Below are 276,944 nucleotides of genomic sequence, written 5' to 3'. Positions count from 1 at the left end.
CTTCAGGATCTCTTGCACTTACATGTGCAGCAGAGTACTGCAATGGAAGCATGCTGGGCCCATAACCCAGAGGTAGGCAGATTGAAACTATCCTTTGCTATATGCATTTTTTTTGTTAATTTAAGTAATCAAAACTGGGATTGATATTTTTGCTCTAAAAATAAAGCCAGAAAATGAAGAGCTGTTTAATCACTCAATTGGATTTTTCTGCCAGCATATTTTTTTCTCTGCAACCCATTGCTAAATTGTGCTTCCTAGCTGTTTTTTATAAAATCACTGAATCAAATCTAACCGATTGCGCCACAGAGACACTTTGCAAAAAGTATATACTGACAAAGGCTAATAAGCATTCATCTAGAACGTTTCCTAGAAAAACTTTAAAAAGTCAATAATCTGGAGAGTTTTTGTAAGAATTTTCTTAAATCAACCAACGAAGAAACACATTGGTACTTTCACATGATGAGTAAGTGCTTCAGGATCTCTTGCACTTACATGTGCAGCAGAGTACTGCAATGGAAGCATGCTGGGCCCATTACCCAGAGGTAGGCAGATTGAAACTATCCTCTGCTATATGCATTTTTTTGTTAATTAAAGTAATCCAAAACTGGGATTGATATGTTAGCTATTTTATGTTTACTTAAAGTACAATAACTTTTACCATTTTAATTTGTTTTAATAGTATATTGACAGTATTGTTTTCTTTCAAAAATCCACTTAATTTTCTTTACCCTATTATTAAAATGGTAATTGACAAAAACAAACTACATTGTCACCAGAAGAGCAATACAAAATGTACAAGTGATATATTAAAATCATCTTTCCAGCTTGAATTTCAATGATGCATTGGGGCAACGATTTTGTGAGAAACATCTTCACCCTTAAATAAAGATTTTCTTAATTCCTTACCTGTGTGCTAATTAGATATCACCTTGTTTTCACATCAAACAGACTTTCACATGAGAAAGCAGCAAGGATGCAGTGGCGTTAATGTTTCCTGGTGTCAACCTGTATTATTTCAGTAGACATTGAAATGAGGATGCATCTTGCTGCCTTTCCAATGAAGCAAGTTTAATTTAGTAATAGGTGAAAAACCATCCTTACAAAGGTGTTCATCAGAGACTTGGCTTTGTGGACACTTTTCAGAGAACAAATTTGTTAGCATAAAAATAAAGCCAGAAAATGAAGAGCTGTTTAATCACTCAATTGGATTTTTTTGCCAGCATATTTCTTTTTCTCTGCAACCCACTGCTAAATTGTGTTTCCTAGCTGTTTTTATAAAATCACTGAATCAAATCTAACTCTGATTACATCAGAGAAGGCCAGGTACCCTACACCATAAGAGGGGATTTGAAATTTTGACTTGTCTACTTAAAGATCACCAAAATCTGATAACAAGGTCAATTATGTCCCTGGGTGGGATTGAACCACCAACCTTTTGGTTAATAGCCGTGCACACTAACTGATTGCGCCACAGAGACACTTTGCAAAAGACCATACTGACAAAGGCTAATAAGCATTCATCTAAAACGTTTCCTAGAAAAACTTTAAAAAGTCAATAATCTGGAGAGTTTTTGTAAGATGTTTCTTCCATCAACCAACGAAGAAACACATTGGTACTTTCCCATGATGAGTGAGTGCTTCAGGATCTCTTGCACTTACATGTGCAGCAGAGTACAGCAATGAAAGCATGCTGTGCCCATAACCCAGCGGTAGGAAGATTGAAACTATCCTCTGCTATATGCATTTTTTTTGTTAATTAAAGTAATCCAAAACTGGGATTGATATTTTGGCTCTTTTATTTTTACTTAAAGTACAATAACTTTTACCATTTTAATTTGTTTTAATAGTATATTGACAGTATAGTTTTCTTTAAAAAATCCACTTAATTTTCTTTACCCTATTATTAAAAGGGTAATTGACAAAAACAAACTACATTGTCACCAGAAGAGCAATACAAAATGTACACGTGATATATTAAAATCATCTTTCCAGCTTGAATTTCAATGATGCATTGGGGCAACGATTTTGTGAGAAACATCTTCACCCTTAAATAAAGATTTTCTTAATTCCTTACCTGTGTGCTAATTAGATATCACCTTGTTTTCACATTAAACAGACTTCCACATGAGAAAGCAGCAAGGATGCAGTGGCGTTAATGTTTCCTGGTGTCAACCTGTATTATTTCAGTAGACATTGAAATGAGGATGCATCTTGCTGCCTTTCCAATGAAGCAAGTTTAAATTAGTAATAGGTGAAAAACCATCCCTACAAAGGTGTTAATCAGAGACTTGGCTTTGTGGACACTTTTCAGAGAACAAATTTGTTAGCATAAAAATAAAGCCAGAAAATGAAGAGCTGTTTAATCACTCAATTGGATTTTTTTTGCCAGCATATTTCTTTTTCTCTGCAACCCACTGCTAAATTGTGCTTCCTATCTGTTTTTATTAAATCACTGAATCAAATCTAACTCTGATTACATCAGAAAAGGCCAGGTACCCTACACCATAACAGGGGGTTTGAAATTTTGACTTGTCTACTTAAAGATCACCAAAATCTGATAACAAGGTCAATTACGTCCCTTTTGGTTAGTAGCCGGACACACTAACCGATTGCGCCACAGAGACACTTCACAAAAAGTACATACTGACAAAGGCTAATAAGCATACATCTAGAACGTTTCCTAGAAAAACTTTAAAAAGTCAATAATCTGGAGAGTTTTTGTAAAATGTTTCTTCCATCAACCAACGAAGAAACACATTGGTACTTTCCCATGATGAGTAAGTGCTTCAGGATCTCTTGCACTTACATGTGCTGCAGAGTACTGCAATGGAAGCATGCTGGGCCCATAACCCAGAGGTAGGCAGATTGAAACTATCCTTTGCTATATGCATTTTTTTTGTTAATTTAAGTAATCAAAACTGGGATTGATATTTTTGCTCTTTTATTTTTACTTGAAGTACAATAACTTTTACCATTTTAATTTGTTTAAATCCACTAAATTTTCTTTACCCTATTATTAAAAGGGTAATTGACAAAAACAAACTACATTGTCACCAGAAGAGCAATACAAAATGTACACGTGATATATTAAAATCATCTTTCCAGCTTGAATTTCAATGATGCATTGGGGCAACGATTTTGTGAGAAACATCTTCACCCTTAAATAAAGATTTTCTTAATTCCTTACCTGTGTGCTAATTAGATATCACCTTGTTTTCACATTAAACAGACTTCCACATGAGAAAGCAGCAAGGAAGCAGTGGCGGTAATGTTTCCTGGTGTCAACCTGTATTATTTCAGTAGAAATTGAAATGAGGATGCATCTTGCTGCCTTTCCAATGAAGCAAGTTTAAATTAGTAATAGGTGAAAAACCATCCCTACAAAGGTGTTAATCAGAGACTTGGCTTTGTGGACACTTTTCAGAGAACAAATTTGTTAGCATAAAAATAAAGCAAGAAAATGAAGAGCTGTTTAATCACTCAATTGGATTTTTCTGCCAGCATATTTCTTTTTCTCTGCAACCCACTGCTAAATTGTGCTTCCTATCTGTTTTTATAAAATCACTGAATCAAATCTAACTCTGATTACATCAGAGAAGGCCAGGTACCCTACACCATAACAGGGGGTTTGAAATTTTGACTTGTCTACTTAAAGATCACCAAAATCTGATAACAAGGTCAATTACGTCCCTGGGTGGGATTGAACCACCAACCTTTTGGTTAGTAGCCAGACACACTAACCGATTGCGCCACAGAGACACTTTGTAAAAAGTACTTACTGACAAAGGCTAATAAGCATACATCTAGAACGTTTCCTAGAAAAACTTTAAAAAGTCAATAATCTGGAGAGTTTTTGTAAGATGTTTCTTCCATCAACCAACGAAGAAACACATTGGTACTTTCCCATGATGAGTGAGTGCTTCAGGATCTCTTGCACTTACATGTGCAGCAGAGTACTGTAATGGAAGCATGCTGGGCCCATAACCCAGAGGTAGGCAGATTGAAACTATCCTTTGCTATATGCATTTTTTTTTGTTAATTTAAGTAATCAAAACTGGGATTGATATTTTTGCTCTTTTATTTTTACTTAAAGTACAATAACTTTTACCATTTTAATTTGTTTTAATAGTATATTGACAGTATAGTTTTCTTTAAAAAATCCACTTAATTTTCTTTACCCTATTATTAAAAGGGTAATTGACAAAAACAAACTACATTGTCACCAGAAGAGCAATACAAAATGTACAAGTGATATATTAAAATCATCTTTCCAGCTTGAATTTCAATGATGCATTGGGGCAACGATTTTGTGAGAAACATCTTCACCCTTAAATAAAGATTTTCTTAATTCCTTACCTGTGTGCTAATTAGATATCACCTTGTTTTCACATTAAACAGACTTCCACATGAGAAAGCAGCAAGGATGCAGTGGCGTTGTTTCCTGGTGTCAACCCGTATTTTTTCAGTAGACATTGAAATGAGGATGCATCTTGCTGCCTTTCCAATGAAGCAAATTTAATTTAGTAATAGGTGAAAAACCATCCCTACAAAGGTGTTAATCAGAGACTTGGCTTTGTGGACACTTTTCAGAGAACAAATTTGTTAGCATAAAAATAAAGCCAGAAAATTAAGAGCTGTTTAATCACTCAATTGGATTTTTTTGCCAGCATATTTCTTTTTCTCTGCAACCCACTGCTAAATTGTGCTTCCTAGCTGTTTTTATAAAATCACTGAATCAAATCTAACTCTGATTACATCAGAGAAGGCCAGGTACCCTACACCATAAGAGGGGGTTTGAAATTTTGACTTGTCTACTTAAAGATCACCAAAATCTGATAACAAGTTCAATTACGTCACTGGGTGGGATTGAACCACCAACCTTTTGGTTAGTAGCCAGACACACTAACCGATTGCGCCACAGAGACACTTTGTAAAAAGTACATACTGACAAAGGCTAATAAGCATACATCTAGAACGTTTCCTAGAAAAACTTTAAAAAGTCAATAATCTGGAGAGTTTTTGTAAGATGTTTCTTCCATTCACCAACGAAGAAACACATTGGTACTTTCCCATGATGAGTGAGTGCTTCAGGATCTCTTGCACTTACATGTGCAGCAGAGTACTGCAATGGAAGCATGCTGGGCCCATAACCCAGAGGTAGGCAGATTGAAACTATCCTTTGCTATATGCATTTTTTTTTTGTTAACTTAAGTAATTAAAACTGGGATTGATATTTTTGCTCTTTTATTTTTACTTAAAGTACAATAACTTTTACCATTTTAATTTGTTTTAATAGTATATTGACAGTATAGTTTTCTTTAAAAAATCCACTTAATTTTCTTTACCCTATTATTAAAAGGGTAATTGACAAAAACAAACTACATTGTCACCAGAAGAGCAATACAAAATGTACAAGTGATATATTAAAATCATCTTTCCAGCTTGAATTTCAATGATGCATTGGGGCAACGATTTTGTGAGAAACATCTTCACCCTTAAATAAAGATTTTCTTAATTCCTTACCTGTGTGCTAATTAGATATCACCTTGTTTTCACATTAAACAGACTTCCACATGAGAAAGCAGCAAGGATGCAGTGGCGTTAATGTTTCCTGGTGTCAACCCGTATTTTTTCAGTAGACATTGAAATGAGGATGCATCTTGCTGCCTTTCCAATGAAGCAAATTTAATTTAGTAATAGGTGAAAAACCATCCCTACAAAGGTGTTAATCAGAGACTTGGCTTTGTGGACACTTTTCAGAGAACAAATTTGTTAGCATAAAAATAAAGCCAGAAAATTAAGAGCTGTTTAATCACTCAATTGGATTTTTTTGCCAGCATATTTCTTTTTCTCTGCAACCCACTGCTAAATTGTGCTTCCTAGCTGTTTTTATAAAATCACTGAATCAAATCTAACTCTGATTACATCAGAGAAGGCCAGGTACCCTACACCATAAGAGGGGGTTTGAAATTTTGACTTGTCTACTTAAAGATCACCAAAATCTGATAACAATGTCAATTACGTCCCTGGGTGGGATTGAACCACCAACCTTTTGGTTTATAGCCGTACACACTAACTGATTGCGCCACAGAGACACTTTGCAAAAGTACATACTGACAAAGGCTAATAAGCATTCATCTAAAACGTTTCCTAGAAAAACTTTAAAAAGTCAATAATCTGGAGAGTTTTTGTAAGATGTTTCTTCCATTCACCAACGAAGAAACACATTGGTACTTTCCCATGATGAGTGAGTGCTTCAGGATCTCTTGCACTTACATGTGCAGCAGAGTACTGCAATGGAAGCATGCTGGGCCCATAACCCAGAGGTAGGCAGATTAAAAATATCCTCTGCTATATGCATTTTTTTTGTTAATTAAAGTAATCCAAAACTGGGATTGATATTTTTACTCTTTTATTTTTCATTAAAGTACAATAACTTTTACCATTTTAATTTGTTTTAATAGTATATTGAAAGTATTGTTTTCTTTTAAAAATCCACTTAATTTTCTTTACCCTATTATTAAAATGGTAATTGACAAAAACAAACTACATTGTCACCAGAAGAGCAATACAAAATGTACAAGTGATATATTAAAATCATCTTTCCAGCTTGAATTTCAATGATGCATTGGGGCAACGATTTTGTGAGAAACATTTTCACCCTTAAATAAAGATTTTCTTAATTCCTTACCTGTGTGCTAATTAGATATCACCTTGTTTTCACATTAAACAGACTTCCACATGAGAAAGCAGCAAGGATGCAGTGGCGTTAATGTTTCCTGGTGTCAACCTGTATTATTTCAGTAGACATTGAAATGAGGATGCATCTTGCTGCCTTTCCAATGAAGCAAGTTTAATTTAGTAATAGGTTAAAAACCATCCTTACAAAGGTGTTAATCAGAGACTTGGCTTTGTGGACACTTTTCAGAGAACAAATTTGTTAGCATAAAAATAAAGCCAGAAAATTAAGAGCTGTTTAATCACTCAATTGGATTTTTTTTGCCAGCATATTTCTTTTTCTCTGCAACCCACTTGCTAAATTGTGCTTCCTAGCTGTTTTTATAAAATCACTGAATCAAATCTAACTCTGATTACATCAGAGAAGGCCAGGTACCCTAGACCAGAACAGGGGGTTTGAAATTTTGACTTGTCTACTTAAAGATCACCAAAATCTGATAACAAGGTCAATTACGTCCCTGGGTGGGATTGAACCACCAACCTTTTGGTTAATAGCCGTGCACACTAACTGATTGCGCCACAGAGACACTTTGCAAAAGTCCATACTGACAAAGGCTAATAAGCATTCATCTAAAACGTTTCCTAGAAAAACTTTAAAAAGTCAATAATCTGGAGAGTTTTTGTAAGATGTTTCTTCCATCAACCAACGAAGAAACACATTGGTACTTTCCCATGATGAGTGAGTGCTTCAGGATCTCTTGCACTTACATGTGCAGCAGAGTACAGGAATGGAAGCATGCTGGGCCCATAACCCAGCGGTAGGCAGATTGAAACTATCCTCTGCTATATGCATTTTTTTTTGTTAATTAAAGTAATCCAAAACTGGGATTGATATTTTAGCTCTTTTATTTTTACTTAAAGTACAATAACTTTTACCATTTTAATTTGTTTTAATAGTATATTGACAGTATTGTTTTCTTTAAAAAATCCACTTAATTTTCTTTACCCTATTATTAAAATGGTAATTGACAAAAACAAACTACATTGTCACCAGAAGAGCAATACAAAATGTACAAGTGATATATTAAAATCATCTTTCCAGCTTGAATTTCAATGATGCATTGGGGCAACGATTTTGTGAGAAACATCTTCACCCTTAAATAAAGATTTTCTTAATTCCTTACCTGTGTGCTAATTAGATATCACCTTGTTTTCACATTAGGGTAATCTCCTGTTTGCGGTCAGCACACTCTTTGAGGGTAGCCGTATCCTGGGACGGGAGGGCTACCTTCTTGGATAAGCGTGTTATCCACGGGAGGATTCCCATCGTAACCTATCCGTTGATGGGAAAGGATACGCCATAAGAATCCTTTTGGAAATCTGCAGTCTTTTATCTGGAGATTTCCAAGCTTTTTCACATAACTCGTTCAGCTCGTGTGAGGGGGGAAAGGTTACCTCAGGCTTCTTTCCCTTGTACATATGTACCCTCTTGTCAGCGACAGGGGGTTACTCTGTGATGTGCAAAACATCTTTTATTGCCATAATCATAAATCGAATGGATTTTGCCAATTTTGGCTGTAACTTTGCATCATCGTAATCGACACTGGAGTCAGAATCCGTGTCGGTATCTGTGTCAACAAACTGGTATAGTGGGCGCTTATGAGACCCTGACAGTCCCTGCAACATAGGATCAGGCATGGGTTGAGACCCTGACTGTCCCAAAGCTTCTGCCTTGTCTAATCTTTTGTGCAATGAGTTTACACTAGCATTTAAAACATTCCACATATCCATCCAATCAGCTGTCGGCGGAGACACCACATTCATTTGCTCCCACTCCTCTCTAATATAGCCTTCTTCCTCAGACATGTCGACACACGTGTACCGACACACCACACACACAGGGAATGCTTTTTCTGAAGACAGTTTTCCCACAAGGCCCTTTGGAGAGACAGAGAGGGAGTATGCCAGCACACACCCCAGCGCTATATAACCCAGGAATAAAACAGTAACTTAATGTTTGCCCAGTAGTGCTGCTGTATGTAATTTGCGAATTATGTGCCCCCCCCCCCTCTTTTCAACCCTCTTGTCTTGTCTAACGTGGTATAAGCAGGGTAGAGTCCGGGGAGCTTCCTCTCAGCGGTGCTGTGGAGAAAAAATGGCGCTGGTGAGTGCTGAGGGAGAAGCCCCGCCCCCTCGGAGGCGGGCTTCTGTCCCGCTTAAACTGTAAAATTGGTGGGGGCTCATACATATATACAGTGCCCAGCTGTATATATGTTATATTTTTGCGAAAGAGGTTTATATTGCTGCCCAGGGCGCCCCCCCTGCGCCCTGCACCCTTACAGTGACCGGAGTATGTGAGGTGTATGGGAGCAAAGGCACACAGCTGCAGTGCTGTGTTTTACCTCAGTGAAGATCATGAAGTTTTCTGCCGCCTCTGAAGTCTTCTTTTCTTCTCATACTCACCCGGCTTCTATCTTCCGGCTCTGCGAGGGGGACGGAGGCGCGGCTCTGGGACGGACGGCGAGGGTGAGATCCTGCGTACCAATCCCTCTGGAGCTAATGGTGTCCAGTAGCCTAAGAAGCAGGACCTTGCAACTCAGAGAGTAGGGCTGCTTCTCTCCCCTCAGTCCCTCGATGAGGGAGTCTGTTGCCAGCAGTGCTCCCTGAAAATTAAAAACCTAACAAAATACTTTCTGTCAGAAAGCTCAGGAGAGCTCCTGAAAAGCACCCAGTCTCCACTGGGCACAGTATCAAACTGAGATCTGGAGGAGGGGCATAGAGGGAGGAGCCAGTGCACACCCAGAACTAAAGTCTTTCTTAAAGTGCCCATGTCTCCTGCGGAGCCCGTCTATCCCCATAGTCCTTACGGAATCCCCAGCATCCTCTAGGACTTTAGAGAAAATAGGATTTTAATACCTACTGGTAAATCCTTTTCTCTTAGTCCGTAGAGGATGCTGGGCACCCGTCCCAGTGCGTACTGTGTCTGCAGTTATTAAATGGCCCTTAACTCCAGAACATTTATGTGGAGACAACTTTCCTGACTTGACCATCTTCCTTGGATGTTTTCCCCCTGTGTGACTGCTCCCCAGCCTCGGAGGGTTGCATCCGTGGTCCCTAGGATCCCGTCCTAGATCCCAAACCATCGCCCCTCTAGGTGGTGAGAACTGTGCAGCCACCAATGGAGTGAGATTCTGGTCTTGGAAGACAGGATTATCCTCCGGTGCATGTGTAGGTGGGATCCGGACCACTTGTCCAACAGGTCCCACTGGAACACTCTGGCATGGAGCCTGCCAAACTGAATGGCCTCGTAAGCCGCAACCATCTTCCCCAGCAACCGAATGCATTGATGGATTAACACTCTTGCTGGTTTCAGAATTTGTTTGACCAGACTCTGGATCTCCAGAGCCATTCCACTAGAAGAAAACCTCTTTTGTGTCCAGTATCACTCCCAAAAACAACAACCGCGTCATTAGGACCAACTGCGATTTTGGCAAGTTTAGGAGCCAACCATGTTGTTAAAGAACTGTCAGGGAGAGTAGATGTTTTGCACCAACTGGTACCTGGATCTCGCCTTTATCAGGAGATCATCCAAGTACGGGATAATTGTGACTCCTTGCTTGCGAAGGAGAACCATCATTTCCGCCATCACCCTGGTGAAAATCCTCGGAGCCGTGGACAGACCAAACGGCAACGTCTGAAATTGGTAATGACAATCATGAATTGCAAACCTCAGGTAGCTTGATGCAGTGGCTAAATGGGAACATGTAAGTAGGCATCCTTTATGTCTACCAAAACCATGAAATCTCCTTTATCCCCCGGACTGGAGATCACTACCCTGAGAGATTCCATCTTGAAATTTAATTTCTTTAGGTAGAAATTAAGGGATTTCAGATTTAAGATTGGTCTGACTGAGCCGTCCGGCTTCGGGACCACGAAGAGGCTTGAATAAAAACCTTCTCCCTGCTGACTAAGGCTGATTTGAACAATCGGTGAGGGGGAACTTCTTGAAACCCCAGTTTGTACCCTTGGGACACTATTTGTAAAACCCACGAGTCGAGGTCCGAATGAATCCAGAACTGACTGAAGAGTTTTAGACATGCCCCCCAGTGGCGGAACTAGCGAGCAGTGGGCCCATGTGCGACAAAATGGCTTGGGCCCCCCCCCCATCCCATCCCATCCAAGTCCACCCCCTCACCCCTGGAGAGGATCTGGTGAGGGGGGCCTGCTCAGGGAAGTGGATACCTAGCAACAGTGCCGTAACTAGACATTTTAGCAGTGTGTGCAAGAAACGGCATTGGAGCCCCACCCCTGCATGCAAAACAGGGGCAGTGCGCGCCGTAGGCGCGTGCAAAAAAACATAGTGGCGTGGCTTCGTGGTTAAGGGGTGTGGCCACAAAATAATACCAATTCATAAAACGGTGCACAGTAGTCTCCATTATTCAAATTACGCCCCACAGTAGCACCACTACACCAGGTAGAGACCCTTTTACACCTTACGGCGGACAGATTCCTCTTTTTACACATTACAGCAGACAGCGTCCTCTTTTTACACATTACAGCAGACAGCGTCCCCTTTTTACACATTACGGCAGACAGCATCCCCCTTTTTTACACAACGGCAGACAGCGTGCCCTTGTTACACATAGCGGCAGACAGCGTACATTTTTTTCACATAACGGCAGACAGCCTGCCCTTGTTAAACATAGCGGCAGACAGCGTACACTTTTTACACATAACGGCAGACAGCCTGCCCTTGTTAAACATAGCGGCAGACAGCGTACACTTTTTTCACATAACAGCAGTCAGCCTGCCCTTGTTACACATAATGGCAGACATCGTACACTTTTTACACATTACAGCAGACAGCTTGCCCTTGTTACACATTACAGCAGACAGCTTGCCCTTGTTACACATTTTGGCAGACAGCGTGCCCTTGTTACACATTACGGCAGACAGCATCCCCCTTGTTACACATTACGGCAGGCAGATTCCCCCTTGTTACACATTGCGGCAAGCAGATTCCCCCTTTTTACACATTGCGGCAAGCAGCTTCCCCCTTTTTACACATTGCGGCAGGCAGATTCCCCCTTTTTACACATTGCGGCAGGCAGTCCCCCTTTTTACACATAGCTGCAGGCAGATTCCCCCTTTTTACACATAGCGGCAGGCAGATTCCCCCTTTTTACACATTGCGGCAGGCAGTCCCCCTTTTAACACATAGCTGCAGGCAGATTCCCCCTTTTAACACATAGCTGCAGGCAGATCCCCCCCTTTTACACATAGCTGCAGGCAGATTCCCCCTTTTTACACATAGCGGCAGGCAGATTCCCCCTTTTTACACATAGCGGCAGGCAGATTCCCCCTTTTTACACATAGCGGCAGGCAGATTCCCCCTTTTTACACATAGCGGCAGGCAGTCCCAAGAAAGAAAGAGAAGAAAGAAAGAAAGAAAGAAAGAAAGAAAGAAAGAAAGAAAGAAAGAAAGAAAGAAAGAAAGAAGAATTATACTTACCCTCTCCGCTGGCTCAGGCTCCTCGTGCAGCTTGACGATTCCCGGGCAGTAGAGAAGGAGGAGGAGGGAGGTAGAGGAGGGAGCCGCAGCAGCGCTGTGTTATTGGTGGAGGCGCTGCTGCTGCTGCCCCTCTGCTTCGCTATAGGCTGTTCTCGGAAGACAGCCTATAGTGAAGCAGAGGGGCAGCAGCAGCAGCGCCTCCACCAGTAACAAAGCGCTGCTGCGGCTCCTTCCTTCACCTCCCTCCTCCTCCTCCCCCCCCCTCCGTGCCGCTGCTCCTCTCATCTCCAAGCGACCCTCTTCGTGTGTTACAGAGGCGGCAGCGTGTCTGGTGCTGCGGCTGCTGCCCGTAGTGCCCTGGCCTGATCTGTTCGTTACGACGGGCGGGCGGCTGGAGTCGCAGGACGCAGACCCGACGGGAGCGCTGGTGTGCGGCTGCGGCATGATACAATGAGTCATTGTGACTCATTGTAATGCCGGCGGCTGTGGGCCCTTGAGTGCGGCGGGGCCCCAGTGCAATGCACTGCCTGCCCTGCCAGTAGTTCCGCCCCTGGTGCCCCCCACTGGTGTGGGCTCCTGCAAGAGAGCCCCAGCGTCATGCAGTGGATTTGGCAGAAGCAGAGGACTCTGCTCCTGCGATCTTGAAGAGGCTTCTTGGAGTCAGCATCAGCATTCCCTTGGTGAATCCACAATGCCCTCCTATCCGAGACTGCCATGAAATTGGCCCATGAGCACTTGTGCCCGGTGTAGGATTTTTAAATATGTGTAGTTTACTGTATGCAAGGGTTTAAAACCTTTTAGGAACTGAGATCTAAGGTGTATTACATGTAGTTTAAAAAAAACAAAAAAGGTTTATTTTATGGCAGTAGTTTCCAAACTGGGGTTCTTGCACTGGTAGCATAGTTTGGTGGTCCAGGACCAATTAAAATTATTTATACTTTATTAAATTGGCAAAACCATTCCCTCACAACATAACTGAACCTGAGGATGACATGCTATAAACACAATTTACTTAATTTTATATTTTTTTCTGAATTTCTCAATAAAAAAAACTTTGGCCTAGGGGTGCCGTGAAACAAATTTTGATACTATTTATTTATATAGTGCTCTTTCTCCAACAGGACTCAAGGCGCTTGAGATATGGCTTCTGGAACTGAACACAGGATTCTAAATGTGGCTGTACCAAGGACCTATACAGTGGCATTACAGGTTGAGTATCCCTTATCCAAAATGCTTGGGACCAGAGGAATTTTGGATATCGGATTTTTCTGTATTTTGGAATAATTGCATACCATAACGAGATATTATGGTGATGGGACCTAAATCTAAGCACAGAATGCATTTATGTTTCATATATACCATATACACACAGCCTGAAGGTCATTTTAGCCAATATTTTTTATAACTTTGTGCATTAAACAAAGTGTGTGTACATTCACAGAATTCATTTATGTGTCATATACACCTTATACACACAGTCTGAAGTTCATTTAATACAATATTTTTAATAACTTTGAGTATTAAACAAAGTTTGTGTACACTGAGCCATCAAAAAACAAAGGTTTCACTATCTCAGTCTCACTCAAAAAAGTCTGTATTTCGGAATATTCCGTATTTCGGAATATTTGGATATGGGATACTCAACCTGTATTACTTTTTTCTGCTACTGGTTCTTTACCTATGCAAACAAGCATCTGACTTGCCTTTCCTATTGCTTTGTTACATTGCTCACCTGAAATAGTAATACTTAGATAGCTTTCCTCTTGCCATTATAATGCCCTTAATATTATAGTTAGCCTTTGTATTTTTGAGACGTGTATGATTTTGCATTTTTTGGCATTAAATGTTGCCATGTTCTTGACCATTCCTCTAGTCCAGGGGCGGAACTGCCAGAGACAACGGAGTCAGTTGCCGCCGGGCTCCAGCCCTAAAGGGGCTTCCTCCATTGCCCTCCGGCTGTTACGTGCCCTTCCTACTAAATAGACAAAGGCGCTACCAGCAGGGTCTCGCAGTTTGTACATTCCATGCCGTAACACCCTTCTTTCCACCTTTTTCAAGACCCAGCCCAGCAGCCTCGCCGCTGCCACCACCGCTAGCTGCAGCACTGCCAGCGGTGGGGTGCCCCTGCTTCTTCTCACACCACAGATAGCTGGGCAGCACTGCAACTGCCTGCCTGATTGCTCCGCCCCCTTCCGGCTCCAAAGCACCTCTGCTGCCCAGTGATCCAGGAGCCTGCTGCTTGGAAGAAGTGGCCGAGCTTCAGCAAGCGAGTCTGGACACTGGCGGAGGAAGCCATGATAACCAGATAATGGGGAGTGGAGAGCCAGTTCCAAGGTAATACTTTATACAGCTGGTTGAGATCCTGGTCGGTGGATATGGATTCCAAGAAAACCCTGGAGGTGCTTCCTTTCAAGGGAGACACTCTCTTTGGAGAAGACCTCAATAAGATTGTAGCTGATCTGGCTACTGCTAAAACAGCTTGCCTACCTAGTATGACTCCTACCACGCAGAAGGCTAAAAGTACTTTCCCTTGGCCCTTTCATCCTCAAGGTAAAGCGTACCCAAGGTCAGGCATACCCAAAGCAAGCTCATGCTTCCAGACCTGCCAAGCCCAGACTGAAGCAAGCCTGGGCTGCCCATCAGCCTGCTTCCAAAACGGACAAGCCTGCCGCATGACGGTGCAGGCCTCCCTCTGGGGGATCCCAGGGTGGGGGGCCCGACTTCTAGGTTTGGCATAATTCTAAGCTAGAGAATTCTGTTTGGAGCTCACCTTGTACTTTGTGAAGAAATAATCAGCATTGTGGCTGAGCAGATACATGTAGTGTGTGGCTGCAAACTGCATGGATCTGCTGCGTTGTAATGCTGATACTTTTTTTTTCAAAGTACCAATAGCTTCATATAATGTTCACAATTTTTATGCAGGATCAAATAGCTCAATAGGTAGGGTGTTTGATTAGAATTCAACAGGTTATAGGTTTGAATCCTGGGTATGGTAGTTTGAGATGTGTTATTTAATAAAGTATGTTGTTCTGACTGCCGGCATCCTATCACCTGGGATATCATACTAAATAAATGGAGTTGATCAATTTTTTTTATTTATTTTTTAAACTAGGGACAATTTCCAGATACTTTTCTTTATAACTGAGATTGCCCCCTGGAACTTCACATCAGTTGACAACTATGCATGAGTGGGCAGTGCTTGCTCTGGATCTGCCCACCCATTTATGTGCCGTCATAAAAGAAAGCACAACTGACAGTTATCCTGGGCGTACACTACACAATTATCTGTCAGGCTATCTATCCAGTCTGGATGGATGGAATGAAAATCTGGTAATGTATAGGAGCAAATGTCAATTAACCATTTGCTCCCAAACACTAGAAAAGTGGTCAAAAATGGTCATTACACAAATTAGTTAAACCCAAAATTTAACCAATTTGTTTAGGGGACCATTTTTGTCCATTTTCTAGTGTTTGAGAGTAAATCGTTGATGGTCATTTGCTCACATAGATAACCGGATTTCTATTCCAACCAGCCAGTGTTGGAGATATGGTCTGCCAGATTACATAATGCATACCAGAGCCATAACTAGACTTTTTGGTGCCCTGTGACAGATAATTATATGCCCCCCCCCTCCCCATTTTTGCAATATGGACAAAAGGCGCATGCCTTGTGGGGAAGGGGCATAACAAGATTGGTCTCAGAGAAAGCACATGAGATATGAAGATATATCTAGTATACTTGACACTCAATGGTTTGTGGTATTGCCGGGGTGCCCTCCTTAAATGCATATACAGTCACACATGGCGTGTTTGTGCAAATGGCATATCAGCAGTCAGCACTAACTGGTGACATGCCATTTGTACAAGTAAGCCATGTGTGACTAATATATAAACATACTTTATTAAATAACACCTCAAACTATCATACCCAGGATTCAAACCTATAACCTGTTGAATTCTAATCAAATACCCTACCCATTGAGCTACTTGATCCTGCGTCTATTCTAACCTCCAAAAACAGATTCAGTTGCATTTTCCAGCGTGTTTTGTTTGCGCCTTTGCAAATGTCTTACATCGACAAACTTATTTAGTACTATTTTGCAAATAGGGTTACATTGTCGCAACATTGTGTTCCCTAATTGCTTGATTTTTTTAAATGCAACAATTGATAAAGACACCTGATAATTGCTCTGTGGAGTCTTATTTTGTGTCTACTTCTTATCTACATTTAATTCCCTACCTCTAATCAAGGCATTTTTAAATGCTGGGGGCTGCCAGGACGTGAGGCCTACCTAGACTTTAGATCTGAATTTGAATGTACTTGTGAACTAACTTAATTTCCTACTTCTAAATTCATTCCTAAATTCACTACTTACATTAATCCTGTAGTTGGGCATTTTGAACCTTCAATTGTGGGCATTGTTTTGTATCCAGACCAGCAGCTGGTGGTGTGCATTTGCTGGAAAGGCATCGAAGACCTCCGATATGCTGCATCTCCTGATGTGTGTCTCCCTCAAGTGGCTGTCAGCAAATGCATGCTAGACACCCCATTCCAAGCTGATTGTGACATCACGGAACATGCATCATAGAACAGGCATGCTAGAATATGGGTCTTCAACCTGCGACCCTCCAGCTGCTGTGGAACTACATATACCAGCACGCCCTGCCTCAGTTTTAGCATACCTTAATAGCAAAACTGTGGCAGGGCATGCTGGGATGTGTAGTTTCACAGCAGCTGGAGGGCCACAGGATGAAGACCCATGTGCTAGAGCCAAGCCGCAGCTACATTGAATGCTAGCAAGCTGAATGTTTAAATCATTTTTGTTCCGCAGCATTCCAATGCGGAAGATTCCATGGAACCAGAGATTATTCCATTGAGAAGGACATGCTGCCTGGATGACTGCACTGTGCAAATTAAATCACGGAGCCAGTTGGCTTGTTGGTGGCTCTGGTGACTGGGTGGTTGGGTGGGCGGTGTGTCGGAGGTGGAGCACATGCAAATGAATGTGTATCATCCAGCTAGTGAGAGTGAAAACTCATGCAGGAGTGTGCCTGCTTGTCAGTGGGTTATGCACCTTGCCAGGCGTCAAATCTACATGGAGCAGCTGGAGGGGACAAGAGCAGGTTTGCAAAATATAGATAGAAGAGCATATATGCTGGCGCATTCTCCATGATTGTGTCAGCTTATGTTTTGGTGCACTGCACTTTCCTTCACTAAGTTTTAGCCATTTTGGTTAAACGCAAGTGTAGTTGCTTCCCGCCCTTTTGGCTGTGATCTTGTATCGTGGTTGAAGGGTCTGCTGGAGGGATTGTTTTCTTCATTGGCGAGAGACTGAAGATATTCCAGGATGGAAGGCTTGGGAACACTATCCGTTTTTCAGTTGTGGAAGAATTGAAAGACCGGATTGGACTACATTCTATAGTAAAGGATATCTTTGTATTTATTAAACCTCCCTTTATATGTGTCTGTCTTTCAATAAAGCTTCGGGCTTGTGATTCCCTCACCCTCTTACACTCCACACCCATAGCCTTATTAACTGTTGTATTATTGTATTGTTTAAATGTATAGTGCAGTTCATGATTTATAGTGTAGGCTGGCCTGTGCTGTAGTTCTTGAACTGTACTATACCGACAGCATTTGTATTGTGTTTTGGCTGTGCTGCAACACGGTACTTATGTGTGTAATGTTTATGTATGTTTTTTTGCTTCTTTATGTCAATAAAGACTGCTTTTTCAGTCCAATATCTGAAAACAATCAATGTTTATCTTTGATGGCAATAGAAGTGGTATGATATTTGCTGCTTTTGAAAGGCAATATCTGATATGTCCCCTATCTGGGAACCATATATTAAATGGCTTTTCAGAAAAGGGAGATGGGAGAAGAGCTTTCAGTACTTGTAGGACCGATGCTCATTTCCTATTCTAGCCTCCAAAAACAGATTCAGTTGCATTTTCCAGCGTGTTTTGGATGCGCCTTTGCAAATGTCTTACATCGACAAACTTATTTAGTACTATTTTGCAAATAGGGTTACATTGTTGCAACATTGTGTTCCCTAATTGCTTGATTTTTTAAATGCAACAATTGATAAAGACACCTGATAACTGCTCTGTGGAGTCTTATTTTGTGTCTACTTCTTATCTACATTTAATTCTCTACCTCTAATCAAGGCATTTTTAAATGCTGGGGGCTGCCAGGACGTGAGGCCTATCTAGACTTTAGATCTGAATTTGAATGTACTTGTGAACTAACTTAATTTCCTACTTCTAAATTCATTCCTAAATTCACTACTTACATGAATCCTGTAGTTGGGCATTTTGGGACTTCGATTGTGGGCATTGTTTTGTGTCCAGACCAGCAGCAGGTGGTGTGCATTTGCTGGAAAGGCATCGAAGACCTCCGATATGCTGCATCTCCTGATGTGTGTCTCCCTCAAGTGTCTGTCAGCAAATGCCTGCTAGACACCCCATTCCAAGCTGATTGTGACATCACGGTACATGCATCATAGAACAGGCATGCTAGAACATGGGTCTTCAACCTGCGACCCTCCAGCTGCTACGGAACTACACATCCCAGCATGCCCTGCCTCAGTTTTAGCATACCTTAATAGCAAAACTGTGGCAGGGCATGCTGGGATGAGTAGTTTCACAGCAGCTGGAGGGCCACAGGATGAAGACCCATGTGCTAGAGCCAAGCCGCAGGTACATTGAATGCTAGCAAGCTGAATATTTAAATCCTTTTTGTTCCGCAGCATTCCAATGTGGAAGATTCCATGGAACCAGAGATCCTTCCATTGAGAAGGACATGCTGCCTGGATGACTACACTGTGCAAATTAAATCACGGAGCCAGTTGGTTTGTGGGTGGCTCTGGTGACTGGGTGGTTGGGTGGGTGGTGTGTCGGAGGTGGAGCACATGCAAATGATTGTGTATCATCCAGCTAGTGAGAGAGAAAACTCATGTAGGAGTGTGCCTGCTTGTCAGTGGGTTATGCACCTTGCCAGACGTCAAATTTACATAGAGCAGCTGGAGGGGACAAGAGCAGGTTTGCAAAATATAGATAGAAGAGCATATATGCTGGCACATTCTCCATGATTGTGTCAGCTTATGTTTTGGTGCACTGCACTTTCCTCCACTAAGTTTTAGCCATTTTTGTTAAGCTCAAGTGTAGTTGCTTCTCGGCCTTTTGGCTGTGATCTTGTATCGTGGTTGAAGGGTCTGCTGGAGGGAGGGATTGTTTTCTTCATTGGCGAAAGACCAAAAATATTCCAGGATGGAAGGCTTGGGAACACTATCCGTTTTTCAGTTGTGGAAGAGCACAGAGGTCGGATTGGACTACATTCTATAGTAAAGGATACCTTTCTATTTATTGCCCCTCCCCTTATATGTGACTGTGTTACAATAAAGCTTCGGTCTTGTGATTCCCTCACCATCTTACACTCCACACACATAGCCTTATTAACTGTTGTATTATTGTATAGTTTAAATGTATAGTGCAGTTCATGATTTATAGTGTAGGCTGGCCTGTGCTGTAGTTCTTGAACTGTACTATACCGACAGCATTTGTATTGTGTTTTGGCTGTGCTGCAACACAGTACTTATGTGTGTAATGTTTATGTATGTTTTTTTGCTTCTTTATGTCAATAAAGACTGCTTTTTCAATCCAATATCTGAAAACAATCAATGTTTATCTTTGATGGCAATAGAAGTGGTATGATATTTGCTGCTTTTGAAAGGCAATATCTGATATGTCCCCTATCTGGGAACCATATATTAAATGGCTTTTCAGAAAAGGAAGATGGTAGAAGAGCTTTCAGTACTTGTTGGACCGATGCACATTTCCTATTCTAGCCTCCAAAAACAGATTCAGTTGCATTTTCCAGTGTGTTTTAAATGCGCCTTTGCAAATGTCTTACATCGACAAACTTATTTAGTACTATTTTGCAAATAGGGTTACATTGTTGCAACATTGTGTTCCCTAATTGCTTGATTTTTTAAATGCAACAATTGATAAAGACACCTGATAACTGCTCTGTGGAGTCTTATTTTGCGTCTACTTCTTATCTACATTTAATTCCCTACCTCTAATCAAGGCATTTTTAAATGCTGGGGGCTGCCAGGACGTGAGGCCTACCTAGACTTTAGATCTGAATTTGAATGTACTTGTGAACTAACTTAATTTCCTACTTCTAAATTCATTCCTAAATTCACTACTTACATGAATCCTGTAGTTGGGCATTTTGGGACTTCGATTGTGGGCATTGTTTTGTGTCCAGACCAGCAGCAGGTGGTGTGCATTTGCTGGAAAGGCATCGAAGACCTCCGATATGCTGCATCTCCTGATGTGTGTCTACCTCAAGTGGCTGTCAGCAAATGCCTGCTAGATACCCCATTCCAAGCTGATTGTGACATCACGGAACATGCATCATAGAACAGGCATGCTAGAACATGGGTCTTCAACCTGCGACCCTCCAGCTGCTGTGGAACTACACATCCCAGCATGCCCTGCCTCAGTTTTAGCATACCTTAAAAGCAAAACTGTGGCAGGGCATGCTGGGATGTGTAGTTTCACAGCAGCTGGAGGGCCACAGGATGAAGACCCATGTGCTAGAGCCAAGCCGCAGGTACATTGAATGCTAGCAAGCTGAATGTTTAAATCCTTTTTGTTCCGCAGCATTCCAATGCGGAAGATTCCATGGAACCAGAGATTATTCCATTGAGAAGGACATGCTGCCTGGATGACTGCACTGTGCAAATTAAGTCACGAAGCCAGTTGGCTTGTGGGTGGCTCTGGTGACTGGGTGGTTGGGTGGGTGGTGTGTCGGAGGTGGAGCACATGCAAATGAATGTGTATCATCCAGCTAGTGAGAGTGAAAACTCATGCAGGAGTGTGCCTGCTTGTCAGTGGGTTATGCACCTTGCCAGACGTCAAATCTACATGGAGCAGCTGGAGGGGACAAGAGCAGGTTTGCAAAATATAGACAGAAGAGCTCTCCAGCCTAGTTTGCTGTCTGTTTCCACTTCTCTTTTCTTGAGCCGCTCCCTTATATGCCCTTGCGCACTATCCTGACTTCTCCCATCTGCTTACTTTGTGCCTTCCAACGCACAATGCGAACTACAGGTAGTGCTGCAGGGCCCACACCCTTTTACTTGCCATACAGAGCAGCTCTGGAGCTGTTACAGTGCCCAGCTTCTGCAAGAAATCAGCTTGAATGCTTCAGGGGCTGGGGCATAGCCAACATGAGCCCCACACCGAAGGAGGGTGGAGGTGTTTAATGCGAACTAGGGGTCATCCAAGCGCCGCAAAAGGCCGCCATGCCCTGCACGCCCCTTTTCTCTTTTCATATGCAGACGAGGGTTGAAGCCAACTTTGACCCACTGCTTGGATGACATCACCATATGCAAATCCATCTGCTGCAGGCCTTCCCCCAGGAATGCTTGCACTAGTTGTTGCATTTGGTTTGTTGTTTGGGGGTGCTTCAGTATTAGGCAGCCTTCTGCCCTCCCATGTTCATCTGAAAATATGTGTTCTCCCTGCAGTTGTTGTCCCCAGATGAGAGTTCCCTTGTGCTGCCTCAGTTGAATCTTCTTTACTTGACAGAGATGTGCCTGAGCAGCGGCCCTCCCCAGCCCTATCCCAAATCATACTTATTTTGCATAGGAGATACCATGGTCATGAAGATTGCTCTCCCAGGGTGAGGTTCATTCATTGCATTCTGGGTATGCTGACCCCTGTGATTTCCCCAAATGTGGTAAACTTGACAGCATTATTTGTGGTAGTGGGGGACTGTGTTTGTGCTTTCCTCTGGTCAGCTCTGGTAAAAGTCAGATTTCTTTGTCTCAGATCTTCCTCTAGCCTTGTTCTTCTTTCGAGAGTTCCCTTGTGCTGCCTCAGTTGGATCTCCTTTACTTGACAGGGGGGTGCCCAAGCAGCGACCCTCCCCAGCTCTAGCCCAACTCCTACTTACCTGCCAGGTGAGATACTATGATCATGAAGGTGCTTCTCTCAGGGCAAGGCTCACCCATTGCACTCTGGGTGTGCTGCCTCTGTGATTTCCCCAAATGTGGGAAACTTGACTGCATAATTTGTGTTTCCACTGGTCGGCTTTCATATAATTCAGATCTCTTTGTCTCAGGTCTCTCTCCAGCCTAGTTTGCTGTCTGTTTCCACTTCTTTTTTTTTGAGCCCCTCCCTTCTATACCCTTGTGCACTATCCTGACTTCTCCTCCTGTCTGCTTACTTTGTGCCTTCCAATGCACAATGCAAACTACAGGTAGTGCTGCAGGGCCCACAAACTTTTACTTGCATTACAGAGCAGCTCTGGAGCTGTTACAGTGCCAAGCTGCTGCAAGAAATCAGCTTGAATGCTTCAGGGGCTGGGGCATTGCCAACATGAGCCCCACACCGAAGGAGGGTGGGGGTGTTTAATGCGAACTAAGGGTCATCCAAGCGCCGCAAATGGCCGCCATTCCCTGCATACCCCTTTTCTCTTTTCATATGCAGATGAGGGTTCCAGCCAACTTTGGCCCACTGCTTGGATGACATCACTGTATGCAAATCCGTCTTCTGCAGACCTTCCCCCAGGAATGCTTGTACTAGTTGTTGCATTTGGTTTGTTGTTTGGGGGTGCTTCAGTATTAGGCAGCCTTCTGCCCTCCCATGTTCATCTGAAAATATGTGTTCTCCCTGCAGTTGTTGTCCCCAGATGAGAGTTCCCTTGTGCTGCCTCAGTTGAATCTCCTTTACTTGACAGAGATGTGCCTGAGCAGCGGCCCTCCCCAGCCCTATCCCAAAGCATACTTATTTTGCATAGGAGATATCATGGTAATGAAGACTGTTATCCCAGGGTGAGGTTCATTCATTGCATTCTGGGTATGCTGACCCCTGTGATTTCCCCAAATGTGGGAAACTCGACTTCATTATTTGTGGTAGTGGGGGACTGTGTTTGTGCTTTCCTCTGGTCAGCTCTAGTAAAAGTCAGATTTATTTGTCTCAGATCTTCCTCTAGCCTTGTTCTTCTTTCGAGAGTTCCCTTGTGCTGACTCAGTTGGATCTCCTTCACTTGACAGGGAAGTGCCCGAGCAGCGACCCTACCCAGCTCTAGCCCAACTCCTACTTACCTGCCAGGTGAGATACTATGATCATGAAGGTGCTTCTCCCAGGGCAAGGCTCACCCATTGCACTCTGGGTGTGCTGCTCTTGCGATTTCCCCAAATGTGGAAAACTTGACTGCATAATTTGTGTTTCCCCTGGTCGGCTCTCGTATAATTCAGATCTCTTTGTCTCAGGTCTCTCTCCAGCCTAGTTTGCTGTCTGTTTCCACTTCTCTTTTCTTGAGCCGCTCCCTTCTATGCCCTTGCGCACTATTATGACCTCTCCTGTCTGCTTACTTTGTGCCTTCCAACGTCAATGCAAACTACAGGTAGTGCTGCAGGGCCCACACCCTTTTACATGCTTTACAGAGCAGCTCTGGAGCTGTTACAGTGCCCAGCTGCTGCAAGAAATCAGCTTGAATGCTTCAGGGGCTGGGGCATAGCCAACATGAGCCCCACACCGAAGGAGGGTGGAGGTGTTTAATGTGAATTAGGGGTCATCCAAGCGCCGCAAAAGGCCGCCATGCCCTGCACATCCCTTTTTTCTTTTCATATGCAGACGAGGGTTGAAGCCAACTTTGACCCACTGCTTGGATGACATCACCATATGCAAATCCATCTGCTGCAGGCCTTCCCCCAGGAATGCTTGCACTAGTTGTTGCATTTGGTTTGTTGTTTGGGGGTGCTTCAGTATTAGGCAGCCTTCTGCCCTCCCATGTTCATCTGAAAATATGTGTTCTCCCTGCAGTTGTTGTCCCCAGATGAGAGTTCCCTTGTGCTGCCTCAGTTGAATCTTCTTTACTTGACAGAGATGTGCCTGAGCAGCGGCCCTCCCCAGCTCTATCCCAAATCATACTTATTTTGCATAGGAGATACCATGGTCATGAAGATTGTTCTCCCAGGTTGAGGTTCATTCATTGCATTCTGGGTATGCTGACCCATGTGATTTCCCCAAATGTGGGAAACTTGACGGCATTATTTGTGGTAGTGGGGGACTGTGTTTGTGCTTTCCTCTGGTCAGCTCTGGTAAAAGTCAGATTTCTTTGTCTCAGATCTTCCTCTAGCCTTGTTCTTCTTTCGAGAGTTCCCTTGTGCTGCCTCAGTTGGATCTCCTTCACTTGACAGGGGGGTGCCCGAGCAGCGACCCTCCCCAGCTCTAGCCCAACTCCTACTTACCTGCCAGGTGAGATACTATGATCATGTAGGTGCTTCTCCCAGCGCAAGGCTCACCCATTGTACTCTGGGTGTGCTGCCCCTGTGATTTCCCCAAATGTGGGAAACTTGACTGCATAATTTGTGTTTCCCCTGGTCGGCTCTCGTATAATTCAGATCTCTTTGTCTCAGGTCTCTCTCCAGCCTAGTTTGCTGTCTGTTTCCACTTCTCTTTTCTTGAGCCGCTCCCTTCTATGCCCTTGCGCACTATTCTGACCTCTCCTGTCTGCTTACTTTGTGCCTTCCAACGCACAATGCAAATTACAGGTAGTGCTGCAGGGCCCACGCCCATTTACATGCTTTACAGAGCAGCTCTGGAGCTGTTACAGTGCCCAGCTGCTGCAAGAAATCAGCTTGAATGCTTCAGGGGCTGGGGCATAGCCAACATGAGCCCCACACCGAAGGAGGGTGGAGATGTTTAATGCGAATTAGGGGTCATCCAAGCGCCGCAAAAGGCCGCCATTCCCTGCACATCCCTTTTTTCTTTTCATATGCAGACGAGGGTTGAAGCCAACTTTGACCCACTGCTTGGATGACATCACCATATGCAAATCCATCTGCTGCAGGCCTTCCCCAGGAATGCTTGCACTAGTTGTTGCATTTGGTTTGTTGTTTGGGGGTGCTTCAGTATTAGGCAGCCTTCTGCCCTCCCATGTTCATCTGAAAATATGTGTTCTCCCTGCAGTTGTTGTCCCAAGATGAGAGTTCCCTTGTGCTGCCTCAGTTGAATCGCCTTTACATGACAGAGATGTGCATGAGCAGCGGCGCTCCCCAGCCCTATCCCAAATCATACTTATTTTGCATAGGAGATACCATGGTCATGAAGATTGTTCTCCCAGGGTGAGGTTCATTCATTGCATTCTGGGTATGCTGACCCCTGTGATTTCCCCAAATGTTGGAAACTCAACTGCATTATTTGTGGTAGTGGGGGGCTGTGTTTGTGCTTTCCTCTGGTCAGCTCTGGTAAAAGTCAGATTTCTTTGTCTCAGATCTTCCTCTAGCCTTGTTCTTCTTTCGAGAGTTCCCTTGTGCTGCCTCAGTTGGATCTCCTTCACTTGACAGGGGGGTGCCCGAGCAGCGACCCTCCCCAGCTCTAGCCCAACTCCTACTTACCTGCCAGGTGAGATACTATGATCATGTAGGTGCTTCTCCCAGGGCAAGGCTCACCCATCGCACTCTGGGTGTGCTGCCCCTGTGATTTCCCCAAATGTGGGAAACTTGACTGCATAATTTGTGTTTCCCCTGGTCGGCTCTCGTATAATTCAGATGTCTTTGTCTCAGGTCTCTCTCCAGCCCAGTTTGCTGTCTGTTTCCACTTCTCTTTTCTTGAGCCGCTCCCTTCTATGCCCTTGCGCACTATCCTGACTTCTCCCGTCTGCTTACTTTGTGCCTTCCAACGCACAATGCGAACTACAGGTAGTGCTGCAGTGCCCACACCCTTTTACTTGCCTTACAGAGCAGCTCTGGAGCTGTTACAGTGCCCAGCTGCTGCAAGAAATCAGCTTGAATGCTTTAGGGGCTGGGGCATAGCCAACATGAGCCCCACACCGAAGGAGGGTGGGGGTGTTTAATGCGAACTAGGGGTCATCCAAGCGCTGCAAAAGGCCGCCATGCCCTGCACGCCCCTCTTCTCTATTCATATGCAGATGAGTGTTGAAGCCAACTTTGACCCACTGCTTGGATGACATCACCTTATGCAAATCCATCTGCTGCAGGCCTTCCCCCAGGAATGCTTGCACTAGTTGTTGCATTTGGTTTGTTGTTTGGGGGTGCTTCAGTATTAGGCAGCCTTCTGCCCTCCCATGTTCATCTGAAAATATGTGTACCTCCTGCAGTTGTTGTCCCCAGATGAGAGTTCCCTTGTGCTGCCTCAGTTGAATCTCCTTTACTTGACAGAGATGTGCCTGAGCAGCGGCCCTCTCCAGCCCTATCCCAAATCATACTTATTTTGCATAGGAGATACCATGGTCATGAAGATTGTTCTCCCAGGGTGAGGTTCATTCATTGCATTCTGGGTATGCTGACCCCTGTTATTTCCCCAAATGTGGTAAACTTGACAGCATTATTTGTGGTAGTGGGGGACTGTGTTTGTGCTTTCCTCTGGTCAGCTCTGGTAAAAGTCAGATTTCTTTGTCTCAGATCTTCCTCTAGCCTTGTTCTTCTTTCGAGAGTTCCCTTGTGCTGCCTCAGTTGGATCTCCTTCACTTGACAGGGGGGTGCCCGAGCAGCGACCCACCCCAGCTCTAGCCCAACTCCTACTTACCTGCTAGGTGAGATACTATGATCATGAAGGTGCTTCTCCCAGGGCAAGGCTCACCAATTGCACTCTGGGTGTGCTGCTCCTGCGATATCCCCAAATGTGGGAAACTTGACTGCATAATTTGTGTTTCCCCTGGTCGGCTCTCTTATAATTCAGATCTCTTTGTCTCATGTCTCTCTCCAGCCTAGTTTGCTGTCTGTTTACACTTCTCTTTTCTTGAGCCACTCCCTTCTATGCCCTTGCGCACTATCTTGACTTCTCCCGTCTGCTTACTTTGTGCCTTCCAACGCACAATGCGAACTACAGGTAGTGCTGCAGGGCCCACACCCTTTTAGTTGCCTTACAGAGCAGCTCTGGAGCTATTACAGTGCCTAGCTGCTGCAAGTAATCAGCTTGAATGCTTCAGGGGCTGGGGCATAGCCAACATGAGCCCCACACCGAAGGAGGGTGGAGGTGTTTAATGTGAATTAGGGGTCATCCAAGCGCCGCAAAAGGCCGCCATGCCCTGCACGCCCCTTTTCTCTTTTCATATGCAGACGAGGGTTGAAGCCAACTTTGACCCACTGCTTGGATGACATCACCATATGCAAATCCATCTGCTGCAGGCCTTCCCCCAGGAATGCTTGTACTAGTTGTTGCATTTGGTTTGTTGTTTGGGGGTGCTTCAGTATTAGGCAGCCTTCTGCCCTCCCATGTTCATCTGAAAATATGTGTTCTCCCTGCAGTTGTTGTCCCCAGATGAGAGTTCCCTTGTGCTGCCTCAGTTGAATCTCCTTTACTTGACAAGGGAGGCATTTTGGATTTTTTCTTTGGGTACCCTTACACCTGATGGTCTGAATGAGAGCATCGAACTGAACAACATTGGCAGTCTCTGAAGATTTTATCTATTGATTTACCTAATATATTATTTATTGAATATCCATTTATTGTATGTTTAATAAATAAACAAAATTATTAGAAGTAGCTATTTTGGAAACAGCTTTCCTCTTAGGATGAAACTGTATAATCCTGTTGTGTGTGTTCCTTTAAAGTTCTTTAGTAAAATCCACTAGTAATGATGAACATCAGATTTCTTCCTCCATCCTCTTTTTACACTTTCTCTTGGTTCTATATATATATTTTTTTTTCTATTTTTATTTTTCCCCCCTCCTTCTCCCAAAAGGCCCACCTCCCTCCCCCCCCTCCCTGTTTTAAATTTTAAAATCTTTAAATATTTAAATCTTCGAATCCTTAAATTGTCTGTTTAATATTTATTTTTTCTTCAATTCTTTTTGTTGTTTAAACAGCAATGTAATTATTCCAGGGGTTAAAATAATGAAATATAGAAATAATATTAACAAAAATTAAAGGTAAAAATGAATTGATAGAATGATCCCATTAAAAGTAAATAAATAATATGGATGTTAAGCTGAGCGGGTTGGATTCGAACATGGGACTAGCTGCATAGAGTGCATTTGATGTTTCCCCTGCGCCACAAGAAATGCTTTAGTAGTGGCATGGATTTATGTTACCCTAAAAGGTTTTGATAAAGCTAAATATTTATCTTACTTAAAACCCTTTAAGAGGCCTAAGAACACTGTACGCTATTGACGTCTGGAGTACCGTAAGGGTACGCACGTTGCGTAGCAATCGCTTAGCGTAGCGTACGCTCGGGACCACGAGAAGATCACCAGCGGCGCAGACGCTCACAATGTTAAACCTTTACATGTAAACCATGAACAATGTATTATACAGGAAAAACCTTAGTGTAATAGTGGGGTGTAGATGCAACACAATGTAACCTTATTAACTTAAAGCTGTTCGAGCGTCTCCGACAGACCTGAGAATACTTAACACCATAAGAAATACACAAATGCCGGGCTTAGGGTCTAACGCCTTATATGAATGTTATACTTGCAAAAGAATAATACAATACAAGTCATACACTACCAATATAACATAGACTAACTAACCAGATAACTACACAGGAAATACAATACAATACAAGTACGTTTAAGGAAAAAAATGAGAGAAAGAGGAGAGGAGAGAGAGAGAGAGATATGGCCCACAATACCAATAAAGACAATATGATTGCGGAGAAAAACTTACGCACAAGGGGAACGATCGCATGCGCCTCTGGATATCCAGCTCCCGATTATCAGCAATGAGAACCGTTGAAGAGTGAGAGCTGGATATGATCGGCTTGTCTATTTATGCCCCACACACACAATACAATTCAATGGTCCCTACAATCTCATTGTTCATTGGACACAGGAATTCGTCTTCGCATTATAACAAAAGGTTATAGGTTGATTCATACAGGTGGGCTGTGACTATTTCCAACTGCTCAGGTGGGTGGGAAACTAGGTTTCCCGCCGCATGGATAAGTAAGTGCAAATAATAGTAAAAGTACATAAACTTCTTATGTCCATAACTATTCGCACGAGCGATTAATCTGCTTCAAACCAACACCGGAATATTGCTAATTAAATACTCTTCCGATGGATACTAAACACCACTGTATGACTCATGTCTGACCCTTCGTATCAAACAAAGAGGGATCTCTCTGTCCATGAACATGCTATATTAACTAAACTTTCAGATTCTATCAAAGGGACCATAATCTACAAAATACATTATATGGTTAAAATATATATCGATTGAGTCGCCCGCTAGACGCATACAAACTCTACCGTAAATCCGCATATCGTGCGCCTGCGGGTGCACGCGACTGCGAGTATGCGCACGCACGGGAGAGCTCTTGCACGCGTAGCGGGAGCTCGCATGAGGTGCAGATATGGCAGTGTGCATAGTGATATTTTTCTGACTTTGACAGTCCACCCTTTGGCAGTCAACAATAACTGCCACTTCCTAAAACATTTCAAAACGAGAAAAATATATATCAAGTGTAAATACATTTCTATGATTGGGTAAGGGAGGAGAGGAGAAGGTAGGAAAAGGGTATGACCTATTGAGATAGCAGAAGCATGTGTGTATGAATCCATGTTTGGGGGGTCATGTATCATCGTGCCGTACGTGTTTTAAATCAAGCTTCGAGGTATTGCGAAGTATACATTTGAATTCCTTCTTATCCCGTGGTACGGGTCTGTGGATGGGCTGTCAAACTTTACCGAGCTCTTTTCGGCTGTGGTTGTAACAAAATGGGGGAGCACATTTTAGTTGATGATACATGAATGGGGGAATATGTGAATGCTGATATCTGTGCGGGTATTCCCTATCGACTATGGGGTAAATTTACTAAGATTCGTGTTTTCCCGTTTCAGGTCAAAGTTCAATCACGAATGACATCGAAAGTGTAAAACTGCAACTTTTTAAATTTGTTACGACGGATTTACTAAGCTGTCGTATTCGGGTTTTTCTTTTGTTCCGATGTCGATGTCATTCGTGTTTTTTTTTTTATTTTTACGGCAGTGATTAGCAAAACACTGCCGACTTTTTTACAATGAATCTCGGCCGGATCTGTGTGATCCGTGCTGGGGTTCATTTTTTTTTTTTTTTTTTTTTTTAAATTAAACACTGTAAAATCCAAAAAAAAAATTGCGTGGGGTCCCCTCTCCTAAGCATAACCAGCCTCGGGCTCTTTGAGCCGATCCTGGTTGCAGAGATATGGGGAAAAAATTGACAGGGGTTCCCCCATATTTAAGCAACCAGCATCGGGCTCTGCGCCTGGTCCTGGTTCCAAAAATACGGGGGACAAAAAGAGTAGGGGTCCCCCGTATTTTTAAAACCAGCACCGGGCTCCACTAGCTGGACAGATAATGCCCCAGCCGGGGGTCACTTTTATATAGTGCCCTGCGGCCGTGGCATCAAAAATCCAACTAGTCACCCCTGGCCGGGGTACCCTGGGGGAGTGGGGACCCCTTCAATCAAGGGGTCCCCCCCCCAGCCACCCAAGGGCCAGGGGTGAAGCCCGAGGCTGTCCCCCCCCCATCCAATGGGCTGCGGATGGGGGGGCTGATAGCCTTTTGTGATAATGAAAAGATATTGTTTTTAGTAGCAGTACTACAAGGCCCAGCAAGCCTCCCCCCCATGCTGGTACTTGGAGAACCACAAGTACCAACATGCGGCGGAAAAACGGGCCCGCTGGTACCTGTAGTACTACTACTAAAAAAAATACCCAAAAAAAGACAAGACACACACACCGTGAAAGTAAAGATTTATTACATACATGCACACAAACATACATACATACTTACCTTATGTTCACACGAGGGTCTGTCCTCTTCTCCAGTAGAATCCAAGGGGTACCTGTTGAATAAATTCTACTCACCAGATCCCGGGTCCCAGGGTCCTCGGGGCAACCATTTGTAATCCAGGTACTTGCATAAAATAACAAAACGGAAAGCCGAGCCACGAACTGAAAGGGGCCCCATGTTTTCACATGGGACTCCTTTCCCCGAATGCCTGAAACCCACTCTGACTTCTGTCTAAGTGGGTTTCTTCAGCCAATCAGGGAGCGCCACGTTGTAGCACCCTCCTGATCGGCTGTGTGCTCCTGTACTGAGTGACAGGCGGCACACGGCAGTGTTACAATGTAGCGCCTATGCGCTACATTGTAACCAATGGTGGGAACTTTCTGCCCTGCGGTTGACCTAAAGTGACGTCACCGCTGAGCAGAAAGTTCCCACCATTGGTTACAATGGAGCGCATAGGCGCTACATTGTAACACTGCCGTGTGCCGCCTGTCACTCAGTACAGGAGCACACAGCCGATCAGGAGGGTGCTACAACGTGGCGCTCCCTGATTGGCTGAAGAAACCCACTTAGACAGAAGTCAGAGTGGGTTTCTGGCATTCGGGGAAAGGAGTCCCATGTGAAAACATGGGGCCCCTTTCAGTTCGTGGCTCGGCTTTCCGTTTTGTTATTTTATGCAAGTACCTGGATTACAAATGGTTGCCCCGAGGACCCTGGGACCCGGGATCTGGTGAGTAGAATTTATTCAACAGGTACCCCTTGGATTCTACTGGAGAAGAGGACAGACCCTCGTGTGAACATAAGGTAAGTATGTATGTATGTTTGTGTGCATGTATGTAATAAATCTTTACTTTCACGGTGTGTGTGTCTTGTCTTTTTTTGGGTATTTTTTTAGTAGTAGTACTACAGGTACCAGCGGGCCCGTTTTTCCGCCGCATGCTGGTACTTGTGGTTCTCCAAGTACCAGCATGCGGGGGAGGCTTGCTGGGCCTTGTAGTACTGCTACTAAAAACAATATATTTTCATTATCACAAAAGGCTATCAGCCCCCCCCATCCGCAGCCCATTGGAAGGGGGGGGGACAGCCTCGGGCTTCACCCCTGGCCCTTGGGTGGCTGGGGGGGGGACCCCTTGATTGAAGGGGTCCCCACTCCCCCAGGGTACCCCGGCCAGGGGTGACTAGTTGGATTTTTGATGCCACGGCCGCAGGGCACTATATCAAAGTGACCCCCAGCTGTGGCATTATCTGTCCAGCTAGTGGAGCCCGGTGCTGGTTTTAAAAATACGGGGGACCCCTACTCTTTTTGTCCCCCGTATTTTTGGAACCAGGACCAGGCGCAGAGCCCGATGCTGGTTGCTTAAATATGGGGGAACCCCTGTCAATTTTTTCCCCATATTTCTGCAACCAGGATCGGCTCAAAGAGCCCGAGGCTGGTTATGCTTAGGAGGGGGGACCCCACGCAATTTTTTTAAAGAAAATAACCACTTTCCAACCCCTTCCCACTGATATACATGCACGGATCTCATGGATCCGTGCATGCCTATACAATCACGGATTAAAAAAGCAGGTCTGTTTTTTTTTAGCACTTTTTTACGAGTTGTAATTTTTCACGGCAGTGTTTGTTTTTTTTTTGCTTTGCACTTCTTAGTAAATTACCGAGATTCATACTTAAACAGCCGCGTTTTGACCGATGGTGTATTCATTTGTATTTTTATTGTTGGACTTCCAAAAAATTACTAATGCCCTCATCACTGCCGTGATTATTGCTTAGTAAATTACCGAGATGACACTTTGATAAAAAAAACGGCATCTTGGTCAAAATCGGGACCTTAGTAAATTTACCCCTATGTGTGTAATTACCTGAAGGTTGTAGAGATGAAGATAAGACACAATTATGGTAAATGCAGTGGTATTCTATGTCAGGTTAATGAACATTTGTCGGTTGAAGTCTTGTTCGGTGTCTGTTGAATGCAGTCTTCTTTGGGCTTTTGTCAAAAGGTGTGGGCAAAAAGCTTTGTCAATGTCCATAGACTTACAAAAGTGTTGGGCTAGCGTAATTTTAAAATTTCTAGGGAAACTGGGGGTCTATGGCATAGTTCATCAAATATCTGTGTATAAGGTTGTCAAAACTTCTTCTTTAATCCATCAGTTGTCTGTATACAGGGTCATCAAATTCCTCGTCAAAAAGTGGGTCTTTTTACCTTGGAAAAACCGGAAAAACAGGTGAAAGAAACGGACCGTATAATCGCATTTTCATCACATCATTGTTTCTACAGTTGGGTCATAAATCAAATCCATTGGAATTACAATTTCCTCACTCCTTAGACTCATTACCCTGGTACTACGTTTGCACTTCATTAAAGCCTGACCGCATCTAAATGTCAAGCCAATCGTTATGACAACACCTAAGATACATAGAAGAAACTTCCCTACATCCATTATGACTCCTTGAGCCCATTCTCCTAAACCAGAGAACCAATTTCACGGGTTCAACCATGACACCCAACCAGTCAGCTCATTACCCACAGCAGCAAGGGTGAGATTGTGTCTCCTGCGAAATTCCCACTTTAATTGGAGAATATCGTCCATCTTTTGGTCTATGACCTCGACCGGATCCTCGGTACTATTCGTTATATATGTGCAGCATTTCACGCCGTACTGCGTTGCCAGTGTGACACAATATCCACCTGTTACTGCTGTGAGATAATTAAGAACCATTCTATGCTGAACCAGTTCTGTTTTATAAGCTTGAAGCTCTCTTCCAGTATACCTAAAAGTGTCAGCATACATTTCTGTGATATTGTCTAACAAATTTGCAAGCGCAGATATGTATTTATAATTCAACACTCCTCTGGCGGTGCGAGTGATGTCTAACGCGAGTAGAACCTGAATCCCGGTGGATTCATGGATCATGTCAGAGGCCGGATGCTCTGTTCTTTCTATCAGGTGCCGTTTAACTACGTGCTCGTAATGAGTATGAGTATAAGGAGCTTGGGCACCACGGTGTATATCTTTCATTTTGGCATGTGATACAGTCATTACTTCAGGCAGTACTTTTCCAATATAACACAATCCTTCAGAGTTTGGGGCAAGCCACTTATACGCCTTCCTCCCGCATATGAAATAGGCATCATCGGGGAGAACATATGGGACGGAGTAGGACATAACCATATTACACATCTTCCATGTGAAATCTCCTAACCCTAATTCTCCCATCTGTCTGGTACACGTATCAGTTTGTACGATATGTGCACAGTATCCTGGTGATACCTCTCCAACTCTCGTAATCCTACTTCCTAGGGTATACCTATATCGGAAAGATTTTTCTCTACTGGCTATGTGGCGTATAAGCTCTGTATCTGTCGGCATTCTATCTGCTCTATATGAAAAGGTCATGGTTTGGTTACTCCATGACACTTCCCAATTTCCCGGCTTTCGGGGATTGGAAATGTTAAAACATATTAGGGATCTATCCACATGATATTGGTGGAGCTTCAAACTAGGAGGACTGGAGATATTAAACCTCCTGTCCACCGGTCCCCCACCCTTTAGCTCAAGTACCTCCCCTACCATTAAAGGAAATGGTACTTGTCCTGATTTGCTATGACCTTGAGGTACTTGAGAGCATACCCAACAATCTGTTTGATTTAACACACTACCCACTAAGGAGTGATAGTCACTCAAGGGCTGCCGGTCCATGTGGATATTAAAACTGGATTGGCATTTCTTGATGCACCCATCCTCAACTACATTGTCACAGAGCCTACAGATACAGTTTTCTTCAGCTAACAATCCTTCACAATTCCTTCTATTGTCAATGCTATCGGATCGTTTTCTGATACTCGCCTTTACTTGTTGGTTAAGTTGTTCTTGGAAAACTACGCCTCCATCTTTGTCATCAGAACCCATTCCAGAACCTTTCTCGACCTCCATGGTACTCTCGCCGGAACAGACTGCTCTGGTCAACATCATGGTCAACAGGAAAATCCGGATCACAGTCTCTTGGGGCAAGTCCATCTTATAGGAGGAAACGAAGAAGAATGAGAAGGGGGAAAAATAATTTGAGGGAGAGGGGATGGGAAGTGGAGAAAAACAATAAAAGGGAACAGGGAATCGACAACTGCTTTTGATCTTGTGATTTTCAATGCTCAGGTGCCGCCTCAGTCCTCCTGGAACAGACACTCCAGTGATACAACTTCCTCTACCGTCTGTTCCTTATCACGGGACCTCTCTGGATCAGCAACCTTCTTACAATGGGACGAATGAACCCAAGTCTCTCTCTGGACAACCTTCAATGCTGTAGTGCTAGTCAATAAGACTTGGTCTGACCATCTGTCAATAAGGCAACCTGAGCGTAGAAAATTCCGTATCATTACATAATCCCCAGGTTCAATGTCATGACAATTACTATCTGGTAAATCAGGAATCAATAACTTCAAATTATCATTTTGATTCCTTAGCTGTTTACTCATGTTAATCAGGTACTTTACAGTCACTTCATTGTTACACTTCAAATCATCCTGAGGGTTAATCATAACATGCGGTTGTCGACCAAACAAGATTTCAAAGGGAGACAGATTAAGAGGGGACCTGGGAGTGGTTCTGATGCTGTACAGTACTATGGGTAAAGCTTCTGGCCATGCCAATCCTGTTTCTGCCATAACTTTGCTCAGTTTATTTTTAATAGTGCTGTTCACTCTTTCCACCTTCGCACTCGCCTGTGGACGGTATGGAGTGTGCAGCTTACTATCAATTCCCATCAACTTACACATTCCTTGAAAGACATCACCTGTAAAATGGGTACCCCTATCACTTTCGATTATTCTAGGGATACCATATCTACACACAAATTCCTGCACAATTTTCTTAGCAGTAAACATAGTGGTATTTGTGGCCGCAGGAAATGCTTCAACCCAATTTGAGAATACATCTATACAAACAAGTACATATTTCAAATTTCGACAAGGGGGTAATTGAATAAAGTCAATCTGTATTACCTGAAAAGGGCCGCCTGTAGGTGGGATATGAGATGGTTCTGTTGGTATTGCCTTTCCGATGTTCTTCCTCAAACAGGTAAGGCATGACATTGCTCTCTTACCTGCATGAGATGAAAATCCTGGGGCGCACCAATATGCTCTTACCAACTTGCACATTCCCTCCTTGCCCAGATGAGTCAGCCCGTGTGCTGCCTCAGCTAAACATGGAAGATATGCTCTGGGGGCCACTGGTTTACCCTGTCCATCCGTCCAGAGTCCTGAGGACTCCTGGCCATATCCTTTTGCCTTCCAGACTGCCTTTTCCTGTGTGGAACACAAATTTTGCATCTCACACAACTTCTGTGTGTTGATGGTATTAAATACCATCAGTTGTGTGGTGTCTGTCTGTCTGGGGGTACCAGCTGCTAACTTAGCAGCTTCGTCTGCTCGGCTGTTACCAAGTGATACTGGGTCCTGGCTATATGTGTGTGCTTTACACTTGATAACAGCCACTCTGTCGGGTTCCTGTATCGCTGCTAGAAGCCTTTTGATGTGAGCTGCATGCGCTACCGGTGTACCAGCTGCCGTCATGAAATTTCTGAGGCGCCATAGGGCTCCGAAATCATGGACTACCCCGAATGCGTATCTAGAGTCGGTGTAGATATTGGCTGATTTGCCCTTAGCCAATTCACATGCTCTGGTTAGGGCGACCAGTTCAGCAACCTGGGCTGAGTGAGGTGGGCCTAGCGGTTCTGCTTCTATGGTGCCTTGATCATCTACGACTGCGTATCCAGTACACAAGTCTCCCGAGTCCGACTGTCTGTGACAACTACCATCCGTGTAGAAGGTAAGATCTACATCTTCCAGTGGGTTGTCACTGATGTCAGGCCTTGCGGTAAAATTTTGGGTCAAATATTCCATACAATCATGTGTGTCCTCCTTTGTATTAAATTCTCCTTCCCCACCACTCTCATCCTCCACCCTTTGTGCCTGTCCAGGCACACCTGGGAGATATGTTGCAGGATTTAATGCACTGCATCTCCTTATGGTGATGTTTACGGGGGCCATTAGTGCCAATTCCCATCTTGTAAACCGCGCTGATGAGACGTGTCTGGTTTGGGCAGAATTTAGCAAGGCTGACACTGCATGTGGTGTATGAATTGTGAGGTTGTGACCTAGCACTACATCTTCGCTTTTCGTTACTAGCAATGCTATCGCAGCAACGCTTCGCAAGCATGTGGGGAGGGATCGCGCTACCGTATCTAGCTGAGCGCTGTAGTATGCTACCGGCCTGCTGGCATCACCGTGCTTTTGGGTTAGGACGCCTGCTGCGCAACCAGCACTTTCTGTTCCGTACAGCTCAAAGGGTTTCCCATAGTCTGGCATACCTAATGCTGGTGCCTGCGTTAGGCACTGTTTAAGTCTCTCAAATGCCATCTCGGACTCGTCTGTGTGCGAAATCCGATCAGGCTTGTTTGAGGAGACCATCTCCTGCAAAGGTAATGCTAGAATGGAAAATCCTGGGATCCAGTTACGGCAATACCCACACATTCCTAAAAACGTTCTGATCTGTTGCTGGGTTTGAGTCAGAGTCATGTCTCTAATTGCTTGAATTCTATCAGCGGTCAGGTGTCTCAGTCCTTGTGTTAGACAGTGTCCCAAATATTTTACTTTAGTTTGGCATAATTGCAACTTGTCTTTGGAAACCTTGTGTCCTGTGTCTGAAAGATGAAACAGGAGCTGTTTCGTATCCTTCAGGGATGCTTCCAATGAATCTGAACACAGTAGTAAATCATCCACGTACTGTATCAATATTGATCCACTCTCTGGTTGGAAAGACTGTAAACAATCATGCAAAGCCTGGGAAAATATACTTGGACTGTCTATGAAACCTTGTGGTAATCGAGTCCATGTGTATTGGACTCCTCTGTATGTAAATGCAAACAAATATTGGCTGTCAGGGTGCAGAGGTACCGAAAAGAAAGCGGAGCAGAGGTCAATAACAGTGAAAAATTTCACAGTGGGAGGGATTTGCATAAGGATGACAGCTGGATTTGGCACTACGGGGAACTGACTCTCAACTATTTTGTTAATCCCCCTTAAATCCTGCACTAGCCGGTAACCCCTCCCCCCACTCTTTTTCACAGGGAAGATGGGACTATTGGCTGTGCTGGATGTTCTTACCAGGATGCCCTGTTGTAGCAAGCGCTCTATTACTGGGTATACTCCTAACTCCACCTCTGGCTTCAGAGGGTATTGTGGGATTTTTGGAGCTATCCTACCATCTTTTACTTGCACAACTACTGGAGCTACGTTTGCCATCAATCCAGTGTCTTGTCCGTCTTTAGTCCACAGTGACTCTGGTATCTGGGATGTCATTTCTTCTACTTGGGATGGAGTCCTATTTGTCATAATGGTATGTGACATTAATTTTGATGGGGAGTCTAACATGTCTCGCACTTCCTGAGCGTGATTCTCAGGTATGTCCAAGAATACACCTTCAGGAGTACAATAAATGACGCACCCCATTTTACACAATAAGTCTCTTCCCAAGAGATTTGTCGGTGCCGATGCAGCCAGCAAAAAGGAATGCTTGGTATGTAAAGGCCCTATTGTAATCTCGGCTGGTTTGCTAGCAGGGTAATGCTGGACTACTCCCGTTACTCCCATGGCTGGAATTGTCTTACCAGTGGTTCTCATGCCCACTGTCGAATTTATCACTGATTTGGCCGCCCCCGTATCTACAAGAAAGTTTAATGTTTTACCAGCTACATCAATTGCAATTTCGGGTTCACTACCAAGACTTGCAATCAATTTTACTGGCTGCAGATTACAGGTATGGCCACACCCCTATTGGGTATGGTGACCTCCCTGAATCCCGCTGGCAGCAACTACTTGTGAAGGGGTTAACTGGGAACTGCCAGAGGCTTGCCAGTCTCTGTTCGGGGGGTATCTTTTTGTTTCCCCTGCATGTGGCTCATAACTCCGTTTCTGCGGACCCTGCTCCCAATGTCGTGTGTCGTGTCGTTGTCTAGGGGGTTGATAAGACTTTTGTATGTTTCTCGATTTATAGTCTCGTTCAAAGTGTCCCTCTCTATGACAGAAATAACAGGTTACCACATTCGACTTACCCACAGGGTTTGGTGATTTATACAAAGGCTGCCTTGTGGTCAGGGCCTGTATACTTACGGCCATTAACTTATCACCTTGTAATTCCCTGTGTCTGGTGATATTCCGATCGTGATCCACAGCTGCCTCTCTCAAAGTAGCCACCGACAGACCTCGCCAACATGGTTGTGTGGTCTGTACCCTTGTCTTTAATGCCTCTTTTAAACCATCCATTAGTACAGATACTGCTACTTCTCGATGGTTTATGTTTGTTTTAATGTCCTCTATGCCTGTGTATTTTGCCATATCTAGTAATGCCCTGTGAAAATACTCTGCAGCTGTTTCTGACTCCTTTTGTTTAATGGAGAAAATCTTGTTCCATTTAACTACAGCTGGAAAATACTCCTTTAACTGTAAACTTATCCTTTTTACATTGTCTTTGTTGTACACATCTGTAAGAGGTACATCCTGATCCAATCCACAGTCAGCTAAAAATTGAGCCGAGTCGACATTGGAGGGTAAACAAGCCCTCAGCAATACCTGCCAGTCTTTGTTATTGGGCTCTAAAGTGTTCCCTAGGTCTCTGATGTATTTCTGGCTAGCAACTAAGTCTTTCCTAGGGTCAGGGAATTCAGACACTATGGTTCTTAATTCCATTCGGGAAAACGGGCTGTACATGGCAATGTTCCTGATAGGAGTGACTCCTGTAGTGTCCGTTTTCCCATTTGGAACTGCTATTACCCTAACGGGAGCAAGTTTAATAACATCATTCTGTGTAGATTCTACAGCCTGTGGTGAAATGGTTTCAGCATAGTGTATGGTGCCGTACTTACCTGTTGATACGACCTCACCTGTCCCTCCGCTAGGGGCCTTTGTTACTAATCTTAAGGGTTGGGCCGTGCCTACTGTTGTTTCTGATATGGTGGCTGCTAGAGAGAGCGCCGATATTGTTGCCGATTCGTCCTCTTGATCACACTCCTGGGGAAAGTTCAAAACAGGGTACAACTTGCACGGGTTAATACTTGCATTGGTTAACTTATTAACATTTACACAGTTGCTAAGTGTTTGTTTGTTACACCCTAATGCGTCATTCTCCGCAACCGATTTCTCTCCTGATATGTATGGTGGCGGCGGTGCCGTGGCTATCAGTTTCCTGATAGGGTTAGATCCCGCTGCCTGAGCCAATTCTCTCTGTATTTCACCCTCCTGTTGCCATAACTGCAAATAATCATAATGTTTAATCCGTCTCTTTGTTGATTTAATGAGACATATCCTCCTCCTAAGATTTTGTAACACTTCTGGGCTAAAGCTGCCTACTCTTGGGAACTTCTCCCCGTCATGTACCGTCATTCTCTCCCATTCATCACATAAAACCTCTGTGTGTGAACCGTATTTTTCACACATTACGTACCTTGCCGACCCGATTGGTCGGTTTACTGAATCAACCCGAACCGAGGTTGATCGCCCCCTACCTGAACAATTGGCCCCCATACCTGTAGGTGTTGCTTTCACCACCTCTGACCTTCAATCAGGGTCTTCAGCGAACCCTTACAAAAACCAAAATGTTCAAGATAGGCTGACGGTGGCGGTTTACCGAGTACCCCACTCACTCGCCCACGCCGACCAATACGACCTACACACTGCCCTAGTGCTGGTGTACTCGACCCAGGGCCCCTATGAACCTTCGTTTACTGGAACATGTGAGTGTGATCCGCAGAGCATTAACCCTTTCCAGTAACTGTTGGTTGTTGGATAATTCCTGAGTGACCAGCGAACTTCCCTTCAGAAAATAAAAAATTACACAAATCACGTCAGAATGTACAAATAGTGTTTATGACCCGTTTCGTACACAAATGGTACTGGTCAGATTAACTAATGCACACAATTACGTGCGGTACAATCAGTCTGCACATAAGCAACTAATCTTATGTGCAGAGCGACCAGTGGAATCGAAAATTGCGGCTGCGAATTCCTTCAGCATGAGCTTTAATGGCCTATATGGGTTCTGCACCAACCCCCTGGGTTGTGCTCTTTTCTCTATTTATAGCGGACTTCCTTGTCTGCTGTACCTGGACCTCCTGGTCAATTCCGGACCTCCTGGTCTGTGCTACAATAGACCTCCTGGTCTGCTATACTCTAATGCTCAGATTTTATGTTTAACAAAGGATGCCTCCCTTGCCACCATGCACGTCACTTACATGTATGTACCCTGCGAGAACTCGACTTCTTGTGGTTCAACCTCAAAAAATTGTATAAACTTATATATGCAAACACTCACTCACCACATGTACACTTTTGTTTCTATTTCTATTTCTGCGCAGAAATTTTCTTTCCTTTAGACCAGATGTGTTGTAAATTTGGAGAAGGATCTGTTAATCTAAATTTCGGACACTAAAATAGATTTGCGCTATTTATCGCGTTGCCACCTTTTCGCCTGTTACAATAACACTAGCGTGTGATTTGAGTTACGTGGGCGTACCCGGACGCTCCGTTGCGTAATATACGCTGCGTGCGTCGGCCTTTGAGTTGCGTACGCGAGTCTCACCCTTTGTTAGAGACACGTGTACACAAAGCAAATATCCACCGTAACACAATTTTACACGTTTATCAATGTAGATGATCCTCGATCATCTACCGAACACCACACTAATCTCTCCTTGTATCTTTAGGTAGAGCTGCGTGCGTGCTTTTCAATTTACACCTTAATGTATTACTTTTACTCTTTAACTATGAAATAGCGGCAAATCTCTCTTAGCACGTTTATCAATTATAAAATGGCAAACAGAAGAGTGATATATGAAAATACACGAAAATGAAAAGAAATGCAGATATGTGCGTGCGTACGCAAGACAGAAATAAACAGTTTTAAAAGACACTAGCGTGTTGTTCTTACCTCCGGTTCCGGATTCCCTCAGCACCCTTTTCTAAGCGAAGCAGACGCTTATCCAGACAGCACTACGAGGAATATGACCTCCCGCCATTTGCTGATGGATAATGTCTGCTGAAATTACCTAGTGCAGATATGTGAAGGACGGACGAGCCGCCAATTGATAAAGCTAAATATTTATCTTACTTAAAACCCTTTAAGAGGCCTAAGAACACTGTACGCTATTGACGTCTGGAGTACCGTAAGGGTACGCACGTTGCATAACAATCGCTTAGCGTAGCGTACGCTCGGGACCACGAGGAGATCACCAGCGGCGCAGACGCTCACAATGTTAAACCTTTACATGTAAACCATGAACAATGTATTATACAGGAAAAACCTTAGTGTAATGGTGGGGTGTAGATGCAACACAATGTAACCTTATTAACTTAAAGCTGTTCGAGCGTCTCCGACAGACCTGAGAATACTTAACACCATAAGAAATACACAAATGCCGGGCTTAGGGTCTAACGCCTTATATGAATGTTATACTTGCAAAAGAATAATACAATACAAGTCATACACTACCAATATAACATAGACTAACTAACCAGATAACTACACAGGAAATACAATACAATACAAGTACGTTTAAGGAAAAAAATGAGAGAAAGAGGAGAGGAGAGAGAGATATGGCCCACAATACCAATAAAGACAATATGATTGCGGAGAAAAACTTACGCCCAAGGGGAACGATCGCATGCGCCTCTGGATATCCAGCTCCCGATTATCAGCAATGAGAACCGTTGAAGAGTGAGAGCTGGATGTGATCGGCTTGTCTATTTATGCCCCACACACACAATACAATTCAATGGTCCCTACAATCTCATTGTTCATTGGACACAGGAATTCGTCTTCGCATTATAACAAAAGGTTATAGGTTGATTCATACAGGTGGGCTGTGACTATTTCCAACTGCTCAGGTGGGTGGGAAACTAGGTTTCCCGCCGCATGGATAAGTAAGTGCAAATAATAGTAAAAGTTCATAAACTTCTTATGTCCATAACTATTCGCACGAGCGATTAATCTGCTTCAAACCAACACCGGAATATTGCTAATTAAATACTCTTCCGATGGATACTAAACACCACTGTATGACTCATGTCTGACCCTTCATATCAAACAAAGAGGGATCTCTCTGTCCATGAACATGCTATATTAACTAAACTTTCAGATTCTATCAAAGGGACCATAATCTACAAAATACATTATATGGTTAAAATATATATCGATTGAGTCGCCCGCTAGACGCATACAAACTCTACCGTAAATCCGCATATCGTGCGCCTGCGGGTGCACGCGACTGCGAGTATGCGCACGCACGGGAGAGCTCTTGCACGCGCAGCGGGAGCTCGCATGAGGTGCAGATATGGCAGTGTGCATAGTGATATTTTTCTGACTTTGACAGTTTTATATAAGTAAATGGGGATCCTTAGTGCTGAGTCTCTGAATTATGTATATGTGATTATAGATATGAGGTATTGATTGAAAGATTATAGGTTAATCTGTATATAGATTATATATTTTCTGTTATTTTTTAAACCACCTTGTTGCTTATTTTATTATTATTTTTAATCACCATGTTGCTTATTTTTATATTATGAAATGCCTTTATATGTGCAATTGCAATTAGAAAGTTGTTCCATATGTGAGTCATTACATGTATGCATCCAATTAGTACATGTATGTATCCAATCAACTAATTAGTAATGCTATTGGTCCGGTGCATTTTAAAAAGAGCCTGCTAGGCTGCTGATGTATCCTCTGACGAAACCGCTCTTGGATAACAGCGGAGAAACAAGTAAGAAAGGTGATTACAGGACACTCTGATTGCTGAGATATAAGCCCGTTCATGAACGAGCTACATCACGGCGGACGTCTGATGTAAAGACAGCGGTGAAGGGGAAAAAGCAATTTGAGACCGAGCAAAAGGAGGTCTCTACCCCACGGCAGGGAGAAATATCCCGACCGCGAGTGCCAATATGATCCAGCCACGGTTAACGGGGGTCGTAGCATACCGCTGTGTTTCACCAACCATCACAGCGCTCTCCCCCTGTTTTCTTTCATTACTCACGTGAGTTACATATGAACTTTAACTGCAGTAAATAAGAGGCGTTGGTTACAACTGTTGCTGTTCATCCACAAGAAGGAATTTAATGTATCAATTACAATTGGAAAGTAACGAATAAATTACAACAGCTGTATCCAGGAGGATTTTTTGGACACTTTAATAAACATTCCGTTGTCATCAAGGGCAATATGAAATAGATCCTGATTACATTTAGATATGGATAGTGGTGCCTATATATGTTGACTCCATTGTATTTTATTGAATGTGGGTTTCTTCTGTCTATATATATTTTTTTAAAATAAAGAGCTTGTATATTTTATTTTTTGCGCTCCCTTTATAACAAATGTGATTATCTTTAAAATTTGGTTTATTATTGGTAGAACAGTACTACCTATGGGAGCAGCATTTTATAATATATGGTGAAAATTAATAGATGTATAAAGATTAAATAAGCAACAAATTGGTGAAATAGATAAGTTTTGATAGGAGCGCTGGGTTCTATATATATATATTGACATTTGGTTATATATATGTATAGACTTTATAAATTCTTGACAGAGATGTGCCTGAGCAGCGGCCCTCCCCAGCCCTATCCCAAATCATACTTATTTTGCATAGGAGATACCATGGTCATGAAGATTGTTCTCCCAGGGTGAGGTTCATTCATTGCATTCTGGGTATGCTGACCCCTGTGATTTCCCCAAATGTGGGAAACTCGACTGCATTATTTGTGGTAGTGGGGGACTGTGTTTGTGCTTTCCTCTGGTCAGCTCTGGTAAAAGTCAGATTTATTTGTCTCAGATCTTCCTCTAGCCTTGTTCTTCTTTCGAGAGTTTCCATGTGCTGCCTCAGTTGGATATCCTTCACTTGACAGGGGGGTGCCTGAGCAGCGACCCTCCCCAGCTCTAGCCCAACTCCTACTTACCTGCCAGGTGAGATACTATGATCATGAATGTGCTTCTCCCAGGGCAAGGCTCACCCATTGCACTCTGGGTGTGCTGCTCCTGCGGTTTCCCCAAATGTTGGACACTTGAGTGCATAATTTGTGTTTCCCCTGGTCGGCTCTCGTATAATTCAGATCTCTTTGTCTCAGGTCTCTCTCCAGCCTAGTTTGCTGTCTGTTTCCACTTCTCTTTTCTTGAGTTGCTCCCTTCTATGCCCTTGCGCACTATCCTGACTTCTCCCGTCTGCTTACTTTGTGCCTTCCAACGCACAATGCAAACTACAGGTAGTGCTGCAGGGCCCACACCCTTTAACTTGCCTTACAGAGCAGCTCTGGAGCTGTTACAGTGCCCAGCTGCTGCAAGAAATCAGCTTGAATGCTTCAGGGGCTGGGGCATAGCCCCACACCGAAGGAGGGTGGAGGTGTTTAATGCGAACTAGGGGTCATCCAAGCGCCGCAAAAGGCCGCCATGCCCTGCATACCCCTATTCTCTTTTCATATGCAGATGAGGGTTCCAGCCAACTTTGGCCCACTGCTTGGATGACATCACTGTATGCAAATCCGTCTTCTGCAGACCTTCCCCCAGGAATGCTTGTACTAGTTGTTGCATTTGGTTTGTTGTTTGGGGGTGCTTCAGTATTAGGCAGCCTTCTGCTCTCCCATGTTCATTTGAAAATAAGTGTTCTCCCTGCAGTTGTTGTCCCCAGATGAGAGTTCCCTTGTGCTGCCTCAGTTGAATCTCCTTTACTTGACAGAGATATGCCTGAGCAGCGGCCCTCCCCAGCCCTATCCCAAATCATACTTATTTTGCATAGGAGATACCATGGTCATGAAGATTGTTCTCCCAGGGTGAGGTTCATTCATTGCATTCTGGGTATGCTGACCCCTGTGATTTCCCCAAATGTGGGAAACTCGACTGCATTATTTGTGGTAGTGGGGGACTGTGTTTGTGCTTTCCTCTGGTCAGCTCTGGTAAAAGTCAGATTTCTTTGTCTCAGATCTTCCTCTAGCCTTGTTCTTCTTTCGAGAGTTCCCTTGTGCTGCCTCAGTTGGATCTCCTTCACTTGACAGGGGGGTGCCCGAGCAGCGACCCTCCCCAGCTCTAGCCCAACTCCTACTTACCTGCCAGGTGAGATACTATGATCAGGAAGGTACTTCTCCCAGGGCAAGGCTCACCCATTGCACTCTGGGTGTGCTGCTCCTGCGATTTCCACAAATGTGGGACACTTAACCGCATAATTTGTGTTTCCACTGGTCGGCTTTCATATAATTCAGATCTCTTTGTCTCAGGTCTCTCTCCAGCCTAGTTTGCTGTCTGTTTCCACTTCTTTTTTTTTGAGCCCCTCCCTTCTATACCCTTCTACACTATCCTGACTTCTCCTCCTGTCTGCTTACTTTGTGCCTTCCAACGCACAATGCGAACTACAGGTAGTGCTGCAGGGCCCACACCCTTTTACTTGCCTTACAGAGCAGCTCTGGAGCTGTTACAGTGCCAAGCTGCTGCAAGAAATCAGCTTGAATGCTTCAGGGGCTGGGGCATTGCCAACATGAGCCCCACACCGAAGGAGGGTGGGGGTGTTTAATGCGAACTAAGGGTCATCCAAGCACCGCAAAAGGCCGCCATGCCCTGCATACCCCTTTTCTCTTTTCATATGCAGATGAGGGTTCCAGCCAACTTTGGCCCACTGCTTGGATGACATCACTGTATGCAAATCCGTCTTCTGCAGACCTTCCCCCAGGAATGCTTGTACTAGTTGTTGCATTTGGTTTGTTGTTTGGGGGTGCTTCAGTATTAGGCAGCCTTCTGCCCTCCCATGTTCATTTGAAAATATGTGTTCTCCCTGCAGTTGTTGTCCCCAGATGAGAGTTCCCTTGTGCTGCCTCTGTTGAATCTCCTTTACTTGACAGAGATGTGCCTGAGCAGCGGCCCTCCCCAGCCCTATCCCAAATCATACTTATTTTGCATAGGAGATACCATGGTCATGAAGATTGTTCTCCCAGGGTGAGGTTCATTCATTGCATTCTGGGTATGCTGACCCCTGTGATTTCCCCAAATGTGGGAAACTCGACTGCATTATTTGTGGTAGTGGGGGACTGTGTTTGTGTTTTCCTCTGGTCAGCTCTGGTAAAAGTCAGATTTCTTTGTCTCAGATCTTCCTCTAGCCTTGTTCTTCTTTCGAGAGTTCCCTTGTGCTGCCTCAGTTGGATCTCCTTCACTTGACATGGGGGTGCTTGAGCAGCGACCCTCCCCAGCTCTAGCCCAACTCCTACTTACCTGCCAGGTGAGATACTATGATCATGAAGGTGCTTCTCCCAGGGCAAGGCTCACCCATTGCACTCTGGGTGTGCTGCCCCTGTGATTTCCCCAAATGTGGGAAACTTGACTGCATCATTTGTATTTCCACTGGTCGGCTTTCATATAATTCAGATCTCTTTGTCTCAGGTCTCTCTCCAGCCTAGTTTGCTGTCTGTTTCCACTTCTTTTTTTTTTTAGCCCCTCCCTTCTATACCCTTGTGCGCTATCCTGACTTCTCCTCCTGTCTGCTTACTTTGGGCCTTCCAATGCACAATGCAAATTACAGGCAGTGCTGCAGGGCCCACACCCTTTTACTTGCCTTACAGAGCAGCTCTGGAGCTGTTACAGTGCCAAGCTGCTGCAAGAAATCAGCTTGAATGCTTCAGGGGCTGGGGCATTGCCAATATGAGCCCCACACCGAAGGAGGGTGGGGGTGTTTAATGCGAACTAAGGGTCATCCAAGCGCCGCAAAAGGCCGCCATGCCCTGCATACCCCTATTCTCTTTTCATATGCAGATGAGGGTTTCAGCCAACTTTGGCCCACTGCTTGGATGACATCACTGTATGCAAATCCGTCTTCTGCAGACCTTCCCCCAGGAATGCTTGTACTAGTTGTTGCATTTGGTTTGTTGTTTGGGGGTGCTTCAGTATTAGGCACCCTTCTGCTCTCCCATGTTCATTTGAAAATAAGTGTTCTCCCTGCAGTTGTTGTCCCCAGATGAGAGTTCCCTTGTGCTGCCTCAGTTGAATCTCCTTTACTTGACAGAGATATGCCTGAGCAGCGGCCCTCCCCAGCCCTATCCCAAATCATACTTATTTTGCATAGGAGATACCATGGTCATGAAGATTGTTCTCCCAGGGTGAGGTTCATTCATTGCATTCTGGGTATGCTGACCCCTGTGATTTCCCCAAATGTGGGAAACTTGACTGCATTATTTGTGGTAGCGGGGGACTGTGTTTGTGCTTTCCTCTGGTCAGCTCTGGTAAAAGTCAGATTTCTTTGTCTCAGATCTTCCTCTAGCCTTGTTCTTCTTTCGAGAGTACCCTTGTGCAGCCTCAGTTGGATCTCCTTCACTTGACAGGGGGGTGCCCGAGCAGTGACCCTCCCCAGCTCTAGCCCAACTCCTACTTACCTGCCAGGTGAGATACTATGATCAGGAAGGTACTTCACCCAGGGCAAGGCTCACCCATTGCACTCTGGGTGTGCTGCTCCTGCAATTTCCCCTAATGTGGGACACTTAACTGCATAATTTGTGTTTCCACTGGTCGGCTTTCATATAATTCAGATCTCTTTGTCTCAGGTCTCTCTCCAGCCTAGTTTGCTGTCTGTTTCCACTTCTTTTTTTTTGAGCCCCTCCCTTCTATACCCTTGTGCACTATCCTGACTTCTCCTCCTGTCTGCTTACTTTGTGCCTTCCAACGCACAATGCGAACTACAGGTAGTGCTGCAGGGCCCACACCCTTTTACTTGCCTTACAGAGCAGCTCTGGAGCTGTTACAGTGCCAAGCTGCTGCAAGAAATCAGCTTGAATGCTTCAGGGGCTGGGGCATTGCCAACATGAGCCCCACACCGAAGGAGGGTGGGAGTGTTTAATGTGAACTAAGGGTCATCCAAGCACCGCAAAAGGCCGCCATGCCCTGCATACCCCTTTTCTCTTTTCATATGCAGATGAGGGTTCCAGCCAACTTTGGCCCACTGCTTGGATGACATCACTGTATGCAAATCCGTCTTCTGCAGACCTTCCCCCAGGAATGCTTGTACTAGTTGTTGCATTTGGTTTGTTGTTTGGGGGTGCTTCAGTATTAGGCAGCCTTCTGCCCTCCCATGTTCATTTGAAAATATGTGTTCTCCCTGCAGTTGTTGTCCCCAGATGAGAGTTCCCTTGTGCTGCCTCTGTTGAATCTCCTTTACTTGACAGAGATGTGCCTGAGCAGCGGCCCTCCCCAGCCCTATCCCAATCATACTTATTTTGCATAGGAGATACCATGGTCATGAAGATTGTTCTCCCAGGGTGAGGTTCATTCATTGCATTCTGGGTATGCTGACCCCTGTGATTTCCCCAAATGTGGGAAACTCGACTGCATTATTTGTGGTAGTGGGGGACTGTGTTTGTGTTTTCCTCTGGTCAGCTCTGGTAAAAGTCAGATTTCTTTGTCTCAGATCTTCCTCTAGCCTTGTTCTTCTTTCGAGAGATCCCTTGTGCTGCCTCAGTTGGATCTCCTTCACTTGACAGGGGGGTGCTTGAGCAGCGACCCTCCCCAGCTCTAGCCCAACTCCTACTTACCTGCCAGGTGAGATACTATGATCATGAAGGTGCTTCTCCCAGGGCAAGGCTCACCCATTGCACTCCGGGTGTGCTGCCCCTGTGATTTCCCCAAATGTGGGAAACTTGACTGCATAATTTGTATTTCCACTGGTCGGCTTTCATATAATTCAGATCTCTTTGTCTCAGGTCTCTCTCCAGCCTAGTTTGCTGTCTGTTTCCACTTCTTCTTTTTTTGAGCCCCTCCCTTCTATACCCTTGTGCACTATCCTGACTTCTCCTCCTGTCTGCTTACTTTGGGCCTTCCAATGCACAATGCAAATTACAGGCAGTGCTGCAGGGCCCACACCCTTTTACTTGCCTTACAGAGCAGCTCTGGAGCTGTTACAGTGCCAAGCTGCTGCAAGAAATCAGCTTGAATGCTTCAGGGGCTGGGGCATTGCCAATATGAGCCCCACACCGAAGGAGGGTGGGGGTGTTTAATGCGAACTAAGGGTCATCCAAGCGCCGTAAAAGGCCGCCATGCCCTGCATACCCCTATTCTCTTTTCATATGCAGATGAGGGTTCCAGCCAACTTTGGCCCAGTGCTTGGATGACATCACTGTATGCAAATCCGTCTTCTGCAGACCTTCCCCCAGGAATGCTTGTACTAGTTGTTGCATTTGGTTTGTTGTTTGGGGGTGCTTCAGTATTAGGCAGCCTTCTGCCCTCCCATGTTCATTTGAAAATAAGTGTTCTCCCTGCAGTTGTTGTCCCCAGATGAGAGTTCCCTTGTGCTGCCTCAGTTGAATCTCCTTTACTTGACAGAGATATGCCTGAGCAGCGGCCCTCCCCAGCCCTATCCCAAATCATACTTATTTTGCATAGGAGATACCATGGTCATGAAGATTGTTCTCCCAGGGTGAGGTTCATTCATTGCATTCTGGGTATGCTGACCCCTGTGATTTCCCCAAATGTGGGAAACTTGACTGCATTATTTGTGGTAGTGGGGGACTGTGTTTGTGCTTTCCTCTGGTCAGCTCTGGTAAAAGTCAGATTTCTTTGTCTCAGATCTTCCTCTAGCCTTGTTCTTCTTTCGAGAGTTCCCTTGTGCTGCCTCAGTTGAATCTCCTTTACTTGACAGAGATATGCCTGAGCAGCGGCCCTCCCCAGCCCTATCCCAAATCATACTTATTTTGCATAGGAGATACCATGGTCATGAAGATTTTTCTCCCAGGGTGAGGTTCATTCATTGCATTCTGGGTATGCTGACCCCTGTGATTTCCCCAAATGTGGGAAACTTGACTGCATTATTTGTGGTAGTGGGGGACTGTGTTTGTGCTTTCCTCTGGTCAGCTCTGGTAAAAGTCAAATTTCTTTGTCTCAGATCTTCCTCTAGCCTTTGTCACGATCCGGGTATCTGGACGCCATTTCTTACCCATCAGATGCCTCCTAAGGCTGGCTCAGCGCTCCAGGACCGGATTCCATCTGTTATCCTGATGTGTACATTCCTGTATCCTCTCCTGTCACTCTGGGACGCTGTCACAGTAAACGCCATATTACACCTGGCATGGCGTCTCCCGCGGCCTCCGCCGCCGTCCCTGAACTTCTGCATGCAGAGTGTCTGAGTGGCGATTACGTCAGCCACGGCCTCCGCTGTGTCCGCGTGGTTGGATGTGCATCTGTCAGCCTGGCGCCTCCTGTCTCCGGTGGCCGGCGCCGCCATTACTGTTTTCATTACCACATGGATTACAAACCAAACTTCCCTCCAAGTGTCTGCATGGGCGCAGCCATCTTGGATTCTGTCAGCTGATCATTTCCACCAATCTGTTCTCAGTATTGTTAATCTGCATAATTGCCTAGCCAGTCCCTTCCTTGCTGCAGGTATAAATACACTGTGCCTGAGCAAGGAAGGCGTCAGTGCTTTGGTTGTCAAACCTAGTTCCTGTTTGTCTCTCTCCTGTGATTGTCTTCCAGGTTCCAGCTCCTGTCTCAAGACTTCCACCATAGAGACCCGCACCAGCATTCCACCTGCGGTGTAGCCTGACTCTCCAATCCATTGTGGATTCATCTGTTTCCAGCTACAACATTACCTGCTTCCAGCTCAGCTTCCAGCAGAGTACAGCTTCCCTTAAAGGGCCGGTGTCCTTTCTACACTTTACCACTCTCCACCGGTATTATTATTTCTCCGCTCTCAAGTTCTGCATTTCAGTTCATATTTCATCGCTCCCAAGTTCATTTATTATTTAACTGGTTCCAGCCAGTATCCACTCCGTGCTAACAACAGTCTGGTTCCAGCCAGTATCCACAGCAGCTGTTTTATCTTCAGCAACCCAGCTTTTCCTGGAACACCAGCTGGCACAATCCTGGGTTATCTCCATTGCTACAGTCGGGCCTGGTAAGGACTTTCCATCTAGAAGATCATAAGAACTATCTCACACTACCAGTGCCCTGTGGCTCCTGCCATCCTGTAGTACCCAGGAACTGTATTTATTCTTTGCTGACTTTTACGTTTTCTTTTACTGCTGCTGTGTTGCGGAGTTGTCATAATAAACATCATTGACTTTTATCCAAGTTGTCGTGGTCACGCCTTCGGGCAGTTATTATTCATGTTACTTACATGTCCAGGGGTCTGATACAACCTCCCAGGTTCCGGTACATCTCAGCCCCTACAACTGAGGCTGCCTCCCGTCAGCTCAGGCCCTCAGTTGTGACAGTAAGCACTGACCTAATGAATCCAGCCGGAGACCAGGATCAAGCGGCCAGGCCGATGCAAGAACTGGCAGCCCGACTAGAACATCAGGAGGCTGCACAGGGCCACATCATCCGCTGTCTCCAGGATCTCTCTACTCGGCTGGATGGGATTCAGACAACTCTCCGTGGATCAGGCGCGTCTGGTGCGTCAACCACAGTGACTCCAGCTATAACCCCACCCACCTTACCCATTTCTGCTCCACGTCTTCATCTTCCAACGCCAGCAAAATTTGACGGATCTCCAAGATTCTGCAGGGGATTTCTCAACCAGTGTGAGATTCAGTTTGAGCTACAACCTGGCAATTTTCCCAGTGACCGTACAAAAATTGCCTACATTATTTCTCTTCTCAGTGGCTCAGCCCTTGATTGGGCATCACCGTTATGGGAGAGGTCCGACACCCTGCTATCTTCCTACACTGCCTTCGTGTCAACATTCAGGCGCATCTTCGACGAGCCAGGCCGGGTAACCTCAGCTTCATCCGAGATTCTCCGTTTACGCCAGGGGTCACGTACTGTAGGACAATATCTGATACAGTTCCAGATCCTGGCATCCGAACTGGCATGGAACGACGAGGCCCTGTATGCTGCATTCTGGCATGGCTTATCTGAGCGTATTAAAGATGAGTTAGCTACCAGAGACTTACCTTCTAAGTTAGATGAGCTAATCTCACTCTGCACGAAAGTTGATTTACGTTTCAGAGAGAGAGCAACTGAGCGTGGAAGATCATCTGCTCCAAAATCTTCTGCTCCTCCTCCTCGTCAACTGTCACCATCTAAAGATGAGCCCATGCAACTTGGCTGTTCCCGTTTAACTCCTGCTGAGCGCCGAAGACGTCTCTCCGAGTTTCTCTGTCTCTATTGTGCAGCTCCGTCTCACACCATTAATGCCTGTCCCAAACGTCCGGGAAACTCCAAATCCTAGCTCGCCAAGGAGAGGGCCGGCTAGGAGTAATGATCTCCTCTCCATCTCCTCAAGATTGTAATCTCCCAGTCTCGCTTCAAGTTGCTCAACGTTATCGGAACGTCATTGCCCTCCTTGATTCCGGAGCAGCTGGGAACTTTATTACCGAAGCCTATGTTAAACGGTGGTCCCTACCCACCGAGAGACTTCCTTCGTCCATTTCTTTAACTGCCGTGGATGGCAGCAAAATTTTTGATGCAGTTATTTCTTTAAGGACTCTACCAGTTCGTCTGAGAGTGGGAGTTCATCATTCCGAACTTATTTCTTTTTTAGTGATTCCAAGAGCCACACATCCTGTGGTCCTGGGCCTTCCATGGCTCCGTCTTCACAATCCTACAATTGATTGGACGACTACGCAAATCCTGGCATGGGGTTCCTCCTGTGCTGAGACATGTTTGTTTAAAGTATTGCCTGTCTGTTCTTCCTCCCCCAGGTCGTCTGATGTTCCACCTCCTCCATATCAAGATTTCACGGATGTGTTCAGTAAAGCTTCTGCTGATATCCTTCCTCCTCATAGAGAATGGAACTGTCCGATTGATCTCGTTCCAGGGAAGGTCCCACCTCGAGGCCGAACTTATCCGTTGTCTCTGCCTGAGACGCATTCTATGGAGGAATATATTAAAGAGAACCTAGCAAAGGGGTTCATTCGACATTCTTCTTCTCCAGCCGGCGCAGGCTTCTTTTTTGTAAAAAAGAAAGATGGTGGTCTGCGGCCGTGCATCGACTACAGAGGTTTGAACGACATTACCATCAAGAACCGTTATCCTTTACCCCTGATTACTGAGCTCTTTGACAGAGTTAGCGGAGCTACCATCTTTACAAAGCTGGACTTGCGAGGTGCATACAATCTCATCCGGATCCGTGAGGGTGACGAGTGGAAGACCGCCTTTAACACCCGTGACGGACATTATGAGTACCTCGTCATGCCCTTCGGATTGAGCAATGCTCCAGCTGTCTTCCAGCATTTTGTCAATGAGATCTTCAGAGACATTCTATACCGTCATGTCGTGGTCTATCTAGACGATATCCTCATTTTTGCCAACGATTTAGAGGAACATCGTTTTTGGGTTAAAGAGGTTCTGTCCCGTCTCCATGTCAATCATCTCTATTGCAAATTAGAAAAATGCGTCTTTGAAGTCAAGTCCATTCCGTTTCTAGGGTACATTGTGTCCGGTTCCGGACTAGAGATGGATCCTGAGAAACTACAAGCAATCCAAAATTGTCCGGTACCCTTAACCCTCAAAGGGGTCCAGAGGTTCTTAGGGTTCGCCAACTATTACCAAAAGTTTATACGAGACTTTTCCACCATTGTGGCGCCTATTACTGCTTTCACTAAGAAGGGTGCTAACCCGTCCAAGTGGTCTGAAGAAGCCATGCAAGCATTTCATCTTTTAAAACAAAGGTTCATCTCTGCGCCTGTTCTGAAACAGCCTGACATCGACTCTCCTTTCATCTTAGAGGTGGATGCCTCCTCCGTTGGAGTAGGAGCGGTGTTATCTCAGAGGGCTAAAGATGGCCATTTACACCCTTGCAGTTTCTTCTCCCGGAAGTTCTCCCCAGCTGAGCGCAACTATGCCATTGGCGACCAGGAGTTGCTAGCCATCAAGCTCGCTCTAGAAGAGTGGAGGTATCTGTTGGAGGGAGCTTCTCATTCAATCACCATACTTACAGACCACAAGAACCTTTTATACCTGAAGGGCGCACAATGGCCCTCATTCCGAGTTGTTCGCTCGGTATTTTTCATCGCATCGCAGTGAAAATCCGCTTAGTACGCATGCGCAATGTTCGCACTGCGACTGCGCCAAGTAACTTTACTATGAAGAAAGTAATTTTACTCACGGCTTTTTCATCGCTCCGGCGATCGTAATGTGATTGACAGGAAATGGGTGTTACTGGGCGGAAACACGGCGTTTCAGGGGCGTGTGGCTGAAAACGCTACCGTTTCCGGAAAAAACGCAGGAGTGGCCGGGGAAACGGTGGGAGTGCCTGGGCGAACGCTGGGTGTGTTTGTGACGTCAACCAGGAACGACAAGCACTGAAATGATCGCACAGGCAGAGTAAGTCTGAAGCTACTCTGAAACTGCTAAGTAGTTAGTAATCGCAATATTGCGAATACATCGGTCGCAATTTTAAGAAGCTAAGATTCACTCCCAGTAGGCGGCGGCTTAGCGTGTGTAACTCTGCTAAATTCGCCTTGCGACCGATCAACTCGGAATGAGGGCCAATGTCTCAACCCTCGTCAAGCCAGATGGGCACTTTTCTTTTCCAGGTTCGACTTTAAACTCCAGTTCTGTCCGGGCTCTCAGAATCGCAAGGCCGATGCCCTTTCCCGCTCATGGGAGCAAGAAAATGAGTCAGAGTCTTCAGACAAGCATCCTATTATAAATCCGTTGGCATTCTCCACGGTAGGGATGGACTCTACGCCCCCATCAGGGAAAAGTTTTGTGAAGCCGATGCTAAGGAAGAAGCTCATGCATTGGGCCCATGCTTCCCGTTTTGCCGGACATACAGGTATCCAAAAAACCCTGGACTTTATCTCTAGGTCCTATTGGTGGCCAACTCTGAAAAAGGACGTCTTGGAGTTTATTGCATCTTGCCCAAAGTGTGCCCAACATAAAGTATCCCGCCAGTCGCCTGCGGGGCAACTGGTTCCACTATCCGTTCCCTGTCGACCATGGACCCACTTGTCGATGGATTTCATTACAGACTTACCCATGTGCAACAAGTTCAATACCATCTGGGTGGTAGTTGACCGGTTCACCAAGATGTCACACTTCATTCCTCTCACCGGTCTTCCGTCAGCTTCCAAGTTGGCTCAAGTATTCATACAAGAGATCTTCCGACTCCACGGTCTTCCTGAAGAAATTATCTCAGATCGAGGAGTTCAATTCACAGCCAAATTCTGGCGAAGTTTATGTCAAGTCCTCCAAGTCAAGCTAAAGTTTTCCACGGCTTACCATCCTCAGACCAATGGTCAAACCGAGAGGGTGAATCAGGACTTGGAGGCCTTCCTCCGCATCTATGTGTCCTCCTCTCAAGATGACTGGGTTCAATTACTTCCCTGGGCCGAGTTCTGTCATAACAACCAGTATCATTCTTCATCTACTTCAACACCATTCTTCACTAACTTTGGATTCCACCCTAAAGTCCCTGAGTTCCAACCGCTTCCAGCAACTTCTGTCCCCGCAGTGGATATCACCTTGCATCAGTTTGCCAATATCTGGAAGAGCGTACGATCAGCTCTGCTCAAGGCATCGTTCAGGTACAAGAAGTTTGCGGATAAGAAGCGTCGAGCAGTTCCTGCTCTCAAGGTGGGTGATCGGGTATGGTTATCCACGAAGAATTTGAGGTTAAGAGTTCCCAGTATGAAGTTTGCACCTCGCTATATCGGTCCTTTCAAGATTGAACAAGTCATCAATCCTGTTGCTTACAGACTCCAGTTGCCTCCCTTCTTAAAAATACCCAGGACATTCCATGTTTCCCTGTTGAAACCGCTGATCTTGAATCGGTTTCATTCCTCACTTCCTCCAACTCCGAAAGTCCAAACTCAACGAGGCGTTGAGTATGAAGTGGCCAAGATCCTGGACTCACGTCACTGTTACGGTCAACTACAATATCTTATTGACTGGAAAGGTTATGGTCCTGAGGAACGTTCATGGACCAATGCTTCTGATGTCCATGCTCCTGCCTTGGTCCGGAGATTCCATTCCAAGTTTCCTCAAAAGCCAAAGAAGTGTCCTGGGGCCACTCCTAAAGGGGGGGGTGCTGTCACGATCCGGGTATCTGGACGCCATTTCTTACCCATCAGATGCCTCCTAAGGCTGGCTCAGCGCTCCAGGACCGGATTCCATCTTATCCTGATGTGTACATTCCTGTATCCTCTCCTGTCACTCTGGGACGCTGTCACAGTAAACGCCATATTACACCTGGCATGGCGTCTCCCGCGGCCTCCGCCGCCGTCCCTGAACTTCTGCATGCAGAGTGTCTGAGTGGCGATTACGTCCGCCGCGGCCTCCGCTGTGTCCGCGTGGTTGGATGTGCATCTGTCAGCCTGGCGCCTCCTGTCTCCGGTGGCCGGCGCCGCCATTACTGTTTTCATTACCACATGGATTACAAACCAAACTTCCCTCCAAGTGTCTGCATGGGCGCAGCCATCTTGGATTCTGTCAGCTGATCATTTCCACCAATCTGTTCTCAGTATTGTTAATCTGCATAATTGCCTAGCCAATCCCTTCCTTGCTGCAGGTATAAATACACTGTGCCTGAGCAAGGAAGGCGTCAGTGCTTTGGTTGTCAAACCTAGTTCCTGTTTGTCTCTCTCCTGTGATTGTCTTCCAGGTTCCAGCTCCTGTCTCAAGACATCCACCATAGAGACCCGCACCAGCATTCCACCTGCGGTGTAGCCTGACTCTCCAATCCATTGTGGATTCATCTGTTTCCAGCTACAACATTACCTGCTTCCAGCTCAGCTTCCAGCAGAGTACAGCTTCCCTTAAAGGGCCGGTGTCCTTTCTACACTTTACCACTCTCCACCGGTATTATTATTTCTCCGCTCTCAAGTTCTGCATTTCAGTTCATATTTCATCGCTCCCAAGTTCATTTATTATTTAACTGGTTCCAGCCAGTATCCACTCCGTGCTAACAACAGTCTGGTTCCAGCCAGTATCCACAGCAGCTGTTTTATCTTCAGCAACCCAGCTTTTCCTGGAACACCAGCTGGCACAATCCTGGGTTATCTCCATTGCTACAGTCGGGCCTGGTAAGGACTTTCCATCTAGAAGATCATAAGAACTATCTCACACTACCAGTGCCCTGTGGCTCCTGCCATCCTGTAGTACCCAGGAACTGTATTTATTCTTTGCTGACTTTTACGTTTTCTTTTACTGCTGCTGTGTTGCGGAGTTGTCATAATAAACATCATTGACTTTTATCCAAGTTGTCGTGGTCACGCCTTCGGGCAGTTATTATTCATGTTACTTACATGTCCAGGGGTCTGATACAACCTCCCAGGTTCCGGTACATCTCAGCCCCTACAACTGAGGCTGCCTCCCGTCAGCTCAGGCCCTCAGTTGTGACAGCCTTGTTCCTCTTTCGAGAGTTCTCTTGTGCTGCCTCAGTTGGATCTCCTTCACTTGACAGGGGGGTGCCCGAGCAGCGACCCTCCCCAGCTCTAGCCCAACTCCTACTTACCTGCCAGGTGAGATACTATGATCATGAAGGTGCTTCTCCCAGGGCAAGGCTCACCCATTGCACTCTGGGTGTGCTGCTCCTGCGATTTCCCCAAATGTGGGACACTTGCCTGCATATTTTGTGTTTCCCCTGGTCGGCTCTCGTATAATTCAGATCTCTTTGTCTCAGGTCTCTCTCCAGCCTAGTTTGCTGTCTGTTTACACTTCTCTTTTCTTGAGCTGCTCCCTTCTATGCCCTTGCGCACTTTCCTGACTTCTCCCGTCTGCTTACTTTGTGCCTTCCAACGCACAATGCGAACTACAGGTAGTGCTGCAGGGCCCACACCCTTTTACTTGCCTTACAGAGCAGCTCTGGAGCTGTTACAGTTTCCAGTTGCTGCAAGAAATCAGCTTGAATGCTTAAGGGGCTGGGGCATAGCCAACATGAGCCCCACACCGAAGGAGGGTGGAGGTGTTTAATGCGAACTAGGGGTCATCCAAGCACCGCAAAAGGCCGCCATGCCCTGCACACCCCTTTTCTCTTTTCATATGCAGACGAGGGTTGAAGCCAACTTTGACCCACTGCTTGGATGACATCACCATATGCAAATCCATCTGCTGCAGGCCTTCCCCCAGGAATGCTTGCACTAGTTGTTGCATTTGGTTTGTTGTTTGAAGGTGCTTCAGTATTGGGCAGCCTTCTGCCCTCCCATGTTCATCTGAAATTATGTGTTCTCCCTGCAGTTGTTGTCCCCAGATGAGAGTTCCCTTGTGCTGCCTCAGTTGAATCTCCTTTACTTGACAGAGATATGCCTGAGCAGCGGCCCTCCCCAGCCCTATCCCAAATCATACTTATTTTGCATAGGAGATACCATGGTCAATAATGCAGTCGAGTTTCCCACATTTGGGGAAATCATATGGGTCAGCATACCCAGAATGCAATGAATGATCCTCACCCTGGGAGATCAATCTTCATGACCATGGTATCTCCTATGAAAAATAAGTATGATTTGGGATAGGGCTGGGGAGGGCTGCTGCTCAGGCACATCTCTGTCAAGTAAAGGAGATTCAACTGAGGCAGCACAAGGGAACTCTCATCTGGGGACAACAACTGCAGGGAGAACACATATTTTCAGATGAACATGGGAGGGCAGAAGGCTGCCTAATACTGAAGCACCCCCAAACAACAAACCAAATGCAACAACTAGTACAAGCATTCCTGGGGAAGGTCTGCAGAAGACGGATTTGCATACAGTGATGTCATCCAAGCAGTGGGCCAAAGTTGGCTGGAACCCTCATCTGCATATGAAAAGAGAAAAGGGTTATGCAGGGCATGGCGGCCTTTTGCGGCGCTTGGATGACCCCTAGTTCGCATTAAACACCCCCACCCTCCTTCGGTGTAGGGCTCATGTTGGCAATGCCCCAGCCCCTGAAGCATTCAAGCTGATTTCTTGCAGCAGCTGGGCACTGTAACAGCTCCAGAGCTGCTCTTTAAGGCAAGTAAAAGGGTGTGGGCCCTGCAGCACTACCTGTAGTTCGCATTGTGCGTTGGAAGGCACAAAGTAAGCAGACGGGAGAAGTCAGGATAATGCGCAAGGGCATAGAAGGGAACGGCTCAAGAAAAGAGAAGTGGAAACAGACAGCAAACTAGGCTGGAGAGAGACCTGATACAAAGAGATCTGAATTATACGAGAGCCGACCAGAGGAAACACAAATTATGCAGTCAAGTGTCCCACATTTTGGGAAATCACAGGAGCAGCACACCCAGAGTGCAATGGGTGAGCCTTGCCCTGGGAGAAGCACCTTCCTGATCATAGTATCTCACCTGGCAGGTAAGTAGGAGTTGGTCTAGAGCTGGGGAGGGTCGCTGCTCGGGCACCCCCCTGTCAAGTGAAGGAGATCCAACTGAGGCAGCACAAGGGAACTCTCGAAAGAAGAACAAGGCTAGAGGAAGATCTAAGACAAAGAAATCTGACTTTTACCAGAGCTGACCAGAGGAAAGCACAAACACAGTCCTCCACTACCACAAATAATGCAGTCGACTTTCCCACATTTGGGGAAATTATAGGGGTCAGCATACCCAGAATGCAATGAATGAACCTCACCCTGGGAGATCAATCTTCATGACCATGGTATCTCCTATGCAAAATAAGTATGATTTGGGATAGGGCTGGGGAGGGCCGCTGCTCAGGCACATCTCTGTCAAGTAAAGGAGATTCAACTGAGGCAGCACAGGGGAACTCTCATCTGGGGACAACAACTGCAGGGAGAACACATATTTTCAGATGAACATGGGAGGGCAGAAGGCTGCTTAATACTGAAGCACCCCCAAACAACAAACCAAATGCAACAACAAGTGCAAGCATTCCTGGGGGAAGTCCTGCAGCAGATGGATTTGCATATGGTGATGTCATCCAAGCAGTGGGTCAAAGTTGGCTTCAACCCTCGTCTGCATATGAAAAGAGAAAAGGGGCGTGCAGGGCATGGCGGCCTTTTGCGGCGCTTGGATGACCCCTAGCTCGCATTAAACACCTCCACCCTCCTTCGGTGTGGGGCTCATGTTGGCTATGCCCCAGCCCCTGAAGCATTCAAGCTGATTTCTTGCAGCAGCTGGGCACTGTAACAGCTCCAGAGCTACTCTGTAAGGCAAGTAAAAGGGCGTGGGCCCTGCAGCACTACCTGTAGTTTGCATTGTGCGTTGGAAGGCACAAAGTAAGCAGACGGGAGAAGTCAGGATAGTGCGCAAGGGCATAGAAGGGAGCAGCTCAAGAAAAGAGAAGTGGAAACAGACAGCAAACTAGGCTGGAGAGAGACCTGAGACAAAGAGATCTGAATTATACGAGAGCCGACCAGGGGAAACACAAATTATGCAGTCAAGTTTCCCACATTTGGGGAAATCACAGGAGCAGCACACCCAGAGTGCAATGGGTGAGCCTTGCCCTGGGAGAAGCACCTTCATGATCATAGTATCTCACCTGGCAGGTAAGTAGGAGTTGGGCTAGAGCTGGGGAGGGTCGCTGCTCGGGCACCCCCCTGTCAAGTGAAGGAGATCCAACTGAGGCAGCACAAGGGAACTCTCGAAAGAAGAACAAGGCTAGAGGAAAATCTGAGACAAATAAATCTGACTTTTACCAGAGCTGACCAGAGGAAAGCACAAACACAGTCCCCCACTACCACAAATAATGCAGTCGAGTTTCCCACATTTGGGGAAATCACAGGGGTCAGCATACCCAGAATGCAATGAATGAACCTCACCCTGGGAGAGCAATCTTCATGACCATGGTATCTCCTATGCAAAATAAGTATGATTTGGGATAGGGCTGGGGAGGGCCGCTGCTCAGGCACATCTCTGTCAAGTAAAGGAGATTCAACTGAGGCAGCACAAGGGAACTCTCATCTGGGGACAACAACTCCAGGGAGAACACATATTTTCAGATGAACATGGGAGGGCAGAAGGCTGCCTAATACTGAAGCACCCCCAAACAACAAACCAAATGCAACAACTAGTGCAAGCATTCCTTGGGGAAGGCCTGCAGCAGATGGATTTGCATATGGTGATGTCATCCAAGCAGTGAGTCAAAGTTGGCTTCAACCCTCGTCTGCATATGAAAAGAGAAAAGGGGCGTGCAGGGCATGGCGTCCTTTTGCGGCGCTTGGATGACCACTAGTTCGCATTAAACACCTCCACCCTCCTTCGGTGTGGGGCTCATGTTGGCTATGCCCCAGCCCCTGAAGCATTCAAGCTGATTTCTTGCAGCAGCTGGGCACTGTAACAGCTCCAGAGCTGCTCTGTAAGGCAAGTAAAAGGGTGTGGGCCCTGCAGCACTACCTGTAGTTCGCATTGTGCGTTGGAAGGCACAAATTAAGCAGACGGGAGAAGTCAGGATAGTGCGCAAGGGCATAGAAGGGAGCGGCACAAGAAAAGAGAAGTGGAAACAGACAGCAAACTAGGCTGGAGAGAGACCTGAGACAAAGAGATCTGAATTAAACGAGAGCCGACCAGGGGAAACACAAATTATGCAGTCAAGTTTCCCACATTTGGGGAAATCACAGGAGCAGCACACCCAGAGTGCAATGGGTGAGCCTTGCCCTGGGAGAAGCACCTTCATGATCATAGTATCTCACCTGGCAGGTAAGTAGGAGTTGGGCTAGAGCAGGGGAGGGTCGCTGCTCGGGCACCCCCCTGTCAAGTGAAGGAGATCCAACCGAGGCAGCACAAGGAAACTCTCGAAAGAAGAACAAGGCTAGAAGAAGATCTGAGACAAATAAATCTGACTTTTACCAGAGCTGACCAGAGGAAAGAACAAACACAGTCCCCCACTACCACAAATAATGCAGTCGAGTTTCCCACATTTGGGGAAATCACAGGGGTCAGCATACCCAGAATGCAATGAATGAACCTCACCCTGGGAGAACAATCTTCATGACCATGGTATCTCCTATGCAAAATAAGTATGATTTGGGATAGGGCTGGGGAGGGCCGCTGCTCAGGCACATCTCTGTCAAGTAAAGGAGATTCAACTGAGGCAGCACAAGGGAACTCTCATCTGGGGACAACAACTCCAGGGAGAACACATATTTTCAGATGAACATGGGAGGGCAGAAGGCTGCCTAATACTGAAGCACCCCCAAACAACAAACCAAATGCAACAACTAGTGCAAGCATTCCTTGGGGAAGGCCTGCAGCAGATGGATTTGCATATGGTGATGTCATCCAAGCAGTGAGTCAAAGTTGGCTTCAACCCTCGTCTGCATATGAAAAGAGAAAAGGGGCGTGCAGGGCATGGCGGCCTTTTGCGGCGCTTGGATGACCACTAGTTCGCATTAAACACCTCCACCCTCCTTCGGTGTGGGGCTCATGTTGGCTATGCCCCAGCCCCTGAAGCATTCAAGCTGATTTCTTGCAGCAGCTTGGCACTGTAACAGCTCCAGAGCTGCTCTGTAAGGCAAGTAAAAGGGTGTGGGCCCTGCAGCACTACCTGTAGTTCGCATTGTGCGTTGGAAGGCACAAATTAAGCAGACGGGAGAAGTCAGGATAGTGCGCAAGGGCATAGAAGGGAGCGGCACAAGAAAAGAGAAGTGGAAACAGACAGCAAACTAGGCTGGAGAGAGACCTGAGACAAAGAGATCTGAATTAAACGAGAGCCGACCAGGGGAAACACAAATTATGCAGTCAAGTTTCCCACATTTGGGGAAATCACAGGAGCAGCACACCCAGAGTGCAATGGGTGAGCCTTGCCCTGGGAGAAGCACCTTCATGATCATAGTATCTCACCTGGCAGGTAAGTAGGAGTTGGGCTAGAGCAGGGGAGGGTCGCTGCTCGGGCACCCCCCTGTCAAGTGAAGGAGATCCAACCGAGGCAGCACAAGGAAACTCTCGAAAGAAGAACAAGGCTAGAAGAAGATCTGAGACAAATAAATCTGACTTTTACCAGAGCTGACCAGAGGAAAGAACAAACACAGTCCCCCACTACCACAAATAATGCAGTCGAGTTTCCCACATTTGGGGAAATCACAGGGGTCAGCATACCCAGAATGCAATGAATGAACCTCACCCTGGGAGAACAATCTTCATGACCATGGTATCTCCTATGCAAAATAAGTATGATTTGGGATAGGGCTGGGGAGGGCCGCTGCTCAGGCACATCTCTGTCAAGTAAAGGAGATTCAACTGAGGCAGCACAAGGGAACTCTCATCTGGGGACAACAACTCCAGGGAGAACACATATTTTCAGATGAACATGGGAGGGCAGAAGGCTGCCTAATACTGAAGCACCCCCAAACAACAAACCAAATGCAACAACTAGTGCAAGCATTCCTGGGGAAAGGCCTGCAGCAGATGGATTTGCATATGGTGATGTCATCCAAGCAGTGAGTCAAAGTTGGCTTCAACCCTCGTCTGCATATGAAAAGAGAAAAGGGGCGTGCAGGGCATGGCGGCCTTTTGCGGCGCTTGGATGACCCCTAGTTCACATTAAACACATCCACCCTCCTTCGGTGTGGGGCTCATGTTGGCTATGCCCCAGCCCCTGAAGCATTCAAGCTGATTTCTTGCAGCAGCTGGGCACTGTAACAGCTCCAGAGCTGCTCTGTAAGGCAAGTAAAAGGGTGTGGGCCCTGCAGCACTACCTGTAGTTCGCATTGTGCGTTGGAAGGCACAAATTAAGCAGACGGGAGAAGTCAGGATAGTGCGCAAGGGCATAGAAGGGAGCGGCTCAAGAAAAGAGAAGTGGAAACAGACAGCAAACTAGGCTGGAGAGAGACCTGAGACAAAGAGATCTGAATTATACGAGAGCCGACCAGGGGAAACACAAATTATGCAGTCAAGTTTCTCACATTTGGGGAAGTCACAGGAGCAGCACACCCAGAGTGCAATGGGTGAGCCTTGCCCTGGGAGAAGCACCTTCATGATCATAGTATCTCACCTGGCAGGTAAGTAGGAGTTGGGCTAGAGCTGGGGAGGGTCGCTGCTCGGGCACCCCCTGTCAAGTGTAGGAGATCCAACTGAGGCAGCACAAGGAAACTCTCGAAAGAAGAACAAGGCTAGAGGAAGATCTGAGACAAATAAATCTGACTTTTACCAGAGCTGACCAGAGGAAAGAACAAACACAGTCCCCCACTACCACAAATAATGCAGTCGAGTTTCCCACATTTGGGGAAATCATACGGGTCAGCATACCCAGAATGCAATGAATGAACCTCACCCTGGGAGAACAATCTTCATGACCATGGTATCTCCTATGCAAAATAAGTATGATTTGGGATAGGGCTGGGGAGGGCCGCTGCTCAGGCACATCTCTGACAAGTAAAGGAGATTCAACTGAGGCAGCACAAGGGAACTCTCATCTGGGGACAACAACTCCAGGGAGAACACATATTTTCAGATGAACATGGGAGGGCAGAAGGTTGCCTAATACTGAAGCACCCCCAAACAACAAACCAAATGCAACAACTTGTGCAAGAATTCCTGGGGGAAGGCCTGCAGCAGATGGATTTGCATATGGTGATGTCATCCAAGCAGTGGGTCAAAGTTGGCCTCAACCCTCGTCTGCATATGAAAAGAGAAAAGGGGCGTGCAGGGCATGGCAGCCTTTTGCGGCACTTGGATGACCCCTAGTTCGCATTAAACACCTCCACCCTCCTTCGGTGTGTGGGGCTCATGTTGGCTATGCCCCAGCCCCTGAAGCATTCAAGCTGATTTCTTGCAGCAGCTTGGCACTGTAACAGCTCCAGAGTTACTCTGTAAGGCAAGTAAAAGGGCGTGGGCCATGCAGCACTACCTGTAGTTTGCATTGTGCATTGGAAGGCACAAAGTAAGCAGACGGGAGAAGTCAGGATAGTGCGCAAGGGCATAGAAGGGAGCGGCTCAAGAAAAGAGAAGTGGAAACAGACAGCAAACTAGGCTGGAGAGAGACCTGAGACAAAGAGATCTGAATTATACGAGAGCCGACCAGGGGAAACACAAATTATGCAGTCAAGTTTCCCACATTTGGGGAAATCACATGAGCAGCACACCCAGAGTGCAATGGGTGAGCCTTGCCCTGGGAGAAGCACCTTCATGATCATAGTATCTCACCTGGCAGGTAAGTAGGAGTTGGGCTAGAGCTGGGGAGGGTCGCTGCTCGGGCACCCCCCTGTCAAGTGAAGAAGATCCAACTGAGGCAGCACAAGAGAACTCTCGAAAGAAGAACAAGGCTAGAGGAAGATCTGAGACAAAGAAATCTGGCTTTTACCAGAGCTGACCAGAGGAAAGCACAAACACAGTCCCCCACTACCACAAATAATGCAGTCGAGTTTCCCACATTTGGGGAAATCACAGGGGTCAGCATACCCAGAATGCAATGTATGAACCTCACCCTGGGAGAACAATCTTCATGACCATGGTATCTCCTATGCAAAATAAGAATGATTTGGGATAGGGCTGGGGAGGGCCGCTGCTCAGGCACATCTCTGTCAAGTAAAGGAGATTCAACTGAGGCAGCACAAGGGAACTCTCATCTGGGGACAACAACTGCAGGGAGAACACATATTTTCAGATGAACATGGGAGGGCAGAAGGCTGCCTAATACTGAAGCACCCCCAAACAACAAAACAAATGCAACAACTAGTACAAGCATTCCTGGGGGAAGGCCTGCAGCAGATGGATTTGCATATGGTGATGTCATCCAAGCAGTGGGTCAAAGTTGGCTTCAACCCTCGTCTGCATATGAAAAGAGAAAAGGGGCGTGCAGGGCATGGCGGCCTTTTGCGGCGCTTGGATGACCCCTAGTTCGCATTAAACACCTCCACCCTACTTCGGTGTGGGGCTCATGTTGGCTATGCCCCAGCCCCTGAAGCATTCAAGCTGATTACTTGCAGCAGCTGGGCACTGTAATAGCTCCAGAGCTGCTCTGTAAGGCAAGTAAAAGGGTGTGGGCTCTGCAGCACTACCTGTAGTTCGCATTGTGCGTTGGAAGGCACAAAGTAAGCAGACGGGAGAAGTCAAGATAGTGCGCAAGGGCATAGAAGGGAGCGGCTCAAGAAAAGAGAAGTGGAAACAGACAGCAAACTAGGCTGGAGAGAGACCTGAGACAAAGAGATCTGAATTATATGAGAGCCAACCAGGGGAAACACAAATTATGCAGTCAACTTTCCCACATTTGGGGAAATCGCAGGAGCAGCACACCCAGAGTGCAATGGATGAGCCTTGCCCTGGGAGAAGCACCTTCATGATCATGAAGGTGCTTCTCCCAGGGCAAGGCTCACCCATTGCACTCTGTGTGTGCTGCTCCTGCGATTTCCCCAAATGTGGGAAACTTGACTGCATAATTTGTTTTTCCCCTGGTTGGCTCTCGTATAATTCAGATCTCTTTGTCTCAGGTCTCTCTCCAGCCTAGTTTGCTGTCTGTTTCCACTTCTCTTTTCTTAAGCCGCTCCCTTCTATGCCCTTGCACACTATCTTGACTTCTCCCGTCTGCGTACTTTGTGCCTTCCAACGCACAATGCGAACTACAGGTAGTGCTGCAGGGCCCACGCCCTTTTACTTGCCTTACAGAGTAGCTCTGGAGCTGTTACAGTGCCAAGCTGCTGCAAGAAATCAGCTTGAATGCTTCAGGGGCTGGGGCATGGCCAACATGAGCCCCACACCGAAGGAGGGTGGGGGTGTTTAATGCAAACTAGGGGTCATCCAAGCGCCGCAAAAGGCCGCCATGCCCTGCATACCCCTTTTCTCTTTTCATATGCAGATGAGGGTTCCAGCCAACTTTGGCCCACTGCTTGGCTAACATCACCGTATGCAAATCCATCTTCTGCAGACCTTCCCCAAGGAATGCTTGCACTAGTTGTTGCATTTGGTTTGTTGTTTGGGGGTGCTTCAGTATTAGGCAGCCTTCTGCCCTCCCATGTTCATCTGAAAATATGTGTTCTCCCTGCAGTTGTTGTCCCCAAATGAGAGTTCCCTTGTGCTGCCTCAGTTGAATCTCCTTTACTTGACAAGGGAGGCATTTTGGATTTTTTCTTTGGGTACCCTTACACCTGATGGTCTGAATGAGAGCATCGAACTGAACAACATTGGCAGTCTCTGAAGATTTTATCTATTGATTTACCTAATATATTATTTATTGAATATCCATTTATTGTATGTTTAATAAATAAACAAAATTATTAGAAGTAGCTATTTTGGAAACAGCTTTCCTCTTAGGATGAAACTGTATAATCCTGTTGTGTGTGTTCCTTTAAAGTTCTTTAGTAAAATCCACTAGTAATGATGAACATCAGATTTCTTCCTCCATCCTCTTTTTACACTTTCTCTTGGTTCTATATATATATATTTTTATTTTTATTTTATTTTTTTCCCCCTCCTTCTCCCAAAAGGCCCCCCTCCCTCCCCCCCTCCCTGTTTTAAATTTTAAAATCTTTAAATCTTTAAATCTTCGAATCCTTAAATTGTCTGTTTAATATTTATTTTTTCTTCAATTCTTTTTGTTGTTTAAGCAGCAATGTAATTATTCCAGGGGTTAAAATAATGAAATATAGAAATAATATTAACAAAAATTAAAGGTAAAAATGAATTGATAGAATGATCCCATTAAAAGTAAATAAATAATATGGATGTTAAGCTGAGCGGGTTGGATTCGAACATGGGACTCACTGCATAGAGTGCAGGTGATGTTTCCCCTGCACCACGAGAGCAGCTTTAGTAGTGGCATGGATTTATGTTACCCTAAAAGGTTTTATATAAGTAAATGGGGATCATTAGTGCTGAGTTTCTGAATTATGTATATGTGATTATAGATATGAGGTATTGATTGAAAGATTAGAGGTTAATCTGTATATAGATTATATATTTTCTGTTATTTTTTAAACCACCTTGTTGCTTATTTTATTATTATTTTTAATCACCATGTTGCTTATTTTTACATTACATGCCTTTATATGTGCAATTGCAATTAGAAAGTTGTTCCATATATGAGTCATTACATGTATGCATCCAATTAGTATATGTATGTATCCAATCAACTAATTAGTAATGCTATTGGTCCGGTGCATTTTAAAAAGAGCCTGCTAGGCTGCTGATGTATCCTCTGACGAAACCGCTCTTGGATAACAGCGGAGAAACGCGTAAGAAGGTGACTACCGGACACTCTGATTGCTGAGATATAAGCCCGTTCATGAACGAGCTACATCACGGCGGACGTCTGATGTAAAGACAGCGGTGAAGGGGAAAAAGCAATTTGAGAGCGAGCAAAAGGAGGTCTCTACCCCACGGCAGGGAGGAATATCCCGACCGCGAGTGCCAATAAGATCCAGCCACGGTTAACGGGGGTCGTAGCATACCGCTGTGTTTCATCAACCATCACAGCGCTCTCCCCCTGTTTTCTTTCATTACTCACGTGAGTTACATATGAACTTTAACTGCAGTAAATAAGAGGCGTTGGTTACAACTGTTGCTGTTCATCCACAAGAAGGAATTTAATGTATCAATTACAATTGGAAAGTAACGATTAAATTACAACAGCTGTATCCAGGAGGATTTTTTGGACACTTTAATAGACATTCCGTTGTCATCAAGGGCAATATGAAATAGATACTGATTACATTTAGATATGGATAGTGGTGCCTATATATGTTGACTCCATTGTATTTTATTGAATGTGGGTTTCTTCTGTCTATATATATTTTTTAAAAATAAAGAGCTTGTATATTTTATTTTTTGCGCTCCCTTGATAACAAGTGTGATTATCTTTAAAATTTGGTTTATTATTGGTAGAACAGTACTACCTATGGGAGCAGCATTTTATAATATATGGTGAAAATTAATAGATGTATAAAGATTAAATAAGCAACAAATTGGTGAAATAGATACGTTTTGATAGGAGCGCTGGGTTCTATATATATATATTGACATTTGGTTATATATATGTATAGACTTTATAAATTCTTGACAGAGATGTGCCTGAGCAGCGGCCCTCCCCAGCCCTATCCCAAATCATACTTATTTTGCATAGGAGATACCATGGTCATGAAGATTGTTCTCCCAGGGTGAGGTTCATTCATTGCATTCTGGGTATGCTGATCCCTGTGATTTCCCCAAATGTGGGAAACTGGACTGCATTATTTGTGGTAGTGAGTGACTGTGTTTGTGCTTTCCTCTGGTCAGCTCTGGTAAAAGTCAGATTTCTTTGTCTCAGATCTTCCTCTAGCCTTGTTCTTCTTTCGAGAGTTCCCTTGTGCTGCCTCAGTTGGATCTCCTTCACTTGACAGGGGGGTGCCCGAGCAGCGACCCTCCCCAGCTCTAGCCCAACTCCTACTTACCTGCCAGGTGAGATACTATGATCATGAAGGTGCTTCTCCCAGGGCAAGGCTCACCCATTGCACTCTGGGTGTGCTGCTCCTGCGGTTTCCCCAAATGTTGGACACTTGACTGCATAATTTGTGTTTCCCCTGGTCGGCTCTCGTATAATTCAGATCTCTTTGTCTCAGGTCTCTCTCCAGCCTAGTTTGCTGTCTGTTTCCACTTCTCTTTTCTTGAGCCGCTCCCTTCTATGCCCTTGCGCACTATCCTGACTTCTCCCGTCTGCTTACTTTGTGCCTTCCAACGCACAATGCAAACTACAGGTAGTGCTGCAGGGCCCACGCCCTTTTACTTGCCTTACAGAGCAGCTCTGGAGCTGTTACAGTGCCCAGCTGCTGCAAGAAATCAGCTTGAATGCTTCAGGGGCTGGGGCATAGCCAACATGAGCCCCACACCGAAGGAGGGTGGAGGTGTTTAATGCGAACTAGGGGTCATCCAAGCGCCGCAAAAGGCCGCCATGCCCTGCACGCCCCTTTTCTCTTTTCATATGCAGACGAGGGTTGAAGCCAACTTTGACCCACTGCTTGGATGACATCACCATATGCAAATCCATCTGCTGCATGCCTTCCCCCGGGAATGCTTGCACTAGTTGTTGCATTTGGTTTGTTGTTTGGGGGTGCTTCAGTATTAGGCAGCCTTCTGCCCTACCATGTTCATCTGAAAATATGTGTTCTCCCTGCAGTTGTTGTCCTCAGATGAGAGTTCCCTTGTGCTGCCTCAGTTGAATCTCCTTTACTTGACAGAGATGTGCCTGAGCAGCGGCCCTCCCCAGCCCTATCCCAAATCATACTTATTTTGCATAGGAGATACCATTTTCATGAAGATTGTTCTCCCAGGGTGAGGTTCATTCATTGCATTCTGGGTATGCTGACCCCTGTGATTTCCCCAAATGTGGGAAATTCGACTGCATTATTTGTGGTAGTGGGGGACTGTGTTTGTGCTTTCCTCTGGTCAGCTCTGGTAAAAGTCAGATTTATTTGTCTCAGATTTTCCTCTAGCCTTGTTCTTCTTTCGAGAGTTCCCTTGTGCTGCCTCAGTTGGATCTCCTTCACTTGACAGGGGGGTGCCCGAGCAGCGACCCTCCCCAGCTCTAGCCCAACTCCTACTTACCTGCCAGGTGAGATACTATGATCATGAAGGTGCTTCTCCCAGGGCAAGGCTCACCCATTGCACTCTGGGTGTGCTGCTCCTGTGATTTCCCCAAATGTGGGAAACTTGACTGCATAATTTGTGTTTCCCCTGGTCGGCTCTCATATAATTCAGATCTCTTTGTCTCAGGTCTCTCTCCAGCCTAGTTTGCTGTCTGTTTCCACTTCTCTTTTCTTGAGCCGCTCCCTTCTATGCCCTTGCGCACTATCCTGACTTCTCCCGTCTGCTTACTTTGTGCCTTCCAATGCACAATGCAAACTACAGGTAGTGCTGCAGGGCCCACGCCCTTTTACTTGCCTTACAGAGCAGCTCTGGAGCTGTTACAGTGCCCAGCTGCTGCAAGAAATCAGCTTGAATGCTTCAGGGGCTGGGGCATAGCCAACATGAGCCCCACATCGAAGGAGGGTGGAGGTGTTTAATGCGAACTAGGGGTCATCCAAGCGCCGCAAAAGGCCGCCATGCCCTGCACGCCCCTTTTCTCTTTTCATATGCAGACGAGGGTTGAAGCCAACTTTGACCCACTGCTTGGATGACATCACCATATGCAAATCCATCTGCTGCAGGCCTTCCCCCAGGAATGCTTGCACTAGTTGTTGCATTTGGTTTGTTGTTTGGGGGTGCTTCAGTATTAGGCAGCCTTCTGCCCTACCATGTTCATCTGAAAATATGTGTTCTCCCTGCAGTTGTTGTCCCCAGATGAGAGTTCCCTTGTGCTGCCTCAGTTGAATCTCCTTTACTTGACAGAGATGTGCCTGAGCAGTGGCCCTCCCCAGCCCTATCCCAAATCATACTTATTTTGCATAGGAGATACCATGGTCATGAAGATTGTTCTCCCAGGGTGAGGTTAATTCATTGCATTCTGGGTATGCTGACTCCTATGATTTCCCCAAATGTGGGAAACTCGACTGCATTATTTGTGGTAGTGGGGGACTGTGTTTGTTCTTTCCTCTGGTCAGCTCTGGTAAAAGTCAGATTTATTTGTCTCAGATCTTCCTCTAGCCTTGTTCTTCTTTCGAGAGTTTCCTTGTGCTGCCTCGGTTGGATCTCCTTCACTTGACAGGGGGGTGCCCGAGCAGCGACCCTCCCCAACTCTATCCCAAATCTTACTTACCTGCCAGGTGAGATACTGTGATCATGAAGGTGCTTCTCCCAGGGCAAGGCTCACCCATTGCACTCTGGGTGTGCTGCTCCTGCGATTTCCCCAAATGTGGGAAACTTGACTGCATAATTTGTGTTTCCCCTGGTCGGCTCTCGTATAATTCAGATCTCTTTGTCTCAGGTCTCTCTCCAGCCTAGTTTGCTGTCTGTTTACACTTCTCTTTTCTTGAGCCACTCCCTTCTATGCCCTTGCGCACTATCCTGACTTCTCCCGTCTGCTTAATTTGTGCCTTCCAACGCACAATGCGAACTACAGGTAGTGCTGCAGGGCCCACACCCTTTTACTTGCCTTACAGATCAGCTCTGGAGCTGTTACAGTGCCCAGCTGCTGCAAGAAATCAGCTTGAATGCTTCAGGGGCTGGGGCATAGCCAACATGAGCCCCACACCGAAGGAGGGTGGAGGTGTTTAATGCGAACTAGGGGTCTTCCAAGCGCCGCAAAAGGCTGCCATGCCCTGCACGCCCCTTTTCTCTTTTCATATGCAGACGAGGGTTGAAGCCATCTTTGACCCACTGCTTGGATGACATCACCATATGCAAATCCATCTGCTGCAGGCCTTCCCCCAGGAATGCTTGCACAAGTTGTTGCATTTGGTATGTTGTTTGGGGGTGCTTCAGTATTAGGCAACCTTCTGCCCTCCCATGTTCATCTGAAAATATGTGTTCTCCCTGGAGTTGTTGTCCCCAGCTGAGAGTTCCCTTGTGCTGCCTCAGTTGAATCTCCTTTACTTGACAGAGATGTGCCTGAGCAGCGGCCCTCCCCAGCCCTATCCCAAATCATTCTTATTTTGCATAGGAGATACCATGGTCATGAAGATTGTTCTCCCAGGGTGACGTTCATACATTGCATTCTGGGTATGCTGACCCCTGTGATTTCCCCAAATGTGGGAAACTCGACTGCATTATTTGTGGTAGTGGGGGACTGTGTTTGTGCTTTCCTCTGGTCAGCTCTGGTAAAAGCCAGATTTCTTTGTCTCAGATCTTCCTCTAGCCTTGTTCTTCTTTCGAGAGTTCTCTTGTGCTGCCTCAGTTGGATCTTCTTCACTTGACAGGGGGGTGCCCGAGCAGCGACCCTCCCCAGCTCTAGCCCAACTCCTACTTACCTGCCAGGTGAGATACTATGATCATGAAGGTGCTTCTCCCAGGGCAAGGCTCACCCATTGCACTCTGGGTGTGCTGCTCATGTGATTTCCCCAAATGTGGGAAACTTGACTGCATAATTTGTGTTTCCCCTGGTCGGCTCTCGTATAATTCAGATCTCTTTGTCTCAGGTCTCTCTCCAGCCTAGTTTGCTGTCTGTTTCCACTTCTCTTTTCTTGAGCCGCTCCCTTCTATGCCCTTGCGCACTATCCTGACTTCTCCCGTCTGCTTACTTTGTGCCTTCCAATGCACAATGCAAACTACAGGTAGTGCTGCATGGCCCACGCCCTTTTACTTGCCTTACAGAGTAACTCTGGAGCTGTTACAGTGCCCAGCTGCTGCAAGAAATCAGCTTGAATGCTTCTGGGGCTGGGGCATAGCCAACATGAGCCCCACACCGAAGGAGGGTGGAGGTGTTTAATGCGAACTAGGGGTCATCCAAGCGCCGCAAAAGGCCGCCATGCCCTGCACGCCCCTTTTCTCTTTTCATATGCAGACGAGGGTTGAAGCCAACTTTGACCCACTGCTTGGATGACATCACCATATGCAAATCCATCTGCTGCATGCCTTCCCCCGGGAATGCTTGCACTAGTTGTTGCATTTGGTTTGTTGTTTGGGGGTGCTTCAGTATTAGGCAGCCTTCTGCCCTACCATGTTCATCTGAAAATATGTGTTCTCCCTGCAGTTGTTGTCCTCAGATGAGAGTTCCCATGTGCTGCCTCAGTTGAATCTCCTTTACTTGACAGAGATGTGCCTGAGCAGCGGCCCTCCCCAGCCCTATCCCAAATCATACTTATTTTGCATAGGAGATACCATTTTCATGAAGATTGTTCTCCCAGGGTGAGGTTCATTCATTGCATTCTGGGTATGCTGACCCCTGTGATTTCCCCAAATGTGGGAAATTCGACTGCATTATTTGTGGTAGTGGGGGACTGTGTTTGTGCTTTCCTCTGGTCAGCTCTGGTAAAAGTCAGATTTATTTGTCTCAGATTTTCCTCTAGCCTTGTTCTTCTTTCTAGAGTTCCCTTGTGCTGCCTCAGTTGGATCTCCTTCACTTGACAGGGGGGTGCCCGAGCAGCGACCCTCCCCAGCTCTAGCCCAACTCCTACTTACCTGCCAGGTGAGATACTATGATCATGAAGGTGCTTCTCCCAGGGCAAGGCTCACCCATTGCACTCTGGGTGTGCTGCTCCTGTGATTTCCCCAAATGTGGGAAACTTGACTGCATAATTTGTGTTTCCCCTGGTCGGCTCTCGTATAATTCAGATCTCTTTGTCTCAGGTCTCTCTCCAGCCTAGTTTGCTGTCTGTTTCCACTTCTCTTTTCTTGAGCCGCTCCCTTCTATGCCCTTGCGCACTATCCTGACTTCTCCCGTCTGCTTACTTTGTGCCTTCCAATGCACAATGCAAACTACAGGTAGTGCTGCAGGGCCCACGCCCTTTTACTTGCCTTACAGAGCAGCTCTGGAGCTGTTACAGTGCCCAGCTGCTGCAAGAAATCAGCTTGAATGCTTCAGGGGCTGGGGCATAGCCAACATGAGCCCCACATCGAAGGAGGGTGGAGGTGTTTAATGCGAACTAGGGGTCATCCAAGCGCCGCAAAAGGCCGCCATGCCCTGCACGCCCCTTTTCTCTTTTCATATGCAGACGAGGGTTGAAGCCAACTTTGACCCACTGCTTGGATGACATCACCATATGCAAATCCATCTGCTGCAGGCCTTCCCCCAGGAATGCTTGCACTAGTTGTTGCATTTGGTTTGTTGTTTGGGGGTGCTTCAGTATTAGGCAGCCTTCTGCCCTACCATGTTCATCTGAAAATATGTGTTCTCCCTGCAGTTGTTGTCCCAAGATGAGAGTTCCCTTGTACTGCCTCAGTTGAATCTCCTTTACTTGACAGAGATGTGCCTGAGCAGTGGCCCTCCCCAGCCCTATCCCAAATCATACTTATTTTGCATAGGAGATACCATGGTCATGAAGATTGTTCTCCCAGGGTGAGGTTAATTCATTGCATTCTGGGTATGCTGACTCCTATGATTTCCCCAAATGTGGGAAACTCGACTGCATTATTTGTGGTAGTGGGGGACTGTGTTTGTTCTTTCCTCTGGTCAGCTCTGGTAAAAGTCAGATTTATTTGCCTCAGATCTTCCTCTAGCCTTGTTCTTCTTTCGAGAGTTTCCTTGTGCTGCCTCGGTTGGATCTCCTTCACTTGACAGGGGGGTGCCCGAGCAGCGACCCTCCCCAACTCTATCCCAAATCTTACTTACCTGCCAGGTGAGATACTGTGATCATGAAGGTGCTTCTCCCAGGGCAAGGCTCACCCATTGCACTCTGGGTGTGCTGCTCCTGCGATTTCCCCAAATGTGGGAAACTTGACTGCATAATTTGTGTTTCCCCTGGTCGGCTCTCGTATAATTCAGATCTCTTTGTCTCAGGTCTCTCTCCAGCCTAGTTTGCTGTCTGTTTCCACTTCTCTTTTCTTGAGCCACTCCCTTCTATGCCCTTGCGCACTATCCTGACTTCTCCCGTCTGCTTAATTTGTGCCTTCCAACGCACAATGCGAACTACAGGTAGTGCTGCAGGGCCCACACCCTTTTACTTGCCTTACAGATCAGCTCTGGAGCTGTTACAGTGCCCAGCTGCTGCAAGAAATCAGCTTGAATGCTTCAGGGGCTGGGGCATAGCCAACATGAGCCCCACACCGAACGAGGGTGGAGGTGTTTAATGCGAACTAGGGGTCTTCCAAGCGCCGCAAAAGGCTGCCATGCCCTGCACGCCCCTTTTCTCTTTTCATATGCAGACGAGGGTTGAAGCCATCTTTGACCCACTGCTTGGATGACATCACCATATGCAAATCCATCTGCTGCAGGCCTTCCCCCAGGAATGCTTGCACAAGTTGATGCATTTGGTTTGTTGTTTGGGGGTGCTTCAGTATTAGGCAACCTTCTGCCCTCCCATGTTCATCTGAAAATATGTGTTCTCCCTGCAGTTGTTGTCCCCAGATGAGAGTTCCCTTGTGCTGCCTCAGTTGAATCTCCTTTACTTGACAGAGATGTGCCTGAGCAGTGGCCCTCCCCAGCCCTATCCCAAATCATACTTATTTTGCATAGGAGATACCATGGTCATGAAGATTGTTCTCCCAGGGTGAGGTTCAGTCATTGCATTCTGGGTATGCTGACCCCTGTGATTTCCCCAAATGTGGGAAACTTGACTGCATTATTTGTGGTAGTGGGGGACTGTGTTTGTGCTTTCCTCTGGTCAGCTCTGGTAAAAGTCAGATTTCTTTGTCTCAGATCTTCCTCTAGCCTTGTTCTTCTTTCGAGAGTTCCCTTGTGCTGCCTCAGTTGGATCTCCTTCACTTGACAGGGGGGTGCCCGAGCAGCGACCCTCCCCAGCTCTAGCCCAACTCCTACTTACCTGTCAGGTGAGATACTATGATCATGAAGGTGCTTCTCCCAGGGCAAGGCTCACCCATTGCACTCTGGGTGTGCTGCTCCTGCGGTTTCCCCAAATGTTGGACACTTGACTGCATAATTTGTGTTTCCCCTGGTCGGCTCTCGTATAATTCAGATCTCTTTGTCTCAGGTCTCTCTCCAGCCTAGTTTGCTGTCTGTTTCCACTTCTCTTTTCTTGAGCCACTCCCTTCTATGCCCTTGCGCACTATCCTGACTTCTCCCGTCTGCTTAATTTGTGCCTTCCAACGCACAATGCGAACTACAGGTAGTGCTGCAGGGCCCACACCCTTTTACTTGCCTTACAGATCAGCTCTGGAGCTGTTACAGTGCCCTGCCGCTGCAAGAAATCAGCTTGAATGCTTCAGGGGCTGGGGCATAGCCAACATGAGCCCCACACCGAAGGAGGGTGGAGGTGTTTAATGCGAACTAGGGATCTTCCAAGCGCCGCAAAAGGCTGCCATGCCCTGCACGCCCCTTTTCTCTTTTCATATGCAGACGAGGGTTGAAGCCAACTTTGACCCACTGCTTTGATGACATCACCATATGCAAATCCATCTGCTGCAGGCCTTCCCCCAGGAATGCTTGCCTAGTTGTTGTATTTGGTTTGTTGTTTGGGGGTGCTTCAGTATTAGGCAGCCTTCTGCCCTCCCATGTTCATCTGAAAATATGTGTTCTCCCTGCAGTTGTTGTCCCCAGATGAGAGTTCCCTTGTGCTGCCTCAGTTGAATCTCCTTTACTTGACAGTGATGTGCCTGAGCAGCGGCCCTCCCCAGCCCTATCCCAAATCATACTTATTTTGCATAGGAGATACCATGGTCATGAAGATTGTTCTCCCAGGGTGAGGTTCATTCATTGCATTCTGGGTATGCTGACCCCTGTGATTTCCCCAAATGTGGGAAACTCGACTGCATTATTTGTGATAGTGGGGGACTGTGTTTGTGCTTTCCTCTGGTCAGCTCTGGTAAAAGTCAGATTTCTTTGTCTCAGATCTTCCTCTAGCCTTGTTCTTCTTTCGAGAGTTCCCTTGTGCTGCCTCAGTTGGATCTCCTTCACTTGACAGGGGGGTGCCCGAGCAGCGACCCTCCCCAGCTCTAGCCCAACTCCTACTTACCTGCCAGGTGAGATACTATTAAGTTGATTTTTAAAAGAAAACAATACTGTCAATATACTATTAAAACAAATTAAAATGGTAAAAGTTATTGTACTTTAAGTAAAAATAAAAGAGCTAAAATATCAATCCCAGTTTTGGATTACTTTAATTAACAAAAAAAATGCATATAGCAGAGGAAAGTTTCAATCTGCCTACCTCTGGGTTATGGGCCCAGCATGCTTCCATTGCAGTACTCTGCTTCACATGTAAGTGCAAGAGATCCTGAAGCACTCACTCATCATGGGAAAGTACCTATGTGTTTCTTCGTTGGTTGATCTAAGAAACATCTTACAAAAACTCTCCAGATTATTGACTTTCTAAAGTTTTTCTAGGAAACGTTCTAGATGAATGCTTATTAGCCTTTGTCAGTATGCACTTTTGCAAAGTGTCTCTGTTGCGCAATCAGTTAGTGTGTTTGGTTACTAACCAAAAGGTTGATGGTTCAATCCCACCCAGGGATGTAATTGACCTTGTGATCAGGTTTTGGTGATCTTTAAGTAGACAAGTCAAAATTTCAAACCCCCTCTTATGATGTAGGGTACCTGGCCTTCTCTGATGTAACCAGAGTTCGTTTTGATTAAGTGATTTTATAAAAAACAGCTAGGAAGCACAATTTAGCAGTGGGTTGCAGAGAAAAAAAAATATGCTGGCAGAAAAATCCAATTGAGTGATTGAACAGCTCTTCATTTTCTGGCTTTATTTTAATGCTAACAAATTTGTTCTCTGAAAAGTGTCCACAAAGCCAAGTCTCTGATGAACACCTTTGTAGGGATGGTTTTTCACCTATTACTAAATTAAACTTGCTTCATTGGAAAGGCAGCAAGATGCATCCTCATTTCAATGTCTACTGAAATAATACAGGTTGACACCAGGAAACATTAACGCCACTGCATCCTTGCTGCTTTCTCATGTAGAAGTCTGTTTAATGTGAAAACAAGGTGATATCTAATTAGCACACAGGTAAGGAATTAAGAAAATCTTTATTTAAGGGTGAAGATGTTTCTCACAAAATCGTTGCCCCAATGCATCATTGAAATTCAAGCTGGAAAGATGATTTTAATATATCACTTGTACATTTTGTATTGCTCTTCTGGTGACAATGTAGTTTGTTTTTGTCAATTACCATTTTAATAATAGGGTAAAGAAAATTAAGTGGATTTTTGAAAGAAAACAATACTGTCAATATACTATTAAAACAAATTAAAATGGTAAAAGTTATTGTACTTTAAGAAAAAATAAAAGAGCAAAAATATCAATCCCAGTTTTGATTACTTAAATTAACAAAAAAAAAATGCATATAGCAAAGGATAGTTTCAATCTGCCTACCTCTGGGTTATGGGCCCAGCATGCTTCCATTGCAGTACTCTGCTGCACATGTAAGTGCAAGAGATCCTGAAGCACTCACTCATCATGGGAAAGTACCAATGTGTTTCTTCGTTGGTTGATGGAAGAAACATCTTACAAAAACTCTCCAGATTATTGACTTTTTAAAGTTTTTCTTGGAAACGTTCTAGATGTATGCTTATTAGCCTTTGTCAGTATGTACTTTTTACAAAGTGTCTCTGTGGCGCAATCGGTTAGTGTGTCTGGCTACTAACCAAAAGGTTGGAGGTTCAATCCCACCCAGGGACGTAATTGACCTTGTTATCAGATTTTGGTGATCTTTAAGTAGACAAGTCAAAATTTCAAACCCCCTGTTATGGTGTAGGGTACCTGGCCTTCTCTGATGTAATCAGAGTTAGATTTGATTCAGTGATTTTATAAAAACAGATAGGAAGCACAATTTAGCAGTGGTTTGCAGAGAAAAAGAAATATGCTGGCAGAAAAATCCAATTGAGTGATTAAACAGCTCTTCATTTTCTGGCTTTATTTTTATGCTAACAAATTTGTTCTCTGAAAAGTGTCCACAAAGCCAAGTCTCTGATTAACACCTTTGTAGGGATGGTTTTTCACCTATTACTAAATTAAACTTGCTTCATTGGAAAGGCAGCAAGATGCATCCTCATTTCAATTTCTACTGAAATAATACAGGTTGACACCAGGAAACATTAACGCCACTGCATCCTTGCTGCTTTCTCATGTGGAAGTCTGTTTAATGTGAAAACAAGGTGATATCTAATTAGCACACAGGTAAGGAATTAAGAAAATCTTTATTTAAGGGTGAAGATGTTTCTCACAAAATCGTTGCCCCAATGCATCATTGAAATTCAAGCTGGAAAGATGATTTTAATATATCACTTGTACATTTTGTATTGCTCTTCTGGTGACAATGTAGTTTGTTTTTGTCAATTACCATTTTAATCATAGGGTTAAGAAAATTAAGTGGATTTTTGAAAGAAAACAATACTGTCAATATACTATTAAAACAAATTAAAATGGTAAAAGTTATTGTACTTTAAGTGAAAATAAAAGAGCCAAAATATCAATCCCAGTTTTGGATTACTTTAATTAACAACAAAAAAATGCATATAGCAGAGGATAGTTTCAATCTGCCTACCGCTGGGTTATGGGCCCTGTATGCTTCCATTGCAGTACTCTGCTGCACATGTAAGTGCAAGAGATCCTAAAGCACTCACTCATCATGGGAAAGTACCAATGTGTTTCTTCGTTGGTTGATGGAAGAAACATTTTACAAAAACTCTCCCGATTATTGACTTTTTAAAGTTTTTCTAGGAAACGTTCTAGATGTATGCTTATTAGCCTTTGTCAGTATGTAATTTTTGTGAAGTGTCTCTGTGGCGCAATCGGTTAGTGTGTCCGGCTACTAACCAAAATGTTGGTGGTTCAATCCCACCCAGGGACGTAATTGACCTTGTTATCAGATTTTGGTGATCTTTAAGTAGACAAGTCAAAATTTCAAACCCCCTGTTATGGTGTAGGGTACCTGGCCTTTTCTGATGTAATCAGAGTTAGATTTGATTCAGTGATTTAATAAAAACAGCTAGGAAGCACAATTTAGCAGTGGGTTGCAGAGAAAAAGAAATATGCTGGCAAAAAAAAATCCAATTGAGTGATTAAACAGCTCTTCATTTTCTGGCTTTATTTTTATGCTAACAAATTTGTTCTCTGAAAAGTGTCCACAAAGCCAAGTCTCTGATTAACACCTTTGTAGGGATGGTTTTTCACCTATTACTAAATTAAACGCTTCATTGGAAAGGCAGCAAGATGCATCCTCATTTCAATGTCTACTGAAATAATACAGGTTGACACCAGGAAACATTAATGCCACTGCATCCTTGCTGCTTTCTCATGTGGAAGTCTGTTTAATGTGAAAACAAGGTGATATCTAATTAGCACACAGGTAAGGAATTAAGAAAATCTTTATTTAAGGGTGAAGATGTTTCTCACAAAATCGTTGCCCCAATGCATCATTGAAATTCAAGCTGTAAAGATGATTTTAATATATCACTTGTACATTTTGTATTGCTCTTCTGGTGACAATGTAGTTTGTTTTTGTCAATTACCATTTTAATAATAGGGTTAAGAAAAGTAAGTGGATTTTTGAAAGAAAACAATACTGTCAATATACTATTAAAACAAATTAAAATGGTAAAAGTTATTGTACTTTAAGTGAAAATAAAAGAGCCAAAATATCAATCCCAGTTTTGGATTACTTTAATTAACAAAAAAAAAATGCATATAGCAGAGGATAGTTTCAATCTGCCTACCGCTGGGTTATGGGCCCAGCATGCTTCCATTGCTGTACTCTGCTGCACATGTAAGTGCAAGAGATCCTGAAGCACTCACTCATCATGGGAAAGTACCAATGTGTTTCTTCGTTGGTTGATGGAAGAAACATCTTACAAAAACTCTCCAGATTATTGACTTTTTAAAGTTTTTCTAGGAAACGTTTTAGATGAATGCTTATTAGCCTTTGTCAGTATGGACTTTTGCAAAGTGTCTCTGTGGCGCAATCATTAATGTGTACGGCGATTAACCAAAAGGTTGGTGGTTCAATCCCACCCAGGGACGTAATTGACCTTGTTATCAGATTTTGGTGATCTTTAAGTAGACAAGTCAAAATTTCAAAACCCCCTGTTCTGGTGTAGGGTACCCGGCCTTCTCTGATGTAATCAGAGTTAGATTTGATTCAGTGATTTTATAAAAACAGCTAGGAAGCACAATTTAGCAGTGGGTTGCAGAGAAAAAGAAATATGCTGGCAAAAAAAATCAAATTGAGTGATTAAACAGCTCTTAATTTTCTGGCTTTATTTTTATGCTAACAAATTTGTTCTCTGAAAAGTGTCCACAAAGCCAAGTCTCTGATTAACACCTTTGTAAGGATGGTTTTTAACCTATTACTAAATTAAACTTGCTTCATTGGAAAGGCAGCAAGATGCATCCTCATTTCAATGTCTACTGAAATAATACAGGTTGACACCAGGAAACATTAACGCCACTGCATCCTTGCTGCTTTCTCATGTGGAAGTCTGTTTAATGTGAAAACAAGGTGATATCTAATTAGCACACAGGTAAGGAATTAAGAAAATCTTTATTTAAGGGTGAAAATGTTTCTCACAAAATCGTTGCCCCAATGCATCATTGAAATTCAAGCTGGAAAGATGATTTTAATATATCACTTGTACATTTTGTATTGCTCTTCTGGTGACAATGTAGTTTGTTTTTGTCAATTACCATTTTAATAATAGGGTAATGAAAATTAAGTGGATTTTTGAAAGAAAACAATACTGTCAATATACTATTAAAACAAATTAAAATGGTAAAAGTTATTGTACTGTAAGTAAAAATAAAAGAGCCAACATATCAATCCCAGTTTTGGATTACTTTAACAAAAAAAAATGCATATAGCAGAGGATAGTTTCAATCTGCCTACCTCTGGGTTATGTGCCCAGCATGCTTCCATTGCTGTACTCTGCTGCACATGTAAGTGTAATAGATCCTGAAGCACTCACTCATCATGGGAAAGTACCAATGTGTTTCTTCGTTGGTGGATGGAAGAAACATCTTACAAAAACTCTCCAGATTATTGACTTTTTAAAGTTTTTCTAGGAAACGTTTTAGATGAATGCTTATTAGCCTTTGTCAGTATGTACTTTTGCAAAGTGTCTCTGTGGCGCAATCAGTTAGTGTGTATGGCTATAAACCAAAAGGTTGGAGGCTCAATCCCACCCAGGGACGTAATTGACCTTGTTATCAGATTTTGGTGATCTTTAAGTAGACAAGTCAAAATTTCAAATCCCCTCTTATGGTGTAGGGTACCTGGCCTTCTCTGATGTAATCAGAGTTAGATTTGATTCAGTGATTTTATAAAAACAGCTAGGAAGCACAATTTAGCAGTGGGTTGCAGAGAAAAAGAAATATGCTGGCAGAAAAATCCAATTGAGTGATTAAACAGCTCTTCATTTTCTGCCTTTATTTTTATGCTAACAAATTTGTTCTCTGAAAAGTGTCCACAAAGCCAAGTCTCTGATTAACACCTTTGTAGGGATGGTTTTTCACCTATTACTAAATTAAACTTGCTTCATTGGAAAGGCAGCAAGATGCATCCTCATTTCAATGTCTACTGAAATAATACAGGTTGACACCAGGAAACACTAACGCCACTGCATCCTTGCTGCTTTCTCATGTAGAAGTCTGTTTAATGTGAAAACAAGGTGATATCTAATTAGCACACAGGTAAGGAATTAAGAAAATCTTTATTTAAGGGTGAAGATGTTTCTCACAAAATCGTTGCCCCAATGCATCATTGAAATTCAAGCTGGAAAGATGATTTTAATATATCACTTGTACATTTTGTATTGCTCTTCTGGTGACAATGTAGTTTGTTTTTGTCAATTACCATTTTAATAATAGGGTAAAGAAAATTAAGTGGATTTTTGAAAGAAAACAATACTGTCAATATACTATTAAAACAAATTAAAATGGTAAAAGTTATTGTACTTTAAGTAAACATAAAATAGCTAACATATCAATCCCAGTTTTGGATTACTTTAATTGACAAAAAAAATGCATATAGCAGAGGATAGTTTCAATCTGCCTACCTCTGGGTAATGGGCCCAGCATGCTTCCATTGCAGTACTCTGCTGCACATGTAAGTGCAAGAGATCCTGAAGCACTCACTCATCATGGGAAAGTACCAATGTGTTTCTTCGTTGGTTGATTTAAGAAAATTCTTACAAAAACTCTCCAGATTATTGACTTTTTAAAGTTTTTCTAGGAAACGTTCTAGATGAATGCTTATTAGCCTTTGTCAGTATTTACTTTTTGCAAAGTGTCTCTGTGGCGCAATCGGTTAGTGTGTCTGGCTACTAACCAAAAGGTTGGTGGTTCAATCCCACCCAGGGACATAATTGACCTTGTGATCAGGTTTTGGTGATATTTAAGTAGACAAGTCAAAATTTCAAACCCCCTCTTATGGTGTAGGGTACCTGGCCTTCTCTGATGTAATCAGAGTTAGATTTGATTCAGTGATTTTATAAAAACAGCTAGGAAGCACAATTTAGCAGTGGGTTGCAGAGAAAAAGAAATATGCTGGCAAAAAATCCAATTGAGTGATTAAACAGCTCTTCATTTTCTGGCTTTATTTTTATGCTAACAAATTTGTTCTCTGAAAAGTGTCCACAAAGCCAAGTCTCTGATTAACACCTTTGTAGGGATGGTTTTTCACCTATTACTAAATTAAACTTGCTTCATTGGAAAGGCAGCAAGATGCATCCTCATTTCAATGTCTACTGAAATAATACAGGTTGACACCAGGAAACATTAACGCCACTGCATCCTTGCTGCTTTCTCATGTAGAAGTCTGTTTAATGTGAAAACAAGGTGATATCTAATTAGCACACAGGTTAGGAATTAAGAAAATCTTTATTTAAGGGTGAAGATGTTTCTCACAAAATTGTTGCCCCAATGCATCATTGAAATTCAAGCTGGAAAGATGATTTTAATATATCACTTGTACATTTTGTATTGCTCTTCTGGTGACAATGTAGTTTGTTTTTGTCAATTACCATTTTAATAATAGGGTAATGAAAATTAAGTGGATTTTTGAAAGAAAACAATACTGTCAATATGCTATTAAAACAAATTAAAATGGTAAAAGTTATTGTACTATAAGTAAAAATAAAAGAGCCAACATATCAATCCCAGTTTTGGATTACTTTAACAAAAAAAAATGCATATAGCAGAGGATAGTTTCAATCTGCCTACCTCTGTGTTATGTGCCCAGCATGCTTCCATTGCTGTACTCTGCTGCACATGTAAGTGTAATAGATCCTGAAGCACTCACTCATCATGGGAAAGTACCAATGTGTTTCTTCATTGGTTGATGGAAGAAACATCTTACAAAAACTCTCCAGATTATTGACTTTTTAAAGTTTTTCTAGGAAACGTTCTAGATGTATGCTTATTAGCCTTTGTCAGTATGTAATTTTTGTGAAGTGTCTCTGTGGCGCAATCGGTTAGTGTGTCCGGCTACTAACCAAAAGGTTGGTGGTTCAATCCCACCCAGGGACGTAATTGACCTTGTTATCAGATTTTGGTGATCTTTAAGTAGACAAGTCAAAATTTCAAACCCCCTGTTATGGTGTAGGGTACCTGGCCTTTTCTGATGTAATCAGAGTTAGATTTGATTCAGTGATTTAATAAAAACAGCTAGGAAGCACAATTTAGCAGTGGGTTGCAGAGAAAAAGAAATATGCTGGCAAAAAAAAATCCAATTGAGTGATTAAACAGCTCTTCATTTTCTGGCTTTATTTTTATGCTAACAAATTTGTTCTCTGAAAAGTGTCCACAAAGCCAAGTCTCTGATTAACACCTTTGTAGGGATGGTTTTTCACCTATTACTAAATTAAACGCTTCATTGGAAAGGCAGCAAGATGCATCCTCATTTCAATGTCTACTGAAATAATACAGGTTGACACCAGGAAACATTAATGCCACTGCATCCTTGCTGCTTTCTCATGTGGAAGTCTGTTTAATGTGAAAACAAGGTGATATCTAATTAGCACACAGGTAAGGAATTAAGAAAATCTTTATTTAAGGGTGAAGATGTTTCTCACAAAATCGTTGCCCCAATGCATCATTGAAATTCAAGCTGTAAAGATGATTTTAATATATCACTTGTACATTTTGTATTGCTCTTCTGGTGACAATGTAGTTTGTTTTTGTCAATTACCATTTTAATAATAGGGTTAAGAAAAGTAAGTGGATTTTTGAAAGAAAACAATACTGTCAATATACTATTAAAACAAATTAAAATGGTAAAAGTTATTGTACTTTAAGTGAAAATAAAAGAGCCAAAATATCAATCCCAGTTTTGGATTACTTTAATTAACAAAAAAAAAATGCATATAGCAGAGGATAGTTTCAATCTGCCTACCGCTGGGTTATGGGCCCAGCATGCTTCCATTGCTGTACTCTGCTGCACATGTAAGTGCAAGAGATCCTGAAGCACTCACTCATCATGGGAAAGTACCAATGTGTTTCTTCGTTGGTTGATGGAAGAAACATCTTACAAAAACTCTCCAGATTATTGACTTTTTAAAGTTTTTCTAGGAAACGTTTTAGATGAATGCTTATTAGCCTTTGTCAGTATGGACTTTTGCAAAGTGTCTCTGTGGCGCAATCATTAATGTGTACGGCGATTAACCAAAAGGTTGGTGGTTCAATCCCACCCAGGGACGTAATTGACCTTGTTATCAGATTTTGGTGATCTTTAAGTAGACAAGTCAAAATTTCAAAACCCCCTGTTCTGGTGTAGGGTACCCGGCCTTCTCTGATGTAATCAGAGTTAGATTTGATTCAGTGATTTTATAAAAACAGCTAGGAAGCACAATTTAGCAGTGGGTTGCAGAGAAAAAGAAATATGCTGGCAAAAAAAATCAAATTGAGTGATTAAACAGCTCTTAATTTTCTGGCTTTATTTTTATGCTAACAAATTTGTTCTCTGAAAAGTGTCCACAAAGCCAAGTCTCTGATTAACACCTTTGTAAGGATGGTTTTTAACCTATTACTAAATTAAACTTGCTTCATTGGAAAGGCAGCAAGATGCATCCTCATTTCAATGTCTACTGAAATAATACAGGTTGACACCAGGAAACATTAACGCCACTGCATCCTTGCTGCTTTCTCATGTGGAAGTCTGTTTAATGTGAAAACAAGGTGATATCTAATTAGCACACAGGTAAGGAATTAAGAAAATCTTTATTTAAGGGTGAAAATGTTTCTCACAAAATCGTTGCCCCAATGCATCATTGAAATTCAAGCTGGAAAGATGATTTTAATATATCACTTGTACATTTTGTATTGCTCTTCTGGTGACAATGTAGTTTGTTTTTGTCAATTACCATTTTAATAATAGGGTAATGAAAATTAAGTGGATTTTTGAAAGAAAACAATACTGTCAATATACTATTAAAACAAATTAAAATGGTAAAAGTTATTGTACTGTAAGTAAAAATAAAAGAGCCAACATATCAATCCCAGTTTTGGATTACTTTAACAAAAAAAAATGCATATAGCAGAGGATAGTTTCAATCTGCCTACCTCTGGGTTATGTGCCCAGCATGCTTCCATTGCTGTACTCTGCTGCACATGTAAGTGTAATAGATCCTGAAGCACTCACTCATCATGGGAAAGTACCAATGTGTTTCTTCGTTGGTGGATGGAAGAAACATCTTACAAAAACTCTCCAGATTATTGACTTTTTAAAGTTTTTCTAGGAAACATTTTAGATGAATGCTTATTAGCCTTTGTCAGTATGTACTTTTGCAAAGTGTCTCTGTGGCGCAATCAGTTAGTGTGTATGGCTATAAACCAAAAGGTTGAAGGCTCAATCCCACCCAGGGACGTAATTGACCTTGTTATCAGATTTTGGTGATCTTTAAGTAGACAAGTCAAAATTTCAAATCCCCTCTTATGGTGTAGGGTACCTGGCCTTCTCTGATGTAATCAGAGTTAGATTTGATTCAGTGATTTTATAAAAACAGCTAGGAAGCACAATTTAGCAGTGGGTTGCAGAGAAAAAGAAATATGCTGGCAGAAAAATCCAATTGAGTGATTAAACAGCTCTTCATTTTCTGCCTTTATTTTTATGCTAACAAATTTGTTCTCTGAAAAGTGTCCACAAAGCCAAGTCTCTGATTAACACCTTTGTAGGGATGGTTTTTCACCTATTACTAAATTAAACTTGCTTCATTGGAAAGGCAGCAAGATGCATCCTCATTTCAATGTCTACTGAAATAATACAGGTTGACACCAGGAAACACTAACGCCACTGCATCCTTGCTGCTTTCTCATGTAGAAGTCTGTTTAATGTGAAAACAAGGTGATATCTAATTAGCACACAGGTAAGGAATTAAGAAAATCTTTATTTAAGGGTGAAGATGTTTCTCACAAAATCGTTGCCCCAATGCATCATTGAAATTCAAGCTGGAAAGATGATTTTAATATATCACTTGTACATTTTGTATTGCTCTTCTGGTGACAATGTAGTTTGTTTTTGTCAATTACCATTTTAATAATAGGGTAAAGAAAATTAAGTGGATTTTTGAAAGAAAACAATACTGTCAATATACTATTAAAACAAATTAAAATGGTAAAAGTTATTGTACTTTAAGTAAACATAAAATAGCTAACATATCAATCCCAGTTTTGGATTACTTTAATTGACAAAAAAAATGCATATAGCAGAGGATAGTTTCAATCTGCCTACCTCTGGGTAATGGGCCCAGCATGCTTCCATTGCAGTACTCTGCTGCACATGTAAGTGCAAGAGATCCTGAAGCACTCACTCATCATGGGAAAGTACCAATGTGTTTCTTCGTTGGTTGATTTAAGAAAATTCTTACAAAAACTCTCCAGATTATTGACTTTTTAAAGTTTTTCTAGGAAACGTTCTAGATGAATGCTTATTAGCCTTTGTCAGTATTTACTTTTTGCAAAGTGTCTCTGTGGCGCAATCGGTTAGTGTGTCTGGCTACTAACCAAAAGGTTGGTGGTTCAATCCCACCCAGGGACATAATTGACCTTGTGATCAGGTTTTGGTGATATTTAAGTAGACAAGTCAAAATTTCAAACCCCCTCTTATGGTGTAGGGTACCTGGCCTTCTCTGATGTAATCAGAGTTAGATTTGATTCAGTGATTTTATAAAAACAGCTAGGAAGCACAATTTAGCAGTGGGTTGCAGAGAAAAAGAAATATGCTGGCAAAAAATCCAATTGAGTGATTAAACAGCTCTTCATTTTCTGGCTTTATTTTTATGCTAACAAATTTGTTCTCTGAAAAGTGTCCACAAAGCCAAGTCTCTGATTAACACCTTTGTAGGGATGGTTTTTCACCTATTACTAAATTAAACTTGCTTCATTGGAAAGGCAGCAAGATGCATCCTCATTTCAATGTCTACTGAAATAATACAGGTTGACACCAGGAAACATTAACGCCACTGCATCCTTGCTGCTTTCTCATGTAGAAGTCTGTTTAATGTGAAAACAAGGTGATATCTAATTAGCACACAGGTTAGGAATTAAGAAAATCTTTATTTAAGGGTGAAGATGTTTCTCACAAAATTGTTGCCCCAATGCATCATTGAAATTCAAGCTGGAAAGATGATTTTAATATATCACTTGTACATTTTGTATTGCTCTTCTGGTGACAATGTAGTTTGTTTTTGTCAATTACCATTTTAATAATAGGGTAATGAAAATTAAGTGGATTTTTGAAAGAAAACAATACTGTCAATATGCTATTAAAACAAATTAAAATGGTAAAAGTTATTGTACTATAAGTAAAAATAAAAGAGCCAACATATCAATCCCAGTTTTGGATTACTTTAACAAAAAAAAATGCATATAGCAGAGGATAGTTTCAATCTGCCTACCTCTGTGTTATGTGCCCAGCATGCTTCCATTGCTGTACTCTGCTGCACATGTAAGTGTAATAGATCCTGAAGCACTCACTCATCATGGGAAAGTACCAATGTGTTTCTTCGTTGGTGGATGGAAGAAACATCTTACAAAAACTCTCCAGATTATTGACTTTTTAAAGTTTTTCTAGGAAACGTTTTAGATGAATGCTTATTAGCCTTTGTCAGTATGTACTTTTGCGAAATGTCTCTGTGGCGCAATCAGTTAGTGTGTACGGCTATAAACCAAAAGGTTGGAGGCTCAATCCCACCCAGGGACGTAATTGACCTTGTTATCAGATTTTTTTGATCTTTAAGTAGACAAGTCAAAATTTCAAATCCCCTCTTATGGTGTAGGGTACCTGGCCTTCTCTGATGTAATCAGAGTTAGATTTGATTCAGTGATTTTATAAAAACAGCTAGGAAGCACAATTTAGCAGTGGGTTGCAGAGAAAAAGAAATATGCTGGCAGAAAAATCCAATTGAGTGATTAAACAGCTCTTCATTTTCTGCCTTTATTTTTATGCTAACAAATTTGTTCTCTGAAAAGTGTCCACAAAGCCAAGTCTCTGATTAACACCTTTGTAGGGATGGTTTTTCACCTATTACTAAATTAAACTTGCTTCATTGGAAAGGCAGCAAGATGCATCCTCATTTCAATGTCTACTGAAATAATACAGGTTGACACCAGGAAACACTAACGCCACTGCATCCTTGCTGCTTTCTCATGTAGAAGTCTGTTTAATGTGAAAACAAGGTGATATCTAATTAGCACACAGGTAAGGAATTAAGAAAATCTTTATTTAAGGGTGAAGATGTTTCTCACAAAATCGTTGCCCCAATGCATCATTGAAATTCAAGCTGGAAAGATGATTTTAATATATCACTTGTACATTTTGTATTGCTCTTCTGGTGACAATGTAGTTTGTTTTTGTCAATTACCATTTTAATAATAGGGTAATGAAAATTAAGTGGATTTTTGAAAGAAAACAATACTGTCAATATACTATTAAAACAAATTAAAATGGTAAAAGTTATTGTACTGTAAGTAAAAATAAAAGAGCCAACATATCAATCCCAGTTTTGGATTACTTTAACAAAAAAAAATGCATATAGCAGAGGATAGTTTCAATCTGCCTACCTCTGGGTTATGTGCCCAGCATGCTTCCATTGCTGTACTCTGCTGCACATGTAAGTGTAATAGATCCTGAAGCACTCACTCATCATGGGAAAGTACCAATGTGTTTCTTCATTGGTTGATGGAAGAAACATCTTACAAAAACTCTCCAGATTATTGACTTTTTAATGTTTTTCTAGGAAACGTTTTAGATGAATGCTTATTAGCCTTTGCCAGTATGTACTTTTGCAAAGTGTCTCTGTGGCGCAATCAGTTAGTGTGTATGGCTATTAACCAAAAGGTTGGTGGTTCAATCCCACCCAGGGACGTAATTGACCTTGTTATCAGATTTTGGTGATCTTTAAGTAGACAAGTCAAAATTTCAAACCCTCTCTTATGGTGTAGGGTACCTGGCCTTCTCTGATGTAATCAGAGTTAGATTTGATTCAGTGATTTTATAAAAACAGCTAGGAAGCACAATTTAGCAGTAGGTTGCAGAGAAAAATAAATATGCTGGCAAAAAAATCCAATTGAGTGATTAAACAGCTCTTCATTTTCTGGCTTTATTTTTATGCTAACAAATTTGTTCTCTGAAAAGTGTCCACAAAGCCAAGTCTCTGATTAACACCTTTGTAAGGATGGTTTTTCACCTATTACTAAATTAAACTTGCTTCATTGGAAAGGCAGCAAGATGCATCCTCATTTCAATGTCTACTGAAATAATACAGGTTGACACCAGGAAACATTAACGCCACTGCATCCTTGCTGCTTTCTCATGTAGAAGTCTGTTTAATGTGAAAACAAGGTGATATCTAATTAGCACACAGGTAAGGAATTAAGAAAATCTTTATTTAAGGGTGAAGATGTTTCTCACAAAATTGTTGCCCCAATGCATCATTGAAATTCAAGCTGGAAAGATGATTTTAATATATCACTTGTACATTTTGTATTGCTCTTCTGGTGACAATGTAGTTTGTTTTTGTCAATTACCATTTTAATAATAGGGTAATGAAAATTAAGTGGATTTTTGAAAGAAAACAATACTGTCAATATACTATTAAAACAAATTAAAATGGTAAAAGTTATTGTACTGTAAGTAAAAATAAAAGAGCCAACATATCAATCCCAGTTTTGGATTACTTTAACAAAAAAAAATGCATATAGCAGAGGATAGTTTCAATCTGCCTACCTCTGGGTTATGTGCCCAGCATGCTTCCATTGCTGTACTCTGCTGCACATGTAAGTGTAATAGATCCTGAAGCACTCACTCATCATGGGAAAGTACCAATGTGTTTCTTCATTGGTTGATGGAAGAAACATCTTACAAAAACTCTCCAGATTTTTGACTTTTTAAAGTTTTTCTAGGAAACGTTTTAGATGAATGCTTATTAGCCTTTGCCAGTATGTACTTTTGCAAAGTGTCTCTGTGGCGCAATCAGTTAGTGTGTATGGCTATTAACCAAAAGGTTGGTGGTTCAATCCCACCCAGGGACGTAATTGACCTTGTTATCAGATTTTGGTGATCTTTAAGTAGACAAGTCAAAATTTCAAACCCTCTCTTATGGTGTAGGGTACCTGGCCTTCTCTGATGTAATCAGAGTTTGATTTGATTCAGTGATTTTATAAAAACAGCTAGGAAGCACAATTTAGCAGTGGGTTGCAGAGAAAAATAAATATGCTGGCAAAAAAATCCAATTGAGTGATTAAACAGCTCTTCATTTTCTGGCTTTATTTTTATGCTAACAAATTTGTTCTCTGAAAAGTGTCCACAAAGCCAAGTCTCTGATTAACACCTTTGTAAGGATGGTTTTTCACCTATTACTAAATTAAACTTGCTTCATTGGAAAGGCAGCAAGATGCATCCTCATTTCAATGTCTACTGAAATAATACAGGTTGACACCAGGAAACATTAACGCCACTGCATCCTTGCTGCTTTCTCATGTGGAAGTCTGTTTAATGTGAAAACAAGGTGATATCTAATTAGCACACAGGTAAGGAATTAAGAAAATCTTTATTTAAGGGTGAAAATGTTTCTCACAAAATCGTTGCCCCAATGCATCATTGAAATTCAAGCAGGAAAGATGATTTTAATATATCACTTGTACATTTTGTATTGCTCTTCTGGTGACAATGTAGTTTGTTTTTGTCAATTACCATTTTAATAATAGGGTAAAGAAAATTAAGTGGATTTTTAAAAGAAAACAATACTTTCAATATACTATTAAAACAAATTAAAATGGTAAAAGTTATTGTACTTTAATGAAAAATAAAAGAGCAAAAATATCAATCCCAGTTTTGGATTACTTTAACAAAAAAAATGCATATAGCAGAGGATAGTTTTAATCTGCCTACCTCTGGGTTATGGGCCCAGCATGCTTCCATTGCAGTACTCTGCTGCACATGTAAGTGCAAGAGATCCTGAAGCACTAACTCATCATGGGAAAGTACCAATGTGTTTCTTCGTTGGTGGATGGAAGAAACATCTTACAAAACTCTCCAGATTATTGACTTTTTAAAGTTTTTCTAGGAAACGTTTTAGATGAATGCTTATTAGCCTTTGTCAGTATGTACTTTTGCGAAATGTCTCTGTGGCGCAATCAGTTAGTGTGTACGGCTATAAACCAAAAGGTTGGAGGCTCAATCCCACCCAGGGACGTAATTGACCTTGTTATCAGATTTTGGTGATCTTTAAGTAGACAAGTCAAAATTTCAAATCCCCTCTTATGGTGTAGGGTACCTGGCCTTCTCTGATGTAATCAGAGTTAGATTTGATTCAGTGATTTTATAAAAACAGCTAGGAAGCACAATTTAGCAGTGGGTTGCAGAGAAAAAGAAATATGCTGGCAGAAAAATCCAATTGAGTGATTAAACAGCTCTTCATTTTCTGCCTTTATTTTTATGCTAACAAATTTGTTCTCTGAAAAGTGTCCACAAAGCCAAGTCTCTGATTAACACCTTTGTAGGGATGGTTTTTCACCTATTACTAAATTAAACTTGCTTCATTGGAAAGGCAGCAAGATGCATCCTCATTTCAATGTCTACTGAAATAATACAGGTTGACACCAGGAAACACTAACGCCACTGCATCCTTGCTGCTTTCTCATGTAGAAGTCTGTTTAATGTGAAAACAAGGTGATATCTAATTAGCACACAGGTAAGGAATTAAGAAAATCTTTATTTAAGGGTGAAGATGTTTCTCACAAAATCGTTGCCCCAATGCATCATTTAAATTCAAGCTGGAAAGATGATTTTAATATATCACTTGTACATTTTGTATTGCTCTTCTGGTGACAATGTAGTTTGTTTTTGTCAATTACCATTTTAATAATAGGGTAAAGAAAATTAAGTGGATTTTTGAAAGAAAACAATACTGTCAATATACTATTAAAACAAATTAAAATGGTAAAAGTTATTGTACTTTAAGTAAACATAAAATAGCTAACATATCAATCCCAGTTTTGGATTACTTTAATTGACAAAAAAAATGCATATAGCAGAGGATAGTTTCAATCTGCCTACCTCTGGGTAATGGGCCCAGCATGCTTCCATTGCAGTACTCTGCTGCACATGTAAGTGCAAGAGATCCTGAAGCACTCATTCATCATGGGAAAGTACCAATGTGTTTCTTCGTTGGTTGATTTAAGAAAATTCTTACAAAAACTCTCCAGATTATTGACTTTTTAAAGTTTTTCTAGGAAACGTTCTAGATGAATGCTTATTAGCCTTTGTCAGTATTTACTTTTTGCAAAGTGTCTCTGTGGCGCAATCGGTTAGTGTGTCTGGCTACTAACCAAAAGGTTGGTGGTTTAATCCCACCAAGGGACATAATTGACCTTGTGATCAGGTTTTGGTGATATTTAAGTAGACAAGTCAAAATTTCAAACCCCCTCTTATGGTGTAGGGTGCCTGGCCTTCTCTGATGTAATCAGAGTTAGATTTGATTCAGTGATTTTATAAAAACAGCTAGGAAGCACAATTTAGCAGTGGGTTGCAGAGAAAAAGAAATATGCAGGCAAAAAATCCAATTGAGTGATTAAACAGCTCTTCATTTTCTGGCTTTATTTTTATGCTAACAAATTTGTTCTCTGAAAAGTGTCCACAAAGCCAAGTCTCTGATTAACACCTTTGTAGGGATGGTTTTTCACCTATTACTAAATTAAACTTGCTTCATTGGAAAGGCAGCAAGATGCATCCTCATTTCAATGTCTACTGAAATAATACAGGTTGACACCAGGAAACATTAACGCCACTGCATCCTTGCTGCTTTCTCATGTAGAAGTCTGTTTAATGTGAAAACAAGGTGATATCTAATTAGCACACAGGTTAGGAATTAAGAAAATCTTTATTTAAGGGTGAAGATGTTTCTCACAAAATTGTTGCCCAAATGCATCATTGAAATTCAAGCTGGAAAGATGATTTTAATATATCACTTGTACATTTTGTATTGCTCTTCTGGTGACAATGTAGTTTGTTTTTGTCAATTACCATTTTAATAATAGGGTAATGAAAATTAAGTGGATTTTTGAAAGAAAACAATACTGTCAATATACTATTAAAACAAATTAAAATGGTAAAAGTTATTGTACTGTAAGTAAAAATAAAAGAGCCAACATATCAATCCCAGTTTTGGATTACTTTAACAAAAAAAAATGCATATAGCAGAGGATAGTTTCAATCTGCCTACCTCTGGGTTATGTGCCCAGCATGCTTCCATTGCTGTACTCTGCTGCACATGTAAGTGTAATAGATCCTGAAGCACTCACTCATCATGGGAAAGTACCAATGTGTTTCTTCATTGGTTGATGGAAGAAACATCTTACAAAAACTCTCCAGATTATTGACTTTTTAAAGTTTTTCTAGGAAACGTTTTAGATGAATGCTTATTAGCCTTTGCCAGTATGTACTTTTGCAAAGTGTCTCTGTGGCGCAATCAGTTAGTGTGTATGGCTATTAACCAAAAGGTTGGTGGTTCAATCCCACCCAGGGACGTAATTGACCTTGTTATCAGATTTTGGTGATCTTTAAGTAGACAAGTCAAAATTTCAAACCCTCTCTTATGGTGTAGGGTACCTGGCCTTCTCTGATGTAATCAGAGTTAGATTTGATTCAGTGATTTTATAAAAACAGCTAGGAAGCACAATTTAGCAGTGGTTTGCAGAGAAAAATAAATATGCTGGCAAAAAAATCCAATTGAGTGATTAAACAGCTCTTCATTTTCTGGCTTTATTTTTATGCTAACAAATTTGTTCTCTGAAAAGTGTCCACAAAGCCAAGTCTCTGATTAACACCTTTGTAAGGATGGTTTTTCACCTATTACTAAATTAAACTTGCTTCATTGGAAAGGCAGCAAGATGCATCCTCATTTCAATGTCTACTGAAATAATACAGGTTGACACCAGGAAACATTAACGCCACTGCATCCTTGCTGCTTTCTCATGTGGAAGTCTGTTTAATGTGAAAACAAGGTGATATCTAATTAGCACACAGGTAAGGAATTAAGAAAATCTTTATTTAAGGGTGAAAATGTTTCTCACAAAATCGTTGCCCCAATGCATCATTGAAATTCAAGCAGGAAAGATGATTTTAATATATCACTTGTACATTTTGTATTGCTCTTCTGGTGACAATGTAGTTTGTTTTTGTCAATTACCATTTTAATAATAGGGTAAAGAAAATTAAGTGGATTTTTAAAAGAAAACAATACTTTCAATATACTATTAAAACAAATTAAAATGGTAAAAGTTATTGTACTTTAATGAAAAATAAAGAGCAAAAATATCAATCCCAGTTTTGGATTACTTTAACAAAAAAAATGCATATAGCAGAGGATAGTTTTAATCTGCCTACCTCTGGGTTATGGGCCCAGCATGCTTCCATTGCAGTACTCTGCTGCACATGTAAGTGCAAGAGATCCTGAAGCACTCACTCATCATGGGAAAGTACCAATGTGTTTCTTCGTTGGTGGATGGAAGAAACATCTTACAAAAACTCTCCAGATTATTGACTTTTTAAAGTTTTTCTAGGAAACGTTTTAGATGAATGCTTATTAGCCTTTGTCAGTATAGACTTTTGCAAAGTGTCTCTGTGGCGCAATCATTTAGTGTGCACGGCGATTAACCAAAAGGATGGTGGTTCAATCCCACCCAGGGACGTAATTGACCTTGTTATCAGATTTTGGTGATCTTTAAGTAGACAAGTCAAAATTTCAAATCCCCCTGTTCTGGTGTAGGGTACCTGGCCTTCTCTGATGTAATCAGAGTTAGATTTGATTCAGTGATTTTATAAAAACAGCTAGGAAGCACAATTTAGCAGTGGGTTGCAGAGAAAAAGAAATATGCTGGCAGAAAAATCCAATTGAGTGATTAAACAGCTCTTCATTTTCTGCCTTTATTTTTATGCTAACAAATTTGTTCTCTGAAAAGTGTCCACAAAGCCAAGTCTCTGATTAACACCTTTGTAGGGATGGTTTTTCACCTATTACTAAATTAAACTTGCTTCATTGGAAAGGCAGCAAGATGCATCCTCATTTCAATGTCTACTGAAATAATACAGGTTGACACCAGGAAACACTAACGCCACTGCATCCTTGCTGCTTTCTCATGTAGAAGTCTGTTTAATGTGAAAACAAGGTGATATCTAATTAGCACACAGGTAAGGAATTAAGAAAATCTTTATTTAAGGGTGAAGATGTTTCTCACAAAATCGTTGCCCCAATGCATCATTTAAATTCAAGCTGGAAAGATGATTTTAATTTATCACTTGTACATTTTGTATTGCTCTTCTGGTGACAATGTAGTTTGTTTTTGTCAATTACCATTTTAATAATAGGGTAAAGAAAATTAAGTGGATTTTTGAAAGAAAACAATACTGTCAATATACTATTAAAACAAATTAAAATGGTAAAAGTTATTGTACTTTAAGTAAACATAAAATAGCTAACATATCAATCCCAGTTTTGGATTACTTTAATTGACAAAAAAAATGCATATAGCAGAGGATAGTTTCAATCTGCCTACCTCTGGGTAATGGGCCCAGCATGCTTCCATTGCAGTACTCTGCTGCACATGTAAGTGCAAGAGATCCTGAAGCACTCACTCATCATGGGAAAGTACCAATGTGTTTCTTCGTTGGTTGATTTAAGAAAATTCTTACAAAAACTCTCCAGATTATTGACTTTTTAAAGTTTTTCTAGGAAACGTTCTAGATGAATGCTTATTAGCCTTTGTCAGTATTTACTTTTTGCAAAGTGTCTCTGTGGCGCAATCGGTTAGTGTGTCTGGCTACTAACCAAAAGGTTGGTGGTTCAATCCCACCCAGGGACATAATTGACCTTGTGATCAGGTTTTGGTGATATTTAAGTAGACAAGTCAAAATTTCAAACCCCCTCTTATGGTGTAGGGTACCTGGCCTTCTCTGATGTAATCAGAGTTAGATTTGATTCAATGATTTTATAAAAACAGCTAGGAAGCACAATTTAGCAGTGGGTTGCAGAGAAAAAGAAATATGCTGGCAAAAAATCCAATTGAGTGATTAAACAGCTCTTCATTTTCTGGCTTTATTTTTATGCTAACAAATTTGTTCTCTGAAAAGTGTCCACAAAGCCAAGTCTCTGATTAACACCTTTGTAGGGATGGTTTTTCACCTATTACTAAATTAAACTTGCTTCATTGGAAAGGCAGCAAGATGCATCCTCATTTCAATGTCTACTGAAATAATACAGGTTGACACCAGGAAACATTAACGCCACTGCATCCTTGCTGCTTTCTCATGTAGAAGTCTGTTTAATGTGAAAACAAGGTGATATCTAATTAGCACACAGGTTAGGAATTAAGAAAATCTTTATTTAAGGGTGAAGATGTTTCTCACAAAATTGTTGCCCCAATGCATCATTGAAATTCAAGCTGGAAAGATGATTTTAATATATCACTTGTACATTTTGTATTGCTCTTCTGGTGACAATGTAGTTTGTTTTTGTCAATTACCATTTTAATAATAGGGTAATGAAAATTAAGTGGATTTTTGAAAGAAAACAATACTGTCAATATACTATTAAAACAAATTAAAATGGTAAAAGTTATTGTACTGTAAGTAAAAATAAAAGAGCCAACATATCAATCCCAGTTTTGGATTACTTTAACAAAAAAAAATGCATATAGCAGAGGATAGTTTCAATCTGCCTACCTCTGGGTTATGTGCCCAGCATGCTTCCATTGCTGTACTCTGCTGCACATGTAAGTGTAATAGATCCTGAAGCACTCACTCATCATGGGAAAGTACCAATGTGTTTCTTCATTGGTTGATGGAAGAAACATCTTACAAAAACTCTCCAGATTATTGACTTTTTAAAGTTTTTCTAGGAAACGTTTTAGATGAATGCTTATTAGCCTTTGCCAGTATGTACTTTTGCAAAGTGTCTCTGTGGCGCAATCAGTTAGTGTGTATGGCTATTAACCGAAAGGTTGGTGGTTCAATCCCACCCAGGGACGTAATTGACCTTGTTATTAGATTTTGGTGATCTTTAAGTAGACAAGTCAAAATTTCAAACCCTCTCTTATGGGGTAGGGTACCTGGCCTTCTCTGATGTAATCAGAGCTATATTTGATTCAGTGATTTTATAAAAACAGCTAGGAAGCACAATTTAGCAGTGGGTTGCAGAGAAAAATAAATATGCTGGCAAAAAAATCCAATCGAGTGATTAAACAGCTCTTCATTTTCTGGCTTTATTTTTATGCTAACAAATTTGTTCTCTGAAAAGTGTCCACAAAGCCAAGTCTCTGATTAACACCTTTGTAAGGATGGTTTTTCACCTATTACTAAATTAAACTTGCTTCATTGGAAAGGCAGCAAGATGCATCCTCATTTCAATGTCTACTGAAATAATACAAGTTGACACCAGGAAACATTAACGCCACTGCATCCTTGCTGCTTTCTCATGTGGAAGTCTGTTTAATGTGAAAACAAGGTGATATCTAATTAGCACACAGGTAAGGAATTAAGAAAATCTTTATTTAAGGGTGAAAATGTTTCTCACAAAATCGTTGCCCCAATGCATCATTGAAATTCAAGCAGGAAAGATGATTTTAATATATCACTTGTACATTTTGTATTGCTCTTCTGGTGACAATGTAGTTTGTTTTTGTCAATTACCATTTTAATAATAGGGTAAAGAAAATTAAGTGGATTTTTGAAAGAAAACAATACTTTCAATATACTATTAAAACAAATTAAAATGGTAAAAGTTATTGTACTTTAATGAAAAATAAAAGAGCAAAAATATCAATCCCAGTTTTGGATTACTTTAACAAAAAAAATGCATATAGCAGAGGATAGTTTTAATCTGCCTACCTCTGGGTTATGGGCCCAGCATGCTTCCATTGCAGTACTCTGCTGCACATGTAAGTGCAAGAGATCCTGAAGCACTCACTCATCATGGGAAAGTACCAATGTGTTTCTTCGTTGGTGGATGGAAGAAACATCTTACAAAAACTCTCCAGATTATTGACTTTTTAAAGTTTTTCTAGGAAACGTTTTAGATGAATGCTTATTAGCCTTTGTCAGTATGTACTTTTGCGAAATGTCTCTGTGGCGCAATCAGTTAGTGTGAACGGCTATAAACCAAAAGGTTGGAGGCTCAATCCCACCCAGGGACGTAATTGACCTTGTTATCAGATTTTGGTGATCTTTAAGTAGACAAGTCAAAATTCCAAATCCCCTCTTATGGTGTAGGGTACCTGGCCTTCTCTGATGTAATCAGAGTTAGATTTGATTCAGTGATTTTATAAAAACAGCTAGGAAGCACAATTTAGCAGTGGGTTGCAGAGAAAAAGATATATGCTGGCAGAAAAATCCAATTGAGTGATTAAACAGCTCTTCATTTTCTGCCTTTATTTTTATGCTAACAAATTTGTTCTCTGAAAAGTGTCCACAAAGCCAAGTCTCTGATTAACACCTTTGTAGGGATGGTTTTTCACCTATTACTAAATTAAACTTGCTTCATTGGAAAGGCAGCAAGATGCATCCTCATTTCAATGTCTACTGAAATAATACAGGTTGACACCAGGAAACACTAACGCCACTGCATCCTTGCTGCTTTCTCATGTAGAAGTCTGTTTAATGTGAAAACAAGGTGATATCTAATTAGCACACAGGTAAGGAATTAAGAAAATCTTTATTTAAGGGTGAAGATGTTTCTCACAAAATCGTTGCCCCAATGCATCATTGAAATTCAAGCTGGAAAGATGATTTTAATATATCACTTGTACATTTTGTATTGCTCTTCTGGTGACAATGTAGTTTGTTTTTGTCAATTACCATTTTAATAATAGGGTAAAGAAAATTAAGTAGATTTTTGAAAGAAAACAATACTGTCAATATACTATTAAAACAAATTAAAATTGTAAAAGTTATTGTACTTTAAGTAAACATAAAATAGCTAACATATCAATCCCAGTTTTGGATTACTTTAATTGACAAAAAAAATGCATATAGCAGAGGATAGTTTCAATCTGCCTACCTCTGGGTAATGGGCCCAGCATGCTTCCATTGCAGTACTCTGCTGCACATGTAAGTGCAAGAGATCCTGAAGCACTCACTCATCATGGGAAAGTACCAATGTGTTTCTTCGTTGGTTGATTTAAGAAAATTCTTACAAAAACTCTCCAGATTATTGACTTTTTAAAGTTTTTCTAGGAAACGTTCTTGATGAATGCTTATTAGCCTTTGTCAGTATTTACTTTTTGCAAAGTGTCTCTGTGGCGCAATCGGTTAGTGTGTCTGGCTACTAACCAAAAGGTTGGTGGTTCAATCCCACCCAGGGACATAATTGACCTTGTGATCAGGTTTTGGTGATATTTAAGTAGACAAGTCAAAATTTCAAACCCCCTCTTATGGTGTAGGGTACCTGGCCTTCTCTGATGTAATCAGAGTTAGATTTGATTCAGTGATTTTATAAAAACAGCTAGAAAGCACAATTTAGCAGTGGGTTGCAGAGAAAAAGAAATATGCTGGCAAAAAATCCAATTGAGTGATTAAACAGCTCTTCATTTTCTGGCTTTATTTTTATGCTAACAAATTTGTTCTCTGAAAAGTGTCCACAAAGCCAAGTCTCTGATTAACACCTTTGTAGGGATGGTTTTTCACCTATTACTAAATTAAACTTGCTTCATTGGAAAGGCAGCAAGATGCATCCTCATTTCAATGTCTACTGAAATAATACAGGTTGACACCAGGAAACATTAACGCCACTGCATCCTTGCTGCTTTCTCATGTAGAAGTCTGTTTAATGTGAAAACAAGGTGATATCTAATTAGCACACAGGTTAGGAATTAAGAAAATCTTTATTTAAGGGTGAAGATGTTTCTCACAAAATTGTTGCCCCAATGCATCATTGAAATTCAAGCTGGAAAGATGATTTTAATATATCACTTGTACATTTTGTATTGCTCTTCTGGTGACAATGTAGTTTGTTTTTGTCAATTACCATTTTAATAATAGGGTAATGAAAATTAAGTGGATTTTTGAAAGAAAACAATACTGTCAATATACTATTAAAACAAATTAAAATGGTAAAAGTTATTGTACTGTAAGTAAAAATAAAAGAGCCAACATATCAATCCCAGTTTTGGATTACTTTAACAAAAAAAAATGCATATAGCAGAGGATAGTTTCAATCTGCCTACCTCTGGGTTATGTGCCCAGCATGCTTCCATTGCTGTACTCTGCTGCACATGTAAGTGTAATAGATCCTGAAGCACTCACTCATCATGGGAAAGTACCAATGTGTTTCTTCATTGGTTGATGGAAGAAACATCTTACAAAAACTCTCCAGATTATTGACTTTTTAAAGTTTTTCTAGGAAAGGTTTTAGATGAATGCTTATTAGCCTTTGCCAGTATGTACTTTTGCAAAGTGTCTCTGTGGCGCAATCAGTTAGTGTGTATGGCTATTAACCAAAAGGTTGGTGGTTCAATCCCACCCAGGGACGTAACTGACCTTGTTATCAGATTTTGGTGATCTTAAAGTAGACAAGTCAAAATTTCAAACCCTCTCTTATGGTGTAGGGTACCTGGCCTTCTCTGATGTAATCAGAGTTAGATTTGATTCAGTGATTTTATAAAAACAGCTAGGAAGCACAATTTAGCAGTGGGTTGCAGAGAAAAATAAATATGCTGGCAAAAAAATCCAATTGAGTGATTAAACAGCTCTTCATTTTCTGGCTTTATTTTTATGCTAACAAATTTGTTCTCTGAAAAGTGTCCACAAAGCCAAGTCTCTGATTAACACCTTTGTAAGGATGGTTTTTCACCTATTACTAAATTAAACTTGCTTCATTGGAAAGGCAGCAAGATGCATCCTCATTTCAATGTCTACTGAAATAATACAGGTTGACACCAGGAAACATTAACGCCACTGCATCCTTGCTTGCTTTCTCATGTGGAAGTCTGTTTAATGTGAAAACAAGGTGATATCTAATTAGCACACAGGTAAGGAATTAAGAAAATCTTTATTTAAGGGTGAAAATGTTTCTCACAAAATCGTTGCCCCAATGCATCATTGAAATTCAAGCAGGAAAGATGATTTTAATATATCACTTGTACATTTTGTATTGCTCTTCTGGTGACAATGTAGTTTGTTTTTGTCAATTACCATTTTAATAATAGGGTAAAGAAAATTAAGTGGATTTTTAAAAGAAAACAATACTTTCAATATACTATTAAAACAAATTAAAATGGTAAAAGTTATTGTACTTTAATGAAAAATAAAAGAGCAAAAATATCAATCCCAGTTTTGGATTACTTTAACAAAAAAAATGCATATAGCAGAGGATAGTTTTAATCTGCCTACCTCTGGGTTATGGGCCCAGCATGCTTCCATTGCAGTACTCTGCTGCACATGTAAGTGCAAGAGATCCTGAAGCACTCACTCATCATGGGAAAGTACCAATGTGTTTCTTCGTTGGTGGATGGAAGAAACATCTTACAAAAACTCTCCAGATTATTGACTTTTTAAAGTTTTTCTAGGAAACGTTTTAGATGAATGCTTATTAGCCTTTGTCAGTATGTACTTTTGCGAAATGTCTCTGTGGCGCAATCAGTTAGTGTGTACGGCTATAAACCAAAAGGTTGGAGGCTCAATCCCACCCAGGGACGTAATTGACCTTGTTATCAGATTTTGGTGATCTTCAAGTAGACAAGTCAAAATTTCAAATCCCCTCTTATGGTGTAGGGTACCTGGCCTTCTCTGATGTAATCAGAGTTAGATTTGATTCAGTGATTTTATAAAAACAGCTAGGAAGCACAATTTAGCAGTGGGTTGCAGAGAAAAAGAAATATGCTGGCAGAAAAATCCAATTGAGTGATTAAACAGCTCTTCATTTTCTGCCTTTATTTTTATGCTAACAAATTTGTTCTCTGAAAAGTGTCCACAAAGCCAAGTCTCTGATTAACACCTTTGTAGGGATGGTTTTTCACCTATTACTAAATTAAACTTGCTTCATTGGAAAGGCAGCAAGATGCATCATCATTTCAATGTCTACTGAAATAATACAGGTTGACACCAGGAAACATTAACGCCACTGCATCCTTGCTGCTTTCTCATGTAGAAGTCTGTTTAATGTGAAAACAAGGTGATATCTAATTAGCACACAGGTTAGGAATTAAGAAAATCTTTATTTAAGGGTGAAGATGTTTCTCACAAAATTGTTGCCCCAATGCATCATTGAAATTCAAGCTGGAAAGATGATTTTAATATATCACTTGTACATTTTGTATTGCTCTTCTGGTGACAATGTAGTTTGTTTTTGTCAATTACCATTTTAATAATAGGGTAATGAAAATTAAGTGGATTTTTGAAAGAAAACAATACTGTCAATATACTATTAAAACAAATTAAAATGGTAAAAGTTATTGTACTGTAAGTAAAAATAAAAGAGCCAACATATCAATCCCAGTTTTGGATTACTTTAACAAAAAAAAATGCATATAGCAGAGGATAGTTTCAATCTGCCTACCTCTGGGTTATGTGCCCAGCATGCTTCCATTGCTGTACTCTGCTGCACATGTAAGTGTAATAGATCCTGAAGCACTCACTCATCATGGGAAAGTACCAATGTGTTTCTTCATTGGTTGATGGAAGAAACATCTTACAAAAACTCTCCAGATTATTGACTTTTTAAAGTTTTTCTAGGAAACGTTTTAGATGAATGCTTATTAGCCTTTGCCAGTATGTACTTTTGCAAAGTGTCTCTGTGGCGCAATCAGTTAGTGTGTATGGCTATTAACCAAAAGGTTGGTGGTTCAATCCCACCCAGGGACGTAACTGACCTTGTTATCAGATTTTGGTGATCTTAAAGTAGACAAGTCAAAATTTCAAACCCTCTCTTATGGTGTAGGGTACCTGGCCTTCTCTGATGTAATCAGAGTTAGATTTGATTCAGTGATTTTATAAAAACAGCTAGGAAGCACAATTTAGCAGTGGGTTGCAGAGAAAAATAAATATGCTGGCAAAAAAATCCAATTGAGTGATTAAACAGCTCTTCATTTTCTGGCTTTATTTTTATGCTAACAAATTTGTTCTCTGAAAAGTGTCCACAAAGCCAAGTCTCTGATTAACACCTTTGTAAGGATGGTTTTTCACCTATTACTAAATTAAACTTGCTTCATTGGAAAGGCAGCAAGATGCATCCTCATTTCAATGTCTACTGAAATAATACAGGTTGACACCAGGAAACATTAACGCCACTGCATCCTTGCTTGCTTTCTCATGTGGAAGTCTGTTTAATGTGAAAACAAGGTGATATCTAATTAGCACACAGGTAAGGAATTAAGAAAATCTTTATTTAAGGGTGAAAATGTTTCTCACAAAATCGTTGCCCCAATGCATCATTGAAATTCAAGCAGGAAAGATGATTTTAATATATCACTTGTACATTTTGTATTGCTCTTCTGGTGACAATGTAGTTTGTTTTTGTCAATTACCATTTTAATAATAGGGTAAAGAAAATTAAGTGGATTTTTAAAAGAAAACAATACTTTCAATATACTATTAAAACAAATTAAAATGGTAAAAGTTATTGTACTTTAATGAAAAATAAAAGAGCAAAAATATCAATCCCAGTTTTGGATTACTTTAACAAAAAAAATGCATATAGCAGAGGATAGTTTTAATCTGCCTACCTCTGGGTTATGGGCCCAGCATGCTTCCATTGCAGTACTCTGCTGCACATGTAAGTGCAAGAGATCCTGAAGCACTCACTCATCATGGGAAAGTACCAATGTGTTTCTTCGTTGGTGGATGGAAGAAACATCTTACAAAAACTCTCCAGATTATTGACTTTTTAAAGTTTTTCTAGGAAACGTTTTAGATGAATGCTTATTAGCCTTTGTCAGTATGTACTTTTGCGAAATGTCTCTGTGGCGCAATCAGTTAGTGTGTACGGCTATAAACCAAAAGGTTGGAGGCTCAATCCCACCCAGGGACGTAATTGACCTTGTTATCAGATTTTGGTGATCTTTAAGTAGACAAGTCAAAATTTCAAATCCCCTCTTATGGTGTAGGGTACCTGGCCTTCTCTGATGTAATCAGAGTTAGATTTGATTCAGTGATTTTATAAAAACAGCTAGGAAGCACAATTTAGCAGTGGGTTGCAGAGAAAAAGAAATATGCTGGCAGAAAAATCCAATTGAGTGATTAAACAGCTCTTCATTTTCTGCCTTTATTTTTATGCTAACAAATTTGTTCTCTGAAAAGTGTCCACAAAGCCAAGTCTCTGATTAACACCTTTGTAGGGATGGTTTTTCACCTATTACTAAATTAAACTTGCTTCATTGGAAAGGCAGCAAGATGCATCCTCATTTCAATGTCTACTGAAATAATACAGGTTGACACCAGGAAACATTAACGCCACTGCATCCTTGCTGCTTTCTCATGTAGAAGTCTGTTTAATGTGAAAACAAGGTGATATCTAATTAGCACACAGGTAAGGAATTAAGAAAATCTTTATTTAAGGGTGAAGATGTTTCTCACAAAATCGTTGCCCCAATGCATCACTGAAATTCAAGCTGGAAAGATGATTTTAATATATCACTTGTACATTTTGTATTGCTCTTCTGGTGACAATGTAGTTTGTTTTTGTCAATTACCATTTTAATAATAGGGTAAAGAAAATTAAGTGGATTTTTGAAAGAAAACAATATTGTCAATATACTATTAAAACAAATTAAAATGGTAAAAGTTATTGTACTTTAAGTAAAAATAAAAGAACAAAAATATCAATCCCAGTTTTGGATTACTTTAATTGACAAAAAAAATGCATATAGCAGAGGATAGTTTCAATCTGCCTACCTCTGGGTAATGGGCCCAGCATGCTTCCATTGCAGTACTCTGCTGCACATGTAAGTGCAAGAGATCCTGAAGCACTCACTCATCATGGGAAAGTACCAATGTGTTTCTTCGTTGGTTGATTTAAGAAAATTCTTACAAAAACTCTCCAGATTATTGACTTTTTAAAGTTTTTCTAGGAAACGTTCTAGATGAATGCTTATTAGCCTTTGTCAGTATTTACTTTTTGCAAAGTGTCTCTGTGGCGCAATCAGTTAGTGTGTCTGGCTACTAACCAAAAGGTTGGTGGTTCAATCCCACCCAGGGACATAATTGACCTTGTGATCAGGTTTTGGTGATATTTAAGTAGACAAGTCAAAATTTCAAACCCCCTCTTATGGTGTAGGGTACCTTGCCTTCTCTGATGTAATCAGAGTTAGATTTGATTCAGTGATTTTATAAAAACAGCTAGGAAGCACAATTTAGCAGTGGGTTGCAGAGAAAAAGAAATATGCTGGCAAAAAAATCCAATTGAGTGATTAAACAGCTCTTCATTTTCTGGCTTTATTTTTATGCTAACAAATTTGTTCTCTGAAAAGTGTCCACAAAGCCAAGTCTCTGATTAACACCTTTGTAGGGATGGTTTTTCACCTATTACTAAATTAAACTTGCTTCATTGGAAAGGCAGCAAGATGCATCCTCATTTCAATGTCTACTGAAATAATACAGGTTGACACCAGGAAACATTAACGCCACTGCATCCTTGCTGCTTTCTCATGTAGAAGTCTGTTTAATGTGAAAACAAGGTGATATCTAATTAGCACACAGGTTAGGAATTAAGAAAATCTTTATTTAAGGGTGAAGATGTTTCTCACAAAATTGTTGCCCCAATGCATCATTGAAATTCAAGCTGGAAAGATGATTTTAATATATCACTTGTACATTTTGTATTGATCTTCTGGTGACAATGTAGTTTGTTTTTGTCAATTACCCTTTTAATAATAGGGTAAAGAAAATTAAGTGGATTTTTTAAAGAAAACAATACTGTCAATATACTATTAAAACAAATTAAAATGGTAAAAGTTATTGTACTTTAAGTGAAAATAAAAGAGCCAAAATATCAATCCCAGTTTTGGATTACTTTAATTAACAAAAAAAAATGCATATAGCAGAGGATAGTTTCAATCTGCCTACCGCTGGGTTATGGGCCCAGCATGCTTCCATTGCTGTACTCTGCTGCACATGTAAGTGTAATAGATCCTGAAGCACTCACTCATCATGGGAAAGTACCAATGTGTTTCTTCGTTGGTTGATGGAAGAAACATCTTACAAAAACTCTCCAGATTATTGACTTTTTAAAGTTTTTCTAGGAAACGTTTTAGATGAATGCTTATTAGCCTTTGTCAGTATAGACTTTTGCAAAGTGTCTCTGTGGCGCAATCATTTAGTGTGCACGGCGATTAACCAAAAGGTTGGTGGTTCAATCCCACCCAGGGACGTAATTGACCTTGTTATCAGATTTTGGTGATCTTTAAGTAGACAAGTCAAAATTTCAAATCCCCCTGTTCTGGTGTAGGGTACCTGGCCTTCTCTGATGTAATCAGAGTTAGATTTGATTCAGTGATTTTATAAAAACAGCTAGGAAGCACAATTTAGCAGTGGGTTGCAGAGAAAAAGAAATATGCTGGCAAAAAAAATCAAATTGAGTGATTAAACAGCTCTTAATTTTCTGGCTTTATTTTTATGCTAACAAATGTGTTCTCTGAAAAGTGTCCACAAAGCAAAGTCTCTGATTAACACCTTTGTAAGGATGGTTTTTAACCTATTACTAAATTAAACTTGCTTCATTGGAAAGGCAGCAAGATGCATCCTCATTTCAATGTCTACTGAAATAATACAGGTTGACACCAGGAAACATTAACGCCACTGCATCCTTGCTGCTTTCTCATGTGGAAGTCTGTTTAATGTGAAAACAAGGTGATATCTAATTAGCACACAGGTAAGGAATTAAGAAAATCTTTATTTAAGGGTGAAAATGTATCTCACAAAATCGTTGCCCCAATGCATCATTGAAATTCAAGCTGGAAAGATGATTTTAATATATCACTTGTACATTTTGTATTGCTCTTCTGGTGACAATGTAGTTTGTTTTTGTCAATTACCATTTTAATAATAGGGTAATGAAAATTAAGTGGATTTTTGAAAGAAAACAATACTGTCAATATACTATTAAAACAAATTAAAATGGTAAAAGTTATTGTACTGTAAGTAAAAATAAAAGAGCCAACATATCAATCCCAGTTTTGGATTACTTTAACAAAAAAAAATGCATATAGCAGAGGATAGTTTCAATCTGCCTACCTCTGGGTTATGTGCCCAGCATGCTTCCATTGCTGTACTCTGCTGCACATGTAAGTGTAATAGATCCTGAAGCACTCACTCATCATGGGAAAGTACCAATGTGTTTCTTCATTGGTTGATGAAAGAAACATCTTACAAAAACTCTCCAGATTATTGACTTTTTAAAGTTTTTCTAGGAAACGTTTTAGATGAATGCTTATTAGCCTTTGCCAGTATGTACTTTAGCAAAGTGTCTCTGTGGCGCAATCAGTTAGTGTGTATGGCTATTAACCAAAAGGTTGGTGGTTCAATCCCACCCAGGGACGTAATTGACCTTGTTATCAGATTTTGGTGATCTTTAAGTAGACAAATCATAATTTCAAACCCTCTCTTACAAAAAAAAATGCATATAGCAAAGGATAGTTTCAATCTGCCTACCTCTGGGTTATGGGCCCAGCATGCTTCCATTGCTGCACATGTAAGTGCAAGAGATCCTGAAGCACTCACTCATCATGGGAAAGTACCAATGTGTTTCTTCGTTGGTTGATGGAAGAAACATCTTACAAAAACTCTCCAGATTATTGACTTTTTAAAGTTTTTCTAGGAAACGTTCTAGATGTATGCTTATTAGCCTTTGTCAGTATGTACTTTTTGCAAAGTGTCTCTGTGGCGCAATCGGTTAGTGTGTCCGACTACTAACCAAAAGGTTGGTGGTTCAATCCCACCCAGGGACGTAATTGACCTTGTTTTCAGATTTTGGTGATCTTTAAGTAGACAAGTCAAAATTTCAAAACCCCTGTTATGGTGTAGGGTACCTGGCCTTCTCTGATGTAATCAGAGTTAGATTTGATTCATTGATTTTATAAAAACAGCTAGGAAGCACAATTTAGCAGTGGGTTGCAGAGAAAAAGAAATATGCTGGCAAAAAAAATCCAATTGAGTGATTAAACAGCTCTTCATTTTCTGGCTTTATTTTTATGCTAACAAATTTGTTCTCTGAAAAGTGTCCACAAAGCCAAGTCTCTGATTAACACCTTTGTAGGGATGGTTTTTCACCTATTACTAAATTAAACTTGCTTCATTGGAAAGGCAGCAAGATGCATCCTCATTTCAATGTCTACTGAAATAATACAGGTTGACACCAGGAAACATTAACGCCACTGCATCCTTGCTGCTTTCTCATGTAGAAGTCTGTTTAATGTGAAAACAAGGTGATATCTAATTAGCACACAGGTAAGGAATTAAGAAAATCTTTATTTAAGGGTGAAGATGTTTCTCACAAAATCGTTGCCCCAATGCATCATTGAAATTCAAGCTGGAAAGATGATTTTAATATATCACTTGTACATTTTGTATTGCTCTTCTGGTGACAATGCAGTTTGTTTTTGTCAATTACCCTTTTAATAATAGGGTAAAGAAAATTAAGTGGATTTTTTAAAGAAAACTATACTGTCAATATACTATTAAAACAAATTAAAATGGTAAAAGTTATTGTACTTTAAGTAAAAATAAAAGAGCAAAAATATCAATCCCAGTTTTGATTACTTTAATTAACAAAAAAAATGCATATAGCAGAGGATAGTTTCAATCTGCCTACCTCTGGGTAATGGGCCCAGCATGCTTCCATTGCAGTACTCTGCTGCACATGTAAGTGCAAGAGATCCTGAAGCACTCACTCATCATGGGAAAGTACCAATGTGTTTCTTCGTTGGTGGATGGAAGAAACATCTTACAAAAACTCTCCAGATTATTGACTTTTTAAAGTTTTTCTAGGAAACGTTCTAGATGTATGCTTATTAGCCTTTGTCAGTATGTACTTTTTGCAAAGTGTTTCTGTGGCGCAATCGGTTAGTGTGTCCGGCTACTAACCAAAAGGATGGTGGTTCAATCCCAACCAGGGACGTAATTGACCTTGTTATCAGATTCTGGTGATCTTTAAGTAGACAAGTCAAAATTTCAAACCCCCTGTTCTGGTGTAGGGTACCTGGCCTTCTCTGATGTAGTTAGATTTGATTCAGTGATTTTATAAAAACAGCTAGGAAGCACAATTTAGCAGTGGGTTGCAGAGAAAAAGAAATATGCTGGCAAAAAAAATCTAATTGAGTGATTCAACAGCTCTTAATTTTCTGGCTTTATTTTTATGCTAACAAATTTGTTCTCTGAAAAGTGTCCACAAAGCCAAGTCTCTGATTAACACCTTTGTAAGGATGGTTTTTAACCTATTACTAAATTAAACTTGCTTCATTGGAAAGGCAGCAAGATGCATCCTCATTTCAATGTCTACTGAAATAATACAGGTTGACACCAGGAAACATTAACGCCACTGCATCCTTGCTGCTTTCTCATGTGGAAGTCTGTTTAATGTGAAAACAAGGTGATATCTAATTAGCACACAGGTAAGGAATTAAGAAAATCTTTATTTAAGGGTGAAAATGTTTCTCACAAAATCGTTGCCCCAATGCATCATTGAAATTCAAGCTGGAAAGATGATTTTAATATATCACTTGTACATTTTGTATTGCTCTTCTGGTGACAATGTAGTTTGTTTTTGTCAATTACCATTTTAATAATAGGGTAAAGAAAATTAAGCTGATTTTTGAAAGAAAACAATACTGTCAATATACTATTAAAACAAATTAAAATGGTAAAAGTTATTGTACTTTAAGTAAAAATAAAAGAGCCAACATATCAATCCCAGTTTTGGATTACTTTAATTAACAAAAAAAAATGCATATAGCAGAGGATAGTTTCAATCTGCCTACCTCTGGGTTATGTGCCCAGCATGCTTCCATTGCTGTACTCTGCTGCACATGTAAGTTCAATAGATCCTGAAGCACTCACTCATCATGGGAAAGTACCAATGTGTTTCTTCATTGGTTGATGAAAGAAACATCTTACAAAAACTCTCCAGATTATTGACTTTTTAAAGTTTTTCTAGGAAACGTTTTAGATGAATGCTTATTAGCCTTTGTCAGTATGTACTTTTTGCAAAGTGTCTCTGTGGCGCAATCGGTTAGTGTGTCCGACTACTAACCAAAAGGTTGGTGGTTCAATCCCACCCAAGGACGTAATTGACCTTGTTTTCAGATTTTGGTGATCTTTAAGTAGACAAGTCAAAATTTCAAACCCCCTGTTATGGTGTAGGGTACCTGGCCTTCTCTGATGTAATCAGAGTTAGATTTGATTCATTGATTTTATAAAAACAGCTAGGAAGCACAATTTAGCAGTGGGTTGCAGAGAAAAAGAAATATGCTGGCAAAAAAAATCCAATTGAGTGATTAAACAGCTCTTCATTTTCTTGCTTTATTTTTATGCTAACAAATTTGTTCTCTGAAAAGTGTCCACAAAGCCAAGTCTCTGATTAACACCTTTGTAGGGATGGTTTTTCACCTATTACTAAATTAAACTTGCTTCATTGGAAAGGCAGCAAGATGCATCCTCATTTCAATGTCTACTGAAATAATACAGGTTGACACCAGGAAACATTAACGCCACTGCATCCTTGCTGCTTTCTCATGTAGAAGTCTGTTTAATGTGAAAACAAGGTGATATCTAATTAGCACACAGGCAAGGAATTAAGAAAATCTTTATTTAAGGGTGAAGATGTTTCTCACAAAATCGTTGCCCCAATGCATCATTGAAATTCAAGCTGGAAAGATGATTTTAATATATCACTTGTACATTTTGTATTGCTCTTCTGGTGACAATGCAGTTTGTTTTTGTCAATTACCCTTTTAATAATAGGGTAAAGAAAATTAAGTGGATTTTTTAAAGAAAACTATACTGTCAATATACTATTAAAACAAATTAAAATGGTAAAAGTTATTGTACTTTAAGTAAAAATTAAAGAGCAAAAATATCAATCCCAGTTTTGATTACTTTAATTAACAAAAAAAATGCATATAGCAGAGGATAGTTTCTATCTGCCTACCTCTGGGTAATGGGCCCAGCATGCTTCCATTGCAGTACTCTGCTGCACATGTAAGTGCAAGAGATCCTGAAGCACTCACTCATCATGGGAAAGTACCAATGTGTTTCTTCATTGGTTGATGGAAGAAACATCTTACAAAAACTCTCCAGATTATTGACTTTTTAAAGTTTTTCTAGGAAACGTTCTAGATGTATGCTTATTAGCCTTTGTCAGTATGTACTTTTTGCAAAGTGTTTCTGTGGCGCAATCGGTTAGTGTGTCCGGCTACTAACCAAAAGGTTGATGGTTTAATCCCAACCAGGGACGTAATTGACCTTGTTATCAGATTTTGGTGATCTTTAAGTAGACAAGTCAAAATTTCAAACCCCCTGTTCTGGTGTAGGGTACCTGGCCTTCTCTGATGTAATCAGAGTTAGATTTGATTCAGTGATTTTATAAAAACAGCTAGGAAGCACAATTTAGCAGAGGGTTGCAGAGAAAAAGAAATATGCTGGCAAAAAAAATCTAATTGAGTGATTCAACAGCTCTTAATTTTCTGGCTTTATTTTTATGCTAACAAATTTGTTCTCTGAAAAGTGTCCACAAAGCCAAGTCTCTGATTAACACCTTTGTAAGGATGGTTTTTAACCTATTACTAAATTAAACTTGCTTCATTGGAAAGGCAGCAAGATGCATCCTCATTTCAATGTCTACTGAAATAATACAGGTTGACACCAGGAAACATTAACGCCACTGCATCCTTGCTGCTTTCTCATGTGGAAGTCTGCTTAATGTGAAAACAAGGTGATATCTAATTAACACACAGGTAAGGAATTAAGAAAATCTTTATTTAAGGGTGAAAATGTTTCTCACAAAATCGTTGCCCCAATGCATCATTGAAATTCAAGCTGGAAAGATGATTTTAATATATCACTTGTACATTTTGTATTGCTCTTCTGGTGACAATGTAGTTTGTTTTTGTCAATTACCCTTTTAATAATAGGGTAAAGAAAATTAAGTGGATTTTTTAAAATAAAACTATACTGTCAATATACTATTAAAACAAATGAAAATGGTAAAAGTTATTGTACTTTAAGTAAAAATAAAAGAGCAAAAATATCAATCCCAGTTTTGATTACTTAAATTAACAAAAAAAAATGCATATAGCAAAGGATAGTTTCAATCTGCCTACCTCTGGGTTATGGGCCCAGCATGCTTCCATTGCAGTACTCTGCTGCACATGTAAGTGCAAGAGATCCTGAAGCACTCACTCATCATGGGAAAGTACCAATGTGTTTCATCGTTGGTTGATGGAAGAAACATCTTACAAAAACTCTCCAGATTATTGACTTTTTAAAGTTTTTCTAGGAAACGTTTTAGATGAATGCTTATTAGCCTTTGTCAGTATGTACTTTTGCAAAGTGTCTCTGTGGCGCAATCAGTTAGTGTGTATGGCTATTAACCAAAAGGTTGGTGGTTCAATCCCACCCAGGGATGTAATTGACCTTGTTATCAGATTTTGGTGATCTTTAAGTACACAAGTCAAAATTTCAAACCCCCTCTTATGGTGTAGGGTACCTGGCCTTCTCTGATGTAATCAGAGTTAGATTTGATTCAGTGATTTTATAAAAACAGCTAGGAAGCACAATTTAGCAGTGGGTTGCAGAGAAAAAGAAATATGCTGGCAAAAAAATCCAATTAAGTGATTAAACAGCTCTTCATTTTCTGGCTTTATTTTTATGCTAACAAATTTGTTCTCTGAAAAGTGTCCACAAAGCCAAGTCTCTAATTAACACCTTTGTAAGGATGGTTTTTCACCTATTACTAAATTAAACTTGCTTCATTGGAAAGGCAGCAAGATGCATCCTCATTTCAATGTCTACTGAAATAATATGGGTTGACACCAGGAAACATTAACGCCACTGCATCCTTGCTGCTTTCTCATGTGGAAGTCTGTTTAATGTGAAAACAAGGTGATATCTAATTAGCACACAGGTAAGGAATTAAGAAAATCTTTATTTAAGGGTGAAGATGTTTCTCACAAAATCGTTGCCCCAATGCATCATTGAAATTCAAGCTGGAAAGATGATTTTAATATATCACTTGTACATTTTGTATTGCTCTTCTGGTGACAATGTAGTTTGTTTTTGTCAATTACCCTTTTAATAATAGGGTAAAGAAAATTAAGTGGATTTTTTAAAATAAAACTATACTGTCAATATACTATTAAAACAAATTAAAATGGTAAAAGTTATTGTACTTTAAGTAAAAATAAAAGAGCAAAAATATCAATCCCAGTTTTGATTACTTAAATTAACAAAAAAAAATGCATATAGCAAAGGATAGTTTCAATCTGCCTACCTCTGGGTTATGGGCCCAGCATGCTTCCATTGCAGTACTCTGCTGCACATGTAAGTGCAAGAGATCCTGAAGCACTCACTCATCATGGGAAAGTACCAATGTGTTTCTTCGTTGGTTGATGGAAGAAACATCTTACAAAAACTCTCCAGATTATTGACTTTTTAAAGTTTTTCTAGGAAACGTTTTAGATGAATGCTTATTAGCCTTTGTCAGTATGTACTTTTGCAAAGTGTCTCTGTGGCGCAATCAGTTAGTGTGTATGGCTATTAACCAAAAGGTTGGTGGTTCAATCCCACCGAGGGACGTAATTGACCTTGTTATCAGATTTTGGTGATCTTTAAGTAGACAAGTCAAAATTTCAAACCCCCTCTTATGGTGTAGGGTACCTGGCCTTCTCTGATGTAATCAGAGTTAGATTTGATTCAGTGATTTTATAAAAACAGCTAGGAAGCACAATTTAGCAGTGGGTTGCAGAGAAAAAGAAATATGCTGGCAAAAAAATCCAATTGAGTGATTAAACAGCTCTTCATTTTCTGGCTTTATTTTTATGCTAACAAATTTGTTCTCTGAAAAGTGTCCACAAAGCCAAGTCTCTGATTAACACCTTTGTAAGGATGGTTTTTCACCTATTACTAAATTAAACTTGCTTCATTGGAAAGGCAGCAAGATGCATCCTCATTTCAATGTCTACTGAAATAATACAGGTTGACACCAGGAAACATTAACGCCACTGCATCCTTGCTGCTTTCTCATGTAGAAGTCTGTTTAATGTGAAAACAAGGTGATATCTAATTAGCACACAGGTAAGGAATTAAGAAAATCTTTATTTAAGGGTGAAGATGTTTCTCACAAAATCGTTGCCCCAATGCATCATTGAAATTCAAGCTGGAAAGATGATTTTAATATATCACTTGTACATTTTGTATTGCTCTTCTGGTGACAATGTAGTTTGTTTTTGTCAATTACCCTTTTAATAATAGGGTAAAGAAAATTAAGTGGATTTTTTAAAGAAAACTATACTGTCAATATACTATTAAAACAAATTAAAATGGTAAAAGTTATTGTACTTTAAGTAAAAATAAAAGAGCAAAAATATCAATCCCAGTTTTGATTACTTTAATTAACAAAAAAAATGCATATAGCAGAGGATAGTTTCAATCTGCCTACCTCTGGGTAATGGGCCCAGCATGCTTCCATTGCAGTACTCTGCTGCACATGTAAGTGCAAGAGATCCTGAAGCACTCACTCATCATGGGAAAGTACCAATGTGTTTCTTCATTGGTTGATGGAAGAAACATCTTACAAAAACTCTCCAGATTATTGACTTTTTAAAGTTTTTCTAGGAAACGTTCTAGATGTATGCTTATTAGCCTTTGTCAGTATGTACTTTTTGCAAAGTGTCTCTGTGGCGCAATCGGTTAGTGTGTCCGACTATTTACCAAAAGGTTGGTGGTTCAATCCCACCCAGGGACGTAATTGACCTTGTTTTCAGATTTTGGTGATCTTTAAGTAGACAAGTCAAAATTTCAAACCCCCTGTTATGGTGTAGGGTACCTGGCCTTCTCTGATGTAATCAGAGTTAGATTTGATTCATTGATTTTATAAAAACAGCTAGGAAGCACAATTTAGCAGTGGGTTGCAGAGAAAAAGAAATATGCTGGCAAAAAAAATCCAATTGAGTGATTAAACAGCTCTTCATTTTCTGGCTTTATTTTTATGCTAACAAATTTGTTCTCTGAAAAGTGTCCACAAAGCCAAGTCTCTGATTAACACCTTTGTAGGGATGGTTTTTCACCTATTACTAAATTAAACTTGCTTCATTGGAAAGGCAGCAAGATGCATCCTCATTTCAATGTCTACTGAAATAATACAGGTTGACACCAGGAAACATTAACGCCACTGCATCCTTGCTGCTTTCTCATGTAGAAGTCTGTTTAATGTGAAAACAAGGTGATATCTAATTAGCACACAGGTAAGGAATTAAGAAAATCTTTATTTAAGGGTGAAGATGTTTCTCACAAAATCGTTGCCCCAATGCATCATTGAAATTCAAGCTGGAAAGATGATTTTAATATATCACTTGTACATTTTGTATTGCTCTTCTGGTGACAATGCAGTTTGTTTTTGTCAATTACCCTTTTAATAATAGGGTAAAGAAAATTAAGTGGATTTTTTAAAGAAAACTATACTGTCAATATACTATTAAAACAAATTAAAATGGTAAAAGTTATTGTACTTTAAGTAAAAATAAAAGAGCAAAAATATCAATCCCAGTTTTGATTACTTTAATTAACAAAAAAAATGCATATAGCAGAGGATAGTTTCAATCTGCCTACCTCTGGGTAATGGGCCCAGCATGCTTCCATTGCAGTACTCTGCTGCACATGTAAGTGCAAGAGATCCTGAAGCACTCACTCATCATGGGAAAGTACCTATGTGTTTCTTCATTGGTTGATGGAAGAAACATCTTACAAAAACTCTCCAGATTATTGACTTTTTAAAGTTTTTCTAGGAAACGTTCTAGATGTATGCTTATTAGCCTTTGTCAGTATGTACTTTTTTCAAAGTGTTTCTGTGGCGCAATCGGTTAGTGTGTCCGGCTACTAACCAAAAGGTTGGTGGTTCAATCCCAACCAGGGACGTAATTGACCTTGTTATCAGATTTTGGTGATCTTTAAGTAGACAAGTCAAAATTTCAAACCCCCTGTTCTGGTGTAGGGTACCTGGCCTTCTCTGATGTAATCAGAGTTAGATTTGATTCAGTGATTTTATAAAAACAGCTAGGAAGCACAATTAAGCAGTGGGTTGATAGTGGGTGACTGAAGCATGTATGAGTGGGAGATAGTGGGTGACTGAGGCCGGGGTGACTGGGAGATAGTCAGTGACTAAGGCAGGGGTGATAGGGATATAGTGGATGACTGTGGCAGGGGTGACAGGGACAGTAGGAGACTGAGGCAGGGGTGACAGGGATAGTGGGTGACTGAGGCAGGGGTGATATGGAGATAGTGGTTGACTGAGGCAGGGGTGACAGAGATAGTGGGTGACTAAAGCAGGGGTGACTGGTATAGTGGGTGACTGAGGCAGGGGTCGCAGGTATAGTGGTTAACTGAGGCAGCGGTGACTGGGAGATAGTGGGTAACTGGGGCAGGGGTGACAGGGAAAGTGTGTGACTCAGGCAGGGGTGATAGGGAGATAGTGGGCAGCAGATCACTGCCTTGCTGACAGCAGCACATCCCTGCTTTACTGACAGCAGCACATCCCTGCCTCATTGACAGCAGCACATACCTGCCTCACTTATAGCAGCACATCCCTGCCTTACTGACAGCAGCAGATCACTGCTTCACTGACAGCAACAGATCCCTGCCTCACTGGCAGCAGCAGATCCCTGCCTCTCTGGCAGCAGCAGATCCCTGCCTCTCTGGCAGCAGCAGATCCCTGCCTCACTGGCAGCAGCAGATCCCTGCCTCACTGGCAGCAGCAGATCCCTGCCTTACTGACAGCTGTATATAGGGCCTAATTCAGATATGATCTCTGCTGTGCATATTCACACAACAGGAGATCAGGTCTGAAGTGTGTGTGTGTGCTGGTGCCGCAGTGCACCGGCACATGCCAGAGATGCGATCAGCATCTCTGCCCAGTGAGCACCTCTGCCAACACATACTTATCTTGCATATGAGATCTCTTGATCATAAAGATAGTTCTCACAGGGTGAGGTTCATCCATTACATTTTAAAGTAGGAAGGTACAAATTACATATTCAAATTACATATATGTGCTGGATTCAATTGTGTTCCCCCCTTCCTTTCTCAATTGTGCCCATCAGCAGCTATTCTAATGTTGCTGCCAATGGGTGTGACACATTCATTTCTTCTGTGGGGTACACTGGACTCCACAAGGATTCACATTGGGGTGTAGAGTAGGATCTTGATCTGAGGCACCAACAGGCTCAAAGCTTTTGACTGTTCCCAAGATGCTCAGCGCCCCCTGCTCTATAACCTCGCTTCCATGAACAGGGAGCTCAGTTTGTAGTTGGTGCCTTCAGTAGTAGGCCACTTAACAGGGGGCTGCCTCAGGCAGCCTATTCTTAGCTATTAATTTTGACAAGAAAAGAAGAACTTTTTTTATAAGAATCTACAAGGGCTGCAGCAGGCTAGGTCTAATAGACATCTTTACTGCAGCTCCATCACTCCCAGCGGCGCAGTATACTCCCGTGCCCTGGTTGCTGGGTCACTGCAGCGGAGGCTCCGGTTTCTTCCTAAGGTCAGTCACACACACACCGCCCTCCGGGATCACGAGGCCGCTGATGAAAGGGAGGTAAGGGGCTTCTGTGCCCACACTATACAGAGATCCAGCGTGGCTGTAGGGGGCGGGCCGTGTGCGCACTGGCGTGGACACTGATTACTGGGCAGCTGCTCCACTAGCCACCAGGGACAGTTAAGGAGCACAGCTCTGGGGGGTTTTCTCCTATATTAACCCCATTTTGTACTACCTGCAGTGCATTGTGATAGGTAATAGAGCCTGATTCAGGTTGGATTGTAATCGCAATAAGCAATCCAACTGCAAAAATTTGCTAAGAGCATACGCATGCGCCTGCATTTTCTGTGGCACCCCGCAGATAATGCGATCACCTCTGACTGTCAATCGGTGCGGGGGGGGGGTCAGCAACAATCCATTTCAAAGTTGGAGATGGAGCGGTGCGGGGGCAGGGCTACAAAATGGGGTCGGCAACGGAGAAACAGGAGGCGTGGTCAGAGCGGCTGCATGACATCACATGCAGCCGCTGCGATCACAAAAATGGTGGCGGCTTCCTGCGCACACGTACAGTCTGCACCAACAGGAGGCTAACCCATTTTTTATGATCACGCTGAACTGCACTGAGACTGCAATTTCAGCGTGGTCAAGAAGGGAGGCGGCATGCTGGGTGGCCATGCCCTGTGATGGGTGGCCCCAGCATGCGAACCAAAGGATTGCAAATTCTGTTACTTAGCAGAATTTGCTATCCTTACTGAATTAGGCCCATTGATTACAAAATTGTAAACAATATTTGAAGTTTTTATTCAGGGACTAACACAAAAGATGCTTGGGGCTACTAACACATGGGTAAGCCACGTAAAGCTTCCCATGGGTCAGTGGCATCACAACAGGGTTGCGGCACACACCCGAGTGTCACCCGCCAAGGGGGGTGACACCAAAGTGCCGGCTCTTCTTCAGTGACAGAATATGGGTGTTTCACTGTGACATTACGTGCAACACCCAGTTTCTGTCACTGTGCAGGAGCCAGCACCACTCACACACTAGTCCCCGGGTGCAGCCCCCAACCCCCGGGATACCCGGAGCAACAAAATGGTGATTCAGGCCACGCCCCTACCTATGAGACCATGCCTCCTTTTTACCATTGCGCTGCTTATCTGCGCGCACTGCATTACAATCTCCTTCGCCACCTCTCTGGGTGTCACCAGTGATAGTGACACCTCTGCCATGCTTGTAGCAGCTGGTCCTAAGATCTACGCCTCCAGCCCTGAGTGTTTGCCCATGTGACTTGTTGATCATCATAGCGAAGCAGATGCTTACAGAAAACTGCAGGGGCTTAGATTGAAAAGAAAAACATTGATGAACCCATCATTTCAGCGACAGGGTCTGCCACACGACTGACTGAAATGACTGGTTGGTTTGTGCCCCCACCAAAAAAGAATCAATCAATCAATCAATCTCTCCTTGCACAAACTGGCTCTACAGAGGCAAGATGTCCACCTCATCATCCTCCGATTCCTCACCCCTTTCACTGTGTACATCCCCCTCCTCACAGATTATTAATTCGTCCCCACTGGAATCCACCATCTCAGATCCCTGTGTACTTTCTGGAGGCAATTGCTGGTGAATGTCTCCACGGAGGAATTGATTATAATTCATTTTGATGATCATCATCTTCTCCACATTTTCTGGAAGTAACCTCATACGCCGATTGCTGACAAGGTGAGCGGCTGCACTAAACACTCTTTTGGAGTACACACTGGAGGGAGGGCAACTTAGGTAGAATAAAGCCAGTTTGTGCAAGGGCCTCCAAATTGCCTCTTTTTCCTGCCAGTATACATACTGACGTGCCTACCTGGATGCAGTCACTCATATAATTCTCCACCATTCTTTCAAAGGTGACAGAATCATATGCAGTGACAGTAGACGACATGTCAGTAATCGTTGCCAGGTCCTTCAGTCCGGACCAGATGCCAGCACTCACTCCAGACTGCCCTGCATCACCGCCAGCGGGTGGGCTCGGAATTCTTAGCCTTTTCCTCGCACCCCCACTTGCGGGAGAATGTGAAGGAGGAGCTGTTGACGGGTCACGTTCCGCTTGACTTGACAATTTTCTCACCAGCAGGTCTTTGAACCTCTGCAGACTTGTGTCTGCCGGAAAGAGAGATACAATGTAGGTTTTAAATCTAGGATCGAGCACGGTGGCCAAAATGTAGTGCTCTGATTTCAACAGATTGAATCCTGGTTAAGTGAATTAAGGGCTCCATCCACAAGTCCCACATGCCTAGTGGAATCGCTCTGTTTTAGCTCCTCCTTCAATGTCTCCAGCTTCTTCTGCAAAAGCCTGATGAGGGGAATGACCTGACTCAGGCTGGCAGTGTCTGAACTGACTTCACGTGTGGCAAGTTCAAAGGGTTGCAGAACCTTGCACAACGTTGAAATCATTCTCCACTGCGCTTGAGTCAGGTGCATTCCCCCTCCTTTGCCTATTTAGTGGGCAGATGTATAGGCTTGAATGGCCTTTTGCTGCTCCTCCATCCTCTGAAGCATATAGAGGGTTGAATTCCACCTCGTTACCACCTCTTGCTTCAGATGATGGCAGGACAGGTTCAGGAATGTTTGGTGGTGCTCCAGTCTTCGACATGCGGTGGCTGAAGGCAGAAAGTGGCCCGCAATTCTTCGGGCCACCGACAGCATCTCTTGCACGCCCCTGTCGTTTTTTAAATAATTCTGCACCACCAAATTAAATGTATGTGCAAAACATGGGACGTGCTGGAATTTACCCAGATGTAATGCACGCACAATATTGGTGGCGTTGTCCGATGTCACAAATCCCCAGGAGAGTCCAATTGGGGTAAGCCATTCTGCGATGATGTTCCTCAGTTTCCGTAAGAGGTTGTCAGCTGTGTGCCTCTTATGGAAAGCGGTGATACAAAGCGTAGCCTGCCTTGGAACGAGTTGGCAATTGCGAGATGCTGCTACTGGTGCCGCCGCTGCTGTTCTTGCTGCGGGGGGCAATACATCTACCCAGTGGGCTGTCACAGTCATATAGTCCTGAGTCTGCCCTGCTCCACTTAACCACAGACAAGTGGACATTGGGTACAACTGCATTTTTTAGGACACTGGTGACTCTTTTTCTGAGGTCTGTGTACATTTTCGGTATCGCCTGCCTAGAGAAATGGAACCTAGAGGGTATTTGGTACCGGGGACACAGTACCTCAATCAAGTCTCTAGTTGCCTGTAAATTAACGATGGATACCGGAACCACGTTTCTCACCACCCAGGCTGACAAGACCTGAGTTATCCGCTTTGCAGCAGGATGACTGCTGTGATATTTCATCTTCCTCGCAAAGGACTGTTGGACAGTCAATTGCTTACTGGAAGTAGTACAAGTGGTCTTCCGACTTCCCCTCTGGGATGACGATCGACTCCCAGCAGCAACAACAGCAGCGCCAGCAGCAGTAGGCGTTACACTCAAGGATGCATCGGAGGAATCCCAGGCAGGAGAGGACTCGTCAGACTTGCCAGTGACATGGCCTGCAGGACTATTGGCTCTCCTGTCTAAGGAGGAAATTGACACTGAGGGAGTTGGTGGTGTGGTTTGCAGGAGCTTGGTTACAAGAGGAAGGGATTTAGTGGTCAGTGGACTGCTTCCGCTGTCATCCAAAGTTTTTGAACTTGTCACTGACTTATGATGAATGCGCTGCAGGTGTCGTATAAGGGAGGATGTTCCGAGGGTCCTTATCCCTACTTATTACAGCTTGACAAAGGCAACACACGGCTTGACACCTGTTGTCCGCATTTGTGTACAGGATGCATACCTTCATGTCCCCATTTATCCACCTCATCAGGCGTACCTCAGATTTGCGGTACAGGACTGTCATTGCCAATTTCAGACGTTGCTGTTTGGTCTCTCCATGGCCCTGAGAATTTTCACCAAGGTAATGGCGGAAATGATGGTGCTCCTGTGCAAGCAAGGTGTCACAATTATCCCGTACTTGGGCGATCTCATAAAAGCGAGATCAAGAGAGCAGTTGCTGAACAGCGTATCACTTTCACTGAAAGGGGTGAGGTTCATTCATTGCATTCTGGTTATGCTGACCGCTGTGATTTCCCCAAATGTTGGAAACTCGACTGCATTATTTGTGGTAGTGGGGGGCTGTGTTTGTGCTTTCCTCTGGTCAGCTCTGGTAAAAGTCAGATTTCTTTGTCTCAGATCTTCCTCTAGCCTTGTTCTTCTTTCGAGAGTTCCCTTGTGCTGCCTCAGTTGGATCTCCTTCACTTGACAGGGGGGTGCCCGAGCAGCGACCCTCCCCAGCTCTAGCCCAACTCCTACTTACCTGCCAGGTGAGATCCTATGATCATGTAGGTGCTTCTCCCAGGGCAAGGCTCACCCATCGCACTCTGGGTGTGCTGCCCCTATGATTTCCCCAAATGTGGGAAACTTGACTGCATAATTTGTGTTTCCCCTGGTCGGCTCTCGTATAATTCAGATGTCTTTGTCTCAGGTCTCTCTCCAACCTAGTTTGCTGTCTGTTTCCACTTCTCTTTTCTTGAGCCGCTCCCTTCTATGCCCTTGCGCACTATCCTGACTTCTCCCGTCTGCTTACTTTGTGCCTTCCAACGCACAATGCGAACTACAGGTAGTGCTGCAGGGCCCACACCCTTTTACTTGCCTTACAGAGCAGCTCTGGAGCTGTTACAGTGCCCAGCTGCTGCAAGAAATCAGCTTGAATGCTTCAGGGGCTGGGGCATAGCCAACATGAGCCCCACACCGAAGGAGGGTGGAGGTGTTTAATGCGGACTAGGGGTCATCCAAGCGCCGCAAAAGGCCGCCATGCCCTGCACGCCCCTCTTCTCTATTCATATGCAGATGAGTGTTGAAGCCAACTTTGACCCACTGCTTGGATGACATCACCATATGCAAATCCATCTGCTGCAGGCCTTCCCCCAGGAATGCTTGCACTAGTTGTTGCATTTGGTTTGTTGTTTGGGGGTGCTTCAGTATTAGGCAGCCTTCTGCCCTCCCATGTTCATCTGAAAATATGTGTTCTCCCTGCAGTTGTTGTCCCCCGATGAGAGTTCCCTTGTGCTGCCTCAGTTGAATCTCCTTTACTTGACAGAGATGTGCCTGAGCAGCGGCCCTCCCCAGCTCTATCCCAAATCATACTTATTTTGCATAGGAGATACCATGGTCAAGAAGATTGTTTTCCCAGGGTGAGGTTCATTCATTGCATTCTGGGTATGCTGACCCCTGTGATTTCCCCAAATGTGGGAAACAGGACTGCATTATTTGTGGTAGTGAGGGACTGTGTTTGTGCTTTCCTCTGGTCAGCTCTGGTAAAAGTCAGATTTCTTTGTCTCAGATCTTCCTCTAGCCTTGTTCTTCTTTCGAGAGTTCCCTTGTGCTGCCTCAGTTGGATCTCCTTCACTTGACAGGGGGTGCCCGAGCAGCGACCCTCCCCAGCTCTAGCCCAGCTCCTACTTACCTGCCAGGTGAGATACTATGATCATGAAGGTGCTTCTCCCAGGGCAAGGCTCACCCATTGCACTCTGGGTGTGCTACTCCTGCGGTTTCCCCAAATGTTGGACACTTGACTGCATAATTTGTGTTTCACCTGGTCGGCTCTCGTATAATTCAGATCTCTTTGTCTCAGGTCTCTCTCTAGCCTAATTTGCAGTCTGTTTCCACTTCTCTTTTCTTGAGTTGCTCCCTTCTATGCCCTTGCGCACTATCCTGACTTCTCCCGTCTGCTTACTTTGTGCCTTCCAACACACAATGCAAACTACAGGTAGTGCTGCAGGGCCCACACCCTTTTACTTGCCTTACAGAGCAGCTCTGGAGCTGTTACAGTGCCCAGCTGCTGCAAGAAATCAGCTTGAATGCTTCAGGGGCTGGGGCATAGCCATCATGAACCCCACACCGAAGGAGGGTGGAGGTGTTTAATGCGAACTAGGGGTCATCCAAGCACCGCAAAAGGCCGCCATGCCCTGCATGCCAATTTTATCTTTTCATATGCAGACGAGGGTTGAAGCCAACTTTGACCCACTGTTTGGATGACATCACCATATGCAAATCCATCTGCTGCAGGCCTTCCCCCAGGAATGCTTGCACTAGTTGTTGCATTTGGTTTGTTGTTTGGGGGTGCTTCAGTATTAGGCAGCCTTCTGCCCTCCCATGTTCATCTGAAAATATGTGTACCTCCTGCAGTTGTTGTCCCCAGATGAGAGTTCCCTTGTGCTGCCTCAGTTGAATCTCCTTTACTTGACAGAGATGTGCCTGAGCAGCGGCCCTCTCCAGCCCTATCCCAAATCATACTTATTTTGCATAGGAGATACCATGGTCATGAAGATTGTTCTCCCAGGGTGAGGTTCATTCATTGCATTCTGGGTATGCTGACCCCTGTTATTTTCCCAAATGTGGTAAACTTGACAGCATTATTTGTGGTAGTGGGGGACTGTGTTTGTGCTTTCCTCTGGTCAGCTCTGGTAAAAGTCAGATTTCTTTGTCTCAGATCTTCCTCTAGCCTTGTTCTTCTTTCGAGAGTTCCCTTGTGCTGCCTCAGTTGGATCTCCTTCACTTGACAGGGGGGTGCCCGAGCAGCGACCCTCCCCAGCTCTAGCCCAACTCCTACTTACCTGCTAGGTGAGATACTATGATCATGAAGGTGCTTCTCCCAGGGCAAGGCTCACCAATTGCACTCTGGGTGTGCTGCTCCTGCGATATCCCCAAATGTGGGAAACTTGACTGCATAATTTGTGTTTTCCCTGGTCGGCTCTCGTATAATTCAGATCTCTTTGTCTCATGTCTTTCTCCAGCCTAGTTTGCTGTCTGTTTACACTTCTCTTTTCTTGAGCCACTCCCTTCTATGCCCTTGCGCACTATCTTGACTTCTCCCGTCTGCTTACTTTGTGCCTTCCAACGCACAATGCGAACTACAGGTAGTGCTGCAGGGCCCACACCCTTTTAGTTGCCTTACAGGGCAGCTCTGGAGCTATAACAGTGCCCAGCTGCTGCAAGTAATCAGCTTGAATGCTTCAGGGGCTGGGGCATAGCAAACATGAGCCCCACACCGAAGTAGGGTGGAGGTGTTTAATGCGAACTAGGGGTCATCCAAGCGCCGCAAAAGGCCGCCATGCCCTGCACGCCCCTTTTCTCTTTTCATATGCAGACGAGGGTTGAAGCCAACTTTGACCCACTGCTTGGATGACATCACCATATGCAAATCCATCTGCTGCAGGCCTTCCCCCAGGAATGCTTGTACTAGTTGTTGCATTTGGTTTGTTGTTTGGGGGTGCTTCAGTATTAGGCAGCCTTCTGCCCTCCCATGTTCATCTGAAAATATGTGTTCTCCCTGCAGTTGTTGTCCCCAGATGAGAGTTCCCTTGTGCTGCCTCAGTTGAATCTCCTTTACTTGACAAGGGAGGCATTTTGGATTTTTTCTTTGGGTACCCTTACACCTGATGGTCTGAATGAGAGCATCGAACTGAACAACATTGGCAGTCTCTGAAGATTTTATCTATTGATTTACCTAATATATTATTTATTGAATATCCATTTATTGTATGTTTAATAAATAAACAAAATTATTAGAAGTAGCTATTTTGGAAACAGCTTTCCTCTTAGGATGAAACTGTATAATCCTGTTGTATGTGTTCCTTTAAAGTTCTTTAGTAAAATCCACTAGTAATGATGAACATCAGATTTCTTCCTCCATCCTCTTTTTACACTTTCTCTTGGTTCTATATATATATATATTTTTTTTTTATTTTTTTTTTCCCTCCTTCTCCCAAAAGGCCCCCCTCCCTCCCCCCCCTCCCTGTTTTAAATTTTAAAATCTTTAAATATTTAAATCTTCGAATCCTTAAATTGTCTGTTTAATATTTATTTTTTCTTCAATTCTTTTTGTTGTTTAAACAGCAATGTAGTTATTCCAGGGGTTAAAATAATGAAATATAGAAATAATATTAACAAAAATTAAAGGTAAAAATGAATTGATAGAATGATCCCATTAAAAGTAAATAAATAATATGGATGTTAAGCTGAGCGGGTTGGATTCAAACATGGGACTAGCTGCATAGAGTGCATTTGATGTTTCCCCTGCGCCACAAGAACTGCTTTAGTAGTGGCATGGATTTATGTTACCCTAAAAGGTTTTATATAAGTAAATGGGGATCCTTAGTGCTGAGTCTCTGAATTATGTATATGTGATTATAGATATGAGGTATTGATTGAAAGATTATAGGTTAATCTGTATATAGATTATATATTTTCTGTTATTTTTTAAACCACCTTGTTGCTTATTTTATTATTATTTTTAATCACCATGTTGCTTATTTTTATATTATGAAATGCCTTTATATGTGCAATTGCAATTAGAAAGTTGTTCCATATGTGAGTCATTACATGTATGCATCCAATTAGTACATGTATGTATCCAATCAACTAATTAGTAATGCTATTGGTCCGGTGCATTTTAAAAAGAGCCTGCTAGGCTGCTGATGTATCCTCTGACGAAACCGCTCTTGGATAACAGCAGAGAAACGCGTAAGGAAGGTGATTACCGGACACTCTGATTGCTGAGATATAAGCCCGTTCATGAACGAGCTACATCACGGCGGACGTCTGATGTAAAGACAGCGGTGAAGGGGAAAAAGCAATTTGAGACCGAGCAAAAGGAGGTCTCTACCCCACGGCAGGGAGAAATATCCCGACCGCGAGTGCCAATAAGATCCATCCACGGTTAACGGGGGTCGTAGCATACCGCTGTGTTTCACCAACCATCACAGCGCTCTCCCCCTGTTTTCTTTCATTACTCACGTGAGTTACATATGAACTTTAACTGCAGTAAATAATAAGAATTTACTTACCGATAATTCTATTTCTCATAGTCCGTAGTGGATGCTGGGGACTCCGTAAGGACCATGGGGAATAGCGGCTCCGCAGGAGACTGGGCACATCTAAAGAAAGCTTTAGGACTATGTGGTGTGCACTGGCTCCTCCCCCTATGACCCTCCTCCAAGCCTCAGTTAGGATACTTTGCCCGGACGAGCGTACACAATAAGGAAGGATTTTGAATCCCGGGTAAGACTCATACCAGCCACACCAATCACACCGTATAACTTGTGATCTGAACCCAGTTAACAGTATGATAACAGAGGAGCCTCTGAAAAGATGGCTCCCAACAATAATAACCCGATTTTTGTAACAATAACTATGTACAAGTATTGCAGACAATCCGCACTTGGGATGGGCGCCCAGCATCCACTACGGATTATGAGAAATAGAATTATCGGTAAGTAAATTCTTATTTTCTCTAACGTCCTAAGTGGATGCTGGGGACTCCGTAAGGACCATGGGGATTATACCAAAGCTCCCAAACGGGCGGGAGAGTGCGGATGACTCTGCAGCACCGAATGAGAGAACTCCAGGTCCTCCTCAGCCAGGGTATCAAATTTGTAGAATTTAGCAAATGTGTTTGCCCCTGACCAAGTAGCTGCTCGGCAAAGTTGTAAAGCCGAGACCCCTCGGGCAGCCGCCCAAGATGAGCCCACTTTCCTTGTGGAACGGGCTTTTACAGATTTTAGCTGTGGCAGGCCTGCCACAGAATGTGAAAGCTGAATTGTACTACAAATCCAACGAGCAATAGTCTGCTTAGAAGCAGGAGCACCCAGCTTGTTGGGTGCATACAGGATAAACAGCGAGTCAGATTTCCTGACTCCAGCCGTCCTGGAAACATATTTTCAGGGCCCTGACAACATCCAGCAACTTGGATTCCTCCAAGTCCCTAGTAGCCGCAGGCACCACAATAGGTTGGTTCAGGTGAAAACGCTGGAACCACCTTAGGGAGAAACTGAGGACGAGTCCTCAATTCCGCCCTGTCCGAATGGAAAATCAGATAAGGGCTTTTACAGGATAAAGCCGCCAATTCTGACACGCGCCTGGCCCAGGCCAAGGCCAACAGCATGACCACTTTCCATGTGAGATATTTTAACTCCACAGATTTAAGTGGTTCAAACCAATGTGACTTTTGGAACCCAAACTACATTGAGATCCCAAATTGCCACTGGAGGCACAAAAGGAGGCTGTATATGCAGTACCCCTTTTACAAACGTCTAAACTTCAGGGACTGAAGCTAGTTCTTTTTTGGAAGAAAATTGACAGGGCCGAAATCTGAACCTTAATGGACCCCAATTTCAGGCCCATAGACACTCCTGTTTGCAGGAAATGTAGGAATCGACCCAGTTGAATTTCCTCCGTCGGGCCTTACTGGCCTCGCACTACGCAACATATTTTCGCCAATTGCGGTGATAATGTTTTTGCGGTTACATCCTTCCTGGCTTTAGATCAGGATATGGATGACTTCATCCGGAATGCCTTTTTTCCTTCAGGATCCGGTGTTCAACCGGCATGCCGTCAAACGCAGCCGCGGTAAGTCTTGGAACAGACAGGGTCCTTGCTGGAGCAGGTCCCTTCTTAGAGGTAGAGGCCACGGATCCTCCGTGAGCATCTCTTGAAGTTCCGGTTACCAAGTCCTTCTTGGCCAATCCGGAGCCACGAATATAGTGCTTTCTCCTCTCCATCTTATCAATCTCAGTACCTTGGGTATGAGAGGCAGAGGAGGGAACACATACACTGACTGGTACACCCACAGTGTTACCAGAGCGTCTACAACTATTGCCTGAGGGTCTCTTGACCTGGCGCAATACCTGTCGAGTTTTTTAATCATGTGGACGACTTCTGGGTGAAGTCCCCACTCTCCCGGGTGGAGGTCGTGCTGAGGAAGTCTGCTTCCCAGTTGTCCACTCCCGGAATGAATACTGTTGACAGTGCTATCACATGATTTTCCGCCCAGCGAAGAATCCCTGCAGCTTCTGCCATTGCCCTCCTGCTTCTTGTGCCACCCTGTCTATTTACGTGGGTGACTGCCATGATGTTGTCCGACTGGATCAACACCGGCTGACCTTGAAGCAGAGGTCTTGCTAAGCTTAGAGCATTGTAAATGGCCCTTAGCTTCAGGATATTTATGTGAAGTGATGTATCCAGGCTTGACCCTAAGCCCTGGATATTCCTTCCCTGTGTGACTGCTCACCAGCCTCGCAGGCTGGCATCCGTGGTCACCAGGACCCAGTCCTGAATGCCGAATCTGCGGCCCTCTAGAAGATGAGCACTCTGCAACCACCACAGGATGGATACCCTTGTCCTTGGTGACAGGGTTATCCGCTGATGCATCTGAAAATGCGACCCGGACCATTTGTCCAGTAGGTTCCACTGGAAAGTTCTTGCGTGGAATCTAACGAATGGGATTGCTTCGTAGGAAGCCACCATTTTTACCCAGAACCCTTGTGCATTGATGCACTGAGACTTGGTTCGGTTTTAGGAGGTTCCTGACTAGCTCGGATAACTCCCTGGCTTTCTCTTCCGGGAGAAACACCTTTTTTCTGGACTGTGTCCAGGAACATCCCTAGGAAACAGAAGACAAGTCGTCGGAACCAGCTGCGATTTTGGAATATTGAGAATCCAATCGTGCTGCCGCAACACTACCTGAGATAGTGCTACACCGACTTCCAACTGTTCCCTGGATCTTACCCTTATCAGGGAATCGTCCAAGTAAGGGATAACTAAAATTCCCTTCCTTCGAAGGGATATCATTTCGGCCATTACCTTGGTAAAGACCCGGGGTGCCGTGGACCATCCCTACGGCAGCGTCTGAACTGATAGTGACAGTTTTGTACCATAACCTGAGGTACCCTTGGTGAGAAGGGTAAATTTTGACATGAAGGTAAGCATCCTTGATGTCCCGAGACATCATGAAGTCCCCTTCTTCCAGGTTCGCAATCACTGCTCTGAGTGACTCAATCTTGAATTTGAACCTCTGTATGTAAGTGTTCAAAGATTTTAGATTTTAGATTTAGAATCGGTCTCACCGAGCCGTCTGGCTTCGGTACCACAATAGTGTGGAATAATACCCCGTTCCCTGTTGCAGGAGGGGTACCTTGATTATCACCTGCTGGGAATACAGCTTGTGAATGGCTTCCAAAACTGCCTCCCTGTCAGAGGGAGACGTCGGTAAAGCCGACTTTTGGAAACGGCGAGGGGGAGACGTCTCGAATTCCAATATGTACCCTTGAGATATTACCTGAAGGATCCAGGGGTCTACTTGCGAGTGAGCCCACTGCGCACTGAAATTCATTGAGAACGGGCCCCCACCGTGCCTGAGCTTGTAAGGCCCTAGCGTCATACTGAGGGCTTGGCAGAGGCGGGAAAGGGTTTCTGTTCCTGGGAACTGGCTAATCTCTTCAGCCTTTTTCCTCTCCCTCTGTCACGAGCAGAAAAGAGGAACCTTTTGTCCGCTTGCCAACAATGGACTGCGCCTGATAATACGGCGTCTTATTTTGAGAGGCGACCTGGGGTACAAACGTGGATTTCCCAGTTGTTGCCGTGGCCACCAGGTCTAAAAGACCGACCCCAAATGTCCCCTTTCAAAGGCAATACTTCCAAATGCCGTTTGGAATCCGCATCACCTGACCATTTTACTGGTAGAATTGGACAACGCACTTATACTTGATGCCAGTCGGCAAATATTCCGCTGTGCATCATGCATATATAGAAATGCATCTTTTAAATGCTCTATAGGCAATAATATACTATCCTTATCTAGGATATCAATATTTCCAGTCAGGGAATCCGACCATGCCAACCCAGCACTGCACCTCCAGGCTGAGGCGATTGCTGGTCGCAGTATAACACCAGTATGTGTGTGAATACATTTTTGGATACCCTCCTGCTTTCTATCAGCAGGATCCTTAAGGGCGGCCATCTCATGAGAGGGTAGAGCCCTTGTTCTTACAAGCGTGTGAGCGCCTTATCCCCCCTAGGGGGTGTTTCCCAACGCACCCTAACCTCTGGCGGGAAAGGGTATACAGCCAATACTTTTTAAGAAATTATCAATTGTTATCGGGGGGGAAACCCACGCATCATCACACACCTCATTTTATTTCTCAGATTCAGGAAAACTACAGGTAGTTTTTCCCTCACCGAACATAATACCCCTTTTTGGTGGTACTCGTATTATCAGAAATGTATAAAACATTTTCCATTGTCTCAATCATGTAACGTGTGGCCCTACTGGAAATCACGGTTGTCTCTTCACCGTCGACACAGGAGTCAGTATCCGTGTCGGCGTCTGTATCTGCCATCTGAGGTAACGGGCGCTTTAGAGCCCCTGACGGCCTATGAGACGTCTGGACAGGCACAAGCTGAGTAGCCGGCTGTCTCATGTCAACCACTGTTTTTTTGTTTTGTTTTTTTATACAGAGCTGACACTGTCACGTAATTTTCAACAGTACATCCACTCAGGTGTCGACCCCCTAGGTGGTGACATCACTGTTACAGACACTCTGCTCCGTCTCCACATCATTTTTCTCCTCATACATGTCGACACAAACGTACCGACACACAGCACACACACAGGGAATGCTCTGATAGAGGACAGGACCCCACTAGCCCTTTGGGGAGACAGAGGGAGAGTATGCCAGCACACACCAGAGCGCTATATATATATATACAGGGATAACCTTATATAAGTGTTTTTCCCCTTATAGCTGCTGTATGTTTTAATACTGCGCCTAATTAGTGCCCCCCTCTCTTTTTTTAACCCTTTCTGTAGTGTAGTGACTGCAGGGAAGAGCCAGGGAGCTTCCCTCCAACTGAGCTGTGAGGGAAAATGGCGCCAGTGTGCTGAGGAGATAGTCTTCGCCCCCTTTTCGGCGGCCTTATCTCCCGTTTTTCTGTATATTCTGGCAGGGGTCAAATGCATCCATATAGCCCAGGAGCTATATGTGATGTATTTTTTGCCATGTAAGGTATTTTTATCATGTTTTATTGCGTCTCAGGGCGCCCCCCCCAGCGCCCTGCACCCTCAGTGACCGGAGTATGAAGTGTGCTGAGAGCAATGGCGCACAGCTGTGCGCTACCTTATTGAAGACAGGAACGTCTTCTGCCGCCGATTTTTCCGGACCTCTTCGCTCTTCTGGCTCTGTAAGGGGGCCGGCGGCGAGGCTCCGGGACCCATCCAGGCTGGGCCTGTGATCGTCCCTCTGGAGCTAATGTCCAGTAGCCAAGAAGCCCAATCCACTCTGCACGCAGGTGAGTTCGCTTCTTCTCCCCTTAGTCCCTCGATGCAGTGAGCCTGTTGCCAGCAGGTCTCACTGAAAATAACAAACCTAAACTAAAACTTTCACTAAGAAGCTCAGGAGAGCCCCTAGTGTGCACCCTTCTCGTCGGGCACAGAAATCTAACTGAGGCTTGGAGGAGGGTCATAGGGGGAGGAGCCAGTGCACACCACATAGTCCTAAAGCTTTCTTTAGATGTGCCCAGTCTCCTGCGGAGCCGCTATTCCCCTTGGTCCTTACGGAGTCCCCAGCATCCACTTAGGACGTTAGAGAAAAGAGGCGTTGGTTACAACTGTTGCTGTTCATCCACAAGAAGGAATTTAATGTATCAATTACAATTGGAAAGTAACAATTAAATTACAACAGCTGTATCCAGTAGGATTTTTTGGACCCTTTAATAAACATTCCGTTGTCATCAAGGGCAATATGAAATAGATCCTGATTACATTTAGATATGGATAGTGGTGCCTATATATGTTGACTCCATTGTATTTTATTGAATGTGGGTTTCTTCTGTCTATATATATTTTATAAAAATAAAGAGCTTGTATATTTTATTTTTTGCGCTCCCTTGATAACAAGTGTGATTATCTTTAAAATTTGGTTTATTATTGGTAGAACAGTACTACCTATGGGAGCAGCATTTTATAATATATGGTGAAAATTAATAGATGTATAAAGATTAAATAAGCAACAAATTGGTGAAATAGATAAGTTTTGATAGGAGCGCTGGGTTCTATATATATATATTGACATTTGGTTATATATATGTATAGACTTTATAAATTCTTGACAGAGATGTGCCTGAGCAGCGGCCCTCCCCAGCCCTATCCCAAATCATACTTATTTTGCATAGGAGATACCATGGTCATGAAGATTGTTCTCCCAGGGTGAGGTTCATTCATTGCATTCTGGGTATGCTGACCCCTGTGATTTCCCCAAATGTGGGAAACTCGACTGCATTATTTGTGGTAGTGGGGGACTGTTTTTGTGCTTTCCTCTGGTCAGCTCTGGTAAAAGTCAGATTTATTTGTCTCAGATCTTCCTCTAGCCTTGTTCTTCTTTCGAGAGTTTCCATGTGCTGCCTCAGTTGGATCTCCTTCACTTGACAGGGGGGTGCCCGAGCAGCGACCCTCCCCAGCTCTAGCCCAACTCCTACTTACCTGCCAGGTGAGATACTATGATCATGAAGGTGCTTCTCCCAGGGCAAGGCTCACCCATTGCACTCTGGGTGTGCTGCTCCTGCGGTTTCCCCAAATGTTGGACACTTGACTGCATAATTTGTGTTTCCCCTGGTCGGCTCTCGTATAATTCAGATCTCTTTGTCTCAGGTCTCTCTCCAGCCTAGTTTGCTGTCTGTTTCCACTTCTCTTTTCTTGAGTTGCTCCCTTCTATGCCCTTGCGCACTATCCTGACTTCTCCTGTCTGCTTACTTTGTGCCTTCCAACGCACAATGCAAACTACAGGTAGTGCTGCAGGGCCCACACCCTTTTACTTGCCTTACAGAGCAGCTCTGGAGCTGTTACAGTGCCCAGCTGCTGCAAGAAATCAGCTTGAATGCTTCAGGGGCTGGGGCAAAGCCCCACACCGAAGTAGGGTGGAGGTGTTTAATGCGAACTAGGGGTCATCCAAGCGCCGCAAAAGGCCGCCATGCCCTGCACGCCCCTTTTCTCTTTTCATATGCAGACGAGGGTTGAAGCCAACTTTGACCCACTGCTTGGATGACATCACCATATGCAAATCCATCTGCTGCAGGCCTTCCCCCAGGAATGATTGCACTAGTTGTTGCATTTGGTTTGTTGTTTGGGGGTGCTTCAGTATTAGGCAGCCTTCTGCCCTCCCATGTTCATCTGAAAATATGTGTTCTCCCTGCAGTTGTTGTCCCCAGATGAGAGTTCCCTTGTGCTGCCTCAGTTGAATCTCCTTTACTTGACAGAGATGTGCCTGAGCAGCGGCCCTCCCCAGCCCTATCCCAAGTCATACTTATTTTGCATAGGAGATACCATGGTCATGAAGATTGTTCTCCCAGGGTGAGGTTCATTCATTGCATTCTGGGAATGCTGACCCCTATGATTTCCCCAAATGTGGGAAACTCGACTGCATTATTTGTGGTAGTGGGGGACTGTGTTTGTTCTTTCCTCTGGTCAGCTCTGGTAAAAGTCAGATTTATTTGTCTCAGATTTTCCTCTAGCCTTGTTCTTCTTTCGAGAGTTCCCTTGTGCTGCCTCAGTTGGATCTCCTTCACTTGACAGGGGGGTGCCCGAGCAGCGACCCTCCCCAGCTCTTGCCCAACTCCTACTTACCTGCCAGGTGAGATACTATGATCATGAAGTTGCTTCTCCCTGGGCAAGGATCACCCATTGCACTCTGGGTGTGCTGCCCCTGTGATTTCCCCAAATGTGGGAAACTTGACTGCGTAATTTGTGTTTCCCCTGGTCGGCTCTCATATAATTCAGATCTCTTTGTCTCAGGTCTCTCTCCAGCCTAGTTTGCTGTCTGTTTCCACTTCTTTTTTCTTGAGCCCCTCCCTTCTATACCCTTGTGCACTATCCTGACTTCTCCTCCCGTCTGCTTACTTTGTGCCTTACAATGCACAATGCAAACTACAGGTAGTGCTGCAGGGCCCACGCCCTTTTACTTGCCTTACAGAGCAGCTCTGGAGCTGTTACAGTGCCCAGCTGCTGCAAGAAATCAGCTTGAATGCTTCAGGGGCTGGGGCATGGCCAACATGAGCCCCACACAGAAGGAGGGTGGGGGTATTTAATGCGAACTAGGGGTCATCCAAGCGCCGCAAAAGGCCGCTATGCCCTGCATACCCCTTTTCTCTTTTCATATGCAGATGAGGGTTGAAGCCAACTTTGGCCCACTGCTTGGATGACATCACCGTATGCAAATCCGTCTTCTGCAGACCTTCCCCCAGGAATGCTTGTACTAGTTGTTGCATTTGGTTTGTTGTTTGGGGGTGCTTCAGTATTAGGCAGCCTTCTGCCCTCCCATGTTCATCTGAAAATATGTGTTCTCCCTGCAGTTGTTGTCCCCAGATGAGAGTTCCCTTGTGCTGCCTCAGTTGAATCTCCTTTACTTGACAGAGATGTGCCTGAGCAGCGGCCCTCCCCAGCTCTATCCCAAATCATACTTATTTTGCATAGGAGATACCATGGTCATGAAGATTGTTCTCCCAGGGTGAGGTTCATTCATTGCATTCTGGGTATGCTGACCCCTGTGATTTCCCCAAATGTGGGAAACTTGACTGCATTATTTGTGGTAGTGAGTGACTGTGTTTGTGCTTTCCTCTGGTCAGCTCTGGTAAAAGTCAGATTTCTTTGTCTCAGATCTTCCTCTAGCCTTGTTCTTCTTTCGAGAGTTTCCTTGTGCTGCCTCAGTTGGATCTCCTTCACTTGACAGGGGGCTGCCCGAGCAGCGACCCTCCCCAGCTCTAGCCCAACTCCTACTTATCTGCCAGGTAAGATATTAAGATCATGAAGGTGCTTCTCCCAGGGAAAGGCTCACCCATTGCACTCTGGGTGTGCTGCTCCTGCGATTTCCCCAAATGTGGGAAACTTGACTGCATAATTTGTGTTTCCCCTGGTCGGCTCTCGTATAATTCAGATCTCTTTGTCTCTGGTCTCTCTCCAGCCTAGTTTGCTGTCTGTTTCCACTTCTCTTTTCTTGAGCCGCTCCCTTCTATGCCCTTGCGCACTATCCTGACTTCTCCCGTCTGCTTACTTTTTGCCTTCCAACGCACAATGCGAACTACAGGTAGTGCTGCAGGTCCCACACCCTTTTATTTGCCTTACAGAGCAGCTCTGGAGCTGTTACAGTGCCCAGCTGCTGCAAGAAATCAGCTTGAATGCTTCAGGGGCTGGGGCATAGCCAACATGAGCCCCACACTGAAGGAGGGTGGAGGTGTTTAATGCGAGCTAGGGGTCATCCAAGCGCCGCAAAAGGCTGCCATGCCCTGCACGCCCCTTTTCTCTTTTCATATGCAGACGAGGGTTGAAGCCAACTTTGACCCACTGCTTGGATGACATCACCATATGCAAATCCATCTGCTGCAGGCCTTCCCCCAGGAATGCTTGCACTAGTTGTTGCATTTTGTTTGTTGTTTTGGGGTGCTTCAGTATTAGGTAGCCTTCGGCCCTCCCATGTTCATCTGAAAATATGTGTTCTCCCTGCAGTTGTTGTCCCCAGATGAGAGTTCCCTTGTGCTGCCTCAGTTGAATCTCCTTTACTTGACAGAGATGTGCCTGAGCAGCGGCCCTCCCCAGCCCTATCCCAAATCATGCTTATTTTGCATAGGAGATACCATGGTCATGAAGATTGTTCTCCCAGGGTGAGGTACATTCATTGCATTCTGGGTTTGCTGACCCCTGTGATTTCCACAAATGTGGGAAACTCGACTGCATTATTTGTGGTAGTGGGGGACTGTGTTTGTGCTTTCCTCTGGTCAGCTCTGGTAAAAGTCAGATTTCTTTGTCTCAGATTTTCCTCTAGCCTTGTTCTTCTTTCGAGAGTTCCCTTGTGCTGCCTCAGTTGGATCTCCTTCACTTGACAGGGGGCTGCCCGAGCAGCGACCCTCCCCAGCTCTAGCCCAACTCCTACTTACCTGCCAGGTGAGATACTATGATCATGAAGTTGCTTCTCCCTGGGCAAGGATCACCCATTGCACTCTGGGTGTGCTGCCCCTGTGATTTCCCCAAATGTCGGAAACTTGACTGCGTAATTTGTGTTTCCCCTGGTCGGCTCTCATATAATTCAGATCTCTTTGTCTCAGGTCTCTCTCCAGCCTAGTTTGCTGTCTGTTTACACTTCTTTTTTCTTGAGCCCCTCCCTTCTATACCCTTGTGCACTATCCTGACTTCTCCTCCCGTCTGCTTACTTTGTGCCTTACAATGCACAATGCAAACTACAGGTAGTGCTGCAGGGCCCACACCCTTTTACTTGCCTTACAGAGCAGCTCTGGCGCTTTTACAGTGCCCAGCTGCTGCAAGAAATCAGCTTGAATGCTTCAGGGGCTGGGGCATGGCCAACATGAGCCCCACACAGAAGGAGGGTGGGGGTATTTAATGCAAACTAGGGGTCATACAAGCGCCGCAAAAGGCCGCCATGCCCTGCATACCCCTTTTCTCTTTTCATATGCAGATGAGGGTTCCAGCCAACTTTGGCCCACTGCTTGGATGACATCACCGTATGCAAATCCGTCTTCTGCAGACCTTCCCCCAGGAATGCTTGCACTAGTTGTTGCATTTGGTTTGTTGTTTGGGGGTGCTTCAGTATTAGGCAGCCTTCTGCCCTCCCATGTTCATCTGAAAATATGTGTTCTCCCTGCAGTTGTTGTCCCCAGATGAGAGTTCCCTTGTGCTGCCTCAGTTGAATCTCCTTTACTTGACAGAGATGTGCCTGAGCAGCGGCCCTCCCCAGCCCTATCCCAAATCATACTTATTTTGCATAGGAGATACCATGGTCATGAAGATTGTTCTCCCAGGGTGAGGTTCATTCATTGCATTCTGGGTATGCTGACCCCTGTGATTTCCCCAAATGTGGGAAACTTGACTGCATTATTTGTGGTAGTGAGGGACTGTGTTTGTGCTTTCCACTGGTCAGCTCTGGTAAAAGTCAGATTTCTTTGTCTCAGATCTTCCTCTAGCCTTGTTCTTCTTTCGAGAGTTTCCTTGTGCTGCCTCAGTTGGATCTCCTTCACTTGACAGGGGGGTGCCCGAGCAGCGACCCTCCCCAGCTCTAGCCCAACTCCTACTTACCTGCCAGGTGAGATACTATGATCATGAAGGTGCTTCTCCCAGGGCAAGGCTCACCCATTGCACTCTGGGTGTGCTGCTCCTGCGATTTCCCCAAATGTGGGAAACTTGACTGCATAATTTGTGTTTCCCCTGGTCGGCTCTCGTATAATTCAGATCTCTTTGTCTCAGGTCTCTCTCCAGCCTAGTTTGCTGTCTGTTTCCACTTCTCTTTTCTTGAGCCGCTCCCTTCTATGCCCTTGCGCACTATCCCAGGATAATTATTGTAGCTGGTCTGCGGGTAACAGCTCTCAGATCCACTTCTAGAAAAAATGCAACAATGTAATTTGAGTGACAAACTGCAGAGATGAACCCTTTCTGTGACTGCTGCACAGGGATCACACAAACTCTATTCATAGGGCTGACTTCACTTAGGGGAGATGTTCTCGCCCCGCAAAGAAGTGCAAGTATATACCGCACTTACGGTACCATTGGATTTACAGATATTTTCTTGCAATACACTATGGGGGTCATTCTGAGTTGATTGCTCGCTAGCAGTTTTTAGCAGCCTTAAAACGGTGGAGTTAACATATCTCACGTGGAAGGTGGTCATGTTATTAGCCTTGGCTTCGGCTAGGCGAGTGTCGGAATTAGCGGCTTTGTCACATAAAAGCCCATATTTGGTGTTCCATGTGGATAGAGCGGAATTGCGGACCCATCCTCAATTCCTACCAAAAGTGGTCTCATCTTTTCATATGAACCAATCTATTGTGGTGCCTTTGGCTACGCGTGACTTGGAGGATTCCGAGTTACTTGATGTGGTCAGGGCTTTGAAAATTTACGTGGCCAGGACGGCTAGAGTCAGGAAAACTGAAGCGCTGTTTGTCCTGTATGCAACCAACAAGATTGGTGCCCCTGCTTCAAAGCAGGCTATTGCTCGCTGGATTTGTAACACGATTCAGCAAGCGCATTCTATGGCTGGATTGCAGTTACCGAAATCGGTCTAGGCCCATTCCACGAGGAAAGTGGGCTCTTCTTGGGCGGCTGCCCGAGGGGTCTCGGCACTACAGCTGTGTCGAGCTGCTACTTGGTCAGGTTCAAACACCTTTTCAAAATACTATAAGTTTGATACCCTGGCTGAGGAGGAACTCATGTTTGCTCAATCGGTGCTGCAGAGTCATCCGCACTCTCCCGCCCGTTTTGGAGCTTTGGTATAATCCCCATGGTCCTTACGGAGTCCCCAGCATCCTCTAGGACGTTAGAGAAAATAAGATTTTAAACCTACCGGTAAATCTTTTTCTCGTAGTCCGTAGAGGATGCTGGGCGCCCGTCCCAAGTGCGGACTACTTCTGCAATACTTGTATATAGTTATTGCTTCAATAAGGGTTATGTTATAGTTGCATCGGTCCTGCACTGATGCTACAGTATGTTGTTTTTTCGTACTCATAACTGGGTAGTTTATCACAAGTTATACGGTGTGATTGGTGTGGCTGGTATGAATCTTGCCCTGGATTAACAAAATCCTTTCCTCATACTGTCCGTCTCCTCTGGGCACAGTTTCTCTAACTGTGGCATAGAGGCGCATAGAGGGAGGAGCCAGTGCACACCCAGAACTAAAGTCTTTCTTAAAGTGCCCATGTCTCCTGCGGAGCCCGTCTATCCCCATGGTCCTTACGGAGTCCCCAGCACCCTCTACGGACTACGAGAAAAAGATTTACCGGTAGGTTTAAAATCTTATTTTCTACTTTATTCTTTTCTATCCTAGTTTATTACGACCAACTCTCATCCAAGGAGTTTGATATTCTACTACCTGCATGCAATTTAAATTGCTTAAATTGTTTATATGGTTGATTTGTCCTTCACAACCCATAATCTGCAACTTGGATGTACTTGTGTCATTGAAAATCTTATAATAAAAATGTTTATATATTGAAAAAAAAAGTTATAAGACATATGCATTCAATATTTGAAGAAACAAAATAAAATAAAGCTATGTATTGGGTTTCACTAACAAGCACATTGGAAGACTTGACTACTGTTAAAAGACATGCATTACATGGTATAGAGCCACAAACCACAATGTAGTAAAATAAAAACAAACTTACATGTGCTAGAGCTGGGGAGGGTCGCTGCTCGGGCAGCCCCCTGTCAAGTGAAGGAGATCCAACTGAGGCAGCACAAGGGAACTCTCGAAAGAAAAACAAGGCTAGAGGAAGATCTGAGACAAAGAAATCTGACTTTTACCAGAGCTGACCAGAGGAAAGCACAAACACAGTCACTCACTACCACAAATAATGCAGTCAAGTTTCCCACATTTGGGGAAATCACAGGGGTCAGCATACCCAGAATGCAATGAATGAACCTCACCCTGAGAGAACAATCTTCATGACCATGGTATCGCCTATGCAAAATAAGTATGATTTGGGATAGGGCTGGGGAGGGCCGCTGCTCAGGCACATCTCTGTCAAGTAAAGGAGATTCAACTGAGGCAGCACAAGGGAACTCTCATCTGGGGACAACAACTGCAGGGAGAACACATATTTTCAGATGAACATGGGAGGGCAGAAGGCTGCCTAATACTGAAGCACCCCCAAACAACAAACCAAATGCAACAACTAGTGCAAGCATTCCTGGGGGAAGGCTGCAGCAGATGGATTTGCATATGGTGATGTCATCCAAGCAGTGGGTCAAAGTTGGCTTCAACCCTCGTCTGCATATGAAAAGAGAAAAGGGGTATGCAGGGCATGGCGGCCTTTTGCGGCGCTTGGATGACCCCTAGTTTGCATTAAATACCCCCACCCTCCTTCTGTGTGGGGCTCATGTTGGCCATGCCCCAGCCCCTGAAGCATTCAAGCTGATTTCTTGCAGCAGCTGGGCACTGTAACAGCTCCAGAGCTGCTCTGTAAGGCAAGTAAAAGGGTGTGGGCCCTGCAGCACTACCTGTAGTTTGCATTGTGCATTGTAAGGCACAAAGTAAGCAGACGGGAGGAGAAGTCAGGATAGTGCACAAGGGTATAGAAGGGAGGGGCTCAAGAAAAAAGAAGTGGAAACAGACAGCAAACTAGGCTGGAGAGAGACCTGAGACAAAGAGATCTGAATTATATGAGAGCCGACCAGGGGAAACACAAATTACGCAGTCAAGTTTCCCACATTTGGGGAAATCACAGGGGCAGCACACCCAGAGTGCAATGGGTGATCCTTGCCCAGGGAGAAGCACATTCATGATCATAGTATCTTACCTAGCAGGTAAGAAGGAGTTGGGCTAGAGCTGGGGAGGGTCGCTGCTCGGGCACCCCCCTGTCAAGTGAAGGAGATCCAACTGAGGCAGCACAAGGGAACTCTCGAAAGAAGAACAAGGCTAGAGGAAGATCTGAGACAAAGAAATCTGACTTTTACCAGAGCTGACCAGAGGAAAGCACAAACAGAGTCCCCCACTACCACAAATAATGCTGTCAAGTTTACCACATTTGGGGAAATCACAGGGGTCAGCATACCCAGAATGCAATGAATGAACCTCACCCTGGGAGAACAATCTTCATGACCATGGTATCTCCTATGCAAAATAAGTATGATTTGGGATAGGGCTGGGGAGGGCCGCTGCTCAGGCACATCTCTGTCAAGTAAAGGAGATTCAACTGAGGCAGCACAAGGGAACTCTCATCTGGGGACAACAACTGCAGGAGGTACACATATTTTCAGATGAACATGGGAGGGCAGAAGGCTGCCTAATACTGAAGCACCCCCAAACAACAAACCAAATGCTACAACTAGTGCAAGCATTCCTGGGGGAAGGCCTGCAGCAGATGGATTTGCATATGGTGATGTCATCCAAGCAGTGGGTCAAAGTTGGCTTCAACCCTCGTCTGCATATGAAAAGAGAAAATTGGCATGCAAGGCATGGCGGCCTTTTGCGGTGCTTGGATGACCCCTAGTTCGCATTAAACACCTCCACCCTCCTTCGGTGTGGGGCTCATGTTGGCTATGCCCCAGCCCCTGAAGCATTCAAGCTGATTTCTTGCAGCAGCTGGGCACTGTAACAGCTCCAGAGCTGCTCTGTAAGGCAAGTAAAAGGGCGTGGGCCCTGCAGCACTACCTGTAGTTCGCATTGTGCGTTGGAAGGCACAAATTAAGCAGACGGGAGAAGTCAGGATAGTGCGCAAGGGCATAGAAGGGAGTGGCTCAAGAAAAGAGAAGTGGAAATAGACAACAAACTAGGCTGGAGAGAGACCTGAGACAAAGAGATCTGAATTATACGAGAGCCGACCAGGGGAAACACAAATTATGCAGTCAAGTGTCCAACATTTGGGGAAACCGCAGGAGCAGCACACCCAGAGTGCAATGGGTGAGCCTTGCCCTGGGAGAAGTAACTTCATGATCATAGTATCTCACCTGGCAGGTAAGTAGGAGTTGGGCTAGAGCTGGGGAGGGTCGCTGCTCGGGCACCCCCCTGTCAAGTGAAGGAGATCCAACTGAGGCAGCACAAGGGAACTCTCGAAAGAAGAACAAGGCTAGAGGAAGATCTGAGACAAAGAAATCTGACTTTTACCAGAGCTGACCAGAGGAAAGCACAAACACAGTCCCCCACTACCACAAATAATGCAGTCAAGTTTCCCACATTTGGGGAAATCACAGGGGTCAGCATACCCAGAATGCAATGACTGAATCTCACCCTGGGAGAACAATCTTCATGACCATGGTATCTCCTATGCAAAATAAGTATGATTTGGGATAGGGCTGGGGAGGGCCGCTGCTCAGGCACATCTCTGTCAAGTAAAGGAGATTCAACTGAGGCAGCACAAGGGAACTCTCAGCTTGGGACAACAACTCCAGGGAGAACACATATTTTCAGATGAACATGGGAGGGCAGAAGGTTGCCTAATACTGAAGCACCCCCAAACAACAAACCAAATGCAACAACTTGTGCAAGCATTCCTGGGGGAAGGCCTGCAGCAGATGGATTTGCATATGGTGATGTCATCCAAGCAGTGGGTCAAAGATGGCTTCAACCCTCGTCTGCATATGAAAAGAGAAAAGGGGCGTGCAGGGCATGGCAGCCTTTTGCGGCGCTTGGAAGACCCCTAGTTCGCATTAAACACCTCCACCCTCCTTCGGTGTGGGGCTCATGTTGGCTATGCCCCAGCCCCTGAAGCATTCAAGCTGATTTCTTGCAGCAGCTGGGCACTGTAACAGCTCCAGAGCTGATCTGTAAGGCAAGTAAAAGGGTGTGGGCCCTGCAGCACTACCTGTAGTTCGCATTGTGCGTTGGAAGGCACAAATTAAGCAGACGGGAGAAGTCAGGATAGTGCGCAAGGGCATAGAAGGGAGTGGCTCAAGAAAAGAGAAGTGGAAACAGACAGCAAACTAGGCTGGAGAGAGACCTGAGACAAAGAGATCTGAATTATACGAGAGCCGACCAGGGGAAACACAAATTATGCAGTCAAGTTTCCCACATTTGGGGAAATCGCAGGAGCAGCACACCCAGAGTGCAATGGGTGAGCCTTGCCCTGGGAGAAGCACCTTCATGATCATAGTATCTCACCTGGCAGGTAAGTAAGATTTGGGATAGAGCTGGGGAGGGTCGCTGCTCGGGCACCCCCCTGTCAAGTGAAGGAGATCCAACCGAGGCAGCACAAGGAAACTCTCGAAAGAAGAACAAGGCTAGAGGAAGATCTGAGACAAATAAATCTGACTTTTACCAGAGCTGACCAGAGGAAAGAACAAACACAGTCCCCCACTACCACAAATAATGCAGTCGAGTTTCCCACATTTGGGGAAATCATAGGAGTCAGCATACCCAGAATGCAATGAATTAACCTCACCCTGGGAGAACAATCTTCATGACCATGGTATCTCCTATGCAAAATAAGTATGATTTGGGATAGGGCTGGGGAGGGCCGCTGCTCAGGCACATCTCTGTCAAGTAAAGGAGATTCAACTGAGGCAGCACAAGGGAACTCTCATCTGGGGACAACAACTGCAGGGAGAACACATATTTTCAGATGAACATGGTAGGGCAGAAGGCTGCCTAATACTGAAGCACCCCCAAACAACAAACCAAATGCAACAACTAGTGCAAGCATTCCTGGGGGAAGGCCTGCAGCAGATGGATTTGCATATGGTGATGTCATCCAAGCAGTGGGTCAAAGTTGGCTTCAACCCTCGTCTGCATATGAAAAGAGAAAAGGGGCGTGCAGGGCATGGCGGCCTTTTGCGGCGCTTGGATGACCCCTAGTTCGCATTAAACACCTCCACCCTCCTTCGATGTGGGGCTCATGTTGGCTATGCCCCAGCCCCTGAAGCATTCAAGCTGATTTCTTGCAGCAGCTGGGCACTGTAACAGCTCCAGAGCTGCTCTGTAAGGCAAGTAAAAGGGCGTGGGCCCTGCAGCACTACCTGTAGTTTGCATTGTGCGTTGGAAGGCACAAAGTAAGCAGACGGGAGAAGTCAGGATAGTGCGCAAGGGCATAGAAGGGAGCGGCTCAAGAAAAGAGAAGTGGAAACAGACAGCAAACTAGGCTGGAGAGAGACCTGAGACAAAGAGATCTGAATTATACGAGAGCCGACCAGGGGAAACACAAATTATGCAGTCAAGTTTCCCACATTTGGGGAAATCACAGGAGCAGCACACCCAGAGTGCAATGGGTGAGCCTTGCCCTGGGAGAAGCACCTTCATGATCATAGTATCTCACCTGGCAGATAAGTAGGAGTTGGGCTAGAGCTGGGGAGGGTCGCTGCTCGGGCACCCCCCTGTCAAGTGAAGGAGATCCAACTGAGGCAGCACAAGGGAACTCTCGAAAGAAGAACAAGGCTAGAGGAAAATCTGAGACAAATAAATCTGACTTTTACCAGAGCTGACCAGAGGAAAGCACAAACACAGTCCCCCACTACCACAAATAATGCAGTCGAGTTTCCCACATTTGGGGAAATCACAGGGGTCAGCATACCCAGAATGCAATGAATGAACCTCACCCTGGGAGAACAATCTTCATGAAAATGGTATCTCCTATGCAAAATAAGTATGATTTGGGATAGGGCTGGGGAGGGCCGCTGCTCAGGCACATCTCTGTCAAGTAAAGGAGATTCAACTGAGGCAGCACAAGGGAACTCTCATCTGAGGACAACAACTGCAGGGAGAACACATATTTTCAGATGAACATGGTAGGGCAGAAGGCTGCCTAATACTGAAGCACCCCCAAACAACAAACCAAATGCAACAACTAGTGCAAGCATTCCCGGGGGAAGGCATGCAGCAGATGGATTTGCATATGGTGATGTCATCCAAGCAGTGGGTCAAAGTTGGCTTCAACCCTCGTCTGCATATGAAAAGAGAAAAGGGGCGTGCAGGGCATGGCGGCCTTTTGCGGCGCTTGGATGACCCCTAGTTCGCATTAAACACCTCCACCCTCCTTCGATGTGGGGCTCATGTTGGCTATGCCCCAGCCCCTGAAGCATTCAAGCTGATTTCTTGCAGCAGCTGGGCACTGTAACAGCTCCAGAGCTGCTCTGTAAGGCAAGTAAAAGGGCGTGGGCCCTGCAGCACTACCTGTAGTTTGCATTGTGCGTTGGAAGGCACAAAGTAAGCAGACGGGAGAAGTCAGGATAGTGCGCAAGGGCATAGAAGGGAGCGGCTCAAGAAAAGAGAAGTGGAAACAGACAGCAAACTAGGCTGGAGAGAGACCTGAGACAAAGAGATCTGAATTATACGAGAGCCGACCAGGGGAAACACAAATTATGCAGTCAAGTGTCCAACATTTGGGGAAACCGCAGGAGCAGCACACCCAGAGTGCAATGGGTGAGCCTTGCCCTGGGAGAAGCACCTTCATGATCATAGTATCTCACCTGGCAGGTAAGTAGGAGTTGGGCTAGAGCTGGGGAGGGTCGCTGCTCGGGCACCCCCCTGTCAAGTGAAGGAGATCCAACTGAGGCAGCACAAGGGAACTCTCGAAAGAAGAACAAGGCTAGAGGAAGATCTGAGACAAAGAAATCTGACGTTTACCAGAGCTGACCAGAGGAAAGCACAAACACAGTCCCTCACTACCACAAATAATGCAGTCCAGTTTCCCACATTTGGGGAAATCACAGGGATCAGCATACCCAGAATGCAATGAATGAACCTCACCCTGGGAGAACAATCTTCATGACCATGGTATCTCCTATGCAAAATAAGTATGATTTGGGATAGGGCTGGGGAGGGCCGCTGCTCAGGCACATCTCTGTCAAGAATTTATAAAGTCTATACATATATATAACCAAATGTCAATATATATATATATATAGAACCCAGCGCTCCTATCAAAACGTATCTATTTCACCAATTTGTTGCTTATATATTTGTTGCGCTCCCTTGATAACAAGTGTGATTATCTTTAAATTTGGTTTATTATTGGTAGAACAGTACTACCTATGGGAGCAGCATTTTATAATATATGGTGAAAATTAATAGATGATCATGAAGGTGCTTCTCCCAGGGCAAGGCTCATCCATTGCACTCTGGGTGTGCTGCTCCTGCGATTTCCCCAAATGTGGGAAAGTTGACTGCATAATTTGTGTTTCCCCTGGTTGGCTCTCGTATAATTCAGATCTCTTTGTCTCAGGTCTCTCTCCAGCCTAGTTTGCTGTCTGTTTCCACTTCTCTTTTCTTGAGCCGCTCCCTTCTATGCCCTTGCGCACTATCTTGACTTCTCCCGTCTGCTTACTTTGTGCCTTCCAACGCACAATGTGAACTACAGGTAGTGCTGCAGGGCCCACACCCTTTTACTTGCCTTACAGAGCAGCTCTGGAGCTATTACAGTGCCCAGCTGCTGCAAGTAATCAGCTTGAATGCTTCAGGGGCTGGGGCATAGCCAACATGAGCCCCACACCGAAGGAGGGTGGAGGTGTTTAATGCGAACTAGGGGTCATCCAAGCGCCGCAAAAGGCCGCCATGCCCTGCACGCCCCTTTTCTCTTTTCATATGCAGACGAGGGTTGAAGCCAACTTTGACCCACTGCTTGGATGACATCACCATATGCAAATCCATCTGCTGCAGGCCTTCCCCCAGGAATGCTTGTACTAGTTGTTGCATTTGTTTTGTTGTTTGGGGGTGCTTCAGTATTAGGCAGCCTTCTGCCCTCCCATGTTCATCTGAAAATATGTGTTCTCCCTGCAGTTGTTGTCCCCAGATGAGAGTTCCCTTGTGCTGCCTCAGTTGAATCTCCTTTACTTGACAGAGATGTGCCTGAGCAGCGGCCCTCCCCAGCCCTATCCCAAATCATACTTATTTTGCATAGGAGATACCATGGTCATGAAGATTGTTCTCCCAGGGTGAGGTTCATACATTGCATTCTGGGTATGCTGACCCCTGTGATTTCCCCAAATGTGGGAAACTCGACTGCATTATTTGTGGTAGTGGGGGACTGTGTTTGTTCTTTCCTCTGGTCAGCTCTGGTAAAAGTCAGATTTATTTGTCTCAGATCTTCTTCTAGCCTTGTTCTTCTTTCGAGAGTTTCCTTGTGCTGCCTCGGTTGGATCTCCTTCACTTGACAGGGGGGTGCCCGAGCAGCGACCCTCCCCAGCTCTAGCCCAACTCCTACTTACCTGCCAGGTGAGATACTATGATCATGAAGGTGCTTCTCCCAGGGCAAGGCTCACCCATTGCACTCTGGGTGTGCTGCTCATGTGATTTCCCCAAATGTGGGAAACTTGACTGCATAATTTGTGTTTCCCCTGGTCGGCTCTCGTATAATTCAGATCTCTTTGTCTCAGGTCTCTCTCCAGCCTAGTTTGCTGTCTGTTTCCACTTCTCTTTTCTTGAGCCGCTCCCTTCTATGCCCTTGCGCACTATCCTGACTTCTCCCGTCTGCTTAATTTGTGCCTTCCAACGCACAATGCGAACTACAGGTAGTGCTGCAGGGCGCACACCCTTTTACTTGCCTTACAGAGCAGCTCTGGAGCTGTTACAGTGCCCAGCTGCTGCAAGAAATCAGCTTGAATGCTTCAGGGGCTGGGGCATAGCCAACATGAGCCCCACACCGAAGGAGGGTGGAGGTGTTTAATGCGAACTAGTGGTCATCCAAGCGCCGCAAAAGGCCGCCATGCCCTGCACACCCCTTTTCTCTTTTCATATGCAGACGAGGGTTGAAGCCAACTTTGACTCACTGCTTGGATGACATCACCATATGCAAATCCATCTGCTGCAGGCCTTCCCCCAGGAATGCTTGCACTAGTTGTTGCATTTGGTTTGTTGTTTGGGGGTGCTTCAGTATTAGGCAGCCTTCTGCCCTCCCATGTTCATCTGAAAATATGTGTTCTCCCTGGAGTTGTTGTCCCCAGATGAGAGTTCCCTTGTGCTGCCTCAGTTGAATCTCCTTTACTTGACAGAGATGTGCCTGAGCAGCGGCCCTCCCCAGCCCTATCCCAAATCATACTTATTTTGCATAGGAGATACCATGGTCATGAAGATTGTTCTCCCAGGGTGAGGTTCATTCATTGCATTCTGGGTATGCTGACCCCTGTGATTTCCCCAAATGTGGGAAACTCGACTGCATTATTTGTGGTAGTGGGGGACTGTGTTTGTGCTTTCCTCTGGTCAGCTCTGGTAAAAGTCAGATTTATTTGTCTCAGATTTTCCTCTAGCCTTGTTCTTCTTTCGAGAGTTCCCTTGTGCTGCCTCAGTTGGATCTCCTTCACTTGACAGGGGGGTGCCCGAGCAGCGACCCTCCCCAGCTCTAGCCCAACTCCTACTTACCTGCCAGGTGAGATACTATGATCATGAAGGTGCTTCTCCCAGGGCAAGGCTCACCCATTGCACTCTGGGTGTGCTGCTCCTGTGATTTCCCCAAATGTGGGAAACTTGACTGCATAATTTGTGTTTCCCCTGGTCGGCTCTCGTATAATTCAGATCTCTTTGTCTCAGGTCTCTCTCCAGCCTAGTTTGCTGTCTGTTTCCACTTCTCTTTTCTTGAGCTGCTCCCTTCTATGCCCTTGCGCACTATCCTGACTTCTCCCGTCTGCTTACTTTGTGCCTTCCAACGCACAATGCAAACTACAGGTAGTGCTGCAGGGCCCACGCCCTTTTACTTGCCTTACAGAGTAGCTCTGGAGCTGTTACAGTGCCCAGCTGCTGCAAGAAATCAGCTTGAATGCTTCAGGGGCTGGGGCATAGCCAACATGAGCCCCACACCGAAGGAGGGTGGAGGTGTTTAATGCGAGCTAGGGGTCATCCAAGCGCCGCAAAAGGCCGCCATGCCCTGCACGCCCCTTTTCTCTTTTCATATGCAGACGAATCTCCTTTACTTGACAGAGATATGCCTGAGCAGCGGCCCTCCCCAGCCCTATCCCAAATCATACTTATTTTGCATAGGAGATACCATGGTCATGAAGATTTTTCTCCCAGGGTGAGGTTCATTCATTGCATTCTGGGTATGCTGACCCCTGTGATTTCCCCAAATGTGGGAAACTTGACTGCATTATTTGTGGTAGTGGGGGACTGTGTTTGTGCTTTCCTCTGGTCAGCTCTGGTAAAAGTCAAATTTCTTTGTCTCAGATCTTCCTCTAGCCTTGTTCCTCTTTCGAGAGTTCCCTTGTGCTGCCTCAGTTGGATCTCCTTCACTTGACAGGGGGGTGCCCGAGCAGCGACCCTCCCCAGCTCTAGCCCAACTCCTACTTACCTGCCAGGTGAGATACTATGATCATGAAGGTGCTTCTCCCAGGGCAAGGCTCACCCATTGCACTCTGGGTGTGCTGCTCCTGCGATTTCCCCAAATGTGGGACACTTGACTGCATATTTTGTGTTTCCCCTGGTCGGCTCTCGTATAATTCAGATCTCTTTGTCTCAGGTCTCTCTCCAGCCTAGTTTGCTGTCTGTTTCCACTTCTCTTTTCTTGAGCTGCTCCCTTCTATGCCCTTGCGCACTTTCCTGACTTCTCCCGTCTGCTTACTTTGTGCCTTCCAACGCACAATGCGAACTACAGGTAGTGCTGCAGGGCCCACACCCTTTTACTTGCCTTACAGAGCAGCTCTGGAGCTGTTACAGTTTCCAGTTGCTGCAAGAAATCAGCTTGAATGCTTAAGGGGCTGGGGCATAGCCAACATGAGCCCCACACCGAAGGAGGGTGGAGGTGTTTAATGCGAACTAGGGGTCGTCCAAGCACCGCAAAATGCCGCCATGCCCTGCACACCCCTTTTCTCTTTTCATATGCAGACGAGGGTTGAAGCCAACTTTGACCCACTGCTTGGATGACATCACCATATGCAAATCCATCTGCTGCAGGCCTTCCCCCAGGAATGCTTGCACTAGTTGTTGCATTTGGTTTGTTGTTTGAAGGTGCTTCAGTATTGGGCAGCCTTCTGCCCTCCCATGTTCATCTGAAAATATGTGTTCTCCCTGCAGTTGTTGTCCCCAGATGAGAGTTCCCTTGTGCTGCCTCAGTTGAATCTCCTTTACTTGACAGAGATATGCCTGAGCAGCGGCCCTCCCCAGCCCTATCCCAAATCATACTTATTTTGCATAGGAGATACCATGGTCAATAATGCAGTCAAGTTTCCCACATTTGGGGAAATCACAGTGGTCAGCATACCCAGAATGCAATGAATGAACCTCACCCTGGGAGAACAATCTTCATGACCATGGTATCTCCTTTGCAAAATAAGTATGATTTGGGATAGGGCTGGGGAGGGCCGCTGCTCAGGCATACCGCAGGAGCAGCACACCCAGAGTGCAATGGGTGAGCCTTGCCCTGGGAGAAGCACATTCATGATCATAGTATCTCACCTGGCAGGTAAGTAGGAGTTGGGCTAGAGCTGGGGAGGGTCGCTGCTCAGGCACCCCCCTGTCAAGTGAAGGATATCCAACTGAGGCAGCACATGGAAACTCTCGAAAGAAGAACAAGGCTAGAGGAAGATCTGAGACAAATAAATCTGACTTTTACCAGAGCTGACCAGAGGAAAGCACAAACACAGTCCCCCACTACCACAAATAATGCAGTCGAGTTTCCCACATTTGGGGAAATCACAGGGGTCAGCATACCCAGAATGCAATGAATGAACCTCACCCTGGGAGAACAATCTTCATGACCATGGTATCTCCTATGCAAAATAAGTATGATTTGGGATAGGGCTGGGGAGGGCCGCTGCTCAGGCACATCTCTGTCAAGAATTTATAAAGTCTATACATATATATAACCAAATGTCAATATATATATATAGAACCCAGCGCTCCTATCAAAACTTATCTATTTCACCAATTTGTTGCTTATTTAATCTTTATACATCTATTAATTTTCACCATATATTATAAAATGCTGCTCCCATAGGTAGTACTGTTCTACCAATAATAAACCAAATTTTAAAGATAATCACATTTGTTATAAAGGGAGCGCAAAAAATAAAATATACAAGCTCTTTATTTAAAAAAATATATATATAGACAGAAGAAACCCACATTCAATAAAATACAATGGAGTCAACATATATAGGCACCTCTATCCATATCTAAATGTAATCAGGATCTATTTCATATTGCCCTTGATGACAACGGAATGTTTATTAAAGTGTCCAAAAAATCCTCCTGGATACAGCTGTTGTAATTTATTCGTTACTTTCCAATTGTAATTGATACATTAAATTCCTTCTTGTGGATGAACAGCAACAGTTGTAACCAACGCCTCTTATTTACTGCAGTTAAAGTTCATATGTAACTCACGTGAGTAATGAAAGAAAACAAGGGGAGAGCGCTGTGATGGTTGGTGAAACACAGCGGTATGCTACGACCCCCGTTAACCTTGGCTGGATCATATTGGCACTCGCGGTCGGGATATTTCTCCCTGCCGTGGGGTAGAGACCTCCTTTTGCTCGGTCTCAAATTGCTTTTTCCCCTTCACCGCTGTCTTTACATCAGACGTCCGCCGTGATGTAGCTCGTTCATGAACGGGCTTATATCTCAGCAATCAGAGTGTCCTGTAATCACCTTTCTTACGCGTTTCTCCGCTGTTATCCAAGAGCGGTTTCGTCAGAGGATACATCAGCAGCCTAGCAGGCTCTTTTTAAAATGCACCGGACCAATAGCATTACTAATTAGTTGATTGGATACATACATGTACTAATTGGATGCATACATGTAATGACTCACATATGGAACAACTTTCTAATTGCAATTGCACATATAAAGGCATTTCATAATATAAAAATAAGCAACATGGTGATTAAAAATAATAATAAAATAAGCAACAAGGTGGTTTAAAAAATAACAGAAAATATATAATCTATATACAGATTAACCTATAATCTTTCAATCAATACCTCATATCTATAATCACATATACATAATTCAGAGACTCAGCACTAAGGATCCCCATTTACTTATATAAAACTGTCAAAGTCAGAAAAATATCACTATGCACACTGCCATATCTGCACCTCATGCGAGCTCCCGCTGCGCGTGCAAGAGCTCTCCCGTGCGTGCGCATACTCGCAGTCGCGTGCACCCGCAGGCGCACGATATGCGGATTTACGGTAGAGTTTGTATGCGTCTAGCGGGCGACTCAATCGATATATATTTTAACCATATAATGTATTTTGTAGATTATGGTCCCTTTGATAGAATCTGAAAGTTTAGTTAATATAGCATGTTCATGGACAGAGAGATCCCTCTTTGTTTGATACGAAGGGTCAGACATGAGTCATACAGTGGTGTTTAGTATCCATCGGAAGAGTATTTAATTAGCAATATTCCGGTGTTGGTTTGAAGCAGATTAATCGCTCGTGCGAATAGTTATGGACATAAGAAGTTTATGTACTTTTACTATTATTTGCACTTACTTATCCATGCGGCGGGAAACCTAGTTTCCCACCCACCTGAGCAGTTGGAAATAGTCACAGCCCACCTGTATGAATCAACCTATAACCTTTTGTTATAATGCGAAGACGAATTCCTGTGTCCAATGAACAATGAGATTGTAGGGACCATTGAATTGTATTGTGTGTGTGGGGCATAAATAGACAAGCCGATCATATCCAGCTCTCACTCTTCAACGGTTCTCATTGCTGATAATCGGGAGCTGGATATCCAGAGGCGCATGCGATCGTTCCCCTTGGGCGTAAGTTTTTCTCCGCAATCATATTGTCTTTATTGGTATTGTGGGCCATATCTCTCTCTCTCTCTCCTCTCCTCTTTCTCTCATTTTTTTCCTTAAACGTACTTGTATTGTATTGTATTTCCTGTGTAGTTATATGGTTAGTTAGTCTATGTTATATTGGTAGTGTATGACTTGTATTGTATTATTCTTTTGCAAGTATAACATTCATATAAGGCGTTAGACCCTAAGCCCGGCATTTGTGTATTTCTTAGGGTGTTAAGTATTCTCAGGTCTGTCGGAGACGCTCGAACAGCTTTAAGTTAATAAGGTTACATTGTGTTGCATCTACACCCCACCATTACACTAAGGTTTTTCCTGTATAATACATTGTTCATGGTTTACATGTAAAGGTTTAACATTGTGAGCGTCTGCGCCGCTGGTGATCTCCTCGTGGTCCCGAGCGTACGCTACGCTAAGCGATTGTTACGCAACGTGCGTACCCTTACGGTACTCCAGACGTCAATAGCGTACAGTGTTCTTAGGCCTCTTAAAGGGTTTTAAGTAAGATAAATATTTAGCTTTATCAATTGGCGGCTCGTCCGTCCTTCACATATCTGCACTAGGTAATTTCAGCAGACATTATCCATCAGCAAAGGGCGGGAGGTCATATTCCTCGTAGTGCTGTCTGGATAAGCGTCTGCTTCGCTTAGTAAAGGGTGCTGAGGGAATCCGGAACCGGAGGTAAGAACAACACGCCAGTGTCTTTTAAAACTGTTTATTTCTGTCTTGCGTACGCACGCACATATCTGCATTTCTTTTCATTTTCGTGTATTTTCATATATCACTCTTCTGTTTGCCATTTTATAATTGATAAACGTGCTAAGAGAGATTTGCCGCTATTTCACAGTTAAAGAGTAAAAGTAATACATTAAGGTGTAAATTGAAAAGCACGCACGCAGCTCTACCTAAAGATACAAGGAGAGATTGGTGTGGTGTTCGGTAGATGATCGAGGATCATCTACATTGATAAACGTGTAAAATTGTGTTACGGTGGATATTTGCTTTGTGTACACGTGTCTCTAACAAAGGGTGAGACTCGCGTACGCAACTCAAAGGCCGACGCACGCAGCGTATATTACGCAACGGAGCGTCCGGGTACGCCCACGTAACTCAAATCACACGCTAGTGTTATTGTAACAGGCGAAAAGGTGGCAACGCGATAAATAGCGCAAATCTATTTTAGTGTCCGAAATTTAGATTAACAGATCCTTCTCCAAATTTACAACACATCTGGTCTAAAGGAAAGAAAATTTCTGCGCAGAAATAGAAATAGAAACAAAAGTGTACATGTGGTGAGTGAGTGTTTGCATATATAAGTTTATACAATTTTTTGAGGTTGAACCACAAGAAGTCGAGTTCTCGCAGGGTACATACATGTAAGTGACGTGCATGGTGGCAAGGGAGGCATCCTTTGTTAAACATAAAATCTGAGCATTAGAGTATAGCAGACCAGGAGGTCTATTGTAGCACAGACCAGGAGGTCCGGAATTGACCAGGAGGTCCAGGTACAGCAGACAAGGAAGTCCGCTATAAATAGAGAAAAGAGCACAACCCAGGGGGTTGGTGCAGAACCCATATAGGCCATTAAAGCTCATGCTGAAGGAATTCGCAGCCGCAATTTTCGATTCCACTGGTCGCTCTGCACATAAGATTAGTTGCTTATGTGCAGACTGATTGTACCGCACGTAATTGTGTGCATTAGTTAATCTGACCAGTACCATTTGTGTACGAAACGGGTCATAAACACTATTTGTACATTCTGACGTGATTTGTGTAATTTTTTATTTTCTGAAGGGAAGTTCGCTGGTCACTCAGGAATTATCCAACAACCAACAGTTACTGGAAAGGGTTAATGCTCTGCGGATCACACTCACATGTTCCAGTAAACGAAGGTTCATAGGGGCCCTGGGTCGAGTACGCCAGCACTAGGGCAGTGTGTAGGTCGTATTGGTCGGCGTGGGCGAGTGAGTGGGGTACTCGGTAAACCGCCACCGTCAGCCTATCTTGAACATTTTGGTTTTTGTAAGGGTTCGCTGAAGACCCTGATTGAAGGTCAGAGGTGGTGAAAGCAACACCTACAGGTATGGGGGCCAATTGTTCAGGTAGGGGGCGATCAACCTCGGTTCGGGTTGATTCAGTAAACCGACCAATCGGGTCGGCAAGGTACGTAATGTGTGAAAAATACGGTTCACACACAGAGGTTTTATGTGATGAATGGGAGAGAATGACGGTACATGACGGGGAGAAGTTCCCAAGAGTAGGCAGCTTTAGCCCAGAAGTGTTACAAAATCTAAGGAGGAGGATATGTCTCATTAAATCAACAAAGAGACGGATTAAACATTATGATTATTTGCAGTTATGGCAACAGGAGGGTGAAATACAGAGAGGATTGGCTCAGGCGGCAAGATCTAACCCTATCAGGAAACTGATAGCCACGGCACCGCCGCCACCATACATATCAGGAGAGAAATCGGTTGCGGAGAATGACGCATTAGGGTGTAACAAACAAACACTTAGCAACTGTGTAAATGTTAATAAGTTAACCAATGCAAGTATTAACCCGTGCAAGTTGTACCCTGTTTTGAACTTTCCCCAGGAGTGTGACATCGGCAACAATATCGGCGCTCTCTCTAGCAGCCACCATATCAGAAACAACAGTAGGCACGGCCCAACCCTTAAGATTAGTAACAAAGGCCCCTAGCGGAGGGACAGGTGAGGTCGTATCAACAGGTAAGTACGGCACCATACACTATGCTGAAACCATTTCACCACAGGCTGTAGAATCTACACAGAATGATGTTATTAAACTTGCTCTCGTTAGGGTAATAGCAGTTCCAAATGGGAAAACGGACACTACAGGAGTCACTCCTATCAGGAACATTGCCATGTACAGCCCGTTTTCCCGAATGGAATTAAGAACCATAGTGTCTGAATTCCCTGACCCTAGGAAAGACTTAGTTGCTAGCCAGAAATACATCAGTGACCTAGGGAACACTTTAGAGCCCAATAACAAAGACTGGCAGGTATTGCTGAGGGCTTGTTTACCCTCCAATGTCGACTCAGCTCAATTTTTAGCTGACTGTGGATTGGATCAGGATGTACCTCTTACAGATGTGTACAACAAAGACAATGTAAAAAGGATAAGTTTACAGTTAAAGGAGTATTTTCCAGCTGTAGTTAAATGGAACAAGATTTTCTCCATTAAACAAAAGGAGTCAGAAACAGCTGCAGAGTATTTTCACAGGGCATTACTAGATATGGCAAAATACACAGGCATAGAGGACATTAAAACAAACATAAACCATCGAGAAGTAGCAGTATCTGTACTAATGGATGGTTTAAAAGAGGCATTAAAGACAAGGGTACAGACCACGCAACCATGTTGGCGAGGTCTGTCGGTGGCTACTTTGAGAGAGGCAGCTGTGGATCACGATCGGAATATCACCAGACACAGGGAATTACAAGGTGATAAGTTAATGGCCGTAAGTATACAGGCCCTGACCACAAGGCAGCCTTTGTAAAAATCACCAAACCCTGTGGGTAAGTCGAATGTGGTAACCTGTTATTTCTGTCATAGAGAGGGACACTTTGCACGAGACTGTAAATCGAGAAACATACAAAAGTCTTATCAACCCCCTAGACAACGACACGACACACGACATTGGGAGCAGGGTCCGCAGAAACGGAGTTATGAGCCACATGCAGGGGAAACAAAAAGATACCCCCCGAACAGAGACTGGCAAGCCTCTGGCAGTTCCCAGTTAACCCCTTCACAAGTAGTTGCTGCCAGCGGGATTCAGGGAGGTCACCATACCCAATAGGGGTGTGGCCATACCTGTAATCTGCAGCCAGTAAAATTGATTGCAAGTCTTGGTAGTGAACCCGAAATTGCAATTGATGTAGCTGGTAAAACATTAAACTTTCTTGTAGATACGGGGGCGGCCAAATCAGTGATAAATTCGACAGTGGGCATGAGAACCACTGGTAAGACAATTCCAGCCATGGGAGTAACGGGAGTAGTCCAGCATTACCCTGCTAGCAAACCCGCCGAGATTACAATAGGGCCTTTACATACCAAGCATTCCTTTTTGCTGGCTGCATCGGCACCGACAAATCTCTTGGGAAGAGACTTATTGTGTAAAATGGGGTGCGTCATTTATTGTACTCCTGAAGGTGTATTCTTGGACATACCTGAGAATCACGCTCAGGAAGTGCGAGACATGTTAGACTCCCCATCAAAATTAATGTCACATACCATTATGACAAATAGGACTCCATCCCAAGTAGAAGAAATGACATCCCAGATACCAGAGTCACTGTGGACTAAAGACGGACAAGACACTGGATTGATGGCAAACGTAGCTCCAGTAGTTGTGCAAGTAAAAGATGGTAGGATAGCTCCAAAAATCCCACAATACCCTCTGAAGCCAGAGGTGGAGTTAGGAGTATACCCAGTAATAGAGCGCTTGCTACAACAGGGCATCCTGGTAAGAACATCCAGCACAGCCAATAGTCCCATCTTCCCTGTGAAAAAGAGTGGGGGGAGGGGTTACCGGCTAGTGCAGGATTTAAGGGGGATTAACAAAATAGTTGAGAGTCAGTTCCCCGTAGTGCCAAATCCAGCTGTCATCCTTATGCAAATCCCTCCCACTGCGAAATTTTTCACTGTTATTGACCTCTGCTCCGCTTTCTTTTCGGTACCTCTGCACCCTGACAGCCAATATTTGTTTGCATTTACATACAGAGGAGTCCAATACACATGGACTCGATTACCACAAGGTTTCATAGACAGTCCAAGTATATTTTCCCAGGCTTTGCATGATTGTTTACAGTCTTTCCAACCAGAGAGTGGATCAATATTGATACAGTACGTGGATGATTTACTACTGTGTTCAGATTCATTGGAAGCATCCCTGAAGGATACGAAACAGCTCCTGTTTCATCTTTCAGACACAGGACACAAGGTTTCCAAAGACAAGTTGCAATTATGCCAAACTAAAGTAAAATATTTGGGACACTGTCTAACACAAGGACTGAGACACCTGACCGCTGATAGAATTCAAGCAATTAGAGACATGACTCTGACTCAAACCCAGCAACAGATCAGAACGTTTTTAGGAATGTGTGGGTATTGCCGTAACTGGATCCCAGGATTTTCCATTCTAGCATTACCTTTGCAGGAGATGGTCTCCTCAAACAAGCCTGATCGGATTTCGCACACAGACGAGTCCGAGATGGCATTTGAGAGACTTAAACAGTGCCTAACGCAGGCACCAGCATTAGGTATGCCAGACTATGGGAAACCCTTTGAGCTGTACGGAACAGAAAGTGCTGGTTGCGCAGCAGGCGTCCTAACCCAAAAGCACGGTGATGCCAGCAGGCCGGTAGCATACTACAGCGCTCAGCTAGATACGGTAGCGCGATCCCTCCCCACATGCTTGCGAAGCGTTGCTGCGATAGCATTGCTAGTAACGAAAAGCGAAGATGTAGTGCTAGGTCACAACCTCACAATTCATACACCACATGCAGTGTCAGCCTTGCTAAATTCTGCCCAAACCAGACACGTCTCATCAGCGCGGTTTACAAGATGGGAATTGGCACTAATGGCCCCCGTAAACATCACCATAAGGAGATGCAGTGCATTAAATCCTGCAACATATCTCCCAGGTGTGCCTGGACAGGCACAAAGGGTGGAGGATGAGAGTGGTGGGGACGGAGAATTTAATACAAAGGAGGACACACATGATTGTATGGAATATTTGACCCAAAATTTTACCGCAAGGCCTGACATCAGTGACAACCCACTGGAAGATGTAGATCTTACCTTCTACACGGATGGTAGTTGTCACAGACAGTCGGACTCGGGAGACTTGTGTACTGGATACGCAGTTGTAGATGATCAAGGCACCATAGAAGCAGAACCGCTAGGCCCACCTCACTCAGCCCAGGTTGCTGAACTGGTCGCCCTAACCAGAGCATGTGAATTGGCTAAGGGCAAATCAGCCAATATCTACACCGACTCTAGATACGCATTTGGGGTAGTCCATGATTTCGGAGCCCTATGGCGCCTCAGAAATTTCATGACGGCAGCTGGTACACCGGTAGCGCATGCAGCTCACATCAAAAGGCTTCTAGCAGCGATACAGGAACCCGACAGAGTGGCTGTTATCAAGTGTAAAGCACACACATATAGCCAGGACCCAGTATCACTTGGTAACAGCCGAGCAGACGAAGCTGCTAAGTTAGCAGCTGGTACCCCCAGACAGACAGACACCACACAACTGATGGTATTTAATACCATCAACACACAGAAGTTGTGTGAGATGCAAAATTTGTGTTCCACACAGGAAAAGGCAGTCTGGAAGGCAAAAGGATATGGCCAGGAGTCCTCAGGACTCTGGACGGATGGACAGGGTAAACCAGTGGCCCCCAGAGCATATCTTCCATGTTTAGCTGAGGCAGCACACGGGCTGACTCATCTGGGCAAGGAGGGAATGTGCAAGTTGGTAAGAGCATATTGGTGCGCCCCAGGATTTTCATCTCATGCAGGTAAGAGAGCAATGTCATGCCTTACCTGTTTGAGGAAGAACATCGGAAAGGCAATACCAACAGAACCATCTCATATCCAACCTACAGGCGGCCCTTTTCAGGTAATACAGATTGACTTTATTCAATTACCCCCTTGTCGAAATTTGAAATATGTACTTGTTTGTATAGATGTATTCTCAAATTGGGTTGAAGCATTTCCTGCGGCCACAAATACCACTATGTTTACTGCTAAGAAAATTGTGCAGGAATTTGTGTGTAGATATGGTATCCCTAGAATAATCGAAAGTGATAGGGGTACCCATTTTACAGGTGATGTCTTTCAAGGAATGTGTAAGTTGATGGGAATTGATAGTAAGCTGCACACTCCATACCGTCCACAGGCGAGTGCGAAGGTGGAAAGAGTGAACAGCACTATTAAAAATAAACTGAGCAAAGTTATGGCAGAAACAGGATTGGAATGGCCAGAAGCTTTACCCATAGTACTGTACAGCATCAGAACCACTCCCAGGTCCCCTCTTAATCTGTCTCCCTTTGAAATCTTGTTTGGTCGACAACCGCATGTTATGATTAACCCTCAGGATGATTTGAAGTGTAACAATGAAGTGACTGTAAAGTACCTGATTAACATGAGTAAACAGCTAAGGAATCAAAATGATAATTTGAAGTTATTGATTCCTGATTTACCAGATAGTAATTGTCATGACATTGAACCTGGGGATTATGTAATGATACGGAATTTTCTACGCTCAGGTTGCCTTATTGACAGATGGTCAGACCAAGTCTTATTGACTAGCACTACAGCATTGAAGGTTGTCCAGAGAGAGACTTGGGTTCATTCGTCCCATTGTAAGAAGGTTGCTGATCCAGAGAGGTCCCGTGATAAGGAACAGACGGTAGAGGAAGTTGTATCACTGGAGTGTCTGTTCCAGGAGGACTGAGGCGGCACCTGAGCATTGAAAATCACAAGATCAAAAGCAGTTGTCGATTCCCTGTTCCCTTTTATTGTTTTTCTCCACTTCCCATCCCCTCTCCCTCAAATTATTTTTTCCCCCTTCTCATTCTTCTTCGTTTCCTCCTATAAGATGGACTTGCCCCAAGAGACTGTGATCCGGATTTTCCTGTTGACCATGATGTTGACCAGAGCAGTCTGTTCCGGCGAGAGTACCATGGAGGTCGAGAAAGGTTCTGGAATGGGTTCTGATGACAAAGATGGAGGCGTAGTTTTCCAAGAACAACTTAACCAACAAGTAAAGGCGAGTATCAGAAAACGATCCAATAGCATTGACAATAGAAGGAATTGTGAAGGATTGTTAGCTGAAGAAAACTGTATCTGTAGGCTCTGTGACAATGTAGTTGAGGATGGGTGCATCAAGAAATGCCAATCCAGTTTTAATATCCACATGGACCGGCAGCCCTTGAGTGACTATCACTCCTTAGTGGGTAGTGTGTTAAATCAAACAGATTGTTGGGTATGCTCTCAAGTACCTCAAGGTCATAGCAAATCAGGACTAGTACCATTTCCTTTAATGGTAGGGGAGGTACTTGAGCTAAAGGGTGGGGGACCGGTGGACAGGAGGTTTAATATCTCCAGTCCTCCTAGTTTGAAGCTCCACCAATATCATGTGGATAGATCCCTAATATGTTTTAACATTTCAAATCCCCGAAAGTCGGGAAATTGGGAAGTGTCATGGAGTAACCAAACCATGACCTTTTCATATAGAGCAGATAGAATGCCGACAGATACAGAGCTTATACGCCACATAGCCAGTAGAGAAAAATCTTTCCGATATAGGTATACCCTAGGAAGTAGGATTACGAGAGTTGGAGAGGTATCACCAGGATACTGTGCACATATCGTACAAGCTGATACGTGTACTAGACAGATGGGAGAATTAGGGTTAGGAGATTTCACATGGAAGATGTGTAATATGGTTATGTCCTACTCCGTCCCATATGTTCTCCCCGATAATGCATATTTCATATGCGGGAGGAAGGCGTATAAGTGGCTTGCCCCAAACTCTGAAGGATTGTGTTATATTGGAAAAGTACTGCCTGAAGTAATGACTGTATCACATGCCAAAATGAAAGATATACACCGTGTTGCCCAAGCTCCTTATACTCACACCCACTACGAGCACGTAGTTAAACGGCACCTGATAGAAAGAACAGAGCATCCGGCCTCTGACATGATCCATGAATCCACCGGGATTCAGGTTCTACTCGCGTTAGACATCACTTGCACCGCCAGAGGAGTGTTGAATTATAAATACATATCTGCGCTTGCAAATTTGTTAGACAATATCACAGAAATGTATGATGACACTTTTAGGTATACTGGAAGAGAGCTTCAAGCTTATAAAACAGAACTGGTTCAGCATAGAATGGTTCTTAATTATCTCACAGCAGTAACAGGTGGATATTGTGTCACACTGGCAACGCAGTACGGCGTGAAATGCTGCACATATATAACGAATAGTACCGAGGATCCGGTCGAGGTCATAGACCAAAAGATGGACGATATTCTCCAATTAAAGTGGGAATTTCGCAGGAGACACAATCTCACCCTTGCTGCTGTGGGTAATGAGCTGACTGGTTGGGTGTCATGGTTGAACCCGTGAAATTGGTTCTCTGGTTTAGGAGAATGGGCTCAAGGAGTCATAATGGATGTAGGGAAGTTTCTTCTATGTATCTTAGGTGTTGTCATAACGATTGGCTTGACATTTAGATGCGGTCAGGCTGTAATGAAGTGCAAACGTAGTACCAGGGTAATGAGTCTAAGGAGTGAGGAAATTGTAATTCCAATGGATTTGATTTATGACCCAACTGTAGAAACAATGATGTGATGAAAATGCGATTATACGGTCCGTTTCTTTCACCTGTTTTTCCGGTTTTTCCAAGGTAAAAAGACCCACTTTTTGACGAGAAATTTGATGACCCTGTATACAGACAACTGATGGATTAAAAGAAGAAGTTTTGACAACCTTATACACAGATATTTGATGAACTATGCCATAGACCCCCAGTTTCCCTAGAAATTTTAAAATTACGCTAGCCCAACACTTTTGTAAGTCTATGGACATTGACAAAGCTTTTTGCCCACACCTTTTGACAAAAGCCCAAAGAAGACTGCATTCAACAGACACCGAACAAGACTTCAACCGACAAATGTTCATTAACCTGACATAGAATACCACTGCATTTACCATAATTGTGTCTTATCTTCATCTCTACAACCTTCAGGTAATTACACACATAGGGGTAAATTTACTAAGGTCCCGATTTTGACCAAGATGCCGTTTTTTTATCAAAGTGTCATCTCGGTAATTTACTAAGCAATAATCACGGCAGTGATGAGGGCATTAGTAATTTTTTGGAAGTCCAACAAAAAAAATACAAATGAATACACCATCGGTCAAAACGCGGCTGTTTAAGTATGAATCTCGGTAATTTACTAAGAAGTGCAAAGCAAAAAAAAAACAAACACTGCCGTGAAAAATTACAACTCGTACAAAAGTGCTAAAAAAAAACAGACCTGCTTTTTTAATCCGTGATTGTATAGGCATGCACGGATCCATGAGATCCGTGCATGTATATCAGTGGGAAGGGGTTGGAAAGTGGTTATTTTCTTAAAAAAAATTGCGTGGGGTCCCCCCTCCTAAGCATAACCAGCCTCGGGCTCTTTGAGCCGATCCTGGTTGCAGAAATATGGGGAAAAAATTGACAGGGGTTCCCCCATATTTAAGCAACCAGCATCGGGCTCTGCGCCTGGTCCTGGTTCCAAAAATATGGGGGACAAAAAGAGTAGGGGTCCCCCGTATTTTTAAAACCAGCACCGGGCTCCACTAGCTGGACAGATAATGCCACAGCCGGGGGTCACTTTGATATAGTGCCCTGCGGCCGTGGCATCAAAAATCCAACTAGTCACCCCTGGCCGGGGTACCCTGGGGGAGTGGGGACCCCTTCAATCAAGGGGTCCCCCCCCCAGCCACCCAAGGGCCTGGGGTGAAGCCCGAGGCTGTCCCCCCCCATCCAATGGGCTGCGGATGGGGGGGCTGATAGCCTTTTGTGATAATGAAAATATATTGTTTTTAGTAGCAGTACTACAAGGCCCAGCAAGCCTCCCCCGCATGCTGGTACTTGGAGAACCACAAGTACCAGCATGCGGCGGAAAAACGGGCCCGCTGGTACCTGTAGTAATACTACTAAAAAAATACCCAAAAAAAGACAAGACACACACACCGTGAAAGTAAAGATTTATTACATACATGCACACAAACATACATACATACTTACCTTATGTTCACACGAGGGTCTGTCCTCTTCTCCAGTAGAATCCAAGGGGTACCTGTTGAATAAATTCTACTCACCAGATCCCGGGTCCCAGGGTCCTCGGGGCAACCATTTGTAATCCAGGTACTTGCATAAAATAACAAAACGGAAAGCCGAGCCACGAACTGAAAGGGGCCCCATGTTTTCACATTGGACTCCTTTCCCCGAAAGCCAGAAACCCACTCTGACTTCTGTCTAAGTGGGTTTCTTCAGCCAATCAGGGAGCGCCACGTTGTAGCACCCTCCTGATCGGCTGTGTGCTCCTGTACTGAGTGACAGGCGGCACACGGCAGTGTTACAATGTAGCGCCTATGCGCTCCATTGTAACCAATGGTGGGAACTTTCTGCTCAGCGGTGACGTCACTTTAGGTCAACCGCAGGGCAGAAAGTTCCCACCATTGGTTACAATGTAGCGCATAGGCGCTACATTGTAACACTGCCGTGTGCCGCCTGTCACTCAGTACAGGAGCACACAGCCGATCAGGAGGGTGCTACAACGTGGCGCTCCCTGATTGGCTGAAGAAACCCACTTAGACAGAAGTCAGAGTGGGTTTCTGGCATTCGGGGAAAGGAGTCCCATGTGAAAACATGGGGCCCCTTTCAGTTCGTGGCTCGGCTTTCCGTTTTGTTATTTTATGCAAGTACCTGGATTACAAATGGTTGCCCCGAGGACCCTGGGACCCGGGATCTGGTGAGTAGAATTTATTCAACAGGTTCCCCTTGGATTCTACTGGAGAAGAGGACAGACCCTCGTGTGAACATAAGGTAAGTATGTATGTATGTTTGTGTGCATGTATGTAATAAATCTTTACTTTCACGGTGTGTGTGTCTTGTCTTTTTTTGGGTATTTTTTTTAGTAGTAGTACTACAGGTACCAGCGGGCCCGTTTTTCCGTCGCATGCTGGTACTTGTGGTTCTCCAAGTACCAGCATGCGGGGAGGCTTGCTGGGCCTTGTAGTACTGCTACTAAAAACAATATCTTTTCATTATCACAAAAGGCTATCAGCCCCCCCATCCGCAGCCCATTGGATGGGGGGGACAGCCTCGGGCTTCACCCCTGGCCCTTGGGTGGCTGGGGGGGGGACCCCTTGATTGAAGGGGTCCCCATTCCCCCAGGGTACCCCGGCCAGGGGTGACTAGTTGGATTTTTGATGCCACGGCCGCAGGGCACTATATAAAAGTGACCCCCGGCTGTGGCATTATCTGTCCAGCTAGTGGAGCCCGGTGCTGGTTTTAAAAATACGGGGGACCCCTACTCTTTTTGTCCCCCGTATTTTTGGAACCAGGACCAGGCGCAGAGCCCGATGCTGGTTGCTTAAATATGGGGGAACCCCTGTCAATTTTTTCCCCATATTTCTGCAACCAGGATCGGCTCAAAGAGCCCGAGGCTGGTTATGCTTAGGAGAGGGGACCCCACGCAATTTTTTTTTTGGATTTTACAGTGTTTAATTTAAAAAAAAAAAAAAAATGAACCCCAGCACGGATCACACAGATCCGGCCGAGATTCATTGTAAAAAAGTCGGCAGTGTTTTGCTAATCACTGCCGTAAAAATAAAAAAATAAAACACGAATGACATCGACATCGGAACAAAAGAAAAACCCGAATACGACAGCTTAGTAAATCCGTCGTAACAAATTTAAAAAGTTGCAGTTTTACACTTTCGATGTCATTCGTGATTGAACTTTGACCTGAAACGGGAAAACACGAATCTTAGTAAATTTACCCCATAGTCGATAGGGAATACCCGCACAGATATCAGCATTCACATATTCCCCCATTCATGTATCATCAACTAAAATGTGCTCCCCCATTTTGTTACAACCACAGCCGAAAAGAGCTCGGTAAAGTTTGACAGCCCATCCACAGACCCGTACCACGGGATAAGAAGGAATTCAAATGTATACTTCGCAATACCTCGAAGCTTGATTTAAAACACGTACGGCACGATGATACATGACCCCCCAAACATGGATTCATACACACATGCTTCTGCTATCTCAATAGGTCATACCCTTTTCCTACCTTCTCCTCTCCTCCCTTACCCAATCATAGAAATGTATTTACACTTGATATATATTTTTCTCGTTTTGAAATGTTTTAGGAAGTGGCAGTTATTGTTGACTGCCAAAGGGTGGACTGTCAAAGTCAGAAAAATATCACTATGCACACTGCCATATCTGCACCTCATGCGAGCTCCCGCTGCGCGTGCAAGAGCTCTCCCGTGCGTGCGCATACTCGCAGTCGCGTGCACCCGCAGGCGCACGATATGCGGATTTACGGTAGAGTTTGTATGCGTCTAGCGGGCGACTCAATCGATATATATTTTAACCATATAATGTATTTTGTAGATTATGGTCCCTTTGATAGAATCTGAAAGTTTAGTTAATATAGCATGTTCATGGACAGAGAGATCCCTCTTTGTTTGATACGAAGGGTCAGACATGAGTCATACAGTGGTGTTTAGTATCCATCGGAAGAGTATTTAATTAGCAATATTCCGGTGTTGGTTTGAAGCAGATTAATCGCTCGTGCGAATAGTTATGGACATAAGAAGTTTATGTACTTTTACTATTATTTGCACTTACTTATCCATGCGGCGGGAAACCTAGTTTCCCACCCACCTGAGCAGTTGGAAATAGTCACAGCCCACCTGTATGAATCAACCTATAACCTTTTGTTATAATGCGAAGACGAATTCCTGTGTCCAATGAACAATGAGATTGTAGGGACCATTGAATTGTATTGTGTGTGTGGGGCATAAATAGACAAGCCGATCATATCCAGCTCTCACTCTTCAACGGTTCTCATTGCTGATAATCGGGAGCTGGATATCCAGAGGCGCATGCGATCGTTCCCCTTGTGCGTAAGTTTTTCTCCGCAATCATATTGTCTTTATTGGTATTGTGGGCCATATCTCTCTCTCTCTCTCCTCTCCTCTTTCTCTCATTTTTTTCCTTAAACGTACTTGTATTGTATTGTATTTCCTGTGTAGTTATCTGGTTAGTTAGTCTATGTTATATTGGTAGTGTATGACTTGTATTGTATTATTCTTTTGCAAGTATAACATTCATATAAGGCGTTAGACCCTAAGCCCGGCATTTGTGTATTTCTTATGGTGTTAAGTATTCTCAGGTCTGTCGGAGACGCTCGAACAGCTTTAAGTTAATAAGGTTACATTGTGTTGCATCTACACCCCACTATTACACTAAGGTTTTTCCTGTATAATACATTGTTCATGGTTTACATGTAAAGGTTTAACATTGTGAGCGTCTGCGCCGCTGGTGATCTTCTCGTGGTCCCGAGCGTACGCTACGCTAAGCGATTGCTTCGCAACGTGCATACCCTTACGGTACTCCAGACGTCAATAGCGTACAGTGTTCTTAGGCCTCTTAAAGGGTTTTAAGTAAGATAAATATTTAGCTTTATCAAAACCTTTTAGGGTAACATAAATCCATGCCACTACTAAAGCGTTTCTTGTGGCGCAGGGGAAACATCAAATGCACTCTATGCAGCTAGTCCCATGTTCGAATCCAACCCGCTCAGCTTAACATCCATATTATTTATTTACTTTTAATGGGATCATTCTATCAATTCATTTTTACCTTTAATTTTTGTTAATATTATTTCTATATTTCATTATTTTAACCCCTGGAATAATTACATTGCTGTTTAAACAACAAAAAGAATTGAAGAAAAAATAAATATTAAACAGACAATTTAAGGATTCGAAGATTTAAATATTTAAAGATTTTAAAATTTAAAACAGGGAGGGGGGGGAGGGAGGGGGGCCTTTTGGGAGAAGGAGGGGGGAAAAAATAAAAATAGAAAAAAAATATATATATATAGAACCAAGAGAAAGTGTAAAAAGAGGATGGAGGAAGAAATCTGATGTTCATCATTACTAGTGGATTTTACTAAAGAACTTTAAAGGAACACACACAACAGGATTATACAGTTTCATCCTAAGAGGAAAGCTGTTTCCAAAATAGCTACTTCTAATAATTTTGTTTATTTATTAAACATACAATAAATGGATATTCAATAAATAATATATTAGGTAAATCAATAGATAAAATCTTCAGAGACTGCCAATGTTGTTCAGTTCGATGCTCTCATTCAGACCATCAGGTGTAAGGGTACCCAAAGAAAAAATCCAAAATGCCTCCCTTGTCAAGTAAAGGAGATTCAACTGAGGCAGCACAAGGGAACTCTCATCTGGGGACAACAACTGCAGGGAGAACACATATTTTCAGATGAACATGGGAGGGCAGAAGGCTGCCTAATACTGAAGCACCCCCAAACAACAAACCAAATGCAACAACTAGTACAAGCATTCCTGGGGGAAGGCCTGCAGCAGATGGATTTGCATATGGTGATGTCATCCAAGCAGTGGGTCAAAGTTGGCTTCAACCCTCGCCTGCATATGAAAAGAGAAAAGGGGCGTGCAGGGCATGGCGGCCTTTTGCGGCGCTTGGATGACCCCTAATTCACATTAAACACCTCCACCCTCCTTCGGTGTGGGGCTCATGTTGGCTATGCCCCAGCCCCTGAAGCATTCAAGCTGATTACTTGCAGCAGCTAGGCACTGTAATAGCTCCAGAGCTGCTCTGTAAGGCAAGTAAAAGGGTGTGGGCCCTGCAGCACTACCTGTAGTTCGCATTGTGCGTTGGAAGGCACAAAGTAAGCAGACGGGAGAAGTCAAGATAGTGCGCAAGGGCATAGAAGGGAGTGGCTCAAGAAAAGAGAAGTGTAAACAGACAGCAAACTAGGCTGGAGAGAGACATGAGACAAAGAGATCTGAATTATACGAGAGCCGACCAGGGGAAACACAAATTATGCAGTCAAGTTTCCCACATTTGGGGATATCGCATGAGCAGCACACCCAGAGTGCAATTGGTGAGCCTTGCCCTGGGAGAAGCACCTTCATGATCATAGTATCTCACCTAGCAGGTAAGTAGGAGTTGGGCTAGAGCTGGGGAGGGTCGCTGCTCGGGCACACCCCTGTCAAGTGAAGGAGATCCAACTGAGGCAGCACAAGGGAACTCTCGAAAGAAGAACAAGGCTAGAGGAAGATCTGAGACAAAGAAATCTGACTTTTACCAGAGCTGACCAGAGGAAAGCACAAACACAGTCCCCAACTACCACAAATAATGCTGTCAAGTTTACCACATTTGGGGAAATAACAGGGGTCAGCATATCCAGAATGCAATGAATGAACCTCACCCTGGGAGAACAATCTTCATGACCATGGTATCTCCTATGCAAAATAAGTATGATTTGGGATAGGGCTGGAGAGGGCCGCTGCTCAGGCACATCTCTGTCAAGTAAAGGAGATTCAACTGAGGCAGCACAAGGGAACTCTCATCTGGGGACAACAACTGCAGGAGGTACACATATTTTCAGATGAACATGGGAGGGCAGAAGGCTGCCTAATACTGAAGCACCCCCAAACAACAAACCAAATGCAACAACTAGTGCAAGCATTCCTGGGGGAAGGCCTGCAGCAGATGGATTTGCATATGGTGATGTCATCCAAGCAGTGGGTCAAAGTTGGCTTCAACACTCATCTGCATATGAATAGAGAAGAGGGGCGTGCTGGGCATGGCGGCCTTTTGCGGCGCTTGGATGACCCCTAGTTCGCATTAAACACCCCCACCCTCCTTCGGTGTGGGGCTCATGTTGGCTATGCCCCAGCCCCTAAAGCATTCAAGCTGATTTCTTGCAGCAGCTGGGCACTGTAACAGCTCCAGAGCTGCTCTGTAAGGCAAGTAAAAGGGTGTGGGCACTGCAGCACTACCTGTAGTTCGCATTGTGCGTTGGAAGGCACAAAGTAAGCAGACGGGAGAAGTCAGGATAGTGCGCAAGGGCATAGAAGGGAGCGGCTCAAGAAAAGAGAAGTGGAAACAGATAGCAAACTAGGCTGGAGAGAGACCTGAGACAAAGACATCTGAATTATACGAGAGCCGACCAGGGGAAACACAAATTATGCAGTCAAGTTTCCCACATTTGGGGAAATCACAGGGGCAGCACACCCAGAGTGCGATGGGTGAGCCTTGCCCTGGGAGAAGCACCTACATGATCATAGTATCTCACCTGGCAGGTAAGTAGGAGTTGGGCTAGAGCTGGGGAGGGTCGCTGCTCGGGCACCCCCCTGTCAAGTGAAGGAGATCCAACTGAGGCAGCACAAGGGAACTCTCGAAAGAAGAACAAGGCTAGAGGAAGATCTGAGACAAAGAAATCTGACTTTTACCAGAGCTGACCAGAGGAAAGCACAAACACAGCCCCCCACTACCACAAATAATGCAGTCGAGTTTCCAACATTTGGGGAAATCACAGGGGTCAGCATACCCAGAATGCAATGAATGAACCTCACCCTGGGAGAACAATCTTCATGACCATGGTATCTCCTATGCAAAATAAGTATGATTTGGGATAGGGCTGGGGAGGGCCGCTGCTCATGCACATCTCTGTCAAGTAAAGGCGATTCAACTGAGGCAGCACAAGGGAACTCTCATCTTGGGACAACAACTGCAGGGAGAACACATATTTTCAGATGAACATGGGAGGGCAGAAGGCTGCCTAATACTGAAGCACCCCCAAACAACAAACCAAATGCAACAACTAGCGCAAGCATTCCTGGGGAAGGCCTGCAGCAGATGGATTTGCATATGGTGATGTCATCCAAGCAGTGGGTCAAAGTTGGCTTCAACCCTCGTCTGCATATGAAAAGAAAAAAGGGATGTGCAGGGAATGGCGGCCTTTTGCGGCGCTTGGATGACCCCTAATTCGCATTAAACATCTCCACCCTCCTTCGGTGTGGGGCTCATGTTGGCTATGCCCCAGCCCCTGAAGCATTCAAGCTGATTTCTTGCAGCAGCTGGGCACTGTAACAGCTCCAGAGCTGCTCTGTAAAGCATGTAAAAGGGCGTGGGCCCTGCAGCACTACCTGTAATTTGCATTGTGCGTTGGAAGGCACAAAGTAAGCAGACAGGAGAGGTCAGAATAGTGCGCAAGGGCATAGAAGGGAGCGGCTCAAGAAAAGAGAAGTGGAAACAGACAGCAAACTAGGCTGGAGAGAGACCTGAGACAAAGAGATCTGAATTATACGAGAGCCGACCAGGGGAAACACAAATTATGCAGTCAAGTTTCCCACATTTGGGGAAATCACAGGGGCAGCACACCCAGAGTGCAATGGGTGAGCCTTGCTCTGGGAGAAGCACCTACATGATCATAGTATCTCACCTGGCAGGTAAGTAGGAGTTGGGCTAGAGCTGGGGAGGGTCGCTGCTCGGGCACCCCCCTGTCAAGTGAAGGAGATCCAACTGAGGCAGCACAAGGGAACTCTCGAAAGAAGAACAAGGCTAGAGGAAGATCTGAGACAAAGAAATCTGACTTTTACCAGAGCTGACCAGAGGAAAGCACAAACACAGTCCCCAACTACCACAAATAATGCCGTCAAGTTTCCCACATTTAAGGAAATCACAGGGGTCAGCATACCCAGAATGCAATGAATGAACCTCAACCTGGGAGAACAATCTTCATGACCATGGTATCTCCTATGCAAAATAAGTATGATTTGGGATAGAGCTGGGGAGGGCCGCTGCTCAGGCACATCTCTGTCAAGTAAAGAAGATTCAACTGAGGCAGCACAAGGGAACTCTCATCTGGGGACAACAACTGCAGGGAGAACACATATTTTCAGATGAACATGGGAGGGCAGAAGGCTGCCTAATACTGAAGCACCCCCAAACAACAAACCAAATGCAACAACTAGTGCAAGCATTCCTGGGGGAAGGCCTGCAGCAGATGGATTTGCATATGGTGATGTCATCCAAGCAGTGGGTCAAAGTTGGCTTCAACCCTCGTCTGCATATGAAAAGAAAAAAGGGATGTGCAGGGCATGGCGGCCTTTTGCGGCGCTTGGATGACCCCTAATTCACATTAAACACCTCCACCCTCCTTCGGTGTGGGGCTCATGTTGGCTATGCCCCAGCCCCTGAAGCATTCAAGCTGATTTCTTGCAGCAGCTGGGCACTGTAACAGCTCCAGAGCTGCTCTGTAAAGCATGTAAAAGGGTGTGGGCCCTGCAGCACTACCTGTAGTTTGCATTGACGTTGGAAGGCACAAAGTAAGCAGACAGGAGAGGTCATAATAGTGCGCAAGGGCATAGAAGGGAGCGGCTCAAGAAAAGAGAAGTGGAAACAGACAGCAAACTAGGCTGGAGAGAGACCTGAGACAAAGAGATCTGAATTATACGAGAGCCGACCAGGGGAAACACAAATTATGCAGTCAAGTTTTCCATATTTGGGGAAATCGCAAGAGCAGCACACCCAGAGTGCAATGGGTGAGCCTTGCCCTGGGAGAAGCACCTTCATGATCATAGTATCTCACCTGGCAGGTAAGTAGGAGTTGGGCTAGAGCTGGGTAGGGTCGCTGCTCGGGCACTTCCCTGTCAAGTGAAGGAGATCCAACTGAGTCAGCACAAGGGAACTCTCGAAAATAGAACAAGGCTAGAGGAAGATCTGAGACAAATAAATCTGACTTTTACCAGAGCTGACCAGAGGAAAGCACAAACACAGTCCCCCACTACCACAAATAATGAAGTCGAGTTTCCCACATTTGGGGAAATCACAGGGGTCAGCATACCCAGAATGCAATGAATGAACCTCACCCTGGGATAACAGTCTTCATTACCATGATATCTCCTATGCAAAATAAGTATGCTTTGGGATAGGGCTGGGGAGGGCCGCTGCTCAGGCACATCTCTGTCAAGTAAAGGAGATTCAACTGAGGCAGCACAAGGGAACTCTCATCTGGGGACAACAACTGCAGGGAGAACACATATTTTCAGATGAACATGGGAGGGCAGAAGGCTGCCTAATACTGAAGCACCCCCAAACAACAAACCAAATGCAACAACTAGTACAAGCATTCCTGGGGGAAGGTCTGCAGAAGACGGATTTGCATACAGTGATGTCATCCAAGCAGTGGGCCAAAGTTGGCTGGAACCCTCATCTGCATATGAAAAGAGAAAAGGGGTATGCAGGGAATGGCGGCCTTTTGCGGCGCTTGGATGACCCTTAGTTCGCATTAAACACCCCCACCCTCCTTCGGTGTGGGGCTCATGTTGGCAATGCCCCAGCCCCTGAAGCATTCAAGCTGATTTCTTGCAGCAGCTTGGCACTGTAACAGCTCCAGAGCTGCTCTGTAATGCAAGTAAAAGTTTGTGGGCCCTGCAGCACTACCTGTAGTTTGCATTGTGCATTGGAAGGCACAAAGTAAGCAGACAGGAGGAGAAGTCAGGATAGTGCACAAGGGTATAGAAGGGAGGGGCTCAAAAAAAAAGAAGTGGAAACAGACTGCAAACTAGGCTGGAGAGAGACCTGAGACAAAGAGATCTGAATTATATGAAAGCCGACCAGTGGAAACACAAATTATGCAGTCAAGTTTCCCACATTTGGGGAAATCACAGGGGCAGCACACCCAGAGTGCAATGGGTGAGCCTTGCCCTGGGAGAAGCACCTTCATGATCATAGTATCTCACCTGGCAGGTAAGTAGGAGTTGGGCTAGAGCTGGGGAGGGTCGCTGCTTGGGCACCCCCCTGTCAAGTAAAGGAGATCCAACTGAGGCAGCACAAGGGAACTCTCGAAAGAAGAACAAGGCTAGAGGAAGATCTGAGACAAAGAAATCTGACTTTTACCAGAGCTGACCAGAGGAAAGCACAAACACAGTCCCCCACTACCACAAATAATGCAGTCAAGTTTCCCACATTTGGGGAAATCACAGGGGTCAGCATACCCAGAATGCAATGAATGAACCTCACCCTGGGAGAGCAATCTTCATGACCATGGTATCTCCTATGCAAAATAAGCATGATTTGGGATAGGGCTGGGGAGGGCCGCTGCTCAGGCACATCTCTGTCAAGTAAAGAAGATTCAACTGAGGCAGCACAAGGGAACTCTCATCTGGGGACAACAACTGCAGGGAGAACACATATTTTCAGATGAACATGGGAGGGCAGAAGGCTGCCTAATACTGAAGCACCCCCAAACAACAAACCAAATGCAACAACTAGTGCAAGCATTCCTGGGGGAAGGCCTGCAGCAGATGGATTTGCATATGGTGATGTCATCCAAGCAGTGGGTCAAAGTTGGCTTCAACCCTCGTCTGCATATGAAAAGAGAAAAGGGGCGTGCAGGGCATGGCGGCCTTTTGCGGCGCTTGGATGACCCCTAGTTCGCATTAAACACCTCCACCCTCCTTCGGTGTGGGGCTCATGTTGGCTATGCCCCAGCCCCTGAAGCATTCAAGCTGATTTCTTGCAGAAGCTGGGCACTGTTTCAGCTCCAGAGCTGCTCTGTATGGCAAGTAAAAGGGTGTGGGCCCTGCAGCACTACCTGTAGTTCGCATTGTGCGTTGGAAGGCACAAAGTAAGCAGATGGGAGAAGTCAGGATAGTGCGCAAGGGCATAGAAGGGAGCGGCTCAAGAAAAGAGAAGTGGAAACAGACAGCAAACTAGGCTGGAGAGCTCTTCTGTCTATATTTTGCAAACCTGCTCTTGTCCTCTCCAGCTGCTCCATGTAGATTTGACGTCTGGAAAGGTGCATAACCCACTGACAAGCAGGCACACTCCTGCATGAGTTTTCTCTCTCACTAGCTGGATGATACACAATCATTTGCATGTGCTCCACCTCCGACACACCACCCACCCAACCACCCAGTGACCAGAGCCACCCACAAGCCAACTGGCTCCGTGATTTAATTTGCACAGTGTAGTCATCCAGGCAGCATGTCCTTCTCAATGGAAGGATCTCTGTTTCCATGGAATCTTCCACATTGGAATGCTGCGGAATAAAAAGGATTTAAATATTCAGCTTGCTAGCATTCAATGTACCTGCGGCTTGGCTTTAGCACATTGGTCTTCATCCTGTGGCCCTCCAGCTGCTGTGAAACTACACATCCCAGCATGCCCTGCCACATTTTTGCTATTAAGGTATGCTAAAACTGAGGCAGGGCATGCTGGGATGTGTAGTTCCACAGCAGCTGGAGGGTCGCAGGTTGAAGACCCATGTTCTAGCATGCCTGTTCTATGATGCATGTACCGTGATGTCACAATCAGCTTGGAATGGGGTGTCTAGCAGGCATTTGCTGACAGACACTTGAGGGAGACACACATCAGGAGATGCAGCATATCGGAGGTCTTCGATGCCTTTCCAGCAAATGCACACCACCTGCTGCTGGTCTGGACACAAAACAATGCCCACAATCGAAGTCCCAAAATGCCCAACTACAGGATTCATGTAAGTAGTGAATTTAGGAATGAATTTAGAAGTAGGAAATTAAGTTAGTTCACAAGTACATTCAAATTCAGATCTAAAGTCTAGGTAGGCCTCACGTCCTGGCAGCCCCCAGCACTTAAAAATGCCTTGATTAGAGGTAGAGAATTAAATGTAGATAAAAAGTAGACACAAAATAAGACTCCACAGAGCAGTTATCAAGTGTCTTTATCAATTGTTGCATTTAAAAAATCAAGCAATTAGGGAACACAATGTTGCAACAATGTAACCCTATTTGCAAAATAGTACTAAATAAGTTTGTCGATGTAAGACATTTGCAAAGGCGCATCCAAAACACGCTGGAAAATGCAACTGAATCTGTTTTTGGAGGCTAGAATAGGAAATGTGCATCGGTCCTACAAGTACTGAAAGCTCTTCTACCATCTCCCTTTTCTGAAAAGCCATTTAATATATGATTCCCAGATAGGGGACATATCAGATATTGCCTTTCAAAAGCAGCAAATATCATACCACTTCTATTGCCATCAAAGATAAACATTGATTGTTTTCAGATATTGGATTGAAAAAGCAGTCTTTATTGACATAAAGAAGCAAAAAAACATACATAAACATTACACACATAAGTACTGTGTTGCAGCACAGATAAAACACAATACAAATGCTGTCGGTATAGTACAGTTCAAGAACTACAGCACAGGCCAGCCTACACTATAAATCATGAACTGCACTATACATTTAAACTATACAATAATACAACAGTTAATAAGGCTATGTGTGTGGAGTGTAAGAGGGTGAGGGAATCACAAGCCCGAAGCTTTATTGAAAGACAGACACATATAAAGGGAGGATTAATAAATACAAAGATATCCTTTACTATAGAATGTAGTCCAATCCGGTCTTTCAACTCTTCCACAACTGAAAAACGGATAGTGTTCCCAAGCCTTCCATCCTGGAATATCTTCAGTCTCTCGCCAATGAAGAAAACAATCCCTCCAGCAGACCCTTCAACCACGATACAAGATCACAGCCAAAAGGGCGAGAAGCCACTACACTTGCGTTTAACCAAAATGGCTAAAACTTAGTGAAGGAAAGTGCAGTGCACCAAAACATAAGCTGACACAATCATGGAGAATGCGCCAGCATATATGCTCTTCTATCTATATTTTGCAAACCTGCTCTTGTCCCCTCCAGCTGCTCCATGGAGATTTGACGCCTGGCAAGGTGCATAACCCACTGACAAGCAGGCACACTCCTGCATGAGTTTTCACTCTCACTAGCTGGATGATACACATTCATTTGCATGTGCTCCACCTCCGACACACCGCCCACCCAAATACCCAGTCACCAGTGCCACCCACAAGCCAACTGGCTCCGTGACTTAATTTGCACAGTGCAGTCATCCAGGCAGCATGTCCTTCTCAATGGAATAATCTCTGGTTCCATGGAATCTTCCGCATTGGAATGCTGCGGAACAAAAAGGATTTAAACATTCAGCTTGCTAGCATTCAATGTACCTGCGGCTTGGCTCTAGCACATGGGTCTTCATCCTGTGGCCCTCCAGCTGCTGTGAAACTACACATCCCAGCATGCCCTGCCACAGTTTTGCTATTAAGGTATGCTAAAACTGAGGCAGGGCATGCTGGTATATGTAGTTCCACAGCAGCTGGAGGGTCGCAGGTTGAAGACCCATATTCTAGCATGCCTGTTCTATGATGCATGTTCCGTGATGTCACAATCAGCTTGGAATGGGGTGTCTAGCATGCATTTGCTGACAGCCACTTGAGGGAGACACACATCAGGAGATGCAGCATATCGGAGGTCTTCGATGCCTTTCCAGCAAATGCACACCACCAGCTGCTGGTCTGGACACAAAACAATGCCCACAATTGAAGGCTCAAAATGCCCAACTACAGGATTAATGTAAGTAGTGAATTTAGGAATGAATTTAGAAGTAGGAAATTAAGTTAGTTCACAAGTACATTCAAATTCAGATCTAAAGTCTAGGTAGGCCTCACGTCCTGGCAGCCCCCAGCATTTAAAAATGCCTTGATTAGAGGTAGGGAATTAAATGTAGATAAGAAGTAGACACAAAATAAGACTCCACAGAGCAATTATCAGGTGTCTTTATCAATTGTTGCATTTAAAAAAAATCAAGCAATTAGGGAACACAATGTTGCGACAATGTAACCCTATTTGCAAAATAGTACTAAATAAGTTTGTCGATGTAAGACATTTGCAAAGGCGCAAACAAAACACGCTGGAAAATGCAACTGAATCTGTTTTTGGAGGTTAGAATAGATGCAGGATCAAGTAGCTCAATGGGTAGGGTATTTGATTAGAATTCAACAGGTTATAGGTTTGAATCCTGGGTATGATAGTTTGAGGTGTTATTTAATAAAGTATGTTTATATATTAGTCACACATGGCTTACTTGTACAAATGGCATGTCACCAGTTAGTGCTGACTGCTGATATGCCATTTGCACAAACACGCCATGTGTGACTGTATATGCATTTAAGGAGGGCACCCCGGCAATACCACAAACCATTGAGTGTCAAGTATACTAGATATATCTTCATATCTCATGTGCTTTCTCTGAGACCAATCTTGTTATGCCCCTTCCCCACAAGGCATGCGCCTTTTGTCCATATTGCAAAAATGGGGAGGGGGGGGGCATATAATTATCTGTCACAGGGCACCAAAAAGTCTAGTTATGGCTCTGGTATGCATTATGTAATCTGGCAGACCATATCTCCAACACTGGCTGGTTGGAATAGAAATCCGGTTATCTATGTGAGCAAATGACCATCAACGATTTACTCTCAAACACTAGAAAATGGACAAAAATGGTCCCCTAAACAAATTGGTTAAATTTTGGGTTTAACTAATTTGTGTAATGACCATTTTTGACCACTTTTCTAGTGTTTGGGAGCAAATGGTTAATTGACATTTGCTCCTATACATTACCAGATTTTCATTCCATCCATCCAGACTGGATAGATAGCCTGACAGATAATTGTGTAGTGTACGCCCAGGATAACTGTCAGTTGTGCTTTCTTTTATGACGGCACATAAATGGGTGGGCAGATCCAGAGCAAGCACTGCCCACTCATGCATAGTTGTCAACTGATGTGAAGTTCCAGGGGGCAATCTCAGTTATAAAGAAAAGTATCTGGAAATTGTCCCTAGTTTAAAAAAAAAATAAAAAAAATTGATCAACTCCATTTATTTAGTATGATATCCCAGGTGATAGGATGCCGGCAGTAAGAACAACATACTTTATTAAATAACACATCTCAAACTACCATACCCAGGATTCAAACCTATAACCTGTTGAATTCTAATCAAACACCCTACCTATTGAGCTATTTGATCCTGCATAAAAATTGTGAACATTATATGAAGCTATTGGTACTTTGAAAAAAAAAGTATTACAACGCAGCAGATCCATGCAGTTTGCAGCCACACACTACATGTATCTGCTCAGCCACAATGCTGATTATTTCTTCACGAAGTACAAGGTGAGCTCCAAACAGAATTCTCTAGCTTAGAATTATGCCAAACCTAGAAGTCGGGCCCCCCACCCTGGGATCCCCCAGAGGGAGGCCTGCACCGTCATGCGGCAGGCTTGTCCGTTTTGGAAGCAGGCTGATGGGCAGCCCAGGCTTGCTTCAGTCTGGGCTTGGCAGGTCTGGAAGCATGAGCTTGCTTTGGGTATGCCTGACCTTGGGTACGCTTTACCTTGAGGATGAAAGGGCCAAGGGAAAGTACTTTTAGCCTTCTGCGTGGTAGGAGTCATACTAGGTAGGCAAGCTGTTTTAGCAGTAGCCAGATCAGCTACAATCTTATTGAGGTCTTCTCCAAAGAGAGTGTCTCCCTTGAAAGGAAGCACCTCCAGGGTTTTCTTGGAATCCATATCCACCGACCAGGATCTCAACCAGCTGTATAAAGTATTACCTTGGAACTGGCTCTCCACTCCCCATTATCTGGTTATCATGGCTTCCTCCGCCAGTGTCCAGACTCGCTTGCTGAAGCTCGGCCACTTCTTCCTAGCAGCAGGCTCCTGGATCACTGGGCAGCAGAGGTGCTTTGGAGCCGGAAGGGGGCGGAGCAATCAGGCAGGCAGTTGCAGTGCTGCCCAGCTATCTGTGGTGTGAGAAGAAGCAGGGGCACCCCACCGCTGGCAGTGCTGCAGCTAGCGGTGGTGGCAGCGGCGAGGCTGCTGGGCTGGGTCTTGAAAAAGGTGGAAAGAAGGGTGTTACGGCATGGAATGTACAAACTGCGAGACCCTGCTGGTAGCGCCTTTGTCTATTTAGTAGGAAGGGCACGTAACAGCCGGAGGGCAATGGAGGAAGCCCCTTTAGGGCTGGAGCCCGGCGGCAACTGACTCCGTTGTCTCTGGCAGTTCCGCCCCTGGACTAGAGGAATGGTCAAGAACATGGCAACATTTAATGCCAAAAAATGCAAAATCATACACGTCTCAAAAATACAAAGGCTAACTATAATATTAAGGGCATTATAATGGCAAGAGGAAAGCTATCTAAGTATTACTATTTCAGGTGAGCAATGTAACAAAGCAATAGGAAAGGCAAGTCAGATGCTTGTTTGCATAGGTAAAGAACCAGTAGCAGAAAAAAGTAATACAGGTTGAGTATCCCATATCCAAATATTCCGAAATACGGAATATTCCGAAATACGGACTTTTTTGAGTGAGACTGAGATAGTGAAACCTTTGTTTTTTGATGGCTCAGTGTACACAAACTTTGTTTAATACTCAAAGTTATTAAAAATATTGTATTAAATGAACTTCAGACTGTGTGTATAAGGTGTATATGACACATAAATGAATTCTGTGAATGTACACACACTTTGTTGAATGCACAAAGTTATAAAAAATATTGGCTAAAATGACCTTCAGGCTGTGTGTATATGGTATATATGAAACATAAATGCATTCTGTGCTTAGATTTAGGTCCCATCACCATAATATCTCGTTATGGTATGCAATTATTCCAAAATACAGAAAAATCCGATATCCAAAATTCCTCTGGTCCCAAGCATTTTGGATAAGGGATACTCAACCTGTAATGCCACTGTATAGGTCCTTGGTACAGCCACATTTAGAATCCTGTGTTCAGTTCCAGAAGCCATATCTCAAGCGCCTTGAGTCCTGTTGGAGAAAGAGCACTATATAAATAAATAGTATCAAAATTTGTTTCACGGCACCCCTAGGCCAAAGTTTTTTTCATTGAGAAATTCAGAAAAAAATATAAAATTAAGTAAATTGTGTTTATAGCATGTCATCCTCAGGTTCAGTTATGTTGTGAGGGAATGGTTTTGCCAATTTAATAAAGTATAAATAATTTTAATTGGTCCTGGACCACCAAACTATGCTACCAGTGCAAGAACCCCAGTTTGGAAACTACTGCCATAAAATAAACCTTTTTTGTTTTTTTTTAAACTACATGTAATACACCTTAGATCTCAGTTCCTAAAAGGTTTTAAACCCTTGCATACAGTAAACTACACATATTTAAAAATCCTACACCGGGCACAAGTGCTCACGGGCCAATTTCATGGCAGTCTCGGATAGGAGGGCATTGTGGATTCACCAAGGGAATGCTGATGCTGACTCCAAGAAGCCTCTTCAAGATCGCAGGAGCAGAGTCCTCTGCTTCTGCCAAATCCACTGCATGACGCTGGGGCTCTCTTGCAGGAGCCCACACCAGTGGGGGGCACCAGGGGCGGAACTACTGGCAGGGCAGGCAGTGCATTGCACTGGGGCCCCGCCGCACTCAAGGGCCCACAGCCGCCGGCATTACAATGAGTCACAATGACTCATTGTATCATGCCGCAGCCGCACACCAGCGCTCCCGTCGGGTCTGCGTCCTGCGACTCCAGCCGCCCGCCCGTCGTAACGAACAGATCAGGCCAGGGCACTACGGGCAGCAGCCGCAGCACCAGACACGCTGCCGCCTCTGTAACACACGAAGAGGGAGGAGGGTCGCTTGGAGATGAGAGGAGCAGCGGCACGGAGGGGGGGGAGGAGGAGGAGGGAGGTGAAGGAAGGAGCCGCAGCAGCGCTTTGTTACTGGTGGAGGCGCTGCTGCTGCTGCCCCTCTGCTTCACTATAGGCTGTCTTCCGAGAACAGCCTATAGTGAAGCAGAGGGGCAGCAGCAGCAGCACCTCCACCAATAACACAGCGCTGCTGCGGCTCCCTCCTCTACCTCCCTCCTCCTCCTTCTCTACTGCCCGGGAATCGTCAAGCTGCACGAGGAACCTGAGCCAGCGGAGAGGGTAAGTATAATTCTTCTTTCTTTCTTTCTTTCTTTCTTTCTTTCTTTCTTTCTTTCTTTCTTTCTTTCTTTCTTTCTTTCTTTCTTTCTTTCTTTCTTTCTTTCTTTCTTCTCTTGTTTTTCTTGGGACTGCCTGCCGCTATGTGTAAAAAGGGGGAATCTGCCTGCCGCTATGTGTAAAAAGGGGGAATCTGCCTGCCGCTATGTGTAAAAAGGGGGAATCTGCCTGCCGCTATGTGTAAAAAGGGGGAATCTGCCTGCAGCTATGTGTAAAAGGGGGGAATCTGCCTGCAGCTATGTGTTAAAAGGGAGAATCTGCCTGCAGCTATGTGTAAAAAGGGGGACTGCCTGCCGCAATGTGTAAAAAGGGGGAATCTGCCTGCCGCTATGTGTAAAAAGGGGGAATCTGCCTGCAGCTATGTGTAAAAAGGGGGACTGCCTGCCGCAATGTGTAAAAAGGGGGAATCTGCCTGCCGCAATGTGTAAAAAGGGGGAAGCTGCTTGCCGCAATGTGTAAAAAGGGGGAATCTGCTTGCCGCAATGTGTAACAAGGGGGAATCTGCCTGCCGTAATGTGTAACAAGGGGGATGCTGTCTGCCGTAATGTGTAACAAGGGCACGCTGTCTGCCAAAATGTGTAACAAGGGCAAGCTGTCTGCTGTAATGTGTAACAAGGGCAAGCTGTCTGCTGTAATGTGTAAAAAGTGTACGATGTCTGCCATTATGTGTAACAAGGGCAGGCTGACTGCTGTTATGTGAAAAAAGTGTACGCTGTCTGCCGCTATGTTTAACAAGGGCAGGCTGTCTGCCGTTATGTGTAAAAAGTGTACGCTGTCTGCCGCTATGTTTAACAAGGGCAGGCTGTCTGCCGTTATGTGAAAAAAATGTACGCTGTCTGCCGCTATGTGTAACAAGGGCACGCTGTCTGCCGTTGTGTAAAAAAGGGGGATGCTGTCTGCCGTAATGTGTAAAAAGGGGACGCTGTCTGCTGTAATGTGTAAAAAGAGGACGCTGTCCGCCGTAAGGTGTAAAAGGGTCTCTACCTGGTGTAGTGGTGCTACTGTGGGGCGTAATTTGAATAATGGAGACTACTGTGCACCGTTTTATGAATTGGTATTATTTTGTGGCCACACCCCTTAACCACGAAGCCACGCCACTATGTTTTTTTTGCACGCGCCTACGGCGCGCACTGCCCCTGTTTTGCATGCAGGGGTGGGGCTCCAATGCCGTTTCTTACACACACTGCTAAAATGTCTAGTTACGGCACTGTTGCTAGGTATCCACTTCCCTGAGCAGGCCCCCCTCACCAGATCCTCTCCAGGGGTGAGGGGGTGGACTTGGATGGGATGGGATGGAGGGGGGCCCAAGCCATTTTGTCGCACATGGGCCCACTGCTCGCTAGTTCCGCCACTGGGGGGCACGTCTAAAACTCTTCAGTCAGTTCTGGATTCATTCGGACCTCGACTCGTGGGTTTTACAAATAGTGTCCCAAGGGTACAAACTGGGGTTTCAAGAAGTTCCCCCTCACCGATTGTTCAAATCAGCCTTAGTCAGCAGGGAGAAGGTTTTTATTCAAGCCTCTTCGTGGTCCCGAAGCCGGACGGCTCAGTCAGACCAATCTTAAATCTGAAATCCCTTAATTTCTACCTAAAGAAATTAAATTTCAAGATGGAATCTCTCAGGGTAGTGATCTCCAGTCCGGGGGATAAAGGAGATTTCATGGTTTTGGTAGACATAAAGGATGCCTACTTACATGTTCCCATTTAGCCACTGCATCAAGCTACCTGAGGTTTGCAATTCATGATTGTCATTACCAATTTCAGACGTTGCCGTTTGGTCTGTCCACGGCTCCGAGGATTTTCACCAGGGTGATGGCGGAAATGATGGTTCTCCTTCGCAAGCAAGGAGTCACAATTATCCCGTACTTGGATGATCTCCTGATAAAGGCGAGATCCAGGGACCAGTTGGTGCAAAACATTGCACTCTCCCTGACAGTTCTTCAACAACATGGTTGGCTCCTAAACTTGCCAAAATCGCAGTTGGTCCTAATGACGCGGTTGTTGTTTTTGGGAGTGATACTGGACACAGAAGAGGTTTTCTTCTAGTGGAATGGCTCTGGAGATCCAGAGTCTGGTCAAACAAATTCTGAAACCAGCAAGAGTGTTAATCCATCAATGCATTCGGTTGCTGGGGAAGATGGTTGCGGCCTATGAGGCCATTCAGTTTGGCAGGCTCCATGCCAGAGTGTTCCAGTGGGACCTGTTGGACAAGTGGTCCGGATCCCACCTACACATGCACCGGAGGATAATCCTGTCTTCCAAGACCAGAATCTCACTCCATTGGTGGCTGCACAGTTCTCACCACCTAGAGGGGCGATGGTTTGGGATCCAGGACGGGATCCTAGGGACCACGGATGCAACCCTCCGAGGCTGGGGAGCAGTCACACAGGGGGAAAACATCCAAGGAAGATGGTCAAGTCAGGAAAGTTGTCTCCACATAAATGTTCTGGAGTTAAGGGCCATTTAATAACTGCAGACACAGTACGCACTGGGACGGGTGCCCAGCATCCTCTACGGACTAAGAGAAAAGGATTTACCAGTAGGTATTAAAATCCTATTTTCTCTAAAGTCCTAGAGGATGCTGGGGACTCCGTAAGGACCATGGGGATAGACGGGCTCCGCAGGAGACATGGGCACTTTAAGAAAGACTTTAGTTCTGGGTGTGCACTGGCTCCTCCCTCTATGCCCCTCCTCCAGATCTCAGTTTGATACTGTGCCCAGTGGAGACTGGGTGCTTTTCAGGAGCTCTCCTGAGCTTTCTGACAGAAAGTATTTTGTTAGGTTTTTAATTTTCAGGGAGCACTGCTGGCAACAGACTCCCTCATCGAGGGACTGAGGGGAGAGAAGCAGCCCTACTCTCTGAGTTGCAAGGTCCTGCTTCTTAGGCTACTGGACACCATTAGCTCCAGAGGGATTGGTACGCAGGATCTCACCCTCGCCGTCCGTCCCAGAGCCGCGCCTCCGTCCCCCTCGCAGAGCCGGAAGATAGAAGCCGGGTGAGTATGAGAAGAAAAGAAGACTTCAGAGGCGGCAGAAAAACTTCATGATCTTCACTGAGGTAAAACACAGCACTGCAGCTGTGTGCCTTTGCTCCCATACACCTCACATACTCCGGTCACTGTAAGGGTGCAGGGCGCAGGGGGGGCGCCCTGGGCAGCAATATAAACCTCTTTCGCAAAAATATAACATATATACAGCTGGGCACTGTATATATGTATGAGCCCCCACCAATTTTACAGTTTAAGCGGGACAGAAGCCCGCCTCCGAGGGGGCGGGGCTTCTCCCTCAGCACTCACCAGCGCCATTTTTTCTCCACAGCACCGCTGAGAGGAAGCTCCCCGGACTCTACCCTGCTTATACCATGTTAGACAAGAGGGTTGAAAAGAGGGGGGGGCACATAATTCGCAAATTACATACAGCAGCACTACTGGGCAAACATTAAGTTACTGTTTTATTCCTGGGTTATATAGCGCTGGGGTGTGTGCTGGCATACTCCCTCTCTGTCTCTCCAAAGGGCCTTGTGGGAAAACTGTCTTCAGAAAAAGCATTCCCTGTGTGTGTGGTGTGTCGGTACACGTGTGTCGACATGTCTGAGGAAGAAGGCTATATTAGAGAGGAGCGGGAGCAAATGAATGTGGTGTCTCCGCCGACAGCTGATTGGATGGATATGTGGAATGTTTTAAATGCTAGTGTAAACTCATTGCACAAAAGATTAGACAAGGCAGAAGCTTTGGGACAGTCAGGGTCTCAACCCATGCCTGATCCTATGTTGCAGGGACTGTCAGGGTCTCATAAGCGCCCACTATACCAGTTTGTTGACACAGATACCGACACGGATTCTGACTCCAGTGTCGATTACGATGATGCAAAGTTACAGCCAAAATTGGCAAAATCCATTCGATTTATGATTATGGCAATAAAAGATGTTTTGCACATCACAGAGTAACCCCCTGTCGCTGACAAGAGGGTACATATGTACAAGGGAAAGAAGCCTGAGGTAACCTTTCCCCCCTCACACGAGCTGAACGAGTTATGTGAAAAAGCTTGGAAATCTCCAGATAAAAGACTGCAGATTTCCAAAAGGATTCTTATGGCGTATCCTTTCCCATCAACGGATAGGTTACGATGGGAATCCTCCCGTGGATAACACGCTTATCCAAGAAGGTAGCCCTCCCGTCCCAGGATACGGCAACCCTCAAAGAGTGTGCTGACCGCAAACAGGAGATTACCCTAATGTGAAAACAAGGTGATATCTAATTAGCACACAGGTAAGGAATTAAGAAAATCTTTATTTAAGGGTGAAGATGTTTCTCACAAAATCGTTGCCCCAATGCATCATTGAAATTCAAGCTGGAAAGATGATTTTAATATATCACTTGTACATTTTGTATTGCTCTTCTGGTGACAATGTAGTTTGTTTTTGTCAATTACCATTTTAATAATAGGGTAAAGAAAATTAAGTGGATTTTTTAAAGAAAACAATACTGTCAATATACTATTAAAACAAATTAAAATGGTAAAAGTTATTGTACTTTAAGTAAAAATAAAAGAGCTAAAATATCAATCCCAGTTTTGGATTACTTTAATTAACAAAAAAAAATGCATATAGCAGAGGATAGTTTCAATCTGCCTACCGCTGGGTTATGGGCCCAGCATGCTTCCATTGCTGTACTCTGCTGCACATGTAAGTGCAAGAGATCCTGAAGCACTCACTCATCATGGGAAAGTACCAATGTGTTTCTTCGTTGGTTGATGGAAGAAACATCTTACAAAAACTCTCCAGATTATTGACTTTTTAAAGTTTTTCTAGGAAACGTTTTAGATGAATGCTTATTAGCCTTTGTCAGTATGGACTTTTGCAAAGTGTCTCTGTGGCGCAATCAGTTAGTGTGCACGGCTATTAACCAAAAGGTTGGTGGTTCAATCCCACCCAGGGACGTAATTGACCTTGTTATCAGATTTTGGTGATCTTTAAGTAGACAAGTCAAAATTTCAAACCCCCTGTTCTGGTGTAGGGTACCTGGCCTTCTCTGATGTAATCAGAGTTAGATTTGATTCAGTGATTTTATAAAAACAGCTAGGAAGCACAATTTAGCAAGTGGGTTGCAGAGAAAAAGAAATATGCTGGCAAAAAAAATCCAATTGAGTGATTAAACAGCTCTTAATTTTCTGGCTTTATTTTTATGCTAACAAATTTGTTCTCTGAAAAGTGTCCACAAAGCCAAGTCTCTGATTAACACCTTTGTAAGGATGGTTTTTAACCTATTACTAAATTAAACTTGCTTCATTGGAAAGGCAGCAAGATGCATCCTCATTTCAATGTCTACTGAAATAATACAGGTTGACACCAGGAAACATTAACGCCACTGCATCCTTGCTGCTTTCTCATGTGGAAGTCTGTTTAATGTGAAAACAAGGTGATATCTAATTAGCACACAGGTAAGGAATTAAGAAAATCTTTATTTAAGGGTGAAAATGTTTCTCACAAAATCGTTGCCCCAATGCATCATTGAAATTCAAGCTGGAAAGATGATTTTAATATATCACTTGTACATTTTGTATTGCTCTTCTGGTGACAATGTAGTTTGTTTTTGTCAATTACCCTTTTAATAATAGGGTAAAGAAAATTAAGTGGATTTTTAAAAGAAAACAATACTTTCAATATAGTATTAAAACAAATTAAAATGGTAAAAGTTATTGTACTTTAATGAAAAATAAAAGAGTAAAAATATCAATCCCAGTTTTGGATTACTTTAATTAACAAAAAAAATGCATATAGCAGAGGATATTTTTAATCTGCCTACCTCTGGGTTATGGGCCCAGCATGCTTCCATTGCAGTACTCTGCTGCACATGTAAGTGCAAGAGATCCTGAAGCACTCACTCATCATGGGAAAGTACCAATGTGTTTCTTCGTTGGTGGATGGAAGAAACATCTTACAAAAACTCTCCAGATTATTGACTTTTTAAAGTTTTTCTAGGAAACGTTTTAGATGAATGCTTATTAGCCTTTGTCAGTATGTACTTTTGCAAAGTGTCTCTGTGGCGCAATCAGTTAGTGTGTACGGCTATAAACCAAAAGGTTGGTGGTTCAATCCCACCCAGGGACGTAATTGACATTGTTATCAGATTTTGGTGATCTTTAAGTAGACAAGTCAAAATTTCAAACCCCCTCTTATGGTGTAGGGTACCTGGCCTTCTCTGATGTAATCAGAGTTAGATTTGATTCAGTGATTTTATAAAAACAGCTAGGAAGCACAATTTAGCAGTGGGTTGCAGAGAAAAAGAAATATGCTGGCAAAAAAATCAAATTGAGTGATTAAACAGCTCTTAATTTTCTGGCTTTATTTTTATGCTAACAAATTTGTTCTCTGAAAAGTGTCCACAAAGCCAAGTCTCTGATTAACACCTTTGTAGGGATGGTTTTTCACCTATTACTAAATTAAATTTGCTTCATTGGAAAGGCAGCAAGATGCATCCTCATTTCAATGTCTACTGAAAAAATACGGGTTGACACCAGGAAACATTAACGCCACTGCATCCTTGCTGCTTTCTCATGTGGAAGTCTGTTTAATGTGAAAACAAGGTGATATCTAATTAGCACACAGGTAAGGAATTAAGAAAATCTTTATTTAAGGGTGAAGATGTTTCTCACAAAATCGTTGCCCCAATGCATCATTGAAATTCAAGCTGGAGAGATGATTTTAATATATCACTTGTACATTTTGTATTGCTCTTCTGGTGACAATGTAGTTTGTTTTTGTCAATTATCCTTTTAATAATAGGGTAAAGAAAATTAAGTGGATTTTTGAAAGAAAACTATACTGTCAATATACTATTAAAACAAATTAAAATGGTAAAAGTTATTGTACTTTAAGTAAAAATAAAAGAGCAAAAATATCAATCCCAGTTTTGATTACTTAAGTTAACAAAAAAAAATGCATATAGCAAAGGATAGTTTCAATCTGCCTACCTCTGGGTTATGGGCCCAGCATGCTTCCATTGCAGTACTCTGCTGCACATGTAAGTGCAAGAGATCCTGAAGCACTCACTCATCATGGGAAAGTACCAATGTGTTTCTTCGTTGGTTGATGGAAGAAACATCTTACAAAAACTCTCCAGATTATTGACTTTTTAAAGTTTTTCTAGGAAACGTTCTAGATGTATGCTTATTAGCCTTTGTCAGTATGTACTTTTTACAAAGTGTCTCTGTGGCGCAATCGGTTAGTGTGTCTGGCTACTCACCAAAAGGTTGGTGGTTCAATCCCACCCAGTGACGTAATTGAACTTGTTATCAGATTTTGGTGATCTTTAAGTAGACAAGTCAAAATTTCAAACCCCCTCTTATGGTGTAGGGTACCTGGCCTTCTCTGATGTAATCAGAGTTAGATTTGATTCAGTGATTTTATAAAAACAGCTAGGAAGCACAATTTAGCAGTGGGTTGCAGAGAAAAAGAAATATGCTGGCAAAAAAATCCAATTGAGTGATTAAACAGCTCTTAATTTTCTGGCTTTATTTTTATGCTAACAAATTTGTTCTCTGAAAAGTGTCAACAAAGCCAAGTCTCTGATTAACACCTTTGTAGGGATGGTTTTTCACCTATTACTAAATTAAATTTGCTTCATTGGAAAGGCAGCAAGATGCATCCTCATTTCAATGTCTACTGAAAAAATACGGGTTGACACCAGGAAACAACGCCACTGCATCCTTGCTGCTTTCTCATGTGGAAGTCTGTTTAATGTGAAAACAAGGTGATATCTAATTAGCACACAGGTAAGGAATTAAGAAAATCTTTATTTAAGGGTGAAGATGTTTCTCACAAAATCGTTGCCCCAATGCATCATTGAAATTCAAGCTGGAAAGATGATTTTAATATATCACTTGTACATTTTGTATTGCTCTTCTGGTGACAATGTAGTTTGTTTTTGTCAATTACCCTTTTAATAATAGGGTAAAGAAAATTAAGTGGATTTTTTAAAGAAAACAATACTGTCAATATACTATTAAAACAAATTAAAATGGTAAAAGTTATTGTACCTTAAGTAAAAATAAAAGAGCAAAAATATCAATCCCAGTTTTGATTACTTAAATTAACAAAAAAAAAATGCATATAGCAAAGGATAGTTTCAATCTGCCTACCTCTGGGTTATGGGCCCAGCATGCTTCCATTGCAGTACTCTGCTGCACATGTAAGTGGAAGAGATCCTGAAGCACTCACTCATCATGGGAAAGTACCAATGTGTTTCTTCGTTGGTTGATGGAAGAAACATCTTACAAAAACTCTCCAGATTATTGACTTTTTAAAGTTTTTCTAGGAAACGTTCTAGATGTATGCTTATTAGCCTTTGTCAGTAAGTACTTTTTACAAAGTATCTCTGTGGCGCAATCGGTTAGTGTGTCTGGCTACTAACCAAAAGGTTGGTGGTTCAATCCCACCCAGGGACGTAATTGACCTTGTTATCAGATTTTGGTGATCTTTAAGTAGACAAGTCAAAATTTCAAACCCCCTGTTATGGTGTAGGGTACCTGGCCTTCTCTGATGTAATCAGAGTTAGATTTGATTCAGTGATTTTATAAAAACAGATAGGAAGCACAATTTAGCAGTGGGTTGCAGAGAAAAAGAAATATGCTGGCAGAAAAATCAAATTGAGTGATTAAACAGCTCTTCATTTTCTGGCTTTATTTTTATGCTAACAAATTTGTTCTCTGAAAAGTGTCCACAAAGCCAAGTCTCTGATTAACACCTTTGTAGGGATGGTTTTTAACCTATTACTAATTTAAACTTGCTTCATTGGAAAGGCAGCAAGATGCATCCTCATTTCAATTTCTACTGAAATAATACAGGTTGACACCAGGAAACATTACCGCCACTGCTTCCTTGCTGCTTTCTCATGTGGAAGTCTGTTTAATGTGAAAACAAGGTGATATCTAATTAGCACACAGGTAAGGAATTAAGAAAATCTTTATTTAAGGGTGAAGATGTTTCTCACAAAATCGTTGCCCCAATGCATCATTGAAATTCAAGCTGGAAAGATGATTTTAATATATCACGTGTACATTTTGTATTGCTCTTCTGGTGACAATGTAGTTTGTTTTTGTCAATTACCCTTTTAATAATAGGGTAAAGAAAATTTAGTGGATTTAAACAAATTAAAATGGTAAAAGTTATTGTACTTCAAGTAAAAATAAAAGAGCAAAAATATCAATCCCAGTTTTGATTACTTAAATTAACAAAAAAAATGCATATAGCAAAGGATAGTTTCAATCTGCCTACCTCTGGGTTATGGGCCCAGCATGCATCCATTGCAGTACTCTGCTGCACATGTAAGTGCAAGAGATCCTGAAGCACTTACTCATCATGGGAAAGTACCAATGTGTTTCTTCGTTGGTTGATGGAAGAAACATTTTACAAAAACTCTCCAGATTATTGACTTTTTAAAGTTTTTCTAGGAAATGTTCTAGATGTATGCTTATTAGCCTTTGTCAGTATGTTCTTTTTGTGAAGTGTCTCTGTGGCGCAATCGGTTAGTGTGTCCGGCTACTAACCAAAAGGGACGTAATTGACCTTGTTATCAGATTTTGGTGATCTTTAAGTAGACAAGTCAAAATTTCAAACCCCCTGTTATGGTGTAGGGTACCTGGCCTTTTCTGATGTAATCAGAGTTAGATTTGATTCAGTGATTTAATAAAAACAGATAGGAAGCACAATTTAGCAGTGGGTTGCAGAGAAAAAGAAATATGCTGGCAAAAAAAATCCAATTGAGTGATTAAACAGCTCTTCATTTTCTGGCTTTATTTTTATGCTAACAAATTTGTTCTCTGAAAAGTGTCCACAAAGCCAAGTCTCTGATTAACACCTTTGTAAGGATGGTTTTTCACCTATTACTAAATTAAACTTGCTTCATTGGAAAGGCAGCAAGATGCATCCTCATTTCAATGTCTACTGAAATAATACAGGTTGACACCAGGAAACATTAACGCCACTGCATCCTTGCTGCTTTCTCATGTGGAAGTCTGTTTAATGTGAAAACAAGGTGATATCTAATTAGCACACAGGTAAGGAATTAAGAAAATCTTTATTTAAGGGTGAAAATGTTACTCACAAAATCGTTGCCCCAATGCATCATTGAAATTTAAGCTGGAAAGATGACTTTAATATATCACTTGTACATTTTGTATTGCTCTTCTGGTGACAATGTAGTTTGTTTTTGTCAATTACCCTTTTAATAATAGGGTAAAGAAAATTAAGTGGATTTTTTAAAGAAAACTATACTGTCAATATACTATTAAAACAAATTAAAATGGTAAAAGTTATTGTACTTTAAGTAAAAATAAAAGAGCCAAAATATCAATCCCAGTTTTGGATTACTTTAATTAACAAAAAAAAATGCATATAGCAGAGGATAGTTTCAATCTTCCTACCACTGGGTTATGGGCCCAGCATGCTTTCATTGCTGTACTCTGCTGCACATGTAAGTGCAAGAGATCCTGAAGCACTCACTCATCATGGGAAAGTACCAATGTGTTTCTTCGTTGGTTGATGGAAGAAACATCTTACAAAAACTCTCCAGATTATTGACTTTTTAAAGTTTTTCTAGGAAACGTTTTAGATGAATGCTTATTAGCCTTTGTCAGTATGGTCTTTTGCAAAGTGTCTCTGTGGCGCAATCAGTTAGTGTGCACGGCTATTAACCAAAAGATTGGTGGTTCAATCCCACCCAGGGACGTAATTGACCTTGTTATCAGATTTTGGTGATCTTTAAGTAGACAAGTCAAAATTTCAAATCCCCTCTTATGGTGTAGGGTACCTGGCCTTCTCTGATGTAATCAGAGTTAGATTTGATTCAGTGATTTTATAAAAACAGCTAGGAAACACAATTTAGCAGTGGGTTGCAGAGAAAAAGAAATATGCTGGCAAAAAAATCCAATTGAGTGATTAAACAGCTCTTCATTTTCTGGCTTTATTTTTATGCTAACAAATTTGTTCTCTGAAAAGTGTCCACAAAGCCAAGTCTCTGATGAACACCTTTGTAAGGATGGTTTTTCACCTATTACTAAATTAAACTTGCTTCATTGGAAAGGCAGCAAGATGCATCCTCATTTCAATGTCTACTGAAATAATACAGGTTGACACCAGGAAACATTAACGCCACTGCATCCTTGCTGCTTTCTCATGTGAAAGTCTGTTTGATGTGAAAACAAGGTGATATCTAATTAGCACACGGGTAAGGAATTAAGAAAATCTTTATTTAAGGGTGAAGATGTTTCTCACAAAATCGTTGCCCCAATGCATCATTGAAATTCAAGCTGGAAAGATGATTTTAATATATCACTTGTACATTTTGTATTGCTCTTCTGGTGACAATGTATTTTGTTTTTGTCAATTACCATTTTAATAATAGGGTAAAGAAAATTAAGTGGATTTTTGAAAGAAAACAATACTGTCAATATACTATTAAAACAAATTAAAATGGTAAAAGTTATTGTACTTTAAGTAAACATAAAATAGCTAACATATCAATCCCAGTTTTGGATTACTTTAATTAAGAAAAAAAATGCATATAGCAGAGGATAGTTTCAATCTGCCTACCTCTGGGTAATGGGCCCAGCATGCTTCCATTGCAGTACTCTGCTGCACATGTAAGTGCAAGAGATCCTGAAGCACTTACTCATCATGTGAAAGTACCAATGTGTTTCTTCGTTGGTTGATTTAAGAAAATTCTTACAAAAACTCTCCAGATTATTGACTTTTTAAAGTTTTTCTAGGAAACGTTCTAGATGAATGCTTATTAGCCTTTGTCAGTATGTACTTTTTGCAAAGTGTCTCTGTGGCGCAATTGGTTAGTGTGTCTGGCTACTAACCAAAAGGTTGGTGGTTCAATCCCACCCAGGGACATAATTGACCTTGTGGTCAGGTTTTGGTGATATTTAAGTAGACAAGTCAAAATTTCAAACCCCCTCTTATGGTGTAGGGTACCTGGCCTTCTCTGATGTAATCAGAGTTAGATTTGATTCAGTGATTTTATAAAAAACAGCTAGGAAGCACAATTTAGCAATGGGTTGCAGAGAAAAAAAATATGCTGGCAGAAAAATCCAATTGAGTGATTAAACAGCTCTTCATTTTCTGCCTTTATTTTTATGCTAACAAATTTGTTCTCTAAAAAGTGTCCACAAAGCCAAGTCTCTGATTAACACCTTTGTAGGGATGGTTTTTCACCTATTACTAAATTAAACTTGCTTAATTGGAAAGGCAGCAAGATGCATCCTCATTTCAATGTCTACTGAAATAATACAGGTTGACACCAGGAAACATTAACGCCACTGCATCCTTGCTGCTTTCTCATGTAGAAGTCTGTTTAATGTGAAAACAAGGTGATATCTAATTAGCACACAGGTAAGGAATTAAGAAAATCTTTATTTAAGGGTGAAGATGTTTCTCACAAAATCGTTGCCCCAATGCATCATTGAAATTCAAGCTGGAAAGATGATTTTAATATATCACTTGTACATTTTGTATTGCTCTTCTGGTGACAATGTAGTTTGTTTTTGTCAATTACCCTTTTAATAATAGGGTAAAGAAAATTAAGTGGATTTTTTAAAGAAAACTATACTGTCAATATACTATTAAAACAAATTAAAATGGTAAAAGTTATTGTACTTTAAGTAAAAATAAAAGAGCAAAAATATCAATCCCAGTTTTGATTACTTAAATTAACAAAAAAAAAATGCATATAGCAAAGGATAGTTTCAATCTGCCTACCTCTGGGTTATGGGCCCAGCATGCTTCCATTGCAGTACTCTGCTGCACATGTAAGTGCAAGAGATCCTGAAGCACTCACTCATCATGGGAAAGTACCAATGTGTTTCTTCGTTGGTTAATGGAAGAAACATCTTACAAAAACTCTCCAGATTATTGACTTTTTAAAGTTTTTCTAGGAAACGTTCTAGATGTATGCTTATTAGCCTTTGTCAGTATGTACTTTTTGCAAAGTGTCTCTGTGGCGCAATCGGTTAGTGTGTCCAGCTACAAACCAAAAGGTTGGTGGTTCAATCCCACCCAGGGATGTAATTGACCTTGTTATCAGATTTTGGTGATCTTTAAGTAGACAAGTCAAAATTTCAAACCCCCTGTTATGGTGTAGGGTACCTGGCCTTCTCTGATGTAATCAGAGTTAGATTTGATTCATTGATTTTATAAAAACAGCTAGGAAGCACAATTTAGCAGTGGGTTGCAGAGAAAAAGAAATATGCTGGCAAAAAAATCCAATTGAGTGATTAAACAGCTCTTCATTTTCTGGCTTTATTTTTATGCTAACAAATTTGTTCTCTGAAAAGTGTCCACAAAGCCAAGTCTCTGATTAACACCTTTGTAGGGATGGTTTTTCACCTATTACTAAATTAAACTTGCTTCATTGGAAAGGCAGCAAGATGCATCCTCATTTCAATGTCTACTGAAATAATACAGGTTGACACCAGGAAACATTAACGCCACTGCATCCTTGCTGCTTTCTCATGTAGAAGTCTGTTTAATGTGAAAACAAGGTGATATCTAATTAGCACACAGGTAAGGAATTAGGAAAATCTTTATTTAAGGGTGAAGATGTTTCTCACAAAATCGTTGCCCCAATGCATCATTGAAATTCAAGCTGGAAAGATGATTTTAATATATCACTTGTACATTTTGTATTGCTCTTCTGGTGACAATGTAGTTTGTTTTTGTCAATTACCCTTTTAATAATAAGGTAAAGAAAATTAAGTGGATTTTTTAAAGAAAACTATACTGTCAATATACTATTAAAACAAATTAAAATGGTAAAAGTTATTGTACTTTAAGTAAAAATAAAAGAGCAAAAATATCAATCCCAGTTTTTATTACTTAAATTAAAAAAAAAAATGCATAGAGCAAAGGATAGTTTCAATCTGCCTACCTCTGGGTTATGGGCCCAGCATGCTTCCATTGCAGTACTCTGCTGCACATGTAAGTGCAAGAGATCCTGAAGCACTCACTCATCATGGGAAAGTACCAATGTGTTTCTTCGTTGGTTGATGGAAGAAACATCTTACAAAAACTCTCCAGATTATTGACTTTTTAAAGTTTTTCTAGGAAACGTTCTAGATGTATGCTTATTAGCCTTTGTCAGTATGTACTTTTTACAAAGTGTCTCTGTGGCGCAATCGGTTAGTGTGTCTGGCTACTAACCAAAAGGTTGGTGGTTCAATCCCACCCAGGGACGTAATTGACCTTGTTATCAGATTTTGGTGATCTTTAAGTAGACAAGTCAAAATTTCAAACCCCCTCTTATGGTGTAGGGTTAGATTTGATTCAGTGATTTTATAAAAACAGATAGGAAGCACAATTTAGCAGTGGGTTGCAGAGAAAAAGAAATATGCTGGCAAAAAAATCCAATTGAGTGATTAAACAGCTCTTCATTTTCTGGCTTTATTTTTATGCTAACAAATTTGTTCTCTGAAAAGTGTCCACAAAGCCAAGTCTCTGATTAACACATTTGTAGGGATGGTTTTTCACCTATTACTAAATTAAACTTGCTTCATTGGAAAGGCAGCAAGATGCATCCTCATTTCAATTTCTACTGAAATAATACAGGTTGACACCAGGAAACATTAACGCCACTGCATCCTTGCTGCTTTCTCATGTGGAAGTCTGTTTAATGTGAAAACAAGGTGATATCTAATTAGCACACAGGTAAGGAATTAAGAAAATCTTTATTTAAGGGTGAAGATGTTTCTCACAAAATCGTTGCCCCAATGCATCATTGAAATTCAAGCTGGAAAGATGATTTTAATATATCACTTGTACATTTTGTATTGCTCTTCTGGTGACAATGTAGTTTGTTTTTGTCAATTACCATTTTAATAATAGGGTAAAGAAAATTAAGTGGATTTTTGAAAGAAAACAATACTGTCAATATGCTATTAAAACAAATTAAAATGGTAAAAGTTATTGTACTTTAAGTAAAAATAAAAGAGCCAAAATATCAATCCCAGTTTTGGATTACTTTAATTAACAAAAAAAAAATGCATATAGCAGAGGATAGTTTCAATCTGCCTACCGCTGGGTTATGGGCCCAGCATGCTTCCATTGCTGTACTCTGCTGCACATGTAAGTGCAAGAGATCCTGAAGCACTCACTCATCATGGGAAAGTACCAATGTGTTTCTTCGTTGGTTGATGGAAGAAACATCTTACAAAAACTCTCCAGATTATTGACTTTTTAAAGTTTTTCTAGGAAACGTTTTAGATGAATGCTTATTAGCCTTTGTCAGTATGGACTTTTGCAAAGTGTCTCTGTGGCGCAATCAGTTAGTGTACACGGCTATTAACCAAAAGGTTGGTGGTTCAATCCCACCCAGGGACGTAATTGACCTTGTTATCAGATTTTGGTGATCTTTAAGTAGACAAGTCAAAATTTCACACCCCCTCTTATGGTGTAGGGTACCTGGCCTTCTCTGATGTAATCAGAGTTAGATTTGATTCAGTGATTTTATAAAAACAGCTAGGAAGCACAATTTAGCAGTGGGTTGCAGAGAAAAAGAAATATGCTGGCAAAAAAAAATCCAATTGAGTGATTAAACAGCTCCTAATTTTCTGGCTTTATTTTTATGCTAACAAATTTGTTCTCTGAAAAGTGTCCACAAAGCCAAGTCTCTGATTAACACCTTTGTAAGGATGGTTTTTCACCTATTACTAAATTAAACTTGCTTCATTGGAAAGGCAGCAAGATGCATCCTCATTTCAATGTCTACTGAAATAATACAGGTTGACACCAGGAAACATTAACGCCACTGCATCCTTGCTGCTTTCTCATGTGGAAGTCTGTTTAATGTGAAAACAAGGTGATATCTAATTAGCACACAGGTAAGGAATTAAGAAAATCTTTATTTAAGGGTGAAGATGTTTCTCACAAAATCGTTGCCCCAATGCATCATTGAAATTCAAGCTGGAAAGATGATTTTAATATCTCACTTGTACATTTTGTATTGCTCTTCTGGTGACAATGTAGTTTGTTTTTGTCAATTACCATTTTAATAATAGGGTAAAGAAAATTAAGTGGATTTTTGAAAGAAAACAATACTGTCAATATGCTATTAAAACAAATTAAAATGGTAAAAGTTATTGTACTTTAAGTAAAAATAAAAGAGCCAAAATATTAATCCCAGTTTTGTATTACTTTAATTAACAAAAAAAAAATGCATATAGCAGAGGATAGTTTCAATCTGCCTACCGCTGGGTTATGGGCCCAGCATGCTTCCATTGCTGTACTCTGCTGCACATGTAAGTGCAAGAGATCCTGAAGCACTCACTCATCATGGGAAAGTACCAATGTGTTTCTTCGTTGGTTGATGGAAGAAACATCTTACAAAAACTCTCCAGATTATTGACTTTTTAAAGTTTTTCTAGGAAACGTTTGGATGAATGCTTATTAGCCTTTGTCGGTATGGACTTTTGCAAAGTGTCTCTGTGGCGCAATCAGTTAGTGTGCACGGCTATTAACCAAAAGGTTGGTGGTTCAATCCCACCCAGTGACGTAATTGACCTTGTTATCAGATTTTGGTGATCTTTAAGTAGACAAGTCAAAATTTCAAAACCCCTGTTCTGGTGTAGGGTACCTGGCCTTCTCTGATGTAATCAGAGTTAGATTTGATTCAGTGATTTTATAAAAACAGCTAGGAAGCACAATTTAGCAGTGGGTTGCAGAGAAAAAGAAATATGCTGGCAAAAAAATCCAATTGAGTGATTAAACAGCTCTTAATTTTCTGGCTTTATTTTTATGCTAACAAATTTGTTCTCTGAAAAGTGTCCACAAAGCCAAGTCTCTGATTAACACCTTTGTAAGGATGGTTTTTAACCTATTACTAAATTAAACTTGCTTCATTGGAAAGGCAGCAAGATGCATCCTCATTTCAATTTCTACTGAAATAATACAGGTTGACACCAGGAAACATTAACGCCACTGCATCCTTGCTGCTTTCTCATGTGGAAGTCTGTTTAATGTGAAAACAAGGTGATATCTAATTAGCACACAGGTAAGGAATTGAGAAAAATCTTTATTTAAGGGTGAAGATGTTTCTCACAAAATCGTTGCCCCAATGCATCATTGAAATTCAAGCTGGAAAGATGATTTTAATATATCACTTGTACATTTTGTTTTGCTCTTCTGGTGACAATGTAGTTTGTTTTTGTCAATTACCCTTTTAATAATAGGGTAAAGAAAATTAAGTGGATTTTTTAAAGAAAACTATACTGTCAATATACTATTCAAACAAATTAAAATGGTAAAAGTTATTGTACTTCAAGTAAAAATAAAAGAGCAAAAATATCAATCCCAGTTTTGATTACTTAAATTAACAAAAAAAATGCATATAGCAAAGGATAGTTTCAATCTGCCTACCGCTGGGTTATGGGCCCAGCATGCTTCCATTGCTGTACTCTGCTGCACATGTAAGTGCAAGAGATCCTGAAGCACTCACTCATCATGGGAAAGTACCAATGTGTTTCTTCGTTGGTTGATGGAAGAAACATCTTACAAAAACTCTCCAGATTATTGACTTTTTAAAGTTTTTCTAGGAAACGTTTTAGATGAATGCTTATTAGCCTTTGTCAGTATGGTCTTTTGCAAAGTGTCTCTGTGGCGCAATCAGTTAGTGTGCACGGCTATTAACCAAAAGATTGGTGGTTCAATCCCACCCAGGGACGTAATTGACCTTGTTATCAGATTTTGGTGATCTTTAAGTAGACAAGTCAAAATTTCAAATCCCCTCTTATGGTGTAGGGTACCTGGCCTTCTCTGATGTAATCAGAGTTAGATTTGATTCAGTGATTTTATAAAAACAGCTAGGAAACACAATTTAGCAGTGGGTTGCAGAGAAAAAGAAATATGCTGGCAAAAAAATCCAATTGAGTGATTAAACAGCTCTTCATTTTCTGGCTTTATTTTTATGCTAACAAATTTGTTCTCTGAAAAGTGTCCACAAAGCCAAGTCTCTGATGAACACCTTTGTAAGGATGGTTTTTCACCTATTACTAAATTAAACTTGCTTCATTGGAAAGGCAGCAAGATGCATCCTCATTTCAATGTCTACTGAAATAATACAGGTTGACACCAGGAAACATTAACGCCACTGCATCCTTGCTGCTTTCTCATGTGAAAGTCTGTTTGATGTGAAAACAAGGTGATATCTAATTAGCACACGGGTAAGGAATTAAGAAAATCTTTATTTAAGGGTGAAGATGTTTCTCACAAAATCGTTGCCCCAATGCATCATTGAAATTCAAGCTGGAAAGATGATTTTAATATATCACTTGTACATTTTGTATTGCTCTTCTGGTGACAATGTATTTTGTTTTTGTCAATTACCATTTTAATAATAGGGTAAAGAAAATTAAGTGGATTTTTGAAAGAAAACAATACTGTCAATATACTATTAAAACAAATTAAAATGGTAAAAGTTATTGTACTTTAAGTAAACATAAAATAGCTAACATATCAATCCCAGTTTTGGATTACTTTAATTAAGAAAAAAAATGCATATAGCAGAGGATAGTTTCAATCTGCCTACCTCTGGGTAATGGGCCCAGCATGCTTCCATTGCAGTACTCTGCTGCACATGTAAGTGCAAGAGATCCTGAAGCACTTACTCATCATGTGAAAGTACCAATGTGTTTCTTCGTTGGTTGATTTAAGAAAATTCTTACAAAAACTCTCCAGATTATTGACTTTTTAAAGTTTTTCTAGGAAACGTTCTAGATGAATGCTTATTAGCCTTTGTCAGTATGTACTTTTTGCAAAGTGTCTCTGTGGCGCAATTGGTTAGTGTGTCTGGCTACTAACCAAAAGGTTGGTGGTTCAATCCCACCCAGGGACATAATTGACCTTGTGGTCAGGTTTTGGTGATATTTAAGTAGACAAGTCAAAATTTCAAACCCCCTCTTATGGTGTAGGGTACCTGGCCTTCTCTGATGTAATCAGAGTTAGATTTGATTCAGTGATTTTATAAAAAACAGCTAGGAAGCACAATTTAGCAATGGGTTGCAGAGAAAAAAAATATGCTGGCAGAAAAATCCAATTGAGTGATTAAACAGCTCTTCATTTTCTGCCTTTATTTTTATGCTAACAAATTTGTTCTCTAAAAAGTGTCCACAAAGCCAAGTCTCTGATTAACACCTTTGTAGGGATGGTTTTTCACCTATTACTAAATTAAACTTGCTTAATTGGAAAGGCAGCAAGATGCATCCTCATTTCAATGTCTACTGAAATAATACAGGTTGACACCAGGAAACATTAACGCCACTGCATCCTTGCTGCTTTCTCATGTAGAAGTCTGTTTAATGTGAAAACAAGGTGATATCTAATTAGCACACAGGTAAGGAATTAAGAAAATCTTTATTTAAGGGTGAAGATGTTTCTCACAAAATCGTTGCCCCAATGCATCATTGAAATTCAAGCTGGAAAGATGATTTTAATATATCACTTGTACATTTTGTATTGCTCTTCTGGTGACAATGTAGTTTGTTTTTGTCAATTACCCTTTTAATAATAGGGTAAAGAAAATTAAGTGGATTTTTTAAAGAAAACTATACTGTCAATATACTATTAAAACAAATTAAAATGGTAAAAGTTATTGTACTTTAAGTAAAAATAAAAGAGCAAAAATATCAATCCCAGTTTTGATTACTTAAATTAACAAAAAAAAAATGCATATAGCAAAGGATAGTTTCAATCTGCCTACCTCTGGGTTATGGGCCCAGCATGCTTCCATTGCAGTACTCTGCTGCACATGTAAGTGCAAGAGATCCTGAAGCACTCACTCATCATGGGAAAGTACCAATGTGTTTCTTCGTTGGTTAATGGAAGAAACATCTTACAAAAACTCTCCAGATTATTGACTTTTTAAAGTTTTTCTAGGAAACGTTCTAGATGTATGCTTATTAGCCTTTGTCAGTATGTACTTTTTGCAAAGTGTCTCTGTGGCGCAATCGGTTAGTGTGTCCAGCTACAAACCAAAAGGTTGGTGGTTCAATCCCACCCAGGGATGTAATTGACCTTGTTATCAGATTTTGGTGATCTTTAAGTAGACAAGTCAAAATTTCAAACCCCCTGTTATGGTGTAGGGTACCTGGCCTTCTCTGATGTAATCAGAGTTAGATTTGATTCATTGATTTTATAAAAACAGCTAGGAAGCACAATTTAGCAGTGGGTTGCAGAGAAAAAGAAATATGCTGGCAAAAAAATCCAATTGAGTGATTAAACAGCTCTTCATTTTCTGGCTTTATTTTTATGCTAACAAATTTGTTCTCTGAAAAGTGTCCACAAAGCCAAGTCTCTGATTAACACCTTTGTAGGGATGGTTTTTCACCTATTACTAAATTAAACTTGCTTCATTGGAAAGGCAGCAAGATGCATCCTCATTTCAATGTCTACTGAAATAATACAGGTTGACACCAGGAAACATTAACGCCACTGCATCCTTGCTGCTTTCTCATGTAGAAGTCTGTTTAATGTGAAAACAAGGTGATATCTAATTAGCACACAGGTAAGGAATTAGGAAAATCTTTATTTAAGGGTGAAGATGTTTCTCACAAAATCGTTGCCCCAATGCATCATTGAAATTCAAGCTGGAAAGATGATTTTAATATATCACTTGTACATTTTGTATTGCTCTTCTGGTGACAATGTAGTTTGTTTTTGTCAATTACCCTTTTAATAATAAGGTAAAGAAAATTAAGTGGATTTTTTAAAGAAAACTATACTGTCAATATACTATTAAAACAAATTAAAATGGTAAAAGTTATTGTACTTTAAGTAAAAATAAAAGAGCAAAAATATCAATCCCAGTTTTTATTACTTAAATTAAAAAAAAAAATGCATAGAGCAAAGGATAGTTTCAATCTGCCTACCTCTGGGTTATGGGCCCAGCATGCTTCCATTGCAGTACTCTGCTGCACATGTAAGTGCAAGAGATCCTGAAGCACTCACTCATCATGGGAAAGTACCAATGTGTTTCTTCGTTGGTTGATGGAAGAAACATCTTACAAAAACTCTCCAGATTATTGACTTTTTAAAGTTTTTCTAGGAAACGTTCTAGATGTATGCTTATTAGCCTTTGTCAGTATGTACTTTTTACAAAGTGTCTCTGTGGCGCAATCGGTTAGTGTGTCTGGCTACTAACCAAAAGGTTGGTGGTTCAATCCCACCCAGGGACGTAATTGACCTTGTTATCAGATTTTGGTGATCTTTAAGTAGACAAGTCAAAATTTCAAACCCCCTCTTATGGTGTAGGGTTAGATTTGATTCAGTGATTTTATAAAAACAGATAGGAAGCACAATTTAGCAGTGGGTTGCAGAGAAAAAGAAATATGCTGGCAAAAAAATCCAATTGAGTGATTAAACAGCTCTTCATTTTCTGGCTTTATTTTTATGCTAACAAATTTGTTCTCTGAAAAGTGTCCACAAAGCCAAGTCTCTGATTAACACATTTGTAGGGATGGTTTTTCACCTATTACTAAATTAAACTTGCTTCATTGGAAAGGCAGCAAGATGCATCCTCATTTCAATTTCTACTGAAATAATACAGGTTGACACCAGGAAACATTAACGCCACTGCATCCTTGCTGCTTTCTCATGTGGAAGTCTGTTTAATGTGAAAACAAGGTGATATCTAATTAGCACACAGGTAAGGAATTAAGAAAATCTTTATTTAAGGGTGAAGATGTTTCTCACAAAATCGTTGCCCCAATGCATCATTGAAATTCAAGCTGGAAAGATGATTTTAATATATCACTTGTACATTTTGTATTGCTCTTCTGGTGACAATGTAGTTTGTTTTTGTCAATTACCATTTTAATAATAGGGTAAAGAAAATTAAGTGGATTTTTGAAAGAAAACAATACTGTCAATATGCTATTAAAACAAATTAAAATGGTAAAAGTTATTGTACTTTAAGTAAAAATAAAAGAGCCAAAATATCAATCCCAGTTTTGGATTACTTTAATTAACAAAAAAAAAATGCATATAGCAGAGGATAGTTTCAATCTGCCTACCGCTGGGTTATGGGCCCAGCATGCTTCCATTGCTGTACTCTGCTGCACATGTAAGTGCAAGAGATCCTGAAGCACTCACTCATCATGGGAAAGTACCAATGTGTTTCTTCGTTGGTTGATGGAAGAAACATCTTACAAAAACTCTCCAGATTATTGACTTTTTAAAGTTTTTCTAGGAAACGTTTTAGATGAATGCTTATTAGCCTTTGTCAGTATGGACTTTTGCAAAGTGTCTCTGTGGCGCAATCAGTTAGTGTGCACGGCTATTAACCAAAAGGTTGGTGGTTCAATCCCACCCAGGGACGTAATTGACCTTGTTATCAGATTTTGGTGATCTTTAAGTAGACAAGTCAAAATTTCACACCCCCTCTTATGGTGTAGGGTACCTGGCCTTCTCTGATGTAATCAGAGTTAGATTTGATTCAGTGATTTTATAAAAACAGCTAGGAAGCACAATTTAGCAGTGGGTTGCAGAGAAAAAGAAATATGCTGGCAAAAAAAAATCCAATTGAGTGATTAAACAGCTCCTAATTTTCTGGCTTTATTTTTATGCTAACAAATTTGTTCTCTGAAAAGTGTCCACAAAGCCAAGTCTCTGATTAACACCTTTGTAAGGATGGTTTTTCACCTATTACTAAATTAAACTTGCTTCATTGGAAAGGCAGCAAGATGCATCCTCATTTCAATGTCTACTGAAATAATACAGGTTGACACCAGGAAACATTAACGCCACTGCATCCTTGCTGCTTTCTCATGTGGAAGTCTGTTTAATGTGAAAACAAGGTGATATCTAATTAGCACACAGGTAAGGAATTAAGAAAATCTTTATTTAAGGGTGAAGATGTTTCTCACAAAATCGTTGCCCCAATGCATCATTGAAATTCAAGCTGGAAAGATGATTTTAATATCTCACTTGTACATTTTGTATTGCTCTTCTGGTGACAATGTAGTTTGTTTTTGTCAATTACCATTTTAATAATAGGGTAAAGAAAATTAAGTGGATTTTTGAAAGAAAACAATACTGTCAATATGCTATTAAAACAAATTAAAATGGTAAAAGTTATTGTACTTTAAGTAAAAATAAAAGAGCCAAAATATTAATCCCAGTTTTGTATTACTTTAATTAACAAAAAAAAAATGCATATAGCAGAGGATAGTTTCAATCTGCCTACCGCTGGGTTATGGGCCCAGCATGCTTCCATTGCTGTACTCTGCTGCACATGTAAGTGCAAGAGATCCTGAAGCACTCACTCATCATGGGAAAGTACCAATGTGTTTCTTCGTTGGTTGATGGAAGAAACATCTTACAAAAACTCTCCAGATTATTGACTTTTTAAAGTTTTTCTAGGAAACGTTTGGATGAATGCTTATTAGCCTTTGTCGGTATGGACTTTTGCAAAGTGTCTCTGTGGCGCAATCAGTTAGTGTGCACGGCTATTAACCAAAAGGTTGGTGGTTCAATCCCACCCAGTGACGTAATTGACCTTGTTATCAGATTTTGGTGATCTTTAAGTAGACAAGTCAAAATTTCAAAACCCCTGTTCTGGTGTAGGGTACCTGGCCTTCTCTGATGTAATCAGAGTTAGATTTGATTCAGTGATTTTATAAAAACAGCTAGGAAGCACAATTTAGCAGTGGGTTGCAGAGAAAAAGAAATATGCTGGCAAAAAAATCCAATTGAGTGATTAAACAGCTCTTAATTTTCTGGCTTTATTTTTATGCTAACAAATTTGTTCTCTGAAAAGTGTCCACAAAGCCAAGTCTCTGATTAACACCTTTGTAAGGATGGTTTTTAACCTATTACTAAATTAAACTTGCTTCATTGGAAAGGCAGCAAGATGCATCCTCATTTCAATTTCTACTGAAATAATACAGGTTGACACCAGGAAACATTAACGCCACTGCATCCTTGCTGCTTTCTCATGTGGAAGTCTGTTTAATGTGAAAACAAGGTGATATCTAATTAGCACACAGGTAAGGAATTGAGAAAAATCTTTATTTAAGGGTGAAGATGTTTCTCACAAAATCGTTGCCCCAATGCATCATTGAAATTCAAGCTGGAAAGATGATTTTAATATATCACTTGTACATTTTGTTTTGCTCTTCTGGTGACAATGTAGTTTGTTTTTGTCAATTACCCTTTTAATAATAGGGTAAAGAAAATTAAGTGGATTTTTTAAAGAAAACTATACTGTCAATATACTATTCAAACAAATTAAAATGGTAAAAGTTATTGTACTTCAAGTAAAAATAAAAGAGCAAAAATATCAATCCCAGTTTTGATTACTTAAATTAACAAAAAAAATGCATATAGCAAAGGATAGTTTCAATCTGCCTACCGCTGGGTTATGGGCCCAGCATGCTTCCATTGCTGTACTCTGCTGCACATGTAAGTGCAAGAGATCCTGAAGCACTCACTCATCATGGGAAAGTACCAATGTGTTTCTTCGTTGGTTGATGGAAGAAACATCTTACAAAAACTCTCCAGATTATTGACTTTTTAAAGTTTTTCTAGGAAACGTTTTAGATGAATGCTTATTAGCCTTTGTCAGTATGGACTTTTGCAAAGTGTCTCTGTGGCGCAATCAGTTAGTGTGAACGGCTATGAACCAAAAGGTTGGTGGTTCAATCCCACCCAGGGACGTAATTGAACTTGTTATCAGATTTTGGTGATCTTTAAGTAGACAAGTCAAAATTTCACACCCCCTCTTATGGTGTAGGGTACCTGGCCTTCTCTGATGTAATCAGAGTTAGATTTGATTCAGTGATTTTATAAAAACAGCTGGGAAGCACAATTTAGCAGTGGGTTGCAGAGAAAAAGAAATATGCTGGCAAAAAAAATCCAATTGAGTGATTAAACAGCTCTTAATTTTCTGGCTTTATTTTTATGCTAACAAATTTGTTCTCTGAAAAGTGTCCACAAAGCCAAGTCTCTGATTAACACCTTTGTAAGGATGGTTTTTCACCTATTACTAAATTAAACTTGCTTCATTGGAAAGGCAGCAAGATGCATCCTCATTTCAATGTCTACTGAAATAATACAGATTGACACCAGGAAACATTAACGCCACTGCATCCTTGCTGCTTTCTCATGTGGAAGTCTGTTTAATGTGAAAACAAGGTGATATCTAATTAGCACACAGGTAAGGAATTAAGAAAATCTTTATTTAAGGGTGAAGATGTTTCTCACAAAATCGTTGCCCCAATGCATCATTGAAATTCAAGCTGGAAAGATGATTTTAATATATCACTTGTACATTTTGTATTGCTCTTCTGGTGACAATGTAGTTTGTTTTTGTCAATTACCATTTTAATAATAGGGTAAAGAAAATTAAGTGGATTTTTGAAAGAAAACAATACTGTCAATATGCTATTAAAACAAATTAAAATGGTAAAAGTTATTGTACTTTAAGTAAAAATAAAAGAGCCAAAATATTAATCCCAGTTTTGGATTACTTTAATTAACAAAAAAAAATGCATATAGCAGAGGATAGTTTCAATCTGCCTACCGCTGGGTTATGGGCCCAGCATGCTTCCATTGCTGTACTCTGCTGCACATGTAAGTGCAAGAGATCCTGAAGCACTCACTCATCATGGGAAAGTACCAATGTGTTTCTTCGTTGGTTGATGGAAGAAACATCTTACAAAAACTCTCCAGATTATTGACTTTTTAAAGTTTTTCTAGGAAACGTTTTAGATGAATGCTTATTAGCCTTTGTCAGTATGGACTTTTGCAAAGTGTCTCTGTGGCGCAATCAGTTAGTGTGCACGGCTATTAACCAAAAGGTTGGTGGTTCAATCCCACCCAGTGACGTAATTGACCTTGTTATCAGATTTTGGTGATCTTTAAGTAGACAAGTCAAAATTTCAAAACCCCTGTTCTGGTGTAGGGTACCTGGCCTTCTCTGATGTAATCAGAGTTAGATTTGATTCAGTGATTTTATAAAAACAGCTAGGAAGCACAATTTAGCAGTGGGTTGCAGAGAAAAAGAAATATGCTGGCAAAAAAATCCAATTGAGTGATTAAACAGCTCTTAATTTTCTGGCTTTATTTTTATGCTAACAAATTTGTTCTCTGAAAAGTGTCCACAAAGCCAAGTCTCTGATTAACACCTTTGTAAGGATGGTTTTTAACCTATTACTAAATTAAACTTGCTTCATTGGAAAGGCAGCAAGATGCATCCTCATTTCAATGTCTACTGAAATAATACAGGTTGACACCAGGAAACATTAACGCCACTGCATCCTTGCTGCTTTCTCATGTGGAAGTCTGTTTAATGTGAAAACAAGGTGATATCTAATTAGCACACAGGTAAGGAATTGAGAAAATCTTTATTTAAGGGTGAAGATGTTTCTCACAAAATCGTTGCCCCAATGCATCATTGAAATTCAAGCTGGAAAGATGATTTTAATATATCACTTGTACATTTTGTATTGCTCTTCTGGTGACAATGTAGTTTGTTTTTGTCAATTACCCTTTTAATAATAGGGTAAAGAAAATTAAGTGGATTTTTTAAAGAAAACTATACTGTCAATATACTATTCAAACAAATTAAAATGGTAAAAGTTATTGTACTTCAAGTAAAAATAAAAGAGCAAAAATATCAATCCCAGTTTTGATTACTTAAATTAACAAAAAAAATGCATATAGCAAAGGATAGTTTCAATCTGCCTACCTCTGGGTTATGGGCCCAGCATGCTTCCATTGCAGTACTCTGCTGCACATGTAAGTGCAAGAGATCCTGAAGCACTCACTCATCATGGGAAAGTACCAATGTGTTTCTTCGTTGGTTGATGGAAGAAACATTTTACAAAAACTCTCCAGATTATTGACTTTTTAAAGTTTTTCTAGGAAACGTTCTAAATGTATGCTTATTAGCCTTTGTCAGTATATACTTTTTGCGAAGTGTCTCTGTGGCGCAATCGGTTAGTGTGTCTGGCTACTAACCAAAAGGTTGGTGGTTCAATCCCACCCAGGGACGTAATTGACATTGTTATCAGATTTTGGTGATCTTTAAGTAGACAAGTCAAAATTTCAAACCCCCTGTTATGGTGTAGGGTACCTGGCCTTTTCTGATGTAATCAGAGTTAGATTTGATTCAGTGATTTAATAAAAACAGCTAGGAAGCACAATTTAGCAGTGGGTTGCAGAGAAAAAGAAATATGCTGGCAAAAAAAATCCAATTGAGTGATTAAACAGCTCTTCATTTTCTGGCTTTATTTTTATGCTAACAAATTTGTTCTCTGAAAAGTGTCCACAAAGCCAAGTCTCTGATTAACACCTTTGTAAGGATGGTTTTTCACCTATTACTAAATTAAACTTGCTTCATTGGAAAGGCAGCAAGATGCATCCTCATTTCAATGTCTACTGAAATAATACAGGTTGACACCAGGAAACATTAACGCCACTGCATCCTTGCTGCTTTCTCATGTGGAAGTCTGTTTAATGTGAAAACAAGGTGATATCTAATTAGCACACAGGTAAGGAATTAAGAAAATCTTTATTTAAGGGTGAAAATGTTTCTCACAAAATCGTTGCCCCAATGCATCATTGAAATTCAAGCTGGAAAGATGATTTTAATATATCACTTGTACATTTTGTATTGCTCTTCTGGTGACAATGTAGTTTGTTTTTGTCAATAACCATTTTAATAATAGGGTAAAGAAAATTAAGTGGATTTTTGAAAGAAAACAATACTATCAATATACTATTAAAACAAATTAAAATGGTAGAAGTTATTGTACTGTAAGTAAAAATAAAAGAGCCAACATATCAATCCCAGTTTTGGATTACTTTAATTAACAAAAAAAAAATGCATATAGCAGAGGATAGTTTCAATCTGCCTACCTCTGGGTTATGTGCCCAGCATGCTTCCATTGCTGTACTCTGCTGCACATGTAAGTGCAATAGATCCTGAAGCACTCACTCATCATGGGAAAGTACCAATGTGTTTCTTCGTTGGTTGATGGAAGAAACATCTTACAAAAACTCTCCAGATTATTGACTTTTTAAAGTTTTTCTAGGAAACGTTTTAGATGAATGCTTATTAGCCTTTGTCAGTATGTACTTTTACAAAGTGTCTCTGTGGCGCAATCAGTTAGTGTGTATGGCTATTAACCAAAAGGTTGGTGGTTCAATCCCACCCAGGGACGTAATTGACCTTGTTATCAGATTTTGGTGATCTTTAAGTAGACAAGTCAAAATTTCAAACCCCCTCTTATGGTGTAGGGTACCTGGCCTTCTCTGATGTAATCAGAGTTAGATTTGATTCAGTGATTTTATAAAAACAGCTAGGAAGCACAATTTAGCAGTGGGTTGCAGAGAAAAAGAAATATGCTGGCAAAAAAATCCAATTGAGTGATTAAACAGCTCTTCATTTTCTGGCTTTATTTTTATGCTAACAAATTTGTTCTCTGAAAAGTGTCCACAAAGCCAAGTCTCTGATGAACACCTTTGTCAGGATGGTTTTTCACCTATTACTAAATTAAACTTGCTTCATTGGAAAGGCAGCAAGATGCATCCTCATTTCAATGTCTACTGAAATAATACAGGTTGACACCAGGAAACATTAACGCCACTGCATCCTTGCTGCTTTCTCATGTGGAAGTCTGTTTAATGTGAAAACAAGGTGATATCTAATTAGCACACAGGTAAGGAATTAAGAAAATCTTTATTTAAGGGTGAAAATGTTTCTCACAAAATAGTTACCCCAATGCATCATTGAAATTCAAGCTGGAAAGATGATTTTAATATATCACTTGTACATTTTGTATTGCTCTTCTGGTGACAATGTAGTTTGTTTTTGTCAATTACCATTTTAATAATAGGGTAAAGAAAATTAAGTGGATTTTTAAAAGAAAACAATACTTTCAATATACTATTAAAACAAATTAAAATGGTAAAAGTTATTGTACTTTAAGTAAAAATAAAAGAGCAAAAATATCAATCCCAGTTTTGATTACTTAAATTAAAAAAAAATGCATAGAGCAAAGGATAGTTTCAATCTGCCTACCTCTGGGTTAGGGGCCCAGCATGCTTCCATTGCAGTACTCTGCTGCACATGTAAGTGCAAGAGATCCTGAAGCACTCAGTCATCATGGGAAAGTACCAATGTGTTTCTTCGTTGGTTGATGGAAGAAACATCTTACAAAAACTCTCCAGATTATTGACTTTTTAAAGTTTTTCTAGGAAACGTTCTAGATGTATGCTTATTAGCCTTTGTCAGTATGTACTTTTTACAAAGTGTCTCTGTGGCGCAATCGGTTAGTGTGTCTGGCTACTAACCAAAAGGTTGGTGGTTCAATCCCACCCAGGGACGTAATTGACCTTGTTATCAGATTTTGGTGATCTTTAAGTAGACAAGTCAAAATTTCAAACCCCTTGTTATGGTGTAGGGTACCTGGCCTTCTCTGATGTAATCAGAGTTAGATTTGATTCAGTGATTTTATAAAAACAGCTAGGAAGCACAATTTAGCAGTGGGTTGCAGAGAAAAAGAAATATGCTGGCAAAAAAATTCCAATTGAGTGATTAAACAGCTCTTCATTTTCTGGCTTTATTTTTATGCTAACAAATTTGTTCTCTGAAAAGTGTCCACAAAGCCAAGTCTCTGATTAACACCTTTGTAGGGATGGTTTTTCACCTATTACTAAATTAAACTTGCTTCATTGGAAAGGCAGCAAGATGCATCCTCATTTCAATTTCTACTGAAATAATACTGGTTGACACCAGGAAACATTAACGCCACTGCATCCTTGCTGCTTTCTCATGTGGAAGTCTGTTTAATGTGAAAACAAGGTGATATCTAATTAGCACACAGGTAAGGAATTAAGAAAATCTTTTTTTAAGGGTGAAGATGTTTCTCACAAAATCGTTGCCCCAATGCATCATTGAAATTAAAGCTGGAAAGATGATTTTAATATATCACTTGTACATTTTGTATTGCTCTTCTGGTGACAATGTAGTTTGTTTTTGTCAATTACCCTTTTAATAATAGGGTAAAGAAAATTAAGTGGATTTTTTAAAGAAAACTATACTGTCAATATACTATTAAAACAAATTAAAATGGTAAAAGTTATTGTACTTTAAGTAAAAATAAAAGAGCCAAAATATCAATCCCAGTTTTGGATTACTTTAATTAACAAAAAAAAAATGCATATAGCAGAGGATAGTTTCAATCTGCCTACCGCTGGGTTATGGGCCCAGCATGCTTCCATTGCTGTACTCTGCTGCACATGTAAGTGCAAGAGATCCTGAAGCACTCACTCATCATGGGAAAGTACCAATGTGTTTCTTCGTTGGTTGATGGAAGAAACATCTTACAAAAACTCTCCAGATTATTGACTTTTTAAAGTTTTTCTAGGAAACGTTTTAGATGAATGCTTATTAGCCTTTGTCAGTATGAACTTTTGCAAAGTGTCTCTGTGGCGCAATCAGTTAGTGTGCACGGCTATTAACCAAAAGGTTGGTGGTTCAATCCCACCCAGGGACGTAATTGACCTTGTTATCAGATTTTGGTGATCTTTAAGTAGACAAGTCAAAATTTCAAACCCCCTGTTCTGGTGTAGGGTACCTGGCCTTCTCTGATGTAATCAGAGTTAGATTTGATTCAGTGATTTTATAAAAACAGCTAGGAAGCACAATTTAGCAGTGGGTTGCAGAGAAAAAGAAATATGCTGGCAAAAAAATCCAATTGAGTGATTAAACAGCTCTTAATTTTCTGGCTTTATTTTTATGCTAACAAATTTGTTCTCTGAAAAGTGTCCACAAAGCCAAGTCTCTGATTAACACCTTTGTAGGGATGGTTTTTCACCTATTACTAAACTAAATTTGCTTCATTGGAAAGGCAGCAAGATGCATCCTCATTTCAATGTCTACTGAAATAATACGGGTTGACACCAGGAAACATTAACGCCACTGCATCCTTGCTGCGTTCTCATGTGGAAGTCTGTTTAATGTGAAAACAAGGTGATATCTAATTAGCACACAGGTAAGGAATTAAGAAAATCTTTATTTAAGGGTGAAGATGTTTCTCACAAAATCGTTGCCCCAATGCATCATTGAAATTCAAGCTGGAAAGATGATTTTAATATATCACTTGTACATTTTGTATTGCTCTTCTGGTGACAATGTAGTTTGTTTTTGTCAATTACCCTTTTAATAATAGGGTAAAGAAAATTAAGTGGATTTTTTAAAGAAAACTATACTGTCAATATACTATTAAAACAAATTAAAATGGTAAAAGTTATTGTACTTTAAGTAAAAATAAAAGAGCAAAAATATCAATCCCAGTTTTGATTACTTAAATTAAAAAAAAAATGCATAGAGCAAAGGATAGTTTCAATCTGCCTACCTCTGGGTTAGGGGCCCAGCATGCTTCCATTGCAGTACTCTGCTGCACATGTAAGTGCAAGAGATCCTGAAGCACTCAGTCATCATGGGAAAGTACCAATGTGTTTCTTCGTTGGGTGATGGAAGAAACATCTTACAAAAACTCTCCAGATTATTGACTTTTTAAAGTTTTTCTAGGAAACGTTCTAGATGTATGCTTATTAGCCTTTGTCAGTATGTACTTTTTACAAAGTGTCTCTGTGGCGCAATCGGTTAGTGTGTCTGGCTACTAACCAAAAGGTTGGTGGTTCAATCCCACCCAGGGACGTAATTGACCTTGTTATCAGATTTTGGTGATCTTTAAGTAGACAAGTCAAAATTTCAAACCCCCTCTTATGGTGTAGGGTACCTGGCCTTCTCTGATGTAATCAGAGTTAGATTTGATTCAGTGATTTTATAAAAACAGCTAGGAAGCACAATTTAGCAGTGGGTTGCAGAGAAAAAGAAATATGCTGGCAAAAAAATCCAATTGAGTGATTAAACAGCTCTTCATTTTCTGGCTTTATTTTTATGCTAACAAATTTGTTCTCTGAAAAGTGTCCACAAAGCCAAGTCTCTGATTAACACCTTTGTAAGGATGGTTTTTCACCTATTACTAAATTAAACTTGCTTCATTGGAAAGGCAGCAAGATGCATCCTCATTTCAATGTCTACTGAAATAATACAGGTTGACACCAGGAAACATTAACGCCCCTGCATCCTTGCTGCTTTCTCATGTGGAAGTCTGTTTAATGTGAAAACAAGGTGATATCTAATTAGCACACAGGTAAGGAATTAAGAAAATCTTTATTTAAGGGTGAAAATGTTTCTCACAAAATCGTTGCCCCAATGCATCATTGAAATTCAAGCTGGAAAGATGATTTTAATATATCACTTATACATTTTGTATTGCTCTTCAGGTGACAATGTAGTTTGTTTTTGTCAATAACCATTTTAATAATAGGGAAAAGAAAATTAAGTGGATTTTTGAAAGAAAACAATACTATCAATATACTATTAAAACAAATTAAAATGGTAGAAGTTATTGTACTGTAAGTAAAAATAAAAGAGCCAACATATCAATCCCAGTTTTGGATTACTTTAATTAACAAAAAAAAATGCATATAGCAGAGGATAGTTTCAATCTGCCTACCTCTGGGTTATGTGCCCAGCATGCTTCCATTGCTGTACTCTGCTGCACATGTAAGTGCAATAGATCCTGAAGCACTCACTCATCATGGGAAAGTACCAATGTGTTTCTTCGTTGGTTGATGGAAGAAACATCTTACAAAAACTCTCCAGATTATTGACTTTTTAAAGTTTTTCTAGGAAACGTTTTAGATGAATGCTTATTAGCCTTTGTCAGTATGTACTTTTGCAAAGTGTCTCTGTGGCGCAATCAGTTAGTGTGTACGGTTATAAACCAAAAGGTTGGTGGTTCAATCCCACCCAGGGACGTAATTGACCTTGTTATCAGATTTTGGTGATCTTTAAGTAGACAAGTCAAAATTTCAAACCCCCTCTTATGGTGTAGGGTACCTGGCCTTCTCTGATGTAATCAGAGTTAGATTTGATTCAGTGATTTTATAAAAACAGCTAGGAAGCACAATTTAGCAGTGGGTTGCAGAGAAAAAGAAATATGCTGGCAAAAAAACCCAATTGAGTGATTAAACAGCTCTTAATTTTCTGGCTTTATTTTTATGCTAACAAATTTGTTCTCTGAAAAGTGTCCACAAAGCCAAGTCTCTGATTAACACCTTTGTAGGGATGGTTTTTCACCTATTACTAAACTAAATTTGCTTCATTGGAAAGGCAGCAAGATGCATCCTCATTTCAATGTCTACTGAAATAATACGGGTTGACACCAGGAAACATTAACGCCACTGCATCCTTGCTGCGTTCTCATGTGGAAGTCTGTTTAATGTGAAAACAAGGTGATATCTAATTAGCACACAGGTAAGGAATTAAGAAAATCTTTATTTAAGGGTGAAGATGTTTCTCACAAAATCGTTGCCCCAATGCATCATTGAAATTCAAGCTGGAAAGATGATTTTAATATATCACTTGTACATTTTGTATTGCTCTTCTGGTGACAATGTAGTTTGTTTTTGTCAATTACCCTTTTAATAATAGGGTAAAGAAAATTAAGTGGATTTTTTAAAGAAAACTATACTGTCAATATACTATTAAAACAAATTAAAATGGTAAAAGTTATTGTACTTTAAGCAAAAATAAAAGAGCAAAAATATCAATCCCAGTTTTGATTACTTAAATTAAAAAAAAAATGCATAGAGCAAAGGATAGTTTCAATCTGCCTACCTCTGGGTTAGGGGCCCAGCATGCTTCCATTGCAGTACTCTGCTGCACATGTAAGTGCAAGAGATCCTGAAGCACTCAGTCATCATGGGAAAGTACCAATGTGTTTCTTCGTTGGTTGATGGAAGAAACATCTTACAAAAACTCTCCAGATTATTGACTTTTTAAAGTTTTTCTAGGAAACGTTCTAGATGTATGCTTATTAGCCTTTGTCAGTATATACTTTTTACAAAGTGTCTCTGTGGCGCAATCGGTTAGTGTGTCTGGCTACTAACCAAAAGGTTGGTGGTTCAATCCCACCCAGGGACGTAATTGACCTTGTTATCAGATTTTGGTGATCTTTAAGTAGACAAGTCAAAATTTCAAACCCCTTGTTATGGTGTAGGGTACCTGGCCTTCTCTGATGTAATCAGAGTTAGATTTGATTCAGTGATTTTATAAAAACAGATAGGAAGCACAATTTAGCAGTGGGTTGCAGAGAAAAAGAAATATGCTGGCAAAAAAAATCCAATTGAGTGATTAAACAGCTCTTCATTTTCTGGCTTTATTTTTATGCTAACAAATTTGTTCTCTGAAAAGTGTCCACAAAGCCAAGTCTCTGATTAACACCTTTGTAGGGATGGTTTTTCACCTATTACTAAATTAAACTTGCTTCATTGGAAAGGCAGCAAGATGTATCCTCATTTCAATTTCTACTGAAATAATACAGGTTGACACCAGGAAACATTAACGCCACTGCATCCTTGCTGCTTTCTCATGTGGAAGTCTGTTTAATGTGAAAACAAGGTGATATCTAATTAGCACACAGGTAAGGAATTAAGAAAATCTTTATTTAAGGGTGAAGATGTTTCTCACAAAATCGTTGCCCCAATGCATCATTGAAATTCAAGATGGAAAGATGATTTTAATATATCACTTGTACATTTTGTATTGCTCTTCTGGTGACAATGTAGTTTGTTTTTGTCAATTACCCTTTTAATAATAGGGTAAAGAAAATTAAGTGGATTTTTTAAAGAAAACTATACTGTCAATATACTATTCAAACAAATTAAAATGGTAAAAGTTATTGTACTTCAAGTAAAAATAAAAGAGCAAAAATATAAATCCCAGTTTTGATTACTTAAATTAACAAAAAAAATGCATATAGCAAAGGATTGTTTCAATCTGCCTACCTCTGGGTTAGGGGCCCAGCATGCTTCCATTGCAGTACTCTGCTGCACATGTAAGTGCAAGAGATCCTGAAGCACTCACTCATCATGGGAAAGTACCAATGTGTTTCTTCGTTGGTTGATGGAAGAAACATTTTACAAAAACTCTCCAGATTATTGACTTTTTAAAGTTTTTCTAGGAAACGTTCTAGATGCATGCTTATTAGCCTTTGTCAGTATGTACTTTCTGTGAAGTGTCTCTGTGGTGCAATCGGTTAGTGTGTCCGGCTACTAACCAAAAGGTTGGTGGTTCAATCCCACCCAAAGACGTAATTGACCTTGTTATCAGATTTTGGTGATCTTTAAGTAGACAAGTCAAAATTTCAAACCCCCTGTTATGGTGTAGGGTACCTGGCCTTTTCTGATGTAATCAGAGTTAGATTTGATTCAGTGATTTAGTAAAAACAGCTAGGAAGCACAATTTAGCAGTGGGTTGCAGAGAAAAAGAAATATGCTGGCAAAAAAAATCCAATTGAGTGATTAAACAGCTCTTCATTTTCTGGCTTTATTTTTATGCTAACAAATTTGTTCTCTGAAAAGTGTCCACAAAGCCAAGTCTCTGATTAACACCTTTGTAGGGATGGTTTTTCACCTATTACTAAATTAAACTTGCTTCATTGGAAAGGCAGCAAGATGCATCCTCATTTCAATGTCTACTGAAATAATACAGGTTGACACCAGGAAACATTAACGCCACTGCATCCTTGCTGCTTTCTCATGTAGAAGTCTGTTTAATGTGAAAACAAGGTGATATCTAATTAGCACACAGGTAAGGAATTAAGAAAATCTTTATTTAAGGGTGAAGATGTTTCTCACAAAATCGTTGCCCCGATGCATCATTGAAATTCAAGCTGGAAAGATGATTTTAATATATCACTTGTACATTTTGTATTGCTCTTCTGGTGACAATGTAGTTTGTTTTTGTCAATTACCCTTTTAATAATAGGGTAAAGAAAATTAAGTGGATTTTTTAAAGAAAACTATACTGTCAATATACTATTAAAACAAATTAAAATGGTAAAAGTTATTGTACTTTAAGTAAAAATAAAAGAGCAAAAATATCAATCCCAGTTTTGATTACTTAAATTAACAAAAAAAAAATGCATATAGCAAAGGATTGTTTCAATCTGCCTACCTCTGGGTTAGGGGCCCAGCATGCTTCCATTGCAGTACTCTGCTGCACATGTAAGTGCAAGAGATCCTGAAGCACTCACTCATCATGGGAAAGTACCAATGTGTTTCTTCATTGGTTGATGGAAGAAACATCTTACAAAAACTCTCCAGATTATTGACTTTTTAAAGTTTTTCTAGGAAACGTTCTTGATGTATGCTTAATAGACTTTGTAAGTATGTACTTTTTGCAAAAAGTCTCTGTGGCGCAATCGGTTAGTGTGTCCGGCTACTAACCAAATGGTTGGTGGTTCAAACCCAACCAGGGACGTAACTGACCTTGTTATCAGATTTTGGTGATCTTTAAGTAGACAAGTCAAAATTTCAAACCCCCTGTTATGGTGTAGGGTACCTGGCCTTCTCTGATGTAATCAGAGTTAGATTTGATTCAGTGATTTTATAAAAACAGCTAGGAAGCACAATTTAGCAGTGGGTTGCAGAGAAAAAGAAATATGCTGGCAAAAAAAATCCAATTGAGTGATTAAACAGCTCTTCATTTTCTGGCTTTATTTTTATGCTAACAAATTTGTTCTTTGAAAAGTGTCCACAAAGCCAAGTCTCTGATTAACACCTTTGTAGGGATGGTTTTTCACCTATTACTAAATTAAACTTGCTTCATTGGAAAGGCAGCAAGATGCATCCTCATTTCAATGTCTACTGAAATAATACAGGTTGACACCAGGAAACATTAACGCCACTGTATCCTTGCTGCTTTCTCATGTGGAAGTCTGTTTAATGTGAAAACAAGGTGATATCTAATTAGCACACAGGTAAGGAATTAAGAAAATCTTTATTTAAGGGTGAAGATGTTTCTCACAAAATCGTTGCCCCAATGCATCATTGAAATTCAAGCTGGAAAGATGATTTTAATATATCACTTGTACATTTTGTATTGCTCTTCTGGTGACAATGTAGTTTGTTTTTGTCAATTACCATTTTAATAATAGGGTAAAGAAAATTAAGTGGATTTTTGAAAGAAAACTATACTGTCAATATACTATTAAAACAAATTAAAATGGTAAAAGTTATTGTACTTTAAGTAAAAATAAAAGAGCCAAAATATCAATCCCAGTTTTGGATTACTTTAATTAACAAAAAAAAATGCATATAGCAGAGGATAGTTTCAATCTGCCTACCGCTGGGTTATGGGCCCAGCATGCTTCCATTGCTGTACTCTGCTGCACATGTAAGTGCAAGAGATCCTGAAGCACTCACTCATCATGGGAAAGTACCAATGTGTTTCTTCGTTGGTTGATGGAAGAAACATCTTACAAAAACTCTCCAGATTATTGACTTTTTAAAGTTTTTCTAGGAAACGTTCTAGATGTATGCTTATTAGCCTTTGTCAGTATGTACTTTTTACAAAGTGTCTCTGTGGCGCAATCGGTTAGTGTGTCTGGCTACTAACCAAAAGGTTGGTGGTTCAATCCCACCCAGGGACGTAATTGACCTTGTTATCAGATTTTGGTGATCTTTAAGTAGACAAGTCAAAATTTCAAATCCCCCTCTTATGGTGTAGGGTACCTGGCCTTTTCAGATGTAATCAGAGTTAGATTTGATTCAGTGATTTAGTAAAAACAGCTAGGAAGCACAATTTAGCAGTGGGTTGCAGAGAAAAAGAAATATGCTGGCAAAAAAAATCCAATTGAGTGATTAAACAGCTCTTCATTTTCTGGCTTTATTTTTATGCTAACAAATTTGTTCTCTGAAAAGTGTCCACAAAGCCAAGTCTCTGATTAACACCTTTGTAGGGATGGTTTTTCACCTATTACTAAATTAAACTTGCTTCATTGGAAAGGCAGCAAGATGCATCCTCATTTCAATGTCTACTGAAATAATACAGGTTGACACCAGGAAACATTAACGCCACTGCATCCTTGCTGCTTTCTCATGTAGAAGTCTGTTTAATGTGAAAACAAGGTGATATCTTATTAGCACACAGGTAAGGAATTAAGAAAATCTTTATTTAAGGGTGAAGATGTTTCTCACAAAATCGTTGCCCCGATGCATCATTGAAATTCAAGCTGGAAAGATGATTTTAATATATCACTTGTACATTTTGTATTGCTCTTCTGGTGACAATGTAGTTTGTTTTTGTCAATTACCCTTTTAATAATAGGGTAAAGAAAATTAAGTGGATTTTTTAAAGAAAACTATACTGTCAATATACTATTAAAACAAATTAAAATGGTAAAAGTTATTGTACTTTAAGTAAAAATAAAAGAGCAAAAATATCAATCCCAGTTTTGATTACTTAAATTAACAAAAAAAAAATGCATATAGCAAAGGATTGTTTCAATCTGCCTACCTCTGGGTTAGGGGCCCAGCATGCTTCCATTGCAGTACTCTGCTGCACATGTAAGTGCAAGAGATCCTGAAGCACTCACTCATCATGGGAAAGTACCAATGTGTTTCTTCATTGGTTGATGGAAGAAACATCTTACAAAAACTCTCCAGATTATTGACTTTTTAAAGTTTTTCTAGGAAACGTTCTTGATGTATGCTTAATAGACTTTGTAAGTATGTACTTTTTGCAAAAAGTCTCTGTGGCGCAATCGGTTAGTGTGTCCGGCTACTAACCAAATGGTTGGTGGTTCAAACCCAACCAGGGACGTAACTGACCTTGTTATCAGATTTTGGTGATCTTTAAGTAGACAAGTCAAAATTTCAAACCCCCTGTTATGGTGTAGGGTACCTGGCCTTCTCTGATGTAATCAGAGTTAGATTTGATTCAGTGATTTTATAAAAACAGCTAGGAAGCACAATTTAGCAGTGGGTTGCAGAGAAAAAGAAATATGCTGGCAAAAAATATCCAATTGAGTGATTAAACAGCTCTTCATTTTCTGGCTTTATTTTTATGCTAACAAATTTGTTCTTTGAAAAGTGTCCACAAAGCCAAGTCTCTGATTAACACCTTTGTAGGGATGGTTTTTCACCTATTACTAAATTAAACTTGCTTCATTGGAAAGGCAGCAAGATGCATCCTCATTTCAATGTCTACTGAAATAATACAGGTTGACACCAGGAAACATTAACGCCACTGTATCCTTGCTGCTTTCTCATGTGGAAGTCTGTTTAATGTGAAAACAAGGTGATATCTAATTAGCACACAGGTAAGGAATTAAGAAAATCTTTATTTAAGGGTGAAGATGTTTCTCACAAAATCGTTGCCCCAATGCATCATTGAAATTCAAGCTGGAAAGATGATTTTAATATATCACTTGTACATTTTGTATTGCTCTTCTGGTGACAATGTAGTTTGTTTTTGTCAATTACCATTTTAATAATAGGGTAAAGAAAATTAAGTGGATTTTTGAAAGAAAACTATACTGTCAATATACTATTAAAACAAATTAAAATGGTAAAAGTTATTGTACTTTAAGTAAAAATAAAAGAGCCAAAATATCAATCCCAGTTTTGGATTACTTTAATTAACAAAAAAAAATGCATATAGCAGAGGATAGTTTCAATCTGCCTACCGCTGGGTTATGGGCCCAGCATGCTTCCATTGCTGTACTCTGCTGCACATGTAAGTGCAAGAGATCCTGAAGCACTCACTCATCATGGGAAAGTACCAATGTGTTTCTTCGTTGGTTGATGGAAGAAACATCTTACAAAAACTCTCCAGATTATTGACTTTTTAAAGTTTTTCTAGGAAACGTTCTAGATGTATGCTTATTAGCCTTTGTCAGTATGTACTTTTTACAAAGTGTCTCTGTGGCGCAATCGGTTAGTGTGTCTGGCTACTAACCAAAAGGTTGGTGGTTCAATCCCACCCAGGGACGTAATTGACCTTGTTATCAGATTTTGGTGATCTTTAAGTAGACAAGTCAAAATTTCAAACCCCTTGTTATGGTGTAGGGTACCTGGCCTTCTCTGATGTAATCAGAGTTAGATTTGATTCAGTGATTTTATAAAAACAGATAGGAAGCACAATTTAGCAGTGGGTTGCAGAGAAAAAGAAATATGCTGGCAAAAAAAATCCAATTGAGTGATTAAACAGCTCTTCATTTTCTGGCTTTATTTTTATGCTAACAAATTTGTTCTCTGAAAAGTGTCCACAAAGCCAAGTCTCTGATTAACACCTTTGTAGGGATGGTTTTTCACCTATTACTAAATTAAACTTGCTTCATTGGAAAGGCAGCAAGATGTATCCTCATTTCAATTTCTACTGAAATAATACAGGTTGACACCAGGAAACATTAACGCCACTGCATCCTTGCTGCTTTCTCATGTGGAAGTCTGTTTAATGTGAAAACAAGGTGATATCTAATTAGCACACAGGTAAGGAATTAAGAAAATCTTTATTTAAGGGTGAAGATGTTTCTCACAAAATCGTTGCCCCAATGCATCATTGAAATTCAAGCTGGAAAGATGATTTTAATATATCACTTGTACATTTTGTATTGCTCTTCTGGTGACAATGTAGTTTGTTTTTGTCAATTACCCTTTTAATAATAGGGTAAAGAAAATTAAGTGGATTTTTTAAAGAAAACTATACTGTCAATATACTATTCAAACAAATTAAAATGGTAAAAGTTATTGTACTTCAAGTAAAAATAAAAGAGCAAAAATATAAATCCCAGTTTTGATTACTTAAATTAACAAAAAAAATGCATATAGCAAAGGATTGTTTCAATCTGCCTACCTCTGGGTTAGGGGCCCAGCATGCTTCCATTGCAGTACTCTGCTGCACATGTAAGTGCAAGAGATCCTGAAGCACTCACTCATCATGGGAAAGTACCAATGTGTTTCTTCGTTGGTTGATGGAAGAAACATTTTACAAAAACTCTCCAGATTATTGACTTTTTAAAGTTTTTCTAGGAAACGTTCTAGATGCATGCTTATTAGCCTTTGTCAGTATGTACTTTCTGTGAAGTGTCTCTGTGGTGCAATCGGTTAGTGTGTCCGGCTACTAACCAAAAAGTTGGTGGTTCAATCCCACCCAGGGACGTAATTGACCTTGTTATCAGATTTTGGTGATCTTTAAGTAGACAAGTCAAAATTTCAAATCCCCCTCTTATGGTGTAGGGTACCTGGCCTTTTCAGATGTAATCAGAGTTAGATTTGATTCAGTGATTTAGTAAAAACAGCTAGGAAGCACAATTTAGCAGTGGGTTGCAGAGAAAAAGAAATATGCTGGCAAAAAAAATCCAATTGAGTGATTAAACAGCTCTTCATTTTCTGGCTTTATTTTTATGCTAACAAATTTGTTCTCTGAAAAGTGTCCACAAAGCCAAGTCTCTGATTAACACCTTTGTAGGGATGGTTTTTCACCTATTACTAAATTAAACTTGCTTCATTGGAAAGGCAGCAAGATGCATCCTCATTTCAATGTCTACTGAAATAATACAGGTTGACACCAGGAAACATTAACGCCACTGCATCCTTGCTGCTTTCTCATGTAGAAGTCTGTTTAATGTGAAAACAAGGTGATATCTAATTAGCACACAGGTAAGGAATTAAGAAAATCTTTATTTAAGGGTGAAGATGTTTCTCACAAAATCGTTGCCCCAATGCATCATTGAAATTCAAGCTGGAAAGATGATTTTAATATATCACTTGTACATTTTGTATTGCTCTTCTGGTGACAATGTAGTTTGTTTTTGTCAATTACCCTTTTAATAATAGGGTAAAGAAAATTAAGTGGATTTTTTAAAGAAAACTATACTGTCAATATACTATTCAAACAAATTAAAATGGTAAAAGTTATTGTACTTCAAGTAAAAATAAAAGAGCAAAAATATAAATCCCAGTTTTGATTACTTAAATTAACAAAAAAAATGCATATAGCAAAGGATTGTTTCAATCTGCCTACCTCTGGGTTAGGGGCCCAGCATGCTTCCATTGCAGTACTCTGCTGCACATGTAAGTGCAAGAGATCCTGAAGCACTCACTCATCATGGGAAAGTACCAATGTGTTTCTTCGTTGGTTGATGGAAGAAACATTTTACAAAAACTCTCCAGATTATTGACTTTTTAAAGTTTTTCTAGGAAACGTTCTAGATGCATGCTTATTAGCCTTTGTCAGTATGTACTTTCTGTGAAGTGTCTCTGTGGTGCAATCGGTTAGTGTGTCCGGCTACTAACCAAAAGGTTGGTGGTTCAATCCCACCCAGGGACGTAATTGACCTTGTTATCAGATTTTGGTGATCTTTAAGTAGACAAGTCAAAATTTCAAACCCCCTGTTATGGTGTAGGGTACCTGGCCTTTTCTGATGTAATCAGAGTTAGATTTGATTCAGTGATTTAATAAAAACAGCTAGGAAGCACAATTTAGCAGTGGGTTGCAGAGAAAAAGAAATATGCTGGCAAAAAAAATCCAATTGAGTGATTAAACAGCTCTTCATTTTCTGGCTTTATTTTTATGCTAACAAATTTGTTCTCTGAAAAGTGTCCACAAAGCCAAGTCTCTGATTAACACCTTTGTAGGGATGGTTTTCACCTATTACTAAATTAAACTTGCTTCATTGGAAAGGCAGCAAGATGCATCCTCATTTCAATGTCTACTGAAATAATACAGGTTGACACCAGGAAACATTAACGCCACTGCATCCTTGCTGCTTTCTCATGTAGAAGTCTGTTTAATGTAAAAAAACAAGGTGATATCTAATTAGCACACAGGTAAGGAATTAAGAAAATCTTTATTTAAGGGTGAAGATGTTTCTCACAAAATCGTTGCCCCAATGCATCATTGAAATTCAAGCTGGAAAGATGATTTTAATATATCACTTGTACATTTTGTATTGCTCTTCTGGTGACAATGTAGTTTGTTTTGGTCAATTACCCTTTTAATAATAGGGTAAAGAAAATTAAGTGGATTTTTTAAAGAAAACTATACTGTCAATATACTATTAAAACAAATTAAAATGGTAAAAGTTATTGTACTTTAAGTAAAAATAAAAGAGCAAAAATATCAATCCCAGTTTTGATTACTTAAATTAACAAAAAAAAATGCATATAGCAAAGGATTGTTTCAATCTGCCTACCTCTGGGTTAGGGGCCCAGCATGCTTCCATTGCAGTACTCTGCTGCACATGTAAGTGCAAGAGATCCTGAAGCACTCACTCATCATGGGAAAGTACCAATGTGTTTCTTCATTGGTTGATGGAAGAAACATCTTACAAAAACTCTCCAGATTATTGACTTTTTAAAGTTTTTCTAGGAAACGTTCTAGATGTATGCTTATTAGACTTTGTAAGTATGTACTTTTTGCAAAAAGTCTCTGTGGCGCAATCGGTTAGTGTGTCCGGCTACTAACCAAATGGTTGGTGGTTCAATACCAACCAGGGACGTAACTGACCTTGTTATCAGATTTTGGTGATCTTTAAGTAGACAAGTCAAAATGTCAAACCCCCTGTTATGGTGTAGGGTACCTGGCCTTCTCTGATGTAATCAGAGTTAGATTTGATTCAGTGATTTTATAAAAACAGCTAGGAAGCACAATTTAGCAGTGGGTTGCAGAGAAAAAGAAATATGCTGGCAAAAAAAATCCAATTGAGTGATTAAACAGCTCTTCATTTTCTGGCTTTATTTTTATGCTAACAAATTTGTTCTTTGAAAAGTGTCCACAAAGCCAAGTCTCTGATTAACACCTTTGTAGGGATGGTTTTTCACCTATTACTAAATTAAACTTGCTTCATTGGAAAGGCAGCAAGATGCATCCTCATTTCAATGTCTACTGAAATAATACAGGTTGACACCAGGAAACATTAACGCCACTGTATCCTTGCTGCTTTCTCATGTGGAAGTCTGTTTAATGTGAAAACAAGGTGATATCTAATTAGCACACAGGTAAGGAATTAAGAAAATCTTTATTTAAGGGTGAAGATGTTTCTCACAAAATCGTTGCCCCAATGCATCATTGAAATTCAAGCTGGAAAGATGATTTTAATATATCACTTGTACATTTTGTATTGCTCTTCTGGTGACAATGTAGTTTGTTTTTGTCAATTACCATTTTAATAATAGGGTAAAGAAAATTAAGTGGATTTTTGAAAGAAAACTATACTGTCAATATACTATTAAAACAAATTAAAATGGTAAAAGTTATTGTACTTTAAGTAAAAATAAAAGAGCCAAAATATCAATCCCAGTTTTGGATTACTTTAATTAACAAAAAAAAATGCATATAGCAGAGGATAGTTTCAATCTGCCTACCGCTGGGTTATGGGCCCAGCATGCTTCCATTGCTGTACTCTGCTGCACATGTAAGTGCAAGAGATCCTGAAGCACTCACTCATCATGGGAAAGTACCAATGTGTTTCTTCGTTGGTTGATGGAAGAAACATCTTACAAAAACTCTCCAGATTATTGACTTTTTAAAGTTTTTCTAGGAAACGTTTTAGATGAATGCTTATTAGCCTTTGTCAGTATATACTTTTGCAAAATGTCTTTGTGGCGCAATCAGTTAGTGTGCACGGCTGTTAACCAAAAGGTTGGTGGTTCAATCCCACCCAGGGACGTAATTGACCTTGTTATCAGATTTTGGTGATCTTTAAGTAGACAAGTCAAAATTTCAAATCCCCCTCTTATGGTGTAGGGTACCTGGCCTTCTCTGATGTAATCAGAGTTAGATTTGATTCAGTGATTTTATAACAACAGCTAGGAAGCACAATTTAGCAGTGGGTTGCAGAGAAAAAGAAATATGCTGGCAAAAAAATCCAATTGAGTGATTAAACAGCTCTTCATTTTCTGGCTTTATTTTTATGCTAACAAATTTGTTCTCTGAAAAGTGTCCACAAAGCCAAGTCTCTGATTAACACCTTTGTAAGGATGGTTTTTCACCTATTACTAAATTAAACTTGCTTCATTGGAAAGGCAGCAAGATGCATCCTCATTTCAATGTCTACTGAAATAATACAGGTTGACACCAGGAAACATTAACGCCACTGCATCCTTGCTGCTTTCTCATGTAGAAGTCTGTTTAATGTGAAAACAAGGTGATATCTAATTAGCACACAGGTAAGGAATTAAGAAAATCTTTATTTAAGGGTGAAGATGTTTCTCACAAAATCGTTGCCCCAATGCATCATTGAAATTCAAGCTGGAAAGATGATTTTAATATATCACTTGTACATTTTGTATTGCTCTTCTGGTGACAATGTAGTTTGTTTTTGTCAATTACCCTTTTAATAATAGGGTAAAGAAAATTAAGTGGATTTTTTAAAGAAAACTATACTGTCAATATACTATTAAAACAAATTAAAATGGTAAAAGTTATTGTACTTTAAGTAAAAATAAAAGAGCAAAAATATCAATCCCAGTTTTGATTACTTAAATTAACAAAAAAAAAATGCATATAGCAAAGGATAGTTTCAATCTGCCTACCTCTGGGTTAGGGGCCCAGCATGCTTCCATTGCAGTACTCTGCTGCACATGTAAGTGCAAGAGATCCTGAAGCACTCACTCATCATGGGAAAGTACCAATGTGTTTCTTCATTGGTTGATGGAAGAAACATCTTACAAAAACTCTCCAGATTATTGACTTTTTAAAGTTTTTCTAGGAAACGTTCTAGATGTATGCTTATTAGACTTTGTAAGTATGTACTTTTTGCAAAAAGTCTCTGTGGCGCAATCGGTTAGTGTGTCCGGCTACTAACCAAATGGTTGGTGGTTCAATCCCAACCAGGGACGTAACTGACCTTGTTATCAGATTTTGGTGATCTTTAAGTAGACAAGTCAAAATTTCAAACCCCCTGTTATGGTGTAGGGTACCTGGCCTTCTCTGATGTAATCAGAGTTAGATTTGATTCAGTGATTTTATAAAAACAGCTAGGAAGCACAATTTAGCAGTGGGTTGCAGAGAAAAAGAAATATGCTGGCAAAAAAAATCCAATTGAGTGATTAAACAGCTCTTCATTTTCTGGCTTTATTTTTATGCTAACAAATTTGTTCTTTGAAAAGTGTCCACAAAGCCAAGTCTCTGATTAACACCTTTGTAGGGATGGTTTTTCACCTATTACTAAATTAAACTTGCTTCATTGGAAAGGCAGCAAGATGCATCCTCATTTCAATGTCTACTGAAATAATACAGGTTGACACCAGGAAACATTAGCGCCACTGTATCCTTGCTGCTTTCTCATGTGGAAGTCTGTTTAATGTGAAAACAAGGTGATATCTAATTAGCACACAGGTAAGGAATTAAGAAAATCTTTATTTAAGGGTGAAGATGTTTCTCACAAAATCGTTGCCCCAATGCATCATTGAAATTCAAGCTGGAAAGATGATTTTAATATATCACTTGTACATTTTGTATTGCTCTTCTGGTGACAATGTAGTTTGTTTTTGTCAATTACCATTTTAATAATAGGGTAAAGAAAATTAAGTGGATTTTTGAAAGAAAACTATACTGTCAATATACTATTAAAACAAATTAAAATGGTAAAAGTTATTGTACTTTAAGTAAAAATAAAAGAGCCAAAATATCAATCCCAGTTTTGGATTACTTTAATTAACAAAAAAAAATGCATATAGCAGAGGATAGTTTCAATCTGCCTACCGCTGGGTTATGGGCCCAGCATGCTTCCATTGCTGTACTCTGCTGCACATGTAAGTGCAAGAGATCCTGAAGCACTCACTCATCATGGGAAAGTACCAATGTGTTTCTTCGTTGGTTGATGGAAGAAACATCTTACAAAAACTCTCCAGATTATTGACTTTTTAAAGTTTTTCTAGGAAACATTTTAGATGAATGCTTATTAGCCTTTGTCAGTATATACTTTTGCAAAATGTCTTTGTGGCGCAATCAGTTAGTGTGCACTGCTGTTAACCAAAAAGTTGGTGGTTCAATCCCACCCAGGTACGTAATTGACCTTGTTATCAGATTTTGGTGATCTTTAAGTAGACAAGTCAAAATTTCAAATCCCCCTCTTATGGTGTAGGGTACCTGGCCTTCTCTGATGTAATCAGAGTTAGATTTGATTCAGTGATTTTATAAAAACAGCTAGGAAGCACAATTTAGCAGTGGGTTGCAGAGAAAAAGAAATATGCTGGCAAAAAAATCCAATTGAGTGATTAAACAGCTCTTCATTTTCTGGCTTTATTTTTATGCTAACAAATTTGTTCTCTGAAAAGTGTCCACAAAGCCAAGTCTCTGATTAACACCTTTGTAAGGATGGTTTTTCACCTATTACTAAATTAAACTTGCTTCATTGGAAAGGCAGCAAGATGCATCCTCATTTCAATGTCTACTGAAATAATACAGGTTGACACCAGGAAACATTAACGCCACTGCATCCTTGCTGCTTTCTCATGTGGAAGTCTGTTTAATGTGAAAACAAGGTGATATCTAATTAGCACACAGGTAAGGAATTGAGAAAATCTTTATTTAAGGGTGAAGATGTTTCTCACAAAATCGTTGCCCCAATGCATCATTGAAATTCAAGCTGGAAAGATGATTTTAATATATCACTTGTACATTTTGTATTGCTCTTCTGGTGACAATGTAGTTTGTTTTTGTCAATTACCCTTTTAATAATAGGGTAAAGAAAATTAAGTGGATTTTTTAAAGAAAACTATACTGTCAATATACTATTCAAACAAATTAAAATGGTAAAAGTTATTGTACTTCAAGTAAAAATAAAAGAGCAAAAATATCAATCCCAGTTTTGATTACTTAAATTAACAAAAAAAATGCATATAGCAAAGGATAGTTTCAATCTGCCTACCTCTGGGTTATGGGCCCAGCATGCTTCCATTGCAGTACTCTGCTGCACATGTAAGTGCAAGAGATCCTGAAGCACTCAGTCATCATGGGAAAGTACCAATGTGTTTCTTCGTTGGTTGATGGAAGAAACATTTTACAAAAACTCTCCAGATTATTGACTTTTTAAAGTTTTTCTAGGAAACGTTCTAAATGTATGCTTATTAGCCTTTGTCAGTATATACTTTTTGCGAAGTGTCTCTGTGGCGCAATCGGTTAGTGTGTCCGGCTACTAACCAAAAGGTTGGTGGTTCAATCCCACCCAGGGACGTAATTGACATTGTTATCAGATTTTGGTGATCTTTAAGTAGACAAGTCAAAATTTCAAACCCCCTGTTATGGTGTAGGGTACCTGGCCTTTTCTGATGTAATCAGAGTTAGATTTGATTCAGTGATTTAATAAAAACAGCTAGGAAGCACAATTTAGCAGTGGGTTGCAGAGAAAAAGAAATATGCTGGCAAAAAAAATCCAATTGAGTGATTAAACAGCTCTTCATTTTCTGGCTTTATTTTTATGCTAACAAATTTGTTCTCTGAAAAGTGTCCACAAAGCCAAGTCTCTGATTAACACATTTGTAGGGATGGTTTTTCACCTATTACTAAATTAAACTTGCTTCATTGGAAAGGCAGCAAGATGCATCCTCATTTCAATGTCTACTGAAATAATACAGGTTGACACAAGGAAACATTAACGCCACTGCATCCTTGCTGCTTTCTCATGTAGAAGTCTGTTTAATGTGAAAACAAGGTGATATCTAATTAGCACACAGGTAAGGAATTAAGAAAATCTTTTTTTAAGGGTGAAGATGTTTCTCACAAAATCGTTGCCCCAATGCATCATTGAAATTAAAGCTGGAAAGATGATTTTAATATATCACTTGTACATTTTGTATTGCTCTTCTGGTGACAATGTAGTTTGTTTTTGTCAATTACCCTTTTAATAATAGGGTAAAGAAAATTAAGTGGATTTTTTAAAGAAAACTATACTGTCAATATACTATTAAAACAAATTAAAATGGTAAAAGTTATTGTACTTTAAGTAAAAATAAAAGAGCCAAAATATCAATCCCAGTTTTGGATTACTTTAATTAACAAAAAAAAAATGCATATAGCAGAGGATAGTTTCAATCTGCCTACCGCTGGGTTATGGGCCCAGCATGCTTCCATTGCTGTACTCTGCTGCACATGTAAGTGCAAGAGATCCTGAAGCACTCACTCATCATGGGAAAGTACCAATGTGTTTCTTCGTTGGTTGATGGAAGAAACATCTTACAAAAACTCTCCAGATTATTGACTTTTTAAAGTTTTTCTAGGAAACGTTTTAGATGAATGCTTATTAGCCTTTGTCAGTATGAACTTTTGCGAAGTGTCTCTGTGGCGCAATCAGTTAGTGTGCACGGCTATTAACCAAAAGGTTGGTGGTTCAATCCCACCCAGGGACGTAATTGACCTTGTTATCAGATTTTGGTGATCTTTAAGTAGACAAGTCAAAATTTCAAACCCCCTGTTCTGGTGTAGGGTACCTGGCCTTCTCTGATGTAATCAGAGTTAGATTTGATTCAGTGATTTTATAAAAACAGCTAGGAAGCACAATTTAGCAGTGGGTTGCAGAGAAAAAGAAATATGCTGGCAAAAAAATCCAATTGAGTGATTAAACAGCTCTTAATTTTCTGGCTTTATTTTTATGCTAACAAATTTGTTCTCTGAAAAGTGTCCACAAAGCCAAGTCTCTGATTAACACCTTTGTAGGGATGGTTTTTCACCTATTACTAAACTAAATTTGCTTCATTGGAAAGGCAGCAAGATGCATCCTCATTTCAATGTCTACTGAAATAATACGGGTTGACACCAGGAAACATTAACGCCACTGCATCCTTGCTGCGTTCTCATGTGGAAGTCTGTTTAATGTGAAAACAAGGTGATATCTAATTAGCACACAGGTAAGGAATTAAGAAAATCTTTATTTAAGGGTGAAGATGTTTCTCACAAAATCGTTGCCCCAATGCATCATTGAAATTCAAGCTGGAAAGATGATTTTAATATATCACTTGTACATTTTGTATTGCTCTTCTGGTGACAATGTAGTTTGTTTTTGTCAATTACCCTTTTAATAATAGGGTAAAGAAAATTAAGTGGATTTTTTAAAGAAAACTATACTGTCAATATACTATTAAAACAAATTAAAATGGTAAAAGTTATTGTACTTTAAGTAAAAATAAAAGAGCAAAAATATCAATCCCAGTTTTGATTACTTAAATTAAAAAAAAAATGCATAGAGCAAAGGATAGTTTCAATCTGCCTACCTCTGGGTTAGGGGCCCAGCATGCTTCCATTGCAGTACTCTGCTGCACATGTAAGTGCAAGAGATCCTGAAGCACTCAGTCATCATGGGAAAGTACCAATGTGTTTCTTCGTTGGTTGATGGAAGAAACATCTTACAAAAACTCTCCAGATTATTGACTTTTTAAAGTTTTTCTAGGAAACGTTCTAGATGTATGCTTATTAGCCTTTGTCAGTATGTACTTTTTACAAAGTGTCTCTGTGGCGCAATCGGTTAGTGTGTCTGGCTACTAACCAAAAGGTTGGTGGTTCAATCCCACCCAGGGACGTAATTGACCTTGTTATCAGATTTTGGTGATTTTTAAGTAGACAAGTCAAAATTTCAAACCCCCTCTTATGGTGTAGGGTACCTGGCCTTCTCTGATGTAATCAGAGTTAGATTTGATTCAGTGATTTTATAAAAACAGCTAGGAAGCACAATTTAGCAGTGGGTTGCAGAGAAAAAGAAATATGCTGGCAAAAAAATCCAATTGAGTGATTAAACAGCTCTTAATTTTCTGGCTTTATTTTTATGCTAACAAATTTGTTCTCTGAAAAGTGTCCACAAAGCCAAGTCTCTGATTAACACCTTTGTAGGGATGGTTTTTCACCTATTACTAAACTAAATTTGCTTCATTGGAAAGGCAGCAAGATGCATCCTCATTTCAATGTCTACTGAAATAATACGGGTTGACACCAGGAAACATTAACGCCACTGCATCCTTGCTGCGTTCTCATGTGGAAGTCTGTTTAATGTGAAAACAAGGTGATATCTAATTAGCACACAGGTAAGGAATTAAGAAAATCTTTATTTAAGGGTGAAGATGTTTCTCACAAAATCGTTGCCCCAATGCATCATTGAAATTCAAGCTGGAAAGATGATTTTAATATATCACTTGTACATTTTGTATTGCTCTTCTGGTGACAATGTAGTTTGTTTTTGTCAATTACCCTTTTAATAATAGGGTAAAGAAAATTAAGTGGATTTTTTAAAGAAAACTATACTGTCAATATACTATTAAAACAAATTAAAATGGTAAAAGTTATTGTACTTTAAGTAAAAATAAAAGAGCCAAAATATCAATCCCAGTTTTGGATTACTTTAATTAACAAAAAAAAATGCATATAGCAGAGGATAGTTTCAATCTGCCTACCGCTGGGTTATGGGCCCAGCATGCTTCCATTGCTGTACTCTGCTGCACATGTAAGTGCAAGAGATCCTGAAGCACTCACTCATCATGGGAAAGTACCAATGTGTTTCTTCGTTGGTTGATGGAAGAAACATCTTACAAAAACTCTCCAGATTATTGACTTTTTAAAGTTTTTCTAGGAAACATTTTAGATGAATGCTTATTAGCCTTTGTCAGTATATACTTTTGCAAAATGTCTTTGTGGCGCAATCAGTTAGTGTGCACTGCTGTTAACCAAAAAGTTGGTGGTTCAATCCCACCCAGGGACGTAATTGACCTTGTTATCAGATTTTGGTGATCTTTAAGTAGACAAGTCAAAATTTCAAATCCCCCTCTTATGGTGTAGGGTACCTGGCCTTCTCTGATGTAATCAGAGTTAGATTTGATTCAGTGATTTTATAAAAACAGCTAGGAAGCACAATTTAGCAGTGGGTTGCAGAGAAAAAGAAATATGCTGGCAAAAAAATCCAATTGAGTGATTAAACAGCTCTTCATTTTCTGGCTTTATTTTTATGCTAACAAATTTGTTCTCTGAAAAGTGTCCACAAAGCCAAGTCTCTGATTAACAGCTTTGTAAGGATGGTTTTTCACCTATTACTAAATTAAACTTGCTTCATTGGAAAGGCAGCAAGATGCATCCTCATTTCAATGTCTACTGAAATAATACAGGTTGACACCAGGAAACATTAACGCCACTGCATCCTTGCTGCTTTCTCATGTGGAAGTCTGTTTAATGTGAAAACAAGGTGATATCTAATTAGCACACAGGTAAGGAATTGAGAAAATCTTTATTTAAGGGTGAAGATGTTTCTCACAAAATCGTTGCCCCAATGCATCATTGAAATTCAAGCTGGAAAGATGATTTTAATATATCACTTGTACATTTTGTATTGCTCTTCTGGTGACAATGTAGTTTGTTTTTGTCAATTACCCTTTTAATAATAGGGTAAAGAAAATTAAGTGGATTTTTTAAAGAAAACTATACTGTCAATATACTATTCAAACAAATTAAAATGGTAAAAGTTATTGTACTTCAAGTAAAAATAAAAGAGCAAAAATATCAATCCCAGTTTTGATTACTTAAATTAACAAAAAAAATGCATATAGCAAAGGATAGTTTCAATCTGCCTACCTCTGGGTTATGGGCCCAGCATGCTTCCATTGCAGTACTCTGCTGCACATGTAAGTGCAAGAGATCCTGAAGCACTCAGTCATCATGGGAAAGTACCAATGTGTTTTGTTCGTTGGTTGATGGAAGAAACATTTTACAAAAACTCTCCAGATTATTGACTTTTTAAAGTTTTTCTAGGAAACGTTCTAAATGTATGCTTATTAGCCTTTGTCAGTATATACTTTTTGCGAAGTGTCTCTGTGGCGCAATCGGTTAGTGTGTCCGGCTACTAACCAAAAGGTTGGTGGTTCAATCCCACCCAGGGACGTAATTGACATTGTTATCAGATTTTGGTGATCTTTAAGTAGACAAGTCAAAATTTCAAACCCCCTGTTATGGTGTAGGGTACCTGGCCTTTTCTGATGTAATCAGAGTTAGATTTGATTCAGTGATTTAATAAAAACAGCTAGGAAGCACAATTTAGCAGTGGGTTGCAGAGAAAAAGAAATATGCTGGCAAAAAAAATCCAATTGAGTGATTAAACAGCTCTTCATTTTCTGGCTTTATTTTTATGCTAACAAATTTGTTCTCTGAAAAGTGTCCACAAAGCCAAGTCTCTGATTAACACATTTGTAGGGATGGTTTTTCACCTATTACTAAATTAAACTTGCTTCATTGGAAAGGCAGCAAGATGCATCCTCATTTCAATGTCTACTGAAATAATACAGGTTGACACAAGGAAACATTAACGCCACTGCATCCTTGCTGCTTTCTCATGTAGAAGTCTGTTTAATGTGAAAACAAGGTGATATCTAATTAGCACACAGGTAAGGAATTAAGAAAATCTTTTTTTAAGGGTGAAGATGTTTCTCACAAAATCGTTGCCCCAATGCATCATTGAAATTAAAGCTGGAAAGATGATTTTAATATATCACTTGTACATTTTGTATTGCTCTTCTGGTGACAATGTAGTTTGTTTTTGTCAATTACCCTTTTAATAATAGGGTAAAGAAAATTAAGTGGATTTTTTAAAGAAAACTATACTGTCAATATACTATTAAAACAAATTAAAATGGTAAAAGTTATTGTACTTTAAGTAAAAATAAAAGAGCCAAAATATCAATCCCAGTTTTGGATTACTTTAATTAACAAAAAAAAAATGCATATAGCAGAGGATAGTTTCAATCTGCCTACCGCTGGGTTATGGGCCCAGCATGCTTCCATTGCTGTACTCTGCTGCACATGTAAGTGCAAGAGATCCTGAAGCACTCAGTCATCATGGGAAAGTACCAATGTGTTTCTTCGTTGGTTGATGGAAGAAACATCTTACAAAAACTCTCCAGATTATTGACTTTTTAAAGTTTTTCTAGGAAACGTTTTAGATGAATGCTTATTAGCCTTTGTCAGTATGAACTTTTGCGAAGTGTCTCTGTGGCGCAATCAGTTAGTGTGCACGGCTATTAACCAAAAGGTTGGTGGTTCAATCCCACCCAGGGACGTAATTGACCTTGTTATCAGATTTTGGTGATCTTTAAGTAGACAAGTCAAAATTTCAAACCCCCTGTTCTGGTGTAGGGTACCTGGCCTTCTCTGATGTAATCAGAGTTAGATTTGATTCAGTGATTTTATAAAAACAGCTAGGAAGCACAATTTAGCAGTGGGTTGCAGAGAAAAAGAAATATGCTGGCAAAAAAATCCAATTGAGTGATTAAACAGCTCTTAATTTTCTGGCTTTATTTTTATGCTAACAAATTTGTTCTCTGAAAAGTGTCCACAAAGCCAAGTCTCTGATTAACACCTTTGTAGGGATGGTTTTTCACCTATTACTAAACTAAATTTGCTTCATTGGAAAGGCAGCAAGATGCATCCTCATTTCAATGTCTACTGAAATAATACGGGTTGACACCAGGAAACATTAACGCCACTGCATCCTTGCTGCGTTCTCATGTGGAAGTCTGTTTAATGTGAAAACAAGGTGATATCTAATTAGCACACAGGTAAGGAATTAAGAAAATCTTTATTTAAGGGTGAAGATGTTTCTCACAAAATCGTTGCCCCAATGCATCATTGAAATTCAAGCTGGAAAGATGATTTTAATATATCACTTGTACATTTTGTATTGCTCTTCTGGTGACAATGTAGTTTGTTTTTGTCAATTACCCTTTTAATAATAGGGTAAAGAAAATTAAGTGGATTTTTTAAAGAAAACTATACTGTCAATATACTATTAAAACAAATTAAAATGGTAAAAGTTATTGTACTTTAAGTAAAAATAAAAGAGCAAAAATATCAATCCCAGTTTTGATTACTTAAATTAAAAAAAAAATGCATAGAGCAAAGGATAGTTTCAATCTGCCTACCTCTGGGTTAGGGGCCCAGCATGCTTCCATTGCAGTACTCTGCTGCACATGTAAGTGCAAGAGATCCTGAAGCACTCAGTCATCATGGGAAAGTACCAATGTGTTTCTTCGTTGGTTGATGGAAGAAACATCTTACAAAAACTCTCCAGATTATTGACTTTTTAAAGTTTTTCTAGGAAACGTTCTAGATGTATGCTTATTAGCCTTTGTCAGTATGTACTTTTTACAAAGTGTCTCTGTGGCGCAATCGGTTAGTGTGTCTGGCTACTAACCAAAAGGTTGGTGGTTCAATCCCACCCAGGGACGTAATTGACTTTGTTATCAGATTTTGGTGATCTTTAAGTAGACAAGTCAAAATTTCAAACCCCCTCTTATGGTGTAGGGTACCTGGCCTTTGATGTAATCAGAGTTAGATTTGATTCAGTGATTTTATAAAAACAGCTAGGAAGCACAATTTAGCAGTGGGTTGCAGAGAAAAAGAAATATGCTGGCAAAAAAATCCAATTGAGTGATTAAACAGCTCTTCATTTTCTGGCTTTATTTTTATGCTAACAAATTTGTTCTCTGAAAAGTGTCCACAAAGCCAAGTCTCTGATTAACACCTTTGTAAGGATGGTTTTTCACCTATTACTAAATTAAACTTGCTTCATTGGAAAGGCAGCAAGATGCATCCTCATTTCAATGTCTACTGAAATAATACAGGTTGACACCAGGAAACATTAACGCCCCTGCATCCTTGCTGCTTTCTCATGTGGAAGTCTGTTTAATGTGAAAACAAGGTGATATCTAATTAGCACACAGGTAAGGAATTAAGAAAATCTTTATTTAAGGGTGAAAATGTTTCTCACAAAATCGTTGCCCCAATGCATCATTGAAATTCAAGCTGGAAAGATGATTTTAATATATCACTTATACATTTTGTATTGCTCTTCTGGTGACAATGTAGTTTGTTTTTGTCAATAACCATTTTAATAATAGGGTAAAGAAAATTAAGTGGATTTTTGAAAGAAAACAATACTATCAATATACTATTAAAACAAATTAAAATGGTAGAAGTTATTGTACTGTAAGTAAAAATAAAAGAGCCAACATATCAATCCCAGTTTTGGATTACTTTAATTAACAAAAAAAAATGCATATAGCAGAGGATAGTTTCAATCTGCCTACCTCTGGGTTATGTGCCCAGCATGCTTCCATTGCTGTACTCTGCTGCACATGTAAGTGCAATAGATCCTGAAGCACTCACTCATCATGGGAAAGTACCAATGTGTTTCTTCGTTGGTTGATGGAAGAAACATCTTACAAAAACTCTCCAGATTATTGACTTTTTAAAGTTTTTCTAGGAAACGTTTTAGATGAATGCTTATTAGCCTTTGTCAGTATGTACTTTTGCAAAGTGTCTCTGTGGCGCAATCAGTTAGTGTGTACGGCTATAAACCAAAAGGTTGGTGGTTCAATTCCACCCAGGGACGTAATTGACCTTGTTATCAGATTTTGGTGATCTTTAAGTAGACAAGTCAAAATTTCAAACCCCCTCTTATGGTGTAGGGTACCTGGCCTTCTCTGATGTAATCAGAGTTAGATTTGATTCAGTGATTTTATAAAAACAGCTAGGAAGCACAATTTAGCAGTGGGTTGCAGAGAAAAAGAAATATGCTGGCAAAAAAATCCAATTGAGTGATTAAACAGCTCTTAATTTTCTGGCTTTATTTTTATGCTAACAAATTTGTTCTCTGAAAAGTGTCCACAAAGCCAAGTCTCTGATTAACACCTTTGTAGGGATGGTTTTTCACCTATTACTAAACTAAATTTGCTTCATTGGAAAGGCAGCAAGATGCATCCTCATTTCAATGTCTACTGAAATAATACGGGTTGACACCAGGAAACATTAACGCCACTGCATCCTTGCTGCGTTCTCATGTGGAAGTCTGTTTAATGTGAAAACAAGGTGATATCTAATTAGCACACAGGTAAGGAATTAAGAAAATCTTTATTTAAGGGTGAAGATGTTTCTCACAAAATCGTTGCCCCAATGCATCATTGAAATTCAAGCTGGAAAGATGATTTTAGTATATCACTTGTACATTTTGTATTGCTCTTCTGGTGACAATGTAGTTTGTTTTTGTCAATTACCCTTTTAATAATAGGGTAAAGAAAATTAAGTGGATTTTTTAAAGAAAACTATACTGTCAATATACTATTAAAACAAATTAAAATGGTAAAAGTTATTGTACTTTAAGTAAAAATAAAAGAGCCAAAATATCAATCCCAGTTTTGGATTACTTTAATTAACAAAAAAAAATGCATATAGCAGAGGATAGTTTCAATCTGCCTACCGCTGGGTTATGGGCCCAGCATGCTTCCATTGCTGTACTCTGCTGCACATGTAAGTGCAAGAGATCCTGAAGCACTCACTCATCATGGGAAAGTACCAATGTGTTTCTTCGTTGGTTGATGGAAGAAACATCTTACAAAAACTCTCCAGATTATTGACTTTTTAAAGTTTTTCTAGGAAACATTTTAGATGAATGCTTATTAGCCTTTGTCAGTATATACTTTTGCAAAATGTTTTTGTGGCGCAATCAGTTAGTGTGCACTGCTGTTAACCAAAAAGTTGGTGGTTCAATCCCACCCAGGGACGTAATTGACCTTGTTATCAGATTTTGGTGATCTTTAAGTAGACAAGTCAAAATTTCAAATCCCCCTCTTATGGTGTAGGGTACCTGGCCTTCTCTGATGTAATCAGAGTTAGATTTGATTCAGTGATTTTATAAAAACAGCTAGGAAGCACAATTTAGCAGTGGGTTGCAGAGAAAAAGAAATATGCTGGCAAAAAAATCCAATTGAGTGATTAAACAGCTCTTCATTTTCTGGCTTTATTTTTATGCTAACAAATTTGTTCTCTGAAAAGTGTCCACAAAGCCAAGTCTCTGATTAACACCTTTGTAAGGATGGTTTTTCACCTATTACTAAATTAAACTTGCTTCATTGGAAAGGCAGCAAGATGCATCCTCATTTCAATGTCTACTGAAATAATACAGGTTGACACCAGGAAACATTAACGCCACTGCATCCTTGCTGCTTTCTCATGTGGAAGTCTGTTTAATGTGAAAACAAGGTGATATCTAATTAGCACACAGGTAAGGAATTGAGAAAATCTTTATTTAAGGGTGAAGATGTTTCTCACAAAATCGTTGCCCCAATGCATCATTGAAATTCAAGCTGGAAAGATGATTTTAATATATCACTTGTACATTTTGTATTGCTCTTCTGGTGACAATGTAGTTTGTTTTTGTCAATTACCCTTTTAATAATAGGGTAAAGAAAATTAAGTGGATTTTTTAAAGAAAACTATACTGTCAATATACTATTCAAACAAATTAAAATGGTAAAAGTTATTGTACTTCAAGTAAAAATAAAAGAGCAAAAATATCAATCCCAGTTTTGATTACTTAAATTAACAAAAAAAATGCATATAGCAAAGGATAGTTTCAATCTGCCTACCTCTGGGTTATGGGCCCAGCATGCTTCCATTGCAGTACTCTGCTGCACATGTAAGTGCAAGAGATCCTGAAGCACTCAGTCATCATGGGAAAGTACCAATGTGTTTCTTCGTTGGTTGATGGAAGAAACATTTTACAAAAACTCTCCAGATTATTGACTTTTTAAAGTTTTTCTAGGAAACGTTCTAAATGTATGCTTATTAGCCTTTGTCAGTATATACTTTTTGCGAAGTGTCTCTGTGGCGCAATCGGTTAGTGTGTCCGGCTACTAACCAAAAGGTTGGTGGTTCAATCCCACCCAGGGACGTAATTGACATTGTTATCAGATTTTGGTGATCTTTAAGTAGACAAGTCAAAATTTCAAACCCCCTGTTATGGTGTAGGGTACCTGGCCTTTTCTGATGTAATCAGAGTTAGATTTGATTCAGTGATTTAATAAAAACAGCTAGGAAGCACAATTTAGCAGTGGGTTGCAGAGAAAAAGAAATATGCTGGCAAAAAAAATCCAATTGAGTGATTAAACAGCTCTTCATTTTCTGGCTTTATTTTTATGCTAACAAATTTGTTCTCTGAAAAGTGTCCACAAAGCCAAGTCTCTGATTAACACATTTGTAGGGATGGTTTTTCACCTATTACTAAATTAAACTTGCTTCATTGGAAAGGCAGCAAGATGCATCCTCATTTCAATGTCTACTGAAATAATACAGGTTGACACAAGGAAACATTAACGCCACTGCATCCTTGCTGCTTTCTCATGTAGAAGTCTGTTTAATGTGAAAACAAGGTGATATCTAATTAGCACACAGGTAAGGAATTAAGAAAATCTTTTTTTAAGGGTGAAGATGTTTCTCACAAAATCGTTGCCCCAATGCATCATTGAAATTAAAGCTGGAAAGATGATTTTAATATATCACTTGTACATTTTGTATTGCTCTTCTGGTGACAATGTAGTTTGTTTTTGTCAATTACCCTTTTAATAATAGGGTAAAGAAAATTAAGTGGATTTTTTAAAGAAAACTATACTGTCAATATACTATTAAAACAAATTAAAATGGTAAAAGTTATTGTACTTTAAGTAAAAATAAAAGAGCCAAAATATCAATCCCAGTTTTGGATTACTTTAATTAACAAAAAAAAAATGCATATAGCAGAGGATAGTTTCAATCTGCCTACCGCTGGGTTATGGGCCCAGCATGCTTCCATTGCTGTACTCTGCTGCACATGTAAGTGCAAGAGATCCTGAAGCACTCACTCATCATGGGAAAGTACCAATGTGTTTCTTCGTTGGTTGATGGAAGAAACATCTTACAAAAACTCTCCAGATTATTGACTTTTTAAAGTTTTTCTAGGAAACGTTTTAGATGAATGCTTATTAGCCTTTGTCAGTATGAACTTTTGCGAAGTGTCTCTGTGGCGCAATCAGTTAGTGTGCACGGCTATTAACCAAAAGGTTGGTGGTTCAATCCCACCCAGGGACGTAATTGACCTTGTTATCAGATTTTGGTGATCTTTAAGTAGACAAGTCAAAATTTCAAACCCCCTGTTCTGGTGTAGGGTACCTGGCCTTCTCTGATGTAATCAGAGTTAGATTTGATTCAGTGATTTTATAAAAACAGCTAGGAAGCACAATTTAGCAGTGGGTTGCAGAGAAAAAGAAATATGCTGGCAAAAAAATCCAATTGAGTGATTAAACAGCTCTTAATTTTCTGGCTTTATTTTTATGCTAACAAATTTGTTCTCTGAAAAGTGTCCACAAAGCCAAGTCTCTGATTAACACCTTTGTAGGGATGGTTTTTCACCTATTACTAAACTAAATTTGCTTCATTGGAAAGGCAGCAAGATGCATCCTCATTTCAATGTCTACTGAAATAATACGGGTTGACACCAGGAAACATTAACGCCACTGCATCCTTGCTGCGTTCTCATGTGGAAGTCTGTTTAATGTGAAAACAAGGTGATATCTAATTAGCACACAGGTAAGGAATTAAGAAAATCTTTATTTAAGGGTGAAGATGTTTCTCACAAAATCGTTGCCCCAATGCATCATTGAAATTCAAGCTGGAAAGATGATTTTAATATATCACTTGTACATTTTGTATTGCTCTTCTGGTGACAATGTAGTTTGTTTTTGTCAATTACCCTTTTAATAATAGGGTAAAGAAAATTAAGTGGATTTTTTAAAGAAAACTATACTGTCAATATACTATTAAAACAAATTAAAATGGTAAAAGTTATTGTACTTTAAGTAAAAATAAAAGAGCAAAAATATCAATCCCAGTTTTGATTACTTAAATTAAAAAAAAAAATGCATAGAGCAAAGGATAGTTTCAATCTGCCTACCTCTGGGTTAGGGGCCCAGCATGCTTCCATTGCAGTACTCTGCTGCACATGTAAGTGCAAGAGATCCTGAAGCACTCAGTCATCATGGGAAAGTACCAATGTGTTTCTTCGTTGGTTGATGGAAGAAACATCTTACAAAAACTCTCCAGATTATTGACTTTTTAAAGTTTTTCTAGGAAACGTTCTAGATGTATGCTTATTAGCCTTTGTCAGTATGTACTTTTTACAAAGTGTCTCTGTGGCGCAATCGGTTAGTGTGTCTGGCTACTAACCAAAAGGTTGGTGGTTCAATCCCACCCAGGGACGTAATTGACCTTGTTATCAGATTTTGGTGATCTTTAAGTAGACAAGTCAAAATTTCAAACCCCCTCTTATGGTGTAGGGTACCTGGCCTTTGATGTAATCAGAGTTAGATTTGATTCAGTGATTTTATAAAAACAGCTAGGAAGCACAATTTAGCAGTGGGTTGCAGAGAAAAAGAAATATGCTGGCAAAAAAATCCAATTGAGTGATTAAACAGCTCTTCATTTTCTGGCTTTATTTTTATGCTAACAAATTTGTTCTCTGAAAAGTGTCCACAAAGCCAAGTCTCTGATTAACACCTTTGTAAGGATGGTTTTTCACCTATTACTAAATTAAACTTGCTTCATTGGAAAGGCAGCAAGATGCATCCTCATTTCAATGTCTACTGAAATAATACAGGTTGACACCAGGAAACATTAACGCCCCTGCATCCTTGCTGCTTTCTCATGTGGAAGTCTGTTTAATGTGAAAACAAGGTGATATCTAATTAGCACACAGGTAAGGAATTAAGAAAATCTTTATTTAAGGGTGAAAATGTTTCTCACAAAATCGTTGCCCCAATGCATCATTGAAATTCAAGCTGGAAAGATGATTTTAATATATCACTTATACATTTTGTATTGCTCTTCTGGTGACAATGTAGTTTGTTTTTGTCAATAACCATTTTAATAATAGGGTAAAGAAAATTAAGTGGATTTTTGAAAGAAAACAATACTATCAATATACTATTAAAACAAATTAAAATGGTAGAAGTTATTGTACTGTAAGTAAAAATAAAAGAGCCAACATATCAATCCCAGTTTTGGATTACTTTAATTAACAAAAAAAAATGCATATAGCAGAGGATAGTTTCAATCTGCCTACCTCTGGGTTATGTGCCCAGCATGCTTCCATTGCTGTACTCTGCTGCACATGTAAGTGCAATAGATCCTGAAGCACTCACTCATCATGGGAAAGTACCAATGTGTTTCTTCGTTGGTTGATGGAAGAAACATCTTACAAAAACTCTCCAGATTATTGACTTTTTAAAGTTTTTCTAGGAAACGTTTTAGATGAATGCTTATTAGCCTTTGTCAGTATGTACTTTTGCAAAGTGTCTCTGTGGCGCAATCAGTTAGTGTGTACGGCTATAAACCAAAAGGTTGGTGGTTCAATCCCACCCAGGGACGTAATTGACCTTGTTATCAGATTTTGGTGATCTTTAAGTAGACAAGTCAAAATTTCAAACCCCCTCTTATGGTGTAGGGTACCTGGCCTTCTCTGATGTAATCAGAGTTAGATTTGATTCAGTGATTTTATAAAAACAGCTAGGAAGCACAATTTAGCAGTGGGTTGCAGAGAAAAAAAAATATGCTGGCAAAAAAATCCAATTGAGTGATTAAACAGCTCTTAATTTTCTGGCTTTATTTTTATGCTAACAAATTTGTTCTCTGAAAAGTGTCCACAAAGCCAAGTCTCTGATTAACACCTTTGTAGGGATGGTTTTTCACCTATTACTAAACTAAATTTGCTTCATTGGAAAGGCAGCAAGATGCATCCTCATTTCAATGTCTACTGAAATAATACGGGTTGACACCAGGAAACATTAACGCCACTGCATCCTTGCTGCGTTCTCATGTGGAAGTCTGTTTAATGTGAAAACAAGGTGATATCTAATTAGCACACAGGTAAGGAATTAAGAAAATCTTTATTTAAGGGTGAAGATGTTTCTCACAAAATCGTTGCCCCAATGCATCATTGAAATTCAAGCTGGAAAGATGATTTTAATATATCACTTGTACATTTTGTATTGCTCTTCTGGTGACAATGTAGTTTGTTTTTGTCAATTACCCTTTTAATAATAGGGTAAAGAAAATTAAGTGGATTTTTTAAAGAAAACTATACTGTCAATATACTATTAAAACAAATTAAAATGGTAAAAGTTATTGTACTTTAAGCAAAAATAAAAGAGCAAAAATATCAATCCCAGTTTTGATTACTTAAATTAAAAAAAAAATGCATAGAGCAAAGGATAGTTTCAATCTGCCTACCTCTGGGTTAGGGGCCCAGCATGCTTCCATTGCAGTACTCTGCTGCACATGTAAGTGCAAGAGATCCTGAAGCACTCAGTCATCATGGGAAAGTACCAATGTGTTTCTTCGTTGGTTGATGGAAGAAACATCTTACAAAAACTCTCCAGATTATTGACTTTTTAAAGTTTTTCTAGGAAACGTTCTAGATGTATGCTTATTAGCCTTTGTCAGTATGTACTTTTTACAAAGTGTCTCTGTGGTGCAATCGGTTAGTGTGTCTGGCTACTAACCAAAAGGTTGGTGGTTCAATCCCACCCAGGGACGTAATTGACCTTGTTATCAGATTTTGGTGATCTTTAAGTAGACAAGTCAAAATTTCAAACCCCTTGTTATGGTGTAGGGTACCTGGCCTTCTCTGATGTAATCAGAGTTAGATTTGATTCAGTGATTTTATAAAAACAGATAGGAAGCACAATTTAGCAGTGGGTTGCAGAGAAAAAGAAATATGCTGGCAAAAAAAATCCAATTGAGTGATTAAACAGCTCTTCATTTTCTGGCTTTATTTTTATGCTAACAAATTTGTTCTCTGAAAAGTGTCCACAAAGCCAAGTCTCTGATTAACACCTTTGTAGGGATGGTTTTTCACCTATTACTAAATTAAACTTGCTTCATTGGAAAGGCAGCAAGATGCATCCTCATTTCAATTTCTACTGAAATAATACAGGTTGACACCAGGAAACATTAACGCCACTGCATCCTTGCTGCTTTCTCATGTGGAAGTCTGTTTAATGTGAAAACAAGGTGATATCTAATTAGCACACAGGTAAGGAATTAAGAAAATCTTTATTTAAGGGTGAAGATGTTTCTCACAAAATCGTTGCCCCAATGCATCATTGAAATTCAAGCTGGAAAGATGATTTTAATATATCACTTGTACATTTTGTATTGCTCTTCTGGTGACAATGTAGTTTGTTTTTGTCAATTACCCTTTTAATAATAGGGTAAAGAAAATTAAGTGGATTTTTTAAAGAAAACTATACTGTCAATATACTATTAAAACAAATTAAAATGGTAAAAGTTATTGTACTTTAAGCAAAAATAAAAGAGCAAAAATATCAATCCCAGTTTTGATTACTTAAATTAAAAAAAAAATGCATAGAGCAAAGGATAGTTTCAATCTGCCTACCTCTGGGTTAGGGGCCCAGCATGCTTCCATTGCAGTACTCTGCTGCACATGTAAGTGCAAGAGATCCTGAAGCACTCAGTCATCATGGGAAAGTACCAATGTGTTTCTTCGTTGGTTGATGGAAGAAACATCTTACAAAAACTCTCCAGATTATTGACTTTTTAAAGTTTTTCTAGGAAACGTTCTAGATGTATGCTTATTAGCCTTTGTCAGTATGTACTTTTTACAAAGTGTCTCTGTGGTGCAATCGGTTAGTGTGTCTGGCTACTAACCACAAGGTTGGTGGTTCAATCCCACCCAGGGACGTAATTGACCTTGTTATCAGATTTTGGTGATCTTTAAGTAGACAAGTCAAAATTTCAAACCCCTTGTTATGGTGTAGGGTACCTGGCCTTCTCTGATGTAATCAGAGTTAGATTTGATTCAGTGATTTTATAAAAACAGATAGGAAGCACAATTTAGCAGTGGGTTGCAGAGAAAAAGAAATATGCTGGCAAAAAAAATCCAATTGAGTGATTAAACAGCTCTTCATTTTCTGGCTTTATTTTTATGCTAACAAATTTGTTCTCTGAAAAGTGTCCACAAAGCCAAGTCTCTGATTAACACCTTTGTAGGGATGGTTTTTCACCTATTACTAAATTAAACTTGCTTCATTGGAAAGGCAGCAAGATGCATCCTCATTTCAATTTCTACTGAAATAATACAGGTTGACACCAGGAAACATTAACGCCACTGCATCCTTGCTGCTTTCTCATGTGGAAGTCTGTTTAATGTGAAAACAAGGTGATATCTAATTAGCACACAGGTAAGGAATTAAGAAAATCTTTATTTAAGGGTGAAGATGTTTCTCACAAAATCGTTGCCCCAATGCATCATTGAAATTCAAGCTGGAAAGATGATTTTAATATATCACTTGTACATTTTGTATTGCTCTTCTGGTGACAATGTAGTTTGTTTTTGTCAATTACCCTTTTAATAATAGGGTAAAGAAAATTAAGTGGATTTTTTAAAGAAAACTATACTGTCAATATACTATTCAAACAAATTAAAATGGTAAAAGTTATTGTACTTCAAGTAAAAATAAAAGAGCAAAAATATAAATCCCAGTTTTGATTACTTAAATTAACAAAAAAAATGCATATAGCAAAGGATAGTTTCAATCTGCCTTCCTCTGGGTTATGGGCCCAGCATGCTTCCATTGCAGTACTCTGCTGCACATGTAAGTGCAAGAGATCCTGAAGCACTCACTCATCATGGGAAAGTACCAATGTGTTTCTTCGTTGGTTGATGGAAGAAACATTTTACAAAAACTCTCCAGATTATTGACTTTTTAAAGTTTTTCTAGGAAACGTTCTAGATGCATGCTTATTAGCCTTTGTCAGTATGTACTTTCTGTGAAGTGTCTCTGTGGTGCAATCGGTTAGTGTGTCCGGCTACTAACCAAAAGGTTGGTGGTTCAATCCCACCCAGGGACGTAATTGACCTTGTTATCAGATTTTGGTGATCTTTAAGTAGACAAGTCAAAATTTCAAACCCCCTGTTATGGTGTAGGGTACCAGGCCTTTTCTGATGTAATCAGAGTTAGATTTGATTCAGTGATTTTATAAAAACAGATAGGAAGCACAATTTAGCAGTGGGTTGCAGAGAAAAAGAAATATGCTAGCAAAAAAAATCCAATTGAGTGATTAAACAGCTCTTCATTTTCTGGCTTTATTTTTATGCTAACAAATTTGTTCTCTGAAAAGTGTCCACAAAGCCAAGTCTCTGATTAACACCTTTGTAGGGATGGTTTTTCACCTATTACTAAATTAAACTTGCTTCATTGGAAAGGCAGCAAGATGCATCCTCATTTCAATGTCTACTGAAATAATACAGGTTGACACCAGGAAACATTAACGCCACTGCATCCTTGCTGCTTTCTCATGTAGAAGTCTGTTTAATGTGAAAACAAGGTGATATCTAATTAGCACACAGGTAAGGAATTAAGAAAATCTTTATTTAAGGGTGAAGATGTTTCTCACAAAATTGTTGCCCCAATGCATCATTGAAATTCAAGCTGGAAAGATGATTTTAATATATCACTTGTACATTTTGTATTGCTCTTCTGGTGACAATGTAGTTTGTTTTTGTCAATTACCCTTTTAATAATAGGGTAAAGAAAATTAAGTGGATTTTTTAAAGAAAACTATACTGTCAATATACTATTAAAACAAATTAAAATGGTAAAAGTTATTGTACTTTAAGTAAAAATAAAAGAGCAAAAATATCAATCCCAGTTTTGATTACTTAAATTAACAAAAAAAAAATGCATATAGCAAAGGATTGTTTCAATCTGCCTACCTCTGGGTTAGGGGCCCAGCATGCTTCCATTGCAGTACTCTGCTGCACATGTAAGTGCAAGAGATCCTGAAGCACTCACTCATCATGGGAAAGTACCAATGTGTTTCTTCATTGGTTGATGGAAGAAACATCTTACAAAAACTCTCCAGATTATTGACTTTTTAAAGTTTTTCTAGGAAACGTTCTAGATGTATGCTTATTAGACTTTGTAAGTATGTACTTTTTGCAAAAAGTCTCTGTGGCGCAATCGGTTAGTGTGTCCGGCTACTAACCAAATGGTTGGTGGTTCAATCCCAACCAGGGACGTAACTGACCTTGTTATCAGATTTTGGTGATCTTTAAGTAGACAAGTCAAAATTTCAAACCCCCTGTTATGGTCTAGGGTACCTGGCCTTCTCTGATGTAATCAGAGTTAGATTTGATTCAGTGATTTTATAAAAACAGCTAGGAAGCACAATTTAGCAGTGGGTTGCAGAGAAAAAGAAATATGCTTGCAAAAAAAATCCAATTGAGTGATTAAACAGCTCTTCATTTTCTGGCTTTATTTTTATGCTAACAAATTTGTTCTTTGAAAAGTGTCCACAAAGCCAAGTCTCTGATTAACACCTTTGTAGGGATGGTTTTTCACTTATTACTAAATTAAACTTGCTTCATTGGAAAGGCAGCAAGATGCATCCTCATTTCAATGTCTACTGAAATAATACAGGTTGACACCAGGAAACATTAACGCCACTGTATCCTTGCTGCTTTCTCATGTGGAAGTCTGTTTAATGTGAAAACAAGGTGATATCTAATTAGCACACAGGTAAGGAATTAAGAAAATCTTTATTTAAGGGTGAAGATGTTTCTCACAAAATCGTTGCCCCAATGCATCATTGAAATTCAAGCTGGAAAGATGATTTTAATATATCACTTGTACATTTTGTATTGCTCTTCTGGTGACAATGTAGTTTGTTTTTGTCAATTACCATTTTAATAATAGGGTAAAGAAAATTAAGTGGATTTTTGAAAGAAAACTATACTGTCAATATACTATTAAAACAAATTAAAATGGTAAAAGTTATTGTACTTTAAGTAAAAATAAAAGAGCCAAAATATCAATCCCAGTTTTGGATTACTTTAATTAACAAAAAAAAATGCATATAGCAGAGGATAGTTTCAATCTGCCTACCGCTGGGTTATGGGCCCAGCATGCTTCCATTGCTGTACTCTGCTGCACATGTAAGTGCAAGAGATCCTGAAGCACTCACTCATCATGGGAAAGTACCAATGTGTTTCTTCGTTGGTTGATGGAAGAAACATCTTACAAAAACTCTCCAGATTATTGACTTTTTAAAGTTTTTCTAGGAAACGTTTTAGATGAAAGCTTATTAGCCTTTGTCAGTATATACTTTTGCAAAATGTCTTTGTGGCGCAATCAGTTAGTGTGCACGGCTGTTAACCAAAAGGTTGGTGGTTCAATCCCACCCAGGGACGTAATTGACCTTGTTATCAGATTTTGGTGATCTTTAAGTAGACAAGTCAAAATTTCAAATCCCCCTCTTATGGTGTAGGGTACCTGGCCTTCTCTGATGTAATCAGAGTTAGATTTGATTCAGTGATTTTATAACAACAGCTAGGAAGCACAATTTAGCAGTGGGTTGCAGAGAAAAAGAAATATGCTGGCAAAAAAATCCAATTGAGTGATTAAACAGCTCTTCATTTTCTGGCTTTATTTTTATGCTAACAAATTTGTTCTCTGAAAAGTGTCCACAAAGCCAAGTCTCTGATTAACACCTTTGTAAGGATGGTTTTTCACCTATTACTAAATTAAACTTGCTTCATTGGAAAGGCAGCAAGATGCATCCTCATTTCAATTTCTACTGAAATAATACAGGTTGACACCAGGAAACATTAACGCCACTGCATCCTTGCTGCTTTCTCATGTGGAAGTCTATTTAATGTGAAAACAAGGTGATATCTAATTAGCACACAGGTAAGGAATTAAGAAAATCTTTATTTAAGGGTGAAAATGTTTCTCACAAAATCGTTGCCCCAATGCATCATTGAAATTCAAGCTGGAAAGATGATTTTAATATATCACTTGTACATTTTGTATTGCTCTTCTGGTGACAATGTAGTTTGTTTTTGTCAATTACCATTTTAATAATAGGGTAAAGAAAATTAATGGATTTTTAAAAGAAAACAATACTTTCAATATGCTATTAAAACAAATTAAAATGGTAAAAGTTATTGTACTTTAATGAAAAATAAAAGAGCAAAAATATCAATCCCAGTTTTGGATTACTTTAATTAACAAAAAAAAATGCATATAGCAGAGGATAGTTTTAATCTGCCTACCTCTGGGTTATGGGCCCAGCATGCTTCCATTGCAGTACTCTGCTGCACATGTAAGTGCAAGAGATCCTGAAGCACTCACTCATCATGGGAAAGTACCAATGTGTTTCTTCGTTGGTGGATGGAAGAAACATCTTACAAAAACTCTCCAGATTATTGACTTTTTAAAGTTTTTCTAGGAAACGTTTTAGATGAATGCTTATTAGCCTTTGTCAGTATGTACTTTTGCAAAGTGTCTCTGTGGCGCAATCAGTTAGTGTGTACGGCTATAAACCAAAAGGTTGGTGGTTCAATCCCACCCAGGGACGTAATTGACCTTGTTATCAGATTTTGGTGATCTTTAAGTAGACAAGTCAAAATTTCAAATCCCCTCTTATGGTGTAGGGTACCTGGCCTTCTCTGATGTAATCAGAGTTAGATTTGATTCAGTGATTTTATAAAAACAGCTAGGAAGCACAATTTAGCAGTGGGTTGCAGAGAAAAAGAAATATGCTGGCAAAAAAATCCAATTGAGTGATTAAACAGCTCTTCATTTTCTGGCTTTATTTTTATGCTAACAAATTTGTTCTCTGAAAAGTGTCCACAAAGCCAAGTCTCTGATGAACACCTTTGTAAGGATGGTTTTTCACCTATTACTAAATTAAACTTGCTTCATTGGAAAGGCAGCAAGATGCATCCTCATTTCAATGTCTACTGAAATAATACAGGTTGACAGCAGGAAACATTAACGCCAATGCATCCTTGCTGCTTTCTCATGTGGAAGTCTGTTTAATGTGAAAACAAGGTGATATCTAATTAGCACACAGGTAAGGAATTAAGAAAATCTTTATTTAAGGGTGAAGATGTTTCTCACAAAATCGTTGCCCCAATGCATCATTGAAATTCAAGCTGGAAAGATGATTTTAATATATCACTTGTACATTTTGTATTGCTCTTCTGGTGACAATGTAGATTGTTTTTGTCAATTACCATTTTAATAATAGGGTAAAGAAAATTAAGTGGATTTTTGAAAGAAAACAATACTGTCAATATACTATTAAAACAAATTAAAATGGTAAAAGTCATTGTACTTTAAGTAAACATAAAATAGCTAACATATCAATCCCAGTTTTGGATTACTTTAACAAAAAAAAATGCATATAGCAGAGGATAGTTTCAATCTGCCTACCTCTGGGTAATGGGCCCAGCATGCTTCCATTGCAGTACTCTGCTGCACATGTAAGTGCAAGAGATCCTGAAGCACTCACTCATCATGGGAAAGTACCAATGTGTTTCTTCGTTGGTTGATTTAAGAAAATTCTTACAAAAACTCTCCAGATTATTGACTTTTTAAAGTTTTTCTAGGAAACGTTCTAGATAAATGCTTATTAGCCTTTGTCAGTATGTACTTTTTACAAAGTGTCTCTGTGGCGCAATCGGTTAGTGTGTCTGGCTACTAACCAAAAGGTTGGTGGTTCAATCCCACCCAGGGACATAATTGACCTTGTGATCAGGTTTTGGTGATATTTAAGTAGACAAGTCAAAATTTCAAACCCCCTCTTATGGTGTAGGGTACCTGGCCTTCTCTGATGTAATCAGAGTTAGATTTGATTCAGTGATTTTATAAAAAACAGCTAGGAAGCACAATTTAGCAATGGGTTGCAGAGAAAAAAATATGCTGGTAGAAAAATCCAATTGAGTGATTAAACAGCTCTTCATTTTCTGCCTTTATTTTTATGCTAACAAATTTGTTCTCTAAAAAGTGTCCACAAAGCCAAGTCTCTGATTAACACCTTTGTAGGGATGGTTTTTTACCTATAACTAAATTAAACTTGCTTCATTGGAAAGGCAGCAAGATGCATCCTCATTTCAATGTCTACTGAAATAATACAGGTTGACACCAGGAAACATTAACGCCACTGCATCCTTGCTGCTTTCTCATGTAGAAGTCTGTTTAATGTGAAAACAAGGTGACATCTAATTAGCACACAGGTAAGGAATTAAGAAAATCTTTATTTAAGGGTGAAGATGTTTCTCACAAAATCGTTGCCCCAATGCATCATTGAAATTCAAGCTGGAAAGATGATTTTAATATATCACTTGTACATTTTGTATTGCTCTTCTGGTGACAATGTAGTTTGTTTTTGTCAATTACCCTTTTAATAATAGGGTAAAGAAAATTAAGTGGATTTTTTAAAGAAAACTATACTGTCAATATACTATTAAAACAAATTAAAATGGTAAAATTCATTGTACTTTAAGTAAAAATAAAAGAGCAAAAATATCAATCCCAGTTTTGATTACTTAAATTAACCAAACAAAATGCATTTAGCAAAGGATAGTTTCAATCTGCCTACCTCTGGGTTATGGGCCCAGCATGCTTCCATTGCAGTACTCTGCTGCACATGTAAGTGCAAGAGATCCTGAAGCACTCACTCATCATGGGAAAGTACCAATGTGTTTCTTCGTTGGTTGATGGAAGAAACATCTTACAAAAACTCTCCAGATTATTGACTTTTTAAAGTTTTTCTAGGAAACGTTTTAGATGAATGCTTATTAGCCTTTGTCAGTATGTGGTTTTGCAAAGTGTCTCTGTGGCGCAATCAGTTAGTGTGTATGGCTATTAACCAAAAGGTTGGTGGTTCAATCCCACCGAGGGACGTAATTGACCTTGTTATCAGATTTTGGTAATCTTTAAGTAGACAAGTCAAAATGTCAAACACCCTCTTATGGTGTAGGGTACCTGGCCTTCTCTGATGTAATCAGAGTTAGATTTGATTCAGTGATTTTATAAAAACAGCTAGGAAGCACAATTTAGCAGTGGGTTGCAGAGAAAAAGAAATATGCTGGCAAAAAAATCCAATTGAGTGATTAAACAGCTCTTCATTTTCTGGCTTTATTTTTATGCTAACAAATTTGTTCTCTGAAAAGTGTCCACAAAGCCAAGTCTCTGATTAACACCTTTGTAAGGATGGTTTTTCACCTATTACTAAATTAAACTTGCTTCATTGGAAAGGCAGCAAGATGCATCCTCATTTCAATGTCTACTGAAATAATACAGGTTGACACCAGGAAACATTAACGCCACTGCATCCTTGCTGCTTTCTCATGTGGAAGTCTATTTAATGTGAAAACAAGGTGATATCTAATTAGCACACAGGTAAGGAATTAAGAAAATCTTTATTTAAGGGTGAAAATGTTTCTCACAAAATCGTTGCCCCAATGCATCATTGAAATTCAAGCTGGAAAGATGATTTTAATATATCACTTGTACATTTTGTATTGCTCTTCTGGTGACAATGTAATTTGTTTTTGTCAATTACCATTTTAATAATAGGGTAAAGAAAATTAATGGATTTTTAAAAGAAAACAATACTTTCAATATGCTATTAAAACAAATTAAAATGGTAAAAGTTATTGTACTTTAATGAAAAATAAAAGAGCAAAAATATCAATCCCAGTTTTGGATTACTTTAATTAACAAAAAAAAATGCATATAGCAGAGGATAGTTTTAATCTGCCTACCTCTGGGTTATGGGCCCAGCATGCTTCCATTGCAGTACTCTGCTGCACATGTAAGTGCAAGAGATCCTGAAGCACTCACTCATCATGGGAAAGTACCAATGTGTTTCTTCGTTGGTGGATGGAAGAAACATCTAACAAAAACTCTCCAGATTATTGACTTTTTAAAGTTTTTCTAGGAAACGTTTTAGATGAATGCTTATTAGCCTTTGTCAGTACATACTTTTGCAAAGTGTCTCTGTGGCGCAATCAGTTAGTGTGTACGGCTATAAACCAAAAGGTTGGTGGTTCAATCCCACCCAGGGACGTAATTGACCTTGTTATCAGATTTTGGTGATCTTTAAGTAGACAAGTCAAAATTTCAAATCCCCTCTTATGGTGTAAGGTACCTGGCCTTCTCTGATGTAATCAGAGTTAGATTTGATTCAGTGATTTTATAAAAACAGCTAGGAAGCACAATTTAGCAGTGGGTTGCAGAGAAAAAGAAATATGCTGGCAAAAAAATCCAATTGAGTGATTAAACAGCTCTTCATTTTCTGGCTTTATTTTTATGCTAACAAATTTGTTCTCTGAAAAGTGTCCACAAAGCCAAGTCTCTGATGAACACCTTTGTAAGGATGGTTTTTCACCTATTACTAAATTAAACTTGCTTCATTGGAAAGGCAGCAAGATGCATCCTCATTTCAATGTCTACTGAAATAATACAGGTTGACAGCAGGAAACATTAACGCCAATGCATCCTTGCTGCTTTCTCATGTGGAAGTCTGTTTAATGTGAAAACAAGGTGATATCTAATTAGCACACAGGTAAGGAATTAAGAAAATCTTTATTTAAGGGTGAAGATGTTTCTCACAAAATCGTTGCCCCAATGCATCATTGAAATTCAAGCTGGAAAGATGATTTTAATATATCACTTGTACATTTTGTATTGCTCTTCTGGTGACAATGTAGATTGTTTTTGTCAATTACCATTTTAATAATAGGGTAAAGAAAATTAAGTGGATTTTTGAAAGAAAATAATACTGTCAATATACTATTAAAACAAATTAAAATGGTAAAAGTCATTGTACTTTAAGTAAACATAAAATAGCTAACATATCAATCCCAGTTTTGGATTACTTTAACAAAAAAAATGCATATAGCAGAGGATAGTTTCAATCTGCCTACCTCTGGGTAATGGGCCCAGCATGCTTCCATTGATGTACTCTGCTGCACATGTAAGTGCAAGAGATCCTGAAGCACTCACTCATCATGGGAAAGTACCAATGTGTTTCTTCGTTGGTTGATTTAAGAAAATTCTTACAAAAACTCTCCAGATTATTGACTTTTTAAAGTTTTTCTAGGAAACGTTCTAGATGAATGCTTATTAGCCTTTGTCAGTATGTACTTTTTACAAAGTGTCTCTGTGGCGCAATCGGTTAGTGTGTCTGGCTACTAACCAAAAGGTTGGTGGTTCAATCCCACCCAGGGACATAATTGACCTTGTGATCAGGTTTTGGTGATATTTAAGTAGACAAGTCAAAATTTCAAACCCGCTCTTATGGTGTAGGGTACCTGGCCTTCTCTGATGTAATCAGAGTTAGATTTGATTCAGTGATTTTATAAAAAACAGCTAGGAAGCACAATTTAGCAATGGGTTGCAGAGAAAAAAATATGCTTGTAGAAAAATCCAATTGAGTGATTAAACAGCTCTTCATTTTCTGGCTTTATTTTTATGCTAACAAATTTGTTCTCTAAAAAGTGTCTACAAAGCCAAGTCTCTGATTAACACCTTTGTAGGGATGGTTTTTTACCTATAACTAAATTAAACTTGCTTCATTGTAAAGGCAGCAAGATGCATCCTCATTTCAATGTCTACTGAAATAATACAGGTTGACACCAGGAAACATTAACGCCACTGCATCCTTGCTGCTTTCTCATGTAGAAGTCTGTTTAATGTGAAAACAAGGTGACATCTAATTAGCACACAGGTAAGGAATTAAGAAAATCTTTATTTAAGGGTGAAGATGTTTCTCACAAAATCGTTGCCCCAATGCATCATTGAAATTCAAGCTGGAAAGATGATTTTAATATATCACTTGTACATTTTGTATTGCTCTTCTGGTGACAATGTAGTTTGTTTTTGTCAATTACCCTTTTAATAATAGGGTAAAGAAAATTAAGTGGATTTTTTAAAGAAAACTATACTGTCAATATACTATTAAAACAAATTAAAATGGTAAAAGTCATTGTACTTTAAGTAAAAATAAAAGAGCAAAAATATCAATCCCAGTTTTGATTACTTTAATTAACAAAAAAAAATGCATATAGCAGAGGATAGTTTCAATCTGCCTACCGCTGGGTTATGGGCCCAGCATGCTTCCATTGCTGTACTCTGCTGCACATGTAAGTGCAAGAGATCCTGAAGCACTCACTCATCATGGGAAAGTACCAATGTGTTTCTTCGTTGGTTGATGGAAGAAACATCTTACAAAAACTCTCCAGATTATTGACTTTTTAAAGTTTTTCTAGGAAACGTTTTAGATGAAAGCTTATTAGCCTTTGTCAGTATATACTTTTGCAAAATGTCTTTGTGGCGCAATCAGTTAGTGTGCACGGCTGTTAACCAAAAGGTTGGTGGTTCAATCCCACCCAGGGACGTAATTGACCTTGTTATCAGATTTTGGTGATCTTTAAGTAGACAAGTCAAAATTTCAAATCCCCCTCTTATGGTGTAGGGTACCTGGCCTTCTCTGATGTAATCAGAGTTAGATTTGATTCAGTGATTTTATAACAACAGCTAGGAAGCACAATTTAGCAGTGGGTTGCAGAGAAAAAGAAATATGCTGGCAAAAAAATCCAATTGAGTGATTAAACAGCTCTTCATTTTCTGGCTTTATTTTTATGCTAACAAATTTGTTCTCTGAAAAGTGTCCACAAAGCCAAGTCTCTGATTAACACCTTTGTAAGGATGGTTTTTCACCTATTACTAAATTAAACTTGCTTCATTGGAAAGGCAGCAAGATGCATCCTCATTTCAATTTCTACTGAAATAATACAGGTTGACACCAGGAAACATTAACGCCACTGCATCCTTGCTGCTTTCTCATGTGGAAGTCTATTTAATGTGAAAACAAGGTGATATCTAATTAGCACACAGGTAAGGAATTAAGAAAATCTTTATTTAAGGGTGAAAATGTTTCTCACAAAATCGTTGCCCCAATGCATCATTGAAATTCAAGCTGGAAAGATGATTTTAATATATCACTTGTACATTTTGTATTGCTCTTCTGGTGACAATGTAGTTTGTTTTTGTCAATTACCATTTTAATAATAGGGTAAAGAAAATTAATGGATTTTTAAAAGAAAACAATACTTTCAATATGCTATTAAAACAAATTAAAATGGTAAAAGTTATTGTACTTTAATGAAAAATAAAAGAGCAAAAATATCAATCCCAGTTTTGGATTACTTTAATTAACAAAAAAAAATGCATATAGCAGAGGATAGTTTTAATCTGCCTACCTCTGGGTTATGGGCCCAGCATGCTTCCATTGCAGTACTCTGCTGCACATGTAAGTGCAAGAGATCCTGAAGCACTCACTCATCATGGGAAAGTACCAATGTGTTTCTTCGTTGGTGGATGGAAGAAACATCTTACAAAAACTCTCCAGATTATTGACTTTTTAAAGTTTTTCTAGGAAACGTTTTAGATGAATGCTTATTAGCCTTTGTCAGTATGTACTTTTGCAAAGTGTCTCTGTGGCGCAATCAGTTAGTGTGTACGGCTATAAACCAAAAGGTTGGTGGTTCAATCCCACCCAGGGACGTAACTGACCTTGTTATCAGATTTTGGTGATCTTTAAGTAGACAAGTCAAAATTTCAAATCCCCTCTTATGGTGTAGGGTACCTGGCCTTCTCTGATGTAATCAGAGTTAGATTTGATTCAGTGATTTTATAAAAACAGCTAGGAAGCACAATTTAGCAGTGGGTTGCAGAGAAAAAGAAATATGCTGGCAAAAAAATCCAATTGAGTGATTAAACAGCTCTTCATTTTCTGGCTTTATTTTTATGCTAACAAATTTGTTCTCTGAAAAGTGTCCACAAAGCCAAGTCTCTGATGAACACCTTTGTAAGGATGGTTTTTCACCTATTACTAAATTAAACTTGCTTCATTGGAAAGGCAGCAAGATGCATCCTCATTTCAATGTCTACTGAAATAATACAGGTTGACAGCAGGAAACATTAACGCCAATGCATCCTTGCTGCTTTCTCATGTGGAAGTCTGTTTAATGTGAAAACAAGGTGATATCTAATTAGCACACAGGTAAGGAATTAAGAAAATCTTTATTTAAGGGTGAAGATGTTTCTCACAAAATCGTTGCCCCAATGCATCATTGAAATTCAAGCTGGAAAGATGATTTTAATATATCACTTGTACATTTTGTATTGCTCTTCTGGTGACAATGTAGATTGTTTTTGTCAATTACCATTTTAATAATAGGGTAAAGAAAATTAAGTGGATTTTTGAAAGAAAACAATACTGTCAATATACTATTAAAACAAATTAAAATGGTAAAAGTCATTGTACTTTAAGTAAACATAAAATAGCTAACATATCAATCCCAGTTTTGGATTACTTTAACAAAAAAAAATGCATATAGCAGAGGATAGTTTCAATCTGCCTACCTCTGGGTAATGGGCCCAGCATGCTTCCATTGCAGTACTCTGCTGCACATGTAAGTGCAAGAGATCCTGAAGCACTCACTCATCATGGGAAAGTACCAATGTGTTTCTTCGTTGGTTGATTTAAGAAAATTCTTACAAAAACTCTCCAGATTATTGACTTTTTAAAGTTTTTCTAGGAAACGTTCTAGATAAATGCTTATTAGCCTTTGTCAGTATGTACTTTTTACAAAGTGTCTCTGTGGCGCAATCGGTTAGTGTGTCTGGCTACTAACCAAAAGGTTGGTGGTTCAATCCCACCCAGGGACATAATTGACCTTGTGATCAGGTTTTGGTGATATTTAAGTAGACAAGTCAAAATTTCAAACCCCCTCTTATGGTGTAGGGTACCTGGCCTTCTCTGATGTAATCAGAGTTAGATTTGATTCAGTGATTTTATAAAAAACAGCTAGGAAGCACAATTTAGCAATGGGTTGCAGAGAAAAAAATATGCTGGTAGAAAAATCCAATTGAGTGATTAAACAGCTCTTCATTTTCTGCCTTTATTTTTATGCTAACAAATTTGTTCTCTAAAAAGTGTCCACAAAGCCAAGTCTCTGATTAACACCTTTGTAGGGATGGTTTTTTACCTATAACTAAATTAAACTTGCTTCATTGGAAAGGCAGCAAGATGCATCCTCATTTCAATGTCTACTGAAATAATACAGGTTGACACCAGGAAACATTAACGCCACTGCATCCTTGCTGCTTTCTCATGTAGAAGTCTGTTTAATGTGAAAACAAGGTGACATCTAATTAGCACACAGGTAAGGAATTAAGAAAATCTTTATTTAAGGGTGAAGATGTTTCTCACAAAATCGTTGCCCCAATGCATCATTGAAATTCAAGCTGGAAAGATGATTTTAATATATCACTTGTACATTTTGTATTGCTCTTCTGGTGACAATGTAGTTTGTTTTTGTCAATTACCCTTTTAATAATAGGGTAAAGAAAATTAAGTGGATTTTTTAAAGAAAACTATACTGTCAATATACTATTAAAACAAATTAAAATGGTAAAATTCATTGTACTTTAAGTAAAAATAAAAGAGCAAAAATATCAATCCCAGTTTTGATTACTTAAATTAACCAAACAAAATGCATTTAGCAAAGGATAGTTTCAATCTGCCTACCTCTGGGTTATGGGCCCAGCATGCTTCCATTGCAGTACTCTGCTGCACATGTAAGTGCAAGAGATCCTGAAGCACTCACTCATCATGGGAAAGTACCAATGTGTTTCTTCGTTGGTTGATGGAAGAAACATCTTACAAAAACTCTCCAGATTATTGACTTTTTAAAGTTTTTCTAGGAAACGTTTTAGATGAATGCTTATTAGCCTTTGTCAGTATGTGGTTTTGCAAAGTGTCTCTGTGGCGCAATCAGTTAGTGTGTATGGCTATTAACCAAAAGGTTGGTGGTTCAATCCCACCGAGGGACGTAATTGACCTTGTTATCAGATTTTGGTAATCTTTAAGTAGACAAGTCAAAATGTCAAACACCCTCTTATGGTGTAGGGTACCTGGCCTTCTCTGATGTAATCAGAGTTAGATTTGATTCAGTGATTTTATAAAAACAGCTAGGAAGCACAATTTAGCAGTGGGTTGCAGAGAAAAAGAAATATGCTGGCAAAAAAATCCAATTGAGTGATTAAACAGCTCTTCATTTTCTGGCTTTATTTTTATGCTAACAAATTTGTTCTCTGAAAAGTGTCCACAAAGCCAAGTCTCTGATTAACACCTTTGTAAGGATGGTTTTTCACCTATTACTAAATTAAACTTGCTTCATTGGAAAGGCAGCAAGATGCATCCTCATTTCAATGTCTACTGAAATAATACAGGTTGACACCAGGAAACATTAACGCCACTGCATCCTTGCTGCTTTCTCATGTGGAAGTCTATTTAATGTGAAAACAAGGTGATATCTAATTAGCACACAGGTAAGGAATTAAGAAAATCTTTATTTAAGGGTGAAAATGTTTCTCACAAAATCGTTGCCCCAATGCATCATTGAAATTCAAGCTGGAAAGATGATTTTAATATATCACTTGTACATTTTGTATTGCTCTTCTGGTGACAATGTAATTTGTTTTTGTCAATTACCATTTTAATAATAGGGTAAAGAAAATTAATGGATTTTTAAAAGAAAACAATACTTTCAATATGCTATTAAAACAAATTAAAATGGTAAAAGTTATTGTACTTTAATGAAAAATAAAAGAGCAAAAATATCAATCCCAGTTTTGGATTACTTTAATTAACAAAAAAAAATGCATATAGCAGAGGATAGTTTTAATCTGCCTACCTCTGGGTTATGGGCCCAGCATGCTTCCATTGCAGTACTCTGCTGCACATGTAAGTGCAAGAGATCCTGAAGCACTCACTCATCATGGGAAAGTACCAATGTGTTTCTTCGTTGGTGGATGGAAGAAACATCTAACAAAAACTCTCCAGATTATTGACTTTTTAAAGTTTTTCTAGGAAACGTTTTAGATGAATGCTTATTAGCCTTTGTCAGTACATACTTTTGCAAATTGTCTCTGTGGCGCAATCAGTTAGTGTGTACGGCTATAAACCAAAAGGTTGGTGGTTCAATCCCACCCAGGGACGTAATTGACCTTGTTATCAGATTTTGGTGATCTTTAAGTAGACAAGTCAAAATTTCAAATCCCCTCTTATGGTGTAAGGTACCTGGCCTTCTCTGATGTAATCAGAGTTAGATTTGATTCAGTGATTTTATAAAAACAGCTAGGAAGCACAATTTAGCAGTGGGTTGCAGAGAAAAAGAAATATGCTGGCAAAAAAATCCAATTGAGTGATTAAACAGCTCTTCATTTTCTGGCTTTATTTTTATGCTAACAAATTTGTTCTCTGAAAAGTGTCCACAAAGCCAAGTCTCTGATGAACACCTTTGTAAGGATGGTTTTTCACCTATTACTAAATTAAACTTGCTTCATTGGAAAGGCAGCAAGATGCATCCTCATTTCAATGTCTACTGAAATAATACAGGTTGACAGCAGGAAACATTAACGCCAATGCATCCTTGCTGCTTTCTCATGTGGAAGTCTGTTTAATGTGAAAACAAGGTGATATCTAATTAGCACACAGGTAAGGAATTAAGAAAATCTTTATTTAAGGGTGAAGATGTTTCTCACAAAATCGTTGCCCCAATGCATCATTGAAATTCAAGCTGGAAAGATGATTTTAATATATCACTTGTACATTTTGTATTGCTCTTCTGGTGACAATGTAGATTGTTTTTGTCAATTACCATTTTAATAATAGGGTAAAGAAAATTAAGTGGATTTTTGAAAGAAAATAATACTGTCAATATACTATTAAAACAAATTAAAATGGTAAAAGTCATTGTACTTTAAGTAAACATAAAATAGCTAACATATCAATCCCAGTTTTGGATTACTTTAACAAAAAAAATGCATATAGCAGAGGATAGTTTCAATCTGCCTACCTCTGGGTAATGGGCCCAGCATGCTTCCATTGATGTACTCTGCTGCACATGTAAGTGCAAGAGATCCTGAAGCACTCACTCATCATGGGAAAGTACCAATGTGTTTCTTCGTTGGTTGATTTAAGAAAATTCTTACAAAAACTCTCCAGATTATTGACTTTTTAAAGTTTTTCTAGGAAACGTTCTAGATGAATGCTTATTAGCCTTTGTCAGTATGTACTTTTTACAAAGTGTCTCTGTGGCGCAATCGGTTAGTGTGTCTGGCTACTAACCAAAGGGTTGGTGGTTCAATCCCACCCAGGGACATAATTGACCTTGTGATCAGGTTTTGGTGATATTTAAGTAGACAAGTCAAAATTTCAAACCCGCTCTTATGGTGTAGGGTACCTGGCCTTCTCTGATGTAATCAGAGTTAGATTTGATTCAGTGATTTTATAAAAAACAGCTAGGAAGCACAATTTAGCAATGGGTTGCAGAGAAAAAAATATGCTTGTAGAAAAATCCAATTGAGTGATTAAACAGCTCTTCATTTTCTGGCTTTATTTTTATGCTAACAAATTTGTTCTCTAAAAAGTGTCTACAAAGCCAAGTCTCTGATTAACACCTTTGTAGGGATGGTTTTTTACCTATAACTAAATTAAACTTGCTTCATTGGAAAGGCAGCAAGATGCATCCTCATTTCAATGTCTACTGAAATAATACAGGTTGACACCAGGAAACATTAACGCCACTGCATCCTTGCTGCTTTCTCATGTAGAAGTCTGTTTAATGTGAAAACAAGGTGACATCTAATTAGCACACAGGTAAGGAATTAAGAAAATCTTTATTTAAGGGTGAAGATGTTTCTCACAAAATCGTTGCCCCAATGCATCATTGAAATTCAAGCTGGAAAGATGATTTTAATATATCACTTGTACATTTTGTATTGCTCTTCTGGTGACAATGTAGTTTGTTTTTGTCAATTACCCTTTTAATAATAGGGTAAAGAAAATTAAGTGGATTTTTTAAAGAAAACTATACTGTCAATATACTATTAAAACAAATTAAAATGGTAAAAGTCATTGTACTTTAAGTAAAAATAAAAGAGCAAAAATATCAATCCCAGTTTTGATTACTTAAATTAACAAAACAAAATGCATTTAGCAAAGGATAGTTTCAATCTGCCTACCTCTGGGTTATGGGCCCAGCATGCTTCCATTGCAGTACTCTGCTGCACATGTAAGTGCAAGAGATCCTGAAGCACTCACTCATCATGGGAAAGTACCAATGTGTTTCTTCGTTGGTTGATGGAAGAAACATCTTACAAAAACTCTCCAGATTATTGACTTTTTAAAGTTTTTCTAGGAAACGTTTTAGATGAATGCTTATTAGCCTTTGTCAGTATGTACTTTTTGCAAAGTGTCTCTGTGGCGCAATCGGTTAGTGTGTCCGACTACTAACCAAAAGGTTGGTGGTTCAATCCCACCCAGGGACGTAATTGACCTTGTTATCAGATTTTGGTGATCTTTAAGTAGACAAGTCAAAATTTCAAACCCCCTCTTATGGTGTAGGGTACCTGGCCTTCTCTGATGTAATCAGAGTTAGATTTGATTCAGTGATTTTATAAAAACAGCTAGGAAGCACAATTTAGCAGTGGGTTGCAGAGAAAAAGAAATATGCTGGCAAAAAAATCCAATTGAGTGATTAAACAGCTCTTCATTTTCTTGCTTTATTTTTATGCTAACAAATTTGTTCTCTGAAAAGTGTCCACAAAGCCAAGTCTCTGATGAACACCTTTGTAAGGATGGTTTTTCACCTATTACTAAATTAAACTTGCTTCATTGGAAAGGCAGCAAGATGCATCCTCATTTCAATGTCTACTGAAATAATACAGGTTGACACCAGGAAACATTAACGCCAATGCATCCTTGCTGCTTTCTCATGTGGAAGTCTGTTTAATGTGAAAACAAGGTGATATCTAATTAGCACACAGGTAAGGAATTAAGAAAATCTTTATTTAAGGGTGAAGATGTTTCTCACAAAATCGTTGCCCCAATGCATCATTGAAATTCAAGCTGGAAAGATGATTTTAATATATCACTTGTACATTTTGTATTGCTCTTCTGGTGACAATGTAGTTTGTTTTTGTCAATTACCATTTTAATAATAGGGTAAAGAAAATTAAGTGGATTTTTGAAAGAAAACAATACTGTCAATATACTATTAAAACAAATTAAAATGGTAAAAGTCATTGTACTTTAAGTAAACATAAAATAGCTAACATATCAATCCCAGTTTTGGATTACTTTAACAAAAAAAATGCATATAGCAGAGGATAGTTTCAATCTGCCTACCTCTGGGTAATGGGCCCAGCATGCTTCCATTGCAGTACTCTGCTGCACATGTAAGTGCAAGAGATCCTGAAGCACTCATCATGGGAAAGTACCAATGTGTTTCTTCGTTGGTTGATTTAAGAAAATTCTTACAAAAACTCTCCAGATTATTGACTTTTTAAAGTTTTTCTAGGAAACGTTCTAGATGAATGCTTATTAGCCTTTGTCAGTATGTACTTTTTGCAAAGTGTCTCTGTGGCTCAATCGGTTAGTGTGTCTGGCTACTAACCAAAAGGTTTGTGGTTCAATCCCACCCAGGGACATAATAGACCTTGTGATCAGGTTTTGGTGATATTTAAGTAGACAAGTCAAAATTTCAAACCCCCTCTTATGGTGTAGGGTACCTGGCCTTCTCTGATGTAATCAGAGTTAGATTTGATTCAGTGATTTTATAAAAAACAGCTAGGAAGCACAATTTAGCAATGGGTTGCAGAGAAAAAAATATGCTGGTAGAAAAATCCAATTGAGTGATTAAACAGCTCTTCGTTTTCTGCCTTTATTTTTATGCTTACAAATTTGTTCTCTAAAAAGTGTCCACAAAGCCAAGTCTCTGATTAACACCTTTGTAGGGATGGTTTTTCACCTATAACTAAATTAAACTTGCTCCATTGGAAAGGCAGCAAGATGCATCCTCATTTCAATGTCTACTGAAATAATACAGGTTGACACCAGGAAACATTAACGCCACTGCATCCTTGCTGCTTTCTCATGTAGAAGTCTGTTTAATGTGAAAACAAGGTGATATCTAATTAGCACACAGGTAAGGAATTAAGAAAATCTTTATTTAAGGGTGAAGATGTTTCTCACAAAATCGTTGCCCCAATGCATCATTGAAATTCAAGCTGGAAAGATGATTTTAATATATCACTTGTACATTTTGTATTGCTCTTCTGGTGACAATGCAGTTTGTTTTTGTCAATTACCCTTTTAATAATAGGGTAAAGAAAATTAAGTGGATTTTTTAAAGAAAACAATACTGTCAATATACTATTAAAACAAATTAAAATGGTAAAAGTTATTGTACTTTAAGTAAAAATAAAAGAGCAAAAATATCAATCCCAGTTTTGATTACTTTAATTAACAAAAAAAATGCATATAGCAGAGGATAGTTTCAATCTGCCTACCTCTGGGTAATGGGCCCAGCATGCTTCCATTGCAGTACTCTGCTGCACATGTAAGTGCAAGAGATCCTGAAGCACTCACTCATCATGGGAAAGTACCAATGTGTTTCTTCATTGGTTGATGGAAGAAACATCTTACAAAAACTCTCCAGATTATTGACTTTTTAAAGTTTTTCTAGGAAACGTTCTAGATGTATGCTTATTAGCCTTTGTCAGTATGTACTTTTTGCAAAGTGTTTCTGTGGCGCAATCGGTTAGTGTGTCCGGCTACTAACCAAAAGGTTGGTGGTTCAATCCCAACCAGGGTCGTAATTGACCTTGTTATCAGATTTTGGTGATCTTTAAGTAGACAAGTCAAAATTTCAAACCCCCTGTTCTGGTGTAGGGTACCTGGCCTTCTCTGATGTAATCAGAGTTAGATTTGATTCAGTGATTTTATAAAAACAGCTAGGAAGCACAATTTAGCAGTGGGTTGCAGAGAAAAAGAAATATGCTGGCAAAAAAAATCTAATTGAGTGATTCAACATCTCTTAATTTTCTGGCTTTATTTTTATGCTAACAAATTTGTTCTCTGAAAAGTGTACACAAAGCCAAGTCTCTGATTAACACCTTTGTAAGGATGGTTTTTAACCTATTACTAAATTAAACTTGCTTCATTGGAAAGGCAGCAAGATGCATCCTCATTTCAATGTCTACTGAAATAATACAGGTTGACACCAGGAAACATTAACGCCAATGCATCCTTGCTGCTTTCTCATGTGGAAGTCTGTTTAATGTGAAAACAAGGTGATATCTAATTAGCACACAGGTAAGGAATTAAGAAAATCTTTATTTAAGGGTGAAGATGTTTCTCACAAAATCGTTGCCCCAATGCATCATTGAAATTCAAGCTGGAAAGATGATTTTAATATATCACTTGTACATTTTGTATTGCTCTTCTGGTGACAATGTAGTTTGTTTTTGTCAATTACCATTTTAATAATAGGGTAAAGAAAATTAAGTGGATTTTTGAAAGAAAACTATACTGTCAATATACTATTAAAACAAATTAAAATGGTAAAAGTCATTGTACTTTAAGTAAACATAAAATAGCTAACATATCAATCCCAGTTTTGGATTACTTTAACAAAAAAAATGCATATAGCAGAGGATAGTTTCAATCTGCCTACCTCTGGGTAATGGGCCCAGCATGCTTCCATTGCAGTACTCTGCTGCACATGTAAGTGCAAGAGATCCTGAAGCACTCACTCATCATGGGAAAGTACCAATGTGTTTCTTCGTTGGTTGATTTAAGAAAATTCTTACAAAAACTCTCCAGATTATTGACTTTTTAAAGTTTTTCTAGGAAACGTTCTAGATGAATGCTTATTAGCCTTTGTCAGTATGTACTTTTTGCAAAGTGTCTCTGTGGCGCAATCGGTTAGTGTGTCTGGCTACTAACCAAAAGGTTGGTGGTTCAATCCCACCCAGGGACATAATTGACCTTGTGATCAGGTTTTGGTGATATTTAAGTAGACAAGTCAAAATTTCAAACCCCCTCTTATGGTGTAGGGTACCGGGCCTTCTCTGATGTAATCAGAGTTAGATTTGATTCAGTGATTTTATAAAAAACAGCTAGGAAGCACAATTTAGCAATGGGTTGCAGAGAAAAAAATATGCTGGTAGAAAAATCCAATTGAGTGATTCAACATCTCTTAATTTTCTGGCTTTATTTTTATGCTAACAAATTTGTTCTCTGAAAAGTGTACACAAAGCCAAGTCTCTGATTAACACCTTTGTAAGGATGGTTTTTAACCTATTACTAAATTAAACTTGCTTCATTGGAAAGGCAGCAAGATGCATCCTCATTTCAATGTCTACTGAAATAATACAGGTTGACACCAGGAAACATTAACGCCAATGCATCCTTGCTGCTTTCTCATGTGGAAGTCTGTTTAATGTGAAAACAAGGTGATATCTAATTAGCACACAGGTAAGGAATTAAGAAAATCTTTATTTAAGGGTGAAGATGTTTCTCACAAAATCGTTGCCCCAATGCATCATTGAAATTCAAGCTGGAAAGATGATTTTAATATATCACTTGTACATTTTGTATTGCTCTTCTGGTGACAATGTAGTTTGTTTTTGTCAATTACCATTTTAATAATAGGGTAAAGAAAATTAAGTGGATTTTTGAAAGAAAACTATACTGTCAATATACTATTAAAACAAATTAAAATGGTAAAAGTCATTGTACTTTAAGTAAACATAAAATAGCTAACATATCAATCCCAGTTTTGGATTACTTTAACAAAAAAAATGCATATAGCAGAGGATAGTTTCAATCTGCCTACCTCTGGGTAATGGGCCCAGCATGCTTCCATTGCAGTACTCTGCTGCACATGTAAGTGCAAGAGATCCTGAAGCACTCACTCATCATGGGAAAGTACCAATGTGTTTCTTCGTTGGTTGATTTAAGAAAATTCTTACAAAAACTCTCCAGATTATTGACTTTTTAAAGTTTTTCTAGGAAACGTTCTAGATGAATGCTTATTAGCCTTTGTCAGTATGTACTTTTTGCAAAGTGTCTCTGTGGCGCAATCGGTTAGTGTGTCTGGCTACTAACCAAAAGGTTGGTGGTTCAATCCCACCCAGGGACATAATTGACCTTGTGATCAGGTTTTGGTGATATTTAAGTAGACAAGTCAAAATTTCAAACCCCCTCTTATGGTGTAGGGTACCGGGCCTTCTCTGATGTAATCAGAGTTAGATTTGATTCAGTGATTTTATAAAAAACAGCTAGGAAGCACAATTTAGCAATGGGTTGCAGAGAAAAAAATATGCTGGTAGAAAAATCCAATTGAGTGATTAAACAGCTCTTCATTTTCTGCCTTTATTTTTATGCTAACAAATTTGTTCTCTAAAAAGTGTCCACAAAGCCAAGTCTCTGATTAACACCTTTGTAGGGATGGTTTTTCACCTATAACTAAATTAAACTTGCTTCATTGGAAAGGCAGCAAGATGCATCCTCATTTCAATGTCTACTGAAATAATACAGGTTGACACCAGGAAACATTAACGCCACTGCATCCTTGCTGCTTTCTCATGTAGAAGTCTGTTTAATGTGAAAACAAGGTGACATCTAATTAGCACACAGGTAAGGAATTAAGAAAATCTTTATTTAAGGGTGAAGATGTTTCTCACAAAATCGTTGGCCCCAATGCATCATTGAAATTCAAGCTGGAAAGATGATTTTAATATATCACTTGTACATTTTGTATTGCTCTTCTGGTGACAATGTAGTTTGTTTTTGTCAATTACCCTTTTAATAATAGGGTAAAGAAAATTAAGTGGATTTTTTAAAGAAAACTATACTGTCAATATACTATTAAAACAAATTAAAATGGTAAAAGTTATTGTACTTTAAGTAAAAATAAAAGAGCAAAAATACCAATCCCAGTTTTGTTTACTTAAATTAACAAAAAAAAATGCATATAGCAAAGGATAGTTTCAATCTGCCTACCTCTGGGTTATGGGCCCAGCATGCTTCCATTGCAGTACTCTGCTGCACATGTAAGTGCAAGAGATCCTGAAGCACTCACTCATCATGGGAAAGTACCAATGTGTTTCTTCGTTGGTTGATGGAAGAAACATCTTACAAAAACTCTCCAGATTATTGATTTTTTAAAGTTTTTCTAGGAAACGTTCTAGATGTATGCTTATTAGCCTTTGTCAGTATAAACTTTTTGCAAAGTGTCTCTGTGGCGCAATCGGTTAGTGTGTCCGACTACTAACCAAAAGGTTGGTGGTTCAATCCCACCCAGGGACGTAATTGACCTTGTTATCAGATTTTGGTGATCTTTAAGTAGACAAGTCAAAATTTCAAACCCCTTGTTATGGTGTAGGGTACCTGGCCTTCTCTGATGTAATCAGAGTTAGATTTGATTCATTGATTTTATAAAAACAGCTAGGAAGCACAATTTAGCAGTGGGTTGCAGAGAAAAAGAAATATGCTGGCAAAAAAAATCCAATTGAGTGATTAAACAGCTCTTCGTTTTCTGCCTTTATTTTTATGCTAACAAATTTGTTCTCTGAAAAGTGTCCACAAAGCCAAGTCTCTGATTAACACATTTGTAGGGATGGTTTTTCACCTATTACTAAATTAAACTTGCTTCATTGGAAAAGCAGCAAGATGCATCCTCATTTCAATGTCTTCTGAAATAATACAGGTTGACACCAGGAAACATTAACGCCACTGCATCCTTGCTGCTTTCTCATGTAGAAGTCTGTTTAATGTGAAAACAAGGTGATATCTAATTAGCACACAGGTAAGGAATTAAGAAAATCTATATTTAAGGGTGAAGATGTTTCTCACAAAATCGTTGCCCCAATGCATCATTGAAATTCAAGCTGGAAAGATGATTTTAATATATCACTTGTACATTTTGTATTGCTCTTCTGGTGACAATGTAGTTTGTTTTTGTCAATTACCCTTTTAATAATAGGGTAAAGAAAATTAAGTGGATTTTTTAAAGAAAACTATACTGTCAATATACTATTAAAACAAATTAAAATGGTAAAAGTTATTGTACTTTAAGTAAAAATAAAAGAGCAAAAATATCAATCCCAGTTTTGATTACTTTAAAAAAAAAATGCATATAGCAGAGGATAGTTTCAATCTGCCTACCTCTGGGTAATGGGCCCAGCATGCTTCCATTGCAGTACTCTGCTGCACATGTAAGTGCAATAGATCCTGTAGCACTCACTCATCATGGGAAAGTACCAATGTGTTTCTTCGTTGGTTGATGGAAGAAACATCTTACAAAAACTCTCCAGATTATTGACTTTTTAAAGTTTTTCTAGGAAACGTTTTAGATGAATGCTTATTAGCCTTTGTCAGTACGTACTTTTGCAAAGTGTCTCTGTGGCGCAATCAGTTAGTGTGTATGGCTATTAACCAAAAGGTTGGTGGTTCAATCCCACCCAGGGACATAATTGACTTTTTTATCAGATTTTGGTGATCTTTAAGTAGACAAGTCAAAATTTCAAACCCCCTCTTATGGTGTAGGGTACCTGGCCTTCTCTGATGTAATTAGATTTGATTCAGTGATTTTATAAAAACAGCTAGGAAGCACAATTTAGCAGTGGGTTGCAGAGAAAAAGAAATATGCTGGCAAAAAAATCCAATTGAGTGATTAAACAGCTCTTCATTTTCTGGCTTTATTTTTATGCTAACAAATTTGTTCTCTGAAAAGTGTCCACAAAGCCAAGTCTCTGATTAACACCTTTGTAAGGATGGTTTTTCACCTATTACTAAATTAAACTTGCTTCATTGGAAAGGCAGCAAGATGCATCCTCATTTCAATGTCTACTGAAATAATACAGGTTGACACCAGGAAACATTAACGCCAATGCATCCTTGCTGCTTTCTCATGTGGAAGTCTGTTTAATGTGAAAACAAGGTGATATCTAATTAGCACACAGGTAAGGAATTAAGAAAATCTTTATTTAAGGGTGAAGATGTTTCTCACAAAATCGTTGCCCCAATGCATCATTGAAATTCAAGCTGGAAAGATGATTTTAATATATCACTTGTACATTTTGTATTGCTCTTCTGGTGACAATGTAGTTTGTTTTTGTCAATTACCATTTTAATAATAGGGTAAAGAAAATTAAGTGGATTTTTGAAAGAAAACAATACTGTCAATATACTATTAAAACAAATTAAAATGGTAAAAGTCATTGTACTTTAAGTAAACATAAAATAGCTAACATATCAATCCCAGTTTTGGATTACTTTAACAAAAAAAATGCATATAGCAGAGGATAGTTTCAATCTGCCTACCTCTGGGTAATGGGCCCAGCATGCTTCCATTGCAGTACTCTGCTGCACATGTAAGTGCAAGAGATCCTGAAGCACTCACTCATCATGGGAAAGTACCAATGTGTTTCTTCGTTGGTTGATTTAAGAAAATTCTTACAAAAACTCTCCAGATTATTGACTTTTTAAAGTTTTTCTAGGAAACGTTCTAGATGAATGCTTATTAGCCTTTGTCAGTATGTACTTTTTGCAAAGTGTCTCTGTGGCTCAATCGGTTAGTGTGTCTGGCTACTAACCAAAAGGTTTGTGGTTCAATCCCACCCAGGGACATAATTGACCTTGTGATCAGGTTTTGGTGATATTTAAGTAGACAAGTCAAAATTTCAAACCCCCTCTTATGGTGTAGGGTACCTGGCCTTCTCTGATGTAATCAGAGTTAGATTTGATTCAGTGATTTTATAAAAAACAGCTAGGAAGCACAATTTAGCAATGGGTTGCAGAGAAAAAAATATGCTGGTAGAAAAATCCAATTGAGTGATTAAACAGCTCTTCATTTTCTGCCTTTATTTTTATGCTAACAAATTTGTTCTCTAAAAAGTGTCCACAAAGCCAAGTCTCTGATTAACACCTTTGTAGGGATGGTTTTTCACCTATAACTAAATTAAACTTGCTCCATTGGAAAGGCAGCAAGATGCATCCTCATTTCAATGTCTACTGAAATAATACAGGTTGACACCAGGAAACATTAACGCCACTGCATCCTTGCTGCTTTCTCATGTAGAAGTCTGTTTAATGTGAAAACAAGGTGACATCTAATTAGCACACAGGTAAGGAATTAAGAAAATCTTTATTTAAGGGTGAAGATGTTTCTCACAAAATCGTTGCCCCAATGCATCATTGAAATTCAAGCTGGAAAGATGATTTTAATATATCACTTGTACATTTTGTATTGCTCTTCTGGTGACAATGTAGTTTGTTTTTGTCAATTACCCTTTTAATAATAGGGTAAAGAAAATTAAGTGGATTTTTTAAAGAAAACTATACTGTCAATATACTATTAAAACAAATTAAAATGGTAAAAGTTATTGTACTTTAAGTAAAAATAAAAGAGCAAAAATATCAATCCCAGTTTTGATTACTTAAATTAACAAAAAAAAAATGCATATAGCAAAGGATAGTTTCAATCTGCCTACCTCTGGGTTATGGGCCCAGCATGCTTCCATTGCAGTACTCTGCTGCACATGTAAGTGCAAGAGATCCTGAAGCACTCACTCATCATGGGAAAGTACCAATGTGTTTCTTCGTTGGTTGATGGAAGAAACATCTTACAAAAACTCTCCAGATTATTGACTTTTTAAAGTTTTTCTAGGAAACGTTCTAGATGTATGCTTATTAGCCTTTGTCAGTATGTACTTTTTGCAAAGTGTCTCTGTGGAGCAATCGGTTAGTGTGTCCGACTACTAACCAAAAGGTTGGTGGTTCAATCCCACCCAGGGACGTAATTGACCTTGTTTTCAGATTTTGGTGATCTTTAAGTAGACAAGTCAAAATTTCAAACCCCCTGTTATGGTGTAGGGTACCTGTCCTTCTCTGATGTAATCAGAGTTAGATTTGATTCATTGATTTTATAAAAACAGCTAGGAAGCACAATTTAGCAGTGGGTTGCAGAGAAAAAGAAATATGCTGGCAAAAAAAATCCAATTGAGTGATTAAACAGCTCTTCATTTTCTGGCTTTATTTTTATGCTAACAAATTTGTTCTCTGAAAAGTGTCCACAAAGCCAAGTCTCTGATTAACACCTTTGTAGGGATGGTTTTTCACCTATTACTAAATTAAACTTGCTTCATTGGAAAGGCAGCAAGATGCATCCTCATTTCAATGTCTACTGAAATAATACAGGTTGACACCAGGAAACATTAACGCCACTGCATCCTTGCTGCTTTCTCATGTAGAAGTCTGTTTAATGTGAAAACAAGGTGATATCTAATTAGCACACAGGTAAGGAATTAAGAAAATCTTTATTTAAGGGTGAAGATGTTTCTCACAAAATCGTTGCCCCAATGCATCATTGAAATTCAAGCTGGAAAGATGATTTTAATATATCACTTGTACATTTTGTATTGCTCTTCTGGTGACAATGCTGTTTGTTTTTGTCAATTACCCTTTTAATAATAGGGTAAAGAAAATTAAGTGGATTTTTTAAAGAAAACTATACTGTCAATATACTATTAAAACAAATTAAAATGGTAAAAGTTATTGTACTTCAAGTAAAAATAAAAGAGCAAAAATATAAATCCCAGTTTTGATTACTTTAATTAACAAAAAAAATGCATATAGCAGAGGATAGTTTCAATCTGCCTACCTCTGGGTAATGGGCCCAGCATGCTTCCATTGCAGTACTCTGCTGCACATGTAAGTGCAAGAGATCCTGAAGCACTCACTCATCATGGGAAAGTACCAATGTGTTTCTTCATTGGTTGATGGAAGAAACATCTTACAAAAACTCTCCAGATTATTGACTTTTTAAAGTTTTTCTAGGAAACGTTCTAGATGTATGCTTATTAGCCTTTGTCAGTATATACTTTTTGCAAAGTGTTTCTGTGGCGCAATCGGTTAGTGTGTCCGGCTACTAACCAAAAGGTTGGTGGTTCAATCCCAACCAGGGATGTAATTGACCTTGTTATCAGATTTTGGTGATCTTTAAGTAGACAAGTCAAAATTTCAAACCCCCTGTTCTGGTGTAGGGTACCTGGCCTTCTCTGATGTAATCAGAGTTAGATTTGATTCAGTGATTTTATAAAAACAGCTAGGAAACACAATTTAGCAGTGGGTTGCAGAGAAAAAGAAATATGCTGGCAAAAAAAATCTAATTGAGTGATTCAACAGCTCTTAATTTTCTGGCTTTATTTTTATGCTAACAAATTTGTTCTCTGAAAAGTGTCCACAAAGCCAAGTCTCTGATTAACACCTTTGTAAGGATGGTTTTTAACCTATTACTAAATTAAACTTGCTTCATTGGAAAGGCAGCAAGATGCATCCTCATTTCAATGTCTACTGAAATAACACAGGTTGACACCAGGAAACATTAACGCCACTGCATCCTTGCTGCTTTCTCATGTAGAAGTCTGTTTAATGTGAAAACAAGGTGATATCTAATTAGCACACAGGT

At 41.0% G+C, this 276,944-nt stretch overlaps 120 non-coding genes and 7 pseudogenes across 120 annotated transcripts; 89 read left to right on the top strand and 38 right to left on the bottom strand.

Moving 5' to 3' along the window:
- Positions 1 to 3,685: 3,685 nt before the first annotated feature.
- On the bottom strand, positions 3,686 to 3,759 carry TRNAS-ACU (transfer RNA serine (anticodon ACU)). The gene has a single exon. It is a non-coding gene; the product is annotated as a tRNA-Ser (tRNA).
- A 1,092-nt stretch (positions 3,760 to 4,851) lies between these two features.
- On the bottom strand, positions 4,852 to 4,925 carry TRNAS-ACU (transfer RNA serine (anticodon ACU)). Its single transcript has one exon. It is a non-coding gene; the product is annotated as a tRNA-Ser (tRNA).
- Positions 4,926 to 21,830: 16,905 nt separating this feature from the next.
- LOC134986054 (U1 spliceosomal RNA) lies at positions 21,831 to 21,994 on the top strand. Its single transcript, XR_010192084.1, has one exon. It is a non-coding gene; the product is annotated as a U1 spliceosomal RNA (small nuclear RNA).
- A 152-nt stretch (positions 21,995 to 22,146) lies between these two features.
- LOC134986132 (U1 spliceosomal RNA) lies at positions 22,147 to 22,309 on the top strand. Its single transcript, XR_010192151.1, has one exon. It is a non-coding gene; the product is annotated as a U1 spliceosomal RNA (small nuclear RNA).
- A 674-nt stretch (positions 22,310 to 22,983) lies between these two features.
- On the top strand, positions 22,984 to 23,147 carry LOC134986074 (U1 spliceosomal RNA). The gene has a single exon (XR_010192102.1). It is a non-coding gene; the product is annotated as a U1 spliceosomal RNA (small nuclear RNA).
- Positions 23,148 to 23,299: 152 nt separating this feature from the next.
- On the top strand, positions 23,300 to 23,462 carry LOC134986114 (U1 spliceosomal RNA). The gene has a single exon (XR_010192138.1). It is a non-coding gene; the product is annotated as a U1 spliceosomal RNA (small nuclear RNA).
- Positions 23,463 to 24,132: 670 nt separating this feature from the next.
- Positions 24,133 to 24,296, top strand: LOC134986077 (U1 spliceosomal RNA). The gene has a single exon (XR_010192105.1). It is a non-coding gene; the product is annotated as a U1 spliceosomal RNA (small nuclear RNA).
- Positions 24,297 to 24,448: 152 nt separating this feature from the next.
- On the top strand, positions 24,449 to 24,611 carry LOC134986185 (U1 spliceosomal RNA). The gene has a single exon (XR_010192196.1). It is a non-coding gene; the product is annotated as a U1 spliceosomal RNA (small nuclear RNA).
- A 670-nt stretch (positions 24,612 to 25,281) lies between these two features.
- Positions 25,282 to 25,445, top strand: LOC134986011 (U1 spliceosomal RNA). The gene has a single exon (XR_010192045.1). It is a non-coding gene; the product is annotated as a U1 spliceosomal RNA (small nuclear RNA).
- Positions 25,446 to 25,597: 152 nt separating this feature from the next.
- Positions 25,598 to 25,760, top strand: LOC134986154 (U1 spliceosomal RNA). The gene has a single exon (XR_010192170.1). It is a non-coding gene; the product is annotated as a U1 spliceosomal RNA (small nuclear RNA).
- A 671-nt stretch (positions 25,761 to 26,431) lies between these two features.
- LOC134986035 (U1 spliceosomal RNA) lies at positions 26,432 to 26,595 on the top strand. The gene has a single exon (XR_010192067.1). It is a non-coding gene; the product is annotated as a U1 spliceosomal RNA (small nuclear RNA).
- Positions 26,596 to 26,747: 152 nt separating this feature from the next.
- LOC134986189 (U1 spliceosomal RNA) lies at positions 26,748 to 26,889 on the top strand (annotated as a pseudogene).
- A 17,738-nt stretch (positions 26,890 to 44,627) lies between these two features.
- Positions 44,628 to 44,791, top strand: LOC134986211 (U1 spliceosomal RNA). The gene has a single exon (XR_010192212.1). It is a non-coding gene; the product is annotated as a U1 spliceosomal RNA (small nuclear RNA).
- A 152-nt stretch (positions 44,792 to 44,943) lies between these two features.
- Positions 44,944 to 45,106, top strand: LOC134986194 (U1 spliceosomal RNA). Its single transcript, XR_010192203.1, has one exon. It is a non-coding gene; the product is annotated as a U1 spliceosomal RNA (small nuclear RNA).
- Positions 45,107 to 45,767: 661 nt separating this feature from the next.
- LOC134986210 (U1 spliceosomal RNA) lies at positions 45,768 to 45,931 on the top strand. Its single transcript, XR_010192211.1, has one exon. It is a non-coding gene; the product is annotated as a U1 spliceosomal RNA (small nuclear RNA).
- A 152-nt stretch (positions 45,932 to 46,083) lies between these two features.
- LOC134986190 (U1 spliceosomal RNA) lies at positions 46,084 to 46,246 on the top strand. Its single transcript, XR_010192200.1, has one exon. It is a non-coding gene; the product is annotated as a U1 spliceosomal RNA (small nuclear RNA).
- Positions 46,247 to 46,920: 674 nt separating this feature from the next.
- On the top strand, positions 46,921 to 47,084 carry LOC134985982 (U1 spliceosomal RNA). Its single transcript, XR_010192019.1, has one exon. It is a non-coding gene; the product is annotated as a U1 spliceosomal RNA (small nuclear RNA).
- A 152-nt stretch (positions 47,085 to 47,236) lies between these two features.
- Positions 47,237 to 47,399, top strand: LOC134986152 (U1 spliceosomal RNA). The gene has a single exon (XR_010192168.1). It is a non-coding gene; the product is annotated as a U1 spliceosomal RNA (small nuclear RNA).
- A 675-nt stretch (positions 47,400 to 48,074) lies between these two features.
- LOC134986003 (U1 spliceosomal RNA) lies at positions 48,075 to 48,238 on the top strand. Its single transcript, XR_010192038.1, has one exon. It is a non-coding gene; the product is annotated as a U1 spliceosomal RNA (small nuclear RNA).
- Positions 48,239 to 48,390: 152 nt separating this feature from the next.
- On the top strand, positions 48,391 to 48,553 carry LOC134986158 (U1 spliceosomal RNA). The gene has a single exon (XR_010192174.1). It is a non-coding gene; the product is annotated as a U1 spliceosomal RNA (small nuclear RNA).
- Positions 48,554 to 49,226: 673 nt separating this feature from the next.
- LOC134985981 (U1 spliceosomal RNA) lies at positions 49,227 to 49,390 on the top strand. Its single transcript, XR_010192018.1, has one exon. It is a non-coding gene; the product is annotated as a U1 spliceosomal RNA (small nuclear RNA).
- Positions 49,391 to 49,542: 152 nt separating this feature from the next.
- Positions 49,543 to 49,705, top strand: LOC134986135 (U1 spliceosomal RNA). Its single transcript, XR_010192154.1, has one exon. It is a non-coding gene; the product is annotated as a U1 spliceosomal RNA (small nuclear RNA).
- A 675-nt stretch (positions 49,706 to 50,380) lies between these two features.
- Positions 50,381 to 50,544, top strand: LOC134985990 (U1 spliceosomal RNA). The gene has a single exon (XR_010192026.1). It is a non-coding gene; the product is annotated as a U1 spliceosomal RNA (small nuclear RNA).
- Positions 50,545 to 50,696: 152 nt separating this feature from the next.
- On the top strand, positions 50,697 to 50,860 carry LOC134986018 (U1 spliceosomal RNA). The gene has a single exon (XR_010192051.1). It is a non-coding gene; the product is annotated as a U1 spliceosomal RNA (small nuclear RNA).
- Positions 50,861 to 58,406: 7,546 nt separating this feature from the next.
- On the top strand, positions 58,407 to 58,569 carry LOC134986146 (U1 spliceosomal RNA). Its single transcript, XR_010192163.1, has one exon. It is a non-coding gene; the product is annotated as a U1 spliceosomal RNA (small nuclear RNA).
- A 1,500-nt stretch (positions 58,570 to 60,069) lies between these two features.
- LOC134986138 (U1 spliceosomal RNA) lies at positions 60,070 to 60,232 on the bottom strand. Its single transcript, XR_010192156.1, has one exon. It is a non-coding gene; the product is annotated as a U1 spliceosomal RNA (small nuclear RNA).
- Positions 60,233 to 60,384: 152 nt separating this feature from the next.
- On the bottom strand, positions 60,385 to 60,548 carry LOC134986047 (U1 spliceosomal RNA). Its single transcript, XR_010192078.1, has one exon. It is a non-coding gene; the product is annotated as a U1 spliceosomal RNA (small nuclear RNA).
- Positions 60,549 to 61,219: 671 nt separating this feature from the next.
- On the bottom strand, positions 61,220 to 61,382 carry LOC134986102 (U1 spliceosomal RNA). Its single transcript, XR_010192127.1, has one exon. It is a non-coding gene; the product is annotated as a U1 spliceosomal RNA (small nuclear RNA).
- Positions 61,383 to 61,534: 152 nt separating this feature from the next.
- LOC134985997 (U1 spliceosomal RNA) lies at positions 61,535 to 61,698 on the bottom strand. Its single transcript, XR_010192032.1, has one exon. It is a non-coding gene; the product is annotated as a U1 spliceosomal RNA (small nuclear RNA).
- Positions 61,699 to 62,369: 671 nt separating this feature from the next.
- LOC134986119 (U1 spliceosomal RNA) lies at positions 62,370 to 62,532 on the bottom strand. The gene has a single exon (XR_010192142.1). It is a non-coding gene; the product is annotated as a U1 spliceosomal RNA (small nuclear RNA).
- A 152-nt stretch (positions 62,533 to 62,684) lies between these two features.
- On the bottom strand, positions 62,685 to 62,848 carry LOC134985979 (U1 spliceosomal RNA). Its single transcript, XR_010192016.1, has one exon. It is a non-coding gene; the product is annotated as a U1 spliceosomal RNA (small nuclear RNA).
- A 671-nt stretch (positions 62,849 to 63,519) lies between these two features.
- LOC134986118 (U1 spliceosomal RNA) lies at positions 63,520 to 63,682 on the bottom strand. The gene has a single exon (XR_010192141.1). It is a non-coding gene; the product is annotated as a U1 spliceosomal RNA (small nuclear RNA).
- A 152-nt stretch (positions 63,683 to 63,834) lies between these two features.
- Positions 63,835 to 63,998, bottom strand: LOC134985978 (U1 spliceosomal RNA). The gene has a single exon (XR_010192015.1). It is a non-coding gene; the product is annotated as a U1 spliceosomal RNA (small nuclear RNA).
- A 671-nt stretch (positions 63,999 to 64,669) lies between these two features.
- Positions 64,670 to 64,832, bottom strand: LOC134986172 (U1 spliceosomal RNA). The gene has a single exon (XR_010192186.1). It is a non-coding gene; the product is annotated as a U1 spliceosomal RNA (small nuclear RNA).
- A 151-nt stretch (positions 64,833 to 64,983) lies between these two features.
- LOC134986045 (U1 spliceosomal RNA) lies at positions 64,984 to 65,147 on the bottom strand. Its single transcript, XR_010192076.1, has one exon. It is a non-coding gene; the product is annotated as a U1 spliceosomal RNA (small nuclear RNA).
- Positions 65,148 to 65,820: 673 nt separating this feature from the next.
- Positions 65,821 to 65,983, bottom strand: LOC134986150 (U1 spliceosomal RNA). Its single transcript, XR_010192166.1, has one exon. It is a non-coding gene; the product is annotated as a U1 spliceosomal RNA (small nuclear RNA).
- Positions 65,984 to 66,135: 152 nt separating this feature from the next.
- LOC134986012 (U1 spliceosomal RNA) lies at positions 66,136 to 66,299 on the bottom strand. Its single transcript, XR_010192046.1, has one exon. It is a non-coding gene; the product is annotated as a U1 spliceosomal RNA (small nuclear RNA).
- Positions 66,300 to 66,991: 692 nt separating this feature from the next.
- LOC134986206 (U1 spliceosomal RNA) lies at positions 66,992 to 67,134 on the bottom strand (annotated as a pseudogene).
- Positions 67,135 to 69,861: 2,727 nt separating this feature from the next.
- Positions 69,862 to 70,025, top strand: LOC134986068 (U1 spliceosomal RNA). Its single transcript, XR_010192097.1, has one exon. It is a non-coding gene; the product is annotated as a U1 spliceosomal RNA (small nuclear RNA).
- A 152-nt stretch (positions 70,026 to 70,177) lies between these two features.
- Positions 70,178 to 70,340, top strand: LOC134986166 (U1 spliceosomal RNA). Its single transcript, XR_010192181.1, has one exon. It is a non-coding gene; the product is annotated as a U1 spliceosomal RNA (small nuclear RNA).
- A 671-nt stretch (positions 70,341 to 71,011) lies between these two features.
- On the top strand, positions 71,012 to 71,175 carry LOC134986010 (U1 spliceosomal RNA). Its single transcript, XR_010192044.1, has one exon. It is a non-coding gene; the product is annotated as a U1 spliceosomal RNA (small nuclear RNA).
- A 152-nt stretch (positions 71,176 to 71,327) lies between these two features.
- LOC134986129 (U1 spliceosomal RNA) lies at positions 71,328 to 71,469 on the top strand (annotated as a pseudogene).
- A 692-nt stretch (positions 71,470 to 72,161) lies between these two features.
- On the top strand, positions 72,162 to 72,325 carry LOC134986025 (U1 spliceosomal RNA). The gene has a single exon (XR_010192058.1). It is a non-coding gene; the product is annotated as a U1 spliceosomal RNA (small nuclear RNA).
- A 152-nt stretch (positions 72,326 to 72,477) lies between these two features.
- On the top strand, positions 72,478 to 72,640 carry LOC134986089 (U1 spliceosomal RNA). The gene has a single exon (XR_010192115.1). It is a non-coding gene; the product is annotated as a U1 spliceosomal RNA (small nuclear RNA).
- Positions 72,641 to 73,311: 671 nt separating this feature from the next.
- LOC134986033 (U1 spliceosomal RNA) lies at positions 73,312 to 73,475 on the top strand. The gene has a single exon (XR_010192065.1). It is a non-coding gene; the product is annotated as a U1 spliceosomal RNA (small nuclear RNA).
- A 152-nt stretch (positions 73,476 to 73,627) lies between these two features.
- Positions 73,628 to 73,790, top strand: LOC134986149 (U1 spliceosomal RNA). Its single transcript, XR_010192165.1, has one exon. It is a non-coding gene; the product is annotated as a U1 spliceosomal RNA (small nuclear RNA).
- Positions 73,791 to 74,461: 671 nt separating this feature from the next.
- LOC134986009 (U1 spliceosomal RNA) lies at positions 74,462 to 74,625 on the top strand. The gene has a single exon (XR_010192043.1). It is a non-coding gene; the product is annotated as a U1 spliceosomal RNA (small nuclear RNA).
- Positions 74,626 to 74,777: 152 nt separating this feature from the next.
- Positions 74,778 to 74,940, top strand: LOC134986101 (U1 spliceosomal RNA). Its single transcript, XR_010192126.1, has one exon. It is a non-coding gene; the product is annotated as a U1 spliceosomal RNA (small nuclear RNA).
- A 671-nt stretch (positions 74,941 to 75,611) lies between these two features.
- Positions 75,612 to 75,775, top strand: LOC134986024 (U1 spliceosomal RNA). Its single transcript, XR_010192057.1, has one exon. It is a non-coding gene; the product is annotated as a U1 spliceosomal RNA (small nuclear RNA).
- Positions 75,776 to 75,927: 152 nt separating this feature from the next.
- On the top strand, positions 75,928 to 76,090 carry LOC134986088 (U1 spliceosomal RNA). The gene has a single exon (XR_010192114.1). It is a non-coding gene; the product is annotated as a U1 spliceosomal RNA (small nuclear RNA).
- A 671-nt stretch (positions 76,091 to 76,761) lies between these two features.
- On the top strand, positions 76,762 to 76,925 carry LOC134986007 (U1 spliceosomal RNA). The gene has a single exon (XR_010192041.1). It is a non-coding gene; the product is annotated as a U1 spliceosomal RNA (small nuclear RNA).
- Positions 76,926 to 77,077: 152 nt separating this feature from the next.
- On the top strand, positions 77,078 to 77,240 carry LOC134986155 (U1 spliceosomal RNA). Its single transcript, XR_010192171.1, has one exon. It is a non-coding gene; the product is annotated as a U1 spliceosomal RNA (small nuclear RNA).
- Positions 77,241 to 77,910: 670 nt separating this feature from the next.
- LOC134986223 (U1 spliceosomal RNA) lies at positions 77,911 to 78,074 on the top strand. Its single transcript, XR_010192223.1, has one exon. It is a non-coding gene; the product is annotated as a U1 spliceosomal RNA (small nuclear RNA).
- A 6,433-nt stretch (positions 78,075 to 84,507) lies between these two features.
- Positions 84,508 to 84,581, top strand: TRNAS-ACU (transfer RNA serine (anticodon ACU)). Its single transcript has one exon. It is a non-coding gene; the product is annotated as a tRNA-Ser (tRNA).
- Positions 84,582 to 85,672: 1,091 nt separating this feature from the next.
- TRNAS-ACU (transfer RNA serine (anticodon ACU)) lies at positions 85,673 to 85,746 on the top strand. Its single transcript has one exon. It is a non-coding gene; the product is annotated as a tRNA-Ser (tRNA).
- Positions 85,747 to 89,177: 3,431 nt separating this feature from the next.
- Positions 89,178 to 89,251, top strand: TRNAS-ACU (transfer RNA serine (anticodon ACU)). Its single transcript has one exon. It is a non-coding gene; the product is annotated as a tRNA-Ser (tRNA).
- Positions 89,252 to 98,500: 9,249 nt separating this feature from the next.
- On the top strand, positions 98,501 to 98,574 carry TRNAS-ACU (transfer RNA serine (anticodon ACU)). The gene has a single exon. It is a non-coding gene; the product is annotated as a tRNA-Ser (tRNA).
- Positions 98,575 to 101,997: 3,423 nt separating this feature from the next.
- Positions 101,998 to 102,071, top strand: TRNAS-ACU (transfer RNA serine (anticodon ACU)). Its single transcript has one exon. It is a non-coding gene; the product is annotated as a tRNA-Ser (tRNA).
- A 5,754-nt stretch (positions 102,072 to 107,825) lies between these two features.
- TRNAS-ACU (transfer RNA serine (anticodon ACU)) lies at positions 107,826 to 107,899 on the top strand. Its single transcript has one exon. It is a non-coding gene; the product is annotated as a tRNA-Ser (tRNA).
- Positions 107,900 to 124,763: 16,864 nt separating this feature from the next.
- LOC134986188 (U1 spliceosomal RNA) lies at positions 124,764 to 124,926 on the top strand. Its single transcript, XR_010192199.1, has one exon. It is a non-coding gene; the product is annotated as a U1 spliceosomal RNA (small nuclear RNA).
- Positions 124,927 to 125,597: 671 nt separating this feature from the next.
- Positions 125,598 to 125,761, top strand: LOC134986066 (U1 spliceosomal RNA). The gene has a single exon (XR_010192095.1). It is a non-coding gene; the product is annotated as a U1 spliceosomal RNA (small nuclear RNA).
- Positions 125,762 to 125,912: 151 nt separating this feature from the next.
- Positions 125,913 to 126,075, top strand: LOC134986174 (U1 spliceosomal RNA). The gene has a single exon (XR_010192188.1). It is a non-coding gene; the product is annotated as a U1 spliceosomal RNA (small nuclear RNA).
- A 671-nt stretch (positions 126,076 to 126,746) lies between these two features.
- Positions 126,747 to 126,910, top strand: LOC134986042 (U1 spliceosomal RNA). Its single transcript, XR_010192073.1, has one exon. It is a non-coding gene; the product is annotated as a U1 spliceosomal RNA (small nuclear RNA).
- Positions 126,911 to 127,062: 152 nt separating this feature from the next.
- LOC134986179 (U1 spliceosomal RNA) lies at positions 127,063 to 127,225 on the top strand. Its single transcript, XR_010192192.1, has one exon. It is a non-coding gene; the product is annotated as a U1 spliceosomal RNA (small nuclear RNA).
- An 8,220-nt stretch (positions 127,226 to 135,445) lies between these two features.
- LOC134986231 (U1 spliceosomal RNA) lies at positions 135,446 to 135,609 on the top strand. The gene has a single exon (XR_010192230.1). It is a non-coding gene; the product is annotated as a U1 spliceosomal RNA (small nuclear RNA).
- Positions 135,610 to 135,761: 152 nt separating this feature from the next.
- On the top strand, positions 135,762 to 135,924 carry LOC134986165 (U1 spliceosomal RNA). Its single transcript, XR_010192180.1, has one exon. It is a non-coding gene; the product is annotated as a U1 spliceosomal RNA (small nuclear RNA).
- A 661-nt stretch (positions 135,925 to 136,585) lies between these two features.
- On the top strand, positions 136,586 to 136,749 carry LOC134986019 (U1 spliceosomal RNA). Its single transcript, XR_010192052.1, has one exon. It is a non-coding gene; the product is annotated as a U1 spliceosomal RNA (small nuclear RNA).
- A 152-nt stretch (positions 136,750 to 136,901) lies between these two features.
- Positions 136,902 to 137,043, top strand: LOC134986184 (U1 spliceosomal RNA; annotated as a pseudogene).
- A 695-nt stretch (positions 137,044 to 137,738) lies between these two features.
- LOC134986040 (U1 spliceosomal RNA) lies at positions 137,739 to 137,902 on the top strand. The gene has a single exon (XR_010192071.1). It is a non-coding gene; the product is annotated as a U1 spliceosomal RNA (small nuclear RNA).
- Positions 137,903 to 138,054: 152 nt separating this feature from the next.
- Positions 138,055 to 138,217, top strand: LOC134986178 (U1 spliceosomal RNA). The gene has a single exon (XR_010192191.1). It is a non-coding gene; the product is annotated as a U1 spliceosomal RNA (small nuclear RNA).
- Positions 138,218 to 138,888: 671 nt separating this feature from the next.
- Positions 138,889 to 139,052, top strand: LOC134986034 (U1 spliceosomal RNA). The gene has a single exon (XR_010192066.1). It is a non-coding gene; the product is annotated as a U1 spliceosomal RNA (small nuclear RNA).
- A 152-nt stretch (positions 139,053 to 139,204) lies between these two features.
- LOC134986197 (U1 spliceosomal RNA) lies at positions 139,205 to 139,346 on the top strand (annotated as a pseudogene).
- A 695-nt stretch (positions 139,347 to 140,041) lies between these two features.
- On the top strand, positions 140,042 to 140,205 carry LOC134986041 (U1 spliceosomal RNA). Its single transcript, XR_010192072.1, has one exon. It is a non-coding gene; the product is annotated as a U1 spliceosomal RNA (small nuclear RNA).
- Positions 140,206 to 140,357: 152 nt separating this feature from the next.
- LOC134986085 (U1 spliceosomal RNA) lies at positions 140,358 to 140,520 on the top strand. Its single transcript, XR_010192112.1, has one exon. It is a non-coding gene; the product is annotated as a U1 spliceosomal RNA (small nuclear RNA).
- A 2,075-nt stretch (positions 140,521 to 142,595) lies between these two features.
- On the bottom strand, positions 142,596 to 142,759 carry LOC134986072 (U1 spliceosomal RNA). The gene has a single exon (XR_010192100.1). It is a non-coding gene; the product is annotated as a U1 spliceosomal RNA (small nuclear RNA).
- A 694-nt stretch (positions 142,760 to 143,453) lies between these two features.
- Positions 143,454 to 143,595, bottom strand: LOC134986201 (U1 spliceosomal RNA; annotated as a pseudogene).
- A 152-nt stretch (positions 143,596 to 143,747) lies between these two features.
- On the bottom strand, positions 143,748 to 143,911 carry LOC134986056 (U1 spliceosomal RNA). Its single transcript, XR_010192086.1, has one exon. It is a non-coding gene; the product is annotated as a U1 spliceosomal RNA (small nuclear RNA).
- A 671-nt stretch (positions 143,912 to 144,582) lies between these two features.
- LOC134986175 (U1 spliceosomal RNA) lies at positions 144,583 to 144,745 on the bottom strand. Its single transcript, XR_010192189.1, has one exon. It is a non-coding gene; the product is annotated as a U1 spliceosomal RNA (small nuclear RNA).
- A 152-nt stretch (positions 144,746 to 144,897) lies between these two features.
- LOC134986032 (U1 spliceosomal RNA) lies at positions 144,898 to 145,061 on the bottom strand. The gene has a single exon (XR_010192064.1). It is a non-coding gene; the product is annotated as a U1 spliceosomal RNA (small nuclear RNA).
- Positions 145,062 to 145,732: 671 nt separating this feature from the next.
- Positions 145,733 to 145,895, bottom strand: LOC134986081 (U1 spliceosomal RNA). The gene has a single exon (XR_010192109.1). It is a non-coding gene; the product is annotated as a U1 spliceosomal RNA (small nuclear RNA).
- Positions 145,896 to 146,047: 152 nt separating this feature from the next.
- LOC134986023 (U1 spliceosomal RNA) lies at positions 146,048 to 146,211 on the bottom strand. Its single transcript, XR_010192056.1, has one exon. It is a non-coding gene; the product is annotated as a U1 spliceosomal RNA (small nuclear RNA).
- A 671-nt stretch (positions 146,212 to 146,882) lies between these two features.
- Positions 146,883 to 147,045, bottom strand: LOC134986140 (U1 spliceosomal RNA). Its single transcript, XR_010192158.1, has one exon. It is a non-coding gene; the product is annotated as a U1 spliceosomal RNA (small nuclear RNA).
- A 152-nt stretch (positions 147,046 to 147,197) lies between these two features.
- On the bottom strand, positions 147,198 to 147,361 carry LOC134986000 (U1 spliceosomal RNA). The gene has a single exon (XR_010192035.1). It is a non-coding gene; the product is annotated as a U1 spliceosomal RNA (small nuclear RNA).
- A 671-nt stretch (positions 147,362 to 148,032) lies between these two features.
- LOC134986164 (U1 spliceosomal RNA) lies at positions 148,033 to 148,195 on the bottom strand. Its single transcript, XR_010192179.1, has one exon. It is a non-coding gene; the product is annotated as a U1 spliceosomal RNA (small nuclear RNA).
- Positions 148,196 to 148,347: 152 nt separating this feature from the next.
- Positions 148,348 to 148,511, bottom strand: LOC134986050 (U1 spliceosomal RNA). The gene has a single exon (XR_010192080.1). It is a non-coding gene; the product is annotated as a U1 spliceosomal RNA (small nuclear RNA).
- Positions 148,512 to 149,593: 1,082 nt separating this feature from the next.
- Positions 149,594 to 149,757, top strand: LOC134985996 (U1 spliceosomal RNA). The gene has a single exon (XR_010192031.1). It is a non-coding gene; the product is annotated as a U1 spliceosomal RNA (small nuclear RNA).
- A 152-nt stretch (positions 149,758 to 149,909) lies between these two features.
- LOC134986147 (U1 spliceosomal RNA) lies at positions 149,910 to 150,072 on the top strand. Its single transcript, XR_010192164.1, has one exon. It is a non-coding gene; the product is annotated as a U1 spliceosomal RNA (small nuclear RNA).
- A 671-nt stretch (positions 150,073 to 150,743) lies between these two features.
- Positions 150,744 to 150,907, top strand: LOC134986208 (U1 spliceosomal RNA). The gene has a single exon (XR_010192210.1). It is a non-coding gene; the product is annotated as a U1 spliceosomal RNA (small nuclear RNA).
- Positions 150,908 to 151,059: 152 nt separating this feature from the next.
- LOC134986100 (U1 spliceosomal RNA) lies at positions 151,060 to 151,222 on the top strand. The gene has a single exon (XR_010192125.1). It is a non-coding gene; the product is annotated as a U1 spliceosomal RNA (small nuclear RNA).
- A 443-nt stretch (positions 151,223 to 151,665) lies between these two features.
- LOC134986017 (U1 spliceosomal RNA) lies at positions 151,666 to 151,829 on the top strand. The gene has a single exon (XR_010192050.1). It is a non-coding gene; the product is annotated as a U1 spliceosomal RNA (small nuclear RNA).
- Positions 151,830 to 151,981: 152 nt separating this feature from the next.
- LOC134986133 (U1 spliceosomal RNA) lies at positions 151,982 to 152,144 on the top strand. Its single transcript, XR_010192152.1, has one exon. It is a non-coding gene; the product is annotated as a U1 spliceosomal RNA (small nuclear RNA).
- A 699-nt stretch (positions 152,145 to 152,843) lies between these two features.
- On the bottom strand, positions 152,844 to 152,974 carry LOC134986198 (U1 spliceosomal RNA; annotated as a pseudogene).
- A 285-nt stretch (positions 152,975 to 153,259) lies between these two features.
- On the bottom strand, positions 153,260 to 153,423 carry LOC134986207 (U1 spliceosomal RNA). The gene has a single exon (XR_010192209.1). It is a non-coding gene; the product is annotated as a U1 spliceosomal RNA (small nuclear RNA).
- Positions 153,424 to 171,128: 17,705 nt separating this feature from the next.
- On the bottom strand, positions 171,129 to 171,291 carry LOC134986195 (U1 spliceosomal RNA). Its single transcript, XR_010192204.1, has one exon. It is a non-coding gene; the product is annotated as a U1 spliceosomal RNA (small nuclear RNA).
- Positions 171,292 to 171,443: 152 nt separating this feature from the next.
- LOC134986053 (U1 spliceosomal RNA) lies at positions 171,444 to 171,607 on the bottom strand. The gene has a single exon (XR_010192083.1). It is a non-coding gene; the product is annotated as a U1 spliceosomal RNA (small nuclear RNA).
- A 671-nt stretch (positions 171,608 to 172,278) lies between these two features.
- LOC134986153 (U1 spliceosomal RNA) lies at positions 172,279 to 172,441 on the bottom strand. Its single transcript, XR_010192169.1, has one exon. It is a non-coding gene; the product is annotated as a U1 spliceosomal RNA (small nuclear RNA).
- A 152-nt stretch (positions 172,442 to 172,593) lies between these two features.
- LOC134986021 (U1 spliceosomal RNA) lies at positions 172,594 to 172,757 on the bottom strand. The gene has a single exon (XR_010192054.1). It is a non-coding gene; the product is annotated as a U1 spliceosomal RNA (small nuclear RNA).
- Positions 172,758 to 173,427: 670 nt separating this feature from the next.
- Positions 173,428 to 173,590, bottom strand: LOC134986161 (U1 spliceosomal RNA). The gene has a single exon (XR_010192176.1). It is a non-coding gene; the product is annotated as a U1 spliceosomal RNA (small nuclear RNA).
- Positions 173,591 to 173,742: 152 nt separating this feature from the next.
- LOC134986078 (U1 spliceosomal RNA) lies at positions 173,743 to 173,906 on the bottom strand. Its single transcript, XR_010192106.1, has one exon. It is a non-coding gene; the product is annotated as a U1 spliceosomal RNA (small nuclear RNA).
- Positions 173,907 to 174,576: 670 nt separating this feature from the next.
- On the bottom strand, positions 174,577 to 174,739 carry LOC134986131 (U1 spliceosomal RNA). Its single transcript, XR_010192150.1, has one exon. It is a non-coding gene; the product is annotated as a U1 spliceosomal RNA (small nuclear RNA).
- Positions 174,740 to 174,891: 152 nt separating this feature from the next.
- Positions 174,892 to 175,055, bottom strand: LOC134986073 (U1 spliceosomal RNA). The gene has a single exon (XR_010192101.1). It is a non-coding gene; the product is annotated as a U1 spliceosomal RNA (small nuclear RNA).
- Positions 175,056 to 175,729: 674 nt separating this feature from the next.
- LOC134986111 (U1 spliceosomal RNA) lies at positions 175,730 to 175,892 on the bottom strand. Its single transcript, XR_010192135.1, has one exon. It is a non-coding gene; the product is annotated as a U1 spliceosomal RNA (small nuclear RNA).
- Positions 175,893 to 176,044: 152 nt separating this feature from the next.
- Positions 176,045 to 176,208, bottom strand: LOC134986043 (U1 spliceosomal RNA). Its single transcript, XR_010192074.1, has one exon. It is a non-coding gene; the product is annotated as a U1 spliceosomal RNA (small nuclear RNA).
- Positions 176,209 to 192,357: 16,149 nt separating this feature from the next.
- On the top strand, positions 192,358 to 192,431 carry TRNAS-ACU (transfer RNA serine (anticodon ACU)). Its single transcript has one exon. It is a non-coding gene; the product is annotated as a tRNA-Ser (tRNA).
- Positions 192,432 to 195,808: 3,377 nt separating this feature from the next.
- TRNAS-ACU (transfer RNA serine (anticodon ACU)) lies at positions 195,809 to 195,882 on the top strand. Its single transcript has one exon. It is a non-coding gene; the product is annotated as a tRNA-Ser (tRNA).
- Positions 195,883 to 198,146: 2,264 nt separating this feature from the next.
- On the top strand, positions 198,147 to 198,220 carry TRNAS-ACU (transfer RNA serine (anticodon ACU)). Its single transcript has one exon. It is a non-coding gene; the product is annotated as a tRNA-Ser (tRNA).
- A 4,576-nt stretch (positions 198,221 to 202,796) lies between these two features.
- Positions 202,797 to 202,870, top strand: TRNAS-ACU (transfer RNA serine (anticodon ACU)). Its single transcript has one exon. It is a non-coding gene; the product is annotated as a tRNA-Ser (tRNA).
- Positions 202,871 to 205,134: 2,264 nt separating this feature from the next.
- On the top strand, positions 205,135 to 205,208 carry TRNAS-ACU (transfer RNA serine (anticodon ACU)). Its single transcript has one exon. It is a non-coding gene; the product is annotated as a tRNA-Ser (tRNA).
- A 5,745-nt stretch (positions 205,209 to 210,953) lies between these two features.
- On the top strand, positions 210,954 to 211,027 carry TRNAS-ACU (transfer RNA serine (anticodon ACU)). The gene has a single exon. It is a non-coding gene; the product is annotated as a tRNA-Ser (tRNA).
- Positions 211,028 to 213,290: 2,263 nt separating this feature from the next.
- TRNAS-ACU (transfer RNA serine (anticodon ACU)) lies at positions 213,291 to 213,364 on the top strand. Its single transcript has one exon. It is a non-coding gene; the product is annotated as a tRNA-Ser (tRNA).
- A 2,264-nt stretch (positions 213,365 to 215,628) lies between these two features.
- TRNAS-ACU (transfer RNA serine (anticodon ACU)) lies at positions 215,629 to 215,702 on the top strand. Its single transcript has one exon. It is a non-coding gene; the product is annotated as a tRNA-Ser (tRNA).
- Positions 215,703 to 217,964: 2,262 nt separating this feature from the next.
- On the top strand, positions 217,965 to 218,038 carry TRNAS-ACU (transfer RNA serine (anticodon ACU)). Its single transcript has one exon. It is a non-coding gene; the product is annotated as a tRNA-Ser (tRNA).
- A 3,437-nt stretch (positions 218,039 to 221,475) lies between these two features.
- TRNAS-ACU (transfer RNA serine (anticodon ACU)) lies at positions 221,476 to 221,549 on the top strand. The gene has a single exon. It is a non-coding gene; the product is annotated as a tRNA-Ser (tRNA).
- A 2,269-nt stretch (positions 221,550 to 223,818) lies between these two features.
- On the top strand, positions 223,819 to 223,892 carry TRNAS-ACU (transfer RNA serine (anticodon ACU)). Its single transcript has one exon. It is a non-coding gene; the product is annotated as a tRNA-Ser (tRNA).
- An 8,116-nt stretch (positions 223,893 to 232,008) lies between these two features.
- TRNAS-ACU (transfer RNA serine (anticodon ACU)) lies at positions 232,009 to 232,082 on the top strand. Its single transcript has one exon. It is a non-coding gene; the product is annotated as a tRNA-Ser (tRNA).
- A 2,264-nt stretch (positions 232,083 to 234,346) lies between these two features.
- Positions 234,347 to 234,420, top strand: TRNAS-ACU (transfer RNA serine (anticodon ACU)). Its single transcript has one exon. It is a non-coding gene; the product is annotated as a tRNA-Ser (tRNA).
- Positions 234,421 to 236,685: 2,265 nt separating this feature from the next.
- TRNAS-ACU (transfer RNA serine (anticodon ACU)) lies at positions 236,686 to 236,759 on the top strand. The gene has a single exon. It is a non-coding gene; the product is annotated as a tRNA-Ser (tRNA).
- A 2,264-nt stretch (positions 236,760 to 239,023) lies between these two features.
- TRNAS-ACU (transfer RNA serine (anticodon ACU)) lies at positions 239,024 to 239,097 on the top strand. Its single transcript has one exon. It is a non-coding gene; the product is annotated as a tRNA-Ser (tRNA).
- Positions 239,098 to 242,527: 3,430 nt separating this feature from the next.
- On the top strand, positions 242,528 to 242,601 carry TRNAS-ACU (transfer RNA serine (anticodon ACU)). Its single transcript has one exon. It is a non-coding gene; the product is annotated as a tRNA-Ser (tRNA).
- A 2,265-nt stretch (positions 242,602 to 244,866) lies between these two features.
- On the top strand, positions 244,867 to 244,940 carry TRNAS-ACU (transfer RNA serine (anticodon ACU)). The gene has a single exon. It is a non-coding gene; the product is annotated as a tRNA-Ser (tRNA).
- A 2,259-nt stretch (positions 244,941 to 247,199) lies between these two features.
- On the top strand, positions 247,200 to 247,273 carry TRNAS-ACU (transfer RNA serine (anticodon ACU)). The gene has a single exon. It is a non-coding gene; the product is annotated as a tRNA-Ser (tRNA).
- A 6,939-nt stretch (positions 247,274 to 254,212) lies between these two features.
- TRNAS-ACU (transfer RNA serine (anticodon ACU)) lies at positions 254,213 to 254,286 on the top strand. Its single transcript has one exon. It is a non-coding gene; the product is annotated as a tRNA-Ser (tRNA).
- Positions 254,287 to 257,712: 3,426 nt separating this feature from the next.
- On the top strand, positions 257,713 to 257,786 carry TRNAS-ACU (transfer RNA serine (anticodon ACU)). The gene has a single exon. It is a non-coding gene; the product is annotated as a tRNA-Ser (tRNA).
- Positions 257,787 to 261,214: 3,428 nt separating this feature from the next.
- Positions 261,215 to 261,288, top strand: TRNAS-ACU (transfer RNA serine (anticodon ACU)). The gene has a single exon. It is a non-coding gene; the product is annotated as a tRNA-Ser (tRNA).
- A 3,426-nt stretch (positions 261,289 to 264,714) lies between these two features.
- Positions 264,715 to 264,788, top strand: TRNAS-ACU (transfer RNA serine (anticodon ACU)). The gene has a single exon. It is a non-coding gene; the product is annotated as a tRNA-Ser (tRNA).
- A 4,588-nt stretch (positions 264,789 to 269,376) lies between these two features.
- TRNAS-ACU (transfer RNA serine (anticodon ACU)) lies at positions 269,377 to 269,450 on the top strand. Its single transcript has one exon. It is a non-coding gene; the product is annotated as a tRNA-Ser (tRNA).
- Positions 269,451 to 270,540: 1,090 nt separating this feature from the next.
- Positions 270,541 to 270,614, top strand: TRNAS-ACU (transfer RNA serine (anticodon ACU)). Its single transcript has one exon. It is a non-coding gene; the product is annotated as a tRNA-Ser (tRNA).
- Positions 270,615 to 276,944: the final 6,330 nt, after the last annotated feature.

The sequence above is a fragment of the Pseudophryne corroboree genome, assembly GCF_028390025.1.
Source record: "Pseudophryne corroboree isolate aPseCor3 chromosome 7 unlocalized genomic scaffold, aPseCor3.hap2 SUPER_7_unloc_2, whole genome shotgun sequence".
NCBI classification, from domain to species: domain Eukaryota; kingdom Metazoa; phylum Chordata; class Amphibia; order Anura; family Myobatrachidae; genus Pseudophryne; species Pseudophryne corroboree.
The sequence above is the reverse complement of the archived record's forward strand: the minus strand, read 5'-3'. Positions and strand labels throughout refer to the sequence as shown.